General features: G+C 40.1%; 5 protein-coding genes across 23 annotated transcripts; 2 read left to right on the top strand and 3 right to left on the bottom strand.

The window, feature by feature from the left end:
* The first annotated feature begins 10,716 nt into the window (after positions 1 to 10,716).
* ier5l (immediate early response 5-like) lies at positions 10,717 to 13,165 on the top strand. The gene has a single exon (XM_069936572.1). The coding sequence runs from the start codon at positions 10,904 to 10,906 to the stop codon at positions 11,756 to 11,758; it is 855 nt and encodes a 284-aa protein (XP_069792673.1). The 5' UTR covers positions 10,717 to 10,903; the 3' UTR covers positions 11,759 to 13,165.
* A 34,761-nt stretch (positions 13,166 to 47,926) lies between these two features.
* On the bottom strand, positions 47,927 to 115,255 carry ptpa (protein phosphatase 2 phosphatase activator). 3 transcript variants are annotated; one of them, XM_069919550.1, is made up of 10 exons: positions 115,157 to 115,255; positions 112,243 to 112,352; positions 110,570 to 110,656; positions 99,710 to 99,835; positions 97,327 to 97,444; positions 84,714 to 84,813; positions 81,313 to 81,437; positions 77,191 to 77,291; positions 63,941 to 64,048; positions 47,927 to 49,003 (listed from the first exon to the last, which is right to left on the bottom strand). In XM_069919550.1, exons 1-10 carry the CDS (start codon positions 115,176 to 115,178, stop codon positions 48,929 to 48,931), a joined length of 972 nt encoding a protein of 323 aa, XP_069775651.1. In that variant the 5' UTR covers positions 115,179 to 115,255; the 3' UTR covers positions 47,927 to 48,928. The 3 variants fall into 3 exon arrangements, with proteins under 3 accessions (XP_069775651.1, XP_069775667.1, XP_069775657.1); XM_069919556.1 differs by lacking the exon at positions 47,927 to 49,003 and adding an exon at positions 66,157 to 66,305 and having other exon boundaries at positions 63,961 to 64,048; XM_069919566.1 differs by lacking the exon at positions 110,570 to 110,656.
* Positions 115,256 to 115,570: 315 nt separating this feature from the next.
* crata (carnitine O-acetyltransferase a) lies at positions 115,571 to 153,300 on the top strand. The gene is given in 16 exon segments (XM_069919597.1): positions 115,571 to 115,751; positions 122,342 to 122,508; positions 123,460 to 123,738; positions 125,885 to 126,003; positions 127,564 to 127,617; positions 128,049 to 128,211; positions 129,337 to 129,511; positions 130,828 to 131,006; positions 131,882 to 131,936; positions 131,939 to 131,983; positions 137,702 to 137,819; positions 139,431 to 139,553; positions 147,025 to 147,160; positions 149,507 to 149,569; positions 149,904 to 150,041; positions 150,841 to 153,300. Coding segments are annotated over 16 exon segments (2,211 nt in total). The 3' UTR covers positions 151,057 to 153,300.
* dolpp1 (dolichyldiphosphatase 1) lies at positions 152,980 to 181,796 on the bottom strand. Of its 2 annotated transcripts, none has more exons than XM_069919577.1 (8): positions 181,644 to 181,790; positions 173,411 to 173,511; positions 169,000 to 169,084; positions 167,292 to 167,391; positions 166,446 to 166,544; positions 165,476 to 165,604; positions 162,908 to 162,997; positions 152,980 to 160,736 (listed from the first exon to the last, which is right to left on the bottom strand). In XM_069919577.1, exons 1-8 carry the CDS (start codon positions 181,726 to 181,728, stop codon positions 160,700 to 160,702), a joined length of 726 nt encoding a protein of 241 aa, XP_069775678.1. In that variant the 5' UTR covers positions 181,729 to 181,790; the 3' UTR covers positions 152,980 to 160,699. The 2 variants fall into 2 exon arrangements, 1 of the variants encoding a protein (XP_069775678.1); XR_011351927.1 differs by lacking the exon at positions 152,980 to 160,736 and adding an exon at positions 165,241 to 165,363 and having other exon boundaries at positions 162,910 to 162,997; positions 181,644 to 181,796.
* Positions 181,797 to 188,184: 6,388 nt separating this feature from the next.
* miga2 (mitoguardin 2) lies at positions 188,185 to 272,818 on the bottom strand. Of its 16 annotated transcripts, none has more exons than XM_069919436.1 (18): positions 272,659 to 272,816; positions 257,121 to 257,200; positions 256,379 to 256,483; positions 252,946 to 253,358; positions 239,181 to 239,370; positions 232,052 to 232,164; positions 231,527 to 231,644; positions 230,098 to 230,234; positions 222,830 to 222,944; positions 222,597 to 222,703; positions 219,315 to 219,424; positions 218,421 to 218,493; positions 215,675 to 215,761; positions 214,392 to 214,490; positions 211,140 to 211,274; positions 190,827 to 190,880; positions 190,420 to 190,536; positions 188,185 to 189,485 (listed from the first exon to the last, which is right to left on the bottom strand). In XM_069919436.1, exons 4-18 carry the CDS (start codon positions 253,039 to 253,041, stop codon positions 189,279 to 189,281), a joined length of 1,758 nt encoding a protein of 585 aa, XP_069775537.1. In that variant the 5' UTR covers positions 253,042 to 253,358; positions 256,379 to 256,483; positions 257,121 to 257,200; positions 272,659 to 272,816; the 3' UTR covers positions 188,185 to 189,278. The 16 variants fall into 16 exon arrangements, with proteins under 16 accessions (XP_069775537.1, XP_069775581.1, XP_069775557.1 ...); XM_069919480.1 differs by having other exon boundaries at positions 256,417 to 256,483; XM_069919456.1 differs by having other exon boundaries at positions 257,135 to 257,200.
* Positions 272,819 to 288,358: the final 15,540 nt, after the last annotated feature.

The following is a 288,358-nucleotide window of genomic DNA, read 5'->3' as shown; positions in this document are numbered from 1 at the left end:
CAATATGGTTTAATAAAAGGGAAATCATGTTTGTCAACTTTATTATAATTCCTTAGGAATAAAATGAAGAGCTGCATAAAGGTGTACCAGGTATTTTGATTTCCAAAGGGCATTTCATAAAGGTGTAATAAAAAGTACACAGGATAAAAGTTCGTGAGCGTAGGCATAATATACTACTTTGGGAAATGGAAACACTCAGCGTCAGTGGCAATAAAAACAGTTAACTTTTCAAACAATGAAATGCTGGAGGAACTCCGCAGGTCAGAGTCTAAACCCAAAACGTCAACTGACCATTTCTACCAAAGGATGCTGTCTGACCTACTGAGTTGCTCCACCAATTCTTTATTAGCTCAAAATTCCAGTATCTGCAGCTTTTGTGTTTCAGATGAAAGGTCTTGAACCCAAAACATTAATTGTTTCTCTTTCCATGGTTGTTGCCTGACCTGCTGAGTATTTCCAGCATTTTCTGTTTCTTTTTTCGAGAATTTCAGCATCTGCAGTGATTTGACTTTTATTTTAATTAGAAATAGAGCCAAGATAAATGGACCATTTTAAAGTTCTCAGGTAGTAATTAATGGTGTTCCACAATGTTCTCTGATAGAGCCAAAATTATTCACAATATGTATTCAAGAATAAATGAAGGGACCAAATTTGCTAAGAAATAAAGTTAAATGAGAAAGAGTCTGCTAAGAGATAGGTTATAAAAACAGGAATTCTGAAAACATTCAAAGGGGTCAAGTAAGATCTATAGAAAGAGAAAGAGTTATAATTTCATTTTATATACACTTCCAAATTGAGAGGGAAAATTTTGACTAATTAATATAACTTGAGGAAATGTGGAATCATCCACTTAATTAGTGAGATTGGAAAGGCTGATTTTTTTTCTTTTTAAAATATTTTTATTGAGTTTAACATATAATCTCACATAATTAATAACAACCTCATAATGATTGGGATCATATGCAAAAATAATGAAATTAAAATTATGAATTTATCAATTTTTTTCTTGATCAATGAAGTTTTCCCTAAAAATATAATTACACTATGATGTTTTTGGGGTCTTTGAGTGTCAACTGATGCAATCCGACTTAATTATTTGAACCGCTTTGTAATGAAATATCTTGTATATTAGTTTTGGGATTAGATTATTTTGGGGGGGAGGATGAGTTATTCGGGTTTTTTTTTGTTTGTAATTTTTTTAGTTTTTAGATTTTAGTATTTTAGTTTTTAGAAATAGATTTTAAACATAAATTTGTTAATATTCTATGATGTAACTGTTATAATCTTTTAATTTTTGACATTATATATGTTGAACAAATAAAATATTTTTTAAAATTACATAATGATTCAATTATATGCAAGTAAATACATACAAAAGGGGAAAATGAGTAGATAAGAAAATATGCATTAACTATATCAATACTTATGAAAAAAGGAAAGGCAGATTTTTTTCATGTAGAGGAATGGACATGGAGAGAATGGGAATGTGGGACTTTATTGCAGGGGGAATTAAATATTATAATAGAGAAATCTTTCTACAACTGTACAAGATGCTGGGGAGACCATCTCCAGAGTGCTGCACACAGTTTTGGTCTCCTTGTTTCATACTTGCATTGGTGGCAATTCAGAAAAAGTTCACTAGATTTAAACCTGGAATAAAAAGGTTGTATAATGAGTAAAGTTAGACCAAAATGAGCCGATACTCATGTGAGTTTAGAAGAATAAGGGTGATGTTATTGAAACACAAAATTCTGAGGAGCTGAAATGATGTTTTCCATTATAGATGAATTTATAAGGAGGAGACATAATTTCAGAATATGGGTTGCCCATTTGTGGCAGAGATAAGGAGTATTTCATTTTCTCCATTAATCATTTTTTTTTGGAAAATTAGTGGTTATTGGAAAAAGAGTTCATACCAAAGTCAAATCACCCATAATTTTATTGAATGACAGAAGAAGATGTGGGACTGAATGGCCCATCTCACTATTATTTCTTATATGAGTGACTTACTTCAGGATACACAATATTTACACATTTACCTTTCTGGTCTTTGTTGATGCCCTCCTCCACCTGGATGATGTTGGTAGGGCATTTGATCATGACAACCCCTTGGAATATCTTGGGAAATTAGTTTGGCACTCTTTTGCTTGGCATTTGTGTTGCACAAAGATTACATACAGCTTATCAACCCATTCCTAAATGTTGTCCAGGTCTTCCTGCAAGCAGACTCAGATTGATGATTGATTAATTGTTTCAGCCTTTGAAAGTGGAACCACTATATCTTTTAACAACCACTGATATGTAAACAAAGAAGAGCTAGAGAGAATGGACAGTCAAGGTTTCAGGTCAGGCTGGACCCCTTTTCGAGACTGTCCATGTCTCTCCATGAAAGCTGCCTGACTTGCAGCTCCTCTTTGTTTGCACAGCATTCTAGCATCTGTATTTCTTGTGTTTCTTCTGGTAATCTGATGTGCAATATTTTCATATCAAAACAATAATTGATGAAATATCTAAAAGTTGTTGAAATAAGGTCTGTGCTAAGGAATACCTGCAGCAATGTCCTGGGTTTGCAATGTTCTGGAGTTTGAATAATTTATTTTCATCAACCACAATCATTTCCCTTTGTGTTAGATATGGATCCAGCCAGTTGGGTTTTTCCTTCACAATTCAATGAGTTCAATTTTAATTAGGGCTTCTTGACATCATATTCAGTCAAACACTGCCTCAAGGACAGAACCTTTTACCTCCCCTCTGTAATTCAGCTCCCTACCCATATTTTGGGCCAAGGATACAATGAGAAAGTGAAAGGTTCTGATAGAACTCAGAATAAACATTGGTGAACAATTTATTTTTTAATAAATGCTACTCAAGAGCATGTTGAAGAGTGTGTCTATCATATTGCCAATAAATGAGAAACACATTTTTCCTTCAATTATGAGCAGAATCTCATTATAATTTTAAATTCAAGTCCCTAATAAGTCCAATCAATGTCCTGTATTATGTCACAGACCAGCAACAATGAAAATTCACTAAGGCAGTGTTATATTTTTCTTTTAAAATGCTATATTTATTAGTAACTACTAATATATAACACATTAGTAAAATCAAAACTATGTGCAAATGTACGTGTGTGTGGGATTCCAAACCAATATAGCTTAGCACAATTCTGGAGAGTTAAAAATCCATTGTCAAAATGCAGACTTTTAAACTGATGTACAGAAGTAATCACGAAGGAGATGGGAGAAACTGAGTGACTGGACTACCAAAAACTCATGAATCCTCGCTGGATTTCTTCCAGAGAAATATCCTTTCGTACAAATGGTTGTCACAACCCCCTTTTTCCTTGCATAGGGGAATTGAAATGCGTGACTTCCACGATGCTTCCAAAACCCAGGTATGAGTCAATCAAAGTGACCTTTTTTTGGTCACAGTGGAGTTCAATAATTTCCACTGGCAGGGAATATCAGCGAAATTATCCATTATCACATAGTGTTATTCCTGCTCCGTGTTCAATGAAATGGCAACTGGTCAATAAAATGCTGTTCCTTCAGTGTTTCACACATAGGACTCTCACCACCTGTGTCCCTGGAAAAAAACACCCAATATCCTTTCTCCTCTACAAAGTCGGGAATGTGGGGGTGGCCTGTACTAGCTGATGCCACCCAGTCTCTCCAAAGCTGTGAATAGTTTCAGCCTGTTCTAGCCCTTAAAGTGATATTTACACTAAATAAAATGCAAGCTCATAATACCGCACTCCAAAAAAGAAAATTTTGATCTGTAAGAGAAAAATTTTCACTACAACCTACAATGTTTGAAATAATACATTCATTATTGTTACTTGATATAATAAAGACAAATATAACATTTTTCAGCAGTGGATACAAATATACAAATAAAAAGTTTCATTTTGCTGTGAAATATTGCAAACTTAACATCTTGAAAGGCAATCTGCAATTACATTATCCTTGCCTCTAATATGAGTTATCATTAAATCATATCCTGCAGAATTAGATTCCAGTTTAACGATTGTCTATTTTTGTTTTTTCATTTTTACGGAAGAACACTAAGAGATTATGGTCAATATACACAACAAGTGGTCCCTGAGCTGTGCAAATGTTAACTTTGAAATGCTGCAAAGTGACAATAATTCTTTCTCTATGATGGATTATATCATATTTTATATTGTATATAGAGATGTTTTTTAAGGAGATAGATTGTGGGAGTAGTGTAGGTCACAAACAAACACAAACACTTCACAAAACATCTCATTTAAAATGCCAGAGCTCTGCTCAAGCCAGACAGTCCAGACTCCAAGTGCCTTTGCGAAAACTTTGAAGAATGCCTATAGAGACTTCACAAGTAGGTGTTAATTGGACATGCTGTGGAGTAATGGATTATTGTTTTGAAAGCAACAGATGAACAGACTCAGATGTTTGGGTCTGGTGCCACAATCTGTCTGAATGCAGTTTGCTGTTCTAAGAAGGTCATGTGGTTTTGCAAGCAGAGTGAGAGAGGAGAGACCAAACAGGCTTTCTCTAGAGAGAGAGAGAGAGAGAGAGAGAGAGAGAGAGAACTTGTTTCTGCGCCATAGCAAGCTGGCAGCTTGTTTAAAACCCCCATTTTGAAGATGAGGGTTGTAAGTTCTGAGTTCAGCATGTTGAAACAATCCATGTGGTCCATATAAGAGGAAATGGCTGGCTAGAATGTTTCACCTGAAATAAGGGAAACAAAAAGGAACTCTGTGGTGACCTTCAAAAGAAGAGGTTATCATTTAGAAAACCCTGAAAGGGCAAGTTTCTTCAGCAAGACACTGAAGTGGCTGATCGGAAGGAATCAGTTTGTGTGTGTCCATTGAGCAATGAATATCTCTCTGAAACTGACAAGAACCATTTAAGTACCAGAGCTTGGTGAAAATTCTTAAATGTTAAATTCTGTGCACAGTTTAATAATTGCCTGATACCAGTGAACTTGGAGGAGTGAGAAGTGAGATTGGACTGTGAATCAAATAACTTTTCTGAACTTATACACATTACATACTCGTGCGCTGAGAATTAGAAGGGGGTTAAGTTAGGTGAAGTTAATAGTAACAAGTTAAAGATTGATCCTGTTTTTATGTTTAAATAAAATTAAAAATGACCTGTTTAAGAAACCATTTGTCTTGGTGAATTTCTATTGCTGCTGGGCTTTGGGTGCTCTGGACCCATTAACACTTTATTGTAGACTAATTCTTTTGATGTTCATTGGATTTCTTGGATAAATGAGCCACTGGATGGTCAGTTTCATCACAACTGTTCCTTTGTAATAAACACTGCTCCTGCAGCTTCATCACTGGCATCTACTGCCAAAGACAACGGCTTCTCAAAGTAAGGTGTCTTAAGCACAGGCTGGTGAGATAAAATGACTTTCAGTTTATCAAATGCTTCCTGACAGTTCTGTCCAAACAAACTTTTCACCCTTCTTCAGAAGGTTAGTAAAAGCAAGGGCGATATCAGCAAAATTTTTCCAGGACTTTCGATTATACCCTTCCATGCCAAAACCTCCTAACAACTTTCTTACCCGTGGGTACAGGAAACTCAGAAATTGTCTGATCTTTTGCCTGAACAGGCACCAACTTCCCTTGACAATAACATAACCAAGGTAAGTCACATTACCATTACCAAATTCACTTATAGCTAAATTAACAGTAAGGTTTGCTTTTGAAAATTTGTCAAGCAATTTCTCTAACTCAGAGATTTGTGCTTCCCAGGTGTCATTCCCCATAACCAAAGCATCAATATAAGTGTCAGTAGGCTCTAAACCTTAAATCACAGAATTAATCATTCTTTGGAATGTCCCTGGAGCATTTTTAATTCCAAATGGTATAACGTTGTATTCATATAACCCTGATGAGGTCACAAATGCAGAAATTTTCCTATCTCTGCCTGCTAAGGGTTCACACCAGTAACCTTTTAATATGCCCATCTTCGTAAGAAACTTGGCCTTTCCAACCTTGACCACATAATCATCCACCCTAGGGATAGGATAAACATCTGTCTTTGTTACCGTATTAACTTTTCCATAATCAGTGCAAAATCTAACTGTCCCATCTGGTTTAGGCATCAGGACACAAAGTTAACTCCAATCTGACGTAGAACATCTAATAATATAATTCTTTAACATATATTCAATCTCTTGATCTACCAGTCTGCACTTTTCAGCATTCATTCGATATGGATGTTGTTTGATAGGTTTTGCATCTCCAACATCAACATCATGATAAGTTATTGAGGCATATCTGGAAACAGGTTCCTAAATTTTAGAAGTAGCTAATACATTTGCTCCTTTTCCTGGGGCTGAAGATGAGCCAACTTAACATCCAAATTCTGCAAAACAATCGAATTAGCCAGATGAACTGGGACTATGTTTTGTTTGAAGTGACCCTCACAAGAGTCAACTTGGACCATCTCATGGACCCTAGACTCCTTAGTTCTATCAACAACCAATACCACTGGTGAAGCCTGTTCCTTGCTAAACATGTTGACACGGCATCTCTGGGTTATGTCTCCGATCAGGTGTTCTAACTACATAGCTGACTTAATTCACCTTTGACTCTATCTCATATGGGCCTGAAAATCTAGCCCTAAGGGGACTGGAAATTTTTGGGAACATTTTATCCCCCAGTTTAAAAGTTCCCTAGCCTTTATATCATACCAGAACTTCATTTTGCCTTGAACCATTTTCAAATTCTCTTAAGCTCATTTACAGACTTTTCGAAAACGATCTTTAAACTTTAAAACATAATCTAACAAATTTAACTGCACATCCTCATTAACTCTTTGTTCCTTCAACAACACTAAAGGTCCACTAACTTGGTGTCCAAACACCAGCTCAAAAGGGCTAAAGCAAGGATCCCTAAACTTTGTAGACCGTCGACCCCTTCTGGGATTATGTGGTCCCTCATCAACTCCAGGCATAGAACCCTGGCATTGGATGGGGGTGAGGGGTGGACAGGGTTGGGGGGTGGGAGGGCTGGACAGGGGGTTTGGATGGGATGGCCAGACATCCAGTTTTAGGCTAAACAATCAAGCTTCTGGGCCCTCTGTCTAGTGCCACCTCGAGCAAGACGTTAATTTATCCTCCATTTGGGGGTGTAGGCCCTAAACCCCCAAATAGAGGAAAAATTAAGGGGCAGAAAGGGCACTTACCCATTAAATGCAGCATCCCGCAGCTGGCTAGCACACGTGCGATGAGGGGGTGGCTGCACTGGACCAGGGTTGGGGGACTGGCGGCAGTGGCTATGCTGGACAGGATGGGGGAGGCACTATTTTAAATCAACTCCCCCCCCCCCCCCCCCACATGTTATCAACCCTGTTTTGACCCCCGGCATTTATCGATCCCCTGGATGGTCCCATCGACTCCTGGGGGTCAATATCGACCACTTTGGAGACCTGCTGGGCTAAAGCCTAATGATTCTTGTACAGACTCTCTCATTGCAAACAAAAGTAAATGGACCCCTCATCCCAGTTCTTCTCATTCTCAAAACAATAGGTCACGGTGGAGTTCAATAATTCCCCTGGCTGGGAGAATCAGCCAAATTGTCCATTATCGCACAGAGGCGTTCCTGCTTCGTGTTCAATGAGATGGCCGCTAGTCAATAAAGTACTGTTCCTTCAGTGTTCCACACACAGGACTCTCTCACCACCCGTGTCCCTGGAGAAAGCATCCAATGTCCTTTCTCCTCTACAAAGTAGCAAATTTGTGTATAGTCTGTACTAGCTAATGCCACTCAGTCTCTCCAAAGCTATAAGTGGTTGCAGCCTGTACTAGCCCTTAAATGAAATGGGAGCTTGTAATACCTGCAGGAAAGCAAATGTTAATCATGACCTTGTCTTGTGTTGGGATATTATTATGTGCCTCATGATTTAATCAGGGTTTCTATAGTTGCAAATGTAGAAGAAGCTGTGGCACTGAATGGAACACCATTTTAGAGTGCCACTTGTGCATCAGTTATCTCCATTAGGCATTACCAGTTCTTAATCTGTTCAGGGTTGTTCACATGCTCTACAGCAGTGGTTTCAAACTTTTTCTTTCCTCTTACATGCCACCTTAAGTGATCCTTTACAGGGTCCTATGGCATATGGATTACTTAAGGTGGCATGTGAGTGGAAAGAAAAAGTATGAAAACCATTGTTTTAATTGTACCCAATTGACTCATTAAGTGCACGGTTTCATAACTCCAAAGGAATGACAATTTTTCTCAATCAAAATATTTCAGTAATAATTGGGTCTAGAGCAGTGATTCTCAATTTTTTTTCCCACGCATATACCACCTTAAGTAATCCCTTGCTAATCACAGAAAACCTATGGCATAGGGATTACTTAAAGTGGTACATGAGTGTAAACCACTGCTCTACAGCATATTGAAGCTCAGTTACTGATATGTTAAATGAGTTGCAAGGTATTTGTAAAGAATGTCTCTACTCAATCATTGTTGCAATGTTGTAAAGCAAAAGATGTTGGTATTGGGTTCATATTCAAAAGGGGTTTCTGCACTCATGCCATATGTGAGGTTGAACAGTTGTGAAGGTCACTGTGAATAGGAGGTCTGAATAACTGTTTATTTGGTTTGCTACATTGTTGAATCTCATCTCATAGAAGGACTGGTAACCACTGACCATTGACTTGTTATATGGCAAATGGTTAAGGTCTGGATTGCTTTGCCACAGTGGTAAGGCAGGGAGTTTTAATTAGCATGTTTAGAAGGAGCTGGATAAGCATCTGAAAGAGAAAACAAATTGCTAGGAGAGGGCCAGCTCATAATAAAGCCGGTGCCAATTCAATGATCTGATTGATGACTTTTTTTGCTGTTATAATTCTATATCCCTCCAACTAGGCCCTCTCCCACCTCCCTCCCCTGCCCTCCACCCGATAGTATTGAAATAGCGTATCACATTACTAAAGAACTCTTACATGAATGTAATTAAGATGATCTATTCTTTGACTTCCAACATGACCCGCTTTCAATCTTTGACACGATTGACTACCTTATCCTTCTTGAATGCCTCTCCCCAGTTATCAAGTTAGTCTCATAGGAAGTGCCTGGTCCAAGTAAAAGTTAGAGAATCATCTGCATTGGCTGTTCTTCCTTTATCCATACTATGACCTCTAGTGCCTCTTCAAGGACCTAAGCCCTTATTCCCCTCCTATTTCTTATCCAATCTCATCTGAAAAATCACAGAGCCAGTTTTGGCTTATTCACCCAATTCTACTTTATCACATCTCTTGACACTGCCTTGTCTGACTGCTGGACTGGCATTAGCACTACTCATTGGGCAGAAATTTCCTTTAGTCCCATCACATTTTATATTCCCAAGCAATTGACTCAATGCTTCTTCCTGGCAACTATCTGAAGTTGAACCAAACAGATGAATTGCAACCTTGGTGACATATTTGACCCTAAAATAAGATTTAGTCACATGGCCAGATTATTAATAATATTGCTTGATGAATCAATGTCTCCGTTTTAAAATTCTTATTCTGCTTTCCAAATTCCTTCATAGCTCATTCCTCCTTATCTCTCAAGCCTGCCTCCTCCTGACCTGTGTCTCCCAGAGGTTTCAATGTTCCTCTTGAACATCCCACATTTTAATTACTCTGCCATGGTGCTCCACCATTGATCTTGTGTGATGGTGCTGCAGCCTCACAGCTCCATGGACCCAGGTTTGATCCTGACTTAGGTACTGTCTCTACAGAGTTTGCATGTGCTCACGTAGATTTCTTCCATGTGCTCCATATGGCTCCCACATCCAAAACCATGCTGACTCAATTGGTGGAGGTTAAAGAGGAAGAATCAAAGAATTTATAGGAAAAAAATAGGTTTTGGGGTAAAGGGAGATCAGAATGAGAACAGGACTAATGAGATCGCTCCCTGGAACACGTGGTATCCTGTGTCATTAATATAACTTAAGACGTCTGGAGCTGCCTTGGCCCTAGGCTATAGAATCCCCTCTTTAAATATCTTTGACTCTTTGTTCTTTTAAGATGCTCTTTCAAGTCCTTTGTTCATGTCCCCTAATACCTTCTTGTGGGGGATTGGTCAAATTCTGTGTATTGGTTCTCATGTGTAGTGCCTTGACTGTATCAATGGACCTATATCCAATTTACTGTTGTTCGTTTAGCAATGGAAGATTAAACCAGGCAGCACAGAATTAAAATGGAACAAACCCCCCTCTCCTAATTCGAGTACCTCAATAATTCACAAATAAGGAGATAATTTTTGGCTGTTTAACACAAGATTTAATGCATTGTATTAAATTGGAAAAAATACAAGAAGTATTCTCTCATTGAAATTACATTTGACTATTGAAATAATTGCTAAACATTATGTAGAAGCAGGGGAGTTCAGATGAATGCTCGTAATACTATTTGCGGGACCACTTTAGGAGTGAAGCTTCTCTCTGGTAAGCTTGGGTGTTCAGTCTCTGAGTTGCAGTGTAGCTATTGAAGGAAATTTTTCCCCAGCCTTGCTTGTGTCAGTTAAAGCTTTCACAGTGGATTTAAACAGCAATGAGGAACCGCCTTTCTCCCATTGGCTGCTTGAGCAGGGGGAGGCGGGGAGATGCTGTCTATCAGCCCTCAATTCTGCCGTCTGAGTGGCCAGGGAAGATTGCAAATGACTCATTCATGCCATATAAATGCTGTGCCTTGCACTAAACCCTCTTATTGCTCGCAGTGTTAGTGCAGGACGAAGAGAGGAGGCGTATTGTTGGTAGGGAACACACACACAGGCACTCAGAAAAAGGCGAAGGTTCTGTCCAGAGCTCAACTCCCCTCCCGCCCTAGTAGAGGACTGGATTTTTTGTGTGTGGGGGCAACTAACAAAAAGTGGCTTGTTCACTGAGGTGGGAACCAACGGCGGTCGGTCATGATGGATTGTGCCGTCAATGCACAAAGCTTGATCACAATCTCTCTCCGCAAAATTCACAATTCAAGAACTCAGAGAGGAGGTATCAAGCTCCACAAGAACCTCCTGGTCTCCTATGTGCTCCGAAATGCCAGGCAAGTCTACATGAGCGAGAAGTACGCCGAGATCTACGGCATGCACCAGTACGAGGAGGTACACGACATGCTAGACATCTCGGGAGAGATCCAAGGCAGTCACCCGCTCGAAGAGGTGGAAGAGATGGTGGAGGGAAACGTCGGCCAAGAACAGAACATCTGCAGCCCGCTGGACCACCAACCCGGCCACTTGGACACGCAACTCAGCAAGGACGCCGAGCCGGAGCACCCTCTGTTCCGGCTCTCTTGCTCGGCGTCGTACCCCGGGACGAACTATGAGCCGTCGGGAGGTGGTGGCGTGGGTGGAACGCACTGTAGCAAGACCACAGTTCTGGATCTGGACACTCACACAGTGACCACGGTGGACAACGGCTACCTCCAGGATTGCGCCTGTTGTGGCGCCGGCAGCAGCAGTAGCGGCGGCAGGAAGCGCAAGTCGGACTCGAGCGGGAGCTTTGACCCGAACGAAGCCGAGGACTTTTCGCCGGTTAAGCGGGTCAGGTTCGAAGACTATTCGGGCTCCGGCCCAACCTTGGACTGCACAGACCCTTCCAACATCTCCAACCTCATTTCCATCTTCGGCTCGGGCTTCTCCGGCTTGGTGAGCCGGGCGGACTCGGAGCAATTGCTTCAGACAGAAGTCAAACAGAACGGGCAATTGTGCAGCAAACAGGCGCTCGCCAGTTTAGGGGCATGGACTCGAGCGATCGTGGCTTTCTGAGAGCCACTCGCTTTCTCAGTGTGTTGGTGCTGTGTTTATTATTTTTATTGTAACAGGGCGAAGGAATCTGGACCTCCTTTCCAACGGGAGGCAAATGTGTCATTTTGTTTTGGAGAAACAGAATTGAGTCATAACTTCAAAAAAAACCAGTCAATCCTTTACAATGTGAGACTTGGAGGTCAGCAGTGCAACGACCCCTTCCCGGGAAATTGACAAATCTTTGGGATCGGGGAGGTCGAACCCAAAAACACTACAAATTGGAGTCCACTTTTTCCCGAGCAGGGATGAATTAGTGTTGCTTTAAGAGGAGCACTGTCCCTTTAAATGGTGTCAGACTCCCTGACGCCAGGGATCGCCGCCGTTGGGTTGAATGGGGGCGGGGGGAAAAAAATGTGGTCGTGTCACGTGATCCTGTCCTTTTAAAGGAGAAATGCACAGATTCTCCACGATGCGGGATTAAAATAATTTCGTGGCGCAACTTTTTTAAAAAAAGAACAGTCTGCAGATTTCTAAATTTTGTCCCCGAATGTTTCTCGTTTTGGGTGGCATTTTAAAATGGGACTCCTTCTTGGAGAGGTGGGACCCATTTGCTTGTGATTGTTTTAAACGTTAATTTTTCCGACATGGGAACACTTTTTCAGCAGGTTTTCATTCCCTGTCTCTTGACCATGGTAAAGCTAGAAGCAACTCTAATTGGGAAAGCTAGTTGCCCTTTGTAACAACTTTAACGCGCGCAATAGGGTTCACGAACAATTTTCCCTGTCGTATCCTGAAAGTCCAAACTTCCACTGTTCATTTTTCTTTGTGCATTTAAATACCGACCACTGAAACGGTTGGAAAGTCGAAATGTTGCAGACATCATCCCACTTCATGGAAAGGGAACCGACAGTTAACCCTGGTCTCCATTGAATGGTTCCTATACCTTTCTACTCCCAAATTAAACTTCCATCCAGTTCTCGTCGGGTGCATTGATACAGCGCGAAGTGATCGACGTGGATGAAAACGCGACTTCAGATTTGATTTGAAGCGGTTAGTCCGGATCAGGGTTGTAATTTTTATTTTGCATTCTGTAAATAGACCCCGTTTTTCCTCTTTGATGAACCTGGTTGCAAAAGCTTTTCGACGTTTTGTTTTGTCGTCGAGCAAACACCCCAAACCGTGAGCGTGCAGTTAAATGGTGAGGCTGTTAACCGTAAGTGTTTCCATTTGTGAATCGGTAAACCGAGCGAAACGTTACCCGGTACAAAATTTCTTGCCAACGAAGCCTTTTGTTGTAAAAAGGGATTAAGGCTCAAGGTTTTTAATGAAACGTTTATAGCTGTAACTGACCAGTTTTAATTTGGGAGGCTTCATCTGTCAACATTTCATCTCTTCTGTGTTTGTATCTGTATTTTTGTGCTTTTAATAAACAGTATATCATCACCTGCTTGAATGCTTGGTCCTTTTGGTGCCGAACTCTTTTAAAGAGTATTAAGCTCGTTTTTAAAACTTCTGTCCGTTTCCCCCGCCGTGTTTGTGTTGCAGAGGGTGATGCCCTTCTTAGATTGGCAGTGTTCCCTAATGAGACTGGGGCTCAAAAAGGGTTAAATTTCAAAATGTGACACTTGCGCTGGATTTGGGGATGGTTCTGAATTTTTAAAAAAAAATTTGAAAGTGAAGTTGATGAGTAGATCAAATGTGAGATGAAGAATCTTTGCAACCTGAGCAGAATTCGTTTTGCCTGTGATCAATTGATGGATAGTGAGTAGCACACTAGATACATTGAGTGGATGTAATATCGCTCGGAGATGGTGCATCTTGGTGGCGATTTTCCATGGATTTGTTCCGAAACTCTCTTGGTTTAACATTTGGGCAGGTGTGCTGCCTTGAGACATGATGCTGGAAAAATTGCTTGTGCAGTACCCACGTGATAAAGTTGAAGTTTGAAGGATTTGCCTGATCTGTTGGTCTTTGATGCTTCCTTATACAAGTTGCCCTCATTTCTGAGTTGGTCAAGGATGATTTGATTTATTCTGGTCCCAGCAATTTCCCCTTAATTGTTGGTGTTTCCTGATGTTGATGGGCTTCTGATCCCGTCATCGTAAATGTCTACTGAACTAAGTCCTCTCACTTCCAAGCTTGCGATCAAATGGTTATGGATATTCCAAAATGTGAATATGTATTGGAAATGTCATTAAAACTGAGCCCATTTCTATTTCAGTGCTCAAATGGACACCATCTGATCAGGTGTAATTAGCAACTTCATTTTCCTAACTTAGGATGCTGAGACGGGTTTCTTGTCCCTTTCCAGTGGGCCTACTGGAATATTACTGTAATTAGATAATGACATTCTGTTGTAATTTTTGCAAAATACTTTAAATTGCTTTTGTTGTCAGGCTTGAGGTGCAGAACAGTAGATCCCAGTCATTGTATAAATGTGAAAAAACTGGGATCAGGCCACATTAACAAGTGAAGGCTTAAACTCTCTGCATTAACATCCCAATTTGTTACTTGGCATTAGAATTTTTGTTAAATTTCTATTTGCAATTGATTTCTAGAATTGGATAACATGGTTTTGGAGCATTTGTAAAGTCTCTAATCTTGACAAAACCATTTTTGAAACTTGCAAAAGGTTTGTTTGTGTGGATGATAAGAATGCATTTAAGTAAATGCAAAAATTCTCTTGTAGAATTTGGAGCAAGAGCAAAATTCTAAAATGTTTCCGGGAGAAAAGTGGAAAATGCTTTTTTTTTTTTGCAACGAATAATGGTGATTTGGATCTTGCCTCAAAATGAGTGTGCTGGACTATTGGCCAGGATTGTACTGAATATTATAACAAATTTGTGACTGTCCCATTTTCAGTTCCTATAGTTTAACTATGACAGCAGTAGTTAATATTTTAACCTAGGCAGCGATCGTTGGGAAGCATTGAATGAACTTGGATAGAACTAGACCTATGGTTGTTTCAAATATTACGTGTGCAATGGGTTGTTCTATGGACAAATAAAAGTTTATTTTTTTGGAAGGGTTTAAAGGTTCAAAGCATGAATGTTTTGTGGAGTGTAGCAAGTAGATTGTGAATTTGTTTGATTGTTGCAGTTGGCTAAAATTAAGAGATCAGAGAAGATTAGAATAAATTGGTTATCATTCAAATAGATCATAGCTGATCTTGTATTTGTCGTGGTTCCATAACTCTCAACAAGTTTGCTAAATATGAGTCCATTGACTTTAATTTATTGCCAGGTTCTACAGCTTCTTGGAGGAGAGTTGTGTACTTTGATTATCCTTCGTGCAGATTAATGCTGTATTGTTCTGCTTGTGAATGAGTTGCATACAGTTTGTGCCCTTCTTGATTTTCCTCATTAGGGGAAATAGTTTTCCTTCATTCCCAACTTGGTATGTCCTTGTAGATTAAACATTTAGCTATTATAGTATTCCAAGTAAATCAGGTGCTGCCACCACTCAAACATCACTGATGTGCAACTTAACTTTTTTAAAGCCAAGGGATTTAACTAAAGTTTGAAGTAAAACACAACTCTGCAGACACTGAATGATGTAAAAACAATGCTGGAGAAACTCAACAGGTCGAACAGTGCTCAAGCCCGAAATGTTGGTTATCCATCTTTGCTACATAAAATAAACTGTTTGACCTGTTTCTCCAGCATTGTACTTTAACTAAAATTTGAAGTCCTTCTATGAAAGAGCACTTTTAATAACCTACTTGAAAGATGGATGTGAGCTGGGTCTTGCTGGTCCTCATCTACGACTGAGGAATAGAACAAAGTAACTGTCTTGTATTGACAAAAGTGTCTTCTGAGGAAAGAAACTTCATTAAAGGGCTCAATGGGAAGGATTCATTAGTGATAGTTCAAGAACTCAACATGTGATTTTTTTTTTTTCTCTCTGTTGTCCAAATGTACCTGTTTAGTCTATTTTAAATTTTGAAGTTTGGAGGTTTTCTTTGGAAGGCCAATAATTTAACTAGTTAAATACTCAGATTCTAGTCAGCCTATGAATTAATTTACAAATGTATTCCAAAGTTAGATGGGATAATGAGCCTGACCATCACCTTGCTAGAAAAACACAAATGGTGGAGGAACTCACCAGGACTCAATGTCCATAGAAAGATGAAAATTGGGGAAGGGGGCATGGGGTCTGTGAATGCAGGGGGGGGGGGGGGGGGAGAGAGGGAAGGGAAGAAAGAGCAAGAGAAAAGGAGACATTGAGATAGATGTGTGAGGGTAGGCGACTAACAGAAACCTGAGAAGTCAATGCCATCCAATTGGAGGGTGCCCAGACGGAAAAGAGATGTTGCTCCATTTTGCAGGTGGTCGCAGTCTGGCAGTGCATGAAACCATGGAAGAAGAACTCTGGCCCAAAACACCAGTTGTATATCTTTACCTCCAGTGGATGTTACAAGACTTGCTAAGTTCCTCCATCATTTTTGTTTTTACTACAGTCACAACATCTGCAGACTTTCAGGTTTCATCACCTTGCTAGAATTCAGCCAAATGTAATGGGTGTTATCAGTAACTGGGTCACAAAGGTTTCATGACATTGTATTACTCCTGATCTTGTACATCTTAAAACTGACATATCAAACAATTGATCAGCTTAATTTTTTCAAATGTCCATAATTTTGCTTTGTGATACAGTCAAGTATTCTATTTTGTTCATCATTCTTTCATGAAGGTATAAACTTGAGCTTTATCCAAATTCCTGGCTATCACAACCTCAACAGCCCTTTTTGTTTAACCATTCCTTTATTGGCTGCTTCAGATTAGCTTCAAGTTCAGAAGGCACTTCATTCTTCTCCAAATTCACCTATGGTTTCTTCTGTCTCAGTATCAATCCATTCCTGAGAGATCGCTGCATTCTCTAATTCTAGCATCTTGTACATAAAACATGATGGACCTTCAGACCATTTGGTCCTTGGATCATGCTCTGTATTAAAAATCATTGGGCTGTCAGCATTATCCCCACATCCAAAATTTTCTTAAAAATAATTCAGAAATCTACACACAATTACTGTAGGTGGAGAATTCTAAATGAGAGGAATGTCTCATCTCAGACCTAAGCAGCTTACCTGCCATTCTCAAATTCTCCTGACCCTAGATTCTTCAATCAATAAAAACATCTTCCCCATATAATAATTTTTTTAAATTATTATCTAATTAATTATTTAATAATTTTGTATGTTTTGATGATAGCTCCTCTCTTGTACAGGAAATGTCATCCCAGGAACTAACGTACTGAATTCTCCCAATGTGGCAAATCTATCCTTAAAGGGAACTGAAGCTGTACAAGCTCTAGGTCTGGTCTCACCAGAGACTTGTGCAATGGCAACAAGATTTTCTACATTTAGACCACATGATGTAAGAGCAGAATTGGCTGTTCTGATCTGCCATTCAAATCGTGGCTGATTTATTTTTCCTCTCAACCCCATTTTCCAGCCTTGTCTCTGTGACTGTACTGTAACACCTTTACCAACCTGTAGGTTTCAATGAAATCCCCCTCATCCTTCTAAACTCTAGCAAGTTGAATGCTCCTCTTACATTAATCATCTCATCCCTGGGATCATTCTCATAAATGTGTTTTGGACCTCTAATGCCAGCACATCCATCCTTTGATATAGGGCCCAAAAGTGCTCATAATACTCCAAATTGATCAGGCTCAGCTTGACATTCTTGCTTTTGTATTCTAGTCCTTTCTAATACTGACAATGCATTTGCCTTCCTTGCCACAGACTTAACCTTCAAGTTAACTTTGGACCTCCATTTTCTTATTTAGAAAATGGTCTACACATTTTTCTAATACCAAAGTGCATGGTATTCCACTTTTCACTACTTTGCCCACTCTCCCAACCTGTCCAAGTCCCTTTGCAAACTCCATACCCCTCAACCTTTCTTCATATTGTCTGTAAACTTGGCACAAACCATCAGTTCCATCATCCAAATCATTAATATGTAATGTAAAAAGTAGCAGACCCAACACCTGCCAAACACTGCTGGTCACTAGCAGTCCGCCAGAAAAAGGCCCCTTTTTGGGTCGAGTCTTAAGTTTATAGTCATCTAATTGCACAAGTACAACATGATGAAATTGCTTTCTCTGGTCCTCAGTGCAAAACATGCAGACACATAGCCAGACATAACATGCATACAGGCAAATAATACATATGCAGGACATATTTACAAAACTATTTATTTGTATGTGTGAGAGTCTCGGATGGTTTGGTCGTTCATCATTCTCACTGCCCGTGGGAAGAAGCTGTTCCTCAGTCTGGTGGTGCTGGCTCTGATACTCCTGTATCTCTTTCCTACTGAGCAGCTAAAAGATGCTGTGTGCGGGGTGGAAGGGGTCCTTAACGACAACAATCCTGGTAGATCATGTTGATTGGTTGGGGAGGGGGTGCGGCAGGGGGTTTGGGAGACTCCATTGATCTTTGCCACTTTTACGGTCCTGTGGTTGACATGATGACAGCTGGTAGCCTTGCCTGCTTCAGTCTTCTCAGGAAGTGGAGTTGCTGTTGTGCTTCCTGACAAGTGAAGAGATGTTGCGACTCCACAATAGTTAAGTGAATTCCAAGAAATTTTGTACTCTTCATTCTCTCCACTAGTTATTTGTGTGTATTGGAGGGTGGTCCTCTTGAAGTCCACAATCACCTCCTTTGTCCTGTCCACACTTTATTCCTACTCTTTGCCTTCTAATAGTCAACCTTGTATCCATGTTATGCTTTTCCTGTAGTATCTTGGATTTCTATTTTGTTAAGCGCCTTCACGTGCAGCATCTTGTCAAATGCCTTGTTAACATGCAAGAAAACAACATTTACTAACTTCTTCAAGCTCAGAAGTGCTATGGAAGCTCAGCTAATCATGCAGTGTTCCTTGTGTAGCATTGATATGTAATCAGTGTGTTGGGCCTGAGCCAGTGGTCAAGGTTTGGGCAATAAAATGGTGGGGAGAAGAGTGAGGGAGGAGCACAGGCCCACAGGCAAGAAGGCAAAGGTGGATATGGATCTATCTCTACTGCCCTCCCTTCCATGGATACAACCTCTTGCCTATGGGCTTGTGACCTTCCCCCATCAATTTATTCAAATGCCTGCTTGCCTTTTGCTCAAACCTTGAAAGGCTCAGGCCCAAAATGTTGGATACATACCTTTCCTACATAAGGAGCACTGTGTATTGTGCCGAGCTCCTCCAGCACTTGTGTATTGAAGTTCAAACACTCTCTGCAGACTTTCTTGTTTAACTCCACTAACTCTCTTTTGTCTATCCTGCTCGTTACTTCCTCTGGCCTTTGGCCTATTTTACGTGTGCTCTCAAATAACCCAAAACCTCATCCTTAATGATGGACTCTAAAATCTTACCAACCACTGAAATCAGACTAACTGGCCTATCATTTCCTGTCTTTTGCCTCTCTTCCTTAGAGTAGTGACATTTGCAATTTACCAGTCCTCTAGAACCATTCCTGAATAGTAATTCTTGAGAGGTCACTACTATTGTGTCCTTAATCTCTTCAGATACCTCTTTCTAAACTATGGGTTGTAGTCGACCCAGTGCAGGCGACTTACCCATCTTCACAACCTTCAGTTCCCAAATTCAATCTTCAGTAAAAACACAATGGTGGAAAAACTCAACAGCTCAAACAATGTACTTTGTATATCAAAGATGAAGATAGATGAGCAATGTTTTGGGCTTGAGCCCTTCGTCAAAGTATGAGACAACACCCCCCCCCCCCCCCCCAACCATTTTATTCAAGTGGCTGCCTACATTTTGCTCATACCTTGATGAAGGCTTAAGCCTGAAACGTAGGTTGTGCATCTTTATCTTTGCTATATGAAGTAGTACTGTTTTTAACCTGCTGAGTTTTTCTAGCATTGTTTTTACTTCAATCACTGTGCCTGCAGACCTTCATGCTTTAGTTCAATCTTCAGTTCATCCACCATTTCTTTGTACCCTGTTACCTCTTTCTCAGTATTAATTTTGTGCACGCACGTGTACAGTATTCAGTAAGACAGGCAAGAGTGAAAAATTGTTTCCTCTTATATGCTAGCTTACTTTCATATTCCAACTTTTCTACCCTTTTTTGCTTTTTGTTACCTTCTGTGGGTTTTTAAAAGCTATCCAATCCTCAGACTTCCCGGAATTTTTTGGAAATACAGTATTCCCTCTCTTTTGCTTTTATTTTGTCTTCTACTTGTCAGCCACAGTTGCTTCCTTTTAGAAGATGCTGCTTCTTTAAGCTGAAATGATCCTGCGTCTTCTGAATTAATCTCCAACTCCTACCATTGCTGCTTTACTGTCTTCCCTTTTTGGATCCCTTTCCAATCATGTGTGGCCAGCTCTTCTCGTGCCTCTGTAGTTATCTTTACTCAATTATAATACCGTCATGTCTGATTTTAGCTTCTCCCACTCAAAATGCAGTGTAAATTTTTATTACGTTACTACTAAAGGTTCCATAACCTTGAGCTCCCTAATCAAATCTGGTTCATTCTACAGTGCCAAATTCAGAAATGCCTTTTCCTCTGTGGGCTTGACCACAAGCTGTTCCAAAAAGCCATTGCGTAGGCATTCTACAAATTTGTGACCCAGTGCCAACCTGCTTTACCCTGTCAACCTGCATATTGAAGTTCCTAATACCACTGTAGCATTGCCTTTTTACATGCCTTCCCTAACTACTGTTCTAATTTGTACTTCACATCCTGGCTACTATTTGGAGGCCTGTATGTAACTCCCATCAGGATCTCTTTACCCTTGCAGTTTCTCAACTCTACCCACAAGTATTCTAAATCTTTTGATTCTGTTTCCCTTCTTGCTAAGGATTTGATTTCATTTTTTTTCCAACAGAGCCACCCCACCACTGTCTTTTTGATTGGGTTTGTGTACTTGGATGTCTTGATCTCAGCTATTACCCTCCTTCAGCTATGATTCCATTTTACCCACAACTTGGTATCTGCTGATTTTGAACATCTACCCTTATTTCATACACTGCATCTATTAAAATACAACATTTTCAGTCCTGTATTCATCACTGTTCTTGCATGTTTCCCTATTGCTTGAGGTTAAATCTTTTTTCACTTTTTAAACTGTATTTTTCATTAGAACTTGGAACATTACAGCACAGTACAGTACAATGTTGTGCTGACCTAAATATGCATCTTCCAAAAAAAAACTAAGCCCTACCTCATAAACCCTCTTTTTTTTCTGACATCCAATGTGTCCGTATGAGAGTCCCTTAAATTCTCCCATTGTTCCAGCCTCCATCACCACCCCTGGCAATGCATTCCAGGCACCCCAATGTCCCTCTATTTCTCCACACTTAAGTATCTGACCATTAACCATGTACTCTCCCTTCAAGTTTGGTCTTCCAAAATGCATCATCTCACACTTACATGGATTGAACTCCGTCTCCCACTTTTCTGCCCAACTCTGCATCCTATTTGCATAGATTGGAGAGATACAAGGATGGGATGTTATGGAATGGGTGCAAGCTAGTGGAATGTTTCAGCACAGATGAGAAGGGCTGAATGGCCTATTTGCTCTAGTGTTCTATAGTTCTATCTATATTCTCTTGTAACTTACAACAACGTTCAACGCTATCCACAACACCTCCAACCTTGGTATCATCCACAACCTTACTGATCTGTCCTTTGACTTCCAGGTCATTTATATTAAAAAAAAATCACAAAGAGCAAGGGTCCCAGAACAGATCCCTGCAGAACTCCGCTAGTCACTGACCTCCAATTTTTAATCCCCACAGCCAAATTAAGTAGATCCCATGCCTCATGACTTTCTGCCATGGGGGACCTTGTCAAATGCCTTACTAAAATCAAATACACCACTTCTACTGCCCTACCTTCAATTTCTTTTGTTACCCCCTCCAGAAACCCAGTTAGGCTCCTGAGGCATGACCTTCCCCTCGCATGTATACTGTGTACAGTTTTTGCACTACCATTAAGTGGTAATTTTGCCTTCCCACAGTAAAAAAGAATCTTGGAGTTGTATGTGATGTCATATATGTACTCTGACAATAAATCTGAAATCAAAACCATGCTGATAATCCCTGAGAAGACTATACTTCTATAAATGCTTGTAAATCCTGTCCTTCAGAATCCTCTCCAATAGTTCCCTACCACCAATGTAAGACTTAGTCTACACTTGTCTACAATTCCCTGGATTCTCCCTATTACCTTTTTTAAACAAGGAGACCACATTTGCCATTCTCCAATCCTCTAGCACATCCCGTGGCTAAGGAGGATGCAAGGTCATCGCCAATTCCCCAGCAATCTCTCCATCCCTTCCCATAACAACCTAGAATACATCTCGTCTAGTCCTGGGCATTGATAAATCCTAAGACCCATCACTTTCTTAATCTCAACATGGTCCAGCACAGAAGCCTGTTCTATTCTGACTTCGCCTTGACCAAGGTCCTTTCCCCTGGTGAATACTGAAGCAAAGTATTCATTTAGGACCTCCCCAACCTTGTCCACCTCCAGGCACATGTTGCTTCCTTTATCTTAAGCAGCCCCACCTTCATTCTCATCATCCTTCTGTTCATCACACAAGTATAGAACACCTGTTTTGTCAACCAAGGTTCCCTGAATCAGTGGGACAAAGCTATCCAGAACCCTGCGCAAAAGGTCCCTAAACATTCTTCACGTTATTTCTGTGTATTCTTCCAAGAACATCTGTTCCCAATTTACTCTCCCTAGTTCCTGTCACATCCCTTATAATTAGCCTTTCCCTAATTAAACAGTACTGTTTTGTCTGCTTTTAATCTTGTCTATAGCTACGCTATAGCTTGGAGTTGTGATCACCATCACCAAATGTTCCCCCAGCGGGAGATCTGTCACTTGACTAGGTTCATCACCCAGTAATAGATCCAATATGGCCTCTCCTCTAGTCGGCTGGTCCACATTGTGTTAGAAATCCTTGGACACCTGACAAATTCAGTCCCATCTATCCCTCTTGCTGTAAGGAGGGGCCAATCAATATTGGGGAAATTGAATCACCTGTAACTACAACCCTGTATTTCCTGCACCATTCCAAAATCTGCCTGCTTATCTGCTCCTTGGGTTATTTGGGGGCCTACAGACTACTCCCAGTACAGTGATTGCTCCCTTTCTATTTCTGACTTCCACTCGTACTGACTCAGTAGACACTCCATCCACAGTGTCCTCCCTTTCTTCAGCTGTTATACATCTAAACTCTGGTATCTGCATCAGCCAATCTTGTTTTGCATCAGCCAGGTCTCTGTAATGACTGCAACGTTGTAATTCCACATACTGATCCATACTGCAAATTCATCTCCTTTATTCCTAATACTCCTTGCATTGAAATACACATTTCAAACTCTCTAACTGACTACAATTATGCTTCCTCCTATGCCTGTCCTTCCTCACAAACCCACAATTCATTGAATCAACCTTTCCATCTTCTGCCCTCACATTCTGGTTCCCATCTCCCTGCCAAACTAGTTTAAACTCTCCCCAACAACTCCAGCAAACTTGCCTGCCAGGATATTGGTCCCTCTCCAATTCAAGTGCAGCCTGTCTTTTTTGTACAGGTTATACGTTACCCAGAAGAGATTCTAATGATCCATAAATATGAACCCTGCACCAAACCTCAGTTATGCATTTATCTGCCACAAATTCCTATTCCTACCCTCACTTGCATATGGCACAGGCAACAGTCAGGAGATTACCACCAATGAGATTAACCTTTTTGGCTTCCTTCCAAACTCCTTGTATTCTCTCTTCAGGCCCTAATTCCCTACTCCCATTTATCTCATTGGTACCAACATGGACTACAACATCTGGCTGCTCACCCTCCCTCTTGAGAATATTGTGGACTTGATCTGAGATCTCTGACCCTGGCACCTGGGAGGCAACATGCAATCCAGGAGTCTCAATCTTGCTCACAGAACCTTCTATTTGTCTATCAAATCCCTAAGCACTATAGCTCTCCTCTCCTTTTCTTAGCCAAAAGGCCAGACTCTGTGCCAGAGACCACTCCAACTTGTCCCTGGTTGATCAATGCCCCCTCCCCACCCCCCAACAGTATCCAAAACTTTGGTAAAGGGAACAGCCTCAGGGGTGCTCTGCATTGTTTGCCTATTCCCCTTCCCTCTCCTAACAGTTACTCAGTTATCTGCCTCTTGCCTTTTGGGTGCAACTGCCTCCCTATAGCTTCTGTCTATCACCCCTTCTGTCTCCTGAAAGATCCAGAGTTCATCAGCTCCAGTTCCCTAACTTGGTCCGTAAGGAGCTGCAGCTGGATGCACCTCTTGCGGTTGTAGTGGGAGACCATTGTGTTGTCCCAGATTTCCCACATCCTGCAATCAGAGCATTCCACTTTCCTTGCTGCCATCTCTTTGTTATTATGCAAGATCTTACCTGACTGCCTGTTATACATCCTCAGCCTCTGCTCACCAAAGCCTCTAACTCCCTCACAGGCCACTGCTTGAGCTTCCCTTTTACTGGCCACAACTAATTGGCCAATGGAGAAATTTAAATGAGCTCCACATCTCCTGCTGCTTTTTAACTGCTCCTCTGCAGGAGGTCAGATGAGATGTCATGAACATATACTGGAGATTTCAATAACCTCTCCTGTGCTCTCCTCTAGCTTTATCCATATTTTTCCAATCTGCTGAACCTTCCCCAGTGATTTACCAGGTCCCTGATTCCAGCACTGTTCAGATGGAGCCCATTCCATCGGTATAGCTCCCTCTTTCCCCAATTCTGGTGCCAATATCTGATACCAATCTTTGAGCCATGCATTTAACTTTCTAATCTTATTGACTCTGTTGCTCGAGTAGCAATCTAGAGATGATTACTTTTTTGGTTCTGCTTTTTAAATTTTGTCTCTAGCTGCTCAAATTTCCATAGTAAAGCCTTTCCTTGTTCTACCTCCATCATTGGTACTCGCGTGGATTACAATTGGATCTTTCCCCTCCCATTCTAAATTCTTTTGCAGGCCAAATGAGATGACACAAACCCAGACAACACTGCCTTTGGCACTTTTAATCCTTGCTACAGAGAATTGTCAACTCTTGACTATACTATCCCCAATGACCATTACATTTCTCTACTCCTTTATGAATGGTTCTTTGGACCACAGTGCAATGGTCAGGTTGCTTATCCTACTTAACAGCCTGCGCTTGCAGCAAGAAGGTCTGACATGATAGATGAACTCAAAAGGCTCCAGCACCACCTGTGTTCAAATCTTGATTTCATTCACTCCAGTTTTTGCTAACATGGCCTTAAGTTCCAGAGTTTAAGGCCATGCTAGCAAAGCATCATTCATCTCTTGCTTCTCTAAGATGCATCTTAAAATTTTGGTCATGACCTAATATCTCCATGTTCCCCTGTTAATGTGTTTAACTCTCCTGTAATGCAACTTTAAGTTCTCCTGTCAGTGCCTTTGTATAAACTTTAAAAAAATAAAATAAAATAAAAATATTTTAAAATGTGCATATGCTGGAAACTTGTGGTGAAAGTAAAACTTGAGAAGTACTCAGCAGATCCTGCCAGGCATATAATGTGTGGCTCGCGGAAATATGTTGGCTGAAACAGGAATTGTAGGAGCCGGTGCTCACAATGATGGTGCTAGTGGGTGTGGCTTGTGATTGAAAATATTTGGTATACATTTATTACTCTATAATCATGTAAAAGTCACCCCCCTCCTCCAATTTTTGGCCCTGCCACCCGCCCGTCTGAGCTTCTGACTCCTGGCCTGCCGCCACCCATCCAAGCTCCCAACGCCCCAAACATGGACTTGCCTCACGGTCGGCAGCCTTTCCAAGCTCCCAAAGCCTAGATCTTGGACTTGCCACCTGTCCCAGCTGCTCACCTGTCCAACCAAGCTTCTGACGCCCTGAACGACGCAGGTACTTACCGCAATCAAAAATAGTATGCGTGTAGTAGTTGACCCCTATATCTTGCCCTAAAAATTGGTCCAGAAATTTCAAGTATCATGTCTTGTGACTTTCAAACATCTGAAGTTTGTGTGGCTCCTATGTTAAGCAAGTTTGGCGACACCTGGTATAGAATAGATATAACATGGCCAAATGGGATCCATTCAGATGAAAATGGTCAGCAGAATTTGATGGCCAAAGGGCTTGTTTCTTTACTATACACTAATCTTGCTCTCAATGCCAGCAAGACCAAGAAGTTCAAAGTTCAGATTTACTGTCAGAGTACAGGGTGAGGCAGAATTTCTACTTGTGGGTAGTGCAAAAAAGAAATCAAGAAATAATGCATCTTTTTAAAAAAAAATGTAAACAAGAAGGAAATGCAAAATAAATATCCAATAATAAATAACGTGCAAATTAAGAGTCCTTAAATGACTCACTGATTTTGTTTCAAAGTCTGATGGAGGAGGGGGAGCAGTTGTTTCTGAACCTATAGTGCGAGTCTTGTGGCACCTCAACCAACCTCTTTCCTGATGGCAGCAGCAAGAACAGACTGTGTTGGGTGGGGTGGATCCTTGATGATTGTTGGTGCTCTCCAACAGTAAGTGTTCCATGTAGATTTTCTTGATGGAGAGAGTTTTGACCGATGTCCTGGGCTGTGTCCACGACCTTTTGCACGGCTTTCCACTTAGCAGTATTGGTTCCTCCATACCAGTTATGGATGCAGCCAGTCAACACATTTTCCACTATCTGCAGAAGTCTGCCAGGGATTCCAACGTCATACCAAACCTCTGCAAGCTCCTAAGAAAGTAGAGGTGCTGACATGCTTTCTTCACTATGTGCACGTTTCAGGTCCATGAAAAATCCTCCGAGATGGTGACTCCCAGGAATTTAAATATGCTTGCGAGAAACATTAAAGTCTGTAGCCATTGTGATTGTAGTAAAAAAACACAAATGTTGGAGGAACTCTGTAGGTCTATAGGAAATAGCTCTATAACTGATGTTTCAGGCCTGAGCCCTTCAAGGTATGAGTAAAAAGAAGCAGGTGTTGAATTAAAAGGCTGGGGTGGCCTACAGGACTGAGCCTCCATTGTGAGCTCCCACCCTGGCCTTGGTAGCCGACAGGACAGTCTCTGCTGCGGGTCTCCACCTCGGCCCCTGTGGTCTAGAGGACAGTCTCTGCCGCGGTCTCCACCACAGCCCCTGTGGCCTACACTGGTTGTTTCTGAACCTATGGTGTGAGTCTTGTGGCACCTCTACCTCTTTCCTGATGGCAGCAGCAAGAATAGACTGTGTGTTGGGTGGGGTGGATCCTTGATGATTGTTGGTGCTCTCCAACAGTAAGTGTTCCATGTAGATTTTCTTGATGATGGAGAGAGTTTTGCCTGGGCAGTGTCCACGACCTTTTGCGTGGCTTTCCACTTAGCAGTATTGGTTCCTCCATACCAGTTATGGATGGAGCCAGTCAACACATTTTCCACTATCTGCAGAAGTCTGCCAGGGATTCCAACGTCCAATCTCTGACACTGGTCTCTACCTCGACCACTACGGCATACAGGACTGAGGCTTACAGAGAGGTGCTAAACTCTCTGTAGCCCCTCTCAGCCTACCTATGTCCCTCCTGACTTCCCCTGCCCTCCCCTCCCTCCCTTAGATCCTTCCACCTCTTGATCCACCCCATCCTCCTCTCACCACCCACCCCCCCCCCCCCATCTCCCAATACCCACCACTGCATTGGCACTCCCCAACCCCAGCCTAGTCTTTATCATCTCTTCTGACCTTTTCCTCTCTGGGAATGGAACACTCTATCCTCAGTAAAGGCCTTGCCTTTGTCCCTCTTTGCAAACACCTCAGCGAGTTTTGCACACGTCATGATGTTGAACACTTCTTTCTGCTCTGTCCACTTCTACAATCAGGATTCTTTTTCCTCCTCCTGAACACCTCTGTTCTGGCTGCTCTGGACCTTTATTTTCACCTGCTGCTGAGACATCAACTGTCTCCACTTCACCACTCTTTGCTCATTCTGGGTTCTCCCCCATACTAATCCCAACCTCACCATCAAATCTGCAGACAGTGATGGCGCTGTTGCGGTCTGGTGCACTAACTTCTCTTTGGCCAAAGCCAAATGATAACTCTCAGTTCCTCTTACCACCCCAACCCCCCCAACAGGAGCCTACCAAAAACTGATTAAACCACTGTATCACTCACGATCTCTGAACTCATCACTCCTGGTCATCTCCCTTGCATTGTTTCCCAACCTGGCAAGTGTGTTTCTATCTCCTACTCAAGATCCACAAATCCAATTGTACAGGGAGACCCAATATTTCCACATACTCTTGCCCCACCGAAATGGTATCCACTGACCTCAACTCCATTTTGTCCCCCCAGTCCAGTCCTTCCTCACTTACATTTGTGATATTTCACATGCCCTCCATCACTTCAACAACTTCCAGTCCCCAGAACTCAATCATCTCATGTTTACCAGGGACATCCAATCACTATATTTCCCCCATACTGAAGGCCTCAAAGCACTTTGTTTCTTACTTGACAACAGAAAAAACCAGCCTCTCTACACCATCACCTTCCTCCAGCTTCAGAACTTGTCCTTGTCCTTAATAACTTCTCCTTTCACTCCTCCCACTTTCTCCAGGTTAAAGGGATGGCCATGGGTACCTGTATGGACTATGCCTGCCTTTTTGTAGGCTACATGGAATAATCCATGCTACAAAGCTACAATTCTTTCTTCCATACAGAAACAACTTCTTTAGTGCTACCTTATGCACCATGATGAGTTCATTGACTTTATCCATTTTTCTGACTACTTCCACCACAACCTTGAAGTCACGTGGTCCATCTCTAGCAACACTCTCCCCTTTCTGGACGGACTTCTTCTACAAACCTACCAACTCCCACAGTTACCTCGACTACAACTTTTCTCACCTTGTCCCATGTAAGGATTCCATTCATTTCAGTTCCTCTACCTCTGTTGCATCTGCTCTCAGGATGAGGTCTTCCATGCCAGATCCTCTGAGATGTCCTCCTTCCAAATATGTGGCTTTCCCTCCAACAGCAACTTGGCCCTCACTCACTTACCCCCTCCTCCCCCATGCACAACAGGGACAGGTTCCCCTTGTTCTCACCTACCACCTTGCACCATTTCTGCAACCTACTATGTGATCCCATCACCAGCTACATCTTCCCTTCACCCCTCTCTGCTTTCCACACGAACTGCTCCCTCCGTGACTCCCTCATCCACTTGTCCATTCCTACCAATTGCTTGCTTTACACCTATCTCTGTGACTGTAGGAGATACTCCACTTGCACCCACACTTCCTCCCTCAGCTCCATTCAGGGCCACAAACAAGTCCTTCTAAGTAAGTAACATTTAATTTGTGAATCCGTAGTGGTCATCTACTCCATCCGGTGCTCCTCTTGGTCTCTACATCAGATTGGGAGATCGCTTTGTTGAGCACCTATGCTCTGTCTGGTGCAATAGTGTGGATCTCTGTGACTACCCATTTCACTTCCCTGTCCCATTCCCTTGTTAACTTGTCTTCCATGGTCTCATGCACTGCCAGACTGGACTACCCACAACTTGGAGGTACAACAAATCATATTCCATCTGGGCACCCTCCAACCAGATGGCATTACTTGACCTCCAGTTTCCACCCCCATCTTTCTGTCTCTTTTCCTCTAGCTCTCTCTCTCTTTCCCCTTTCTCCTCTGTTTCCACCCCCCCCCCCCCATTAATTCTTCCTTTTCTTCTCATGTCTTCCTATCCATAGTCAATTAACTCATTTTGTCTATTGGCCTGTACTTTCTCCCCAGCCTGCCTGCTTTATACTTATACCTTCAAGAAGGGCTCTGGCCCAAAACATCTGTTATAAATCTTTGTCCTATGGATACTGCAAGATCTGCTGAGTTCCTCCAGCATTTTTAAAAATTTGCTCACCCTCTCCATTCCTGATTTTTCCCTAATTTATCATCAGATCTTTGGTTTTCTTCTCCTAAAGTCCACAATTAGCTCCTTGGTTTTGGTAACATTGAATGTGAGGTGGTTGTTGGTGCACCGTTCAACCGAATTTTCCATAGGTGTAAACTGAGTAGAGCAGAGGGTTAAGAATGCAGCCCTGTGGTGCTTGAGGATTGTGGAGATGTTCGTGCCAATCCTCAATGATTGTGGTGTGGAGGAGAGGAAATCTTTGATCTAATTACACAGTGGGGTGTTAACTCCCAGGTCTTGGAGTTTGCCTGTCAATTTTAAGGGGATGATGGTGTTAAATGGTGAATTGTAGTTGAGAAAAAACATCTGCAGTGTTCTAAGGCTTTGTGGAGAACCAATAAGATGGCATCTGCCATCCGTTGCTGTGATAGGCAAGTTGGAATGGATCCATGTTGACTCTCAGGCAGGAGTTGATGTGCTTCAATGCTGGCCTTTCAAAACATTTCATCACTATGGATGTAAATGCCACTGGTCAGTAGTTGTTTAGGCAAGTAACCACACTCTTGGGCACAGTTACAATTGAGGCTTGTTTGAAAAGTGTTTATCATGGACTTTAGGAAAGGGAAGCTGAGGGGCCACTCATCTGTCTTCCTTGATGGGACAGTGGTGGAGTGGATTAGTAGCTTCAAGTTCCTGAAGGTCCACATATAGGATGATCTCTTCTGGAGCCAGCATATTGAGGCAATTGAAGAAGGCGCACCAGTGACTTCTGTGTAAGAAGTCTGAGGACATTTGGCATGTCAAATACTTTATCAAATTTGTACAGGTGTACTGTTGAAAGTATACTAATTAGTTTTGTCTTAGTTTGGAAACTTGAGTACCCAGAAACAGAAGGCTGCAGGAGGTGGCAAACTGAATTAAGTTCATCGCAGGTAATGACCTCCCGACCACTGAAAACGTCTATGTCATATACTGCCTCAAGAAGGCAGCCAACATTGAGAGCCTCCATCACCCTCTCCACAATCTCTTCATGCTGCTCCTTTCAGACAAAAGGTACAGAAGCTGAGGTGTAGAATTTCAGGTTCAAGAACAGTTTTTAATCCATCACCTGCCAGTCTCTTGAACCTTCTCATCCTATCCTAGCCATAAACTACTCCAGGACCACAAAAAAAATCTGTCTGCACTTCTAAAATTTCACTTTTATTTCTTCTAATGACTGCATCTGTGTAATTATGATCCTTTCATATGTACTGTATTTCTTTTTCTGCCTTAATGTACTATAGTAATTTAATTTAGAAGAATGCATTTGAAGTATCTTGTCTACTTTGGCTGCAGCAAACAAGAATTTTCTGCATCTGTACATTGCACTTGTGTATATGATAGTAACCTGCCTTCTATGAGAAGGTCAAGTGGAACTTAATGCATTGAGTGAGAAGGTCACTGAGGGAAGAACCTGGGTTTTTCATCCACACTTTAAAAGTTATATTGCACTTTGTGCTCTGGATTTCCTTATTATGAGAATATTCTATAATGTTTTTTCTTTCTTGAACCTTGTCGTGCTTTATATAATTGTACTGTTCGATTGTTTGTATTGTAAAACAATAAAAATATTTTAAAAAGAAAGAAAAGCTGTATGGGAAAAATGATGCTAAAACAAATTAGGCCTTTTAAAGAATCATTGTGAGGGCAAGCTCTTTAACTTCCCCTTGTGATTAAAGTTGCAGTAATTGCATTTACACAAGTGCTGGAAAAACTCAGCAAATCATGTAGTGAAGATATCTAACCAACATTTTGGGCCTGAGTCCTTCATCAAGGTGTGAACAAAAAGCAGGCAGGTACCAAATTAAAATGGTTGAGGGGAGGGGCATGGGGAGGAGTACAGACCCATGGGCAAGAGGTGGATAAGGGTGTGAGGGCTGAAGAGAAAGAGCTGGGAAATGATAAGAGTGGCTCGCTCTCTGAATGGAGAGGGGAGGGGGTTGGAAGCTGGAGGAAAGGAGATGGAGGATGGGGAAAGAGAGAGACAGGATAGGGGTTAAACGGAAACTAGAGGTCAATATTAATGCCATCCAATTGGAGAGTACCCAGATGAAATATTGGGTGGTGTTCCTCCAATTTGCAGGTGGCCTTGATTTGGCAGTGTACGAGGTCATGGTCAGATGTCTTTTTTAAACTATAATATTTTAAATGTCTTATGCATATCTTATCCCTTTGAATGTAATTAGTATACTATTTTTTTTTTACAAACCCCTTTCTTGACTAGAATTGTGGTGCACATGTATGTTGTGCAATTTTAAAAAAGATTTAAAAATTTTAAAAACACATCCATATATACCCCTCAACCCTTCCTTCTTTCTCCAACCCTCCTCTAAAATGTATCAAGAAATCTACATTTATTAATTAGGTTAAAACTTTAGTTACAACTTTAGCAGAGGGATTTTTATTTAATGGACACATTTCTTCTGCTTTTTTCATTGTCTTGATCAAGTAGACAAGGATATCCTTTACCACCAGCTTTGTTTTGGCAATAGACCCTTCAGCAGAGTTGATATAACAAGCTTCTAAGATTAAGGATATAAAGGTTAGTCAAGATTAATTTATTTGCTGCTGATGTCTTGGTTTATATGACATCCCAAAAGCTCTTTGCATCAAATATATACAAGACTGGAAGAATATGGAAGAAAACAAAACAAAGGACTCTACATCACCTTTGTTGACCTCACCAAAGCCTTCGACACCGTGAGCAGGAAAGGGCTTTGGCAAATACTAGAGCACCTCGGATGCCCCCCAAAGTTCCTCAACATGGTTATCCAACTGCACGAGAACCAACAAGGTCGGGTCAGATACAGCAATGAGCTCTCTGAACCCTTCTCCATTAACAATGGCGTGAAGCAAGGCTGCGTTCTCGCACCAACCCTCTTTTCAATCTTCAGCATGATGCTGAAACAAGCCATGAAAGACCTCAACAATGAAGACGCTGTTTACATCCGGTACCGCACGGATGGCAGTCTCTTCAATCTGAGGCGCCTGCAAGCTCACACCAAGACACAAGAGCAACTTGTCCGTGAACTACTCTTTGCAGACGATGCCGCTTTAGTTGCCCATTCAGAGCCAGCTCTTCAGCGCTTGACGTCCTGTTTTGCGGAAACTGCCAAAATGTTTGGCCTGGAAGTCAGCCTGAAGAAAACTGAGATCCTCCATCAGCCAGCTCCCCACCATGACTACTAGCCCCCCCCACATCTCCATCGGGCACACAAAACTCAAAACGGTTAACCAGTTTACCTATCTCGGCTGCACCATTTCATCAGATGCAAGGATCGACAACGAGATAGACAACAGACTCGCCAAGGCAAATAGCGCCTTTGGAAGACTACACAAAAGAGTCTGGAAAAACAACCATCTGAAAAACCTCACAAAGACTAGCGATACAGAGCCATTGTCATACCCACACTCCTGTTCAGCTCCGAATCATGAGTCCTCTACCGGCATCCACCTACGGCTCCTAGAACGCTTCCACCAGCGTTGTCTCCGCTCCATCCTCAACATTCATTGGAGCGACTTCATCCCTCACATCGAAGTACTCGAGATGGCAGAGGCTGACAGCATCGAATCCACGCTGCTGAAGATCCAACTGCGTTGGGTAGGTCACGTCTCCAGAATGGAGGACCACCGCCTTCCCAAGATCGTGTTATATGGCGAGCTCTCCACTGGCCACCGTGACAGAGGTGCACCAAAGAAGAGGTACAAGGACTGCTTAAAGAAATCTCTTGGTGCCTGCCACATTGACCACTGCCAGTGGACTGATATCGCCTCAAACCGTGCATCTTGGCGCCTCACAGTTCGGCGGGTAGCAACCTCCTTTGAAGAAGACCGCAGAGCCCACCTCACTGACAAAAGACAAAGGAGGAAAAACCCAACACCTAACCCCAACCCACCAATTTTCCCTTGCAACCGCTGCAACCGTGTCTGCCTGTCCCGCATCGGACTTGTCAGCCACAAACGAGCCTGCAGCTGACGTGGACATTACCCCTCCATAAATCTTCGTCCGTGAAGCCAAGCCAAAGAGAAGATACAAGACTGGAAGAATATAGTGAAATATCAGGCTATAAGATTAATTGGGACAAAATTGAAATTATGCACTTGATTAAAGGTGATTATACTCAATGTAAAGAATTTGCTTGATTTAAGTGGTCAGGTGATGGAATTAAATATTTGCGTATTAAAGTTGATAATGATTTAAATAATATATACAAATTGAATTATTTACCTTAACAAAATTAAAGAAGATTTAAATAGGTGGAATAACTTGCCTATAACCCTATATGTGGAGTGAATTATATAAAGATGAATATTTTTCCAAGGGTTCAATATCTTTTTCAGTCAATTCCTTGATGGATTCCTCAAGTTTTTAAGGATTTACATTCGAGTATTAGGATGTTTTATGGAAAAGAAGGATAGCTAAGATACGTTTAGAAAAATTGACCTGGAAATTTGAATTAGTAGGTTTGCAACTTAAGAATTATTATAAGGCAGCTCAATTGAAATTTATTAATGGGATGCGAATACTGTATCTACCCAGTGCTGTGCATAGTGGAATATTGGGGAAAGTAACACTGTTGTAAGGCAATGGATGAAGTAAAGGAGCTTTCTTGAACAGCAAATAAGCGATGAGAGACATCCCGAGAATTGATGTTGAGTTTGCATTTTATTACAAGTTTAGTAAAATCTAGGTTTAAGAATTAAGGACCAATGGCACAGTCCTGCTAATGATGGAAGTTTGGAGATTTTGATTCTCATCTTCAATTTCTAGTCCAATATTTTAACTATATGGATCATTAAATTTGTATCTCTTCATGGCAGCTTGGGAATTTATCCAAGTAATTTTAACAAATCTGGAACTTTGAAGTCCATTTGTCAGGAAACAAAGAACTACCAGATTGTTGTAAGAACACATCTGGTTCATTACTCTTTTGTAGGGAATGAAACTGCCATCTACCTGTTACTCCAGACCGCAATATGGTTGACTTTTCACTGCCTCCTTAATTTTTTTTTGTTTTCTTTAAATTTATACATTCAGTACGCTTACAGGTCATTTTGGCCCATGAGTCCATGCTGCCCAATTTACATCCAATTAAGCTTTGCCCCTGGGACATTTCGGAGCCCCTGAGTAAAACCCACATAGACACAGGGAGAACGTATGAACACCTTAGAGACAGCGCAGGATTTGAACCATGGTCCTGATCATTGGCGCACAAATATTTAATGGGAAAAAAAGTCTATACACAATTTGGGGGGGGGGGGGGGTGATGGGGGGATTGTATAGCATTGGGGGCAGAGCTGTTCTCTGTGGATTGATGTAAAGTACCTAAGTAGAAGCAAAGGAAATAAACTCTGATTCTCTTGTAAATAAAAATTGAAGTGTGAAGGCTTGTAAGATGTGAAGTAGATTTTAAAAAAGGCAAAACTATGGAAGAATTACATCCAAAGATGGGAAGGTTGCCAGATCAATGCATAAAAGTGAAAGAAACTGGAAGATATGCCAAGACATAAAGATAATCTGAAGTAGAGAGGGTCACATGTAGCATTTATACCAAGTGGGTTAATTGGATTTTATGAAATTTTAGTATTGGAATGTGAAACACTACTACAAGCCTGTTAAAGCAGAGTCCACACTTTTTAAGGGAAATGTACAGTTGATTGAAAGGAAAAGAAAAATTGAGGTGCACAAAGTAAAATGGAGGGTGGGATTAAACAAGGTAGAGCAATGTAGTAAACTATTGTCTGTGTACTGTAGTTATCTCCACAATGTTGTTCAAGATGTAGGAAAATTGAAAGTTCAGATATATATTTAGTTATGACTGTGAGGTACAAAAAATTAGACTGTTGTGGAGTACATAGGTTGCTACAACGTCAAAGTCTGAGGGGCCTGTACTGTAATGTTCTATGTACTGTATGTTCTATGTCATGATAGTGTATGAATTGGAGAGGAACTTGTAGATGTTACAGTTCCCATGATGCGACTGCCCTTTACCTTATGAGTGGTGCAGATCACAGGACAGAAAGGTACATTATGGGCAGTTGGTGAAGATATTCTTCTTGACAATACATGCTGTAACCACCAGTGTTGGAAGATTTAAACCCGTGAATGAAATGGCAATCAAACAGGGTGGTTTGTTTCTTGGTTTTTGTTGGTGATGCATATTTTAGGCAAGTGGAGAGTATTCAAGTCAAGTCACTTTAATTTATCGTTCATACCGTGCTTGCACGGTAAAGATGAGATAGCATTTCTCCATGACCACAGATCATATTTACATAAATATAAGTTAGAATAGAAGTTAAACAGATTGAAATATTAAGACTTGTACAGTAACAGTCCTCTGTACCCCATCCACAAATGTTCTAGGAATTCAGGAGTCTGGGGTGGGGGGAAAAAAAACTGTTGCCCCGTCTTGCCCAGTTTGGACGTAAGGGGCCAAGTGCCACAGTACCTCCTACCAGATGGCAGAAGGGAGAGCAGTTTACATGAGGGATGTGTGGAGTCCTTCACAATGTTTATTGCCTTTCAACTGCACAGTGTTGTAGATTCCTTCATGGTAGGAAGAGAGCCCCCAGTAATCTTTTTGGCTGACTTCACTATCTTCTGCAGGGTCTTGAAGTCCAAGTTGGTACAGCTTTCAAACCAGACGGTGATATAGTTGCACAGGATGCTCTCGATACATCCTCTGTAGAATGTGGTGAGGGTGGGAGATGAACTTTCCTCAGACTTTGCAGGAAGTAGAGGTACTGCAGGGCTTTCTTGGTAATGGAGCTGGTGTTAAGGGATCATGAGAGGTTCTCCACCAAATGCACTCCAAGGAACTTGGTCCCCCGGGCCCTCCTGAAGTCAGCAAACTTCTCTTTTGGTTTTTTAAACATTTTTTAAACATTCAAATACAGATTATTGGTTCTGCACCAGTCCGTCTTTGAATGCTGACTCGTCATTCTTACTGATCAGGCCCACCGTGGTCATGTCAGCGAACTTGATGGTTCGAGCTGTGTTTAGCTGCACGATCGTGGGTCAGCAGAGTGTACAGCAGTGGACTCGGCACACAGCCCTCCTATGCTCAGTGTGTTGGTCTTAGAGGTGCTGCTTCTGATCAGGACTGCCTGAGGCCTCCCCGACAGGAAGTCAAAAATCCAATTGCAGAGGGGAGGTGTTTTAGAGGCAGCAGGCTCAACTTCCATGTCAGATACTGAGGTATGATTGTGTTGAATGCCGAGCTGAAGTCAATAAATAGCATTCAAACATGTGAGTCCTTGTTTTCCAGGTGGGTGAGGGCTAGATGGAGGGCAATCCTGAGTAAATAATGAGTTCCTAATAAGAAAATAGCTTTGGGAAGTCGGGAGTGAATTACATTGCAGAATACCCAGCCTCCGGCCTCCTCTTTTAAAAATTTTTTTTTTCACACTATGAACCAGACTGACCAAAATACACACAAACATTTCCCTCTTGAATATACAGTGTCATTTTCTCCTTTTCCCTCCTCCCTTCCCTCCCTCCTTCACCCCCCCTCCCCACTCACTCAACGTTCAACACATAAGATACATTAAACCCATTAAACAATGTCATCACGCAATGAAAATAAACAAGAAATTTGTGTTATCTACTTTTACATACTGGGTCAGTTCATTTCGTCTTCTTCTCCTTCTGTCATTTTAGGTGGTGGAGGTCCGCGGTAGGACTTCTCTGTTGTGTTCCATGTACGGTTCCCAAATTTGTTCAAATACTGTGATGTTATTTCTTAAATGATATGTTATTTTTTCCAATGGAATACATTTATTCATTTCTATGTACCATTGCAGTATTCTCAGGCTATCTTCTAATTTCCAGGTTGACATAATACATTTTTTTGCTACAGCTAAGGCTATCATAATAAATCTTTTTTGTGCTCCATCCAAATCGAGTCCAAGTTCTTTACTTCTTATATTACTTAGAAGAAAGATCTCTGGACTTTTTGGTAGGCCTGCTCTTTTAGTTACAATATTTATGTTGCTGGTTCTTTTAACCTTCAGGTTATCCCTGACACCTTCTTGCAAGATGTTGGGGAATTTGGTTATGATTATGCTGGTTTGAAGTCAGACATTTGGTTGGAAATTGCTAGTACCCAGCACTTGTGTAGTGTAAATGATGCAGTGAAACCTCATTATAGCGCGATTGTTTGGATCCAAAAAAAGTCATCGCAAAAAAAGCGTGGTCACGCTAAATCAGGATTCAAGAAAATCAGCGTTTTCAAAAAATTCAAGAATACTTGTGTTATCGATTATCATTTTATTTCTTACCATCATAATTTTGTTTCTTAAAGTGATCAACTGTACCTTGCCTGAATGCAGCAGGTCGCTGGCTGTGAGCAAAATCTTGAATGCTTCTGAGCTGGAGAATTTTTTTGGTGATCCACCTCCTGGGTCTCCAGCCAATGGAGTCTAGCCTTGGTGTTCAATAGCTTCAGACACTTTTGGGGGTGGGGATGGAGGCTCTTCATTATCATCCTCTTGTAGTTCGAGAACTGGTATACTTGCCTCCACTGGTGCTGTAGTTACATTATGGATGATCTTGAAGTCCTTCAGATGCTCATATGTTGGGTGTTTGTCATCAGTAGAGAACCACTGGTGTAACTCTTTGCTCTTTTCAAACAGCCTCTCTGCCTCATGCATCTCTTTATCTGTAAAGCTGTTGAAATCTGGCTCATCATCTTTATCTTCCTTGGTGGATTGGTGTGAGTAAAAAGACTGGACCCAGACCCTCCCAGTTCAATGGCTCATCGTATTATATCCAAATTTGTGTAAAATTGGGGCATGTAATAGTGGGGTTTCTCTGTACTTGTCACTTAAACAGCCCTTAGCTGTCCTGTTTAGCTCATGCTTAATGCAGGCATGTGGTGAGGGGAAAAGAACATTGTGCAACCATACGTTAACCTACGTTAACCTTAAGAACAGGTCATAGATGATGCAATTGAAGTCATTTGGGCCTAGAACACTGGGCTCTAGAATTCCTGCAGTAATATTCTGGCTATGAGATTATTTGTCTTATGCTGGTGAAGAGTTTTCCTCCATGATTTCTATTAAGCCCTTTTCTCACTGCCAACCCACCTAGGGAACAGGAAAAATTGCAGGGCAGGCTGAACCAGCAGTGTTTCTCACTTGACCATTATTTGCAGGGAATTCTGCTACTCGGGATTTTAAGGGGGGTCCCACCTCCAGTGATGATGTCGCAAGTGACATAAAATGTACAGCAGGCTGACTGCACAGTGACATTTCATAGCTGTCAGAGCCTTTGATATCATGATCTTCATAAACACAAAATCACAATCAGATTGCTAAATGTTTATTGTTGAAATGAATCCTCCACCCCGGTCCCCTTGCCCTGCTTCCACATGCTCCCCTGGGTAATGCAACAGTGGGGGACTGTCAAAATGGGGTCGGGGGGTGCTGTCAGAGCGGAGCTCAGTGAGTGGGGTGGTCAGACTAGGACATGACGCAGATGACGTGCTTTTTTAGTTTTGTTTTTAGTTCTTACCTTTTTGTTATTTAGTCACCCTTATTGTTTTTTCCCCCACCTAGGTTTTTTCCTGGGTTTCTGTAGGGCTTGTTGACCCTACCAGTATTTGTATCTGTATAATTTATATGACCGTATTCTCAGTTGTATGGGATGGGGGGGGGGGGGGGGGGAGGAATAAATACAGACTCTGAGTCTTTAAAGGGATTGCATTTTGTTTGAACTTTTGAGTCTATGAAGATCAAAACTTAAAATTTTTAAAGAAAAGTTAATATGGGACCACTAGAAAAAGAAGCTGAGGTAAATTATGAAAAGGCAGATATGTTAAACTGATGTAGTTCTATTGGAGGCAGTTCATAGGGCTAATTCCTAGGATGAGAGGGTTGTCCTATCAAGGGAGGATGGACAGATTGGGTCTATATTCATGAGAGCAGACATTCTCAATGGGAGCCACACAGCTCTTGGCCCCAGGGGCCACAGTACATTTAAGGGAGGCCATTGCCTGAAATCCTAATTCTTTAATGATTTTTATGTAGTTGGTAGGAGAGAAGTATAATAGAAACCAACTAAACTTGACTGCTTCAGAGATGTTGAAACTTTGAGGAGAATCCTGGTGGGGAAGAGTCATAGCCAAAAATGTTTGAGAATGGCTACGCTAGAGTTTAGACCAGTGGTTCTCGACCTTTTTCTTTCCACTCACATACCACTTTAAGTAATCCCTATGCCATCGGTGCTCTGTGATTAGTAAGGGATTGCTTCAGGTGGTATGTGAGTGGGAAGGGAAGGATGAGAATCACTACTCTAGACCCACTTGTTACTGAAATATTTTGCTTGAGGAAAATTGTCATTGGCCCATTTCCTTTAGAGTTATGAAACCGTGCACATAACGAGTCAATTAGGTACAATTAAAACAGTGGTTTTTAAACTCTTTGTTTCTACCCACATACCACCGTAAGCAATCCCTTACTAATCACAGAGCACTGATGGCATAGGGATTACTTAAGGTGGTATGTAAGTGGAAAGAAAAAGGTCAACAACCACTGGTTTAGAGCAATGAGGGGAATATAGGAACCTAGGTAGGCATAATAGGATAGATGTGATGTTTTCACTATTGGAAAAATTGTGAACATGTACACGTTTTCAAAATTAGATGTCAAACATTAAAAGAGAGATGCTTAAACTCTGGATGATGATGAATCTCTGGAATTCTTTATCCAAGAATATTAGAAGCTAGCCGATTAGAAGTTTTGAAAGTGAAGGCAGAATAAACTTCAAAGATCGGAGGATTAGAAGATAATGGGCATCAGGCATAGAGATGAAGTTTGATCACCTCTGATCATATTAAATGGAAGGCTAAGACGTGCTGCTGTTTCCTTGTGCTCTTGACATCAAAGGCAATGGTCTCACCTCAGCTTTTGAATATAATTGTTGGGTCTATTTTTAGCCTTGCACTGTGGTGATGTCATCTGTTGAGTGGTACCAACAAAACTGAAGATCAACTGGCAGATTATTAGTGAATGTTGTGTGATGGTGCCACTCATGACATCTTCAAGTGTCAGTGCTTGTCACCCAATGCCAAATATTGTAGCTCAATGGAATAGTTCAACAACCAGCAAGCCTAGTTGATGATCTTCCTGCTCAGTACCAAATATGTGATGTTGTCAGTGCCCATACCTGTTGTTGTGCCATTTCTGGACCTCGCATTGAAAATGAATCAAATAAAGCAGAGACTGCATTATGATGGAGGTCCCAAAGGCCTGTTAGTTTTTCCCAAACATGCTTCCCTCACCCCCTACCCTTTCTGGTGACTCTTTCCTGCCATTGGGGAAGAAGGGGCATCCAATGGAATGATGGAGAGCTCTGGGATATTGTTTGAAAGATACAATGGAAGTCTATGATTATGACTTAAGGTTGTGAGTTAACTAGACTAAAATGACAATCTCAATTTTGACTCTCATTTAATACACAAAACTCAGCAGGTTGTTCTAGCAGAAACCTTGTAGAAAAACAAGTGTACTGTGGAGAGCATTCTGGCCAGTTGTATGGTATGGAGGTGCCAACGCTCAGGACAAGGAAAAATTCTCAGAAGGTTGTAACTTGGCCTGCAACATGGGTGCCAGATTTCACTCTGAGCACATCTACAAGAAGTGGTGTATTAAGAAAGAAGTCCCTATCCTCAAGGACCCCCACCATCCAGGTGGCCATGCACTCTTCACTCTGCTAACATCAAGAATGAGGTAGGTACAGGTGCCTGAAGATGAGAACTCAGCGGCACAGAGACAGCTCCTTCCCTGCTGTCATCAGATTCCTGAGTTGATTAATGAACTAAAGACTCAGCCTTACTTTGACTTTTCATGCACTATTTGTATTTATTTTTTATAAGGTTGCTTACATGAAAGCTTGCACTGTAATGCTGCCAACGACAAATTTTAATTCTGTCTCTCGGCACCCATAGGAAGTAAAAGATTCTCAATGTTTCGGGCCTGAGCCCTTCATCAGGAATCCCGATGAAGGGCTCAGGCCCGAAATGTTGATTGCCTTTTACTTCCTATGGAAACTGCATTACCTCCAGAGTTTCTCCAGCACTCTTTAAATCGCAGCTATTATTTGACTCAAGTTCCTAGTGAGGAGTACTTTGCAAAGCTGACTAGGCTAAGTCTGCAATTGTGCCAGAGTTGATGCTGGGTGATAGTATAATTTATATTTTTGAATTGTGCAGGAACTTCAATCAGGTTGGTTTATGCTGGAGTCATGCCTAAACACAGCATATTTCCTCTCTACAAGGGCATTAAGGCATCAAAAGGGTTTTATGACAAGCTATGCTTCTTTTTGATATGGGGAGTAATGGGGAAAATAGGGTTAGGCTCAATGAGTTATGAATGGGTACAGGGAGTGAGATCAGGGCAAAATTATAGGGTGTGATGCTGAAGGTTATGAAATTTGCTCAGGAGGACAGTATTAGATTTGGCAATGTTTTGGAGGTAATTGAAAGTGTAGGAATATAGTTGTTCATTGAATTAAATGGTTTGACCCTGTGATGGAAAATTCTAAGAGTAAGCAAAACAGAACATGTTGTTTTCAATTTGTATCTTTCTTTGAAATTTCCAGCATTTGTAGTATTAATTCCCATTTGAAGCAAAGTCTAGCCATTAGTCAGGTCCTTTCAAGTCAGGCTATTATCATGGATGTTGTAGGTTATATCTGATTATACAAGTAGTGTGGGATATATGAAGGTGTTTTTATGAGGGCTTTATAAGTGTTTAATTTTGAAGAGTAGGGTATGAAGGACATGGGAAAATTAGAGTAATAATGAAAGTTATGTGGTGTTGCAAAGTATTTTACCACAAGGGTATTTATCAGGAGTGCTATTAATAGTCAGGATGGAAAATATAAACAAGTTGTTGCAGTTAAGGGGTTAGAAACATGCCTATTCGGTGAGATATTTCACAAAATGGTTAAGTTTAAAGCTTAAAGATGTTAAAGATTTTGAATATTTCATGAAATTCTCTCGACAGGACTGGATGCTATTCTATGGGCATAGTACCAAGTGCCTAATTTTCATGGCAGAACCTACAGTGAATCCATCACAATTGAACCCAATCCTGCATGTATTTAACACACAGATTTAGGTACATGAATAAGAGTGATTTAAAAAAAAAAATGACATTCCAACTGTCTAATTTTGATACTATGTAGATTAGAATAGTCAATGTAGAAACTGTGGTTCCATCCATGCAATCACAAAGGCAGCTTGCCAGCAGCTATAGTTTGTGAGGTGCTTGAGATTCGATATGTCACCGAAAACTCAAATTTCTACAGGTGTACCATGGAGAGCATTTTGAATGGTTCTCACTGTCTGGTATAGAGGTACCAAATCTCAGGACAAGAAAAAAAAAACGTTAACTCGGCCTGCGACATCATAGGCACCAGACTTCACTCCAAGGTCATCTACATGAGGCGGTATCTTAAAAAAAAAAGCAGACAAGCCATGCCCTCTTCACTTTGCTACCATCAGAAAGGAGGTGCAGGAGCCAAAAGGCGAGCACTCAGCAGTACAGGGACAGCTTCTTCCCCGCTGCCATCAGATTCCTGAATGATCAATTAACCAAGACAATGTTTTACTTTTTGTGCGCTACTATTTAAATTTTTTTATATTATTAAGATGGTTAATAATATGAATGTTTGTACTGTGATGCTGTGATTCTGATTCAGATCTGTCCTTTTGCACCGTGGGGCAAAGATATTCTGCTTTAAACTTTACCTGAGTCACATAAAAAAGCAACTAATCACTGATGATAGTATCTCTACCTAAATCCTTTGCCCACCACAGAAATGTTCTTTATCATCGGAGGGGTTGGCGGGTTATGGGCGGAGAGTAGGAGGGGGAAGCTAGTGGAGTTGTTCAAGTGAACCGGCGTGGACTTGAAGGGCTGACATGGCCTGTTTCCACGCCGTAAACAGTTATATGGTTAAATCTTTTGGTTGTAGATGTGTGCTGGACTCTGTGATTCAGCACTCTCTAGTGGTATTCAATTTAAATTGCATCTGCAGAAAGTTCATCTAATGACTTGTAAAAATATTTTTTTGAAACTTCTTACAAAGCAAATAATGAAAGCTATCATAATTTTCACTTCATAAAATTTTGCTGTAATAGTGTAAAAATTCATAATTGGAATGTTCTGTTCAAGCAAATATTACAGCATTCAATAAGATCTTAATCAACAAACTAGATAACGGGCACCTAAACCAAACATTCAAAAATCTTGGAAACTTTGCTGTTTTTAATAGAGCTGTGGGGAATCAATTACTGTTTGTTTATGATGTATAATCTGTCACCTTGTATTCTGTATATTGTTTCTTTCTTTATGCTTAAAATTAATAAAAAGATTGGAAATTTTTTTTTAACCATGATTCACTTGAATGTGACAAAACTGAGAACAATAGTTTTTTATTTAAGGTATAAATTATACAAAAGATAGCAGATTGCAAGAGTTGAGAGGCATATTGGCTGCAATCTAATGAATTGTCAAAAATAGATCTAGGTGTACCTATATTCTGTATACGTATAGATTCTTCTCCTGTGGGCACCAGATTACCACAGGTATTGGTTCCATTGGTTCTAGCTGCCCTTCAGAAATGAGCCAAAAATCTCAGTAGATCACTCCATTACACATAGGGCATCCAGTTAATGACTGTCATTTTTGATGGGGGGGGGGGAATTGGAAATAGGGGTTATATTTAGGTGACAGAATGTGGCTCTCTCCTGATTTCTATTTTTCTTCTCCCAGACCATGAATGAACTGAGATCTTAAACTCTATTTTGCCAGATTGACCTTAAGATGTAGCAGAAGTAGAGCTGGTCCTTTCTCCCACTCACCCCCACTCCTCTCAACATTTGATAACCTGACATTCAGATACCTATCAATCTCTGCCTTAAATATAACCAATGATCTGGCCACCACAGCCACCCGTGGTAGCAAGTCCACAGGTTCACCACTTTTCGGCTAAACAAATTCCTCCACGTTTTAAATAGGCACTCTTTAATGCTGAAGTTGTACCCTCTTGTTCTAGATTCACCTACCATGGGAAACAACTTTGCCACATCTACTCAGTCCAGGCCTTTTAACATTCAAAATGGTTCTATGAGGTTACTCCTCATTCTTCTGAACTCAAAGGAGTACTGTCCAAGAGCTGCCAAACAATCCTCGTATGCTAATCCCTTCATTCCAAAAATCGTGCTTGTAAATCTTCTCTGAACTGTCTCCAATGCCAGCACATCCTTTGTTTAAAAAAATATGGAGCCCAAAACTAAACCTCATACACCAAGTGAGGCTTCACCAGTGTCTTATACAGACTCACACCCCTGCCAACACTGCATTCACCTCCTTCACCACCAACTTAACCTGGAGGTTAACCTTTAATGTATCTTGCATATGGACTCCCAAGTCCCTTTGCACCTTTGAATTTTCTCCCCTTCAAAATAAGTCTGCCCTTTTATTTCTTCTACCAAAGTGCATGACCATATACTTTCCAACAGTATTTCATTTACCACTTCTTTGCCCATTCTCCTAATCTATCTCTGTTTCTACCCATCTTTGTATCATCTGCAAACCTAACCACAAAGCCATTTATTCTGCAATCCAAATAATTAACATACAATGCTAAAAGTAGCCCTCATACCAACCTCTGCAGACCACTACCAGTAGTGAACCAGAATAGGATCCTTTTATGCCCACTGTTTCCTACCCATGCTAGTACTTTTCCTGTAATTAATTGGGCTCGCATCTTTGTATGCTGCACCGTGTCAAAGGCAATCCAAAAATACAACAACCAATGCATCTCCTTTGTCTTGCCTGCTTTTAGCTTCCTCAAAAAAAATCACGGTAGGATTGAAAGCAAAATTGTCAGGAAACCATGCTGACTTTGTCCTATCCAGTCATGCACCTCCAGGTACTCCGTAACCTCATCCTTGATAAATCGACTTCAACAGCTTCCCAACAACCAATTTAGGGTAATAGGTCTCTAAGTTCCTTTCTCCTGCCTCCTTCCCTTTTTAAATAGTGGAGTAACCTTTGCAATTTTCCAGTCCTCCACAATCATTATAGTAACTTATTTCAGAACCCAAGGTGTATTCTGTCTGGTCTGGAAGACTTATCTACCCTTAGTCCATTGAGCTTCCCAAGCACCTTCTCTCTGTTGACTGTGACTGCACTCACCTCTTCCCTGACTCCCTTGAAATTCAGGTATACTAATATCTTCCACAGTGAAGACTAATGCAAAATACTCATTCAATTCCTCCCTCATCTTCTTGTCTCCCATTACAATTTATGCAGCATTATTTTCTATCACTCCTGTATCTACTCTTGATATACTTCATAAAACCTTTTAGTATCCTTTTTGATATCATTTCCTAGCTTTTTCTTTTTAAAATATTTATTTTAACATATAAGCTTACATACAGTTTTTTAGAAAAGAAAGCACATAAATCATTTGTATACACGTAAGCACACAAGGAAAAAAAAAAGATAAAACTAAGTTGAGAATTCCTTAATAAACACAAGAATCATTTGAATTGATCTATTTAACCATGTTAAACCTGTTTGCTGAGTTAGGCCAAATAAAAAATGAAAAGGAAAATAAAAGACTAAGAACTACATCTAATCTACCTCCCTCCTTCCCTCTAATCAAGGTTACTTTATATAATAAATAAAAAAAATCTGGATCCAATGGTAATACCCAGACATTGGATAGTGAATCTCTGGAGCACACGATAATTTTTAATTCTTCCAAATATAATAACATTCTAAGAATGGGCCCCACAACTTTATAAATTGAAACTTTGTCTTTATTATATCCAATTTTCTCCAAACTTAAATAGGATGTTACATCATATAACCACTGTGTATGAGTAGGGAATGAATCATCTTTCCATTTCAGTAAGAATGCTCATCTGGTTATCAACGTGGTAAAAGCTAACTTTTCCTCATGACCCAGATAAACCTAACAGAGCAATTAACGTTCAAGGTTCTAAATTAATTTTAAGAATAGTTGATAAAGTTTGGAAAATGTCTTAGCTTATGTTCAAAGTTCATATTTTCCTTCCTTGAGATCCCACGTTGCTCCAATATTTATTTTCTCCCACTTATAAAGAAAGGACAAACTCCTGTACCATTTCACAATCTCAGGATGTCCTAAAAATTGCTAAAGTATGATCATCCTTGTATTATAGGTAATGAGGCAGATAATTTGCACCAATCAAGATCCCTGAAAGAGAAATGGGATCATAGATTTTGTATTTTTGTAGAACTTGCTCCATCTCTGCCTCAGCTCATCTGCGGATGAAATCCTCATTCATGCTTTTGTTACTTCTAGATTTGATTATTCCAATAATCCTGGCCAGTTTCTACTTCATAAACTTCATATCCAGAACCACACAATTCTTCCGTTTACAAAAGGGATACTCCTGGAAAATGCTTCAGTAAGCAAAAATTCAATCAGAAAGGTTAGGCAAAATGCACTATTGGTACAGTATATTCCTGTGGGCAAAGAGTGGCATGATATTTGTTATAGCAAAAAAAAAAAACCCAAAGGGTTCATGGCAATGTAACGAAAATCCATAATTAAGCATTTGTAATTCAAGGAATTACCACATTCTGACTTGTTTCAAGTTCCATTCATCATTCAGCTCTATACCCACTGACCTACATTGACTCCTGGACAAGCAATGTATTGATTTAGTATTTTTATTGTTGTTTCCAAGTCTTTCTATATAACCTTTCCCAGGTCCACAACACTCTTGAGATTATTTTCCACATTGCTAATTGCAATCACTATTAACAGCTGTGCTTGCAGCTGGCTGTGCCAAGAACTCACCAGGAACTCAGAAATTATGTCCCCAAAATCGCCACATCTTTATCTGCTCAGCTGTTGTTTATCTGGCTATTTGATTATCTGGCTAGGTATCTACTATGATGGTTATCTCAAGATGACATTCCAGTTAGGTGGAGCACTGGTTCACACCTCAGATTTCCTGATGTTCACTTGGTTACAATCAAATCACAGAATCATACATCATAGATGATAATCTTTTGGCCTTTTTGAAAAAGCAATCAGTTAACCACACTCTTCAACAAAGTGGATGTTGGTTAGACTAATCCAGTTAATTTTCCCATCCCAGTGGATCAAAGTACTGGCTCCTGCTCCTGATCTGACCCACAAGCCATCTAAATTAGTTAAGTTTTGTTCATGGATAACTTGTTACATTGTATTGCTTAGAGTATAAAAATCAAATTCACCAAACAACTTTGGAGAAACCACCATCCCTTTAAACTTTATTTTATTAGTTATATATAACATCAGAGTGCATTTCATTCAGGGCTTCAGATCTCATTGCTGAAACATTCCAAGTGTTGTCCTCTGAATACTCGTGTGTGTGTGTGTGATATATATATATATATATATATATATATATATAAAAATACACACACACACAAAAACACAAGAGGCTGAGAGAATCAACATCCTTTAAATACTGCATTGCCTAATACTTTGTCTAATGAGATTCATACTTGTTCTTTAGATATGAATGTAAAGGTGTGGATATATTCAACCAAATTAGTCAGAGAAATTTCATTATTCTGTTAACAGTAACCACTTCCTACTTACAAGTTAACATTTAAAATCCATTGAAACTAGCCAAGGAAATTTAGTGGGGACTGAGGATAGAGGAGAATGGCAGGATGCTTCTTTTCTCTAATGACTCATTTACATCAAAACATAACCATAAGATTATACAGTGAATTATTTTACAAGCAGCATCAGATATACTGCAGGGTAGGGGTTTTTTTGGGGGAGGGGGTAACCGAGAACTACCTTGAATTAAGGCAGTAGCCTGTGAGGCATATAGAATTTTTTTTTTTAAAAAGCCACTCATTGCTTTTAAGTGACACCAAATTCTTATCCAATCAAAAGGCACAGTTTCAGATTTTTAAGCATTCTGTCGTCCCTTCTCCCTCCCTTTACAATCCTTTAGTGATACCAATACCTGAATGGCTTGAGCTGTCACACCTGAGGTGCAAATCGATGATTGCGCTAGATGAAGAGAAGATGCAGAGGGGCAAACTCTAGTGACTAACTGAACCACTTGATGTCTATTTGCATTTATTAAAACTAATACTTCACTCTGTAGTAGATCTTAAAAAAAATTGTACTAAAGAAAATAAAAGTTTTTGGTGGAAGTTCTTCAAGTTGCAGCTGGTCAGAAAATCCCAGATTCCCTCCAAATATGGTGCCTGTTTTCTTTGGTTCATGACCCCACCGCATTGATGGCGAGCAAGCTGCCAAATTTGAAGTGCTGGATGACTGGGAATTTCTCGAGGCACTGAAAAAGAAATATATGTTAGAGGACAGAAGGAAAATGCTCTCACTTTATTGAATATGCTACAAGAGGTAGCTGTCTATTCTCCATCCCGACCACCTTTATAGAATAGTTTTTTCAACTCCTGCTCCCCTCATTCCCTCCATCCCATCATCAGTGGCTTTTAAACCTCCAGCCGACCAGGTCCGATATCAGAAATTACTTAATTAAGAGACATAATTAACAGGAATCAAAACTCTCCATCAAAGCTTTCGGTCACCTCTCTAATTATCCAATTATGGTCTGTGAATTACCCTTAGACAATTTGTACTTTAAAACTGCTAAAGAAATACAACTTTTTTGCTTTTGTTCCATTGATTATTTAGCATCTCTGCATCACCTTTCTTTAAGTAGAATACCTCAGATATTGGAAACTTAAGTAAACGCAGAATGCTGGAAATATTTTAGAAGTCAAGCTGCAGCTGTGGAGAGAGAAATTGTTATTATTTTAGGCCAATGACTTTTCATCACTTCTTCGTCTTCAACTTCAGTAGTCCCTTCAGGTCTGCGTAAAGGTTGTTGTTTCCGGGAGGAGTCACGTGATGGAGAAGTAGCCGGTAGGAGAATACTAGCCCTCTCCAGAAAAGGAAAAAAAGTGAAGAAAAAACAAAGCCCCCGACACACAAATCACAACAAATAAAAAATAAAAATGTGGAGAAAATGGCACCTCAGAAAGAAAAGCCAAAAATAACGGGAAGAAAAGAAGAAAGACGCCGGAATAGAAAGGTGAAGGCTTTACCTGTATGAAGAAGCAGGGACCGGCGTGGAAAGAGGAGCCCACTACCTGAGGTCAGTGGAGAGCCCGCAGGGTCACAACCCATCGAACGCAGGACTGCAAAGATGGCTCACGGAGCCAAACAGAGGTGCGCAACCGCACATGACAAAGACAACACTGATGAGGGGGGGAACCAGCTGTGGAGTGAAACTCCACAGCACGAACAGCTGAGTGAGACCTGACAGCAGGGCTCCCAGCTGGAAGATACAGAAAATAATGGGAACGAGAGGGGTGAGAATGAAAAAAGGAAACTAGAGACACATCAGATAACCAACCCAGAAGAGGACCAACATCAAGACACCATGGAAACAAAAAGTATGCAACAAACTGAGACAAGAGCTCAACAAGAAAGTCAGAAGAAACACAGATACAAGGAAAAGAAATAGAAAACACAAATCCAAGAGCAAACACAGAAGAAGAACACCAAGCTCTGCACAGAGGAATAGGAAGTAAAATGAATGGACAGTACATAGATAAAAAAAATTTTCAAGAACATATGAAAGCATTAAGAGAATGACTGACACTAGAATTTAGTGAAATAAAAAGAAAAATGAAAAGTACAGAAGTGAGTAGAATAGAGCTGGTCATAACAGATGTAGGGAAAAGATTAGAAAATGTGGAAGAACGTATAATGGCAGTAGAAATGGAAGTGAATGACTTAAAAAGAAAATTGGAAGAAAGTGATAAAAAAGTTAAAGAAACACAGGAGTTATTAGCTCAGAAGATGGATATAATGGAAAACTATAGTAGGAGAAACAATATAAAGATAGTGGGCATTAAGGAAGATGAAGGCAGCAAAGATATGACAGAATTTATAAAAGAATGGATCCCAAAGGTCCTGGGAATGCCAGAAATGCAGGAAGGAATGAAAATAGAAAGGGCACACAGAACATTAGCCCTGAAACCATAGTCAGAACATAAACCAAGATCGTTTTAGTAAAATTCTTGAGATATACGACGAGAAAATATATTGGAGAAGGCAATGAATAAATTTAGAGAAGACCAAAAAAAAACACTGGAATACAAAGGTCAAAATTTTTTTTTCTACCCAGACACAAGTTTTGAGCTCCTGAAGAAGAGGAAGGAGTTTAACGCAGCAAAATCGATCCTATGGAAGAAAGGCTATAAATTTATGTTAAGATATCCAGCGATGCTTAAAATAGTTATCCCGGGGCAGCAAAACAGACTGTTCTCAGATCCGGAGAAAGCACAAGAATTTGCAGAACGCCTGCAAGACAGAAAGAGAGATGAAGAGATGTAACAAGAACAAAGAATGACGACAAACTACATTTAAAGAAAAAAAAAATGTATAAGTAAGAACTAAAGGAGGGAAAGGGAAGAAAGGAAGGGGGGAAAAAAAAGAGGGTGAGCTCTGTTATATGTGAAGATAAAAGTCTTTTCTGGAGGGGGTTGGGTGGGAGAGAATAACAGTCACTGCAAAATCAGTTGATGCTTGTGAGCAGGTTCGCAATCCAAATGGAGAGGGGAGCTGTGGTTGGCCGACAAGGGACAACTCAGAGGGGGGGGGACATTTGGGGTTAAGGGAGTTTTAGATGTGGGAATAGTGGAAATATTTTATGTTTTAGAAGTGTTGTCTTACAGTGTGTTCAAAAAAAGAAAACAGAAATGGATAAGGAGGAAAGGTGGTGAAGAGGAAGCGGAAAGGAAAGGTAAACAAAGTATGAAATGGCCATGTTGAACTATATGACTATAAATGTTAATGGAATACATAACCAAATCAAAAGGAAGAGCCTGTTAAATTTACTGAAGAAAGAAAAAATTGATATAGCATTCGTACAAGAAACACAGCTAACTGAAGTGGAACACAAGAAATTAAGGAGAGAGTGGGTAGGGCACGTAACGGCAGCATCATATAACTCAAAAGCCAGGAGTAGCTATAATTAATCAATAAAAATGTACCAATCAAAATAGAGGAGGAAATAATATATGCAGCAGGGAGGTATGTAATGATGAAATGTCAGATATATTCGGAATTTTGGATTTTGCTCAATGTATATGCACCTAGTTAAGAGGATCAAAAGTCTATGCAAGATATCTTTTTGAAGATTGTAGGTACGCAGGGGAATATACTGATAGGAGGGGACTTTAACCTTAATTTGGACTCAAAGATGGATAAAACTGGACAAAAGACTAGCAGAAAGAACAAAGCAGCCAAATTTATGGTTAAATCGATGCAAGAAATGCAAGGAATACTCATATTATTCGAGTAGACATAAAACATACTCAAGGATTGACCTGTTCCTGTTGTCAGCTCACATCCAAGGGAGAGTAAGGAAAACGGAATATAAAGTTAGATTGTTATCGGATCACTCACCCCTGTTATTAGCAATAGAGCTGGAGGGCATCCCACCAAGAAGGTATAGATGGAGATTAAACTCCATGCTACTTAAAAGACAGGATTTTAGAGAATTCATTGAGTGACAAATTAAAATGTACTTTGAAATAAATACAGAATCAGTGAAAGATACATTTATATTATGGGACGCAATGAAAGCTTTCATCAGAGGGCATATAAGTTATGTAACTAAGATGAAGAAGGACTGCAAATCGGTAAATAGAACAGCTGGAAAGGGAAATATTAAGTACAGAAAAAGAACTAGCAACAAGGGAAGATACAACAAAAAGAAGAGAATTGGCGGACAAAAAAATAAAATATGAAACATTACAAGCGTACAAGATGGAGAAGAACATAATGAAGACAAAGCAGAAGTATTATGAGCTAGGAGAAAAAAAAACACACAAAATACTAGATTGGCAGCTTAAAACAGAACAAACTAAAAGAACGGTATTGGCATCAAGGAAAAAGGACAAACAAATTACATATAACCCAACAGAGATCAATAAAAAAACTTCAAGGAATTCTACGAGCAATTATATCGAACTGAGAATGAAGGGAAAGACGACAAAATAGATGAGTTTCTAGCTAAAATTAAACTACCGAAATTACAAGAGGAACAAAACAAATTGATAAAATAATTTGAAATAGAGGAAATACAGAATATATTAAAAAAACTACCGAATAACAAAACGCCGGGAGAGGACGGACTCCCAATAGAATTCTATAAAACATTTAAAGAGTTATTAATTCCTCCTCTCCTGGAAGTAACGAACCAGACTGAAGAAACACAAAACATGCCAGATTCATGTAAAACAGCAATAATTACAGTAATACCAAAGACGAGGAAAGATCCACTAACACCAGCATCGTATAGACCAATATCTCTACTTAACTCAGATTATAAGATAATAGCTAAACTATTAGCAAACAGATTGGCCAACTGTGTACCAAAAATAGTAAAACTAGATCAAACTGGATTTATTAAGAAAAGACAAACAACGGACAATATCTGTAAATTCATTAACTTAATCCATGCAGTGCAAGGAAATAAGACGCCAATAGTGGGGGTTGCTTTAGACGAACTACTCTTCTACACAGAGTAGAATGGAATTATTTATTCAAAGGACTACAGAGGTTCAACCTACCAGAGAAATATATTAATTGGATTAAAGCATTATATAAGGGACATTGGCAAAGGTGACAGTAAATGGATACATATCAAACCAATTTAAATTAAGCAGGTCAACTAGGCAGGGATGTCCACTATCTCCCTCACTGTTCGCGTTAGCTATAGAACCCTTGGCAGAACTGATAAGAACAGAAAATAAAATAAAAGGGATAAAAATAAAAGAGAAGGAATATAAAATCAGTCTATTTGCAGATGACGTCATAGTATGCTTAACAGAACCAGAAATATCAATAAAAGAATTACATAAGAAATTGAAGGAATATGGAGAAGTATTGGGGTACAAGATCAACGCAAATAAAAGTGAAACGATGCCAATGAATAATGTGGATTTCACAAAGTTTAAGAAAGAATATCGCCATTTAAATGGCAAACATAAGCAATCCAATACCTAGGTATCGACTAGATAATAATCTAGGCCATCTATACAAATTAAATTATCAGCCATTAATGAAGAAATTACAAGATGTCTTAGAACATTGGAAAGATTTACCACCAACACTGATAGGAAGGGTAAATTGCATTAAAATGAATATCTTCCCAAGGATACAATACCTATTTCAATCGTTACCAATCCCCTTAACAGAGAAATTCTTCAAATGAGCTAAAGAAAATTATAAGGAAATTCTTATGAAAAGGGGGGAAACCGAGGATAGCACTAGATAAATTAACAAAATGTTACAAACAAGGGGGCTTACAGCTACCAAGCTTTAAGAATTATTATAGAGCAGCACAATCAAGATTTTTATCAAAAAAGGGAAAAACCAGACTGGACCAGATTAGAGCTAGATAAAAAAAAGGGGAGAAGGTACCAGAACATATACTATAGAAGTGGGATGAAAGGCTGGTGCAACATAGGAGTTCACTAGTTCTCTATCATCTGCTCAACATTTGGAAGAAGATTCACGTAGAAAAGAAAAAAAACAAATTACCAACTACCAAAATTGTTATTGACGCAAAATCAACTAATCCCTTTCGCAATAGATAACCTTTCCTTTAGAGAATGGGAGAGAAAAGGGATCAAAAGAATAGAAAATTGTTTTTTGGGAAATAATTCTATTATCTTTTGAACAAATGAAGTACAAATATGGTATAACTCATGGTACAATGTTTGCATACCACCAAATTGGGAAACAGGCTGAGGTTACCAGAAGGAAGCAGCTTTGAATATGTGATTTACAGACACAATACACAAGAGAAACTTGTCCGTGAACTACTCTTTGCAGATGATGCCGCTTTAGTTGCCCATTCAGAGCCAGCTCTTCAGCGCTTGACGTCCTGCTTTGCGGAAACTGCCAAAATGTTTGGCCTGGAAGTCAGCCTGAAGAAAACTGAGGTCCTCCATCAGCCAGCTCCCCACCATGACTACCAGCCCCCCCACATCTCCATCGGGCACACAAAACTCAAAACGGTCAACCAGTTTACCTATCTCGGCTGCACCATTTCATCAGATGCAAGGATCGACAATGAGATAGACAACAGACTCGCCAAGGCAAATAGCGCCTTTGGAAGACTACACAAAAGAGTCTGGAAAAACAACCAACTGAAAAACCTCACAAAGATAAGCGTATACAGAGCCGTTGTCATACCCACACTCCTGTTCGGCTCCGAATCATGGGTCCTCTACCGGCACCACCTACGGCTCCTAGAACGCTTCCACCAGCGTTGTCTCCGCTCCATCCTCAACATCCATTGGAGCGCTCACACCCCTAACGTCGAGGTACTCGAGATGGCAGAGGTCGACAGGATCGAGTCCACGCTGCTGAAGATCCAGCTGCGCTGGATGGGTCACGTCTCCAGAATGGAGGACCATCGCCTTCCCAAGATCGTATTATATGGCGAGCTCTCCACTGGCCACCGTGACAGAGGTGCACCAAAGAAAAGGTACAAGGACTGCCTAAAGAAATCTCTTGGTGCCTGCCACATTGACCACCGCCAGTGGGCTGATAACGCCTCAAACCGTGCATCTTGGCGCCTCACAGTTTGGCGGGCAGCAGCCTCCTTTGAAGAAGACCGCAGAGCCCACCTCACTGACAAAAGGCAAAGGAGGAAAAACCCAACACCCAACCCCAACCAACCAATTTTCCCTTGCAACCGCTGCAATCGTGTCTGCCTGTCCCGCATCGGACTGGTCAGCCACAAACGAGCCTGCAGCTGACGTGGACTTTTTACCCCCTCCATAAATCTTCGTCCGCGAAGCCAAGCCAAAGAAAGATAATTAAAAGATTTATAACAAACATGTACATCAAACTGCAAGAGAAAGAGAACGATGAATTAAGCTGTAAACCCAAACAAAAGTGGGAACAAGATCTAAACAAAGATAAAAAATGAAAAATGGGAAAAGCTATGCTCCGGAACTGTGAGAAATACAATAAACACGAGGTTACACATGATACAATATAATTGGTTACACAGGCCCAAAAGTTAAATAAATGGGACCCAACAGTATCAGATAGATGTTTTCGCTGTAAGAAGGAAACGGGAACAACAGTACATGCAATTTGGGCATGCGAGAAAGTGGAAAAGTTTTGGGAAGATCTAAATCAGGTATTAAATAAAAATCACAAAAAGCAACATACCAAAAATCCAGAGATCTTTCTTCTAAGTAATATAAGAAGTAAAGAACTAGGCCTCGATTTGGATGAAGCACAAAAAAGATTTATTATGATAGCCTTAGCTGTAGCAAAAAAATGTATAATGTCAACCTGGAAATCAGAAGAGAGCCTGAGAGTACAGCAATGGTACATAGAAATGAATAAATGTATTCCATTGGAAAAAAATAACATATAATTTAAGAAATAACATCACAGTATTTGAACAAATTTGGGAACCGTACATGGAACACAACAGAGAGGGCCTACCGCGGACCTCCACCCCCTACAATGACAGAATGAGAAGACGACAAAATGAACTGACCCAGTGTGTAAAAGTAGATGACACAATTTTCTTGTTTATTTTCATTGTGTGATGACATTGTTTAATGTATTGTCTATGTTGAACGTTTAGTATGTGGGGAGGAGGGAGGGAAGGGAGGGGGGAAAAGGGGAGAAAACGACATTCAAGAGGGAAATGTTTGTGTGTATTTTGGTTAATATGGTTCATAGTGTGAAAAATAAAAAATTTAAAAAAAGGTTGTTTCCTATGCCATCATCAGGCTGGAGGTTTTATAAACATGATGAATGATCCATTGAATATAGATACTACTTGCCAGGACAAGGAAAACCCAGAGTCAAAAAGGGGTAGGAGCAAAAATGTGAGAAGTGGAAATTGCCTGGTCTAACAGTACTGTGAACAAAGGTAGAGAGGAAATCAGAGTTGAGGCAAAAGGAAGACACCTAAACACGAGTGTGAAAGGTGGCAATTTCAGAACAGATGCAGCAGAATCTAAGTAACTGGGTGAATATGAATGACGGTTCTCGCAGGACGTAGAGTGGGAAGAAACATAAATAAGGTAACAATGGGGCCATGGACTTTGAATAAATACTGGTTACTAAGCTACCCCCAAAAATGAAGATCAAGAAGAAATAATAGATGAAACTACTGAAGTAAACTGTGGTTGAAGTAAAAACAGAATGCTGGAGAAACTCAACAGGTCAAATAATGTCTTTTATATCTTTGGCTTGGCTTCGCGGACGAAGATTTATGGAGGGGTAAATGTCCACGTCAGCTGCAGGCTCGTTTGTGGCTGAGAAGTCCGATGCGGGACAGGCAGACACGGTTGCAGCAGTTGCAGGGGAAAATTTGTTGGTTGGGGTTGGGTGTTGGGTTTTTCCTCCTTTGTCTTTTGTCAGTGAGGTGTGCTCTGCGGTCTTCTTCAAAGGAAGGTTGCTGCCCACCGAACTGTGAGGCGCCAAGATGCACGGTTTGAGGCGATATCAGCCCACTGGCGGTGGTCAATGTGGCAGGCACCAAGAGATTTCTTTAGGCAGTCCTTGTACCTCTTCTTTGGTGTACCTCTGACACGATGGCCAGTGGAGAGCTCGCCATATAACACGATCTTGGGAAGGCGATGGTCCTCCATTCTGGAGACGTGACCTACCCAGCGCAGTTGGATTCGATGCTGTCGGCCTCTGCCATCTCGAGTACTTCGATGTTAGGGATGAAGTCGCTCCAATGAATGTTGAGGATGGAGCGGAGACAACGCTGGTGGAAGCGTTCTAGGAGCCGTAGGTGATGCCGATAGAGGACCCATGATTCGGAGCCGAACAGGAGTGTGGGTATGACAACGGCTCTGTATACGCTTATCTTTGTGAGGTTTTTCAGTTGGTTGTTTTTCCAGACTCTTTTGTGTAGTCTTCCAAAGGCGCTATTTGCCTTGGCGAGTCTGTTGTCTATCTCGTTGTCGATCCTTGCATCTGATGAAATGGTGCAGCCGAGATAGGTAAACTGGTTGACCGTTTTGAGTTTCGTGTGCCCGATGGAGATGTGGGGGGGCTGGTAGTCATGGTGGGGAGCTGGCTGATGGAGGACCTCAGTTTTCTTCGGGCTGACTTCCAGGCCAAACATTTTGGCAGTTTCCACAAAACAGGACGTCAAGCGCTGAAGAGCTGGCTCTGAATGGGCAACTAAAGCGGCATCGTCTGCAAAGAGTAGTTCACGGACAAGTTTCTCTTGTGTCTTGGTGTGAGCTTGCAGGCGCCTCAGATTGAAGAGACTGCCATCCGTGCGGTACTGGATGTAAGCAGCGTCTTCATTGTTGAGGTCTTTCATGGCTTGGTTCAGCATCATGCCGAAGAAGATTTGGGGGGCATCTGAGGCGCTCTAGTATTTGCCAAAGCCCTTTCCTGCTCACGATGTCGAAGGCTTTGGTGAGGTCAACAAAGGTGATGTCGAGTCCTTTGTTTTGTTCTCTGCACTTTTCTTGGAGCTGTCTGAGGGCAAAGACCATGTCAGTAGTTCCTCTGTTTGCGCGAAAGCCTCACTGTGATTCTGGGAGAACATTCTCGGCGACACTAGGTATTATTCTATTTAGGAGAATCCTAGCGAAGATTTTGCCTGCAATGGAGAGCAGTGTGATTCCCCGGTAGTTTGAGCAGTCTGATTTCTCGCCTTTGTTTTTGTACAGGGTGATGATGATGGCATCACGAAGGTCCTGAGGCAGTTTTCCTTGGTCCCAGCAAAGCTTGAAAAACTCATGCAGTTTGGGATGCAGAGAGCCCTTCTTCAAGGTCTGAAAAATGTTGGCAGATGTCCAAACCTAAAAAAGGTAAGGCGTGGGGGGAGGCATGGAGGAGAAGCATAATCCCAAAGGCAGGGGGTAATAGGTGTAGAAGGGAGGGAGGGCACAGCAGTAAGAGGGGGAGAAGAGGTGGCTAGGTAAGTTGAAAGGGCAGGGGGTGGAGAGCTAAAGGAAAGAAGATAGGGGAAGAGAAGGAAAGGAGAAAGGGAGCAGGTTAGTAGAAACCAGAGAAGTTGATGTTAATGCCATCCGGCTGAAGAGTTCCCAAAGAAAATCAGGTGTTGTTCCTCCAATTTACGGGTGGTCTTGGTGGGATAGAACACGAGGCCATGGACACACATGCAAGTATGGAAGCATACTGAAATGGTTGGCCACTGGGAGGTCGCTGTCACAAACAGAATGAAGGTGCTCAGCAAAGTGGTCTCTCCAATGTAGAGAAGGCCTACCCCAAATTACTGAAAGTGAGAACAGCATGGAAACTGGCAACAAAGGTAATGAAACTTTTTAAAATAGAAAATGACACCACTACAGTCAGTGTACTGAAAAGCAAGGGAGAGGGCCTGAGCTGGACAAACATGTAAACTTCCAAAGTATCCCAGAAAGAAATAAGCACAGCATGGACCTGTACGGCTTCCCACAGCTGACACCTACGAGTTGCAGGAAGTGGATGGAGTCATGTTAAAAAAAATTCACTATAATATATTCAGCCAAGCAATGGAGGCTAGTGTCAAAGTGGAACTGGTCGGGAAGGAAGTGAAGGGCCCTCAGGGTGTTCAGGTGCGGGGTGGAGGAAGAGTGGGCGTATTTATGTCCAGCTAGGGAAGTCAGCAATAATGGATGATCTGATCAGTTTTCAATTATGGTAGGGAACTAAATATTTTTTAAAAATACAATATAAATGTGAAATCTTGGGGTGCCTGCTATCTATCACTGGTAAAGCCAGCATTTTTAATTTTTCCCCATATTTACTTTGTCTCACCATTCCATTCCTTTCTCCCTCAGATACTTATTAGGATTTGCATACCAAATGTCTACTCTCACCTGTCAAGAGGGGAAGCAACAGGAATCGGTCTTTGATAACAATGATCAGGTCATACTGAGAAGTTTATACACTCTCCAAACAAAATGGTGTAGTGAGAAAATATTTTAAAAAGTCATGGATGGAGTTACATAAGTATTCTTCCCCCAATTTTTTTCAGTTAGAGGTTGCCAAGATTGATGTGTGTAAGCTAATTTTACTTTTCAATCTTTTCATAAATACACTTCAGAGACTGGTGATGTAACTGAGGGTTTTGACTGCAAGAATAAGGGAGAGAGTTGGAATGTTGAAAAGGAGGAGGATCTGTCAGAGCCCCTGGCAGCTCAGTGCCTACCAGGCTGGAAAGTAGTAATGTGACAGAAGCTGAAAGGCTACTAACATTGAATAGCATTTTAAATTGACGCAAGCTCAAGCACAAAGTACAGAGCTCTACTCAAAGAAGCAGAAAGGAAGAAAAGAGTTCAGTAAAATGCACTGGGAAAAATATTCTCGCTTTTTAATACGAATTTTGTGCTCATTATAAATGCAATGCCAGAAGTGAAGTCTCCCTGAGCAGGTACAGCAGGGTTGATATAAAGTTCCCTCTACACTATCCCATCAAACAAAGCATTAGTTACAGATGCATTACAACTTTATTCTTCCCCATTAAATATTCTCAGGGCAGATACAAAATGTGATAGATACAGTATATAGATCCTCTGTATTATATCAACAAATATTCCAGGGATAGCAATGCTAGAATCTGGGACAAAAATCATTTAGTAAGGTATGCAATGATTACCCAGAGACTTGTGGATGTGGACTACCTAGGATCATGCCCTAGTCTGTGCTGATTCAAATGATATTCACCAGAATACTGTTCCATTTGTTTCAAACTGAGTATTTACATTTTATATATTTGTTCATGGGATGTTGGTATTGCTTCCAAGATCTCCATTTATTATCCAATCATAATTAAACCTTGCTGGGAAGGATTTTTTTGAAACAGTTAAAAGTCATCAGTGCAATGGCTCAATTATTTCCTATGGCCCCCTTTGGACTCTGCTCAAAGTTTATGGACCCCATTCCCTGTAAAGCAGTCAATTTTTGGTTATTCCATACTTCTCTCTTACAGACTATATAAAAACAGAATATATTCATATGAAAAGAAAACAAGGCTTTTACTTAAATGTGCTATGGCTCCTGGGAATCGAGAATGGCTCATCCAGAGCCCACATAAAAGACAAGGATGGTAGAGTTCATTACCTTTGGTGAACCAGATGGTTTTTACAAAGATTTTATTGAATTTAAGTTTCCCACTTCCATGGCAAGCCAGGGGAATGGTTGAGGCAGATACTATTACAACAGTTAAGAAAAATTTGGACAAATATACGGATGGGATAGGATTAGAACAACATGGCCCAAATGCAGACAGGTCGGACTAGTGTGTGGGAGACCTTTTGATTGGCATAGACATTGGGCCGAAGGGCCTGTTTCTATGAATTTATCTTTTTTTAAACTAATCCAGTAACTAAAACACTGTGCTATCACAGTGGATCAAACAGATTAGCATGACACGCAGACAAGTCCAAGTAGTTCAAATCTGGCCTGGAGATGAAGATCCTGTTAAAATAGTGGTTTTCAAACTTTTTCTTTTCACTCACATACCACTTTAGAAATCCCTATGCCATAGATGCTCTGTGATTAGTAAGGGATTGCTTCAGGTGGTATGTGAGTGGAAAGAAAATCACGTTTTTCATTGTTTCTGTATGTGAGACTTTTTTCTGTGTGTGTAAATATGACATAATCTCTGTCTAACTCCTTGTCTCTCTGCAATCATCTGTGTTGGACTCCCTCTCAGAGTGTTGCACTTCCTCTCCCTGTGTGTGAATCCCTGTCTTTGTGTGTGGCTCCCAAATCTGTGCATAAATCCCTCTCTCACTTCTTCTTCCCTGTGACACACCCCTCTCTGTGTGAAAGCCCCCTCCCTATCACTGCTGTCTGTTTTGGAGTTAGTTATTTTGTTTTCATTGTGACCAATTTTTCTCCTTTTTGACTTGCAGCTTTTTTTTTTATTGTGTCATTTTAATGATTAGTGATTTTTGGTGCGTTTCCAGTTTTGAAGATAATTGATCATTGTAAGAGATGGATTATTCATTAGTTTCAACGCCCCAAGGCCAGGGAGTGGAAATAAAAAGCAAACATTTAAAAAAACACTGATGCTTAGCTCAGATGCCAGTCCACAGAATGACCACTGGGGGAGGGCATCAGAGTGGGATTGGTAGCTGTATCCTGGCAAGAAAAAAATTACAGCTAAAAACAGGCTTCAGTAAAATGTGAAATGATTTTATAAATGTCTTCATCTGGGAAAATTTATTTTTTTTGCAGCAAACAATTTACCTATTTTAAAAAAACATTCATATTACTTAAAGAAGTTGGCCTAGCTTTTAAGTTCCATGTCTGGTACTGGGACTTGAATTCATTGGCTTCTTGCTCAAAGGCTCAGCTATGGATTCCAGTCACTATCAGCAAAGATTAAATGGATGGAAATCTTTTCTCTAGAAAAGCAAAGGTTTGAGGGGATAACTCTGTCAGATTATAGAAGTGTTTGATAGGGATGACAGAAAGAAGATAATTTGTGCAGAAAAAAAATGAGAAACCTTAAATATAATAGTCATGAATAAATCCAATAAAGAATTCACAGAGGATGTCAAAATTGATGTTGCCATGGAATAGGATAGATATATTTAAGACAATGCTAGATAAACCCATGAAGTACAAAAGAATAAAGAAATGTGTTGATACTGTGAGGTAGATGGTTCATGTAATACATTAATATCACATAAAGCAACAGGCCTGAATGATGAGTTTTTGCATTGCAAATTCCAGGTAAATTTATATTAAAAAACATGAATTCAGAAGCAACTTGAGCCACTAAATTTAAAAGCAAATGTTAAACCCTCTGACAGCTTTTTTAAAAAAAAGTTTGGACAAATTTAATGACCGGAGAGGGAATATAGTAGTCCAGTGGGTAAAAGACTATGTGGACCCCTGCTTGTCCTTCCACTGGTAGGCTTGGAAACAGGCTGTCCTTTGTGAATGGCTTTGCCTCAAGTAACACTTAGCTCAGCTTCCTCTGGCTCAGGGACTATTTCAGGAAGGATGCCTGACCTGTGCCAGCTGTCTCCAACACCAATAACTTAAAGAGACAGTCCCTTTGCAGAGAAGGATCAACCCCATGCTTCTTGAAGCTTTCTTCTCTGTCCAAATCTATAATCCCATTACTTGACCCAATGCTCTGCCCCATCCTACCATCTACATTCTGAATTTGCTCAATTTTGCAATGTTAACATCTGACCTGTCCCACTATGTGCTGTCCATGTCTGAGACTGAAGCTCTTTCTCAGCAACTAGCATTGTAATTCTGATATTGGTTAGTAGATTGCTCTCTTAACCTTTGTTTTTGTCTCAAAGAGTAACCTGGTCACAGATGTTTATTAATATTAGGCATTTCAACAGTGTGGGCCACAGTACGCTTCATCGACAGTGAAAGTCAACCAATTCATTTCTTAGGACTACGAAATCAGTAGCAGATTTGCCACACTGAAATATTTCATTGCACAAAGTGCCCATAGACTCATTTAACAATGTTTCATGATAACTCCTCTTCTTCCATTCCTAAAATATATCATTTCAGGAATCTGGAATATCTATTCTTCGTTTCCCCCTCAGTCAAGATTCAATTTATTGTCATAGTAATGAAATTGTGTCCTATTACATGAAATTCCCTTTTGCCTGCTGCAAAGCCTAGACGCCTCTTACATTTCTTACAGTCAGAGAAAGAGAAGCAAAAGAGAATCTCCCCAGAGTCACTGAGTGACTCCCATCCAATGTTGAAACTGGCGTTCCTACAAGAGTGCCCCACCTTTAGAAATTTGGAAAATAAAAACAGAAAAAAATGAAATATTCACATGTGTAACTGCTTTCATTAAGGATCTTCGAAAGAACTTTATAGTCAATGAAATGTACTTTTAAAAAGTGTAGTCACTGGCATAAAGAAAATGAGCTAACTGAGACACCATATTGTAATGCACACGCAATTTGTTTTAATTAGGTTGATTAAGGAATAAATATTGATCAGGATTCAAATTCCTCTGCTTCCCTTTGCCAAAGTGGCCATTTTCAAACTATTCAACTGGGAATGCATCAGCGATGAACACATACTATTTCAACTGAAATGGTACTGGAATTGTGACTTCATTAGCCAACTTGTTCCCAGAACCTTCACATGGTAAAAACAGAATTAGACATGACATCAAGCACAGCTCCTTAACCAATGGGCAACGACTGCACTGGTGAAGGTCAAAATCAAAAGTTACACTCACCTCTGCCTTGTACATTTGAATCAGTCCTTGGTTAACTTTAGACCATGCGTGAACAGCACTAATATTCCACAGCTGGTTGGAGTGTTCTGCAAATGAGCCAGTCTTCATCTGGAGGGTTAAAAAAAAAAACACAGGACAGATTACGCTATTATTAGTTATTCTTGTGCGACTGCTTGGCAAACTGATCAATGTAGTTTACTATTTTGAACTCTATGGATCAAAGCAGAGAAGAACTAACAGGCTGGGGTTTCCTTCTCTAAAAAAAATTCAAATGCTAATGTGTTACTTTTTAAAGTCTTTAAAAATCTGAAGATGTTTAACCGGGAGATGAAGAAACATTGTTTTCACATCTGAAAGATCAAAACTACAAGTCACAAATACAGAATGAGGGGTCATGAATACACTCAGTAAGGTATTCAAGAGAAGCTACCCAAAGAGTGAAGGGATCTTGCTTTTTATTTGAGGTGTGGAGTGAAAATAAATATATTTCAGGACAAATTATATAAAACCAGGAACAAGAAGGCAATCAGTTTTACTGACAGTAATTAGGAGGGGAAGACAGCCAGAGGTTCTTTAAAATACTGGTGCAGACGAGGTAGGCTGAATATCCTATTTCTAGGATATAAATTCTATCTAATGTTATGCTGCATCCACTGCAGAATACAAGAAACATCTATGGCAGTACCCAGAACTTCTGAAACTAGCCTCCTCACTCAGCATTGCACCCTGTCTTTCATAAAGTTCACTGGCAGTCAAATGAGATGTATCAGTAAAGTATTCACCCAGACCCTCCCTGAATATTTTCTATCTGACAATACAATGAATAGGACAGGAGTTCTGCAATATTCAATTTGACATTTTCTTTCTGTTATTTTCCCAAATTTCATCTTCCCAAATCCTACTGCACAACCAGTCTCTTACCATCTATTGCCACCACGACCGTGAACTTGAAGGACCAGGGATAGATAGGTTTACTAATACAAATCAGGAGCTAATTGCAGTCTCCAAATCTTAACCAACAAATGACTTGGCCCAGAACAGGAATTGAACCATTATTCTACCCTCCCCACACGAGCCAGGATATCTCAAGAACTTGAAATAGCATTTGAAAAAAAAAACAAAACATAAATTGGATAGGTGCACAAGTTACCAAGAACAGTGCACACACCTGCTCTCGCCACCATCCTGTATAATGATGTATACAGGTTCAGCAATATAGAGGTTGCAGCTGGGACAGATGATAGAAAAACATTTTTGATCAGAAAACTTCTTCAATACTTTGAGAAATCACAACAGAAGCTTGCTGAACTAGAGTTGGCTACTCAACCCACTCTGCCTCCTTCACCTCTCTGAAAGGGCTATACAATTACTCCTATTGTCCTGCATTTTATCCACGTGGACAGTTTCCACTCTTTCCCAAAATCAAGTCTTACTGAATTTCTTGTAAAAGTTGCCTTTGAATTTCTTGCATCACCCAATCATGTCATGCATTCCAAATCACACCTAGCTGCACAAATTAATTTCTCCTCTTGTTTTTTATTACTTTAAACTTGGGTCTTTCTCCCAAATGAAATAGCAACCAAAACTCTAAATAGGATTGTTCCACCTCCCTTAATCTTCTATATACCTTTGCCACACTCTAATGAAACCCCTCAAAATCAAATGAAACCAAACATCACAAACAAACCACCTAATCAACTATGAGTAATGGTGTCAATTACTCACCCTTCTCCTCCAGTGTCTCAAACTCACAGTTACTAAGACAACTTCAGTCACTTGCAAACCAAACCATATTCCAAATGCACCACTACTTCAAGTTTAATAAATGGTTCCAATGGAATGTAACATGTTAAAGGCAGCAAGAAACTTGTACACCAGAAATGGCTGTTAAGTTACTCCATATAACATACTTTAACAGCTGTGCAGTTAAGGAAGCTGCTACCCCTCCACCATCAGACTCCTCAACAACAAACTCAGAGACTCATTAAGGACTGACTTTTGCACTTTGATTTTTTTTTCTCTCTGTATTGCACAGCCAGTTTTTTTTTAAACAAATACTGTTTTTTGCATTACCTATAAGTGGTAACATCTGCCTCACCCACAGGATAAAGAGTTAGGTGATATAGTGTATGTGTCTAGGGAGGGGTCGTGGGCTTGTCGTGTCCTTTTCGGGCAGCTCGTCCACCTTTGGTCCCCACCTGACGCTCAGCTCTCACCTGTGGCTCCAAGTAGCTGTAGCACGCACAGAGGCCACGCCCCAGTAAACCGTCTCGGCAGACAGGCTAAACCAGGTGAGGGTAGCCAACAGGTCTTCGACCCTCGGTGAGGTAGGGGATCTATCTATCCCAGCGTGTGAAGTTCGGCCCTGGCGGATTGAGCAGAAGAGACCAATTAATGGTCTAATGGTCAAGTAGGCAGGCCCAGCAGGCATTGTGGAGCACTAAGAGCGTGATAAGACACTTAGATATCCTTGTCATCCAATGCAGCAAGAGAGGTCTCCAGCCATAACAGTTCTCTGTGCCACTGGATCAAGGTCTCTTCTGCCAAGACAGTGGGATCATCCCTGTGCAACGGCTGTTTCACTCCATCATGCACAGATTCATCTTAGTTCACAGAGGAACAGCACAACGTGTCTTCTTCAAACCAAAGGATGACCAATAATACTCTGACAATAAATCTAACTTTGAATATGGACCACTCATCCAGGCAGCCAGCTAAGAACAAAAGTATCAAATAACCTACTGAAATAAACAAATCAAAGAATATTCTTGCACAGCAGCAAACCAGTCAGCCCGTCACAACTATGCCTTGCAATCTGATGAGGGAGTTTAGATATGTTAAGGAATGAACAGGTTGAATTTTATTTATCTATTCGTTCATGGGTTATGGAGATCATTGGAAATTAAAGTATATACTGTTCATCCCTTATTGTCCCTAAACTGCAGAGTAACCGGAGTCTCATGTAATTAGCCCAGACTGAGCAAGGATGGCAGATTTCCCTACTTTAGTGAACCAGCCATTTAAAAAAAAAAATTAGTTTACATTAGTTTTATTTTATTGAGACTTTTTAAAAAAATTCCAGATTTATTGAATAACTTGAATTTAAATTTGAACATGGCTCTAGATCAGTGGTTCACTCTGCCAGGGTAGCAACTTTAAACACAGTGCTGCATTCTTGGAACAATGAAAGTGGAGGGAATGAAGCAATAAGGGAAATCTATTGAACTGTCTTAATAGAGTGCTTGTGGTGAAATAATTCCCTTCACTGTTGGCTCAGTAATCCTAGGTCATAAGATTTTAAATAACTAGCAAAAGAACTTTGGAAGCAATGGTGGGGGTAAGTGAAACTGAGTAGAAAGTTCTCTACAAAAAGTGGTTAGGAACATACTACCTGAAAGGATGGCAAAATAAGATTCATCGTAAATTTCAAAGAGATATCAGACTCAAGAGAAAACATAATTGTAAGTTTATAGAAAATAACCTACGATAGCTGTTTTAAAAAGTTAGCATGTTTGTATCAAGATGAATTACTCTATAATACACTTGTTTACTTTGCATCTTTAAATATTCTTGAATATTATTCAGGTACATTTTATAGAATTTTACAAAAGAATATAATAGAAGATTATGGGTGTGAGAAGGGAAAGATTAGATTGTAGTGGAGTAGGTTTATACAGGTTAACACAACAGTGGGACATTTATTGTGCTGTAATGTTTTATGTTCTATTAACATTAATGGATTGTAGCAAAAAATTTACTTTCTGAATAGTTGTGTAAAGAAATGTTTCTAGCCTTTCAAGCTATGATTAACTCAATACTCTCTGAATAACTAGTAGGAATTCCCAATACTAATTGGATGAAACAGGATTGATAGGTTGAAAACAATTTTTTTTTCCACGTGGATATTCAAAACTAAAGGCAGTCACGATAGGGAAAAAAAAAACCAGAAGAATCTTCATAACCCAAAGTGTGGTTAGATCAGTGGTTCTCAAACTGCTCCCCTAAACTCTCAATCCACCTTAAGTAATCCCTATGCCATAAGTGCACTGTGGAGCGTACTAATGTTAGGGAATTTGGTTACTTCCACGAAGGTGAAAGGAATGGAAGGATATCTGGATTGGATCATTAAATGAAAGGCAGTCAGAGGCTGGGGAGGAATATGGAGACTGGCTCATACTCATAGGGCCTATTTTATGATGGAAATCTAAAGCAAAGTCTTAATTTTGGCAATATCTGGTGTGACATCCCTTATCAGTTCCATTCTGAATTGAGAAAGCATAATCTTCTCAAGTATCTCTTCACAATTTCATTGCTAATAACTTCTCAAGTGAGTCAAAACTTCACCTCTTCCTGCAACCTCTCATTAATGGGTTGCGCTCAAAGTTTGGTCTATAATTCAAACTCAGTGCAATTAAAGCCTTGTACAAGTTCAAAACCACTTCCTTGCTTTTGTATTCTCTCCTTCTGGAAACAAGAGTCCAGTTTGCCTTTTTTATGGTCTTGTCTAGTGACAAAGAGAGGGGTATCATTATATTCCTGACACTTCCGTGTCACATCCAGCCAGTAACATCTGCCAGTGCTGGGATGAATACTTCCAGAGTGCAAGCCTCATTCTACCTCAATGTTTATAGGCCATCAGCAATACATCCAGGAAATGGCTTCAGAACAGAGGCTGTTCACAAACTGCAGCCTGCTCATTACTGCTACAGTAGCAAACAAAGAGACAAAACTTGCTATTCTATAACACTTACTGTAACTTCAAACAATAGTGCTTTCTAAGAATCAGTTCGAGGACAGGAAAATCCCACAAGTATCAGTGTAAACAATAACCACAATTGTACGGATGTCAGCTGAAGGCTAGAAATTTAAATTGTGATATTTCATGACTGCAATTCAAGTTCCTTGGTTTAACATCCAATCAGAAGACATTCCCACACAACTACATGGAACTGTCAAACTAAATCATCAAATTTTTTCGCTCTACTTTTGACTCAGAGACGACACTGCTGCTCACTGAGCTCAGCTACTACTGGTGTGCTTCACTGTCAACACCTACCCTAATCACAGAGGATATCTTCCTGGATCATGGCACAGAATTGTTCATCTCACACTAGAAGCAGGAGGAAGCAGCATTGGATTTCTTCTGTATAAGAAACAGGAGTAGGCCATTCAACCCTTCATGTCTGTTCTATCATTCAATAAAATCATGACCAAATCTTATGGGTTATCCTTCACTCACCCCAGATCTCTTGATATTTAAAAAATAGGAAAATCCCACTCCATACAGAAAAAAAAAACTGAAACCAGGTAAACCCCAAATCATTTTGGATTTCCTCTGATTAAAGACTACTCAAGAATTAAAGAACTGCAACAGACAAAAAAAAAGTCATGTTTTGTTTTTGCTTTAAAGGACACTGTCTAATTCTTCTTTCCAAAATAAAATTAAAGGCAAAAATTCTACACAGAGTTCAGAGCTGGAAATCTTTAACGCATTATTGCAACAGTACATTTTTTGCTGTTTTTCACATGAGAAAATGGATCTCTTGACAAAGCGAATGAAAGCTATTTTGGATTCACAGCAAAACACTGAAGCAGGAGGAGGTCCGTAGGGAATCAGTCAGAGCAGCCATATTGGGAAGGAAATTACTCAGTGACTACTTTCATGCTTTACAGTCCCCCTCGGGACCTGACCCTTTTAAACTATTTCTCTGGCAGCTAAGGGGCCTCAAGCTTCCTTCTTCCTGTGTAAGCTTCCTCTGCCGTTTAAATGAAACCCTAGCTCACTCATCCCTCCTCCCACATGCAAGCAAGCTGTAACACTTTGTGTGCCAAATCAGTTTTATCAACTTTCAACTCATTTTTCTCTCTGACCACTTCCTTCTTCATGCCCTGAGCTGGCCTCCACCAAGTAAATGCAGTTGGAATGCTTTTGGGACCCTGCACCTCCAACTGAAATCCACAAACATCTTTTGGTTATACAGCAAATGTAAGATCTTTATACAATGCATAAATGAAACATTGGAGAATTATATACAGGATTAGTTGCCTTATTTACGGATATTCACATTTCAAGCTGTTCAGAGATGTCTACTAGTCCAATGCCCAGAGTGAAGGGGTTATTTGGCTTGTAACCATTGGAGTTCAGAGAACTGAGTGGAGACTTGATTCAAACACATGACCTTGAGTCATTGCTGCAGGGTGGATATAGGCCAGATGTTTCTTCTTGTGAGAGAACTTAAGACTAGGGATCATGGTTTAAAAATAAAGATGATTCATTTGAGTTAAAGGACAGGCAAAATCTTTCTGAGTTGAGAGTCTTTGTAAATCTATTTCTGAAAGTGTGGAGGAAGCAATGTCTTTGCATATTTTAAAACCAGAGGAAGATAGACACTTGATAAGCAAAGGGGCGAAAGTTTACTGAGGATAAACAGGAATGAGAGTTGAGCTTACTATCAGGGCAGCCATAATCTTATTGTGGGGCAAGTTTGAGGGGACATGTCCTACTTTTGCTCCTAGTTCATGCATCCGTTTCTTCAGTGAAGATACATTATTAGACCACATGGACTTCTTTATTGTACGGTATCCATACAAAAAAAAACCATAGAGCGCCAAAGAAGGTTAAAGACTTACCAGAGAGATACAAACACAAGAGTTAGTAGCAGAAACCCAGCCTCTCACACATGCTTCACTATTCAAATAAGATCATAACTAACTTTCCCCCATCCTACCCCCCCACCACCCCCAGATGCTGTTCCTCCAGCAGTTAAGATTTTTTACTTGGCTTTACTAATCATTTCCTTTATGTATATCTATAGAAGCTTTTATACTCTGCTTTTGTGTTTCTTGCTAAATTGCTTTCATATTCTATTTGTCCTCCCTTATCTATTCTTAAATCTGTCCAATCCATGAGTTTATTGCTCTTTTTGACAACATTCTAAGCCTTTCCCTTTGACCTATTACTATATTTATACCCTCTTGTTGGACACAGTTGGACCTTCTTTTTCCTGTTAGTGACTTTAAAAGATATATATTTTTTGTAAACTAAATTTTAATTCTTTGTTTACTGCCCTACTTTTTTTTAATGTTACTCCCCAACCTATATAATCAACCCATGCCTCACATTTTTACAGTTTGCTTTTTTAGAATACTCTGGTTTCAGATTTAAATAAATCGCTTTCAATCTTATCATATTGTAATCAGGTTTGGCTAATAGTCCCTTAATTACACGCTTATTCAGTAATCCTTTCTCATTGCACAATACTAGATCTAAAATAGGCTGCTCCCGAATTGATCCCTTAACATACTGATTGAGAATACCACATCCCTTTTGCTTCCCTTTCTCGGACTGCAAGGGATGCTGGGAAATTCCTGCTAATGATGAATCAGTCTTATGACAGACTAAATGCAATTTGTGTAATATTTAAATTACATGACAATAAAAGAATCTTGAATCTTGTGCAGTCCTTGAATTCATCCTCCAAACTATTATTACTAATTTGGTTTCTTCATATTTATGTTGTCATGTAAAGACTTGATTATTACATCCATCTTTAATTTCCTGATTTATACAATGCTCTATATTACCAATACTATTTGGGGGCTATGGAGAAATTCAACAAATGTTTCCTTCCATTTGCTGTTTCTTAGCTCCACCTTGATTTTCCAACCTAGCATTCCTTCTTTCTACTGCCTTTATCAACACTTCACTTGTGTAACCACAGGACTGATTTACTGCATCCTGTGCTCCCTTTCTGGCCTTCTCTACATCAGAGAGACTGGGCGCAGATTGGGAGATCGCTTCACTGAGCACCTTCACTCCATCCGCACCAGTGACAGAGACCTCCCAGTGGCCAATCATTTCAGTTCTGTGTCACACTCCCATCTGTCCATGGCCTTATGTACTATCCCACCCTGACCACCTGCAAATTGGAGGAACAACACCTGATTTTCCATCTGGGCACTCTCCAGCCAGATGGCATCAACATTGACCTTTCTGGTTTCTGCTAAACTGCTCTGCTCTTCCTTCTCCTTTCCCCTTTCCAGTTCTCCTCCCTCCCTTCCCCCCTCACTTCACCAAGCCATCCCTCCTCCTCTTGATCGCTGATGTTCCCTCCCTCCCTTCTCCACCTATCACCTCCTGCCTTTGTGACCACACCCTCCCACCCTTACTCTTTTGCTCAGATGCTTGCCTACATTTTTCCATACCTTGATGAAGGGCTCAAGCCCGAAACCTCAGTTCTGTATTTTTACCTTTGTTAAATAAAGGACACTGTTTGACCTGCTGAGTTTCTCCAGCATTGTATGTTTTTACCTCCATTTATGTTCCATTTACTTTATCTCTTAAATTATAAACTTGGAATATTTATTCCTCAACCGTGGTCACTTTGCAGACATGTTCCTGTAATGGTTACTGGACTATATAATTTCTATTTGTGTCTGTAATTAGCCCATAATGTTGTGAATGCTACATGCATTAATATAAATAGACTTCATTTTTATATCATAAAGCTTTACAGCCCTAGTAGTTCAATTGTCTTGAACACTGATCCCAGCTTGATTCAAGTGAAGCATGTCCCACTGGAACAGCTTCTTCTTTCTCCAGTATTGTTGCCTGTGCTCCATGAATTGAAACCTGCTCATTTCTTCCACAACAATCAATGAACCATATATTCAGCTCTCTAATCTTTTTGACCATATGCAAATTTGCACATGCCTCTAATAACCATCCAGAAATTCTTATATTTGTGGTTCTGCATTTTAATTAGGAACTAGCTACCCACACTCTTTCAGCAGAACCTTCTTCTTAAGTCTGATCTACTTCAGTGATTCCCATCCTCCCACTCCAGGCTCCCTTCCAATCACCATCTCTCACTTTGGGATCAGACAGACCTTTGCAATTCATATTTTTGACAATGGAGAATTATATCTGTTCCCCTAGTGTACCCCATTAACATTACAGGTATATTCTTTTCACTTCCATGACCAGAATGGCCCAGATGCTGTGGTCAGCTTGTTAATCTTCCCTCCAATCTGTGCTCCAGTAATAACACTACACGCACTTTAAACAATGACACACCATCCCATTAAAGCAGAATTACAGGACCACCTGTGTGCTAAACAAAACCAAAATACAAAATATAGAGTGAAGCATCTCGTAACCAGACTTTCAGATCCAAGCTCTGCAGTCCTACTCAACAAATTATGAATGGTGGTGGAAAATTATACAGGAAATCGAAGGATGAAATTCCAAGAATAACCACTCTTCAAACAATAGTGGCCAATGCAAAAAAGCCTGGAGAATCTGCAGTTGTGATTCGGTAGAAATGCTGAATAAATTACCTATTTCACCTTCCTTTCAAGATTCCCACCATTACCACTAATTCTCCAACTAGCTCCATTTACTCCAAGTGATAGCAAGACACATTGAAAAGAATAGCTAGTTAACAGGACCCGACAACATCACAGCTGTAGAATTGAAATTATGCGCTTCAGCCAAACCATTCCAATAATGTTGCAAATCTTGCATCTGTTTGAAATGTGGAAGATTGCCCAGGTATGTTCCATTCACAAAAAGCAAAACAAATCCAACACTGCTTATTACTGCTCAGTCTACTTGCAGTCAACAAAATAGAAGCCATCATCAACAATGGTTAAATGGCACTTACTCACCAATAACCTAAATACTGCTGGTTTTGTCTGGGTTTTTCTAGGATAACAGCTTTAGACCTTATTTTTGCTTTGGGCCAAAGAGCTCAGAAAGCTGAATTCTAACGTTGAGACATGAGTGATTGCTCTTAACGCCAAGGCAGCATTTTACTGATTAAAGTAGCAAGATGCCCAGGTAAAATTGAAGTCAATAGGTAACAAATGGTGATGCAATAATGATGGGATAATCTATTTCAGTACTATTGTTTGCAGAGAAAAGAACATAAGAAAATAACAGGATTGTTCATCAGACACTACGAGTACACCCCTCCATTCAATGTGATCATGTCTAATCTACGCTGGTCTCTTCTGTGCCAATTCCCCATGATTTTCAATTCCTCAGTCTTTCAAGTATTTATCTATCTCCACTTTAAATGCATCTAATGATTTGGCCTCCAATAATCGCTGGAGGAGAGAATTCCAGAAATCAAACTATCCAGAGAGAAGAAAATCTATGTACCACAGTTCTATTTTGTAGGCATGACCCCCCTCCCCACCCCCACCTTGTTTGTTGCTCTCCAATTAGTAAAACATATACCCTGTCAATCCTCCTTAAGGTCTTGTGTTTGAATGATATCACCCTTCATTTTTTCTAAATTTGAAGTAATACAGACCTATACTCTCTAGCCTCTCTTGATAGGGTAATCCTTTCTTCCCATGAATTAACCTGATAAATTTTGCAACAAGACCAAAATGCCCGCCAACATTTAGCAAGTTTTGAAAATTTTCAACCAATGGGTCTACTGCAGCCACCTCCTTTAAAACCCTTGGTTGCAGGCCATTACATCTAGCAATTTGGCCATCATTAGACCCTAGAGTTTTTCTAGTACATTATCCCAAGTGTTGGGAATTCTTGCATGTAATTTGAAATGAGCTCATCTTTGGGATATTCACGGTAAAAACTGATGTAAAAATGTATTTAAACATACCGTTCCCTTCCTAGTTTCCTGTTATTAATTCACCAGCTTGGTTCTCTGAAGGTCCCACAGGTATCTTGGTCACTCTTTTCCAATTTACATATCCATTGAAACTCTTAATTTGTTTTGACATTAAATGCAAGGTTTCTATCTATTATGAGCTTCTACTGCTGGTTCTTCCCTATTTCCCTGACCTACCATTAACCCCATTCCACTTTGTGTGCCCTAGCTTTCAATTTAACATTCTCTTTGACCTCCCTTGCTCACCACAGATTGCACCCCTTTCTTATAGAGTCCCCCTTTCTAAATTTGTACACTTCTTCAAAACAGGTTTTAGGTTTCATCTGATCTTAGCTCAAATATCACAATGCAAAATATAAGTGGGTACATCGGACCATATTCAAGCCTCCAGAGAAGCACTTGTCTGATGACCACAGAGGCAAAAGAGCTGCAGGATTGTGTTGTTGATGACTTTGACTTAAGGATGAAAGGTTACCTTGAACAGGAACCTGAAACAAATATTTCAAAGGTTTTTTTTAAAAAGAATCTAATTATGTTAATTTTTATTGAAAAAGCCCCAGAGGACACGTCTCCATCATAATTCCAAAGTTTATTAATATGGGTGGTTTATTTTAAGTTATTCATGTAACCATATAAAGCAGTGGTTCCCAACCTTTTACTTTCCACTCACATACCACTTTAAGTATTCCCTATGCCATAAGTGTTCTGTGATTAGTAAGTGAATGCTTAAGGTGGTATGTGAGTGGGAAGGGAAGGCTGAGAATCACTGTTCTAGACCCAAGTGTTACTGAAATATTTCGCTTGAGAAAAATTGTCGTTGGGCCATTTCCTTTGGAGTAATGAAACTGTGCACATGATGAATCAATTTGGAATGATTAAAACAGTGGTTTTCAAACTTCTTCTTTCCACCCACATAAGCAATCCCTTATTAAAACACTTTACTGAGGGCAACAGAGACTGATTTTATGCAGATAATTTATGCACGAGTATCCTACATATAGTATTTTTCTGGCAATATTGCTTTGCTTTCATTGGGAGAATTTGCTCTCGTATCTGTAGCAAGTCCTATTTGGGTTGCTCTTTAAATAGACACTGAGTAAATTGATTTTGTTTACTGTATGATCTGTTTGCTGCAAGTCAAGACATACTCCCACTCTGCCACCAACTCTTTGGCTGATGTAGTGATGCCAATAGATACCATAGCCTGGAAATAAGAGTTCATCTGCATTTATATGTTAAATGGGTACTCCTCGTAGTACTAGTAATTGATAAGGTGACTTTAAAAATAGGGGGAAATTGGCAGAAAAACTCAGTTTTAAAATAGTTTTTTTTTTAAAAATCTCTTAATTATTTGCAAAATATTTGCCTGCTTGTTTTCTAACATCAGTTATCTGCTGAGCTTGCAGTTGCTGCTTCAGTACCACATTTACTATTGGCAAACAAATCAGGCCTTGAAGAGTTTTCACGGGAGAAACAATATCCCAGAATGAAATGCTTTTATAGAGCTGAGGAACCCCCCCCAGAAAACAAACCAAGCTACTGTCAGATATCAGGTCATCAATGCATCAGCCATCACATCATCTTGTAATGAAATGCATAATTTAGAGGTCCTTTTTGTCAGTTTGGTGCTTATGAACAAAAGTGGAGCATATAAAATGAGTCAGATAGATGCCATGGATCAAAGACATCTCATGATTTTCTAATTCACATCCTTGTTTTACTGTAAGCAAACCAAAAAATGTCTGTTAATAAATGCAAAAATGGCAGTTATTCATATCACTATTGGGTATATTTGATGCTGGGCAGATAGATGTCAGACAGGAAAAGCTGGACTTTACCCAGAACTGCACAGGTGAATTCCTTCATAGTCACTAATCAATTTTGAAATCAATATGGCATAATACAACATGTACAAAAATGCTATTTTGTGCAAAGTGGACTCATAAGGAATAGTCAGCATGGCTTTCTGCAATGAAAATTGATGAGGGTAGATCTATGGATGTTGTCCATATGGATTTAAGATCTCTTCTCTCCATCCAGAAAACAGCCAGGCCCTGGTTTAATGTCTCATCTGAAGGGCAGTATCTCCAGTGGCATAGCTCTCTCTCAACACTGCCCAGTGTTAATCTGGGTTTTGTGTTCAAATATTTTGGAAGTGGGCTTACTGGAAAGTGTGGCAGTTAATGTTTACACAATCATGTCCCACAACAGCAACATGATAATGACTAAATTATCTATTTAGTGAAAAGTCCAAAGTAAATATTATCCAAGACAGAGGCTCACTCCACTGCTCTTCAGTCTGCAGTCAGATGGTGAGCATGGGATAATATGGACTTGATCCTTCTCATAGTATTTGTAGACATTTTGGGTCCACATGGTCAGCTGTGATGTGAATGGGATCAGTTTTTAGGAATAGTATTTTCTAGGTTGCAAATACGGAATGCCTTTACTAATCTAATTTTTTTTTAAAAAGAAGGCATGTTTACAGTTTTTGTGTCAATTTTATTTGGATATTCTCATGAATGTTGGGGGTGTGGTCACAAACATTGGGCTCTCCTCTCCATCACTGACTTGGAAATAAACAGACCATGGGGTTTGACTTCTCACCTCATTAATAAACCTGATGCACTCCAGAAACATGTATTCCTCATGATGCTCATTCACTACTTTCTCGTCCACAAATTGGCCCGGTGACAGAGTGGGGTGATCTGAAAGATACATGAAAGCAATTCAAATGCAACTCTGAAATACAGAAATCATTTCCCTCCCCCCCCCCCCCCTCCCCCAATTAAGACATTGACTGAAAGCACAGAATGACTGCTGTGAACACTTTCCAATCTGAAACTGTGATCAAGCTTCTGGTTACCTGTCAGTTTAAATATCCAACCAATTCCACTGATCTCTCAATTCTCATCTCCTACACTTTGTGACACAAGTTCAAAGAAATGTGACTTTGTCTCCTAATCTGTCATTTTAAAGGATTCAGGAATAAGTTATTTAATTTTAAATAATGACTGTCATTACAATTTGCAACTCACAAGACCTATATTTATTTTCTCATTCCATTACCACCCCCTTTTGGTTTCACTACCATTCCTTTTCTCATTTAATTTTTCCATCCCATCGTGGATCCGCCCTATTTATTTTCCCCCACCCCCACTTTCTCTTTAACAACAAGTGTTACAAATCCTAAACTTTGTCAGGTTATAATTTGTAAATGATAAATGCCTATTCCTTCCTCTTCTGGCTACACTGTCTGGTCTAGTATTATCAGAATTGCTGTTTTATTTCACATTTCTAAAGTTCTTGATATTTTAATTTTGCACTCATACAGAAGGTCATTCTGACCTTTGTGTTCGAGATGTTGCATTAAAAGAGCTTCCCAATTTCTCATGATTTCCCTGAACCATTACACACATCTCTTTTTCAGGTATATATTACATAGAACACAAACTTGGGTCCAAATCTTTATGGAAAGTTATTTTTGAATCTGTTCCCACCTCTACACTAAATGCCCCACATCCAGCAATCTACCAACCTCTTTCAGGCAAATCATTCCAGATCCTAACACCCTGCTGAACTAAAAAAGAAATTCTCAACCCCCCTCCCCACCTTGGGTTCCACAGTTTTATCACTTCACATATACATTCTTTTGTTACTGGAGCTCCTTCCAAATTAAATATCTATTCAATCAACATAATTTTGAAGATCTCTGCTGAATTTTCCTTTTATTCTTGACTCCCCAAGGAAAACAATCCAGCTTCTTTATTCTTTTGACTTGTGAAGGAAGGACGCATATTTGCTCTATCTTTTTAAACAAGAAAGAGAAGCTGTATGTGCCAATATAGGATGGTCAAGAGTAGAGGTGGTAGAACAAGCACAAACAGAGGAGAAATGTCGCAAGTGAGGGAACAAATTTCCTGCCCACCCTCTGAGCTCAAAATTTGGGGAAAAAAGAAAATAAGTTGAGAGCTGAGACGGCAATTTAAAAAAAAAAACAAAGATCTGTGTATTTGTGGCAAAGTCAGACGGCAAAGTCCTCCTCAGCGACAAGATCTCCATCCTCAACCGATGGTCAGAACACTTCCAATCTCTTTTCAGTGCCAACCGCTCAGTCCAAGATTCCGCCCTGCTCCAGCTCCCTCAACAGCCCCTAAGGCTAGAGCTGGATGAGGTTCCCACCCTGGATGAGACATATAAGGCAATCGAACAACTGAAAAGTGGCAAAGCAGCAGGTATGGATGGAATCCCCCCAGAAGTCTGGAAGGCTGGCGGCAAAACTCTGCATGCCAAACTGCATGAGTTTTTCAAGCTTTGTTGGGACCAAGGTAAACTGCCTCAGGATCTTCGTGATGCCACCATCATCACCCTGTACAAAAACAAAGGCGAGAAATCAGACTGCTCAAACTACAGGGGAATCACGTTGCTCTCCATTGCAGGCAAAATCTTCGCTAGGATTCTACTAAATAGAATAATACCTAGTGTCGCCGAGAATATTCTCCCAGAATCACAGTGCGGCTTTCGCGCAAACAGAGGAACCACTGACATGGTCTTTGCCCTCAGACAGCTCCAAGAAAAGTGCAGAGAACAAAACAAAGGACTCTACATCACATTTGTTGACCTCACCAAAGCCTTCGACACCGTGAGCAGGAAAGGGCTTTGGCAAATACTAGAGCGCATCGGATGTCCCCCAAAGTTCCTCAACATGATTATCCAACTGCACGAAAACCAACAAGGTCGGGTCAGATACAGCAATGAGCTCTCCGAACCCTTCTCCATTAACAATGGCGTGAAGCAAGGCTGTGTTCTCGCACCAACCCTCTTTTCAATCTTCTTCAGCATGATGCTGAACCAAGCCATGAAAGACCCCAACAATGAAGACGCTGTTTACATCCGGTACCGCACGGATGGCAGTCTCTTCAATCTGAGGCGCCTGCAAGCTCACACCAAGACACAAGAGAAACTTGTCCGTGAACTACTCTTTGCAGATGATGCCGCTTTAGTTGCCCATTCAGAGCCAGCTCTTCAGCGCTTGACGTCCTGCTTTGCGGAAACTGCCAAAATGTTTGGCCTGGAAGTCAGCCTGAAGAAAACTGAGGTCCTCCATCAGCCAGCTCCCCACCATGACTACCAGCCCCCCCACATCTCCATCGGGCACACAAAACTCAAAACGGTCAACCAGTTTACCTATCTCGGCTGCACCATTTCATCAGATGCAAGGATCGACAATGAGATAGACAACAGACTCGCCAAGGCAAATAGCGCCTTTGGAAGACTACACAAAAGAGTCTGGAAAAACAACCAACTGAAAAACCTCACAAAGATAAGCGTATACAGAGCCGTTGTCATACCCACACTCCTGTTCGGCTCCGAATCATGGGTCCTCTACCGGCACCACCTACGGCTCCTAGAACGCTTCCACCAGCGTTGTCTCCGCTCCATCCTCAACATCCATTGGAGCGCTTACACCCCTAACGTCGAAGTACTCGAGATGGCAGAGTTCGACAGCATCGAGTCCACGCTGCTGAAGATCCAGCTGCGCTGGATGGGTCACGTCTCCAGAATGGAGGACCATCGCCTTCCCAAGATCGTGTTATATGGCGAGCTCTCCACTGGCCACCGTGACAGAGGTGCACCAAAGAAAAGGTCCAAGGACTGCCTAAAGAAATCTCTTGGTGCCTGCCACATTGACCACCGCCAGTGGGCTGATATCGCCTCAAACCGTGCATCTTGGCGCCTCACAGTTTGGCGGGCAGCAACCTCCTTTGAAGAAGACCGCAGAGCCCACCTCACTGACAAAAGGCAAAGGAGGAAAAACCCAACACCCAACCCCAACCAACCAACTTTCCCTTGCAACCGCTGCAATCGTGTCTGCCTGTCCCGCATCGGACTTGTCAGCCACAAACGAGCCTGCAGCTGACGTGGACTTTTTACCCCCTCCATAAATCTTCGTCCGCGAAGCCAAGCCAAAGAATTTGTGTATTCATGGTTGTCTGCCAATTTGGGCACGTGGAGAGTAGGCCACCCAGTTAAACCTATTCCTCCTTTCAGCTGCAATCAATGACTAATCTGTACTATAACTTCATTGGTTTTGTAACTCCTAATAGCATAAATCTACCAGTCCCAGTCCTGACATTTTCTGTTGACCCAAAACCGGAATAGCTTTTTGGGAACATGAATGCTGGATTTACAATTATCTTGTGTGTGGAAAATATGCCTTCTGACAATTACTATTAAAGGTCAAGTAGTGCCCCTTTTTCCTGACTCATCCACCATAGGAAATAGTTCTCTACAGCAATATTTTTAAAATCATCTTGAACATCTCAATTATATAAAGGTAAAGGCTCCATTATTGTCATCTAATACTACATTTAGAATGCAACTTACATGAAATTCTTTAACTTTGTCTTCAGTAAGGACCACTTTGTCCAGTGCCCCTCACAGAGATCCTTTAACCTGATATACTCAAAGTCAAAAATATGCAATCTGTATAATTAACCCTTTTACTACATCTGCTATCAACTTGATGAATCTGCAACATACTTTCACTCAGACAAACATACTTCTCCCCAGGTTCTGTGTCCAGAAATGAAAAGCTGAGATAACTTTGTCACTGTTGGAGAATTCAGTGATCTAACGGAATAGTGGAAAGACAACAGAAAAAGGTTAGAGGTGGGGTTTGACAGGGGGAGTTCTTAGGTGAAAGAAGGAAAGCAGATAATACTTTACCTATTAATTGGGAACTGCCCCAGATGAAAGGAAGGAATTGGAAGTCGTCAAGGCCCCATACCCCCTGGCTGCCTGCTGGCTCCATTCGATACGTTTTTTGCAATTTTCGCATCACTTGCAGGTACCTGTAGTTTTAAAGAAGGTAAAAAACTTGGTTTGTTTGCATTATTTTTGATTTTTTGCAGCTTTGACTCAATTGATTATACTGGAGTTTATCAATGCTCTTTCATTCATATACAACTGAACTTTTCAACACGTCTTTCTACTTGTTTCAAACCTTGTGTCTATCCAGCTTACCATCAAGTTTATCTGTGCCATTTATCTCAACAATTTCCTGCAGCAACATGTCCACATTTATATCACACTCTTGATAAAGGCTTTTCTCCTGAACACCATACTGGAGAAACTCACCAGATCAAACAATGTCCTTTACGGCACAGGGAGAGCAGCAGCGGCCCCGGCCCGGGCGAAGGGTTGACGGCGGCGGCCCCGATACGGGCAGGAGCAAGGGGGAGACGGCGGCCCCGGCCTCGGTCGTGTGAGGCAGGCGGAGGCCCCGGTCCGGGCAGGGAGTGGGAGGCGGCGGCCCCAGTCCAGGCACAGGGAGAGCAGCAGCGGCCCCGGCCCCGGTCCGGGCGAAGGGTAGACGGCGGCGGCCCCGATACGGGCAGGAGCAAGGGGGAGACGGCGGCCCCGGTCCTTTATATAGCAAAGGTAAAAATACACAACTGATGTTTCGAGCTTAAGCCCTTTATCAAGGTATGGAAAAATGTCTGCAGGCATCCGAATAAAAGAGGTGGGGGGGGGGGGGGAGAAAGCATGGTCACAAAGGCAGGAGTAAATACATGGAAAAGGGAGGGAGGGGAGAGCAGCAAGCAAGGGGAGGAGGGATGGCTGGGTGAATAGAGAGGGAGAAGAGAGAAGGGGGAAGGGAAGCGGGGGTGGGAGAGAAGAGCAGGTTAGCAGAAACTAGAAAAGTCAATATTAATACCATCTGACTGGAGAATGCACAGGCTGAAAATCAGGTGTTGTTTCTCCAATTTAAAGATGGTCTTGGTAGGATAGTAGACAAGGCCATGTACAGACATGTGAGAATGGGAGCGTGACACAGAACTGAAATGGTTGGCTACTAGGAGGTCTCTGTTTCTGGTGCGGTCAGAGCGCAAGTGCTTCACAAAGCGGTCTTTCAGTCTGCTCCCAGTCTCCTTGACATAGAGGAGGTCACAAAAGGATCACTGGATACAGTAAATCAATCTGCAGATATACATGAAGTGTTCCTTCACTTGAAATGCGAGTTTGGGGACCTGGACTGTGGTGAGGAAGGGGGTGTGGGCACCTCCTGCAGCCACAGGGGAAGGTGCGGAGAGTGCGATTGGTGGGAAGGATGAGTGCAAATGAGTACCATCAAACTCACTCAAGGGTGGTGCTGCTGTGGTCTGACGCACTGACCCCTAACTTGCTGAGGCCAGACGACAGCTCTCAGATTCCTTCTCTTACCTACCCCTCCCAATGGATCCTACCACGGCTCATCAAGTCACTGTCTCCGACACCATCTTCAACCTCCACCTCGGGTCACCTCCCTCACATGGCTGCAACCTCATCGTCTCCCATCCCCGCACTACTCATTTCTACCTTCTAGCCAAAATACATAAACCCAGCCACCTGGGTAGATCCATTGTTTCCACTTGCTCGTGACCCACTGAACTGGTTTAATCTTATCTTGACTAACTTTTCTCCCCTGGTCCAAACCCTTCCCCCCACCCTCCCCCTCCCCACTCTTATTCAGATGCCTGCCAACATTATTCCATACCTTGATAAAGGGCTCAAGCCCGAAACATCAGTTATGTATGTTTACCTTTGCTAATAATTGATTGATAAAAGACACTGTTTGACCTGCTGAGTTTCTCCAGCTGCTTTCTCTTCAACCATCTGTCTACAGATTTTCATGTTTTACTTTTGAAATTATTTGTAACTATCTTGATTTATGATTCTTGACTCCCTCAACTTGAAATATTTTATTTCCATTTTTCCTCTCAAACTCAAATGTTAGCCCTATTAGTTATTCTTATGATCTTTTCCAGAGAAAAGGCCAGGCTTTTTCAAACTTTCCTGAAAGTTTTAGTCATTCATTAGAACATCATCTTGCAATTTTTCCAGAGATACTTTATTCTACTTGAAATGTGTAAATTAAATGTGCTCAAGATCCAAACAAGACTACGTGTTTAACATAACTTCTAAGCTTTCCAGCTCCATTCCTCTAGAAGTGAATGTCAGTGCCTTACTTTTGGTGAACCTGCATTATTACATTCATTGATTGTGTATCCATAACTCCAAACACTTTGTGCTTCTCCCCTACTTCAACATTTATTTTCCATGGAGAATAAAGGTTCCATTATTGTCAGGTAATATTACATTTAGAATGTAACATACATGAAATTCTTTAACTTTTGACTACCGTAAGGCAGACAGAATCACCACTTTGTCCACCGCGGCCTCCCCTCCAATGACTGACTAGTCTCGTGCCTGCTTAGCTTCCAAGATCAGACAATCCCAGGCGCATTCAAATGTGGTCAACATAATCCTGCCAAAATGCGCATCGCTATAGTCTATATTTTCAACCAATTTGCCAATTAAATACCAATTTTACCAGTAAACAACGTGGCCTCCCTCTCCTTACGAATCCTTAAAACTTATTTTATCATCACCATTTATGACCCATGACTGAGCATCAAGATTTATCTAATTTTTCACTTCTGTGGAATACCTTGACATATTTTACTATGTTAAAGATGCTATACAAATAAATTGGAAGATAATTTGAAAATACAACAATGGTATATAGAAATGAATAAATGTATTCCATTAGAAAAAATAACATATAGTTTAAGAAATAATATTGAAATATTCGAACAAATATGGGAGCCTTACATTAAACACAATAGCGAAAACCTACCGGGGCCAATCACTACCTAAGTTAACGGAAGGAAAAGGAAATGAAAAGAATGGACTCAGTGGAATTTCTGGTGTATTTTTATTGAATGACAACATTGTCTGACTGGTTTAATGTATCCTAGATTTTATACCTTAAATGGACGGGAGGGGGGAGGCAGGGAGGGTGGGATGGGAGGAGGGAGGGGGGGGGGAGAAAATGGCACTGTATATGTGTGAAAAGGAAAAAGTGTGTACCATGGTTAATGTGATTTATGGTGTGAAAAATAAAAAATTTTAATTAAAAAAAAAAGATGCTATACAAATCAGTTTTGTTACACTCACAAGAGTGAAAGTGAAGACGTTTTCTCCAGCACCCTCCATTAGATTCAAACTTAAAGCACCATGCAATGGTTGCACTTTAAATCACCATCTAAAGGTGATTGTGATATCAATAGTATAACTGAACTCACCGATCAAACACACAAAATACAATGGCAAGCTGATCATCCATTTTCAGAACTCCAATTTTACAAAGGCAGCAGAGAAATGCAGCAAATGCAGCCTCGTGACCTGTGTAAGAGGGAAAGACAGAACAAGTCAACTGCTATGACCTCATGACAATGGAAGTTAAAGGAAGAGAGACAGGAATCACTGGCAGAATGTTACTTTCTATCCAGCGTAATGCTTATGGTACCTGGTCCACGTGGTTATGCTGCATAACTGATCCTGGATAGTGAAACGAGTTTATTCACAATGGAGTGTAACTAATCTTGTTCATATCTGCTCTTATTACCTCCTATGCTGCATACTGAAACCCGTCCTCACAATAACTCTTCTGTCCAGCCCAATGCAGTTACATCCATTTTTAACTCACCAAATGAGCTAAAAGGGAAAATCAGAGTCATCCAGCACAAAGCTTGCCCTTCGGCCCAATGCCCATGCTGATCTAGTTGGCATTTTGGCCTAGTTCCATTTACCTGCATTTGGTCCATAACTTTCTAAACATCTGTCCATATGTCAATGGAAATTCCTTTTGAAATGATTGCAGAAAGTTGGCACACAAAAAGTATCTGAGAATTATTTAAAGTTTAAGGGGTTAATTCCCCAATTCACAACAGTGAAGCCCGGACACTCCCCCAATGAGAAAGATAAAATGGGGCAAGTCTCCCATTGTCTCCACATGCCTCCCAGTAGCAATATTCTGGATCATCTTTCTCCCAAATTATTCCTCAATATTATACTGTGCTTTCCTGGTCAACATCCATAAAACAGATGTATAATCTGTTTTTTTATAAAAATAACATACAAAACTAAATCCTATTTTTATCACTTGAATCAAAAAATGCTTCTGTCAGTGCAGCACTCAAAGGTCACAGATAGCTCAAGAATTTCCCTACACACCTGTTCTCTGGTCACCCAGGCAGAGCAGAAAGCAGCAGGAACTGGAACAGTAGCTCAATACATTTTGGCAATGGTTCAGCAACAGTGGCCTTTACTGACAAAAAAAGTGGCCCTGTACAGTGGCCTTACATGGCAAATGCTAAATCTTTGAGATGATTGTGATCCAGATTGGATTTTAAGTTAGAAAATGAAAACTATTGGCTGAAATGGGATGAAAAACAGGGAGGGAAAATTAGATTTTACCCCTTTAAACTGAGAAATTTAAAGATATGTTTTAAGAGCTAATAATAATGAGACATTTGATAGAATAGAGTAAAACTTTCCATAATAGAGGAGTTTGTAACCAGAAAATACAAATTTTCAAAGGGATAATTTTTTTAAAAAAAGTTATTGTGAACTGGAATTCATGGTCTGAAAAGCCAGTGAGTGAAAACAGATATAATAGTTGTATTTTAAAGGGATTTGATAAATATCCAAAAAGAAATAATTTCACAACAGCAAAGCACAGGATAACTTTAAAAAAAACCCAGGCTAAACAAATAAGTAATCTCATACAATTTTTCTGTGAGGAGCCAAAACTTTGACAGCATCTTCCAGACTCGAAATCTCCACCACCTATAGGACATTTTGGAATCCAAAAGTGCCTTCTCAAGACGGTATCTTTTCAAGGTTGATGTTAATTTTGTTGGCAATGCCCAACTTCCAGAAAAGAACTCTGAAATAAGATACAGTGTCTAATTTCCAGTATTTTCTGCTTTTAGTTTCGACATGAATCTAGCTTGTTCTCTGGTCTCCCTCTGAGTGCTTTCCTAATAGCATTATTATGCCAGCTAATAACGGTAGCTCTTTACAAATCTCAAATGACAAGGCTCCCATTATCACATAACACGCCAATGGGTTCAGGGAACTCCAATCCAACAAAGAATTGTTTGAAAGGAAAGAGGTTGCAAGACGCCATTTGACTCATATTAGATCACCCATTCAGTAACTCCCTCATAGCTCCAACTACTTTGCAATTATTACAAAACCTTCGTCTCCATCTCTCCATGTGCAGTCTATTCCAGACTGATCATGTGAATTAGCTTCGCAATCACCAAAGACCCACACCACCCAGCACATGCTCTGTTTCACTGCTGCCATCAAGAAAGAGGTAAAGATGCTACAAGACTCACACCTCCAGGGTCAGGAACAACAGCTAACCCTCCACCTTCAGACTCCTCAACAACAGTCAATCAGGGACTCATTTAAGGACTCTTACTTGTACACTTTACTGATTTTCTCTGTTCTATCTTTATTGCAGTTTGTTTAAATTTGTTATAACCATATAACCATTTACGGAGCGGAAACAGGCCATGTTGGCCTTTCGAGTCCGCACCGGTTCACTGATTTTCTGTTTACAGTTCTTTTGATTGCTTACATGTTCACATTGTGTGCAGTTTATTTTTTCCATGACCAATAAATGGTAATTCTGCCACAACCGCTGGAAAAAGGAATCTCATGGTTGAATGTGATGTCATGTATGTACTCTGACAATAAATCTGATCTGAAATCTCCCATGGTTAAGTTGGTATAGCATTTTCATCTTTATGGCTGTGGATTTGAAGCCCACCACAGATGTGAGCTCATAACCTAGACTGTTATTCCCAGTGTATGAATAGGAAAATAACTATACTGTTAGAGATGGTAACATTAAACCAAGGGGCCATGTGCCATTTCAGATGGACATAAAATTACCTCATGAGCATTAATGGAAAATGAGTGAGCAAATTCTCTTGGGGTCTTGACCAACTTGTATCTATCAAAAAACAACACTATAACAGATTATCTGACCATTATCACTTGGTGTGTGCATAATTATGGCAATGTTTCCAACATTACATAGTAACTGTATTTCCACAAGTTATTTGCTTTCAGAAAAATTGTACCTCTTCTATTTTGTATTAAGAATTAGGTTGCGTAACTTAGAGGTATGTGAGTGAAAAGAAAAACTCTGAAAACCACTGATCTAGAGTAACAGCATTCAGCGTTGAAATGCACACAAGGAAGAATTCTTGCCTCCTTTTACTGAAATTGTTGACAGATTGGAGTTAGTTTTACCAACACCACTCATCCTCTGGTACCTCCTTATCAGGGGTTATTCTTTAAAATGTGAGCCTAGGCAACCAAGCAGCAGCAGGTTAATCTAATATAGTGTTGTCACAGACACTTTCCACCACCCATTTAAATTGACATGTCCAAAAGGAACATTCCACAAGGTCTGCAAGAAAGCAAACACAAGAGAAAATAATGGCTGAATTTCCTCCTCTTCTGACCTACCCAAAATCAAATTTGGAATCTTTTCAGTCAACAACTTAAAAGTCAGTAAGCACCCTAAAGAACTTCCTTTTTAAAATAATGTTTATCATTATTTGACAGGAAGTCAATATCACTGTTAATTCCAGAACTTTTGCTCATCCTAAATGGATCTTGAAGTAACTTGGTATGTCATTTTAGAGGCTAGCAAAGAGTCAACAATTTTACTCTACAACAAACTTATCAGATTGCAGGTTCATTCCTAAAGTTCATTAGTGAATCACTTGTGTTTTTAATGACAGTCTGATAGGTTACCAATGACATGAGCTCTTTATTGCCAGTTTTTTTAATTAACTGAAATGAAGTTCTTAGCTGACAAAGTAGGATTTGGACTTGCGTTCCTGAAATGACAACTCCAGGATTAATGGAGTTCCTTTACACTTCCCACACACAAAACCGAAAACATTCCAATTTGGAAAAATAAGCTCTTCTCAGAATTATTGTTATCAAGATAACTATTAATCTCTGCTATCAGCTATGGGAAGAAAATGTGCTCAAGGATGTTAACTGTAAAACACACGTTGTACAATTCCTTACACCATGAGTGGGAAAAATCATGACAGATGTGAAATAAAAGTAAAACTGGAGGTTTAATTATCTCACATCCCTTGCCCCTCTTTGTAGAGGCATGGATCATATGAACATGTGCTAGACAGCAAATCAGTTCACACTTTCCATCAAGAAATGAAGTTAAACTATTTGTAAATTTATTAACTTAATTCATGCAGTAGAAGGAAATAAAGCACCTACAGTAGCAGTTGCTTTAGACGCAGAGAAGGCCTTCGACAGAGTAGAATGGAATTATTTGTTCAAAGTATTGCAAAAATTCAGTTTACCGGAGAAGTATATTAATTGGATTAAAGCATTATATAAGGGACCGTTAGCGAAAGTGAGAGTAAATGGACATGTATCAAAGCAATTTAACTTAAGCAGGTCAACGCGGCAGGGATGCCCACTATCACCTTTATTGTTTGCGCTAGCTATAGAACCACTAGCAGAATTGATAAGAATAGATAATAATATAAAAGGAATAAAAATAAAAGACAGGGAATATAAAATCAGTCTATTTGCGGATGATGTTATAGTGTACTTAACAGAACCAGAACTATCAATAAAAGAATTATATAAGAAATTGAAGGAATATGGAGAAGTGTCGGGTTACAAGATAAATGTAAATAAAAGTGAAGCAATGCCTATGAATAATGTGGATTTCTCAAAATTTAAGAAGGAATCTCCATTCAGATGGCAAATGCAGGCAATAAGATACCTAGGTGTACAAATAAACAAAAATCTAGGCCAATTATATAAACTCAATTACAATCCACTACTGAAAAAAATTACAGGACGATTTAGAGCATTGGAAAGATCTTCCACTAACACTGATAGGAAGGATAAACTGTATTAAAATGAACATTTTTCCAAGGATATTATACTTATTTCAGGCATTGCCAATACAACTGACAGAAAAATTCTTCAAAGAGTTAAAGAAAATAATAAGGAAATTTTTATGGAGAGGGGGGAAACTGAGGATAGCACTAGATAAATTAACAGAATGGTATAAACAAGGAGGCTTACAATTGCCAAACTTCAAAAATTATTATAGAGCCGCACAATTAAGATACCTATCAGATTTTTATCAAACAAGGGAAAAACCAGACTGGACGAGATTAGAATTAGATAAAATAGGGGAAAAGATACCTGAACACATATTATATAAATGGGACGAAAAATTGGTACAACATAGAACTTCTCCAGTATTACATCATCTCCTCAATATTTGGAAGAAGATACATGTAGAAAGAAATAAAACAAATTATCAATTACCAAAACTAATACTGACGCAAAATAAGCTACTCCCTTTTACAATAGATAACCTTTCCTTTAGAGAATGGGAAAAAAAAGGGATTAAAAGAATAGAAAATTGTTTTTCAGGAAGTAGATTCTTATCCTTTGAACAAATGAGAGATAAGTACAATATAACTGGAGATACAGCGCTGGCATATTACCAACTGAGATCCTACTTGAAGGATAAATTAGGAAGCAATTTGAGTTTACCAGAGGGAAGTAACCTTGAATATGTGATTACAGATACAATGTTAATCAAAAGATTTATAACAAATATGTATATTAAACTGCAAGAAAAGGAGAATGAGGAAACAAATGGTAAAACTAAACAAAAATGGGAACAAGATTTAAATATAAAGATAAAAAAGGAAACATGGGAGAAATTATGTTCTAGAACGATGAGAAATACAATAAATACGAGGCTACGTATGATACAATATAATTGGTTACACAGACTATACATTACACCGCAAAAGTTAAATAAATGGGACCCAACAGTATCTGATAGATGTTTTCGATGTAAAAAAGAAATGGGAACAACAATTCATGCAATCTGGACATGTGAGAGAGTAGAAAAATTTTGGGATGATCTCAATCAGATATTAAATAAAATAACAGAAAACAATATACCAAAGAATCCAGAGATCTTTCTCCTAAGTAACATAAAAAACAAAGAATTTGGAATTGATTTGGAGGATGCACAAAAAAGATTTGTTAAGATAGCCCTAGCCGTAGCAAAAAAATGTATTATGTCAACCTGGAAATTGGAAGATAATTTGAAAATACAACAATGGTATATAGAAATGAATAAATGTATTCCATTAGAAAAAATAACACATAGTTTAAGAAATAATATTGAAATATTCGAACAAATATGGGAGCCTTACATTAAATACAATAGCGAAAACCTACCGGGGACAATCATTACCTAACTTGATGGAAGGAGAAGGAAAGAAAAGAATGGTCTCAGTAGAATTTCTGGTGTATTTTTGTTGAATGACAACATTGTCTGACTGGTTTAATGCAACCTAGATTGTATACCTAAAATGGATGAGAGGGGGGGGTGGGGGGGTGGCCTGGGAGGAGGGAGGTGGGGGGGAGAAAAAGTCACTGTATATGTGTGAAAAAGAAAAAGTGTATATCATGGTTAATGTGATTTATGGTGTGAAAAATAAAAAATTTAAAAAAAAAAAATAAAAAAAATAAAGTTTAGTGGGTTGCACCCAAATTCTGTTGGCAATGGAGGAATCATGGTGTGTTACGGCTACTGTCACAATATGCCTCAAGAGATACTGAGAAAGGTTTAGGTCTGCTGAGGTGAATTGTGCCGGAAAGTGCTTGAGCCACTTTGCCAATGGGGTTGATCTCTCCCAGAAATGTGACCTAGCCTGGGTAAAATGTTTTTGGTATGCACAATTTGGGTGAGGAAAACATTAAATAAAACAATGAACCCAATTTCAAACCTCAAAAAAAAAAAGAAATGAAGTTAAACAAATGAAACTTTACAAGTAGCACTGAAAACAAGAAAAGCATTATTTTTTTAAAAAATTTATAAGTCATGAGAAGCATTGAAAAGTTGAATAATCCTCGCCCTTTTCCCAGGGTAGGGAAGTCTAAAACTCGTGAGCATAGATTCAAGATGAGAGGGGAAAGGTTAAAAGGGACCAGAAGAACAAATTTTTCACACAGTCAGTGGAAGCTGAAGAGACGCATGTAATTATGACATTTAAAAAACATTTGGACAGGTGTTTGGATAGGGAAGGTTTAGAAGTATATGGGAGAAATGTTGGGAAATGGAGCCATCTCAGGTAGGCAAAAGGGCCAAAGGGCCGGTTTCCATACTGACAGGAGCTGAATTACTCTATTATTCAGCTCCTGTCTGAAAAGCAATGTAGACATGTTCCAGTTCAACTTTTGTTGCAACAGTTCTACAGCGGGTGTCATCTCATTGGTTCTACACAAAACCCTGGACAGTAGAGGTGCCTTCATCAGGATGCTATTCATCGACTACAGTTCAGCATTTAACACCATTGTCCCCTCAAAATTGATCAGCAAACACCAAAACCTGAGACTCAACACCCGACTCTGTAATTAGATCAAGGATTTCCTCAACTCCAGACCACAATCAGTGAAGATTGGTAAGAACTTCTCCACAATCGCCATCAGTACCTGAGCACCACAGGGCTATGTTGTTAGCCCCTGCTCTATTCGCTTTACACCTATAACAGTGTGGTTTGGTACAACAATAATGCCATCTGCAAATTTGCCAATAATATGGTTGTGGGTTGAATAAAGAAAGGTGATGAGTCAGCATACAGGAGGGAGATTGAAAACTTGGTTGAATGGAACACCAACAACAACCTTGGACTCAATGTCACCAAAACTAAGGAGTTGACCGTTGACTTCAGGAAGGGAAAACCAGAGGTATACAATCCAGTGATCAAAGGTGGAGAGGGTGAGTAAATTTAGGTTTTTGGGAGTCACTATCTCAGAGGATCTTTCCTGGACCCAACACACCAATGGAATCATGAAGAAAGCACATCAGCCCCTCTACTTCCTCAGGAGTTTGCGGAAGTTTGGTATGCCACCAGAAACCCTGGCAAATTTCTACAGAGGTGTGGTGGAAAGTGTGCTGACTGGCTGCATCACGATCTATTATGGGGACATCAATACCCCTGAGTAAAACCCTCCAAAAGGTAGTGGACGCAGCCCATGACATCACAGGTAGAACCCTCTCCACTATCAAAAACATCTACAAGGAACGCTGCCATCGGAGAGTAACAGCAATCAAGAATCAACACTACACAGAACACGCTCTGTTCTCGCTGCTGCCATCAGGAAAGAGGTGCCACAAGACTCGCACCACCACATTCAGGAACAGCTGCTACCCCTCCATCAGACTCCTCAACAACAAACTCAATCAGGGGCTGATTTAAGGACTCTTGTGGACTTTGATTTTTTTTCTATTCTCTCTGCATTATAGTTTGTTTACATTCATTATCTGTTTACAGCTCTTTATTTGTTTGCACATACAAGCCATGCAATTTTTTTTCACACTAACAATCAGTGGTATTTCTGCCTGACCCACAGGAAAAAGAATCTCAGGGTTGTAAGTGATATCATGTATATATTCTGACAATAAATCTGAAATCTGAGATTGTCACTGATGAACATAATTCACAACCAATGCAAACCATTTTGTTACAGCACAGCCTCGATTTAAATTCCAGAGCTCATAATGTGAAAGTGAGGCAATGCGGAGGCTCACATCACTCGTGGTGAACGACCCCACTTGTATCACTGCACGGGCAGCAGCAGCGAGAAGATGGCACTGTCCGGGGAACTAGTGATTTAGGCCAGAGCGCGCGCCTCAGGCCAGCATGGTGTCGTCACCGCCAATGGGGGTGGGGGGGGGGGGCAGAGCTCACACCGCCCTTAAAAGGCGCGCACAAATTTTGAATAAACAGTTCGTTTGAAACCCCCAACGTGGTAGTGGTGTGTTTCATTCTGTGTAGCAGTTGCTACATTGGTGACCCCAGCAAGTCCAAACGTTTTTCTGGCCTCCTGATATGGACACAACAGCAATCAACGTGGTTGCGGTGAAACTTCCCCACTTCTGGACGCATCGCCCATGTACTTGGATCAGGCAGGCAGAAGTGCAGTTTTGCCTCAGACACATCATCTCAGACGCCACTATGTTCTACCACTTTGTGACCACACTTGATGAAGAAACCGTGGCTAGGGTGGACGACCTCATCCACAACCCACCGGGGGAAGGTAAATAACTCGCTTTCAGAAGCCTCCTCTTCCATTGGCAGCACGCCACCAGGCTCCTATACCTGGACGGTCTGGGTGACAGAACCCCATCTGCCCTCATGGACGAAATGCTGGCACTGGCAGAGGGCCACAGGCCCTGCTTGATGCTTGAACAGGCCTTCCTTCGGCAGATGCCGGAGGACATCCAACTCCTGCTGGCAGATGAGGATTTCTCAGATCCACGCAGAGTTGCAGCCCGCGCAGACATCCTCTGGCGGACCAAGCGAGAAAACGAGGCCAACCTCAGCCAGATCACCCACCAGAACCCAATTGGCCACAAGTGCCTCCAAGCACAAACCGAAAGAACACCACCCCATCCAGTCTTCCTACCATCAATGCTGGGGGCCCAAGCCCGCAAGTGTAGGCAGCCTTGTTCGTTCCAGGGAAATGACCTGGCCAGCCGCCATTAATGGCTGCGATGGTTGGCCGCTCAAACAGCCTCCTGCATGCGATTGATAAGTCCAGTGGCCGGCGTTTCCTGGTAGACACCGGAGCAGAACGGAGTGTGCTTCCCCCGACCGCCATCAAGACCACCACCCGCACACGGGGCCCAAACCTACAGGCAGCCAACAGATCCTCCATCAAGACTTTCGGCACACGCAGCACACAGATTCAGATCGGCAAGGACAGGTTTCGCTGGAAGTTCTTACTGGCCTCAGTGGGCACAGCGCTGCTGGGAGCCGATTTCCTCTGGGCGCACAGCCTGTTGGTGGATGTCAAAGGCAAGCAGTTGGTACATGCCCACACATTCCAATCCATCCGCCTTAACTCCACAGACGCGTGTGGCCCAGGAATAGCTGCCATCAGCACCCCCAAGGATGAGTATTTTCACATGCTTGACAATTTACCTGCCATCCTGCAGCCGCAGTTCACTTCCGCCATGCCCCAACATGGAGTCTGCCACCACATGTCGACGCGACCCAGGGCCCCCCTCCACACCAAAGTCAGGTGGTTGCCCCACGAGAAGCTACAACTGGCAAAGGAGGACTTCTCCCAACTGCAGGAGCTGGGGATCGTCCGCAGGTTGGATTGCCCTTGGGCCTTCCCCCTCCACATGGACCCAAAGGCTTCCAGGGATTGGCACCCATGCGGGAAAAACTGTCGCCTCAATGACGCGACCATGCCAGACCGATACCCAATCCCACATATACAGGAATTTACAACCAACTTGCATGGCGCCAGAGTTTTCTTGAAGGTCGACCTGTTATGGGGTTACTATCAAATCCCAGTCTACCCCAACGACATCGGCAAGTCCACCATCATCACCCTGTTTGGCCTATTCAAGATCCTGCGGATGCCCTTTGGCCTTAAATATGCGGCCCAGACATTTCAACGGCTGATGGACGTAGTGGGCAGAGACTTGGATTTCGTGTTTATCTACCTTGACGACATCCTCATCATCAGTCGAGACCACCATGAGCACAAGGTCCATCTCCGTTCGGCCTCACTGTCAACGTGACCAAGTGCCAGTTCAGCAGGGAGTCCCTGCAATTCCTGGGCCATACCATCTCCACAGATGGGGCCACCCCAGCACCCGAGAAGGTCGCAGCCATACGCCAGTTCCCGAAGCCCGACACCCTCAAAGGTCAGCAGGAATTCACCGGGATGGTCAACTTTTACCACCGCTTCATCCCGGGGATGGCTCACATCATGAGGCTGTTTTTAACACTGATCGCCGCCAAGAACAAGACCCTGGAATGGACAGAAGAGGCCGAGAACACTTTCACCGCGACGAAGGACGCCCTGGCGAGCACCATCCTACTAGCCCACAAGCAGCCTGATGCCCACACCGCATTCTCAGTGAACGATTCAGCCAGGGGGCGTTCTGGAGCAATTAGTCAACCGTGCCCACTTACGTTCTTCAGCAAGCACCTCCAACCCCCAGAACTAAAATACAGTGCCTTCGACAGGGAACTTCTGGTTCTGGCCCTGTACCTGGACATCAGACACTTCCGGTACTTCCTAGAGGGCAGGGCACCGGCACCTCAAATCAGCTCTCATGGCTCACCTCACCAGTCCCAACTAGATGGATGAATTGTCCTGCTCAGCATCAGAACAGCTCTGAAAGAAGACCTACAGGTATCGTCCGCGGAGTTGGTCTATGGCCCACTATTGTCGCTACCCAGGGAGTTATTTGGCCCAAGCATTGGTTCCACGACCAAGAATCAGACCTTGCTGGCAGACTTGAAGTTTGAATAGACAGTTCATTTGAAACCCCATCGTGTTAGTGATGTGTTTCATTCTGTGCAGCAGTCGCTACAGCAACCCAATTGTTTAATAAATACTCCCATCTAGTGGTCAGTCATGGAGTGACACATACTATGGCTTAGTATAGGAGAGAATGAAATCATAAGGAGCAAGAGTAGACAATCTAGCCAGTTGAGCCAGCTCTGCCATTTAACAAGATCATGGCTGATCTGGCTGTGGACTCAGCTCCACTTACCTGCTTGTTCCCCATAATCCCCAATTCCCTTATTCTTAAAATCTGTGCCTTAAATGCATTCAATGATGCAGGTTCTACTGCTTCATTGGGTAAAGAATCCCAAAGATTCACTATAATCTGGGAGAAGAAAATCCCCCTCATCTCAGTCTTAAATCTAATCCCAGAATCTTGAGGCTACATTCCCTCATCTCACCTGCCAAGCGAATGCAACCTCCCTGCTTCTATCATATCTATTAATTTCATAATTTTGTGTTTCTACAAGATACCTCCTCATCCTTCTAAACTTCAATGAGTTAGCCCCAGGCCAAGCTCTCATCGCAAGCTAACCCCCTCTTTCCAGAATTAACCTGCTGAACCCTCTATGCACCACCTCCAAAGCCACTATACAATTTCTCATGTAGGGAGACTAAAAATGAACAATTCAGGTGCAGCCTCACCAGTTCTTCCTACCATTCCAGGAGAACCTCCTTGCTCTTAAATTCAATCCCTCTAGCAATGAAGGTCAATATCCCTTTTGCCTTCTTGATTGTGCTGCACCTGCAAACCAACTTCTTGTGATTCATGCACAAGCGTTCCCAGGTCTCTCTACACAACAGCATTCTGCAATGTTTCACGATTTATATAATAGTCCACTTTAGTACTATTCCTTCCAAAGTGGACAACTTCCTATTTACTAACACTGTCCTGCATCTGCACACTCACTTAACCCATCTATTTCTCTCAATAATCATGATTTTAGAGTTCCAAGACAAAATACTATCTTCTTACTACAAGTCCAATCAAGAACACAATATTTAGTTGCTCCTTTGCTAATTGTAGGAACTGTAATCAAAACAGGTTGACTCAAGATTAAATGTATTCATTGTCAACAAGTTTCTCGAAATATCAATATGAAAATGACCACAAAATCGATTTAATGATGTTAGTTGAAGTATAACTGTTGATCAGTAGCAATACTTTACTTTTTTTTTAAATAAGTGCAGCTGGATCTTTTACATTTCCCTTATTGCAGGAAGGTCCCCAGTTTAACATTTTATTTAAAATCAGTTATTTCTGAGCATGCTATAAATTCCCAGGTATCACTTGCATTGGAGTGTCATACAGATTAAAATTTGCTGCGCAGTCTGGATTTGAACAATGAATTAGTGATAAAAAGTGAAGGCATGAATAATGGGGTATTGAGCCATGCTGACCAGAAGCTGACTTATTTTGTTGATATTTAGTACCTGTTCCATAGTCTATTCTTGTCGGGTTACCCACAGATTCTTTTAAGTACACAGCAGTCTCAGGGACAGCAGAACTCAGCTCATTGGGAATCACTGTTGAAACCAGATTTTCAGCCTCCTACAACAAAGTAAATTAGTAATTAGTGCAAGCACTGAAAACTCATGAAAGGCATGGAACAGAACCTCCTTATCCCTGCACTACAGGTAACAAGGAATACCCATAAACACCCATGGCTCCAAATAAACTGCTCCCATGGACTGTGGGCAACAAGATTCTGGACACCTGGCATCTTAATGGCATCTGGTGCATAGAGGACTGCTATGAGCAGGGACATTTGCAGCTTAGAAGTAAATATGGTTTAACAAATAGGACCTTCCACTGCTATCTACAAATAACATCTTTTCTGAGGAACAAACTAGGTCTAACTATGGCCCTACCAGAATGCAGTGATTATAGAGACCCTGATTCAAAGGGGGAAAACACATGGGTTTATTTCAGCAATGTATTTCTTACTTCAGGCTGGGGGGGGGGGGGGGGGTCCTAAAATCTCAGCCCATTGCTTCAGATGTGGCATTGCGACAGGAACTTTTGTGCACGCAACCTGGACATGTAGCAAGGTGCCCATCCCAATCAGGGAAAAAAAATAAAGACCATGAATAGGATAATGGCCAGGTCACGGGCCGTCAAGGTGTAACAGATCCATATATCTCTGATTTATGTGTTTAACCTTTGTTGTGAGCATCCTGAATGTTAGTTGTTAAGTGGTCCATTGTGTGTAATAACAGGGGGAGGGAGGAGTGGAAAAAAAATGGGGCTCGAACTCAATGGTGAAACTTGACAGAAATGATGATTATGTTTTGATGAACATTGATCACTGAGTTTGAAAACTGATAAAATATTCAAAAAAAAACAAGGAATACCCAGTAACACCCTCTCCTCAACACTTCATAAGCAACATGGGATTGCATCATCTCATTTGAGATTATGTCACATGATTTGTCTCCCATACTCAGATGCAGCCACGGTACAGGAGCCAAATATTCTGGATCCTAGAACCAGCACATGGAGACAACTGAAGACACATCAACACAACTACTTCCCAAGGATATTTGGTATGTCATCGGATACTCATCCAATTTCTAAACATGCACTGTGGAAAGCACACTGGCTGGTGGCACCACAGTCTGGTTTGCCAAAGTTCTCACGAACATAGAAGGCTGCAGAAGATAGTAAATATAGCCAGGTCCATCACACACTCTTGACTTCCCATCCACTGAAGACATCTATGTGAGGCACTGCCTCAAGAAGGCAGCAAACATCAGAAAGGTCCTCCACCACTCTGGTCACAAACTTTTCTCTCTGCTATCTTCGGGCAGAAGGCAGAAGTCAGAATTCTGAAAACCAGCACCTCTAGGTTCAAGAGCAGCTTTTTTTCTAACAGCTATAAGACTGTTAAACCTCCCCTTGGTACACCAATCATAGATGGCTCCGACAGCTCAAAAAGACTGTTTGCATTATTGCATGCCCCTTTTTCTGCATTAGGATTACTGTGAATATTTATATCCAGCTTATATATTTATTGTATTGTCTCTTAATTTAAATCAATTAGTTTACTATTATAGAATTTCTTTACAAGTACCTGTTTGGCTGAAGCAAGTACAAATTTTGGCGCACATGCACTTTGTACAAATATGTATGATAATAAACTCGTCATCATTTCCAATAACCCTTCATTTTATGTCCACTCCAATGTGGGTAAGATTGCAACCTTCTGTGCCACATCATCGTCTCCAATTGTCACAAGACAACCCAGACGTCAACAGTCTATTTGATTTCCACAAACTCCAATCTCTGTGGGCCTTAAAAGTCTAACATCAGTACCGTACTTCTAGAACAAGAGGAGTGAAAAATAAATTGTTTTCCCAGGCTAAGACTAAGCAAGAACAGGAAATGAATCCAAACCTAATAATTTAGATAATCATTTTTGCTGGGAACCTGTAGTGGGGAAAGACGGTGGGAAATCAATTGGTGGCATTATACACAAATTAATGGAAACATTAGGCAATACATGATGATTGAAGTAACAGCCATCTCAGGTCTGAACTTCAAACAACTAACAGAGTTCTTATCATGGGATCCAACAATTTCTCAATGACCTTTTCTGATTTCTTTCCTATGTGCAATTAAAGCATGAAAGGAATTCTTGAAACCACCCAGAAACTTACTTTTCTTACATGCAACCCACAGAAAAATGTTTAATCCTCCTACTACTTCCACCTAAAATGTTAAGTTCTATTGCTTTTAAAATAAGCATTGCTGAAGGTTAACTTAAAAAAAAATTAAAACTCACGTCAGTGAGCTATTCTTTGAATAATACCATACCTTCTCAAGCTTGTTGTACCAAGTGCGGTATGCCTTGTTACCAAATCGGGAAGGTTGATCAACAGGAGGGGTCTCGTCAATCCACCGGTCCAGTGTGTTCAGGAGCAGAGTTAGATTCTCTATCGGCTGCAGATAAAACTAAATATTCTCAGTAACCACACCTACAAACTGCTTAAACAAAGAGACGGAGTGAACTTGCATTTATTCTGCATATTTCAAAGTGGTCTGAGTCAATGGAGTACTCTTGGAAATGTAAACACAGTTGTTCTGGAGGAGACATCATAGCTAATTTATGCCCAGTGAGATCCCACAAATATCAATTTGATAATGGCCATATTATATATTTTAGTTCGGAAATAAAACCTTTTGAGAACACAATGCACATGTGGCAGATTCAAATGGATCAATTACAGTTGCTACATACACCTGCATACACAAATAACTCCTCAGTCCTGAGCACCTTTATATTTGCTCTCATGAAAAGGTTCCCTGGAGTCAGGTGACTTACTCTGGATGATTCTAATGAAAGCACAGGCCATGGGGGTCTCCAATGTGGCAGCTTTGCTCTCATCATTGGCAAAGTAATGAGAAGAGCAAAATCGCCCACCCAACCAGACGAAAATTGGGTCTGAAAATTGATGCCCATAGGTTTAGTACCCAATCTACACCGTGTCAATACTGAGATTAAGTCCTTAATCCAGGTTTACGCTGAGGTGCAACCTCATGTCATGTCAGCATTCTGGAATGCTAAAAGACTGCACAGAACCATTCTTAAATAAAATGGGATTTTTTTTTTTTTTAAATTCGGCATCTTGACAGTTATTCCTTCACACATCTTAGATTGTGTCCATTTGAGATCTGTGCAAATTAATATACACTTTTCTTATAATAGATGACTTAACTTCATAAGTATTTAATTGATTAGAGCTTCGTGCCACAACGTAGCAGATGATTTTCCTAAATTATAACTGAGACCACACATTAAAGATATTTAATTGATAGAAGCTTTCTTTTCATCAACTGGTAGAGTCTTCTTGTATTGCAGAAACTATACTTCAGAAACACCTAATTGATTGTAAACTATATACAGATGTCATAACGGTATCAAAGATTATAGATAAATGTAAATTTTTATTTTCCTCTTGTTTAATATTTGAATTAATATCAAGCCATTTGGGATTTCCTTGTTTTCCTGACATTATGCTACAAAACATTAACAGTTTCAATACGCTCTTAATGCAATGTAGTGAAGTACAGACTCATGCCAGCCATCCCCTAAAAAGCAAACATTTAACTTCAGCAGTGTTGTGGTGAGGCATGAGGGGACAAGGGGAACAAAATGGACAATTCTGCCTGTCTTTCATTCCAATTATCTGGAACAGAGGAGGCAATTAAGAGTCAATAACATCAGTGTGTCTTGAGTCACATATCAGTCAGAGTGGGCAGATTTATGACAATCCAGTAGATTTGTGGTCACCATCAGAGACCAGCTTTTTATTTACAGTAAAATCCCCATTATCCAGCATTCAATTAACCTAAAACTCAAACAACCAGTTAAAAAAAACTCAATGAGTAATAAATAAATGATTTCACATAAATAAGACTGGGCAGATGGACCCCGTGGGGGAACGCTGAGATTTCTTTGGACACACGCAGGTTTGTGCCACTGAACTAGCAATGCCCTTCCATGTGTGCACATTCTTTTTACTGTCACCACTTGCATGGAGGTGAGCCGGTTGTCAGTGTGAGGAAGGTGTGCCAAGGGCCTGACTGGGAGACTGGTGTGGAGGTGAGTCAGGTTGCACCAAGGGCCTGACTGGGACACATATGTGGAGGTGAGTCGGGCTGCACTAAGGTCCTGACCGTCTCACTTGTGTAGAGGTGAGGCGAGTTGTCAGCATGAGGAAGGTGCACCAAAGGCCTGACTGGGAGACTGCTATGGAAGTGAGTCGGTTTACAATGAGGGGCTGACCAGGACACCAAGATGAAGAGCCAGTCGATGCCTCTTGCTGCTGGGGCAACCCTTCCAATCTGTCTCTCTATCCCTGCCTAGTAAGAGACTTTTTAAAAATTTGTATTAATAATATTAGCAAGGTTTTATCTATAAACTTGAGGGAGAAGGTTATTATGACAGCAGCATGGTTAGCATAGCGGCTAGTGACTGGGGTTCGAATTTCAATTTTGTAAGTTATGGGAATAACTTGATTTAAATGAATTTTACATAATTAAAGACTATAATTACTGATATTTTCAAATTACTTTACATTTTGCACTTTTAAATGGTATATTCTTTTTTTTTTCAATTTTTTATTTTTCACACCATAAATCACATTAACCATGATACACACTTTTTCCTTTTCACACAGAAACAGTGCCATTTTCTCCCCCTCCCCCTCCCTCCTCCCATCCCACCCTCCCTACCTCCCCCCTCCCGTCCATTTAAAGTACAAAATCTAGGATACATTAAATCAGTCAGACAATGTTGTCATTCAATAAAAATACACAAGAAATTCCACTGAGTCCATTCTTTTCATTTCCTTTTCCTTCCGTTAACTTAGGTAGTGATTGTCCCCGGTAGGTTTTCGCTATTGTGTTTCATGTAAGGCTCCCATATTTGTTTGAATATTTCAATATTATTTCTTAAACTATATGTTATTTTTTCTAATGGAATACATTTATTCATTTCTATATACCATTGTTGTATTTTCAAATTATCTTCCAATTTCCAGGTTGACATAATACATTTTTTTTGCTACGGCTAGAGCTATCTTAACAAGTCTTTTTTGTGCATCCTCCAAATCAATTCCAAATTCTTTGTTTTTTATGTTACTTAGGAGGAAGATCTCTGGATTCTTTGGTATATTGTTTTCTGTTATTTATTTAATATCTGATTTAGATCTTCCCAAAATTTTTCTACTTTCTCACATGTCCAGATTGCATGAATTGCTGTTCCCATTTCTTTCTTTACATCGAAAACATCTATCAGATACTGTTGGGTCCCATTTATTTAACTTTTGAGGTGTAATGTATAGCCTGTGTATCCAGTTATATTGTATCATACGTAACCTCGTATTTATTGTATTTCTCATCGTTCCAGAGCATAACTTCTCCCATGTTTCCTTTTTTATCTTTATATTTAAATCTTGTTCCCATTTTTGTTTAGTTTTACCATTTGTTTCCTCATTCTCCTTTTCTTGCAATTTAATATACATATTTGTTATAAATCTTTTGATTATCATTGTATCTGTAATCACATATTTAAAGTTACTTCCCTCTGGCAAACTCAAACTGCTTCCTAATTTATCCTTCAAGTAGGATCTCAATTGGTAATATGCCAGCGCTGTACCTTGAGTTATATTGTATTTATCTCTCATTTGTTCAAAGGATAAGAATCTACTTCCTGAAAAACAATTTTCTATTCTTTTAATCCCTTTTTTCTCCCATTCTCTAAAGGAAAGGTTATCTATTGTAAAAGGGAGTAACTTGTTTTGCGTCAATATTAGTTTTGGTAATTGATAATTTGTTTTATTTCTTTCTACATGAATCTTCTTCCAAATATTGAGTAGATGATGTAATACTGGAGAACTTCTATGTTGTACCAATTTTTCATCCCATTTATATAATATGTGTTCAGGTATCTTTTCCCCTATTTTATCTAATTCTAATCTGGTCCAATCTGGCTTTTCCCTTGTTTGATAAAAATCTGATAGGTATCTTAATTGTGCAGCTCGATAATAATTTTTAAAGTTTGGCAGTTGTAAGCCTCCTTGTTTATACCATTCTGTTAATTTATCTAGTGCTATCCTCGGTTTCCCCCCTTTCCATAAAAATTTCCTTATTATTTTCTTTAACTCCTTGAAGAATTTCTCTGTCAGTTGTATTGGCAATGCCTGAAATAGGTATAATATCCTTGGAAAAATGTTAATTTTAATACAGTTTATCCTTCCTATTAGTGTTAGTAGTAAATCTTTCCAGTGCTCTAAATCGTCCTGTAATTTTTTCATTAGTGGATAATAATTGAGTTTATATAGTTGGCCGAGATTTTTGTTTATTTGTACACCTAGGTATCTTATTGCTTGCATCTGCCATCTAAATGGTGATTCCTTCTTAAATTTTGAGAAATCCGGATTATTCATAGGCATTGCTTCACTTTTATTTACGTTGATCTTGTAACCCGACACTTCTCCATATTCCTTCAATTTCTTATATAATTCTTTTATTGATAGTTCTGGTTCTGTTAAGTATACTATAACATCATCCGCAAATAAACTGATTTTATATTCCTTGTCTTTTATTTTTATCCCTTTTATATTATTTTCTGTTCTTATCAATTCTGCTAGTGGTTCTATAGCTAACGCGAACAATAAGGGTGATAGTGGGCATCCCTGCCGTGTTGACCTGCTTAAGTTAAATTGCTTTGATACATGTCCATTTACTGTCACTTTCACTAATGGTCCCTTATATAATGCTTTAATCCAATTAATATACTTCTCCGGTAAACTGAATTTTTGCAATACTTTGAACAAATAATTCCATTCTACTCTGTCAAAGGCCTTCTCTGCGTCTAAAGCAACTGCTACTGTTGGCGCTTTATTCCCTTCTACTGCATGAATTAAGTTAATAAATTTACAAATATTGTCTGTTGTGCGTCTTTTTTTGATAAATCCAGTTTGGTCTAGATTTACCATTTTCGGTACATACTCTGCTAATCTGTTTGCTAATAGTTTAGCTATTATCTTATAATCTGTGTTAAGTAAAGATATTGGTCTATATGACGCTGCTATGAGTGGATCTTTCCCTTGCTTTAGTATTACTGTAATTATTGCTGTTTTACATGAATCTGGTAAGCTTTGTGTTTTATCAATCTGGTTGATTACTTCCAGGAGGGGTGGAATTAATAAGTCTTTAAATGTTTTATAGAATTCTATTGGGAATCCATCCTCTCCTGGTGACTTATTATTTGGTAATTTTTTTATTATCTCTTGTATTTCTACTATTCCAAATGGCTCTGTTAATTTATTTTGTTCCTCTATTTGTAGTTTTGGTAGTTCAATTTTAGTTAGAAATTCATCTATTTTCCCTTCTTTCCCTTCGTTTTTAGTTCGGTATAATTGTTCATAGAATTCTCTAAAGTTTTCCTTAATTTCTTTTGGATTATATGTAATTTGTTTGTCGTTTTTCCTTGATGCCAATACCATTTTCTTAGCTTGTTCTGTCTTAAGCTGCCATGCTAGGATTTTGTGTGTTTTTTCACCTAGTTCATAATATTTCTGTTTTGTCTTCATTATATTCTTCTCCACCTTATATGTTTGTAGTGTTTCATATTTTATTTTTTTATCCGCCAATTCTCTTCTTATAGTTGTATCTTCCTTCATTGCTAATTCTTTTTCTATATTTACTATTTCCCTTTCCAACTGCTCTGTTTCCTGATTATAGTCCTTTTTCATCTTGGTTACATAACTTATTATTTGCCCTCTAATGAATGCTTTCATTGCATCCCATATTATAAACTTATCTTTCACTGATTTCGTATTTATTTCAAAATACATTTTAATTTGTCTTTCAATAAATTCTCTAAAATCCTGCCTTTTAAGTAACATGGGGTTTAATATCCATCTATACATTCTTGGAGGGGTGTCTTCTAACTTTACTGTCAATATTAAGGGTGAATGGTCCGATAGTATTCTAGCTTTATAATTCTGTTTTTCTTACTCTATCTTGCATACGAGCTGATAACAAAAATAGGTCTATTCTTGAGTATGTTTTATGTCTAGCCGAGTAATATGAATATTCCTTTTCCTTTGGGTGTTGTTTCCTCCATATATCCAAAAGTTGCATTTCTTCCATCGATTTAATTATAAATTTGGTTACTTTGTTCTTTCTGTTAATTTTTTCCCCAGTTTTGTCCATATTTGAATCCAAATTCAGGTTGAAATCCCCTCCTATTAATATGTTCCCTTGCGTATCTGCTATCTTCAAAAAGATATCTTGCATAAACTTTTGATCTTTTTCTTTAGGTGAATATACATTGAGTAGATTCCAAAACTCCGAATATATCTGACATTTTATCATTACATATCTCCCTGCTGGATCTATTATTTCCTCTTCTATTTTAAATGGCACATTTTTACTAATTAATATAGCTACTCCTCTTGCTTTTGAATTATACGATGCTGCTGTTACGTGTCCTACCCAACAAATGCTATATCAATTTTTTCTTTTTTCAGTAAATTTAGCAGTTTCTTCCTTTTAATTTGGTTATGTATTCCATTAATATTTAAAGTCATATAGTTCAACGTAGCCATTTTATACTTTGTTTATCTTCCCTTTCCGTTTCTCCATCATTACCTTTCCTTCTTATCCATTTCTGTTTTCTTGTTTTGAACCCTTTGTCAGACAACATTCCTAAAACAAACATTTTCCTTATTCTCCTATTTAAAACTTCTTTAGCCCCAATCTCCCCTTCCCCTCCTGAGTTGTCCTTTATCCCTTGTCGGACAACCACATCTCCCCTCTCCATTTGGATTTGCGAATTCACTCGCAAGCGTCAGCTGATTTTGCAGTGACCGTAACTCCTCCCCACCCAGCCCCCCCCAGAAAAGATTTCACTTTTCATATGTAACAAAGGTCACTCTTTTAATTCCCTCCTTATTCCCTCTATTCCATTTCCTTCCCTTATTAATTCTTGTCTATACTCTCTATATTTTCCTCTAAATACGGATACATTCATGTATGCACACTATACATATACACACATATATCTCTTTACCCACATACATATAAATCGTGGTCATTTTTACTCTTATTACATGTCTTCATCTCTCTGCTTGTTTTGTAGTTGTTCTGCAAATTTCCTTGCTTCCTCTGGATCCGAGAATAGTTTTTTTCCATAAGATCGTTTTCGCTGTATTGAACTCCTTCCTCTTCTTCAGGAGTTCAAAACTTATGTGTCTTTTTAGTTCGCAGTCTTTTGTACTCTCGTTACACGTCTTCATCTCTCAGTCTATTTTGTAATTGTTCTGCAAATTTCCTTGCTTCCTCTGGATCCGAGAATAGTTTTTTTCCATAAGATCGTTTTCGCTGTATTGAACTCCTTCCTCTTCTTCAGGAGTTCAAAACTTATGTGTCTTTTTAGTTCGCAGTCTTTTGTACTCTCGTTACACGTCTTCATCTCTCAGTCTATTTTGTAATTGTTCTGCAAATTTTTGTGCTTCCTCTGGATCCGAGAATAGTCTGTTTTGCTGTCCTGGAATAAATATTTTCAATACCGCTGGATGCTTTAGTATAAATTTATACCCTTTCTTCCATAAAATCGCCTTTGCTGTATTGAACTCCTTTCTCTTCTTCAGGAGTTCAAAACTTATATCTGGATAAATGAAGATTTTTCGCCCTTTGTACTCCAGTGGCTTGTTGTCCTCTCTTACTTTTTCCATCGTTTTCTCCAGTACCTTTTCTCTTGTAGTATATCTTAGGAATTTTACTAAAATAGATCTTGGCTTTTGTTGTGGTTGTGGTTTAAAGGCCAATGCTCTATGTGCCCTTTCTATTTCCATTTCTTGCTGTAGTTCTGGACATCCTAGGATCCTGGGGATCCAATCTTTTATAAACTCTCTCATATTCTTGCCTTCTTCATCTTCCTTAAGGCCCACTATCTTTATATTATTTCTTCTGTTATAATTTTCCATTATATCTATTTTCTGAGCTAACAGCTCTTGTGTCTCTTTAACTTTTTTTATTAGATTGCTCTAATTTCTTTTTTAAGTCCTCTACCTCCATTTCTACTGCTGCTTCTCGTTCTTCCACCTTGTCCATTCTTTTTCCCATTTCTGATAAGGTCATATCTATTTTATTCACTTTCTCTTCTGTATTGTTTATTCTTCTTCTTAAATCATTAAATTCTTGCGCTTGCCACTCTTTAAATGACTCCATGTATTCTTTAATAAGAGAAAGTATATCCTTTGTCTTGCCTTTCCCCCCTTCTTCTATTTCACTGTACTCTTCATCTTCCTCTGGGTTAGCCATCTGTTGTTTCTTTGTTGCCCTTTTCTTCTCTTCTTTCTTGTTTTCGTTGTCTTCTATGTTCTCCTCTTGCTGCTGCTGTTCTGCAGCTGTCATTGCCGGCTGGGAGATCGACTCCCCAGCTGGTCACCCCTCCCGTCGGTGTGTTTTTTTGCATGCGAGGAGTCGCGCATGCGCGGTTGCGCACTTTTACTCGGCTCAGCGAGCCATTTTTGTAGTCCACTTTCTACCGACCTGAGGGAGCGGGTTTCTCTCTCCACCACGGGCCTCTTCGAACAGGTAAGGCCTTCTCCTTCTTCTTCCGTTGTCTTTTCTTCCTCTCTTCTTACCGTTGTTTTCGATTTTTCTTTTTTCGTCGCCATCTTCTTTCCACCTTTAAACTCACTTTACTTTAATTTTTACTTTTGTGCCTTTGTGTTTTCCTTTATTTTTACCGACTTTTCTGGAGAGGGCTGGAGTTCACCGTCCGGCCACTACTCCATCACATGACTCCTCAAATGGTATATTCTTAATGCATGTGTATCAGGCATTCCAAGCGTGTCTCAACCGGAAAATTTGCATATCCGACATGGAAAATCCCCATAGTTGCCGAATAATGGGAATTTTACTGTCATTATGTTCTCAGCTACTTTGGGGAAATTTGAACTCGTATCACCAAATCAATGGTTCTAATGTAGTAACTTCACTATAACACAAACATGACATATCTTCATGAAGCAAGCAGCATGGTTGGAAGAGCTGAGAGGGGACAAGGTTCGTTATAATAATTTGGAGATTTTATCTGAATGCTGAAACTACATCTCATCAAATGTTCATAGGAAATTTTTAACTGAAACAGGAAGAACTCTGTCAAAAGGTAACCCATGCAGCTTCCAACATGACCCCACCAAAACTCATCAAAGCACTATATCACAGCACCATCTCTGAACTCATCAGTTCCAGTCATCTCCCGAGCACAGCCTCCAACCTTATTGCTTCCCAAACCTGCACTGTCTTATTTCTACCTCCTACCCAAGTTCCACAAACCAATTGTCCAGGCAGACCCATCATGTCCATGTGTCCCTGCCCCACTGAATTGGTATCTCGACTCCATTTTGTTCCCCCCTCTCTATCTACATCCGGGACACTTCACATGCCCTCCATCACTTCAAAAACCTCCAGTTCCAATCACTACACACCTCCATCCCCCTTTCTGAAGGCCTCAAGGCCCTTCATTTCTTTTTAGAAAATAGACTAACTAGTCCCCCTCCACCACCACCTTCCTCCAGCTGGCAGAACTTGTCCTCACCCTCAATAACTTCTCCTTTGACTCATCCCACTTTCTCTAGACAAAAGGAGTAGCCATGGATATCTGCATGGGGCCCAATTATGCCTGCCTTTTTGCTGGCTACGTGGAGAAATCCATGCTACAAGCCTACACTGGCAAGACCCCTCAACTCTTCCTCATGCACCAATGATGAGCTCATTGGCTTTATTCACATTGCTGCCAACTTCCATTCTGACATCAAATTCACTTGGTCCATCTCTAGCGATATTCTCCTCGATCTCAGTGTCTCCACCTCAGGAGACAAACTCTCGACAGACATCTTCTACAAACTCACCAATTCCCACAGCTACCTCAATTACACCTTTAAACCTTGCCCCTTGTGAAGATTTTATTCCCTTCTTTCAATTCCTCCATCTCTATTATATCTGCTCCCAGGATGAGGTCTTCCATGCCAGATCACCAGAGATCCTCCTTCTTCAAACAACATGACTTTGCCTCACCCACTTATCTTTCATCATCTGCACATCTGCCCTGGGCCCCTCTGCCCCCATATGCAACAAGGACAGGATTCCCTTTGTCCTCACCTACCACCCCGCCAGTCTCCATGTCCAACATATCCTCCTCGGCCATTTCTGCCACCTACTACACGATCCCACAACTAGACATGTATTCCCCTCTCTGCCTTCCGCAGGGACTGCTCCCTCCTTGACTCCCTTGTCCACTTCTCCCTCCTCAGCAATTGTCCCCTTAGCACCTACCTGTGACCACAAGAGATGCTCCATTTGCACCCACACTTCCTCCCTTACCAACATTCAGGACCACAAAAAGTCCTTCCTAGTGAAGCAATATTTCACTTGTGGATCTTCAGGGGTCATTTTCTACTATGGTGCTCCCATTGTGGTCTCCTCTACATCAGAGAGACTGAGTGCAGTCTGAGAGGTCACTTTGTTGAGCACCTTGGCTCTGTCCACCGCAACAGCATGGATCTCCCAGTGGCAACCTATTTCAATTCCTCATCCCATTCCCTTGCTGACACATCTGTCCATGGTCTCATGCACTGCCAGACTAAAACCATCTGCAAATTGGAGTAACCCTCATCTTCCATCTGGGCTTATTCCTTGAAGAAGGGTTCAGGCTTGAATTGTCAGTAATATATCTTTACCTCCTTTGGACACTACGAGGCCGGCTGAATTTCTCCAGCATTTCTGTGTGCTTTAACTACATTCATAGCACCTGCAGACTTTTGTATTTCACTCCAACTTTGACTTGAGCTTTGGAATTCCACCACCTGACCTGTTTATTTCTCTCTGCCTTCAATACACTTTTACTGACCTACTTCTTTATCAATACATTTTGGTCACACTTAATATCATTATTGCTCAGTATGAAACTGTGTCAAACATTTTAATGAAATGCCTCAAGATTGTTTTAAAGAGGCAATATAATTAAATTATACTTCATTTAAAAATGTTCCGACACAATCCTATGTAAAACATATGTAGATACTTTATATCATTAGTGGAGTAAGCTCCTTTACTAAACTCCAAGCTCACAACTTATCATGACTTTCCTACCTTGGAGATTTTATAGTCGCAGGTTAGCTTTTTTCCTTTCACACCTTCATTCAGTGTCAAAACAAACCCAACATAATCAGCATAAGCCTTGAGGGAGAGAGAGGGAAGGTGATAGGTTAATTGGAGAACATTCCAAACATTGAAGCAATCTTAAATTTTACTTTGTATTTTTTAAAATACAAAATGAATGAGAATAAATTCTTTCTTCGCTCTGATGGAATTTTCTCCACTTGCATGCAAAGTACAGACACAGCAGAACCCAAGAACATCAGCATGTTCTAGAGGTCCAGACTGCAGCAGTCCATTTAAGCATCACCTTAAGCCCCATTTCATTCTTCATTGGTGGGACGTGGCTGCAGCGTGCATCAACTACAATATGTAATCAAGCAACTACCAAGGTTTCCCTGCCAAAGCATTCCAAACCTGCATCCTCTACTGTCAACAGAGTCAAAGGGACCAAAAACATCCACTTTCTCCGAGTCACTTCCAAAGTAGGACTAAAATGCATGTTGAGTGCTCCTCCACCTACCTTCATTAGATCAGGAGCTTAGAGCTCTTCCAAATAATGACACTCTTGACAGAGAAACATGTATGCCTGCATAGAGAAGTAAAACACGAAAATCTGTAGGCACCGTGGGTTGAAGTAAAAAACACAATGCTGGAGAAACTCAGCGGGTCAAACAATGTCCTTTATATAGCCATGGTAAAAATACATAGCCGACATTTCAGTCTTCAGCCCTTCATCATGGTATGGAAAATTGTCGGCAGGCATCCAAACAAAAGTATGGGAGAGAGAGAGAGGAGAGAAGGTGTGGTCACAAAGGCAGGAGGTGAGAAGAGAGGGAGGGAAAAGTTTATGTTAATGCCATCTTGTTGTAGAGTCCCCAGACAACTTTTCCGGATTCTGTTAACCTGCTCTCCTTTCCACCTCACCACTTCCCTCCCTTCCTCCTGTATTCACCCAGCCATCCTTCCTCCCCTTGATCACTGCTGTCCCATCCCTCCCTTCTCCATCTATCACCTCCTGCCTTTGCAACCAACAACTACCCCCCCCCCCCAACCAACTCTTTTGTTCGGATGCCTGCCAACATTTTTCCATACCCTGATGAAGGGCTGAAGCCCAAAATGTCGGTTATGTATTTTTACCTTTGCTATAATAAAGGACACTGCTTGACCTGCTAAGTTTCTCCAGCATTGTGCTTTTACATGCCTGCATACAGAACCTAATAATGACCTTAAGGAATGTACAACAGGGACCATCATTCATTGTTTAATAATTCACTGCATAAGTTGCAAATAAAAGCTGCCTCCACACCTTCTTTAATGAGAACAAAAGACCATTGTTATGTCACTTATGCTTGCGCTGGCTCTTTACAAAGAATTATCCAAACAGCCACCCCCAACCTGCTTCTTTCCAACAGCCTAACAGCTTTCATCCTAGAACTTATCCGAACCCCTTTCATCAATGCCCCTTCCACAAGCAATCACAAAAGTCTTCATGATAATGAACACAATTACATCTTGTCTTAAACATTTTTTTTATTCCAAGAGATATTGGTGAGAAAGAAGATGCAATTATTTTAAACTATAATTAATAATTTGAAACTAAAAGCAAGGGGTGACTAAACAAACTTCTCACAAAAGACCATAGCAAACTTCACACAATCCAGTACCTGGGAACGCTTCCACTTGCCCATGTCTGGGACCATGTTGATCTCTTTCTTTGGAACAATGAAGGTGTGATTGGTGAATGAGATCTGTATCTCTTCTTCAGGAGATGAGCCTGCACACATACACAACACTCTTCAAAAATAAAACTTGCTTTTATATAGTACTTTTTAACAACCAAGTATGTCCGAAATCATTTAAAACTTCTGAAGTGTAGCCATACATAACATATAAAGAGATATTATGACTGACAAATGCTGGTCAGGCTACTTATGAGAAAGCGCCCACAATTGTTTTTTTTAATTTCTCTTCAATTGACTTAAACAATGGGATCTCAAATGAGTCACGTTCCAAAATAAAAAAAGCACTTCCATTAAAATATAACAGCATCATCCCATTTAGAGAAGTTGGGCAGTTTCTACAGAACAATACCTATGATGGACTGGGCACCTGCAACAAGACACCAATGAGGTTGATACAAGTAGAACTAATTGGATAGTTCTTTCGAGAGCATAATGGGCCAAATGGGCTACTTTAATGACAAAAATAAATAAATAATTGTTTTGCTCAAGGCACAAATACATCATTATAGGCAGGAATCCATCATAGCAATTCTGCAGAGGTGGTTTGCATCCTCTGCATAAAGGATCTGTTGGTAAATGCAGAACAAATTTGAGATCTCTCAATTGGAGTTGACAGCTAAACAAGCTGATTTCTTTCATCAGGTGTATTTTTTCCAAGGAATCATATAGCACAGAAAATATGATGACATAAACCGCTCTTTCAAAATTGTCTTACTTTCTGCCCTTCAAATATTTACCCAAATCCTTTGAGAATTACAGTACTCTTAAATCTATTTCCATTTCTATTTCTATTTTGGGTAGTCCAAAGTCATAATGTGTGTAAAAAAAAAAAAAAATGGTTACTCTCCAATTCTTTTCCTATTTAAGTAGATTTCTTTCTCTTCTGGACTTTTCTTGAAGGTCATTTGGCCTGCTGTGATCTCTATTTCCTATTTTCTTATTTAAAAGATTGCAAATACATTACAGCACTATTGTCAAACAAAATTTGATCTGGGCCAGAAAGTAAATGTTATGACATATGCGACAAAAACATTTAAAGAGTAAAGAAGTTAAAGCTGGAATTCCAGAACCAGGAATCAAACACCTTTGACCATGGTTGTCAATTGGACTAAACAGCCAGCTAAGGGTAAAAGGAATGATAAGATTACTAGAAATTGTCCACAATTTGATTGACTGAATTTCCTCCTGTGCTGTAACATTAAGATTCCACATTAGAGCAATTTAAATAAGAAATACTTAAGACTAGAGGAATGCAGATATCTTGATGGGTTTTTGGACTAAAGGAGATTACAGACATATGGACCAGAGAAAGCTAGGGAGGGATTAGAAAACTATGAACGTTCTTTTAAGACTGAAAGCCATGACAGACCAATTTACAGCAAATGAACTTGTACAGTAATGTAGAAAATGCAGCAGCTAATTTCCCACAAATAGAAATTACAGAAATGACCAAAAACCTCCACCTCTTTCTGATTTCAACTTCCATTTTTTTTTATCTACTCCTGGACTCAATTCTTTTCTCTAATTTTTTCCCCCCAGCTTTCCAAATGGTTTCTCGTTTTACCCATCCCTTCATTCTTCACACTTTGCCCTATCACCTCTAGCCCCTCCCTCAGCTTCTGTCTCCCTTTATGTACAGTAATTTTACATTTAAAAAAAAATCTTGGTCTTGGTAAAGGGTTTCAATTCAAACAGTGACTGACTGTCTCTATCATGGGGTGTCTAACCTGCAGAGTTCCTAGACTAATTCTTTGCTCAATATTCCAGCATCTTCCGTTTTTATGTTTTTCAACCAAAGAATCCATTTTGCAGTAATCACCGGGGTACCATTGGACTCCCTATCACAAATATTTCCATTGTTCTTTCCATCCCTCTTTCTGCCTTTTCAACCACTCATCTCTTCTGTTTTTCCTCCTTCCATACCTCACCCCCTCCCCCCCACAGCTGAGGGTCTTCAACCTGAAACACTATGGTCTCACAGATGTTGCCTGCACAGCTGAGTGTATCCACAGTTTTTTTGTCATTTTCAAATCTCCAACATCTGCAGTTTTTTCTTCAAATGTTCATTTACTCTCTTGCAATGATATTTTTTTGTGAGATATACATTAGCCAGGATATCTAGAATCCTGTTCTTTGATGTTGATGTAACGATAAACATGAAAGTACCTGACCACCAAAATATTTTCTGATTCACTTAAGAAATTTGGTATTCTTAGCCTATCCCACTTTTAGCCTCTTCACTCTCAGAAAATAGTCAACACTTATTCCAAAAGCTGACTTTCTAGCTTGACATTTACTGTGCCCTTTAGCACCTCCATGGCGCAAGTGACGAAACAGTGAACTTAGCATGTGTAACTTAGAAAACTTTTTTAGAAACATTAAACCCAGCACCCGGAAAACGAATGCAAACGTTCAGAATACACGTAATTATGTCCAACTCTGTCGGGGTATTTAAGCAGTCCAGAGCCAAAGTGGATCAATGGGCTTGTGGCCGATCAACCATATTCAATGAATGACGCATCATGTTTGCAGGCAGAACAGCTCATCCGTATCTCATCATTCATTGAAAAGACTTTTTGGAATTTTCACTAAATGCTTGGGATTCACTAGTTATTAAATGTGACAATAAAGAGGAATTATAAAATAGTTGTTAAGTAATCATTTTAACTAATTAGAATCTTTGTAATCAACCCAAGGCGAGCTTCGAAAAGATTTAAAGACATCAATTAATACATGTATATCGACAAATTCTTCGCAACATATGGTTCCGAATAATAGAGTGATCTCCTATAAGCAATAAATAATAACGAAAGGCAACTCCTGCCCAGATACTGACCTGGCTCACTGGAACCTGCCATATTTCCACCCCGAGAACTCCCTCGCAACGCCCAACCCGGAAGTGGAGCGCAACTCGCCCTTCGATCTTCGACCCCTCCTGCAAAACAAAAAGCTCGCGTGTACAACGAAGATGCATTAAAGAGTGTACAGAACATGAATCGCGTTCTTATTGTCGAAGTTACGTCGATTCCTCCAGGAAAGAGAGAAATGAAAACAAACTTTTAAAATTACCTTCCATTTTTATGAGGGGCACGTGATCTTTTTAAAACTAGATTTTACTTCCTTGTCTTTCCTATCCCAAAATACTTTAAATCGTTTTTACTTTTATTAATAGTCATCCTTTACCAATAGTTGACTCGTGGAGATTTTGTAATGTTTTCTTGGCCGCAGGCCACTTTTGCCCTGCACAAACATGGCGGCCCTTCTCGACGTGAATATCCTGTCGCTGCCCCTTGGGATAGGAGAAAGGAACTGTCAATCAACCGGTCGATCCCGCCTTCCAGGTCGGCGTTGGATGGTAATGTGTTTTGGAAGTTCAAGATCAGGACCAGCGGTGGGAAGGGAAAATGTCGGCGATTTTAGGACGTGTCGTGGTAAGTTAAAGTAATTGATTATAATAACTATATTTTCAAATGAGCGTCAGCCCGATGTTGTCTGCTGAACTGAGCTGCGGTGATCAGAGAGGTTGGACGTTATGTATGGTGTGATTTGACTCAGTGCGCCCTGTAAAAGGAGGGCGCGTCATGGTTGTACCCCGTCTGCTGGGATGAACACTTTGCTAACACTATTTGCATTCACAAAGGAAGGTGAAGCGTTCGGATGAGGTCGGAGGAGTTGGTGTGCTGGAGAGGAACGGTTGGCTCATAAATCATATAATAATTCTTCTCTTTGGCTTGGCTTCGCGGACGAAGATTTATGGAGGGGGTAAATGTCCACGTCAGCTGCAGGCTCGTTTGTGGCTGACCAGTCCGATGCGGGACAGGCAGACACGATTGCAGCGGTTGCAAGGGAAAATTGGTTGGTTGGGGTTGGGGGTTGGGTTTTTCCTCCTTTGCCTTTTGTCAGTGAGGTGGGCTCTGCGGTCTTCTTCAAAGGAGGTTGCTGCCCGCCGAACTGTGAGGCGCCAAGATGCACGGTTTGAGGCGATATCAGCCCACTGGCGGTGGTCAATGTGGCAGGCACCAAGAGATTTCTTTAGGCAGTCCTTGTACCTTTTCTTTGGTGCACCTCTGTCACGGTGGCCAGTGGAGAGCTCGCCATATAACACGATCTTGGGAAGGCGATGGTCCTCCATTCTGGAGACGTGACCCATCCGGCGCAGCTGGATCTTCAGCAGCGTGGACTCGATGCGCGTGAACTGCAGTTCTTTAGTGAACCCAAATTTGTACTTTTAGAGAATCATCTCTAACATTTTTTCCCCCTCATTTTAATTTTTTCATACCTAATACATTAAAATGGGTGGATTTGTTTACCAGCTGAGGCCTTGCCCTCGATGTTTTTACTTCCAGCAAAAAAAAACATTAAATATACATTTAAGATATCCTTAGATATACATAATCAACTATGAGTTGATTCAAAATGGACTTGGGAGTATTTCTTCTCTTTGAGATGTACTATCCAAGCTAGATTTAATGGAAGGAGTGGGCAATTCATCTTCTAATGCAGTACTTGGGGATCGAGATGACTTGCTTCCATTTCCAGTTTTGTAAGTATATGAAGCCAATGTCGGAACAACATTGCTGCAGTAAATGACTGATTTGATGGTTAGGGGTTTGTGGTGTGTGACACCATTTCTGTTACTTGTACAGACCGCCCACTGCATAACTATGAAGTCACATTTCCGCAGAACTTGATATTTGGGACATTTGGTGTGTAGTGAATGGTGTTGAAATTAAGATCAACTTTTAAATGTTAAATCAAAGCTTTTAATCTTGGCTTCAGAAGCATTTTCAGTAGAATAAGTCACTCAACCAAAAGTTAATGTTGCCCTGCTAAATTTTAATTGAATCACCTAGTGGCTGTATGTGCAGTTGCCAAATCTTGCATGCAGCTAAAGATGTGAACTTTCCTTCAGTTTCAAAGGTTACATAGAATTGCCCTGCCCATGATAGACGATAAATATTTACTTTTGAAAGGGTAGTCTCTGATCAGTATGAAGAAACAAATGTTTGATTAAACAGGAACAGCCTGAACACAAGCAAAATTTAGCAGAATTTTGTAATTCAGTTTTGTGGACTGGCAGTAGTGTCTGCATCTGTAAGACAATATACAAAATATTTAATTTTCTCCTTCAAGGATTCATTGGGATATGTTCAATGAAATAAGAACAATGATTGTTGATCTGATACTAATGCTTGCATTTTGCAAGAATGAGTAGAGCGGAACATTAATTTAGCTGATTAATACACGTAAAGCAAAATAAAATGAAGCATTGCGTTTGTATGCAATACAAATGCAGGTGTATAATGTTTTTACCTATACTCAGCAGCCATACACAGAGCATAGGCTCGCAAAAAAAATCAGTGAGTTAAATGATTAATTATGTAATCTAGTTTTCATAGTGTTTGTTGAGGGTTGATTGGCCCAGGATAGCAGGGAAAATTTCCCTGCTCTCTTTTCATACAATGCCTTATGGTCTTTTAAGTCCAACTGGGAGAAATAGGATCTTAACCTGAGGCCTTAAAAAGTCAGCATCTCTGACAAAATAACACTCTCTGCCATTGCTGCTGTATAAAGATCTGATGCAGTGGTGCAATTTGTAGAGCTGGTTCCTAACAGCTCTAATGACCCAGGTTCATTCTTGTGCTCTCCCTGTGACAGCATAGATTTTCTCTGGGTGCTCTGTTTCTCTCGTGGACATTGGACTCTGTACAAGAAAAATTGCTGCTGGTATATAGGTGAGTTGTAGGATCTCAGGGAGTTGATGGGAACATGGCGAGGATAAAATAAATTAGATCAGGATGAGTGTAAATGAGTGCTTGATGGCTGTTGCGGAGTTGCTGGGCTGAAAGCCTATTTCCATGCTGTATTTCTTCATGACTCTCTTGAACCTCAAATCCACTGTGCAGATCACGAGCCCATGGACTTCGGCGTCTGAGGCTTGAGTTCTACCAAATGGAGCAAGCTAATATTTCTTATTCAAATAAAAAACAGGAAATGGTGTCAATTCTCAGCAAGTGACTAAACATTTGCAGAGTGAGAACCAGTTAACTTTTCAGGTCAGATGTTTTGTGAGACTAGAAATACTTAAAAATAAACTCTTTGATATAGAGGAAGGATGAAGACAACAGGGGAATGTCTGATAGAATGGAGGCCAAAATAGACTGATTGATTCATGGTGTTGGTGCTGGCCAGGAAAGGTGATGTAGGACACCCTGTTTTAGCATCAAAACTTCACCATTCTCTCAGCCTGCTCTAGATTAGAAGTGGCTTAATGATATGAATGATGTTAGTCTCCACAGCATCACAGACCCCTTGATTCTCTCTACCCTCTCATTTCACCCCCCCCGCCCATCTGCAACTGAAAACCAGAATCAAAATTTATTGTCATGAACAAGTCATGAAATGTTGTTTTCCAGCAGCATCAAAGGGCAAACATTCATATAACTAGTCTGATTACTAGGTTCTAATAAAAACATAGAAATGCTGGAGGAACTCAGCTAGTCTTTTCAGTGTCCAGAAAAGCAAAGATACCTTGCCAATGTTTCAGACCTGAGCCCTTCTTCAAGGAATAAGAAGAATGAACCAGAATCAGGAAATCTCAAAGTCTTAGACATATCAGCAAGCAAATGGGATGAGGAATTGAAATGGGTGGCCAACGGGAGAGCCACGCTATTGCGGCAGACAGTGCCGAGGTACTCAACGAAACAATTTCTCAGTCAGCATCCAGTCTCTCCACCGTAGAGGAGACCACAATGGGAGCACCAATTGTAGTAGATGACCCCCCCTTAAGATACACAAATGAAATGTTGCTTCACTTGGAAGGACAGTTTGGGGCTCCAAATGGTGCTGCGGGAGGAGGTGTTGACGCAAGTAGAGCATCTTCTGGAGTCACAGCAGTAGATCCCAAGGGGGACGATTAGTGGGGAGGGAGGAATGGACAAGGGAGTCACGAAGTGAGCGGTCCCTGCGGAAGGCAGAGAGAGGGGAAAATCTATCTAGTGGTGGGATCACATAGTAGATGGCAGAAATGGAAGAGTATGTGTTGGATGTGGAGGCTGGTAGGGCTGCGTGTGAGGGCAGAGGTGGCCAGGCCAGTGAGCATTGAATTGATGATGATAGAGGGAAAGCCACATTATTTGAAGGAGGACATCTCTGTTGATCTAGCATGGAAGTCCTCATCCTGGGTGCAGATGTGACAGAGACGGAGGAATTGAGAGAATGGAGTGGTTAAGAGGTGTAGTCTGTGTAGCTGTGGGAGTTTGTGGCCATGGTCTTGTGCACTGCCAGACTGAGACCATCCTCAAATTGGAGGTACAACACCTCATCTTGACTGTGCACCCTCCAAATGGATGGCATTTATATTGACTTCTCTGGCTTTCCTCTGTCACCTTTCACACAAACATGGTAAATTCTTACCTCCTCCCTTATCATAGCCAATGAACACCTTTTGTTGATCTGGGATTCCTCCCCCAGCCAGCATTGTCTGAATTCTGAGATTTCCTGCTTCTGCCTCATTCTTCTTATTCCTTGGAGAAGGGCTCGGACCCAAAATGTTGGCAATATAGCTTTGCTTTTTTTTTTGGATGCTGGAAAGATTGGCTGAGTTTCTCCAGCATTTTTGTGTTTTTACTATGATCACAGTGTCTGCAAACTTTTCCTTGTTCTGAGAGGTCATTGACCTAAAAATTTACTCTATTTTTCTTTCTGTAATAGTTGTTCAGTTTTCTGTTCTTTGATTAATTGAGAAATGCACAAAACCTGTGCTGCAGAATAATTAGTTAAACATGTCGACCTTTTTAAAATATTCACGTCAACATGTGTGACAAGTTAAAATGCCTGAATATTTTGTTGATTGCCCTTAACTTGGAAGACATGCGTCCCTGCTTTTCTGGATATTCACTTTTTCAATTTGACAGATTTTCTACTTGTGACAATCTCCCAGCCTTGATCTAAAAATAATCCAGCATAATTGTATGTACAAAGTCATAAAGGGCAGGCTGTTGTATTAATAGTAGTTTGAATATTTCAAACTAGATGTATCCATGTGCATAACTGGGGCATGCATGAAAGAAAGGGCATCTAATTGTAGACAGCAGACATTTCTCATCAGATTTTTCTCCTCTTTCTTCCCCCCCCCACTTGTTATTTGAGCAAGTGGGTACTTTTAGCAGCTGTTCTCTTACCAGATGCAAGGATTGATTTTCCTTTCTGTCACAAGTGACAGTAATGGTTCTACCATTGCCCTTGGGTTAGTGTCAGGGAAATTCAGCCATTGTTCCTTCCCCTGATTAATGCTCTTGGAGGGAAATTCATGCATTAGCTGTGGCAGTTTGGGTAGCTGACAATAAAAACAAAGGAATAGCCTAACCATTCAGATATTCTTACTTTAATCTCTTCCTTCACCCCATTTACCTCATTTGGTTCCCAATCATTAATACTGTACTCCACATATTATAGTATAGAATGAATCCCAGCTGAAGTTTGGCACTGTATAAATGATGGAAAAAATTAAAGATGGTGGAGGGGTTGATTTGCATTAGTCAAACAAAATATCTATCCCGAATGCATGAATTAATTCTATAACATGCAGTGTTGAATTTGTTTGAAAATTTGCCCAAGCAGTTCACATAACAAATGCAAGTCAGGTGAATTGTCAGCCACTGCACTCTCAATCAGCAACAAAGAGATGGAAGGTATCTTTGACAATGCTATCAAGTGGTAGTTACCCTCCCACACTCTGCTTACAAATATCAGGATCACTGGGCTCCACCAAATCCATGGACATACTCACCAAAAAAAGTAGCGCATCCAATCCAGTTAACAACTGTCAATCAATCTGTTGATTGATCAGTAAAGTGATGGAAGCTGTTATCAATAGTGTGATCAAGCAACACTAACTCACCAATAACCTATTCACTCAGTCACAGGAGAGGTTTGACCATTTGGCTTCAGACTTTGTAAATCTTAGACAAAATGTATGGACAAAGAGTCACTGTCCAGGGATGAAATGAGAGTGACTGCCCTTGAGAGCAAGGTAGATTTGACCAAGTATGGCATTTAAGGTGCTCAGGTACAATTGTAGTTAATGGAAAAATACTGCCATTGGTTGGAATTGTACATTGGTGAAAAGAAGATAGTTTCAGTTGTTTCAGATCAGTTATCTAAGTCTCAGGACTCTGCTACAGGTGTTCCTTGGGGCAGTCCCTAACTGAACCACCTTTTGCTGCTTAATATTTAAACTTATCATAAGATGAAAAGTGGGAATATTATCTGATGATTGCCTATCGTGAACTCTTGCTTTCTCAACTCAAAATTATCAAGAGAAGAATAATGGGGAAAAGTTTGTTTTCCTTTTTTCTGTGTACTCCCCTCAGCCAGATGCATGCATTGGTGCCTTCTCCATTATTCATGTGGGCACAATATCATTGAATATTTGTTTTGTAGTTTCCTGCCTTGGAGAAGCTGACATTAACACTGCATGCTTCATGGGGATTGCCTAAGTGACCAGATGTATTCAGATGAGTTGTGCTTATTTACCGAGTGATTAGAGAGCAATGATTTTGACATTGCCCCAAATCATTTGGCATCCACATCAACTGTGATCAGACATTGGTGTCAAATAAACAATTGCAGAGAACAGACTAATTAATTTTTCCACTCCAGGCATTTTAGTCAGAACTTCATTGCCTGGATGGCCAGTGGAGATGGTGTATCAGGACAGAGAATTTTTGCTACAATGCTTCTTGGGCTTGCCTCACATTGAGAGTTTGAAGCTCAGATGCCATTTTTCTCACATAATGGAAATGTGGGCTAGGAATTCCAATGTGTGGAAGAGACAAGCAATCTGATTTTGTACTGAAATTCTACAATTCTTCACATTTTAACATTTACAAGAACTCTAGTATGAGATGGCAATGGGATTTTTCAGTCATTCTCCCATGGATCAGTACTGTATTAATACTGGCAGTAAAATATTTGGTACTATTTTCTTTCGTTTCATTTTATTTTCTGTTTTTGACAGATTTAGGACGAGGGAAGAGAAGGCTATTAAGCGCAGCTTTAATACATGTGTGTCATTTCAACCCCAGATTAACTGCTCTGAAGTGGTAAAGCAAGGCAGGATTAGAGGGGGAGTACTTTGACATTTATGTTTATGTTCCTACGATGGATAGAAAGAATTCCCAAAAGGTAAAGTATGATTTATTACAAATCAACATCTATTAAGAACAAAGCAGCTGCCAGTGCCTATCTACTAACACAAAAGTATTGTTTCATTTCCCTAACCCTAGTTGGCAGGGAATGGTTAGAAACCCATGTTCTATATCTGGGAGATGTTTCAAATGAGTTGGCTAGAGTTTCAATCCTGTTGTGGAATATCCATGCCAGTTGCTTGTTTTACTTGGAGTCGCTTAGTTTTGACTCATGTCTCCTTATGGACCTAATCTTGCAAAGGTGATGAGAGATTTTCTTCTAACCTGGCAAGATTTTAGGTATGTTTACATTTTTAAAATTCTATATATTTTTATCCTTTTCTATAGGTGGTATTGTATGTTGTTATGATATGCAGTGCAATATGTATTGTGACAGGCAGTGCAATATGTATTGTGACATGCAGTGGTGAAACCTGAGATCCTGCCCAAATTGCATGATTTGATCACATGAACCAGTTGCCAACTGCTTTCCTGTGTAATATTCACTGTCCCTAACTGACTTAAACTCCAACTAAAATACACAAATTCTTGCAGGTTCTGCATTAAATAAGGGCTTAACAGGCAATAAAGTATTCCAACAGCCATAACATTAAAACTTTCTTTGCATTACAATCCTCCAAAATCTCTCCAGTATTCCACATATGGCTTGCACATTCCTGGTTTGTATTGCTGCATCTATGCCTTTGGATGCCAAATTTCCAAAAACATTAGAATTACTTCCTTGTACTATGTTCTCAATGTTGCTCTTTCCTTTGGAAACTCTTAAAACCCAATCTCTGATTTTAGTCATCTGTCCTGATGTCTGTCATGTTTCTTTTAATCATCTTCTTTGAATGCCTCGGGATATCTTATCACATTAAAGGAGTTACATACCTGGAAATTATTTGGGTTAATTGTTATCTGTTCATTACCTTGTTTTGTTACCTAGCTTAACTCTACCTCACGGCGGTCTGGATGTTTGGTGAGGCCCATTGCTCCTATAAAGCTACCTGGACGATATCTTGCCCATCAAAATTCTTTGCCTCGCCTGCCTGTTCCTCCTCTCCAACAAACTATTGAACGTTACTTATTGACTTTGGAGCCCATTGTCAGTAAAGAGGAGTTGGAAAATACTAAACATATTGTGAAGGAATTTGCTCAAAAGGGTGGAGTAGGAGAAAGACTTCAAGCAAGCTTGGAAAGAAGAGCGAGGAAGACCGAAAATTGGGTATGATTACAGTTTTATGGGCATCATTTTTTTTTTGCACTAATCAAATTGAGATGAGTAGAGTGAGAATGAAACATTCATGATTCTGAGAGGAATTGACAAAGTGAATGCGAGTACCTGTAGAATATTTCCTCTTGTGGGAGAACCAAGGGTAATATCGTATTTTGCACATATAATTCAATAATATTTTTACATGTTAAAAGAACATGCACATTTAATAGCAGGCAAGTTGAGCTGGAAATTTATAGCTGACAAGGGAATATAATAGTGGCATTGAAAGAACGCACACAATTTATAGCGGCTGTGGGAAAGATGCAGCAACAATTTATAGCAAGCATGAGAATATTATAGCAAGCATGAGAATATAATAGCGGCAATGAAAGAATGGGCACAATTTATAGTGGCCGTGGGAAAGTCACAATTTATAGCGAGCATGGGAATGTAATAGTGCACAATACATAGCAGGCATGGGAAATTTTGATTTTGAGAATATTTCTTTGTACTTGAGTGCTATGCTATTCCTATAAATAGGACATTCTGGCTAAGGCACTGCACATTATCAATGTTAATTGCCTGGACCCATCCCTGAGGGAGAAGATTAATATATCAAGTGCCTCTGATTTGAGACAACATTAGAATTAAAACCCTGCTCAACTCTGAAGCCTGTCGTCGATCTATTTAATTGATTTCTCTCCAAAGCAGGATATCATCTATATAATGGGCGATTGATACCTCAGGGGGATGTTAATTGGAGATTAACTGTGGCAGCTACTGGTATGTGCTTTGTCTAATGTTCCATTAAAATGCAAATTGCTCTTGGCAGTCAGAATTTGGAATACTGCACCTGCGCATATACGTGTGTGCGCGTTGTATGAAAATATTTTTACACAATTTATCATTTTCTGGGCATTACATGCATGTGTGTGGTACAGGTACACGACCCTTTATCCGGACATCTAAAATCCGTAAAGCTCCAAAATCTGGCAAGTGGGGACCGGCGGCCAGGGGAGGCGGCTGAGGGACTGGCGGCCGGGGGACTGGAAGGGGATGGGGGTGGATACGGCAGCACAATTTGGGTGGGCTTTCCGAAATCCGGAAAAATACGAAATTCAGAACACATTGTCCCCCAAGGGTTCCGGATAAAGGATCGTGAGTGAAAATACGACATATCACTACTTAAAATAAATATTAAAAGTGTTTCCCATTTAAGGCAGTGAAAAGAGGAATATTTATCTCATGATTTAATCTATGCTTGTCCTCTAAAATAATAGAAGAGGAGTCTTTGTATATTTTTTAAAGGCAGAGCTAGGTTAAACAAAGAAGTGTGAGGGGTGCAACGTTGTTGCAAATAGACTAAAAAGCAGAGTTGAGATTTGAGGAGTTGAGGACTGACTCCTGTCGCTAATTTGTATATTTTTTTAAATTGCATGCTATGTACATCAAATCTTGTTTTACAAGTTTTTTTTAATGTTTCCTTATTCTTGCTCCCTCACCAATCCTTTTACAATTTAACTGTGTTTGGCCAGTTTAGGGACCAGTTTCACCTTTATGCTGCTACAGAGATTTACACCAATTTTGCCAACAAAATGTCCTTGAATTGGTCAATCAAAGGGTGAAAATTATTTGGAAAAATTTGATGCCATAAAAATTACTGATTTTTTTTTTCTCTCTAAATGTGTAGAATCTTGCAATCTGTTCGGTCTACGCTAACCCTTTGAAAGAACTGTCCACTTTTTAATTTTTGTCATTTGTAACTCTGCAAATTTCTATCCTTCAATTATATGAGCCTGATCCCCACTGATCTAAAATTAATCGAATACAGCGAATCAATTCTTGTCTCCTGATGTCAAGCACATCTACATTGGCACATGTAGAACAATTTGAATGTTTTAAATGGGGTGAAAAATACAGTGCTACTCTGACTGAAGGACTAGAATCTGTTGAAGGTGGGGGGAAGGTGGGACTACAACTGGTCTTATAAAATTTGGGCAAGGGATAGAAAACATAACTCCATTTGAATCTAGATTACACACATGAGCAATGGCTCTTATAGGTTACTTTTTAAAAAAAATCAAATAAAAAAAAAAATACATTTAAATTTAACAATAGCTCTTCACAGTTACTTTCTCATTTCTTTCATGTTTAGCTTTCTGAGTGGTGGCTGAGGACAGCCTACCTGGAATACAGGCTTCCTGTTGTAATTCATTCCAGTCCTGGTGTAGTGTTGCCAAAACAGGATTACCGAGATCGTCAAGGACAGCTCAGGTAATGGTGTGCCAATGGATTTGTAATTGCTTTCAGGTCAGGTTTGCTACTATTAGTGACTTACTCTGGGGGGGGGGGGGGGGGGGGGGGGATGCATGTTTCTTTTTGGACCTATAGAGGAGGTCATGAAGAAGCCATTTGATGGAGAGAGAATTTTTTATATGAGCTATGCCCAGAATGAGAGCCAATAATGAGAGTCAGAATGGGATTTGGCGTGTGTCAAATATTTGAATTGAAGTGTGTATCAGTTAAAAAGGGTATGACAGCAATGCTGATTAGCACAGTCTCTTTTCATGTAAATGATGGGAACAGGATTGCTCATGATCCCATAAGGATTTATGAGATTTCCTGTATATAATGAAAAAGTTGTGTCTTGCATTATATTGATTTGCCAATTTTCCTGTAAAACCAATTGAGGTTGTGGGGGTTGGCTGGAAGTCCCCAAGCTAGCCCTATCTCCTTAATAGGAGCAACTGTTTTGTGAGCAGTATGTGGTATCCAGGAGAGTTGCGGAACTATGTTACAGACTGGATGTAGCACATAACTTCCTCTGCTTGCACCCCATTCTCTGATGTTCACTTGATACTAGATCCTGGTTGAGCTTGGGCCCAAAGGACAAGACTGGATGAAGTAATTTGATGGTTAAGTTACTGGAACACACCCAAAGGTCTGGATCATTAATGCACTCAAGTTTAAATCCCACTTAAATAGCTAGGAAATTTAAATTTTGAGTATTAAATAAGGAAGTAAGCAACTAATCTGAGTATTATTAGTTACGTTGGGTTATTGTAAAGAACCCATTAGATTCACTTATTTTTTGGGCCCAGGAAATCTGCCATCCTTGCCTGTACTGGCTTCAGACTTGGAAATAAGGTTGACAATAACTAATTAGAAACACTGTCTGTGATATCCACATCCTCTGATTGAATGAATAAAAGAAAGATCCTGGAGCATTGCTTTGAACAACATCAGGGAGAACCCTGGAATCTGAGGAAAGTAAGTAGTGGAAGAAGATTGATCCCTTGAGTCTTGTTGGCCATTCACCTCCTCAACAATGCAAAATTAATTATTTCAGCCTTGATTACACCCAGTAATTATCCTGCCGCAGGCACTCTCTCAGCAGAGAGTTCCAACGATTCTCATCATTCTTGTGTGAAGAAATTTAATGACCAACCCCCAACGTCTCAATGTGTCCCTAGTTATAGATCTTCTGGGTAAGGAATTAAAGCTCTCATCATCCAAACAATCCTCTTGGGTTACATTTCAATAAGGTGCCCTAGCCAATATTTTATACATTAATAAATGTTTATTATTCAATCAAATTAATCAGAAACATTATCTGGTTATTATTGTATTTTAGGTTATCACCTTGTTAGGCACACATTTCCAGAATTACAACAATGAAAAGTACCAACTTAGTTATGGAGTGCTTTGAGATATCCTGAGATCATGAAATAAAAATACTTTTAGCTGGTCACTTCATTCAATATAAAACATTAGTGAATAAAATTAGTTGTTAGTTGATATTTGGTTTCAATCTCTGCCTATGGTCTCTTCCAGATTTGCTGCCAAATTGATTGCTGGTGTATTGGATTTTAAATCCATGATTGACAAGTAAGTGCAAAATGTTACTTCATCATTGTCCTGAGGAAAACTGGAAAAAAAGACAATGGAGAATATTAATTTCCTTTTTCCTAGTAAAATATTTCAAAGGTTTCACCCAACCTTAAATCAGATTTTAAAATTGACACTAAGCTACAAGTAGAGATATTGAGAGGACTGACAGGCAGGATTTAAGAAGCATTTTAAAAGAGCAGAAGGAGCTGGAAAAGCATACAGATGAGACAAGGTATGTTATCAATAGTAGAGGAATTTAGAGTCTGGGGTGCAAAAATTATGAGGCTGTAGGCATTTCAGTGTTTAAAAAGGAGTGCGGTTAGAAAAGACTTTGAAACCAGCATAAGAATTTGAAGTTCTTACCACACCACACTGTCTTGTACCTAATATTTAATAAATAAAGGCTTTCCTCTTGTTCCTGTTCTCAGTGAGACCCTTCCTGTGGAGAGTCTGGGAAGGAGCCCACTCTGCATGAACCAGTACTACCAGATTCTATCATCCTGCAGGATCCCAGGTTCTAAAAGTGATTCTTTTGTCAACTATTCCCTGACTAAAAAACCCACCCACATAACAATTGTGCACAACTTCCAGGTAGGTTTCTGTAGCCGTTTCTAAAGGATTTTCCTTTCTCTTTACCCATGCTCCTCTCTTCTCTTGCAATCCCATTGTCTAATTCACCTTGTATTCTGCTTGCCCCATGATAAAATAATATTGGATGTTCATAAATGAAAGTAATCGATCTCTGTTATTTTTATTATGAACCCAGATGTGGGTCAAGAAAGCACCAAAACGCTGAACAAATTCGGGCCAGTTTCATTGATCTTTATCATTTGTCATAAATACTTAATAGCACATCAGTCTGCCGTCAATCATCAGCGAACTGATGGGAAATATTATCAGCAGTGCTTTCAATAACTTGATCATTATGCTTCATTTGGGTTTTGTTGGCCCACTTGTCTCCAGACCTTTATGCCTTTGATTCAAATGGCCAAAATGGAAAATCCCAGAAGCCAGAGGTATTGGGTATCGTATGACTCAGTGTGGCATCAAGGAACCCTGTAAAACTTATCACTGGGCTAACTCTTCATTGATTTGATACTTGTGTAAACGACGATATAAAACTGATAAAAGCTGGAAAAGTTTAGCTGGGCAGGCAGCACCTGTTAAAAAAATCATTAACATTTCAGATTGTAGCCCCTTTATCAGAACGTCATCTGATATTTCCAGTATTTTCTGGTTTTTTTTTAAAATTTCTGTCATCTGTGGCTTTTTGATTTCCATAAAATATGTTTGTCATTGGTAGGGATCCTTGTTACAATAAGGGCACCGAGATGCTACCATCCTTGGCTAATTCATCAATGGCTTAACCTCCTTCATTGGCCCAGAAATTAAGATAATCACTGATCAGTAAACTAGCATGCATGCAGAAAGACTAAGGTCACCATTGGCCTAATTGGCTGTTGCAATATTTGCAATGGACCAGACATTGTCTTCAATTGTTCTTTCTTCCCTCAGCCAGTGAAGTCCACATCTGTGCAATTCTAGTGGGGTATTGGAAAAGTCACTCCTTTGTAAACGGAAGTGGAGATACTGACTCCTTTTTTTACCCTAGATTGGGATGCTGAGGCCAACTCAAACCCATTTTGTCATTGCACTGAATCTTGGCTTGTTCTACTCTCTGAGCTTAAGTTAATGATGTCCATCTGTATTTTGCAGTTCTTTGAGCTCTTTGTTTACAACAGTGATGGCAGCCCCTTAACTGTGGACCAGCTTTACATGCAATTGGAGAAGATCTGGCATTCTTCACTTCAAACAAACAAAGAGCCAATTGGGATCCTTACAACAGACCATCGAAACAGCTGGGCTCATGCATACAACACACTAATCAAAGGTTGGTCTCCAGAAATTGATGAATAAGGAAAAGGGGCAACTTGACCCCACCCACCTGTACAGGCATCACATTTGGGGAGATAAAGAATGAGAGGCAACTCGTGAGTAAAGTACCCAGGAGTAATAAGATTGATGAAGACTGAGGAAAAGGTGAGTATTAAACAAGTGGTGGAGAATGTTGCTGAGAGAAAGGGAGGCAGAGATCCAGGGATAAAGTATCTGAGATTGAACTGGGGACAAAACTCGAGAAGCTTATAAGGAAAACATACGGATAGAGATTGTTGAAGACTCAGAAGTAAAGCTAAAGAGAATCTGAATAGAGTCAAATGGCAGTTTTATCTGGGAACCAGGACGTTTTAAAAGTGGGCATTCCCATTTTCTGAATGCGTAAGTTACATTGCAACATGTGAATTATTGCCATGCCTCAATTTAAAAAAAAAAAATTATAATTATGCTGAGTGATGATTGGATCTGGTCCTTAGACATAAGCAGCTCTCCTGTTCTCATGGTTTAAAAAAAATCTATTACATCATTCAAAGAAAAGCAAGAGATTGTTTCCTGGTCCACATTTACCTACTTAAAAGTGCTGATTGTCTAGTACGACATTGAGCATTGATTGCTCATTTCCATTGTCACATCAGTGACTATAATTCAAAGCATGTTATTGAATGTAAACATCTTTGGAGCATATGAGGTTGTCAAAGGGGCTATACAAATTCAAAAGTATTTAAAAAAAAAAAAAAAAATTTCCAGAATATAACTCTGAGATCCATCCAGATCTATTTTTCATCCAAAGTCCATGCATGCTCATACACTTGAAATTTGTTTGATATGGATCAGGAAGAGAATGGAGGGGACACTGCCAGTTACAATACTTCAGTCAGAAGCTTGGTGTAGATGGGCCAGTAGTGCATGCAACTTGCCAAGGATTCTTTGATGCCACCTCTCAAACTCACCATTTTCAATGCTAAGAAAGCCAATGGGACTAGGTGTATGAGACCTACCCAACTCATCACCTGCAAGTTCCCTTACAAATCAAATGCCACCATGACTTGGAAATGCATGACTTTTTCCACTTTGGTGGGTCAATGTTGGTCGTGCAGCAGTGCTTACACTGTTGTGTAAGAATTTGAAATGACTGGGAACTCTTGAGTCTCCTATGCATTTGAATCCAGTGATAGTTTATTATCTGTATTTTATGGTAATGGAATACATTGGATCATTATTAGCATAATCAAATTTAACTTTCTGCAATGCATGCTGCTCAGGATTTTAAAGTTGTGTTAATTGTTTCTGTTTTCCTCTGGCCCTCTACAGACAAGGTTAACAAAGAGTCTGTGAAATGCATTCAAAGGAGTATTTTCACCATCTGCCTGGATGCTCCGGTGCCAAAGGTGTCGGATGATCTCTACATGAGTCACATTGCGGCACAGATGTTGCATGGCGGAGGTAGTCGGTGGAATAGTGGCAACAGATGGTTTGACAAAACCCTGCAGGTGTGTGAGGGGCTGGCAGACTGTTACCTGACTGGTAGGCATTCATCAGGTCAAGGTCTGTCCTCACATAATTCGCATACTGGTTTATTTTTGAAGGTTATGTGTATGGATGCACTCATGTATCTATAAGCATATTGGTCTGCGACTGCACTTGTATGTGAGCAGTTTGTAACTGTGTGCGGGAGGCGTGTCTTTTGCAGTGTACATCTCACGTACTAAATTTTATAGCTGCTCTATGGATGATTTTCCTTCCAATTATTTTAAAGGGCTTTAAAGCTTTTTGCCCACACTTTCAAGGTATTTTTATTGTTTTCTGAATCCTTCAATTGCTATGGAAACACCAGCCTCAGGGTTGGGTGGGGGAAAAGTTGTGGGGTGAGAAGGGGAGGAAGATTCCAGATGATGGTCCAAAGGACCTCTTCCCTCCTGTTTGGAATCTTGTTCATTTATTCCTCTTTTTCTACTCCACACAGTTATTTGCTTTGTCTCCCTGCAGTTCAATAATCAACAGCCCCTCTGTTTTCAGGTGTATCAATACATTTTGGGGGGGGGGGAAGGGAGAGGAAACACTCAAGATTGTTGCTATTTTGTACTGGTTGGAGATCCACAATCAGAAGCCTCAATCTTGATACCATTTGTGGCACTTCTCTTCACCACAGAGGTACTCCTGATGAGGCTGATCCTGCCTTCAACAAAATTCAGCCAAGCTCACAGAGATCATTCAACATGATTCAAAGGGAATTATTGCTGATTTTTTTCTCCTTTTTGTAATAATCCAGTGCCAAAAAAAACTAGCTAATTTCATCATCTCCATCATTGACACATTAAGAGCATCCCTCTAACAATTATACTCTCTTTTTGGGGATTTTCTATAGTTCATCGTGGGAGAAGATGGATCTTGCGGTTTGGTCTATGAGCATTCATCGTCAGAAGGCCTCCCATTGTTGCTTTATTGGATCATGTCTTTGAGTATTGTAAGAGTCGATTTGGGAAGAAGGTGAGGTGGGGGTTGGTTGATGGGACTACATGATGAGGGAACAGGTCTGAATGGGTACTTTCCAGTATTTGGGTGGGAGTGATATTGGATGGATCTCTCACCTTTTTACATTTGTTCCTTTTGTTTTTCTACCCTCCCCACCAGAGCCTGAGCAGATGCTGACCACTAATATTATAGAACCTTGCAGTACACAAGGAGGCCATTCTTTGAAAGAGCTACCCATTTGTTTGTAACTCTGATCTGCTGTGCCAATGTCCAAAAATTCTAATGTAGAACCATAGAACACTATAAGCACAGAAAATAAGCCATTTGGCTTTCTAGTCTGTGCCAAATGTATTGAGAGCATCCTATGCACCTGTATGAATCCCTGGCTTGGAAGCTGTATCACCATAAGACCCTGCAAAGGATAGAGATGTCAGAGGAAAAGATCATTGGGGAACCTCTTCCTAGCACTCGATGTAGGCAGAAGCAATAAAGATTGTGAAAGACTCCACACATCCCACATGTAAACTGTTCTCCCTTCTACCATCTAGCAGTAGGTACCAAAGCACTTGGGCCTTGCGTCCAAAGTGGGAAACAGCTCCCCCCCCCCCCCCCCCCCCCCCCCCCCACCACAAGCCACTCCAGTACAGATGTAGATAGTGTGCCATGGACTTTCAGTGTGTATGTCTTAATACCTTAATATTTTAATGTGTTAACTGCTTTCCTAACTTGTATCTATGTAAATATGCTCCGTGGTCCTGGAGAAACTCTATCTCATCCTACCATGCGAGAATGGTATGAATGATAAATAAAGTTGAATTGAATTGAAATATTATTCTGCTAGTCCCAGTGACCTGCACCCAGTCCATAACCCTCCAGACCTTTCCCATCCATGTATCTATCGAATTTATTCTTAAAACTTAAGACTGAGCCTGCATGTATCAAGTCAGATGGCAGCTTGTTTCACACTCCCACCACTCTCTGAGTGAAGAGGTTTCCCCCTAAACCTTTCCCTTTCACCCCAAAGCCATTTCCTCTCTTATTTATCTCTTCTAATCTTGTGGAAAGAGCCTACTCAAAATTACTCTGTCCATACCCCTCATTATTTTGTAAACCTCTATCAAATCTAACCCTCTTTCTTCTATGCTCCAAGGAATAAAGTCCTAACCTGTTTAATCATTCCCTGTGACTCTACTCCTGAAGTCCTGGAAAAATCCTGGTAAATCTTCTCTGCACTCTTTCAATTTTACTGATATCCTTCCAGTAGTTTAGCAACCAGAATTACACACAATACTCCAAATTTGGCCTCACCAAAATCTTGTACAACCTCAACATAACATACCAACTCCTATACTCAATACTTTGATTTATGGAGGCCAAAATGCCAAAAGCTTTCTACACCACTCTGTCTACCTGCGACGCCATTTTCAGGGAATTATGTATCTGAATTTCCAGATCCTTTTGTTCCTCCACACTCCTCAGTGCCCTACCATTTACTGTGTATGTCCTACCTTGATTGTCCTTTCAAAGTGCAATACCTCACACTAAATTAAATTCCATTTTTTCTGTTGGTCCAGATCCCTTCAATTTTAGTGTCATCAGCAAACTTGATGTTTCAATTTACCACATTATCATCCAAACCATTGATAATAGACAACAAACAACAATGGTCCCAGCACCGATCCTGAGGCACAGCCCTCCAGTCTGAGAACAATCATCCACTAACACTCTGTGTCTTCTCCCATTCAGCCAATTTTAATCCAGTTTACAACCTCTCTATGGATGCCAATGTCTGAAGTAACCTCCCATATGGGATCTTGTCAAAGGCCTTACTAAAGTCTATGTAGTCAACATCCACAGCCTTGCATCTACTTTCTTAGTAACCTCCTCGAAAACTCTTAAGATTGATTTAAACATGACCTATCATGCACAAAGCCTTGCTGATTTATCCTTCATCAGCCCTTGTCTGTCCAAATATTTGTAAATCCGATCTCTCAGAACACCCTCCAATAATTTACCTACTATTGATGTCAGGCTCAACAGCCTGTAATTTCCTGGTTTACTTTTGGAACCTTTTTAAACAACAGAACAAAATGAACTATCTCCAATCCTCCGGCACCTCACCCTTGGCTAAGGACATTTTAAATATTTCTGGCAGGGCCCCTGCAATTTCTAACTAGTCTCCCTCAAGGTCCAAGAGAATGGGTGATTTATCTACCTTTATTCACTGTAAGGCAGCAAGCACCTCCTCCTCATTAATCTCTATATGTTCCATGCCACTATTGCTTGTTTCCCCTCCTTCCTTTTACACTACACCAGTTTCCTGAGTAAATACTGATGCAAAAAAAAAGTTTAAGATCTCTCCCATTTCATGAGGCTCCATCCATAAGACGACCACTCTGATCTTGTGGATCTATTTTGTTCCTTACTATCCTTTTCACTGTTATCATACTTGTAGAAACCCTTCAAGTTTACCTTCACTTTATCTGTCAAAGCAACCTAATTTCCTCCTTAAGTATTTTCTTACATTTTCTATATAGTACCTCATTTGCTCCTTGTTGCCTATACCTTCTATACACTTCTCTTCTTAACCAGATCACTAATATCCCTTGAAAACCAAGATTCCCTATGCCTGTTAACTTTGCCTTTAATCCAGCTAGGTCCCCATTAAAAACAGGGGAAAGCAGACAATTCAGTCTTTTTGAAATGTGTAATTTAAAGTCAGCACTTGTTCACTGTCTCCTGCTGCTTCGTGGTTTAATTAAAATTCTGCACTCTCAAAATTTCACCTTGAAGGCCTTCTGCTTACTGAACACATCTTTGCAGAAAACAACTTATCCCAATCAGTTTTCCTACATCCTTTCTCATTTCCACAAAATTGGCCTTTCTCCAATTTAGAATCTCAATTTGAGGACCAGACCTATCCTTATCCCAAAATGTTTCCCTACACATACTTCTCTCTGGTTTCCTAATAGGAGATCAAATATTGCATCCTCTCTCATTGGTACCTCTATATATTAATTTAGAAAACTTTCCTGAATACATTTGACAAACTCCAAGCCATCCAGCCCTTTTGTAGTATGTTTGGCATCTGTCTCAGCGTTTCTACTTCCTGTGCTCACTTAAAACTCACAGAAGCCTTTTATTTATTCTTTACAGTAAATACAATGGGACATCCCTTTTCCTATGATCTTGCACCATTAACTCAATTGAACATATTTTCTTACAATGTGTCAAACCCGTTCATATGTGGGTTCCTTAAACAATGCACCCACGGTGTTTGGGAGCCCTCACAGGCAAGTACAGCAGGATCCTAGATTGGTCCTTTCCCACAGAGCCAAGCTTCAGTGAGTTCAGCAGCATTCACTGTGGGCATCTCCTTGTTCTGGAAGATCAACAAAATCAGGCTCCGTTTTCCATGTCCCCTCGAAACTCACCAGGGTCCATTTCCATCTTTCAACTTGCCAAATTTGTGGAATAGTTTATTATGCTACTGAGCAATATCTTAAAAGTGAATTTAAAGTGTTGGATTACTAATAGGAGTAATATCCAATAGACTTGGAAAAACTCCATGTCTGCAATCCCAAGGGTGCTGGACTATCAGTTTTACTTCAGTGCCATATCTGAGATTATAGATAATATAATGATTATCAGTATTCGTTTAATCTTAAGACATCCCAAAGGTCTGTACAGCCAACAGAATGTTTTTTTTTTAAAATGTAGTTGCTGTTGTCATATAGTCAATGCCACAGCTAACTTGTGTGCAGCTAGGTCCCCACTAAAAACAGGGGAAAGCAGACAATTCAGTCTTTTTGAAATGTGTAATTTAGAGTCAGTACTTGTTCACTGTCTTCCTGCTGTTTTGTGATTTAATTAAAACATCTGTGTTCAAAATGCTGTTTTAATCCTTGGTTCCCTTGCCTGTTAACTGAGAGTCTTGTATAAGATGAGTCCTTTTACCTTTGTAAGGCAAAGCTGGAAGGAATCCAATAAGACCAATGTAGAGAAAGGAGGAGAAAGCGAAAATAAAAGACAACTACCAATAAATGCACTACCTGGTAGTCAAACGTGGAACAAAATTATTTGAAAGAAAAACAATGTTTTTTTTTAAAAAGTAGATAAGTAAGGGGGAAGAGAATTAGAAGGATATGCAAGGTTGGAGAAGGATTGGATGGAGCTGAGCTCAATACTCAGCGTTTAATATTATCGTTCCTCAGGCTGGTGGAGAAGCTCTCTCTGGGACTCAACACCCTTCTCTGTAACTTTCTACAGATCACAGTCCGTATGGGTCAATAACACAATGTCAAGTACTGTCACGCTGAGCACTGTCACACCTCAAGGCTGTGTGCTCATCCCGTTCCTGTTCACGCTATCACGCTACTGGCCCACAACTGAATCACTAGATCAAGCTCCAACAGTGTCAAGTTTTCAGATAACACAACAGTAGTTGGCCTCATAGCAACAACGAGTTGCACTACAAAGGAGGAAAATCTTATGCAATAGCGTAAGAGTAACAACCCGTGTTTCAACGTGGACAAGACAAAGGTGATGATCATGGAGTTCAGGAGATCCAGGAATAGCTATCCTCTACTAAACATCAACAACTCCTTAGTAGAGAGTGGAGAGCCCTAATTCCTTGGAGTTCACTTAACTAGTGACCTATTGTGGACACACATCTTCTCACTTGTCAAGAAGGTGCAACAACGACTGCACTTCCTGAGAAGACTGAAGCGGGCAAGGCTACTGGCTACCATTTTGTCAACCTTCTATAGGAGCTCTTTCGAGAACGTTTGGTCGGCTGCATCACAGCGTGGTACGGTAACTTAATAGAAATGGATTGGAGGTCAATCCACAGAACCAATAGTGGTAGAGAGGATCCCTGGAGTCTCCCTTCTTTCTCTCCAAACCCCCCCCCCCCCCCCCCCCCCCCAAATCACTCCCATCAAAATGATCTACCAAGATCGTTGTCTGAAGAGGATGTGCAAAATCATTAAGGACCCCTTCCACCCTGCAAACAACATCTTTCAGCTGATTTCCATTAGGAAAGAGATATAGGAGTATCAGAGCCAGCACCACCAGGCTAAGGAACATCATCTTCCCACGGGCAGTGAGAATGCTGAACAACCAAAGGAAATGCTCACACTAACCATCTGTGACTCTTGTATTCATGAATCTATTTATTTGTATAGATGAAATACTTGTCTCGCATTTGTGTTGTTTGTCTTTACGTGTCGTCTGGTTGTACACCTGCATGTTTTGCACCAAGGACAGGAGAGTGCTGTTTTGTCAGGTTGTACTTGTACAACCTTGGTGCCTGCCACATTGACCACCGCCAATGGGCTGATAACGCCTCAAACCGTGCATCTTGGCGCCTCACAGTTTGGCGGGCAGCAGCCTCCTTTGAAGAAGACCGCAGAGCCCACCTCACTGACAAAAGGCAAAGGAGGAAAAACCCAACACCCAACCCCAACCAACCAATTTTCCCTTGCAACCGCTGCAATCGTGTCTGCCTGTCCCGCATCGGACTGGTCAGCCACAAACGAGCCTGCAGCTGACGTGGACTTTTTACCCCCTCCATAAATCTTCGTCCGCGAAGCCAAGCCAAAGATACTTGTACAATCAGATGACATACTTGTCTTGACAATGGTGAATTTACAATGTAGATACCACAAACCTTGCAGAGATGAATGCTTAGTGTCTTTTATAAATTCTAGCCACAGCTCTGAAATGGTTCGCTCTCCTATGATTCCACTGCCCATGCCTCGGAAGCTCCGCTTCAGTATCACACCTGATGTCAAGAGGGACATTGAGAAGGCAAAGCAGAACCTCAACATGTGAGAGCTTTCTTTAGTTCTTAGTATGGTTATGGATGTCGCTGGCAAGGTTAGCATTTATTTTTCCATCCTCTAGATGTGCTTGAAAATGATGGAAGGCTGCTTTCTTGAACTGGTCCAATTCTGAAAAGTCTTGAGGAAGAGAATTTGAGAATTTTAACCAAATAATGATTATTTCCAAGACCGAATAGTTGGTTATTTGGACAGAAACATTGTAAGATGCACACTGTCACTTGCGATCATTCTTGTAACAAGCTTCATAAACCAGCTCAGTATACAGTCCAATTTTTTTTTCCTCATCTTGCCTCCAAAGTGGCTGCTTGGCTTTGGGGTGTGATGATGCTACAGTTGGCTTTTGGATATGTGGAGTAAGGGTGGGGGGAGAATTCTATCAGTGTTTCTTTCTCCTTCTGATATTCAACAACCCCTACTGGAATACATACACAGGTTAGTAAAAACAGGATTTGGTCCAATTGCAATAAAGACCTTATGGAAAAAGAGCAGGAGTAAACAAATTACCTTTCATTCTCATTCTGCTAATCTACAATAAGATTACTCAACTTTTACATCAATTGCACTTTCCCACTCTCCACCCATGTCTCTTTATTCTTTCAGTACTTGATAGTGCATCAGTCTTAAATGTCATCACTATGGAGCATATTGGGGCCTCTAAAGTACAGAATTCCATGGATGCATAACTTCCCAAATTCCAGCAGTTAATTTTTTTTTTAAGGGCACAGTAACAGGCCCTTAACCCCGCACCACCCAAATACACCCATGTATTAATCCTGTGTGTCTTTTACAAAATATCTGACCAATTAAGATAATTTTTCAAAGAAGTTTGTACAATTCAATGAGGTCACCTCTTTCTAAATTGCAGGGAATTGTAGACCCATTCTCCTCGATCTTCTCTTTCCCAGGAATTAATCAACTGCATCTTTGTTGCAGTTTCTCTTGGATAAGGAGACCAAAGTTCATCAGGTACAGACCCACGAAACTAGTGTATAGGTGCAGAAGACTTTTCCAACTTCTTTGCAGTAAAGACAAATCTATTATGTGCTTTCCTGTACTTGCATCCTTGCACGAGGCCCCAGATCCCTCTGAATATCACTATTTCCCAGTTTCTCACCATTTAAAAATATTTCAGTTTTCAAACCAAAATGATTGATGTTTCATTTTCCCACATTATACTGCACCTGCTTTCTGCACATTCACTTGTTCTGTCTACATTCCTTCCATTTTCCTGAGGGCTTTTCGCACCTTGCTCATTATCAGCAAATGTAGAGACATTATACTTGATGCTGACATGTAAATCATTGATATAGATGGTAAATCACTGAGGTACAAACATTCTAGTAATTCTATCTCATTATCAGGAAAAAAAATCCTGTTTCTTTTTGCTATTTTTTTCTCCCATTAACTAATTTTTAAAATGTCCCCTACATTTGGAACAGCCTACCATAGCATTAATTGGCCTTGCAAGTGAAGTGCTGCTGCAGTTGGGAGATATAGTTGCATTCTGACATTGGTGAACACTGTTGGAGGGGTTAGAGAGGATGCTGGGTTATGTTGAGGGCAATGAGGTTGATGGTCATTTTCTTTTCTCACTAGGATGGTGCGTGATGTGGATATAAAATGCTTTGTGTTCCAGCATTTTGGGAAAGATTTTGTGAAATCCCAGAAGTTGAGCCCAGATGCATTTATCCAGGTCACTTTGCAGCTGGCTTATTACAGGTGTGTGAAACATCACCTCTGATCTACTGTGATCAATGTTCCTTGTATATCCAAGGGTGAATTAAAGCATTTGTTTCATCATGCCTGTCCTCGTTCTTCTCAAATACCCTTTAAAATTTACCACTAAAATCTGCTTCCACCATCCTTTCAGACATTTTATTCCAGATCATGGCAACATGCTGCATATCTTTTTTTTAAAATACTTGTTATATTATTATCCTCTGGTTTTTGGTACCCTTATTGATTTTCTTACCATTGACTTTCCTGCTAAAAACAGCTATCAAAATTCCTAATTTTTAAAAATATTTACAATCTTCCCTTAACCTTTGCAGCTCTGTGGAGAACAAACCAAGATTCTGTAGTCCACATTACTGAACTCTCATTACCATTCCAGTGAATCTTCTCTGCCCCTTTCCCAAGCCACAAAGAGTATCCTTGAATGATGCCCAGAAATACAAGTCTCTTGCTAATTTACAATTTGTAAAAAAAAAAATGAACACAATTTTCTTGAGTTCTCATGCATTGCATTCAAAGCCTCAAATTATAAAACTCAGAATTCTATATGCTGCTTAAAAATGTTTTAAAAGCTAGCGGATATTCAGCCTCTGACTTGCAGCTGTGCCCATTTTTTTTGTGTGTCAACCCATTACATTCCTAGTGAATAGTGACACGTCAACAATGATGGCAGTGGAGCACCCTGGTGGTGCAGTATTGCAAAGGTAAGTGGTTAGGTTTTGTTAGATATTTCATTCTGTAGGTCTCTGGCACTTTGTAACACTATTATTTTCATGTATCAGCCCATGGATTGCATCACGTTTTGAGTTACAGTTGTTACAAGATCAAACCAGCAACCACAAAGAAGGCATATCACACAGGTGTAAAGATGAACAATTACTTTATTAACAAAAATTCACCTTCAAACTTTAATTCAAAATTCCCCCCCTCCTTCCCCCCCCCCCCCCACTGGTTACTATGGAAATTTCTATAAGCGTAAAACTAATAAATTCCCCAGCCTAAATATAACATGTGTAATTAAAGTCTAAGTTATATTTCTAACCAGCCCAATGGAAAATCTTAGACACAAAACTTCAATCTCAACCGAAGCAAAGATCATAAACAAAATTCAGTTTGTTTGGTAAACTGAAGCCAAAAGATCTTTGAGAGAGAGAGAAGCTGTCTTCTTGTGTTGCTTGCAGAGAGAGAGGAACAATGGCTTGGTCCGGATCCTTCTGGCTGCCTTTGGAATGTTCTCCCTTTTTAAATGCCCAACATTCTAAACTGCCTCCCAGACAATGACTCTGCTTGGGCCTCCTTCCACTTCAGTGGTGGTTTGTCTTCCAAGTCCAGAAATTTCTAGATCATTTTCTGCACATGCCCAGTCCGTCTCCCACTCTCTTAGCAGTCCACCTTCACTTTGGCTCTCTCAGGCAAACTGTCACTTTCCAACACAAAACCACCAACACATAGGCCAATACAAAACACAACTCTGTAACACATTCCCCTCTCTTGTGAAGGATGGAGCAGTTCAAATGGTCACACCTAGATAGGAAACGTTTAGAGGCATGTGAGCCAAACTCCAGCAAATAGGACTTCCTTGGTTAGCATGGACTGGTTGAGCCGAAGACTGTTGTGCAACTCTGGGAAATAAGAGGAGATAGAAATTCAACCACATCGTCGTTGTCCTTTGTGATTTGATTTTGTCCTTGATCCCCCATTAATTTGTTTTACCAGGGCTACTTGATGCCATTTGTCAGAGTGTTGCCTTGAAATCAGATGATCACATGGGCTTATCTTGCCTTTGGAATTCAGATTGCATCATGTTTTGTGTAACATCTCCATCGGGCACACAAAACTCAAAACGGTCAACCAGTTTACCTATCTCGGCTGCACCATTTCATAGGATGCAAGGATCGACAACGAGATAGAGAACAGACTCGCCAAGGCAAATAGCGCCTTTGGAAGACTACACAAAAGTCTGGAAAAACAACCAACTGAAAAACCTCACAAAGATTAGCGTATTCAGAGCCGTTGTCATACCCACGCTCCTGTTCGGCTCCGAATCATGGGTCCTCTACTGGCATCACCTACGGCTCCTAGAACGCTTCCACCAGCGCTGTCTCCGCTCCATCCTCAACATTCATTGGAGCGACTTCATCACCAACATCGAAGTACTCAAGATGGCAGAGGCCGACAGCATCGAATCCACGCTGCTGAAGATCCAACTGCGTTGGGTAGGTCACGTCTCCAGAATGGAGGACCATCGCCTTCCCAAGATCGTGTTATATGGCGAGCTCTCCACTGGCCACCGAGACAGAGGTGCACCAAAGAAGAGGTACAAGGACTGCCTAAAGAAATCTCTTGGTGCCTGCCACATTGAGCACCGCCAGTGGGCTGATATCGCCTCAAACCGTTCATCTTGGCGCCTCACAGTTCGGCGGGCAGGAATCTCCTTTGAAGAAGACCGCAGAGCCCACCTCACTGACAAAAGACAAAGGAGGAAAAACCCAACACCCAACCCCAACCCACCAATTTTCCCCTGCAACCGCTGCAACCATGTCTGCCTGTCCCGCATCGGACTTGTCAGCCACAAACGAGCCTGCAGCTGACGTGGACATTACCCCTCCATAAATCTTCGTCCACGAAGCCAAGCCAAAGAATTCCACATAATAGTACAGTTGAAGATGCCTTCCGTCACATGGCTGCTGATTGAATATGGGCTATGTGGTGATTAGTTGTGAATCGGAAATAACTGGGCAATTTTCCAAATATTAAACTGTAGCGACGCACATTCCTCATGGAAAACCAACCCCGCTTGTATCACCACTTGGCGGGGCAGCCATGGGGAAATGGCGTCATCAGAGCTTTCTCTCTGACTCCAGCATCCCTTCCAGTGCACCCCCTGGGCAGCGATTATGATGTCACAATGCACCAGGTGACTGAGCTCATGCTGCCCTTAAAAGGGCATGCTGAATTTGAATAAAATCAGTCGTTAACGACCCTCAACGTGGTGGCTGTTTCTTTCACTGCTCACATCGCCACAGTGGTGACCCCCAACGTGCCCAGATGTTTTTCTGGACTCAAAACACCATGGATTCAGCAGAGGTTAACGGTCTCCATCAAGCTTCACCCCTTTTGGACCCGCCAACTGAGTACATGGTTCGGGCCAGCAGCGGAAGCACAATTTCAACTCCGCAACATCTCCTAAGATGCCACGTTGTTCTATCCTGTTGTGAGCGTTCTGGACCAAGATACGGCAGCGAGGGTGAACGACATCATCCACCACCCCCCAGCAAAGGGCTTCCAGGCTCCTTCAACTAGATGGGCTCGGGGACCGCAGACCAAAGGCGCTGATGGAAGAAATGCTGGCCCTAGCAGAAGACCACAAGCCTTGTTTTCTCTTCCGTCAGATATTCCTGGAACAGATGCTGGAGGACATCCAGCTGCTCCTCACAGATGAAGATTTCTCGAACCCGAGGAGAGCAGCAGCCCGTGCGAATGCCCTCTGGCGCACGAAGAGGGAGAACGAGACAGCCCTCAACCAGGTGGCACGACCAGGAGCCAGCCAACCACAAGCCGTTCCCAAGACCAAGCCAGGGGATGGCCAGTCGACCTGGTGTTTCTATCACGAGCACAGAGGAGCACAAGCCCATAAGTGCCACCAGCCCTGCGGGTTTCAGGGAAACTAACAGACCAGCCGCCGTTGATGGCTGCGATCGATGGCTGGCCACATGAACAGCTTCCTTCATGTGATGGACAGATCCACCGGCCGCCGATTCCTGGTGGACAAGGGGCTGAGCTCAGTGTCCTCCCCCCCACCCCAACGCATTAGAGACTCTCACCAGATCTCGAGGTCCAACCCTGCAGGCGGCCAACGGCTCCACCATCAAGACCTACGGGACCCACAGGGCACAGGTCCAGATCAGGAAGGAGAAGTTTCACGTCCTAGCTTCCGTGGGCACCGTGCTGTTAGGGGCCAACTTCCTCAGAGCTCACGGCCAAATGGTTGTCATGAAGGGCAAAAGGCTGGTCAACGCCCGAATGTTCCACACCACCTGACTAGACACAGCAGAAGCCCACAGGCCCAAAATCACCGCCATAGCTGCCACCAGGGACGAGTTCGACGAGATCATGAATTCCCCACCATCTTAGAGCCACGGTTCAACACTGTCCTGCCTCGGCATGGGGTCTTCTACCACACAGGGCCCCCCACTGCATGCTAGACCCAGACGGCTTCAGCCTGAGAAGCTCCAGCAGGCAAAGGAGTTCTCCAGGAAATTGGAATTGTCCAGCACTCGGACAACGCCTGGGCATCTCCACTCCATATGGTCCCGAAATTGTCCGGGGGCTGGAGACCATGTGAGGACTACTGTTGGTTGAATGATGCAACCGCTCCCGACAGGTACCCAGTGCCCCACATTACAGGACTTCTCCGCCAACTTCCACAGCACACGGGTCTTCTCCAAAGTGGACCTCGTGTGGAGATACCATCAGATTCCGGTGCATCTAGATGATGTGGGTAAGACAGCCATTATCACCCCTTTTGGCCTCTTCGAGTTCCTGCATATGCCCTTTGGTCTACAGAATGCGGCTCAAATGTGCCAGTGCCTCATGGATGCGGTTAGAAAAGACCTGGACTTTGCGTTCATTTACCTGGATGATATTCTCATTACCAGTTGCAACCACGACGAACACAAAGCCCACCTCCACACACTCTTTGCCCGGCTGGCATACTTTGGCCTCACGGTCAATGCGGCCAAATGCCAGTTCAGCAAAGAGACCCTCCAGTCATTGGGGCACACTATTTCAGAGGCTTGGGCCGTGCCAGCGCCAAAGAAGCTAGTGGCTGTTCCCCAAACCCTCCGCCCTGAAAAGCCTCCAACTTTTACCATAGTTTCATCCCCGGAGCCGTGTGTGCCATGCGCCCATAGTTCACGCTCATGGCCACCAAAGAAAAGACTTTATTGTGGTCAGAGGAGGCAGGCAGGGCTTTCATCACGACAAATGAGACTCTAGCCAGCACCACGCTGCTGGTGGAGCCAGAGGCACACTTGGCGCTCTTGTGGACGCCTCAGCTATGGCAGTGGGGGGTGGGTTTCTGGAACAGTGTATCGATGGACAATGGCGCCCGCAGGCCTTTTTACAGCAAGCAGCTGCGCCCGCCAGAGCTCAAATACAGCATCTTCGACCGGGAGCTCCTGGCGCAGTATTTGGCCATCCGCCATTTCTGCTACTTCCGCTGTTCACAGCCTTCATGGATCGCAAGCCCCTCACTCAAGCACTGGCGATGGCCGATGATCCATGGTCCGCCAGACAGCAGCACAACCTCTTGTACGTGTCTGAATTCACGACTGGCATCCAACACAGGGCCGACAAGGACAACGTAGTGACAGATACACTCTCCCGTCCAGCCATCAACATTCTCACGCCCGGCCTGCATTACGAGCAACTGGCTCAGGCACAGAGGAACGGTGTGGAGACACAGGCCTTGCGGACCAGCATCTCTGGCCTCAAACACAAGGTTGTCCGGGTGCCCAGCAGCCCGGACACATTGCTCTGCGACGTCTCAACAGGCACGCCTCGCCCGGTTATCCCGTCGCACTGGAGGGCGAAGGTCTTCAGTCTGGTCCATGACCTTGCTCACCCAGTGGTAAAGACAACCGTGTGGATGGTTGCGGAACAGTTTGTGTGGCACGGGCTGAAGGAGGAGGTGGTGGAACTGACCAGGAACTATACCAGGTGCCAGACTTCCAAGGTCTAACGACACATGCGAGCCCCCATTCAGAACTTCGACTCAGCAGTTCGCAGATTCCAACACATCCACGTTGATGTTGTCGGGCTCCTCCCGGTGTCCAAGGAGGCTCGTTACCTCCTCACGGTGGTGGATCGAGCCATAAGATGGCACAGTCGTGCGCCAGGACTCTGGTCAGCCAATGGATCGCCCGTTTCGGAGTCCTGGCGCACATCATTAGCGACAGAGGGGCACAGTTCATGTCTGCCCTGTGCACTCAGATGGCGAAGCTCCTGGGGGTCAAGCTCCATCACACCACAGCATACCACCCGCTGTCCAACGGGTTGGTGGAGAGGTTCTACAGGCACTGAAGCCATCGCTTATGGCCAGGGTCTCTGGACCAGACTGGGCGGACGAACTACCCTGAGTCCTCCTCGGGATTAGGACAGCACCCAAGCTGGACCTGCAAGCTTCAGCAGCGGAGATGGTCTATGGCATCCTGCTTTCCCTGCCGGGTGAGTTTTTAGGCCCAGACCCTGATGCCACGGCCACCAACAAAAACCTGCTGGCAGACCTACACAGACGACTGGCCTCCCTAGCTCCCCCACCACGGCACTTAGCCGTTTCATCTCCCCAAAGAGCTCGACTCGGCCAGTTTATTTTCGTGCGGAGGGGACCACAAGGGTGCACCGACCGCTACAGCAACCATACGAGGGGACATACAAAGTCTTGCATCGGTCCGGCAGAACCTTCACCCTGGACGTTGAGGGGCAAGAGGAACTTTTTATGGTGGACCGCCTGAAGGCGGCCCATCTGGACTTATCACAGACGGCTGCGCCCAAGTGCCGGGGCTGGCCGCCGAAGTGACAGGACGCCGAGCCAGTTCTGGGGGGGGGGGGGGTTGTGTGGTGGCGCACATCCTCATAGCAAACCGGCCCCGCATGTATCGCCACGTGATGGGGCAGCCATGGGGAAATGGCGTCGTCAGAGGTTTCTCTCTGACTCCAGCACCGCGCCCTGGGCAGCGATTATGATGTCACAATGTACCAGGTGACTGAGCTCATGCTGCCTTTAAAGGGGCGCGCTGAATTTGAATAAAAACAGTCGTTAACGACCCTCAACGTGTTTTCTTCCACTGCTCACATCCCCACAAAACAATATTTACATTTTTACAAAGAGATTGGCTGAAGTAGAGTTCCTTTATTTTCTGACCAAAAAAACTAATGAAATCCATTCCTCTTGCACCTTATATTAGTTTCATATTGCTGGCCAGATGCTAGTATTGTAAGTTTAGCTAAAGGTGTGGCTAATTCTGAAATGTAAATCTCCAGTACTATAAACTGGAATGAAGTCTGGTTCTGAAAACGTTTGCTGTATCCAAAGCTCTCTGCTATTTTTCTCTTTGAATTTTTTTAAATAAAAAAAAATTGGAAACTACCAAAAGCTTGTTTGATTAATGAGGTTGTGTACAAAAATAGCAAGATCCTATTTCACTAAAATGAACCGCTTCTGACCAAATGGATCTGTATTTTCTCATTCTCCCTCTCCAGCTGGTAGGTAATCACCTTCAAAGAGACCAGGTTAGGGTGGGGTGAGGAAGGGAGGGTGGAGGAAACAGTGTACAGGTCAGCATTTCCAGGTCTAAAATTTCATCCTGCTTCCAAAGCAAAGGCAGCAGTCCAGTTAGAGTTTGACCAGCAGTCTGCCCTTCTTCATCGCCATGCTGTTCTTGTTTCCTGACAGGATATACGGCGAGCATTGTGCAACCTATGAAAGTGCCTCCCTGCGGAAATTTCACCTTGGGCGAACTGACACAATTCGCTCGGCCTCTGTCGAATCCTCAGTTTTTGTGCGTGCCATGGATAACCCGCAGGAACAGGTACTTGTACCTCTTGAAATGCTACATTCCTACCACAAAGAAACCCATTTGGGTTGAACCATTATTAGCAATTAGTACTTGATATAAAGTGTGATCTTTTTTTTTTAAAAAAGTTTTGATAAAGAGAAAACTGTATTCATATGTCTATCAGACATAGGGGTATCCTGGAGTTTCATTAACTTGATGCCATGAATCAATGCCTGTTCATGAAGAGCCAGAGATGGGATTGAGACACAAATGGCGGAATCAGGTTAAATAGTACATTTACTAAAGGAAATGTCAGTGTTGTGGCAAATAAACAAAGTGAGGAATGATCTTTTGCTGAACCCAGCATGATGGATCAAATAGCCTTGCCCTTGCTGCCCAATTTTATACTTTTATTACTGGATGTTGGGGGAGAAGTGTAGGCATTTAGTCTGTCTGCTTGCTGTTCTGTGTCCTGCTTCCCATTTCTCCTGCTTTTACTGCAATGCAAATTGGAAATACAGCAGCAAAGCTGCCCACAAACAATACATGGATTGCTTCAGTGATGTGGTGTCCATACCAGCCAGGATATGGAAAAGAATGCCCTTGATCCCAAAATCATTATTTTATAAAAATCAATTGCATTCATTTGAGAGCTGACCAGTGTTCAGTTTAAGATGTCGCCACCTTTGATGTTGCACTGCTTCAGAATTGCACTGATGTGGTAACTTAGATTATGTTGATAACATGCAGACTGAGGCAAGACTGAAACCCACGGAGCTGCAAGTGACACTCAGTGCAGTACAGACAGACAGTACTTGGTGGGGCAATAGTTAGCGTAGCGGTTAGAACAACTCTATTACAGTGCCAGCAACCCAGGTTTAAATCTGGCTCTGTCTGTAATAAGTTTATATTTTCTCCCATCATCTAAAAATTGCAGCATTGGTAGGTGAATTGGGTGTAATTGGGCTGCATGGGTTTCATGGGCTGGTAGGGCCTTCTACTCTGCTATATCATTAAAAACTTGAATTCTGCCAAGTTTTGTTTGTGAATCTGATGATACTTTATTCACTCAAAGGAGATGGATATTTCTGAAAATGTTAGCATTCATTTTCCATCGCAAATGATTCCTGAATTAAAGTAATGAAGTCAGCCAAATGAGTGCTTCAAACTAGGTAAGGACACTAGATGTCCTCCTTTTAAGATCAATTCTTGGTGAACCACATGGGATTTCACAAAAGACTGTATCGTTAGCATTTCATTCGCTGAAATGTCTTTAATTCTGGATTTACTTAACTGAATTTAAATTCCCTGTTTGCCATGAGTACATACCAGGGGTGTAGGTTAATTGGGCAGCACTGACTCATGGGCTGAAATAGCCTGTTACTGTGCTGCATGTCTAAAAGGTTGCCCACCCCCGGGTAAACTCTTGATGCTTCTTCAGTGATCCAGGCCTCAGAATGCTGGTCCAATAACAGCTGCAGTGCCTCCAAGCTGGTATGCACTGTTATTTTCTAAATGCTTTCTAGTGCGTGTATTTTTTTTCAAAGTTCCCTGAAGTAGTTAAATTCTATTGTTTAATCCTTAGGCTCATGTATAATCTATGGCTTACTGTGGTTAATTTAATCAATTTGCTATAGGAATTCAAATCATTGTACTAGGGCAGCATGGATCCTGACTCTGATGCTATCTATGGAGAGCTTGAAAGTCTCTCTCTTGGTACTCCAGTTTCCTCTTGGAAGATATAGCAGGCAAATTGGCAACTGTAACTTGCCCCTTTGTATTGGTTAATGGTACAAAGAATCAAAAGGAAATTGATGGGCTTGTTTAAAAAAAAAAATAAGTTGAAGGGGAGTGAGGAAATAAAGACAGGAAATGGGGCTAATGGGATGGGTTCTCTGGGAGCTAAATGGACTGAGCATCTCAGCTGGATCAAGTCCTATCATGTGTGCTCTTTCCTAACCTGGAGCAATTAGCACAGATCCTCCAACCTGCACCAGCTCCTTGTTCAACAAGGTGTCATTTAGAATATCACCCTTTTTCAAAGCATTCCATGGCCCTGCTGCTACCTCCAACTGTTATGTTCATCAACATTTCTAAATTTCTAGGCCCTTTAATTCTGGTTTCTTGTCCATTTTCATCTATTCAGTATAATGTGCCTTCAATCATTCTGATTCTGTCCTTGAACATTGTCACCTGCCTCTCTGACCAAACTTTTGTAATATCTCTGTACATCCCAGTCTAATAACAGACTTCCATAACTCTATAAATATGAGTTCTTGTTTCCTCCCTACTCAGTTGCTGAGTTGTTTGCTATCTGTTTTTGGCTCTGCAAAATAATGTTTTGTTCATTCTGCATTTTTTCTGTTATTTTATGTTTAGAAACAGAATAAAGTGGTCTTGTTGAGAAAAGCTGTCCAAGCACACAGAGCTTGCACAGACCTGGTAAGTGAAACTATTGGTGCATACTCAACATTTTATTCCCAAATTCCCCTTTCCTCTACCAATAATTGTTAAATTGTAACAACAAAATGGCTCAACACCCATCCTTTGTTCCAGTAGTACATGCATTGTTGGACAGAATGGGAAATGATATGGTGGTGGAGAGTATTAGCAGGCTATATTGTTTAGTATGGCAAAAACAAAGGAGGCAGTGGTGGCAATGCATATTAGCAATGGGCAGTTGAACATTTAAAAGGGGATGGAGAGGTCTGGTGCAACTGGTATAGATTAGGTAAAGTAGCATTGTATATTAATAGTTAATAGTTTTATTTTTCAGGCAATAAGAGGCCAAGCAATTGATAGACATTTATTGGGCCTTAAATTACAGGCCATAGAGGATCTGGTTCGAATCCCAGAAATCTTTATGGACACATCCTATGCTGCTGCCTTTCACTTCAATTTATCAACCAGCCAGGTGAGTCATTCTGCATTATTTAAATACAGATTCTACCCCTCTTTCCAAGTTCTCAATAGAAAACAAAATGGAAAGTTTGAATTTTTATTTGTATTGCAAGTTTGGGATACCCCAGTGTGTTTCAAGCAATAAAGCAGTTTTTTGAAATATTGTTGTGAACATGATCAAGAAAATTGAAAGAACTCTTATGCTTTACAAAGTTTATGCCTTGGGACCAAAGGATATAGATTCTAGCATTTCAATTGTGTTCAGCTTGTAGGGGCTTGAATGTTGAAAGCTATTACCCGTACTGGAAATGATGCTTAGATTCCACTGTAAACTGACATTAATGTTATTGATCAGAATGTGGGGAGGTGAGATGATGTTGCAGATAAGGAATCAAACTGCACTGTGAAGCCAATGTACATTCGTGGGTAGGACTCCTGGTTACTGATGCCAAAAATTAGGAATTTTGGTGAGCTGTGTTTGCAAGTTAATGAACCTGGCGTTGACTCATCATAGGATATTTTTAGTTTGAGAGTGGCCTTGCTTCTGCTTGGGTTGTGATATTTTAAATTCTATGGTTAATGTCCTGATTACCAGGAGATAGTGGCATTGTTTAATCCTGAACCAATCATTGGAGTGATCAGTTTTTGTCTTTAGCCTCAAGTTGTGGAAAAAACGGCAAAGGAAACCATGGCAGTAGGTAGAGAACAGTTGCTTGAGGGAGTGAAGGGATACTGACAACCTATACTTTTATGGGTAGACCAATAATGAAGGAACAGCAAGTCTGAAGTGACTTTATTATTGTCCTCTGTAGGTTCCAGCCAAGACAGATTGCCTGATGTGTTTTGGGCCTGTCGTGCCAGATGGTTATGGTGTTTGCTACAACCCCATGGACAACCACATCAACTTCTCAGTGTCTGCTTTTAACAGCTGTGCAGAGACCAATGCAGCTAAACTCGCCCACTTCTTGGAGCAGGCACTAATTGATGCAAGAGATCTGCTTATGCAGACACACAGCTCAAAACTCTGAAGCTGCCCGGTAATGAAGGTGGATGGACTCGAGTTGCCCTCAGTGAAATCCAGGCATGAGCATGCGATTTGATTGTGTTGTGAGAGTTAGCCAAACAGCATGATGTCTTTCCTGAGGCACTGATTACCCAGAGAATGTGGGTTTTTAAAAATCTTTTTAAAGATTTCTAAAACTAATAATTTTAAAGAGAAGAAAATTGGAAATGTTGCCATTATCAGATGGAATGTGCTCATTTTTCCCTCAAATTTGATTCCCTTCCCAAGTGACCACTGCTGTCCATACATAGCCTCAGGTGCTCTTCCCCAAATGTGCCAGTTCCAAGCAATAATCCACTTAATGTCCTCTCCTCATCCATTAACACTGACTAATCACCAATTCACTAGCTAGAGTTCAGTAATAGAAATTCAGATTTCCCTTTCTCTCTCTCAGGCCCTTAATTGTGGCCAATTGTCTCTCTTTTTTATATCTGGGGAAACCTCATTATCTGCTTCCTACACCTGACTGAGATCCATATACCAATATCAGAATTGTAAGCATCAGCTGGTTTTCGTTATTAAAATATAATTAGATTGCTGGAGCATAAAACAGCTCACGGTTGTGGGGAAAAATTGAAGTATTCAAAGTAACCCTGCACATCCCCAGGGTGGTCAGCAGGTTCTAGTTATCCAAGGGTATAGTTCATGCTATATGTAAAATTCTCTGAACTGCAGATTTATATATTGCCAGTGAATTGTTTTTGTAATTTTTTTATTACTGTATTAGTTCACCAATTGTACATTTGAGAGTAGGTTATGTTGAAACTCCATTTATTTAGCTTGTTAAGGGATGCAGAAATCATAAATATTCTTTGGCCAGAATAATTTCTCGCATCCTATTTTTGCAACCAAGAAGCTGCAAGCTGGGGCAGAATATGAATTAATGTAGCAATATACAGAAATGCATTTTAAATAAGTTTCTAATGCAGGATGAAAAGGAAGTACATTACAAATCAAACAGCATGTTATAAATTCATTTTGATCTTATGGGATTCTGCAGATTTTATAACTTTCAAAAGAGATTAGACATTTCTTTGGTAAAATATATAGGGCTTATAGGGAAAAGGGGAAACATCAGTACTGGGCAAAACAGTTGAATGCTTTTCATTTAATGTGTCATGAGGAGGGACCTACAATATAACAAAGAATCAACCACCAACTCTAACTTTAAAAAAAAACAGTTGCTTAAAATCAATAAATTAGGAAAATCATGGAAGACTGGTAGCCTTAATATAAATGCTAAAGTCAAACTGCATTGGGCACCCGGTTTCTGTTGGAAGTTTGTACTGTGCTTCTAATGCAAAAGCAGATTAATGGTTGTATTTAGTTCACTTATTTAATATTAAGCCATTTTTAATTTAAAAACCACATACCTTATATTTGGTCATCCTGGTCTTAAAGGAAGCATTCTATGAATTTGTATGCTGTAGCGTTGAGGCTTTGTGCTTAAACAAAAATAGGGAGGGAATAAGCATCTAATTGTTAATGAAGTGGAGAGCAAAAGCAAGTTATTTTACCCAGAGGACCTTGCAAGGTTGCCAAATAAATAAACCATTTGTAGCCTCTGAAATCTGCAGATTTTATGTACTTGTATTATTTTTCTTTTATTCACAAAGGTGTATTTTGGGGACACTATTAGATGAGGCCTTGGGTGCTGACCAAGTTTCAGCCATATTTACAGAACTGTCCTCTTTGTGCTTCAGACAATTGCAGTCACTTTCTATCATAGAATGTGGAAAAATTGGACTCTCTCCTCTCCCACTCAACTTTTACATGATTAAAACTATAAATTCTGCTCAGTTACGATGCCTTTAATTATTTTTGTGACCTATCACATGAAAGGGATTATTTAATGCTTATGGAACTGATCAGTTTGACTTTGGTTTAAAAAAAAAATACTGTAAAACACTCCAATCAAGTAATAGCTAGAGAGAAATATTGTTCATCAGAACTAGGACCCTAAATATTTTTTCTCCCACAGATACTGTCTGACCTGCTGGATATTTACAGCATCTGCTATTAGTGTTTTACAGTTGACTATTCCTTGCCAAAGCAATATTTGAATTTGTATCCATTTAGTTTGGCTACATTTGAGAAAATGTTCAGTAATTGGCCTCTAATGTAAAAGATTTAATTGTGATAATGTATTTAACTGTTTAGCAATTCAATCTTTGAATGTAATAAAATATTTAAAGATATATTCTACTAATTTTCAGCTGCTTTGAGTAAGTGCTGTTCTCCTCTATTGTGGTATTTCTTCAAGGATCAGTCCAAATGTGCTTCTATTTCTGTGCTTGAATGGTGAAGGAAGCTCCTGGACTGGTGTTGCTGCCAAGTTCAAGAGCATCTTGGTTCGCGTAGAAGCCTCACACTTGGGAGAGATCGTAACCTACAGTGCAGGATACAAAACTTCCAAACACAATAATTTCCAATCCTCCATTAACACCTCTTTACCTTCATTATAAGCGCAGGTTGAAAACAAACCAAAACCCTACCAACTTGTCTCTATAATCTCCCCACCTTTTCATCTCTAAAACAGGCAAAGACCACAGCAACGAAAGGAGTTGGCACAGGCAAGAATTGTATTTCCATAAAATACAATTGGAACATTGATGCACGTTTCCTTTAAAGTTGATTCCTTACAGACGCTTAGCCAGCTTAACATCATTTATAACCTCCAAATTAGACAGTATCTTGTTCTTATTCCAGAGACACAAGAGATAGAATTTTACAAAGAGTCCAATTCCATTCTGATTTTTTTTAAAAAGTTAAAGCAGATTGGTAATCAATATGGGTACTAATACTGACTATGTTTAATGCAAATCAATCAAGTTACTTTATTTTGCTGACAGTGAGCAATATCTCACATGTAGGGAAGTGAAGAATTTTTTTTTGGGGGGGGGGGGGGGGAAGAAATATCTGCATTAACAACAGTGGTAGTAACAATGTACTTTGAGCCAAAATGCCAGTCTGGTATTTTTCATTCTCACCACAGAATTTCTGGCTTTAGTAGAATTTACTTTCATTTAGAAATAAATTCCTCTCCCTCTTAAGTACGAGTGAGCAGAGGCTTCAATTGCATCTGGCTCAATTAGACTGAAGTGCAAGTCTAAATGCAGACCATGGTCTTAGTGTGTAAAAATGTACTAGAATATTAGGGACTTGAAGAGCAGGGAATTGCATTGCTATTTCTATCAGCCAGCATTTGTATGATGAGCTAAATGACTTTCAGCGCTGTTGTTAAAAATCGAAGTAGCTACATTACTGGGAGAGTTTTAATTACTGCACAAAATAGTGCGATGGGGCAACATCAACTCCACCCCAACCAATCTGTCAAAGTGTACAATTCAGATGTACAAGAGAATTATCAACATCCATCAAATATTTTACATGTATATAACTCTATTTAATCCCAAAACAGATAAACAATGGTCAAAAAAAAAACAAGACCCTAAATAAAAAAGTAGGAAATGGTAGGATACCAACCCATCTCCAAAAGCAGGAGGGGTGAGTAAAGGAATGATAAAATAGAGGGTTGTGAATGTGCTATTAGCTTATCTTAGAAATTCAAAGCTGGGCTACACATTCTTCCTTTGAATCACTTAAAGAGACCTCATTCTTTAATAGTTCAAAACAAAGCTTATTGATTTTTAAAAAAATCTTGCACACCCCATTCAGTCACCCAATTTTTCACAAAATGGCATTTAAGTGAATATTCCTATTTTTGTGTGCAGAGAAGAGTCCATTCTCTTACATGGAGGAACCCCCAATATGAGAATACTTGTGACTTGCACATTCTGTGCTGAAGTGGAAAAAGTGGCTGCTCTATATATTGAACCAAGGCCGACACATCTAGTTTGAACATAATCACAATATGTTGGCAAAGAGACTTCCTAGATTGAAGATTCCACCACCTTGCCATCCTGAGGAGGGCAATTCTCAATGAGCTTCAGAAACCATTTACTTCAAGGTCCAAATTTCTGGAGTATTTACCAAATATTTTTTGTTTGTATTTAACTACTTCAGCCTTGGGTTTGCATATACATACATCCAAATATTCATGATAAATTCAACATGGAATGTTAATAGAATAATCTTTGTAAAAGAGGGGAGATAATCCAACCAGGTAACCATCAACCTTCACCTGTGTGCCTCTTTTTCAATCCCTATCCCTCATAATATAGAAATTGATTTTAGTTTACAAATGCAGTACATAGCATATAAAAGGTACAGTGCACCATAAGGCAATCACATTGTGAACACCAGACAACAGAATACAAGCCAAACTACAAAACCGTGCTACATCTAGAGGAAGCACTTTTAAAAATAGCCCTTCATAATGTACCTGAATAGCAATTACATTTAGATTTTTTAAATTGAAAAAACAATAACATTTACAGATAGCAGACAACCATAAGGATCACAGCTTAATTTTTTTTACTGTATCCAAGAAAAATTATTACAAATTCTTATTCAGAGATCAAATTCACTATAACCACCACCCCCAGTCTACCTCACATATTTTTGAACCATTGATCTGTGAGCTGCCAATCATCCATTCCCAACTTAGAATTCATAAATTCTACCCATTGTCCTGGATATTATTTGCTCTGAGCTGAACTTCTGATCATTAAACAATTTGTCTATTCTTAAATTAAATGACTTCATTTTGAACAATGTTATTTTAAAAATGAAGAAAATCTGCACTTTGATCACTCGGTGATAATACTGCTCTACACTCATCAAAACACCAAGGATATTTGAAGTGATGAGATGATGCTTGGACAGCATTCTGCCAATTAAACTAGCTTCAACTTTTACTGCAAGATCTAAAAAGCAAGTACATCAAGGTTTTATATTTTCCCTACCATATTTTTTCCAATGTACACTTTACATACAGAAGCCACTGGGAATATACAAGATCTAAAAGAATGAAGTGTCAAGTTTAGCATCAAACAAAGACGCAACTATTGGTCAAATCTGAGGTTTCAGTATTTTAAAAATATAACTCAGTGAGCAAGGGAAACCAATTTATCAAGAGGACTAACGATTCACACACACACAAACCCCACCAGGAAATGGTTAAGTAACTTGGCACTACTGAGCAACATCAATCGGGCTCTGGTGGTCAACTTAGCCTCATTAGTTATTTGCTCTATAGCATCCTGATTCACTGATTCCTTCCATGAAGCACTGATGAGTAGTTTCTTTGTTTGTACTGGTGACCACTGGCATGTTTAAGACCATCAGAATTCCTGTATTTTGGCTGTCCATTTTGTTGTAGGTGACGTTGATAATTTTAAAACTTTAGGGACAGATGCAAAGCCACAGAAAGGATCAAGAAATGCAGCCAGGAGTAGAGATCAACTGAATAAGCACCGACTAAGGAAGAGTACACGTTCTACCATGAGCTTCTCCGCGTGCCACACAGAAGAAACATGATCACACCCCCCCCCACCCCCCCGCATAGCACCTGTACAAGACAGGCCTTTTCAAGTTTAAATGAGATTAAACTATCTGGATTAAGTATTACTAACTTATTCTGGAAATTCACTCGAAGCATATAGTCCTTACCACAGACTATCTGCTAGGTGTGAAAGTGAGAATAAATAAGCATATTTGTGTGAAAGATTTTTTAAAAATCAGTGAGAGAAAGTGTTCTCCATTTCAAAATACATGATGTCATCCTTTGTTGATTCTCATTATTTGTCCTCACATTTTAATGACAGATCATACAGAGCATTTAATCTGTTACACCATTTATTTCCTTATAACTCATTTCACATAGCTCCAGTGTGTTTTTCATAACTACAGCCTACACTAGGGCTTATTTGTCGCATCAGTTAACCTAACCAGGACATCTTTGGGATGTGCAAGGAAACCAGAACACCACAGTAAACCAGTCATAGGGAGAATTCCCAAACTCCACAGCAAAGAATCTAATTCTAATCTTAATGTTCCACTTTTCTCTTTTGCCATGACCCCCTTTCCAGAGCAGGAGTTCTATCAATGCTAGAATTAATCTTTATCTAATCGTCAATTCTTTGTGTTCACTGCTCAGTTATCTAGTTGTGTTTGACACTATATTGTTTCTCTTCAACTTCAGTTCCGGCCTTAGTACCTAGATTTTGAAACACAGGAACCATTCAGTCAATAAAGAACTGACTTAGCACTAGACCCAAGTTTCTGTGACTCCTTTTATATTGAAAACCCGTGATATTCCTGTAGGCATGACCCATCTTCGGAAGCCGGCTTGCATGTTTACACAACTCCATGAGTCAAATACGCGCCACCACTGAGACTACCTACCGAGGTGGATCGAAAATTGGCAAGTCTAGGCTCCCCAATCCAACTTGCGATTCTTTTACAGTGCTCGAAAGGCAGATAAAGCCTAGCTTTCAAGCTCCGTAATAGGGGCTACTAAATCTTCATGGTCCACCATCAAATCACCTGGTAGGAAACATGTCTGCTTCCATTATTACAGACAGAAGATAACACGATAGTTCAATAATTGCATAAGTGAGAAAACTCAATTATGAAGTCAAGTTGATCACGTGATAGTTGTACAAATTGGGGTTTCATTTGCAGAAGCAGACAGCACTCTCCATCCTAAATAATTCAAAACTCCACTAAGTTGATTTGACATAATGTTTATACTTGCTACTTTGATTTTAATTTCCCCAAGATACTCAAGTTTATTCATTAACAAGAAAAGCATTACCAATATAAGTGTATATCACACCAAAATGAGAAATAACTCAAAACAAAAAAAGAAACAATGAACACCATTGCATGCCTCCATCAATGACCTGACTACCTTCAAGCAAAACCAAAGGGTCACTTCGCACACGCCACCTCAGATTTAAAATTTAAATCAGTTTTGAATATACTGAACATTTTATCAGGTCAACAACAAGCTCAAGCTTGACCACTTGATGGCAACTGACTACCAGCGTACAAAAATTGAGAGAAGGGCAAACAACTTTTGGAAAATTCCACTTGTACCATGCAAAAATAAAATGTCCTCCTCCCAAAACATCTCTATGCAATTTCAAACACCTTAATTTCCAATTATTTATTTAAAATGATAAATGTTACATAAAAGGAATTTTTTAGAAAAAAATCAAAATATCTGTTTATTGTATTTTGAAATGGTAAAAAGTTTTTTAAAAAATCATGATTCTACCTAGGTACGAGCCAATACACTAACAACAATCTGTTATGGATATTTTTTGGAAAAAGAGACCTTTCACTAGCAATGGTTTGCACATCAAGCAATTGACCTGCAATTTTAGTCACATAATTATTTGCTGCAGTACATGCACTCTGTCAATTCATCCCTTCAAACAACATTGGTTTTGTCTTGATAATCAACCTGGATTCGGAAACAGCAAAATAAGTTGTATTGTTCTAAGGTGGAGCCCCACACAATTCCCCGTTCCTTCAGAAAGTACGGAACTAAAAAGATTTATCAAACTGACAACTAAATAAAAGAATTAATATTCCCATTAGGTTACTAACATGTAAATATGTCATGGGATCAAATGAATTCCTCAAATCCACAAATATGTGGTTTTTCATTAATATTACATCTGTAAAAGGATGGCTATCAGGTGAATGCCAAACACTCAAGCATGAACAAAATTTGAAAGCCCATGTTATTTGTGTTACTCCGGTCATGGAACCAAAATCTTCAAAAGTAAGTAAATGCCCTGTTTAAATTTAAGAGACCAATTGGTAACTCAGACTCAGATGATACTTTTAATGTTGGAACTATTTGTGGGCAGTGATGGTCAATGTCTTTACTGCTCAAGAACTGCATGGGAATCTAGAATGTACCTCAATCCCAGGATATTCTATCCTAGCACATCTCATTAAAGAAAGAAGGAAATGTATTTACACAGCATTTTTCATGCCCTTTAGAACATTCTAAATCTTTATAGCCCATGACATGGTGAGACTGTTGTTTAAAAAAAAATGCCTGGTAATTTTCATACAGCAACATCCAACAAACATGATGTCTGAATAAACTTTGTTTCTAATTAATATTAAAAAAGGGATAAATGTTGGCCATCGCACTAGAAATATTCCTCCGACCCTTTTTCAAAACAGTCCTGTAGAAAATTTGGCATCTACTTGAGAAACCAAATGGATGTTTTAGTTAAATATGTCACTCAAAAGTACAGCAGCCCCTCAGTTTGTGCTTAGGCCTCAAGAATGCCAATTGAACCCAGAACCTTAGTAATTCGGAGGGAAATATGTGCCATAGCTAACACAAGGCAAAAGCACTTGCTGTGAAGTAAAAACAGACATGACTCACTGGTACTTTGGTAAAAGCAGGTCCTGGTGGTTTTCGTTTGGAATGGCCATACATGATTCTATTTAAGTGAAATATTCAGTATTGTCTGTGACAATGTGAAATGATGCTTCTGATCTACTTATGTTAGACAAACATAAGAAAGATGCAAACCATATCTCTATGCACTTGATGAAACGAATTTCAGAATTAAAAAGTAGCCTTGCTTCGATTCGAGAATAAAGTCTGCACCTTGCCATTGCAGCAGCAGCAAGATTAGGGTGCAATTTGAGGTCAGTTTCTGCACAGATGAATAGATTCGCATAATGCAGAGGTCACCCAAGACTATCATATATACAATTCTGAGACAACCAAATCTCTTCAATGTCTCTACTAAAAGATTCAGGTTTCTTTAGCATTAATTCTGGTCCCAGATAAAGTGCCTCTATCTGAAATGCACAAAATTTTGCAACTGTCAGTTTGGCAAGAAGATTTGAATTTGAACAATAAATTATCAAACAAAAGGCCTAGACCAAAGATGCAGAGAGCATTAGAAGTTGGAGGGAAAGGAGAAAACACTGTCAATCCTGTTTCTGTGCAGCTCAGTGATGTTATTGTGATAATGTACATAAATAGCCCCTTTACATGATGTGGAAAAATTGCTAATTTCTGCGTAGCCAAAGAGTTCTCAATTGCCACATTATTCATCACAGATAACTGTAACCAATGATAAAAATAAACATTGTATTTTCTCATTAATAGTGTCTTTAAAAAAAGATTTTCCTAAAGTGCAACATGATCCCTTATAATATTTCTGGCTGCTACAGAAGTAACCTTAGAATGTCAGATACCTGATTAACAGTTCACAAACTAAAATCCTCCTTCTACTTCAATATTTGTTTTTAAACCAGTGTCATAAAAATATCACTTTTCTCTTGCAATATCTCATTCTCACACAATGTGAAGTATGCCCCTTCCCTGCTGCCTTTCTCTAAAGTAAAAATCCTATTCCTGAATCAGATGCAGTAACATCACATTTGACTGGCACTGTGTGCGTGCTTCATTTAAACTGGTTCAGTCCAGTACCCATGTGACTCTAACATGCAGTAGAAAGCTTAACAGCAAGCTATGTCAATACTGACTGCAATCACAGAGGGTGTCTAGACTGCTGCCATACATCTCAGCTTGCCTTTGTCTGTCTTCCAAAAAAATAATGAATTTTCAAATGACATGTTTTTGTTGCTGTTGATTTTCCTTTCCTTCAAGATCCGCACCACAGTCCTGCCCCCAAGTGAAAGATGCCATTTTTGCATCACTGCATCTTGGTGCCCAGTTTCCGTTGTCTGTTTCTGAGGAGAAAGGGGAAAGATGAAGAAAATATTAAGCACATTTTTTTTAATGCATTAACACTGAAGTCTACATTAGGGAATTCTTAAAACTCTGTAGTTGATAAAGAATAAATAATATGCAGAGAGGAAAGAAAACCAGTGATCCATTATTATCATTGAGTGGAATGGAAATTTATAACAGCGGCAATAACTTGCACTTAGAGTGCCTTCTGCTAGACCATTAAACAAGGAAAGTTAACATATTGCTTCTACAGATATTAGAAAAGGTGACCAAAAGTTTGGTCAAAGTTTAGGGCAAGTTAAAAGAGCAAAGGCTTCAAGATGAAGAGATTTAGGAAGAAAATTCCAGAGTTTGGAGTTGAGGCAACTAAGGCAGAGCACCAAGGGACAGCTGCTGAAAACTGGCCAGCAATACATTAACAACATCAATTGCTTCACTTTCTTCTTGACACCACAACAGAAAAGTCTAGATTATATACTGGCAATGGTAAGAGAGTCAGGAAGAAAGTTGGTCAGTAAAGAGAACTAAATGGCTACATAATAACTGAAGACTAAGCACGTAAATGTTTGACAGAATAAGGAATCAGCATTTGGAATACACTGAGGAGAGATTTCCTTTACTCAGGAGGTTGTGAACTTGAAATAACTTGTGTTTAACCATTTGGTTTAGGCACTGAGAGAATCAAGAGCAATAGAGAAAGGTGGTAAAGAGTTGGTCTTAATGAATAACAAAAAAGTTTGGAAAGGCCAGTCTGTATCTGGTCCTACTTCTTATTAGCTACGTACGACATGAAAACGAACAAGTGAGGATTTAGGATGTGGCAAACAATGCAAGAAAAAATATACTTGCTCCTAAGATAAATACAAAGTGAACTTCACTTCAGATAATACTATGGGGAAGTACAGCACCAGCTATTTCTGAAAATGTTGTTCTGATCATCAAAATGCTGTTCATCTCTACGGAATTTTTATGATACTCAATTCTGATACTTCCCACACCAATTATCCATGGACAGTGTTGTTCAGCTGTTCTTTGCAACCAACATTATTATTTGTCAAATAATCCACTCTGGCAGGATAAGTAATTCTAACTTTTCAATCACATAGACCTATAGAGACTAATCACTGACCAGCCATCCCAGTTACTCGGTCTGGATAAGTACATTGGTCCAGGATGTATGGGGGGGTGGGGGAGGACTAGTGATTGCTAGGATTTTTCTCACATAGCCTTAAATAATCTTTCAAATTCAAGGTCTCGAGTGCAATAACCCTGGGAGGCAAATCAGGTTGCTCTCACTGCTCCATGCTGTACGAGCTACAGACCAGCAGGTACTTATTTGCATAGAGATCCTGAAAATGGTCTCAGGCGACTTGTAGTTAATATTTTAGATAATAATTAAAGAAAGAACATTACATTATATAAACTCTTCCATGATGTCAAGACAACTTAAAGAGCTTTAAATATATTCACTTTTGCAATGTAGAAAATACAGCAAGTTCCTCCTGCAAGCAATAACATGGTGACCAGATAACTGTATTAATGCTATTTCTTTAAAGAGAAATATTGAGAATAGTTAACTCTCCTATTCTTTGATCATGCCATAGTATCCTTTATATCTATCTGTGACCACAGATAGGGTATCTAATGTTTCATCCAAACAAAAAAAAAAACACCTTTGATATGAGGCATCTCCTCCATAGTTTCCGTACTCCACTAGCGCAATCAGCATAGACTGCATGCCGGTTTCTGGGCTGCAATCTAAAACCACCACCTTCTGATCCATTGAGCAAGAATCAGAATTTATTGTCATGAAATTCGGTGTTTTGTGGCAGCACCTTAGTGCAAACATACATATTCTAACTATAAGGTAGCACCAAAGTATTATCCCATTGAGGATAGAGGATAGTCTTTAATTAGGTATACACCATTAGTGATGTTATTTTTTTGCACATCTCCTCAAAAAGGATGATTGACCCTGTATTTCAGACACACATAACCAAAAGTGTCTTACAAAAGGCATTGTCTGCAGTCTTCACAAATAAAGAAGTCCTTTCTTCTTGTGGTTAAATAGGATCACTTGCAAGAAAAAGCTTCCACGATTTTTAATACAAAGACAAGCTCAAGATTTATTCAGATCGACTTGAAAGCCAGTGTTGAACATTTATCTTACCGTGCTTCTGACCTTGTGACTGTATACTCAAACCAGAGAATATTTGGAATCAGACTTGTGTCCCGTATCAGGAAAAATTCAGAGATTGGCCTAAATTATGAAGAAAAGAGAGAGTAAAATAAGTAGAATCACAATTTGTCATGAACAAGTGATGAAATTCGGTGTTTGCAGCATAGTGCAAACATTTTCATATTATGAACCATCTTACAACAACATATAGATTAAAAAATAGTGCACAAAAAGCAAGGCAGTGTCTTTTATTCATTGATTATTCAGGAATCTGATGGCAGCAAGGAAGAAGCTGTCCCTGTGCACTTGAGTGCTTTAGGCTCCTGTACCTTTTTCCCAATGGTGGCAGAGTGAAGAGAGCATGGCCTGGATGGTGGGGGTCTTTGAGGATAGAGGCTGCTCTTTTTAAAGACACCGTCTCATGTCAATGTCCTTGTTTGACTGAAGTCTGGTGCTTGTGATGTCGCAGGCAGAGTCAACAACCCTCTGGAATGTTTTTCTTGTCCTGAAATTTGGCGCCTGAGAAATAGCTTTGAATCACTGACATTTCATGCCAGCTCAAAATGCAATTACAAAAACAAAATGAAGTGCGTTCTGATGACCAGCACGTTGCTGCAGCTCATTGGTCACATCAAATGGAATATACTATTTCCTCCAGCCCCCACCTTCAATGGCTTGCTGGCTAGATAAATTGGTCACTCATCTTCATGCCAAGTCACTCCCAACTTCATTTCAAAATGAAGCCATGTTAATTTCATGTCATTTTCCAATAAGCCGCAATAGTCTGAACCCACATGATCAGATTGCTCAGGACCTGACGCGCCCAGATACTACATGTTTTTGGTTTTCTAGATAACCAGGAAGTCTGGAGCAGAGCCTCAATTAGTATGCAGACTGGGAACACAAAAGTATTCCTCCATCAGTGAGGTTCTCTTGGTCAGAAACGCCCCAGACTTTAGCAATTCCTTTCTACTTTTGGCCAGTTGTTAAAAATGAAGAAAACAGGAACCTTTCCCTCTCCATCCTGTCTGAGGAATGGATCCGAAGAAGTCTCACAAGCTCATTTTAGACACATCCCACTAAATTGGCCGTTCAGTCCCCTTGGATAGGAATGGGGGTTTGGCTTTACACACTTGACCACTCCTAACTGGGACACTAAACACTTCCACACTTGCAAGGAGCCATCCCTGGGGTTAGGACTGTTCTACCTTCTACTGATGATGTCATGAAGCATCAAGCGATGGTGGACCTGCCCTAAATCCTGATCAATGTATTATGATCTTATATTTGAACAAAATTAATCATGCATAATTATAACATAATTGAGCTTTATGTACAGCACAGTATGAGCCCTTCAGTCCCTGCTGCTGTTATGCTGACCTACATAAACCTTTATAAGAGACTGTGGGAAAGTGCTAGCAATAAATAGCAATAGTGGACAATTTTTAAACAGGATGGGAAAGTTGGTAGTGCTATCATGTACAATTTATAAATACCATGGGAAAAAGCGATGGGCGGACTTGCCCGCCCAGAATGTCATGCGACAGAGAAAGGGCTGTATATGCCCAGCTGCATACATAGAGCATTCATAGAGGAGTATTCTGCCATTGCTTTTCTCCCCCATGGTCTTTATAAATCGTGCGCTCTAGTGTTACCAATTTTCCCATGCTGTTTAAAAATTATCCGCTACTGCTATTTATTTCCTCCCTCTCCCTCCACAACCCCCCCCCCCCCCCAACTGCGACTTTCCCATGGCAAAGTTTATACCTACATTTTAATTATTTCTTCCTGCACTTGTGCAAAACCTTGGGTCATTTCGATCCCACAAGTGTTTCACATTTGCATGATTGCAACGCTGGCATCTGCAGGTGCCGGGGATTGTACTAGGGGTCGAGGCCGTCAATACCCAGCGTGAGATTACATCATCTGAATCTGGTGTTCAGCTGATTTTGCTTTCACATTTGCCACTTTAAAAGCCAATTAGCGGTTCATTCCTGGGATCACTTGCAAGTGTGAAAGGGACTACAGATACATCCAACCTTTTCTGCTGGCTGGCCAAAAGACACAGACAAGATTTCTGACATTCCAGTAATCCTGGTGCATCAACTGGTTAATGATGCCTGAACTGCTAATCTGGCCTTTTCAGCAAACAGTCTCAAATCAAGACCAATCAGAAAACAAACAAATGTCACACAAACCTATGTGCATATCTTCCAACAAGAAAACCCCACAAGTGAAAACACCAATTAAAGTAATTAACATCAGGTCTTCAAATATTCAGTCATATTAATGAAGTGCTCAAATAATTATCTACTCATCTTTACCTTTCAAGGCTGTTAATCAGGTGAAGAAGATATTTGCAAGACAGTAGGGCTGAGAAATGGTCCTAACCCACTACCTTTAAAATATTCAATGGAGATACAACTTGGAGAGAATGTAGAATGTTTCTGAAAAATACCATTCTAAATGTTTGTTCTAAGCAGAACATGTAAAGAAATCTGAACATTTGAAATTCATTCTTATCACCCCTACGTTAATATTAAAGTTCACACCACTTACCAAGAAGCTATCCTAGGAAATAGTGGTGTTAGTACCTCTTGTGTAAAGATAAACCAGATTGCTCCCATTATCCCACCAGCTACAACTCCATATATTACTTGGCTCCAAGAATGGTACATCAAATAGATTCTGCAAGACAAAACAAACATCCCTTCAGAAAAAAGCTGAAAAATCTTAGTGCATTGGCATTGTTCAATCTCTTGATTGATAATAGGTCCTACACCCCTGCAAAAGTATACATTCAATTTCTTTTGGATGTTAAGTCACATTTTTTTCCAATCCCTTTCAGGGAATGGATTCCAGATTACTAAACCTCTGTGCAAAGGGAGTTCTCTTAATCATTTTCCCTTCTTCCTTTGTTAATTATCTTAAATCTCCACAGGAAATGGTCAAACTGCAACAAAACACTTTTGACATTTTTGTCTGAAGGCACTAACAATTTTGCAGGTGTCAAAAACTCTCTGGCATCTGTCAAATGCACACTTCTCACTTTAGAGCCTCTAATGCATGTATGCAGACATTCATGCAATGCATGCCAGAAATTGTGGAATGTAATGTGTATTGGAACAAATGGAAACTTGGCACCATTAGAATAAGAAAAACTTTATGAAAATAAAATTTGAGTAAAGTATTGAATCTGGTGCATTTTATCTATCATCCTTCAGAAACACACTTAATTGTCCTTTGTTTAAAAATATCATTTTTTAACAATGAGAAAGCTACCTCTTAATGTTCGATATGACTAAATGGAAATAAGAAAGTGTACAGTTCTAGGTAGTCACCTCATCAGATCACCAAACAATTGAAATCCGTGTTCCCAAGGTTGTGTTTACTTAACAATCAGACTTAATGCCTTGCTTTGCACTTTAATTGCATACCAAACATCACATGGTAAATTACATGTACAACTATTTTCCTTGTAAATAAAACTAAGACAGTGTAATCTACTGGAAGACAAGGTATTACCTACCTACTATAGGAGACGAGTAAGGCCAGAGTCAGCAAACAAATGGATAAAATGTGCCTCCACAACAGGTCTAAACATCTAGCATTATTTGTTTGGTGCATTCTAGAGAAAGGATCAAATATGATGTTTTTTCAAATATGTTGAAATTTATCACATTATCATTCATTAATATACATTTGCGCCTACAAGACTGCAAATACCCCCAGAGCCTTACAGAAGTAATATCAAAAGAATGCTTGAGATAAAACCAAGAAGCTAATGAGGACATGTCAGAGGAAGGTTTTTAAGGAGCATCTTAAAGGACCAAACTTGAAGAGACGGAAGGAAATCCATGCTTAGGGGCCAAATAACTAAAAACTAGATCATCAGTGTTAGACTGTGAAAATCAAGTCCAAATGGAAGAACTGACGTGTCTTCTTCCTAAATAACTGCTTTTTTTTTTTAAAAAAAAACCTATCCAATATAAAGCTCAGAATTGAGAATCCATTTTGGAAGTTTGGTCCCATCCAATGCAAACCACAAGTCAAATTTGCTTCTGAAAAAAGTAGCCAATTCAGACTCATGTTCTGAATTTTCTCCACAGACCTTTAAAGGTTTTTTTTAAACTTAAATATCCAACTTGATCCTGAAAGTTCCATCAAATCTACCTCCACTACCTTTTCTGACCAACTCATAAGTAGCTATATCTTAGTGTATTTATCATTGTTTCTACTGGTAATCAGCCTGCCCAATGGAAACATCTACATTATTGCTTTGTTTAATAACTTGTTCACTTTTGCAATTTCTCCTCTGTGGAAGTGATGAATATGTAATATCAAATGAGAAAATCTATTGAAGAGACATACACACCTTAAATAAAGAAAAAGGAGTGAGTAGATGGAAAAGAACCACATGAACTGGGAATGACTGGAGGGCATCCCATATTCTGTAAACAAGTTAGCATGGCCACCTGTAAAAGTAATTAAGAAACATTTACAACATATGAAGTAATAGAATCTCTCTTGTATGCAAAACTCAGGCTGATGAAATCCTTTATTAAAGGGCCTTTAATATAACAATCATGATCAAAGGGAGCAGAAATTATTTTTAATCATTCAGGTACTTGTTGGATTCCATGCAAAGAAGAAAAATAGCATTCCAATTAGAATTAATCTGCGAACAAAAGGACACGCAGAGCAATAATCTTTTAAAAATCATGAAGATTTCTAGTCCAAGATTTTGAATGGATAATATTGCATAATTAAACTCCATTACTGAGATAACCACGTGCAGTAAACTTATGGAAAACACTGAATGTCTATTGGGAATGGAAACTCCCCTGGTATCACTTTAGAGTAAATTGATCAAACTGCTTCTACTAAAATACAAGTACAAAAACTTGCTATGAATGATAAAGATACAATCTAAAACCAATCTAAGAACTGATACTTTATAATACAAATTTCTTGTCCCATGCTGATAAAATTGCACAATAACTGATAATACAGTTCCTCTGGGAGGTGTGGAGTGGAGCAGTTTAAAGGTCATTCTTTGAGCTATAGAGGATGCATTGTTTGACCTGCTTAGTTTCTCCAGCATTGTGTTTTTGCCTCAACCACTGTGCCTGCAGACATTTGTGTTTTTTACCTCTTTGAGGTATGTTTTGGATAGTCTCATTCTCTTGTGCGCAGGCTTCCATTTGCAACCTGAGTGAAATCCAGAAGGTCACTAGTGAGGAACTCATCATAAAGAAAATGGCTATAATACTGAATGGGAGCATGCGTGTCACATTTTCATGATGAGTTAACAACATTATACACCATATCATAAACAGATTGTGACAGATCAAGAAAACACCTTTCATGTAAAATACCCCTTAAATTAAGCATTTTTCAAATAATGAAGTACGGACTGCAAAAACTTGAGCTGGAATTACTAAATCAGATTAAAGGCAATGGAATCAGAGTCACACCAAAGTTTGCCACACAACTGCTTGCAGATCCTAATCCATCACATCAGGCATGTCTCCGTTCCTTGCACTCTCTCTCTTTCCTTTACCCTCTGTCTCCTTTCCCCCAGTTAATAGAGACACCCTCCCCCAATCTTCCCTCACCTTTCCTCTCTCCTGTCCATATCCAATTAATACTTTTTGTCTGTTGGCCTGTACTCCTCCCCCTTCCCTTTCTTTCCTTCTCCCTGATCTATTAATTCAGGCACCTGCCTGCTTTTTACTCATACCTTGAAGAAGGGCTCAGGCTTGAAACGTCGGTTTTATATCTTTACCTCCTATGGACGCTGCGAGACCTGCTGAGTTCCTCCAGCGTTTCTTTGTTTTAACCATCAGGTTCAATAACTACTTTAACTGATCCATATTCAGTTCTTGATGAAATCTCTTCTGCACCATAAATGACAGTTTAAGTCTGTCGAGCATATCTTCTGTACATTTAAACATGTAAAATGGTAATTTGCATATCAGAAAGCAGAGCAATGTGCCTTTTTTTTCTGAAAGGGATCGCAAAAGAAGCATTCACTCCTGAAACAGGAAATAAAAAAGTTTAGTGCAATGAATGGATCTCACCTTGACAAGGTCTGGGCTCTTTGATAACATTCTTAATTACCCAGTTGAAGCCTTCATTTAGTACCAAACCGCAGAGGAATGAAATCTGAAACAGAACAGCAGAATTGAGAGATCTTAAATAGTTTTGATGTTTTCAGTGCACATCTATTTTGAAAACAGTCCATTATCCAACACCCTACTGATATTCAGGATGGTAGTTTCTGTGCGTTTATATCTTAATTGCAGACGACTTGTATTCTTTAATTGCTACAATTCTTATCATTCATTACTACCAACCCAATAGGAAGACACTTACAAACCCCTTCAACAGCTATGCACAAAATTGAATAAAATGCAAGATCAGAACAGTAGAGAGATTAATACAAATATGAAATTAGAAACAACAATTATTCAGTGAAACTCCATTATAACACAATAGCATCGCGATAAAAGCGGGGCCGCGCTTTAAAAAAAAAGGTTCATGAAAAACAGTGGTTTCCAAAAAAAACATGTACACTACCTGTATTTACAACCATCTTTATTTCTTACAATCATCATTTTATTTCTTAAAAAAGTAATCACGTGTTTGTTGCTTGAACGCAGCAGGTCACAGGCTGCGAGCAAAATCCAAAATATCTCTGAGCTGGAGGATTCTTACATGGTCCGCATCTTGGGTCACTGGCCAACTTCGAGGTACTCAATAGCTTCAAACACTTTTGGAGATGGGAGTGGAGGCTCCTCAATATCATCCTTCTGTGGTTCAGGATCCAGTGCTATAGTAACATTACGGATGATCTCGGAGTCCGTCAGGTGCTCATATGCTGGGCATTTGTCAATCGGCAGAGAACCACTGGTGTAAATCCTCTTTGTTAATTTCAAACAGCCTCTCTGCCTCATACACCTCTTCATCTATGAAGCCATTAGAATTCTTGCTCCTCATCATCTTCCACGGTGGATTGTCGGGATGAAAAGGCTGCACCCAGACCCTTCTCCCAGAATTTTTCCCACACACAAGGAGCTGACTGCTGCCCAGCCCTTCCCACCTAAGTGGCAAAGTTCCTTAACGTTCATGGTTTTCGGATATTCTTCCAGCATTGTTGATTCCTCTACAATTCTATGAATTAATTCACGTCTATAATTCTGCTTGAATACGGAGATGATCCCCTGATCTTGGGACTGGATCTTAGATGTAGTGTCCTTCGGGACAAGAAACTTGGATCTTTCTGTTGCGCTTACTAGGTTGGTAGCTGTTGAGTAGACGGGACAGCTGTCAAGCAAAGGAAGAGCTTTGAGTTCTAGCTTTTGTATGCACAAATGAGCACGGACGGAAGGGACAAAAGTTTTGTAAAATCAATCCTCAAAGAGGACACTGGTCATCCAAGCATTGCTGCTATGTATATATTCGAACGGTAACAACTTCACGTTGACATGGTGGAAACAGCGGGGTGATCAAAATTTGCAAATTAGGAGCCCTTTTAACTTACAAATGAGCACGAATGGAAGGGACAAAAGTTTTGTAAAATCAATCCTCAAAGAGGACACTGGACATCCAAGCATTGCTGCTATGTATATATTCGAACGGTAACAACTTCACGTTGACATGGTGGAAACAGCGGGGTGATCAAAATTTGCAAATTATGAGCGCTTTTAACTTATGTGTTCCGTCTTGTTAACTTAAAACGTCACGTGATCTTTGTATTGTTTGAACCCCTCACATCAATGGGCATCACCTTTCCAAACCAGTGTTCGGTCTGCAATCATCTTGTAGCAGAGGCCTGTTTCATCAGAGTTGTACACTTGTTCTTTGACGTAGCCACCTTCTTCTAAGAGAGTTTTTAGTTCTGCCAGGTATTCACTAGCAGAGGCACTGTCGCTGAGTGAATTTCCCCAGACCCTAACACTTGAGAAATCCTGCGACATCATTTAAACCGGTCTAGCCATCCATTGCTAGCTTTGAACTGTAGGTTTCTCCGTTGATCAGCTGGTCAAACTTCTTGGCTTGAGCTTTGAGAATAGGCCTGGAAATTGAAAGGCCTGAGTGTGCTTGAATAAGCCACTCGTACAGGCTGACATCTTTGGCTGTCTTCATGCATTTGGCCTTTAGTCCCGCCTCTTCCTTGACTTTCCAAAGCAACAGGTATGCAAAGGTCTCATGGAACTTGGGTTTGACTTTTATTCTTGATCACGTAAAGTGCATGAAGCTCATCTTTCACAGAAAGAGCTTTTCGTTTTCTAATGGTGCTTTCCATTTTGAAAAAAATTCACTTCTGGAAAAAGCCAAAAAGGGTCCAATGGCTCATCATGTTACTTCCAGATTCATGTAAAACAGGGGCATGTTAAATCAGGGTTCCACTGTACATTGCACATTTCCCCTTTTAAAATGACGCTTGAGACATACAAGGTAACTGAACAGGGAAGCAGAAAAATTTAATTAACTACCTTTTTCTCCCTGGCCACTTGGAGGGCTGCTAGTTATTCATTCTGCCTGCATTTTGGTTTCTCAATTATGTTTTTTTTATATACATAACCGCTGCATTCTAGGATATTATTCCCATTTTCCCAGAACACAGTGTGTTTATTTTAAAAAATAGGAACAGGAATAAAGGACTCATTCCCATTCCCACATTTTACCTCCTCAACCCCTAGTTATTTTCATAGATCACCTGCATTCTAAACTGCAGGGATTGTGAACAATAGGCTGATGAATAGAATGCCCAGCCTCTTTAAATACTGCACTTCAGGTATTCTATCTAAACTCGCAGTGTGATAAAGATATTTGGAGTTTTGGAATGGAAAAAAAATCACGCAAGTTCTATGTTTAAAGAAAAATGTGTGCTCAGTTTAATTCATCTTCAGCCATTCAGGAAGGCACAGTGCTTGGAACACTTTCTTGAACACAAAAATCAATCCATAAACAAAATCCTTAGCCTCATGATTGGTCATTTACCAAAAACAAAACCTTCTGAGGCTTCAGCACGTGTAGGCAGGAACTCCATGTTATAAAATCACCCATACACGAATTGATACTGTTGATGTTTCTGCACAGAATATTCCATGTTTCATTGTGCTTCATGGACGCATTTTTTCTATTGAAAATACAGTTTGTTCAGATAGACCAACAGATATTTCTGAGAAATCACAATTATTTGGCTTACATGGGGAGACAATAATATGAACTAGCAGGTTTATGTGTACAGAGCTAAACACTGGTCGCAGCAAACGAGAACTGGACATCTTCCATTTATCTATCCCCGTGAACTCACCACTGGACAAGTATTCCCCTCTACGTCTTCCACAGGGACCGCTTCCGCCATGACTCCCTTGTCCACTCCTCCCTCTCCACCAATCATCTCCTTGGGACTTATCCCTGTGACCACAGAAAAGCTCCACTTGCACCCACACCTCCTCCCTCAGCACCATTCAGCGCCCCAAAGAATCCTTTCAAGTGAAGCAACATTTCACTTGTGAATCTGCAGAGGTCATCTACTGCATTCAGTACTTCCACTGTGGTCTCTTCTGCATCGGAGACATTTGACACAGACTGGGAGATCACTTTGTTGAGCATCTCCATTCTGTCTGCCGCAATAACGTGGATCTCCCAGTGGCCCCCCATTTCAATCCTTCATCCCACTCCCTTGCCAACATGTTTGTCCATGGTCTCATGTTCTGCCAGACTGAGAGCACCTCATCTTCTGACTGGGCGCCCTCTGACCGAATGGAATTAATATTGACTTATCTGGCTTTTGTTAAAAATTACCCCTCCCCCAACACCCTTGCTTCCCTGTCATCTCTACATTGCCTGTCTCATATCGCACAGACTTGATAAATTCCACCTAGACCCTCATCACATTTTGTTGGTCTGGATTCCTCCCCCATTGTTTGAATTCTCATACTTTCTGTAACATCCTGATTTTTCCTTGAAGAAGGGTTCAGGCCCGAAACATGGGCAATATAGTTTTGTCAAAAAGATCCTAGATCCTGAATAAACCAACTTAGTTCCTCCAGCATTTCGTTGTTTTTATTCCATTTATCTCAGTTCTTTATACCCATCTAGAAAGTAGACAATGGTGATCTATCCCAAAGCCATCCACCAATGTATTCTCATACGAAGTCCACCAATTTGAAATTGGGAACTGATAGAGTGCAGAAACCAGATGGAATTCATGTACGCGATCTATTTAACTTTGGGATCCAAGGAGCATAGATTAACAAGCAAATTAATGAATAAATCTGATTTAAGTACTAAATGTACTTTATAAATTACCTACATCTATTACTGAGGGATTATATATTAAGAAGTGCACTTTACTATTGTATTATGAATATATTAAAAAGGCAAACAAAAGTTGCTTTTAAGCAGTGTTTGGGGAAATCAACATTGAAACAATTAGAAAAGAAAACAGAAAATACTTTTTAAAAAACTAATACTTACAGAGTGCAGTTCCCTCTTGAACACAATGAGTGTGATGAAACCAAAAAGGATAAATACTGGGACGAGGCTTAAATATGCAAGCACCTTTCCTGCAAGGTCATCTGAAGAGCCAGAAAAAAAAATTCTATATTTAGGCAATGCAAATGTGCTGCTCAATAAATTTTTAAATTTTTTAGCACTGAAAATGTGAACAACCAACACCCAGTTAATGCTCTAGGAAAAACACGAGGCAAAATCAAATACTTGGAATACTAAATCTGTTGTCATCTGTCCTCACTGCAACTCTATTCCCCATTAACTCCTCTCTTTTTCAATTTTTTTAAATTGGATTTTACAGAAATAGTACACAGATCAATCAAAAGTAACATACAAAAAAAAAAGATTTGTATAAAAACAATAAAACTATTATATATAAATTCAATAATAAGTCAAACATAGAAAAGTGGTTAACACTTAAACAGTTACAATAAATGGCTAACTAAAATAGATTTTAAAAAAAGTAAATATTATACAAATTTCACCCCCTTCCCTTCTGAAGTTATCTGGGAAGTACATACAATTTCACTACCATAAAAAGAAACCACAAGCTCACAGATCAAGATCCAAGTTATCTTATAAATTATGAAACTAGTTAATAAAAAGATCCCATAAACTTAGAAAATTTAAATTTGTTACAGAACATCTGATTTTTTTCTAAAGTTAGGGATGCCACCATATCAGATAGCCATTGAGTATACATAGGAGGTATAGACGACACTTTCCAGGTTCTAGTATTTCCTAATTTCAAAACGTGTCATCTTCAAGGAAACGTGGGGGCGATATTCCAAATTACTATCTTATTAAAACAATAAACCAAACTTTGTAGATGTAGCTTTAATTTATTGATAAAACATATAAACATTTTGCATAACTTCGCATTAAGATTTTCATAACATTAAATAAACAAAGCATATACTGTATTTAAATATATAATATTCAGCTTTAAAGAGAGAGATACAAGAAATAAGATGAATTCAAAGAAAATTATTTCGTGCTCATGTCTCCTTCATAGTTCGAAGAATGAGATGCAAGCTCTTAGTCTGCGTGAATATTATGACATATTATGTCATATCACTATGCTAACACTACAAACAATAGTCTTTCTTAAAGAGACAAGCACAAAATTAATTAAGAATCAAAAACACAAGGTTTTTACCTTTACATTCCGGCCCCTAATTATTATAATACATATCAATAGCTAATATATAATAATTACTATTACAGATACACAAGTAAATATGTTAAGTATAAGAGTAGAAATTAAAGGTACAATAGATATCTTTACAAAAAAAAATGGAAAGCGAGGAACAAGACCAATAACTCCTTACCCTTGAACTACCATTAACTCCTTACCCTTGAACTCAACTCAAAGCAGTGCATTTACAATCCTCATGGTACATTCAGCCACAAACCTTCTCTGCCTATCTCCATCCTCACCTCATTTCATGTGCTGCCAAAAATTCCCATATATACTTCTCTTACTATTCATCTCAACTATCCTAAAAGAACTTATGCCCTCCACAAATTTTAGGGCATCCAAAACCTTGCTTTCAATCCTTGACCTGTCCAGTTTATCAACAACCCATATGTTGTAAACCTACAATATCTTGCAAAAAATCTATTTAAAAAATTCTTGTGTTTGTTTTCAAATCCCACTATGGCCTCGCCCAGATATTTGTAACTCTCTTAAATTCTACCAAAGTTTTCTGCACTTGATCAATTTGACAATCAAATGGTGACCAGACTTTCAGGTATGTAGGCTCCAATTTCTAGAATTCTCTCCCTAAAGCTTTCTTTCTCCCTCATCCTATAGAAAATGCCTTGCAAATCTTCTGATTAAGCTTCTAGTTCCAATGAGGTTCAAATAAATTTTACTGGATAATGCTCCTATAAAAGGCTCTAGAAAAACTATGGTACATTAAAAAGGTACTAAATAAATGCACATTGTTATTGAGAGAGTAAAAAATTGCTACCTTCGCTCTCATTACCATCTTGTTTGAATCTAATGTTGAGAGTTCAAGTACCAATCTAGAACCAATGAAAAGGTCTATGCTTAGAGTATATGCACAATATTGAAGTATACTCAGAAGGGCATTTCTCAAAATGTTAAATCAATGAAACAGATAATGTTCCTACATGCCGTAATCCCATTTACTGGCCGATACTGGAAAATGCAGATATCAGGCAAGGGTTAAAATAAGTTTCTCACCTTCTCTCTCTTCCTTCAACAATGCTTAAAAAACAGTCCTGGACTATACCATAAATAGTTTTTCCATAGCCACATGTCAAGCAGCCAATAGGCATTTGTTTTGTGTCACTCCAATACATTTTTTAAGTACACTATTTTGAATCAGCTTCAGTTAGCTTCCCATGTCATAATAACTGACTGCACAAAACAAAAAAGAAAGATGAGTTTTATTTGATGCACAGCATTTGAAATGGTGCTAGAAAGTTATTCCAAGGAAAATTAATAGCTAAGACTATGGGAAAACAAATATCACCCGTGGAAAGAAATCAAATCAAAATCTGGAAAATGACGAGCATTTCCAGACCCTTCATTTGTGAAGCTTCACTAATTTTTCAACATCCTCCTGATTATTTAATCATTACAATTTCCTGTGCTAAATGAAGCCTCCAAATTCATTTTTCTCAGGGGCAAATAATTTAATTGAATTCAGAGGAAGACATGTGCACACAACAATAAAGCCCCTCCCACATCGTCAAGATGGCAAAATGAATGGCTAGTAGAACCGCACATCCATTCTACACACAAGGTCAATAACACAACAGAAAACACCCCAATTTTTCAAGGCTTGCTTTCAAATTATAGCTTATTATTCTTAATATCATCCGATTGCTGACTGGAGAAAAACTCTATTTGTTCTTCTCAACATTCCTAAAAAATAAATGTAATCTAGAGATGCAGAATCCCTCCATACTCTCAAAACATTTTTCTGCGCTGGCCAATTTACAAAACCTCATTTTGTGTCACTGTATGGACATTAATTGTATAATGTCATTTTCCTGTAAAAACTAATTATTCCCAGGTACAACTCTAATAATAATGGGCCCTCAAAAAGTAGCAAACTAGGCATGAGGGTTCAGTTCTAATGTGTCCGATTTACAGGTATTGAACTTAGATTAAACTATCAAAGCTTTATGTTAATAAATTGATTCCAAAAGCAATGTACTCTTTTTTTTGTGTGAAATCATCAATCCTATTTGCCTCCATTCCTCTATGTAGTTGAAAACAAAAAAAAAGACAAATGTTTGAAACCTGAAATAAAGACAAAAACTGTTTGGGTTAGGCAACATTTGTAAAGAGAGAAACAGTTAACATTTTAGGTCAATGGTTTTTGTGGTAGAGGTCCATATTTGTTTCATTCTTTGGATTCTGATTCCTTTTCAGATTAAATTCATCTTTTCCATTGAGCCAAGTAAAATACAAAGCCTGAATTTTGTGGCCTATCTCGTTAACTTAAATCTCGAACACCTTTTGCTTAAATCTGTTGCAACCTTTCTGACTCATTTATCTTCAATTTATTAACATAAAGCTTTGATAGTTTAATCTAAGTTCAATACCTGTAAATCGGACACATTAGAACTGAACCCTCATGCTTAGTTTGCTACTTTTTGAGGGCCCATTATTATTAGAGTTGTACCTGGGAATAATTAGTTTTTACAGGAAAATGACATTATACAATTAATGTCCATACAGTGACACAAAATGAGGTTTTGTAAATTGGCCAGCGCAGAAAAATGTTTTGAGAGTATGGAGGGATTCTGCATCTCTAGATTACATTTATCTTTTTAGGAATGTTGAGAAGAACAAATAGACTCTAGTATGTTGTTGATTAATTGTAAAAGTTCACTTCTTGTTCCAAGTGTTATAGACCAAAATAACAAAATCAGGTAAAGTCAAGTATTTTGCTCATCAATAGCAACCAGAAAGTGGTCTAAAAGAAAAATTCTACAAATGCTGTCCAGCTTACTGAACATTTCCATCATTATTGGTTTTAATACAGAAAAAGTGGGGGATTGTGCAGAGCTGGAAATATTAAAAACAAAAGAGGAAATTGGATAATCTAGAAGCATGTAGAAACAAATCCTAGATCCCAGAATGTCAGATGCTTTTGGAAAACATTGTACATGCAATATGTTAAATATCGCAGTACATAAAAGTACTGGAGAAACTCAGCAAGTCATGCAGCATTCATAGGAAGTAAAAGGCAGTCAAAGTTTTATGCCAGAGTTCCCTGCTGCATCTGTTCCCAGGATGAAGCCTTCTATTCCAGACCATCTGAAATGTCTTCCTACAGAAAACATAGCTACCCCTCTCTGCTAGTAACTCATCCTTCAACCACATCTCCTCTATTTCACACACATCTGCCCTCTCCAAACTTAAGGACAGGGTTTCCCTCACTGGTACCTACCACCCCACCAAATCCAAAATATTATTTTCTGCAATTTCCACCACCGTGGGATCCCATCACCAGACACATCTTCCGTCCCCTCTCTGCTTCCCAAAGGGATCTCTCCCTCCATAACTCCCTCATCCCCTCCCACCAACACTTGCATTTACACCATCTCCCTACCTCTAACGGAGGCCCCAAAAGTAAAGCAACACTCCACTTGTGAATAGGGGACATTTTCTATATCCAGAGCTCCTGATGCGGTTTCCTTTACATCAGGGAGACTGGACACAGACTAGGAGATCATTTCACTGAGTACCTTCACTCTGTCCACTGCAATGATAAGGACCTTCCAATGGTCAAGCACCATTTCCACACACCAATGCCACACTCACAGGACTATCCATTGATTCATATACTGCTAGATTGAGGCCTCCCACAAATTAGAGGAAAAACATTTTGTATTCTATCTCAGCAGTCTGCAACCAGATTGCATCTCCAATGACTTCTCCAATTTCCATTAACCCTCCCCACCCTTAGTCTCTCGCTTTCCCTCCCCGCCTCCCTTCCTCCAGCTCCCCGCCCATTTTCCTTCCTTCTATCAGAGAGCTATCCTTCTTAGCCCTCTCCCCCCCCCCACTACTTATCAATTTCTTTTTTTTCCCCCCTATACTCTCACCTGTATCCATCTATTATATGTTAACCTGTGCTCCTCCCTCTTCCCCTTCCTCCATCTTTAATTCAGGCATCTGCCTGATTTTCCACATTATTGATGAAGGGCTCATGCCCAAAAAGTTAACTGCCTATAACTTCCCTTGCCCTGTGACCTCTGAGTTTCTCCAGTTCTTTTGTGTACTGCACCAGACATCAACATCTACAAATTTTCTTGTTTACCTCCAAGTTAAGTATCAGCTGGGAAAGCTGAGTAAACAACAGTGAAGTAATAACAAAAGTGATCTGCTCCCAAAAAAACATATTGTCGCAAAAGCTTTAATGTTCACTCAGAGGTGAACAGTATATAGCCAAAAACAATACAATGGAATTTGAAAGAGATGGCACCATTTGGAATTCAGACATGAAAGAAACTATCTACGATAAATAAAAGTATTTACATTTTGAGATGGAAAATTTACTTTACTGGTTACAGTGTTTTGAAAAATCCTAGAAATCATGAAATGCTTGAATTTTTTTTAGGATACTCTTCAAGTAATATTGATTGAGGGGCAAATATTTTCAAAAAAGTACCAGAGGCTCCTCACCAGACATTTCAGGGGGAAGACTGTTTGACATTTAATATCTTATTTGAAAGTCTAGCTCTGACAGTGCAGAACTGTTTCAATAATCATCATGTTGGAAAATAGTTCAACCTACAACCTTAAGATTCATAGGTTGCTACTTGTAGCCAATCCTGAAACCTAGACTTATTGAAAGGCTGACATGTCAAAGTTCAGATAGTTCTGCATGACTTATGCTAACGTTATAAGGACTCAAGATTCCATTTATTATCGTGTACACAAGACATTGAGTTATTGAGGATCTCACCATGTCTTCCTGCAGATCTAACCAGTTCTTCCGGCAGATGCCACCTCCATTGCCCCCATAACTTCAAGTCAGTTCAGCAATGAACCTGATCGCTATGTATCCAAATCTCACCTCCCTGATCCTGGGTTCAAATCCCCAAAGCATTAGGAAGGTATCAGGAGACCTGTTGTACCATTGTACCTTCATGAATCCAGGACCTAATGCCTAGTTTCCAGATGCAAGGCACCCCTCAGCCTCAGGCCTGTCACCAACTTCAGCTGGTAAGCCCTGAGCTGGAAATGACGATAGCAACCATATTTAGCTACTGGCACTCCAGACAGCAACTCTCCAGAACCATATTTGTTCTCACATATCTGTTAGAATCACCATATTTCAGAGATCTTAAACAAAGACTTCAGCTGCCTTCTCAGAAATGCAGAACTCATCATGAGAATCAGAATTTATTGTCAGGACCATGCGGGAGCATTACAGTGTAGATGTTGCTATAAAATGATATTTAAAAATAAAAAGCCCAAAAATAAGATAAAGTAAGGTAGTGTTCTACCTTACTGTAATTGTCCATTCTAAAATATGATGACAGTGGAAAAGAAGCTGTCCTTGTGCCACTGGGTGATAGTCTTCAGCCTCCTGTACCACCTGCCCAAAGGTAGCAGTGTGAAGAGGACATGGCCTGGGTGATGAGGGTCCTTGAGGAAAGAGGCTCTAGTGTCTTACCAATATAAATCTCAAGCAACACAAAGCAAATTACTTCTTATTTCAGTCATTTGTTGGTTCTTGCCTGAAGTACAGTGTGATCCAGAAATGAGAGTTGGAGCAAGAGTGTGCAACAGCAGGACTGTTTAAATGGCAAGAAGTGTGGCCAGAGTTCAAATGGGGAGTTGAGGCTTTGGCTCAAGAGGCCGAAGTCAAAGAAGCAAGCAAGAAGGAAGAACATTTGGGAGAACTTCTTCACACAATAGTAGTGGGAGTGTGAAGTGCCAGTTGGAATGGTGAATGCAGGCTCAATTTTCACATTTAAGAAAAATTTGGACTGGCACATAGCTGGGAGGGCTATGAACTGGATGGAGGGCTATGAACTGGATGGAGGGCTATGAACTGGATGGAGGGCTATGAACTGGATGGAGGGCTATGAACTGGATGGAGGGCTATGAACTGGATGGAGGGCTATGAACTGGATGGAGGGCTATGAACTGGATGGAGGGCTATGAACTGGATGGAGGGCTATGAACTGGATGGAGGGCTATGAACTGGATGGAGGGCTATGAACTGGATGGAGGGCTATGAACTGGATGGAGGGCTATGAACTGGATGGAGGGCTATGAACTGGATGGAGGGCTATGAACTGGATGGAGGGCTATGAACTGGATGGAGGGCTATGAACTGGATGGAGGTCAGTGGAACTAGGTAGAATAATAGTTTGGCACAGACAAGAAGGATTGAATGGCCTGTTTTCTGCACTGTAATGTTCCATGGTTCTAGGTAAATTGGCTGTGATGTCTCCTACAAGTGACTATACTTCCCAAATACTTAAAGCACATTATAGATCAATAAAGGCATCATGTAAATACAAATCTTTCTTAAAAAGCACCAAATTTCATGACTCGTTCATGACAATAAATTCTGATTCTGAAATTATGCTTTCCCCACCCTCTATTCCAAACCATTTATTTTCTCATAACCTTTCTCTGCTACTCACTCTTCTGAAGTGTCATGTTTAAAATTATGGACTGTGTCAACAACGTTCAGTCTCAGTAATTTATTCACCGTTAAAGATTTAATAAAAGGAGTAATTATCTTCTAAACCTCCAGTGGAGCAGTCAATATAATCCTTTCATTTCAATCACTGCTATAAATATTTTCACCACGATAGCTTTTTGCAGCCCCTCGCTGCGCGATATATTGCGCACGCGTAGATGTGCACTACAGAATCGCGAACTTTGAACAAACATGCGCGATATGGCCTTAGTCAAGACAAAATTCGGCTGTCCTTGCACATGCGTAGCTTGAGGGCGGCCACAGAGAAACCAATAGGACATTAGTTTGCAGTTACAACCAGCGAGTGAACTCATTCAACTCATTCCACAGTCCGACGCCCCCCATCCCCCCCCCCCCCCCGGAAAGAAAATCTGGCAAGGCCTGCAAACAAGGCTGCGACTTCTCCCTGCATGTTCCACATTTGTACATTTTTCTGAAGCCGGCTGAGAATCATTCTTCCACAAACCCTGCAGGAGAATCATTACCTGCGGGATATTCGACGTACGTCAAGGACAGCGGCTGCCACCGGTCTTTCTCCACAGCAACCGAGCACTTTCCAACCGCCGCCATCTTTACTGCATCACGGCGACCTACCGACAGCCAATCACACACTTAGTGATGAGGGCTGCACAACCGAGTGTCAACCAATTGGAGGTCGGTCACTATGGGGAACTCACCAATCACAGAACAATATTGGTTTTTCGCCAACAAGCTTTCTACCAGAGTTAAGCTGGCTGCAGACAAATGGAAACTGTTCAAAGTCGTTGCTCCCACTCCAGGACGTAGGCCACTCCACGTTTAATCTTGTAGCCAGCAGACAGTGATCGCATTCGCACATGAAGATTAAGCAAGAAAACGGGGCTTACAAGAAAATACACCAGTATCAATCTGTCCCCTCTCCATCAACCTCCAAAGGACAACCAAGGAAATGATCCAAAACATTCTCCGCGCTCCTTGAAGAGGTGTAACAATCCTACATATTTATGGAACTCCCTTGTCCATAACTGCTCAAAGATAGAAAAGCATTCAGAACCATATTGAAAATCAAGTCCTTTGGTCAAAAATAAGTACAGCCCTGTGGTAGTGGCTGTAGCTAGCATATTAGCTGCCTCAACATATTGCTTAAGAAGATACCAACAGGGTTTCACCCCTTCCATCCATCCTCAACAGCTGATAATTTTCAGACACAGGCTTTAAAAGTCGCCATTCTCTTAAATCCTCCAATAGATTCTTAAAACGTAACATATTAACCAAATATTTGGTTATTCGTTTGTGCAAATTGCAGAATGCGCAATGATAACATATTGTTATGACCTCAACTTAAATGGAAATTTCTGTCATAGTTTTGTAATTCTAAAGCCCTAACTCTATATGCAAATAATCATAATATTGCTTTTTCTTTTCAGATGTATCTTTTTAATGTACTGATGAATACAACAATGTGGATCTTAAAATAAAAATGCAATTTCAATTCACAAGGCAAAGACTTTACATCAAAAGCAATAATAAAAATAGAAATAGGCACACACTTTTAAATAAAGAATTACTATTTTGAACTCTCATCCTTCAAGTCCCAATCTTTCAAATATCTAAATTTTTGAGAAATTTCAAAGCAACCTTCACACTGAATCCACGACCCAGCTGCAAGAATTGATCCACACACTGACTAAGGTGATGCTTTAATAGTCCATGTGGGGAAACCCTCAATGAAACAAGACTAACATTTCACAGAAAGTAATCAATAACTATGCAAAATTGAAATTGAATTCACCCCAAAAGGTATCTAGATCTACCAACCTAAAACCAGCTGTCACAAATTCTAAAACAGAACCGTTACATTTTGATCTGAATATTCTTGAGTACCAATGCTTTTTCAACACTTTTTCTTATTTACAATTAATTGGGATATTGGTAATGATTTATTCCAAACATGTTGTTCTTTTTGGAATCAGATACTTTCAAATTGCAATACCCAGGTAGCCCTCCTGAGAGCACCTTTCAAATCGCAGGCAGACCTATCTGATAAATCAACAACCCGGCAATTTAAGAATGACACGGTGTGACGGGTCACGCACTCACAGGAAGAACTGGCTGTCAGTCATCCTCCTCCATCAATCACCGCCCCCCCCCCCCTTCAGCGACGTACCGCTGCTGCGAACAGCGGTGGGTGGGGGTAGTTGTGGTTTCTGCTGCGATGTTCTACTCCAGTTCGCAGCAATGGCTCAGTGCAGGAGTGTGGGAGCAATGGCCGTCTTCCTTACCCATAATTGGTTAAAGCTATGCCACTGGAATGGAAGACGGCCATTGCTCCCACACTGAGCTATTGCCACAAACCGGAGCTGTCCCTCCCCCCACCCCAATCGTGCCCACTCTCTCCCCCCCCCACCGATCACACCAGCAGCCTGGCCTCTCTCCTTCCCCGATCGTAGCAGCGACCACTCTCCCCTCCCCCAATCGTGGCAGCAGCGGCCTTCCCCCCCCCCCCCCCCCCCCCCACTCTCCTTCCCCCGATCGCAGCAGCGACCACTCTCCTCCCCCCCGCCCCGTTGTGGCAGTGGCACTTCAGCCCGGGGTTTCCCAGTTGATGTCACCTGAGTAACTGGCTTGGCCATTTCCTTTTTGAAACCGTAAGAGCAGGGCGTCCGGATAATTTTATTGGATTCCCTGACCACCTCAGTTGGGTTCTGACTGGGTTGACCCTTTCAAATCGCCATGTACCTGGGCCGCTAACCATGCAAATTGCCCAGTTAACCCCATGGCAGTTTGAAAGAGCCTTAAGAAATTATACTGGAAGTAATAAGGCAAGAAAAGTAGTGAAAACTGGGGGAATTCAAATCAGATTGTAGTGGTTCAGTTTAAGAGTTTGTTATTTGGCACTGATAGACCACCCACCCCCTCCAAGGATGTGGTAATAGGTTGCAGACTGTTTTGGAACACCATTATCAATTTTTTTCCCCATTGAATTTGTTAGTCTCATTTAGTTAAGACTTTCCCAATGAATTATAACAGCAGCAGCTTTGGATCCATTCTTTTGTTCACATCCTCAACATTTCGAAAATCTTTAACCAATAGGTGACATTCTATAAAGGAACTAAAAATATGATTTTTATGAAAGCGTTAAAGAAAAATGGTAATCAATACAATTAAATCATAAACAAGAATAGTGAGATACAGTGCTCCTGCAACATCAGGTAGGACAGACTTTGTCCATTTTTTACATGTACAAAACATTTAATTCCCTACATCTAAGACACTATCCAACTGATGAAAGTTGGGTGACTTACTCCAGACCAATTCATGTACCATTCAAAAAGATAGTGTATTAATGAGGCCAGAGGATGACTTTCACATTAATATATTTTACTCCCCTTTGCTTCCACAACCCCACTGCACCTCCCCCTACCCCACCATTCAGAACTTCCAAGACTCATTACTTGATTCCAAACATGGAGGTTACATTTTACTGATGCCTTACATCGATATATTATTAAAAAAAGCATTGTTATGAAATTCCAGAATTCCTGTTTTCAAGGACTGCAATGAGGGTTACAAACACACAAGGATTGGTTATTAATGTGCAATTATCATATTCTGAATACAAAGCAAAGCTCAAGAAGCCAAAATCAGGCACAATTGGTACATGGATTTACAGAATGAACAAATCGCAATAAAATGTAAAATAATTTAAGGATAGAGATCAGACAGGCAATGCCAAATAAGGGGCTTTTTTTAATGTAAAGGAAGTCTTCTAATATCTATAACCCTTATGTTTCCTTGTCAGACAGTGATATAAACTTAATTTCTGAACCTAATTACAGGTACATTACTTACTTTTAATCAAAACGAAGCTCAGAAGATCCAATGACAGCTTCTAGTTTTGTTAGCACAAACATTGACAGCAGTAGATTGAGATATACTCACTTCACAATTTGTAATTTCACTGGTCCTCAGCTAACAGAACAAGATCCAATAACAGTGGTGCCACTGACAATGTTTTTATTTTTTCTTAAACTAACCTTTCTATAAGGAGGCATATTAATGTCTTGCTCAAAAGCAATTCTAAGGAATGCTCCAAAGGCCACACCACAAATTATATTAAAATGGACGTGACATGGAAAGCAGCCTCAGAATCTCAGCAGGTTACTAAATTTATCAAACTGAAGCAACCAATAATGCTAAAGTATATCAAAGCAATTCAATGCAAATTACAGGATGTTATGATCACATTTTACATGCCTCTGGTCAGGCCCAAGATCAAGCACCTTGTTCATTTCTGACTGCAATGGAAGTGCAGTGAAAGGCCTTGATGCTAATCCCCAGTCTTTGAATTATTGAGGAAAGAACGAAAAAGAATCATACCTATCTTCCTCCAAAATAATCTTATATGGGTACAAGGGCATATAAAAAAAGCAAATATTCAAAAGGATAATTTTGCATTATTAGTTTTTACAATCTGTTACCTTCTGTCTAATTGCTTTAAGCTAGTCACAGTACTTCAGACAATCAGGTAATTCTGCATGCAGTGTTGATAATAAATAGGAATAAGTCCTCAGAAAGGGAGGCCAAAATTTTATAATATATAAAAATTTTTTATCATAAGGTGCATCCAAAAGGTTGCACGTGGGTCACATGGTCCTCTTGCACGTTTAAGACCTTAAATGCATCATCCTTGTGGAAGGATCATTAAGATTGTCCTCCTTTCAAATAGTATTCACTAAGGAAGCATTGGTACTGTATCCAATAGTGTCAGCCCAAAGCCAGTAACTCATGGTTAAATTTAGAGATGTGTGCACATATTCTGCCAAACAGTGAAAGTGAATGGGATGAAAGTCAGAGAGTGGGCATATTGCCAAAAGCAAACAATGCAACAATAATGGGCAGCTCTCTAAATCGGTACTCTCACCCCAGGGCACAAATTCTTGGCTGATATATCCAAGTATAGGTCGGGTGCAGTGAATAGTGCACGATCAGTGATAATAAGTTGTTTAATAGGGTCTCATTACCCCTCTTGAGTAAATAAATCCCATGGCATTACATTAAAATGGGGGCATTAGCCTCAGTGCAAATTTTATTTCCTCATCCAAAAATGCAGAAAAAAATCCATTCATTAATATAATGCTGTGCTTTATTACGCCACTGGTGTTAATCTTGAAACTTACAGTATTTCCTATATTCTGAGAGCATCTAAACCTCAAGAAATCTTTATTGCATGTGAAGCATTTGGGGAAGTTCTAATTTTTAAAAAAAGGAACCATATAAATGTAAGTCTGATTTTAAAGTGGATTATGATTTAGAAAATCAACAATTATGCTACTTCTGGGGGTGGGGGCGGCGGAAGACTTCAAGTCACAATTACAAGTGACATCTTCAACACCTCAATGCAGCAGTCGATAGTCCCTGCAGGTTTCAAGAGACACCATCATTCCAATACCCAAGAGAGCAACAATAACTGGCCTCAATGACCTCCACCCTGTGGCAATGATCTCCACCATTATGAAATGCTTCAAGCATCTGGTGATGGAATGCATGAAAAATATCTCTAAGGGACACTGGACCCATTTCAAATCGCCTATAGAAGAAAGCATTCCATTGACGATGCTATATAGCCTTGTACCTTCACTCTGTCCTGACCTACCTGAAGAATGACACCTCAAACACCAAGCTGTTATTCATTGACCTCAGCTCAGTGTTTAATATGATCATTCCCCAGAGGCTGGTGGAAAAGCTGTCCTCGCTGGGACTCAGTACCACTCTCTGTAACTGGATCCTGGACTTTGTAAAGGCAAGACCAGTCTGTCCGGGGCGGTAGCAGAATGTTGAGTACTGCCACACTGAGCACCTCCGCATCTCAGGGCTGTGAGCTCAGCCTGCTCCTGTTCACACTACTCACCCACGACTCTATTGCCAGTTTCACCTCCAAAATGCCATCAAATATGCAAATCACAACAGTAGTTGGCCTCATCAGCAACAACGATGAATCTCACCACAGAGAAAAGTTACAAAAGAACTGCTCACACTGACAATCTAAGACTTATATTCCCGAAAACAATATTTATTTATGTGCATGAATACTTGCCTGCATCTGTATATTGTCTGTTATACCTGGTTGTGTGTCTGCATGTTTTGCACTGAAGACCTGAGACTTGTACTTTAGCTATGAGATGATAATAAAGTTGATTCAAATCAGGAACTAGTAGTATTAAGCACAGGGTTCTCATGGGCTACGCCAACCTTTGCTTAACAAACAGCAATTATCTATTTAAAATTAGCTACATACTTAACTACACCCAAAAGATATTCGTGAACTACTGCACTATCAAGTTTTTTTTTTAAAAGTCACCTGAAGGCAATTTCATCATTTATCCTGAACACAACCGCATAAAACACATTGACTTCTGGAAAAGCATCATTATAGTGAGACACAGAAATGCCAGTATAGCCCATGAATTTATTTGATTTTTTTTAAACCATAGATTTGGTTAACTAATTCTTAAGCCTTCACTAAGATGCAATTCCAGAAGAGAAAGAGACCATTTATAAAATCAATCAATATGCAACACTGGTGGTTTAAAAAAATAATTTTAACTAATTTTACTATAAATTTTACTCAAAACAGAGTTTAGACAATCCTGAATTCCATGAGAAGATTCCTCATGTTGACCCCACCCCCCACCCCATCACCCCAAACTGGATCTTCTGTATTTTAATATGACAGAGGGTAGATTAAGTGGTCAGGAAGAAAGGGCTGGAAAATTGGAAACCAAGTTTACAGCCATCTTGACCATGTTAAATACAAATTCAGTTCATGATACTTTATCTTTTTTATTCAGTCTATTTAGTCATATTTGTCTACCAGAGAGGGAAAAATAAAAAGCTGTCTATATCATGCACCATTCTGAACACTGCCTCTTAAATGGTGTGCAAATGTTTCTTGATTACCAAGGTATGAGTAATTGGATTACTTCCATCTCATGCAAATGAAGATACCAAGTATACACTTAATATTAATATCATTTGATCAATAGATGATAGCAACCTCAAGATTTTATTTCATTTGAATGGCTTTGTCAGAGATTTGCAACAAATCTATTTGCCAAAAGCAAAATCATGCCCAAGAATTCTTTTTTTGCCTTTTTAAATAACTGCCAGGCACATTAAAGTGGCATTTTAAACAATTCTGCGAAGGCCATTTACTATGGAATACAATATCATACACAGGCTGCATACATCATGGGACATTAATTTTCCATTTTAAAGCACTTTTCTCCAATTAAAATACAGAAACAAATAAAGTCTACAATCCATTAGTCTTTTCCCACAATAAGATCCAACAGAACTGGAGGATGATTGGTTGGCACAGATCAAGTAACAATATCAAGAATCTTTTTTTAAAATAAACCATTCATTAATAAGAATGATCAAATTATTTCCTAAAAAAAGTTAGTGATTTGTAGATTGGTTGCAATTTTTAAAATATTTTCTTCATTTTTCATTTCATTCAGGTGAATATTTAATAGTGCAATAAATTTCACAGACAATGTTCTTTTAGTGCAACATGGATAGTTTTGTCAAGAGTTGACTCCTCTGCACTGAATCATTCTACAATATAATTGCAATGGTGGCAAAATGAGTGGACAGGGAATGGAAAAAGTTTTTTTCTTTAGTTCAGGTATACAAAGGCTCCTTGTAGTGCACTATTTACTACCCTGATATCCAATGGACACAACTACGTGTTCTAATCTAAATGGCTCAATGATCATCAGGTAATGTACTTAACCACTACATCAATGCATCTTTACTTAAGGACCAATTTCTCAACTATAATGTTCAAATTAAATTGGAGAGAAATATATTCCCAGTCCTGTAATCTGGGGATTAGTCATTCAAAAAAACCTTATCATATTAATTATTAAAGAATAACATTCTATTTCTTTATTCCCAAAACCAATACCATCACAAAGTATTGAGATCTGATAAAATGAGCCAACCTCAATGAATGTGGAGTATTCTGATAAAAATTCTTGCAAATCTCCTCTAATATTGGGCCATCTGTATTCAGTTATATTCAGTTATTTTATACATCTTAACTTTGTTTTTAAGTATCCTTTTGTGCCTGGATTTCATACAAGATTGCACTCTTCCAAAGGTCCATTCTCAGTAGGTATCGTCCCTTTTATTTTCATTATTGCATCAATTCCTAGGTAACCAAGGAGAATCTCACTGCGTCGCTCCGATAATTGAACAATGTCATCTGCGAGTAAATTTACAGTTGTGTATCGCATTTTGTCCACATCAAACATGTCCTTCAAATACTGGAGAATTTGTTGCTACAAAACAAAGTGACAAATTGTAAAAAATTTACAAAACTATTTTCCAGCAAACACATATTCTGCTAACTTGTACTCATTAATAGAAGTTGTATTTCTACTTAAAGTATTTTGAAATTGAAAAAATGTAATTATTGCACTAATGCTGTATAGCATTATGGAGTTTCTATGGGTGGCAATAAGGAATACTCCCACAAGAAGTTTGTGTAAGCATTAGAATATGTATTCGTCTTGATTCGTATGTCAAGATTTATAAAGAAATCCTAAAAAAAATTAAATATCAGGTTTCAAAAGGGAACTCATCTCCATTTAAAAATGCAGAGATGTGTTTTATAAGAAAAACAGGGAGACATGATTTTGTGTTTTATTTTAGTTATGATTCATCAGCAGTTTCTTTAGAAATGAGAAAAACAAAATTAGTCAAACCCACTTCCTAATGTGATAGACAATTTAAAAAAAATTCAGAAACATGTAATATGATGAAATTACTCTCTACACTATCCAAATAATTCAGATGCTGATCTAAGTATTATCAAAAAATGCTGTAACTGACTCAGAATTGGTTCCTAGTCTGTTAATTCAGCTCTTTTACACCCTCAAGGCTCAGGAATTTTGATCAACTAGATCAAAATAAAAATCATTAATATAAAGCATCACCCAAACATCCAACAAAAACAAGGCAGCATATGCATGGAAACACACTTCCCATCTTAAACATACATCTGGAGTTTTTGTGCCAGAATTGTGAAACTCTTTCCCTTATAGCACTGTGGGGGTATCTTCACAAAACAAGCTTCTGCATTATTAATACATTCTCAATTACACCTTTATCCCCAGAAAAGTTTAGAAAGCAACAGAAGCAAAATATTTAAGAAGTCCTGGGGATGAACTCTCTCTTACACTCCCCCATGATACAATGAAAAGGATATCTCACCTTAAAGACTGTGCAAACTTCACAAAGGTGCTGCTTCGGTCCAAGAAAGCCCCAGGCAAGAACAGGGCTGACATGTTCTGAAATGGAATAGAAGTGAGCAATGAACCCATCAGGGACCTAAGGTCATAAGAAAGAAAAGTAACCACAATATATCAAAACAAGAATATTGCCATTTCATATCTCATCAAATTCATTCCCGAGGGGAGGGATGAAGGGCGGGGGAGGAGAGAGGAAAAAAAAGGAAATATACTCAATGAAGAACATTTGTATATATATTGTTATTGACATGGTTCATAGTTCAATGAACAAAAAAATTACAAAAAAAAATTCATTCCCTCCTAGTTGAAATGCCATCACCGTCTTCATACTCGTTGTTTAAAGTACTACTCTCACTCTTATTTACCAACCTGTAATAATCGCCTTTTTGCTTTCAACACTGACCAACAAGCTGTGGCGAGAGCCTGCAGACAAAAAAAAATGTCAAATAACTGGAAATTTAAGATAAAAATAAACAAGACCAAAGTACCCTTATTCAGATTAAAGCAGAGGATGATTACAAGTTATCTGTGCTATTTATTACTAGTGTTCGTCTTGAAAATAATCCTGTTATATATCAGGAAAACTCTCAATACCAATTTCTCATCTGTAAACACTTTCTGAAGCCAATGCAAGCATTGGAGCATTCCAATCAATTAAGGTGGGTGTGGGGGTTGGAAGAAATCTAGGTGTAATCAGTGATAAGTTTCCTTTTCCCTCTGCATTCTGGGAAATTGGACCACCAGATTGTGCTCCTCCCCCCACTTACAAGCAGAAACTGGAAGGAGAGGATTCAATAAAGAAAATCATTGGATGTAATCTGAGATTATGGATGACATGTTTGGAATCAGTTGACTGTCTTCATTCAAGAACTCAGTGGCTATCACCAAATGAGTACCAAAGAAAACAATTCAACTCTTTACCCAACCAGAAACATAGAAGATCCAGGTAATTCAGTCCCTATCAAAATCTAGACCTGATCCATACACGAAGATCAGGTACGACTTCTGCAATGTCATGAGGCAATAGTTATAGTCCAGTTATAGTCCTGGTCAAACCTAACAGATACCCATTGATTGTGGCAAAGTATGCAACCATCATGAGCTGCACAGCGGTCTGAATGAATTATACCAGCAACAATGTGTCCCACCAATTAGCTACTTTGAACAGGAAGTTATCGTGTCAACTTCATCTCTTCAACAGCCTCACATGCACCCAAGGTCACCACCACAAATCGGCCTTCCTGAGAGAGATCCCACAAAAAGAGTCTGGTCTGCTGAAGTCCTGACAACATCTTGAGAAGCTGCTTAAGCTGATCAAAGGGGTGGCACAGTTGGTGTAGGAGTTAGCGCAACTCTGTTACAGCATCAGCAATCGGGACAGGTTCGAATCCCACACTGTAAAGATTTGTACGTTCTCCCAATGTCTACATTTGTTTTCTCCAGGGGCTCTGGTTTCCTCCCACTGTTTGAAACATATCAGAGGTTGTAGGTTTTATGGGTGTAATTAGGCAGAATGGGCTCATGAGTCAAAATGGACTGTTGCTGTGCTGCATGTCTAAATTAAATTAAACCAACTGGTCGGAATATTCCTCAACTTCTCCCAACTACAAGCTGAAGTTTTTAAACCTGTTTTAAGAAGCCCATGTTATCCTGCTACCAAAGAAAATCAAGGCCACATCCCTCAATGATTACTGTCTGGCTGTTCTGATATCACCATAAAATGCTTTGAAGATTGGTCATAGCATTCGTGCAATGGGAGAGTGGAGAAGAACGACATGCACACCAAAGCCATGAAGTCGAGACTGGTTTATTGCACTGGCCGTTGTGCTTATATGGGCCCCAGCCGCTAACATCAGGGCCCCTCATCATCAGAGCGCTGGCCTGGGATTGGCTGTTGTTCCCACCTCAGTTCCCCATCTTCCCGCCGTGCAGGAGGTCACCTGGGACAACAGCTGGTGTCACCCCCAGGTCTGTGTGGTTGCCGTGCTCGTCGGCCATTTTGTGGGCTTGTCCACACCTCCATGCGCTACACGACCCCCCCAACACTCCAGAACCTGTGATCGGGCAGTTGTCTGTTGACTTGGGCAGTCTGCCCTGCGTCATGGGGGAGGAGTGGAGACCAGCTTGTTACAGTCTAGTTATGTTGGTTTCAGGTGGTCGATGGTAAAAGTCTCCTCTTTACTGCCAATGTCGAGGACAAAACTGAAGCTGTTGTCCCTCATGACCCCGTAGGGCCCCTCATAGGATCGTTGTAGGGGCGGCCAGTGTGTGCCCCTTCACACAAACATGTACTGACAAGTCTTTAAGTCCCTGGGGATATTGTGTTTGGGCTGGCTGCGTGGTGGGGGTTACCGCGGGACCAGGGATCAGTTTTCGCTGCAAGTTCTCGCGGGTTGCCGTGGGATCTTTCAGGCATTTGTCGGAGGCCAGGAACTTCCCTCAGAATGATTAAGGGTGCACCGTAGACCATCTCCACCACCAAGATATTAAAGTCTTCCTTTGGCACAGTATGAATCTCCAGGAAGACCCAAGGCAGTTCATCCACCCAGTTGGAACCCTTGAGCCAGGCCATCAAGGCTGCCTTGAACTGCCCGTGAAACCGCTCCACCAACCTATTGGCCTGAGGGTGATACACTGTAATGTGGTGGAGCTGTGTCCCCAGGAAGTTAGCCAGCACTGCCCAGAGCCCAATGGTAAATTGTGCCCACTTGTCTGAGATTAGGTGCTCTGGTACCCCAAATCTGGACACCCATGAGTGCCCTGGCGCAGGTTTCTCTGGTGTTATCTTCCAGCGGAACCATTTCAGGCCACCTTGTAGAGCAATCAATCATGGTCAAGAGGTATCTTGCCCCACAGAAAACTGGTAACGGCCCCACTATGTCAATATGTACGTGGCTGAACCTGCGCCACACTGGTTCAAAGGTCTGTGTGGGCGCCCTTATGTGAATCTACACCTTAGAGGACTGGCAGTTCGTGCAGGTCTTGGCCCACTGGCTGACCTGCTCATGGAGGCTGTGCTAGCCACCATGTTGATCATGGTTCGGATTGTGAGATGCACCAAGTTGTGGATGGTGTCGAAAACCCAGCACCTCCATGCGGCCTGAACAATGGGGCGAGGGTCACCGGTAGAGACATCACACAGCAGTGTCAGGTTACCTGGGCCAATGAAGACATCTTCCACCCTGAGACAGGAGACAGCTGTCCTATACATGGGGATCTCAGGGTGCTACTGCTGCGCTTTGGTGAGGGCCACATAATCGTCTCCCTGGGACAGGGTGTGTACTGTCATGATCGTGGAGCATGGTAGAGCGTCAACTACCACGGTGTTTTTTTCCATGATGTGCTGTATGTCCATGGTAAATTTGGACATGTAAAACAAGTGTCTCTATTGTTGGGCCAACCACAGGTCTGATACCTTATGGAGGTGAAGGTCAGTAGCTTGTGATCAATGAAGACCTTGAATTGCCGACCTCACAAAAAGTAACGGAAATGTCTTACTGTCAGGTTCAGCGCCAATAGCTCTTGGTTGAAAGTGCTGAATTTAAGCTCTAGGGGGCAGAGGTGTCCGCTGAAAAAGGCCAGGGGTTGCCACGGGCCTTCAATGTGTGTTCTAGCATGCCCCCTACTGCTGCGCTGGAGGCATCAACAGTCGCTGAAGTCCTCGTACGTGAGCAAGAGTCCTTGGGCACCTGCTCCAGAAAGATCTGCTCGAAGAGCAGGCAAGGCTTGTGGCCCTCAGTTAGAGTGAGCATCTCGATCATTAGGGTGGATGGGGCCTTGTCCTCCAAATCCATCCATATGCAGCAATCTTGCAGCAGGCTCGTGCTGGGAGAGCCTGAAAGTGCGGGTTCACAGTTCTTTGAGGGCCACGTATTTGCCTTGCTCCGAAGGCTGCCTTAGGAAGTCTATGACCCTTGCCACTGTGTCCTGATCGAGAGCACTCATTACGTAGAAGTAGCAGGTGTCATCGTCGGCGATGTGCTGAAGCTGGAACTGAGCCTTGGCCTACTCAAATCACATGTGGCTGTGACACCCAAAACATTGGGAGCCTGAGTGAGACTGCGTGGATGGTCGGGGGTCACCAATGTAGCATTTATGCTGCACAAGTGTGGAGAAGAACCACACACACACTCACCGAAGCCTTGAAGTCGAGATTGGTTTATTGCACTGGCCATCACGCTTATATGGGGCCCAGGCACTGATGTCAGGGCCCTGCATCATTGGAGTGCCAGCCTGGGATTGGCTCGCATACCTGCCACATTTCCCCATCTTCCTGCCATATGGGAGGTCACCTGGGACGACGGCCAATGTCACCTTCCAGGTCTGTGTGGTCATTAGCCATTTTGTGGGGCCGGTCCACATCTTCATCCACACTTGCGACCAAAATCAAGGCCAATGAGTACGTGGTCCATAAACCACTAGAATGTCAGAGCTACATTCCGTAGACCAAATGGTATTCGCAGAAACTCAAATCAAAAGGGGTAATTACTGCCGTCTTTGCAACATCAAAAGACTCAACTTGAATCTGATAGTAATCACAAACTATCTATTCTTTGCAAATACACATTTGCCATGGAGGTTTGTTGAAAAGTCTTGTAAATTAGGGATGTTGTATCAGTCAGGCATGGTGGAATTGTTCAGGGCACGATGGCCACCAATCCCCAGGAGATTTTTTTGGAACCATAAATGGTGAAGCTCAGCAGCTGTCAGATCTGCAGACTATGCCGAACTCTTGGTCGAATTCCAAGATTTTAAGACGGTCCATGGGTAATCTACAAGCCCGTGCTACCACCGGAAGACCTCTAGTCTCTATATGGTGGGTTACTCTAAATTTAGCATGTGTATGATGATACAATGGGGTCACTATGTGAGGAAAACATGAGCAAGGCTCAGAAAGGGCAGGAGCCAGGTTGAAGGTTCATCAGGCAGCTGATGACAGTGGAGGGATGACAAATGCAACTCACTTGCATACAAGAGCTGCAGTCCACGACGCAGCAATTTTTAAAATCCACCAATAGTTAAAAATGTGACAAGAAATCCGCTCCCAAAATGGAATTTGCCACATTTACAACTGTGAAAACCCACCAAAAAGGTTTCTTGAGACCATAATCTAACGTGAGAGATCTCTGGTCATATGTTTGAATATGAGAATCATTTGCAGTTGAAAGACACATGTCAATTTGGGGTGTCTCTGTTCCTCTGTGGTTGGATGAACCACTGAAATCTCTGCTGCTGGGCCTGGTCATTTCCTGGCTGACATTTGTAGAAGTTGCAAGGCTGACAGGACCAGGCAACAGCACCAAATCTCTGATGCTTCCAACAAATACGCCGCCCATTGCCTCTACCACGTCCTCAACTGCCACGATTCCAACAGGTCGACGAAAGAAATTCCGTTGTGTGCCCAAAGCCTGGATCTGTGTAGCCAATGCTGCCATTTACTGCTCCAACTTCATTATCTTCGATTGATAAGGTGCTGGCACTTCACAAGGTGCAGTAAGCAGTTGTACCAATTCCATTTGCTCCTGTTGACTGGGGAAGAAGTCAATCCTTCCATCTTCAATGCAGAGGTGGTGAACATAACGAGGTTGGCATGATCCGCCAACTGATCAAGGATGGACATTCAAAAGACATTCTCCAAATGCTCTTGAACATGATGAGGTAAACATCAAAGGAACCAGTTTCCAAAAATAGCCTTCAACAGGGTCCATTCCAGCTCGCCTGCACCATCTCCGATGGTTAGCTATCGCTGAAGCTGTCATCCATCCGCTAGTAATTCAGCAATATGAGTCCCCCCTAGATGGCTGAGTTCACTGCAGAATAGCAGCCTTAAGCATGTCATATGGGAGATTACCATCCGGATCTACTAAGACATCCTCCACTTCACAGGCCATCCGCTCTGCAAGACACTCCACAAGTTACTCTTACTTTGACTTCTGACTCATCACACTGAGAGTAGAGAAGTATGCTTCGAGGATCATGAACCATGCTGGTGTGTCATTAATAAAAAAGAGGGAGGGGGAAATCTTTAGTTTGGCCTCCCCAACTGCTCCTATAAGTTTATCCTCATCAATGTCCATTTTAAGGTGCTGTGAACTAACAAGGTCACCACTTGTAATAGCACTGATTTACCACAGCTTACAAACAAATACACTTTTAGGACACCGTGAAGTTGATTTTTTTTTTGTTCACAAGACATTTTGTATTCTTCAACTTCCCAAACACCACTCAGCTCAACTCTTCTGATCTTCTCATTGGCTCACAGCCACACTGGTGATCCCGACGCTCTCACTCTCCTCCTCCTGCGTCCAAGATCCATCAACCATATATTGACGCTGAACACACCCAAGCATGCGCGCTATTACTCCCGCGCGTCGCTTCAGTTACGTTATCAGCAGCAGGCCTGCACCACTCCTGATGAAGGTAAGTACACGACTGTGACACCCTCCAGATTCAAGAACAATTTCTTTCTTGTTGTTATAAGACATTTTAATGAATTTCTCACTGGTGAAAAGAGGATGCCCTAGCACTTTTTTTGAACTGTACTTTTCTCTTTACCATGCATTATTTGGTAGAATACTACAGGTCCTCCTCTACTTATGATGGGGTTACGTTCTGACAAATCCATCACAAGTTCAAAAAAAATTGTAAGTTGAAAAAGAATACCTACAGCCTTGGCACCAAGGACCACAAAAGGCTCTTTTCAAAGCCACTATCCCAGGAGAGGAAAGACTGTGTCCTCCCATTCATTGGCCTGTGGAGCTTCATTTAAAACAGTGCAGTTGTTACTGCTGCTCAACAAAGTCTGGGTCCAGCTAACTCCAATGTTAATCGAATATGCAAACTTGGTGTGGATGTGCTGAATGAGATTTTCCCTGTTTGTACTCGGTCGTGACTTATAAACAAGATACAACACTGACCATCCTGCTGAGATAATGCCGCGGAATCGGCTTCTCTGTCCCATCTGACAGGGGTGTCTCTAGCTTTCCACTTAACCTCCCATCAGATTGTCCCCTGATCAGACAGTTCCCTCAGACCCGTGCCCGTGTAGAGGTGCTCGTTTTCACCAAAATTTTGCGTGTTTGTGGTTCTGGGTGGTTGAATTGTCATGGAGAATGTGGTTTAGCAGAGTAGACGTAATCTTGCATTGGATCTGGACTGGGGTTCTTTTCTTAAATCTTAATTCTGCTCCACACCCGATGGGCACAAATTCTCTGTTCTGTTTGGCCCAGAAATTCACCCATAATGTATTTATTGTGGCATTTTCCTCCAATTCTGTCTCTCCCTAGCCCTTCTACAGACATTGTGAGTGGCTCAGAAAAGAGCCTTTATGTCATTAGGATTCACTTTCTGCCGCTTCACTTGCTGGCTCCACCGGTTTTCTTGGTCAATAACACAGCCTGGGACGACTCTGATACTTCCTAAGTCATCTGCCACTTGTGGTTTTGACCACACCCGGTCTATTGAGGTGGGTTCCACTACGGTGGTTTGTTTTTGAAGAAGGGGTGTTTTTTTGGTGTATATATAAATATATCATTTTTAGTTTAGTGAATTTAAATTTCTGTTTGTTTTAAGTTTAGTGTGTAGGGTTTTAAAGGTTTTTTTTTTAAAGGAGCTTTTTAAATTTGTGTACAGGTTAGCGGTGTTGGGTGCCACTCAATAGGGGAAAATGAACAATTTGAATTTTGCCACATTTAATGTTAAGGGACTTAATCGTCTGGAAAAGAAAAAGGAAGCATGTATTGAATTATATTAAGATGAAGGTGGATATTGCTTTTCTACAAGAGACTCATCTGACTGAGAAAAAACATTTGAAGTTGAAACAGGATTGGGTAGGTCATGTTATTGCATCATCTTAACTCCAAGGCTAGAGGGGTAGCAATTTTGATACATAAAAAGTTACCTTTTATTCTGGAATCATTCTCTGCCAATGCAGGTAGAGTATTGACGGTTAATTGGAAATTTTTTTTCAGAAGCTTGGACTTTGATGAATGTGTATGCACAAAATGAGGATGATGAAGAATTTGTAACTGAAACATTTTTGAATTTGAACCAAGCAAATGAGAATATTTTGGTAGGAGGGGATTTTAACTGTTGTCTGGATCCATTGTTGGATAAATCTCCAAAAACTGTGAAAAAAACTAAAATGGCTAAAAGAATAGATGCATTAATGAAAGATATAAATTTGCTGGAAATTTGGAGACAATTAAATCCGACTGAAAAAGATTTCTCATTTCATTCTGCCCAACATGATTCTTTTTCTAGAATTGACTTATTTTTGGTATCGGCACAATTACAAGGTAGAATTACTCATGCTGAATATAATAGCAGGATTTTGTCCGATCATTCTTTACTATTAATTTCATGTACGGGTCCTGAAGTGGTAGAAACTGCTCATCATTGGAGATTTAATGAAATGCTATTAAAAAATCCTGAATGTATTGAATGTCAGAGATCAAATTACATTCTTTTTGCAAACAAATGAGGGTTCAGTACAGAGCAAGTTATTTTATGGGATGCTTTAAAAGAGTATTTAAGGGGTCAGATTATTAGTTATTCAGTGAAAGTTAAGAAACAGTATTTGGCAGAGTCAGAGTCTGGAGAAAGAAATAAAGGTGTTAGAGAAGAAATTTCAGAGGAATTCGACTTACAAGTATGAGAAAATGATTCAAAGATCGAAAAAACATTATTATGAGTTAGGTGAGAGGGCCCTTAAAGTTTTAGCTTGGCAGATGAAGACTAAGCAAGTGTTTAGGACAATCAATGGAGTCAGGAGAAACTCGACGATTACATATAAACCCCAGGAGATTAATGACGAATTTTGAACATTTTATCAGGATTTATATACTTCTGGGGTGACTCAGGATAATAAACGGATTGAATCTTTTTTGGCTAATTTAAATTTACCTTCTTTAAATGAAAAAGATGTTAAAGAATTAGATGGTGCGTTTACTGATTGAGCTTAAGGGAGTATTGCAGTCTATGCCCAGTGGGGAGTCTCCAGGAGAAGATGATTTACAATGGAGTTTTATAAAGAATTTTATAATTTATTATTTCCGGTATTTACAGAAGTGCTTAAAGCAAGCAACAGAAACAGGTTCATTTCCAGAATCATTCTCTAGGGCATTAATAAGTTATTCTAAAGAAGGACAGAAATCCATTAAAAATGGCTTCATATAGACTGATATCTTTATTGAATGTGGATTACAAGATTGGAGCAAAAGTATAAGCTAACAGATTGGCTAATTACTTACCACAATTAGTACATGTGGATCAAGCCGGTTTTATTAAGAATAGATATTCAGCCGATAACATTACTAAATTGATTACAATAATTAATGCATCAAGACAGCAACTCAACCAACCAATGATACAGTGCTAGACACGGAAAAAGCTTTCAACCGTGTTGAGTGGAATTTTTTTCATGTAAAGTACTAGAAAGATTTAAATTTGGACCACTCTTTACTGGTCGGGTGAAGGCATTATATATGAGTCCTTCTGCGTGGATGGTGACGAATGGACAAGTATCACCTGCATTTAATTTGTCTAGATCAACTAGACAGGGCTGTCCATTATCATCAGCCTTATTTGCATTAGTTATAGAACCATTGGCTCAACCAATCAGACAGGATGTTAATATTAAGGGAATTAAAGTAGGTTGTCAAGAATATAAAATTAATCTGTTTGCAGATGGTGTGTTGATATATTTATCACATCCTAGAAATTCTTTAGGGTCACTACAAAATTTGTTCAATCAATATGGAGAAATTTCTGGTTATAAGGTTAATTGGGATAAAAGTGAGATATTACCGATATCAGATGAAGATTATTCAGATTGTAAACAGCTTAGAAGTTTAAATGGTCTAATAAAATTAAATATTTAGGTGCAATAGTAGATAGAGAATATCCTCCTCCGTCTTCTGTCTAGGGGTGGGCTGTGGTCAGCTGGGTCCTGGGCGGGTGACCTGGTTCATGGCGGCCTCATTCTCTCGTTTAGTTCGCCACAACACGTCACCATGGGCTGCGACCTTCCGAGAGTCCAAGAAGTCCTTGTTCACTAGTAGGAGCTGTATGTCTTCCAGCATTTGTTCCAGGAAGGTTTGCTCAAACATCAGGCTTCTGCCAGTGCGAGCATTTGATCCATCAAGGCGGACGGGGCTCTGTCTCCCAGCCCATCAAGGTGCATCAGAGGGGGCGTGGCAAGATGGCGTAAGGAACAGACGTGCCTTCCAGTCCTCTCCTGACTCTTTGTTATTGTTTTGTCTATAAGTGCCCGTTAAAACTTTTTAAAAGTTTAGAAATAGTTAGAGGTGTTGAATCAGTTTCTAATGGTACAACTGCTGAAAAGAAGTAAGCAAAAACGGCAACAGATCGTTAAGAAACTGCATTTCCCGAGGTTATCTGAGCCTACCTGTTTACAAGAAGCCAGGACTCAGCGTGGAATGGATCCAGGAAGAGAGGTACAAGATTCGGCAACAGAGCTCCGCTCTTTATTGGCAGGGCTCTTTAAAGATGGCGCCCGGCAGCCCTTGGAACAAAGGTCTAGCCAGGTGCGTGCGCGTGAATCAACACCCGCTGTGAGCGCTGTCAGTGAACCTTTGACAGCTAGAACAGCTGAGACGCTGCCAGCTGAAGACCCGACTCTGAAAAGACGCTTACCGATTGATGTAGCAGTGGCGCTGCGAAATGCACCACCGGTAATGAAGACTTCAACAGACATCGATGTAATGAAGACATTTGATATAATATGGGTTAAGGATAACCCTGGTCATCAGCCTCCAGATACTGTTGAGGAGGTTGTGGCAGGGGTTTCCACACGCAGTCATACTGTAAGAAAAGCAGTTAAACCAAAGGAAGGAATAGAAGACCCTTTGGCTATACAGAAACAGCAAGATCCTACTGTGCTTGAATCTATTCCAGTAGATATGCTTATGAAGAATCTTGAATCTAAGTTATCCTCTACAATAAAAGAAATAGGTAAGGCTTTAGTTCAAGTTAATACAAAGCTTAATACTTTGGTGGACATTAATACTCAACAGATGGTTGATTATGGAGCTTTTAAGCTTGAAACGAGCGAAAGACTTGATGGTTGTGACCAAGGCATAGTCGAGGTACGAGACCAAATACAAGATGTAAATAAAACAATTGAAATTTTACAAATTCAGAATAAAAATTTGGCAAAAAAGGTTGATTATTTGGAGAATCAATCTAGACGGAATAATATAAAAATTGTTGGTTTGCTAGAAGATATGGAAGGATCAGATCCAAGAAAATTCTTCACGGAATGGATTCCACAAGTGTTAGGACAAGATAAGTTTCCAGAAGGCTTAATATTGGAACGTGCCCATAGAGCTTTGAGAAAAAAGCCTTTTCCAGGACAAAATCCAAGACCTGTTTTGGTTCGTTGTTTAAATTATTATGATAGAGAGACAATTTTGCGTGTGGCTATAAGAAATGCACAACAAAGAAGATCTCCCTTGATGGTTCAGAACAATCGTGTTTTTTTTAAATCCGGATTTGAGTCAAGAAGTTATGTCTCAACGACGTGAATTTAATTCTGTGAAAGAAGTGTTGTGGAAAAAAGGATATAAAGCAACATTTAGATACCCTGCAATATTGAAGATTTTTCAAGATGTCTATCAACCAAAATGTTTTGATAATCCTAAGGAAGCTATGGACTTTGCTCAATTATTGCCAATTACGCAATTTCAGGAAAGACGTTGTCCACCACGGTCTCCAAGGAGAGTGGAGACGCAAGATGGGAACAGAGTTCCAAGAAGAAATGGAAACAATGGTGGTCGGAGTGATAAAGTTGATTTTTTAAAAACAATTTTCTGAGAAGATTTCAGATAATGATGATAGTTTAATGTGAAAAGGGAGTTGGGAGAGGGAGCTGGGTGGGCATCATTTTCCAGAAGTCATCAGCTTCGTGTGAGTTATCTCACACCCAATAATTTGTGGGAGTTACCGCATTGAGCGGTTGAGACAGGAGGAGGTGGTTGCAACTTCCTACCTGTTCTTTTTTTTAATCAATTTTTGGATTAAGGAGTGAAGTTTTTTTTTATTATCTTTAATTTTTTTTTCTTTTTTTGTAGTTTTAGTAGGGGATAAGGGAAGGGGTGTTTTTCTTTTTTTTTTCTTTTTTCTTTTTTTTCTCCTCTTTTTCTTTGTGTTATTGTAAGTAATGTCTAAACTTAAGTTTGCCTCTCTTAATGTTCAGGGTTTAAATAATCCTATTAAGCGTAAGAAAGTACTTGCTTACTTAAAAAAATTAAAAGTTGATGTGGCTTTTTTGCAGGAAACTCATTTAACAGATAAGGAACATTTGAAACTTAAACGTGAGTGGGTTGGACAAGTTTTCTATTCTTCATTTAATTCAAAGGCGAAAAGAGTGGCAATTCTGGTGCATAAGAATTTACCATTTCAGTTACAGAATGAAGAGAAAAATGGAGGAAGATTATTAAAACTGAATTGTACAAATTTTAATGAGGCTTGGACTCTGCTTGATGTTTATGCTCCAAATGTTGAAGATACAGCTTTTATTGTAGATGTGTCTTTATTACTTGGACAAACAAATTCTAATGTGATGATTGGGGAAGATTTAAATGTGGTGTTGGAGCCTTTATTGGACAAGTATCCAAGAGTAATTAAGAAATCTAAGATGGCAGTACAAGTGACTAATATGATGAAAGATTTGAATTTAGTTGATATCTGGCGAAGACTTAATCCTACAGAGAAAGATTTTTCTTTTTATTCTTCACGTCATAAATCTTTTTCAAGAATTGATTATTTCTTAATTTCAACACATTTGCAGGATAAGGTTATATTTGTGGATTATAAGGCAAGGTTGGTCTCAGATCATTCATTATTATTATTAGAATATCAGAGTTCACAAGATGTTCAGAGAACCCCAAGATGGAGATTTAACACTATGTTATTACAAAAACCAAAATTTATTAGTTATTTAAAAAAACAAATTGAGGATTTTATTAGTAATAATGTTAACTCTGTTTCTAGTCATTTTGTTTTATGGGACGCAATGAAAGCTTTTTTACGAGGTCAAATTATTAGCTATGCATCTAAAGTAAAGAAAGAGAGAATTAGAGAGATTGAAGATTTAGAGAAAAAGATAACTGTTAGTGAAAAAGAATTTCGAAAAAATGCCACTGAAATGCAAAAGAACCAGTTAACTAATTTAAAATTGAAGTATAATGAATTACAAACATATCGATTTGAATGTTTAATGAATCGAACTAAACATAAGTTTTATGAATGGGGCGAGAAAGCTCATAAAGTTTTATCATGGCAGTTAAAAAAAGAACAATTATCTAGGATTATACCAGTAATTAGAAAAAAATCGGGTATTTAGACAAAAAAGAAATTAATGAGGAATTTTGTAATTTTTATAAAAAATTATATACGTCTGAGTGTAAAGATGTAAGTGAAGATGCAAAAGATTCTTTTTTGAAAAATATTAATTTGCCACAGTTGAATCAAGAAGATAGACAAGAGTTGGATAAATCTTTTACATGGAAAGGCACCCGGTGAAGACGGGTTCTCTATAGAATTTTATAAAACTTTTTATGTTGATATATCTTCTATTTATCAGAATGTAATACAGCAAATTTATAAAACTTTTCAATTACCTGAATCTTGTTCTAATGCAATAATTACGGTTATACCAAAAAAAGATAAAGATCCTTTACAGGTTTCTTTTTATCGACCAATATCGTTGTTAAATGTAGATTTTAAAATTGTAGCTAAAGTTATGGCCAGTAGATTGGCTCAATATTTACCTAAAATAATACATAAAGATCAAACAGGATTTATAAAAAACAGATATGCGTCTGATAATATTTTGCGACTAATTACTTTGATAAATAAATTTAAATCTCAAATGAATTATCCAATAGTGGTCTCATTAGATGCAGAAAAGGCTTTTGATAGAGTGGAATGGAAGTTTTTATTTAAAGTACTTGAGAAATTTTGTTTTGGTTCTTCGTTTATTGGATTAATAAAGGCTTTATACAATAGTCCAAAGGTTAGAGTTGCTACTAATGGATAGATTTCAGAATCTTTTGATTTAACAAGGTCTACTAGACAAGGATGTCCATTGTCACCTGCTTTATTTGCTATAGTTATTGAACCTTTGGAACAGTTAATACGGCCCAAAACGAAAATGTTAAGGGTATGAGAGTTTTGAATGAGGAATGTAAGATTAATTTATTTGCAGATGATGTTTTATTATACCTGGTGGACCCTGATATTTCTTTACCAGCAATTCAAGAATCTTTAGAAAATTATGGTCAATTATCTGGTTATAAGGTAAATTCAGCTAAAAGTGTAATTTTGTCAATTTGTAAAGATGATTATTCGATTTATAAAAATATTACGAAACTGAAGTGGACAAAACAAATTAAATATTTGGGAATTAATGTCAATACAGAATATCAAGATCTATATTCAATTAATTACCTTCCTTTAATAAAAAAGATTAAACTAGATTTGATTAGGTGGAAGGACTTACCTTTAGGTTTATTGGGGAGGATTAATACTATAAAAATGAATATTTTTCCTCGGATGCAATATTTATTTCAATCAATTCCTTATTTTTAAAAAAAAAGTTTTTTTAAGGATTTATATAAAGCAGTTAGAGAATTTTTATGGAAGGGAAAATTTCCGAGGGTAGCATTGAAAAAATTGATGTGGGACTTTCAATTTGGAGGTTTGAGATTACCTAATTTTCAATATTATTATGAGGCAGCTCAATTTAAATTTCTTAGTGCATTAATGAATATGGAGGATCCGCCCAGTTGGGCAAAGATAGAACTGGCAGTTATTTTAGAAAAATATCCACATGAATTTTTGTTTCGATGGAATAAAAATTTGCTACGAACTTATGATGTACCAATATTGAAACATTTATTGAATCTATGGACGAGTAAACTTGATAAAATGGGGCTTAAAAATAAATGGTCTGGGCGATTGCCATTATATAATAATCAACTTGTTCCTTTTACGGTCTCCAATATCACTTTGAAACAATGGGAAAGAAAAGGAATAAAAAACTTATCTGATTGTTTTTTTGAAGGACATTTTTGTTCTTTTGAGGAATTACAAAGGAAATTTGGTATTAGTGGAAATTCTGTATTTGTGTACTATCAGTTAAGATCATTTGTAAAACAGATATGTGGTCGGCAAATATATCTGATTTGTATTGTATTTTACAAGAAAATGAAAGTAAGAAAGATTGGGATAAAGATAAGTTGAAATGGGGAAAAGATTTAGGATCTACAATAGCTGAAGAAGCTTGGATGGAAATTTGTCGAAACAGTATTCGGAAATTGATTAATGCTAGATTAGCGATGATTAATTATAATTTTATACATCAATTATATTTAACACCAGAAAAATTTTAAAAATTTGGTCTTAGTAAGTCAGACTGTTGTTTTCGTTGTGACCAGACAGCTAGTACTTTTTTACATACTGTCTGGTCCTGTGACTGATTGGAACAGTTTTGGAAAGGTATTCAATCTATATTTAATAGATTATATAATATTTGTGTTGCATTAGATCCTGATATATTTTTATTAGGGAATATGCAATCATTAATTGATTCAGGATTAAATGATTATCAGATTTCTTTTATCTATTTTGCTTTAGCAGTGGCCAAGAAACGTATAGCGTCTACTTGGAAAGATAGAAATATATTAACTTTGGATAGGTGGTATTTAGAGATGAAGTCTTGTTTAATTATGGAAAGGATATCTTTTTCAATTCAAGATAAGATGTCTTTTTATAAGCTGAAGTGGACTCCATTTGTTAAGTATATGCAATTAAGTTTGATTTAAGTATGTTCCTAGATGTGATATTTTAGATCTGATAAATCTTTTTTTTAATTATTTTTATTTGTCATATTTTTATTTTTCTTTATGTGTGTTTTTTTAATACATAATATTATTAATTTTACTAATTCTTCACTCTTTATTTTGGGGAGGGGAAGGGTGGTTTTTTTTATATATATATATATAAATAGATTTTTTAGTTCTTGTATATGTAGGGGGGGTTAGATTGAATTAAGTTAGGTTATTAATGTTGTATTGTAATTATATTATTTTATTTTATATCTTTTAAATGTATTTTTTCTTTTTATTCCTGTGATAAAATCTTTAAATAAAGTTTAAAAAAAAAGGTGCATCAGCCTGGCTGCGCACTGCCGACAGGAGAGGCTGAAGGTGCTGAGGAGGGCGGCTTTGAGGGCAACATACTTGCCCTCCTCTGGAGGATCATGGATCAGGTTGTTCACTCTGGCCGCAGTTTCTTCATCAAGGGCGCTCACCACATGGTAGAACATGTTGGAGTCCAAGGTGATCTGCCTAAGATGAAACTGCACCTCCGCTTGCCTGAACCACATGCGGGGCCGACGGGTCCAAAAGAGGGGGGAAGAGGGGAATTTCACAGAGACAGCGCTGATCGCCGATGAATCCATATTTGGAGACCAGAAAACGTCTGGGGTCTGCAGGGTCACCAATTTAGCAACTACTACAACACAAAAACACACCACTGAACTCGATGGGGGCTTTCAGTTGAACTGTTTATTTGAATTTCCTGCGCACCCCTTTAAGACCAACGGGAGTTCTGCCTCATGCAGCGGTGACATCATCACGTTGCCCAGGACGCAAACTGTGGCCTAAGCCACAAGGCAAGAGCAAGCCCCGACAGCCCCATCATCTGCAGCTGCTCTGCCAACGCTGCGGTACAAACAGGGCTGGTTTGCTCTCAGAGATGTGCACTACCACAATGTATATAAAATGAAGGATAAATGGGAAAAGGACTTATCTATTACCTTATCTCAGGAGGAATGGATGAATATGTGTGCAGATAGTGTTACGAAATTAATGTGAGATATAGTTTGGTTAATTATAAAATTTTTTTTACATTAGTTGTTTTTGACTCCTGAGAAGTTGAAAAAATACAGTTTTAGTTTTTCGGACTTGTGTTTCCAACATGGAGAACAGACAGGAACTTTCTTACATTCAGTTTGGGCATATGTAAAAGTTAAACCTTTTTGGGAAAATATCATTAAGTTTTTGGAAGATTTATTTAAGATGGATTTGCAACTTGATACGTTAGTGTGTTTAATGGGTTATAACTAATACATTAACGATGGGTTTGCGATTGGATAAATTACAATTCCATTTATACGCTGGGGCTAGCTGTAGCTAGAAAATGTATTGCCGTTACATGGAAGAATTATGTTGAATTGAATATACAAAGATGACATGAACTACAATCATGTCTCTATTTAGAGAAGATAACTTATAATTTACAAAATAATTATTCTTTTTTTGTTAAAATGTGGACTTTATATTTGAAGCGTATAGGTTTGGATACAAGGTAAATGTTTTTTTTATGAAGTAAAAGTTTGGCACACCATGCAGCAACTGTTAAACTACCCAAAATATGTATTTTGCTCCGACAGGGAGGGGGGGGGTGTGTAAGGGGTTTAGTGTTTTTTTGTGTATTTTGTTTTGTATGTATTTTATAAAATTCATAGATAAAATTTTCAACAAAAAAAAAACACGGCCTGGATGTTCGGCAGCACCCTTCCGTAACTTTGAAAAATCATGTCGAACCATCGTAAGTAGAGGAGAACCTGTACCCACTACATTGTCATTTTGTTTATTATTGCACTACCAACTGTATGAATTGACTTGCCTGATAGCTCTTGGGAGACACTATCTTGGAGGATCTTTCCGGGACCTAACACACGAATGGGATCCTGAAGTTAGCATGTCAGCGCCTCTACTTCCTCAGGAGTTTGCGGAGGTCTGGTATGACATTGGAAACCCTGGCAAATTTCTACATATGTGTGGTGGAAAGTGTGTGACTGGCTGGTAAGGGGACACCAATACCCCTGAGCAAAAAACCCTGGATATCAGAAGAAATCCCTCTCCACCAACGACAGGGAACACTGCTGTTGGAGAGTAGCAGCAATCATCAAGGATCTCTGTCCTGGGAAAAAGGCGCTGGCTGTCCAACTTATCTACGCCTCTCAGAATCTTGTAGACCTCTATTAAATCTCCTCTCATCCTCTACACTCCAAAGAGAAAAGTCACAGCTCTGCTAACATTGCTGCATGAGTCTTATTTTCTAATTCAGGCAACATCCTAATAAATGTCCTCTACATCCTCTCCATAGCTTCCCCGTCTTTCCTATAATGAGGTAACCAGAACTGAACACAATACCAGAGATTTGTAGAGTTCCAACATGACCTCGCTACACTTGAACTCAATCCCCCTATTAATGAAGCCCACCATCCCATAGGGCTTCTTAACTTTCCTGTCAACCTGTGTGGCAAACCTGAGAGATGTATGGATTTGGACCCCAAGGCCCCTCTGTTCTTACATACTGTTAAGTATCTGACCATTCACCATGTACTTAGCCTTCTGGTTTGACCTTCCAAAATGCATCACCTCACACTTACCCAGATTGAACTCCATCTGCCACTTTTCTACCCAATTCTGCATCCTGTAACCTATGACAACCCTCAACACTATACCCAACTCCTCAAACCTTCGTATCATTCACAAATGTACTGACCCATCCCTCCGCTTCTTCATCTCAGTCACTTATGAAAATCACAAAGAGCAGAAGCCCCAGAACAAATCCCTGCAAAACTCCACTAGTCACTAACCTCCAGGTAGAATACTACACTCTTCTTTCTACATGTAAGCCAATTTTTAATCCACACAGCCAAGGTTCCATGGATTTCATGCCTCATGACTTTCTGAATGAGTCACTCATGAGGGACTTTGTCAAAAGCTTTGCTAAAATCCATGTAGATCACATCTACCACCTTACCCTCATCAATCTTTTTGTTACCTCCTCAAAAATTCAATTAGGCTTGTGAGGCATGACCTTCCTTTCACAAAGCCATGCTGATGATCTTTGAGTAGACTGTACTTCTCCAAAGCTCATAAATACTATCCTTAAGACTCCTCTCCAATAGTTTGCATACCATTGACAAGATTCACTGATCTATAATTCCCAAAATTCTCCCTATTACCTTTTTAAAACAAGGGGACCACACTTGCCATTCTCCAATCCTCTACTGTGGTAAAAGAGGATTCAAAGATCAGAGCCAATGTCCAAGCTATCTCTTCCCTCACTTCCCACAGCAACCTGGGGTATATCACATCCAGCCCTGAGGACTTAACAATCATAATGTTTTTAAGAAGATCCAACACTTCCTCTTCCTTAATCTCAACATCATCCAGCACACAGACCTGATTTATTCCAGCCTCACCCTGATCAAGATCATTTTCTCTGGTGAATACTGAAGCGAAGTATTCATTGCTTCCTTTATCCTTTAGTGGCCCCATCTTCATTCTCTTTATCCTTCTGTTTATTCACATACACACAGAACGCCTTGGGGTTCTCCTTAATCCTACTTGCCAAGGCCTTCTCATGCCCCCTTAGAGCTCTCCCAAGTCCTTTCTTATGTTCCTTCCTGGCTACCACAATTTTCATGAGCACTTCCTGTTTCCTGCTTCCTAAATGTAATGTATGCTTCCTTCTTCCTAACTAGCTGCCTCACCTGTTTTGTCAATCATGGTTCCCTTTTCCTACCATATTTTCCCTGTTTAAGTTAGACAAACCTATCCCGAACCCAGCGCAAGATGTCCCTAAACATCTTCCACATTACTTATGTGCTTTCTCCCGTGAACACCTGTTCCCAATTTACTCTCCCGAGTTCCATCGTAATTATCCCTTCCCCAAATGAACACTATCCCATTTTGGCTACTTTTATCCTGGTCCATAAAGCTCAGGGAGTTGTGGTCACCATCACCAAAATGTTCCCCACTGAGAGGTCTGCCACTTGACCAAGTTCAACACCCAGTACTCAATCCAGGATGGTCCCTCCGCATATTGTGTCAGGAATCCTTCTTGGACATATCTGAAATTCTGCCCCATCTAGTCTTCTTGCAGTCAGGAGATGCCAGTCAACATTAAGGAAGTTGAAGTCTCCCATGATAACAACCCTGTAATTTCTGCACAATTCCAAAATCTGCCTACTTATTTGGGCGCCTATAGGCAACTCCCAGAATGGTGATTGGACCTTTCATATTTTTTAACTTCCACCCACACCAACTTAGTAGACACTCCCTCTACAGCATCCTCCCTTTCTACAACCATGTTACTATCCCTGACCAGTAACGCAACTCACACCACCCCCCTCCCCATCCCCTCTCAGACCTCCTATCCTGTTCCTTTTAAAACACCCTAACCCTGGTACCTGGTGTCCTCCCACCAGCCAAGTCTCTATAATGGCCACAACATCGTAATTCCACGTACTGATTCATGCTCCAAGTTCATCTCCTTTATTCCTAGTATTCTTTGCATTGAAATACACATTTCAATGTGTTTATTTCAAAGGAAATAAAGATCCTTTCCAAAAAAAAGGTAATAAATTATATCTGTGCCCTCTGACTTAATCATCCCCCATTTTCAAACCACTTCACCTGAAAATGGACACAAATGTTAAAACTGGTTACGAAATCAGATCTAAACATCTTGAACAACCACCATCAGAACAAAATGAATAATTTTAAATCTTTGTATGCAACAAAGAGAGCATAAGTCACCCTTGATATGTTCACAACACAAACTGGGATAACTTACCGTCTCTTTAAAACTATCAGAGAGCCAGCGGTTCCGCAAAACAGCAACTACAGATGAAGGTGGGTTTTCCAGGTCTTCAAAGGCATCCATAAGAATAAAATCCAATACAATGTCAAAGAAGTTCATGCACACAACCTGTGGATAAAGATTTTCCCAGTTGGTGAAATTAATTTTTTTTTTGAAAATTTTATTTTCCTATTTTTCAAAATAAACAAATTTATGTTTGAAAACACAATAGTTTTAGTACAATGCACGTTCAAAACTGCAAATACAATGTCAATGGGAAAAAGAAAAAAAAAACAAGAAAAAACTCAGTGTACCACCAGGCTTTCTGATCTATTTTCATTCTTTAAGGCACTACACTGCTGTAGTCTATATATTTTATTAGGTTTTTAAAACTGTGTGATATTCTTACAAATGGGCACCAAAGTGTTCTAGATATGGTTGTCATATTTTGGCAAAAGTGTTGTGTTTATTTCTTAAATTATACATTATTTTCTCCATGGGCACACAGTTGTGCATCTCTATGGATCATCAAGTGGTGAGCAGGGGGGAGTTGGACTTCCATGTAATAGTAATTATTTTTTGCTACTGACAAATTTAATTTGAAATGTTGTTAATTTTCCACCCACTTGCCAAGGCCTTCTCATGCCCCCTTAGAGCTCTCCCAAGTCCTTTCTTATGTTCCTTCCTGGCTACCACAATTTTCATTTCAGGTTTCCCAATAAATACAACTCAGGGTCCAGCAGTAAGTCCCCCGTAATCCTAGTTAATATATTAGATAATTCAAGCCAAAAGAGACTCACCTTCTGTTAGGTCTGCTTTGTTCATGAATGAGTGAGTCAAACACCAGACTGAGTCGAAATCAAGGTTCTTTGTTCTTTATTGCCGGATTGTAACACTTGCAACTAACAGTGTTAGTTGGAGAAGGCGCATTCTGCCGTTATCAGCAAGTGGTGTTTTTTATATACCTTAGGATACGTACTTAGTAAATTATCATACCATTACATTGTCCAATGAATAAACTGTTGCTGTCCCTCTCTGCTAGCCTCCTGCACATCAATTTGTCATCCCCACTCTTATCTTGAGAGTACAAGGTCACAACTGCATCTTGTTACGGCCCAGCACTGGGTGACTCCCTCTACATTCCCAGCTCATGATGTTTTTACCTAACACTTCCCATAGGTCCACGTGGAGTGTATAGAAGTACCAATTTCTAACCCACACCTGAAGCACATTTCCAATGTCCTTGGTTTTCCTTCATGTAATTTTTGTGGTGAGAGATATAATTGGTGTAAGAAATTGTATTGTATCAATCCAAGTCTGGCATTGATCACCGATGTCATGCTCTCCCTACATAAAGCTGACCAACACTCTTCATCGATCGTTATTCCCAAGTCTGACTCCCACCTCTCCCTCAATCTTTGTGGGCCCAGTTTTGGGCTCTTATTTTGAAGCACAAAATGTATTCTAGATATAAATTTGGGAGCACCTCCCAGTCGAAGTAACCGTTCCCCTCATTCCCTTCAGGTGGGGTTAGTGAAATTAATTTTGTACAAATACTGTGCACAAAAAGAAACTTCTGGGTACATGTAGCAAGACAGTCAATATTTGTCAAAAGAGAGAGTTTTAACGCTTCAGGTCGATCACCATTCATTTGAATTTCTATCTTCCACATCTTCAGGACATCTCAGGGGCTGCCTCTTGAAAGCAGTCAGCTAATGTACACATTGCATGGTGCAACAAACACAACATGACCAATTATCATTTGTCTGAAGTATCTCAATTAATGGATAAATGGTATCTGAGATACCAACCCCCTTTCCTGGTTCTTCAGTAGAGCGGAACAAGATTATTTACCATCTTGAGAGGACATACACAATCTCATTTTACTGAGCCAGAAACTCTGATCTGATATCTGTCTGCCATTCAACCTTCCCAAATTATTTCTGCAAGCTGACTCAATGGCAAATTCCAGGTGGATGATATAGTGTTCTTTCTTTCACTGATTATTGACTTTGAAATTATTGACTATGTTTCTCAATTGTGTCCTTTGTGGAGTGGGGATTGGCCTCAGACCAAACCCATAAGAAGGGATAGTTGAGAAACATTTGAATTTCTGTATCTTCCCTCTACACTCTTTCCTGATACAGGTCTCAACTGAAGCATTAGCTATCCCTTTGTCTACACATATGCTACTCGACTCACTAAAGTCTTTCAGCAGGTTATTTTTTTTGCTCTATAATTGATCATTTCAGAGGAGATGAAATTTAAACAATACTAGGACCAGCTGATCTTTGATAACCATTTGTCCTTCTTTATTGGCTTGTATTTTGGGCAAATAATACACCTAATATTAACTAAATTCAATTATTCAGCAACAAACCAGCACCTAACCTCAAAGCGTTCCAGGTTGAATCAAAGACCTGGTCTTTTCAGACTATCAGTTTGAGGCTTCAATGGCCCTAAAATTCTTAGTGAATTGCTCAAATGTCATGGTTACCTGCTCAAATAAGGGTTAGGAAATTCTAGATCTGACAATGAAACAGCTTTCGCTGGCAATTAGGAGTTCAAAATATGGTTGGCTCAATTACTGTTACAACACTTTGCTGATCAGGCCATCAACTAATTGGAAATGTTGGTTGGTACCAATGTTTTTCATAAATCAGTCCTAATGATGCATTGAAAAGAAAGATTTCTCTGATACTGAAGATGGCTTAGATTCATACTTAAGGCCCAATAACTACAACTTTTGATTCCAAATTTTGGAAAGAAATCTGAATTCTGCAAGATCAAATTCTTATTACATAAACAGCGCAATGCAGGGGCTACCTGTACCTTTATCTTAGAAAAATATTCCAAGGAATATAACAAATGAATCCAAATTAGAAGACCTGGATGATGTTGTAATAACTAAGAGACAAAACGTTTAAATTTCACTGACCAAGGTAGAGGCAAATGTAATAACTTAAGTCTGTCTCTTCTACTCATTTGAGGAGGTGAACTTTAGTTTTTTTTTAAATCCAAAAATTTTTCCAAGAAGTTACTCATATTTTTGTTCATTTCATTTTGACCAAAAGCAAAGGGGGACTCATACAAAATCCAAGGCGAACATTTTGAAATATCCAATGATAAAATAAATCAATCAAATGCTGATGGGATTGATGTAAAGCATCAAGGACCAGTAAATCATATCAAAAACATCATGCCAATACTCCCTCAAGCAAGTGCCAAAATAATCACAATAGCTACCCCTCGTCCTTCGAGTTCTCGCTCAGTTGTCTCCCAGGTATCTTCCCTTCCTGCGTAGTGTAACATTTTTTTGTAGGTCTCATGGAATCTATTTACATTCTGTAAATGAAGATGAATAAGGCAATTATTTCTTCAGTGATGGAATGATCAGACACTTTCTTCAACCAGTCTAACTGTGCCATTATTATCTTTCAGCCCACATTGTATCAAGTTAAATAGCAATTGCCTACATGGATGAGAATTACTCAGGAAATAAAATGGGGTTTTCCTGCTACATTGGGCTGGATTAACAGAAACAGATCAATAGGTAAAATCTGCTGCCTCAGTGCTTACCATGAACAATTTTTTCCAATCTTGAAATTTGGAAAAACTGAAAATTGTTACTGATGAATTTAGCAATTTAGTTACCACATATACCCCCTCCATAAATCTTTGTCCGCGAAGCCAAGCCAAAGAAGAAGATACACATGTAATAGTCGATATCATGCTGACCAACTATTTTTGGCCTAAAATATGGTATTTTCCATACATTGTGTATAAAAGTCAAACCCCACCCCCCCCCTCTCATTTTTGGCCACGGGTGCCCACCCATCTAAGCTCCCAATACCCCAATCGCAGACTCTTGCCTATGTCCGTACCACCTGCCCATTCATTCAGATATCCCAAATAGTTCTCTGAGGAGAAATGGACATTCATTCTTCACTCCTAAACAAGGATGGATAGAGATAGACAGGGAGACACGGGGGGTGGGGGTGGGGGAAGAGAAGAGAGAGAGAGAGAGAGAGAGAGAGAGAAAGAAAAAACCTGCAAGAGTCAAAGACAGACAGATTGCGAGACAGAGAGACAGCAAAAGACAGATTGTGAGAGACAGAGTGCGAGAGAGAGCCAGACAAATAGGCAGACAGCAAGAGCGACAGGCAGACCACGTGCAAGAGATAGACTGAGAAATTATCAGTCATATATAATCAAGTTCTTTAATTCCATATACAGCAAACATTGAACAATATCATGGTCAATCTACTTAACAAGTAACTTAGGAAATTATGACCCGCATCCAAACTCTCCCAGTGAATGCTGATCCACAAAGTACCCTCTCCTGTATAAGAGTGGCAGTCTCATTCACATCATGACAACTGGACAATAATGAGGTAATATTGGTTATCTTTTTGCCTTCTATAAACAGAATACAGAACTATAATTGTGGGGGGGAGGGGAGGAGGTGGGGAAAGATGTGATGGAGGGGTAAGGGCAAGGAAAGGAAGGTAAGGCAATTATTTTTAAACCTTTCCTGCAGTTGACATCAGTCCAGTGATCATCTGCTTTCCAATTTCACTGAAGTATAGTCTGTTTTCACCATCTTGCAATAATATCTGTGACAATAGACATTAGAACATGAAACTGGGATTTCCCCATACAGTCTACATTGCCACCACCACCATATAACAGTGAGAAAAGAACAGTAAGCCACCAGGAAAAAGAAGAAAACCAAATTCCTTATAATTCATTTCTTCCTAGATTGAAACTAATTAAATGGGAAATACAATATTCTCAGCAAAAATAACTTTCTATTCAAGTTCTTTATTATAAATGAAGCATTTTCCATCCAAACCAAGTTCAAGTTTAGCATCTGAATGTAGATTTTCAACTAGCTTTGTATTTCAACTGTTGTATGTGCTCTGACCACAGTTCATATACAATACACAACATGTAATTACGTATTTACATACAGATAGATTTACAAGACTTTGGAATCAAGGTTGCTGAAGACCTCAAAACAATGAAATAAAGGAATCAGGAACTGACAAACCAGAAGTGCAGGATCAGCAGGCCATAATATACACAAATTTTTTGGAATTATTTTCTCTATTACAGGATACTGTTCATCAATCTCATAACCTGTGTGAGCAAGATGTTCTCAGCCTGGCAGTTCCAATTTAGATGTTTGAACCTCTTCCTCGATGGTCCTTTCTAAACTGAAGGCAGTGATCCAAAGAAAGACAAAGACCCACCAGCAAACCTCTGGCACATCATGTGAGCTTTGCATTGAATGGAAGTAGGCTGTGTCCAGGGTCATCACAGCCAACAACCAAACATCCACCTTAATGTCAGAGAAGGGAGGTGGGATACTCTTGAAAATTACAAACATTCAATACACATCAGTAAGAAGTAACTAAGAGCAGCAACATCAATGTGTAATGAAGCAGTGAAAATTGCAAAATAATGTAATAATGTTTTGGACAAATGTAGAGGATTAATCAATCTGATTGAATGTTCTAAATCTCTCTGTTGTCCATGAGTCCAAGCACTATCCTCCATAACTTCACAAAAACAAATTTACCCATATCTTTTTTTTTAATTCTGTTCATGTTCAATGGTTTCATCATCATGTCTCTTAATTGCTGTCCTTCTATACTGTAAAAATTGCTCAAGTATCCCATTATCATTTGCTTCCTTCAAGATCATAGTTCTTGAATCCTGCACTTGGGCTGAAAACACTAAAATATCTACCCCTCCCCAAATCAGAAATAAATACAGAAGTAGCATATTATTTCCCTCAATCACAACCCAATACAAAGCCTTTAACACATTTGTTTAAATAACAAACCTAGGACCCCCTCATTGCCATCAACCCCAACTTGTATTTCACCTATCTATAATGTAACATCAATACAAAATAGCCTTTTAAATCCCTACACCATCCCTTCTGCAAACTTCGAAAGGATACAAATGACCATTTTACTTACAACCTGCTAAATCAGGCTACAAATCAGACAGACTATCCAACATATTTACACTAGTTGTTGCACAGTACCCTACACTAACTACCCCTCCCACCATTTATGATGTATAGTTATTTCTCCCTCATTTCAATTAGTTTCCCCTTGAATGCATCCATATCTTTGTTTCTACCACTAGGCTTTTTCAGGTGGATTCTCCACTAAGAATGCGCCTAAAGAGGCAGATGTGGTCCTTTAAATTACAGTTCAGGTGACAGCGAAGCACTGGCCACTTGAAAGGACAGATGTGCAGGGATGCGCATCTGAGCGCATTCCGGCTCCTGTCCCTTTGGGCTGTCAATTCAGGATGGCTGGCTGTCAGCGCGGGGACGTCCCCACACTGATCCCACTCCCCCGCTCTCTCCCCACTCACGGGGCTGGAGCAGCCGGTGGGGGAAGTACAGGGGCTAGACCGGCTGGCGGGGGAGAAGGAGATGCTCGTCGGATACCAGCATTGTTTTGGCCAGCCCCCTTCACCCCCGCCAGCTGCTCCAGCCCTCTTCTCCCCACTCCCGAAATCAGTCCCGACAGTGTGGGGACTGATTTCGTGAGTGGGGAGAGAGCAGGGCAGCAGGATCAGTGTGGGGACGTCCCCGCGCTGACAACCCGCGCCGGCTGCCCGACAGTGTGGGGACTGGGAGAGGAGCTGTCAGGCGCTGGCCAGCTGACTGTCATCCAAACGTAGCCAGTTTTAGGCAGCTGCATTTAGATGGCTGGGGAGGCCACTGTGCAGCGGGGATTATCCCTCTCGGAGGAGGTTTACCAAACTCGTCTTGCAGGCACCTCCTGCACATTCACGTGGCCTTCCCACAGCCTCATTTTGCCAAAATATGCAGTTTTACAAGCGGGTCAAATGGCCAGCTGAAAGTGAACTCTCATGCTCACTTCTCTTGGTAAAGTGTTAATCCTGAATTATTTTGATGACCTTTAGTGACTCTGTTTTCTGCAACTGGAAGCATCTGTTCCAAGTCCAAGTTAGCCATGTCTTAACTTACTCTCTTTTGTTTTTTAACATTGCACAGAAAGAAAACATGCACTTGGCCTGTTGCCCCAGAGAAGTGAGGACAGAAATAGGATAATAAAAGATGCTGTACAGACAAAAACATGGAACAATCCAAGCCCTGTACTGGTCTACTCCATAACAGCCATCAAGCAAATGAAGATCAATGCGCTCATTGGGAAGTTTACACTGACAAAATTACTATCGGACTTGTCTCCTTCACTCACTCAGTAATTTCATCAATAAGATTACCTCAAATGCCTGACGCACACAATGCAGTTTTGCCAGGAAGTCCTCATCGTTGAAGCACTCCAGGAGCTCAGTTCTGAAATACAGACCCCATCAGCTTTGCTACAAGTGACTAAAATAGTGAAACGTACTAATTGACTGAGAGGACTGATCAACTTCAGGTTTAACTTGCTACAGCAGACTAGATTAAAGGTACTTTGATTCAGTGATTTAAATACATCTTTAATTTAGTGAAACATTATTATGACATGCAAAATTTGTGCATAGAAATGTTTCCAGATATTATTCCCACTGGTAATGTTAAGAATACCTTGATCTGGATGGTTCCATCGGATCTACCCGAACAAATCCTTCAATTTTTTCAAACGCTTTAGAACAAACAGGAGACTAAATGCTTTATTAAATACATAATTTGGAGATTTATAGCAGGTGGGAGTAACAGTGAATTGGGAAGGGAATTTCAGACTTTGGAAACAAGGTTGCTGAAGACCTCAAAACAATGGAATAAAGGAATCAGGAACTGACAAACCAGAAGTGCAGGAACAGCAAGATATCTGGGATGGTAGAGTTCAAACGGAGAGTGAAAAAATAATATTGGGGCCTCTAAGGATTTAATAAACAAAGATGGGTTTCCTGTGCTACCTGGGAAAAATCAGACAGGCCTTTCACAATTAACAGCTGGTGCAATGATGATCTCTGGGACAACATATGCAAATACATGTAGCCCAGCTCAAATATTTATCCCTCCAATTCTTTTAGTTAAATTGATCTGTCACCATTCATAGAATCTGAGAGAATACCAAATGCGGACATCACCTCACATTTGTTGCTTTTCAGTTACTATTGGTAGAGAAGAGATGGAGGCAAGAAGACCAAAAACAAAAATTTATCATGTACCTGAATGACCGGCAAGAGACCCCATCATCTTGAACAATCCTCATGGCTTCCTCATATAAAGCAGATGGTCTGGACAAGTGGAATCTCTCATCAAATGAAGAATCAAATAGCTGCCAATATAAAAGAAGCATGATATTTAAATAGTTGTTTTGTTTTTTTTGCATGGTGGTTTAAATGTTGGAATGGGACAAGCCTTCTAAGTCAACATTTCTCTTCCTGATCTGTCCTTGTATGTCTAGAGTCATCTGGAAAAGTCTGCAGAAATGTAATTTGAATCTGACCTGCGCAAATTGATGGCTGGCCCTTCTCAAACCTGCTTACAAATGCAAGAATTATTTCGGCAACTTTCCTCTCAGTGCAAGTCCCCAGTTATCTCTCTGAGTGGTCTCTTAGTAATCAGCAATCAGTCATGCTCAAGGAAAAAGTCCCAAGTTCAACCCATGGAAAGAATAATTATCACAGAACAATCAACAATCTAAACACCCTCTTGTTCAACTACCTACTCTGTACACTGTATGAAATCCAAAACCTTAATAAGGTATCCTAACTTGCATTTTCCTACGCATCCACCTCTCATCACGTTCAAATCTACACCAACATCTATTTCAGCAGCACCCAAACTTTTAATTGATCGATGCAACGATGACAACAGGGAAATCGCCGATCGCATCCAGCAAACTTAGCAGCATGCATTGTGATGAAGTAGAGAAGCTGACACAAAATTGACAAGACATTTTCTTGTAAAGAAAAATGGAAATACCAATTTTGTCAAACGTTAAACCCAGTTAACTGGAGTCAATTATATTCTTTAGAAAGTTCAGAAGGCTTTCAAATTTTATTTCACCACAGAACTCAATTCCACTAAACAATGAGTGGCTCTTAAAATTAACCCGAGGAAATTTTCAAACCAGTGCACAACTCAAGAAAGGTGGCTGGGGAACAATTAGGGAGAAGATATATGACAGATGAATGATCTACAACTGAAAAAGCCAGTCCTGATGTAAACAGAGGAATTCAAGTTGTTGAATTCTCTATTGAATCTGGAAGGGTCAGAAGTTCAGCTAGGCATTCTTATATCAGTGCAAGGGACTGCAAACAAACAAAAAAGTGTGATAGATAATTAAATGGCAGGCTACTGAAACCTCCGGCAGAGTGACGCCAATTACTGATAGCTTTTTCTCTCTCTAACCTAGAAGAGACCATATTGTGATTCATCAAATGCAGTACAGGCAGTCCCCGGGTTATGAGAAACTCGTACTTTTGAACAGGCTGTTCCTCAATTTGCACATGTACATAATTGTGCTCCAATTTGCACATGCACACAACGTGCATAATGCTACCTCACGAATGCTAAATAAGAACCCAAAGTACCTGTTCCGCCTTATGTACTGTGACAGATTATATCATATTTTATATTGTATATATAGATATAGATATGTTTTTGTAGGAGATAGATTGTGGAAGTAATGTCGATCACAAACAAACACAAAGACTTCACAAAACAGATCTCATTTAAAATACCAGAGTTTTGCTCAAGCCAGACAGTCCAGGTATTAATTGGACATGCTGTGGAGTAATAGATTATTATTTTGAAAGCAACAGATGAACGGACAAGAAGATTAGGTCCAGTGCCGCAATCTGTCTGAATGCAGTTTGCTGCTCTAAGGTCATTTGATTTTGCAGGGGCGATGGAAAAAGACCAAAAACAGGATTTTTCCAAGAGAGAGGGCGGGCGAAGGGGAGAGAGGGCGGGCCACACACACACACACACACACCACATTTTGAAGATGGGTTGTGAGTTCTGAGTTCAACCTGTTCAAAACCCTCGTGGCCCATACAAGAGGTAATGGCTGGCTTGATTGTTTCACCTGAAATAAGGGAAACAAAAAGGAACTCTGTGGTGATTTGCAGAAGAAGAGGTTATCATTTGGAAAACCCTGATGTGGCAAGTGCTTTGGCAAGACACTGAAGTGGCTGATCAGAAGGAATCAGTTTGTTTGTGTCTAACGAGCAAGGAATCTCTCTCTGAAACCAACGAGAACCTTACTGAGCGGTAACCATTTACTTTTAAACACCGGAGCTTGATGAAAATTCATAAATGTTAAATTCTGCGCACAGTATAGAATTGCCTAATACCAGCAAACTTGGAGGAATGAGAAGTGAGATTGGACTGTGAATCAAAGAACTTTTCTGAACTTGTACACATTACATACACGTGTGATTAGAATTAGAAGTGGGTTAAGTTAAGGTAATAGTAATAAGTTAAAGCTTGATTTTTTTTAAATGTTTAAAGAAAATTAAAAGTAACTTTCATTTAAGTAATCATTCATCTTGGTGAATTTCTATTGTTGCTAGGTTTTGGGGTCCTCTGGGCCTGTAACAGTACAAATTCAGCTTACGGACAGACCCAGGAAATGAAACTTATTCTCAACCTGGTAACTGCTTAAATTAGGTGAAGTTCAAGTTGATCTCCTCTTAGAAAGGCCATTTGGGTCCCTGGATGGTAAGAAGGAAAGAGGCAAAAAGGACAGGCGCTGCATTTCCTTGAGTAGCCTGGGAAACATATAACCATATAATCATATAACCATTTACAGAGCGGAAACAGGCCATGTTGGCCTTTCGAGTCCACACCGGTTCACTGATTTTGTGCGCCCTCTTCAGGCATTGGTCCCAGTAGATCTTCATTCAATAACGATGGGCGAATTCAATGCAGGTGGAATCGGTCATAGAAATATTTGTGAAACGTGCAGTTCAATATTTCTGGGCACATTCAATACAGCGTCAATCTGTTTTGGGAGGATTAGTGGAATATGTTTCCTCAAAGACTTACCTTTTTGTAGTTTTCTATTAAAATCTCAACAACTATATTCTGAAATCCTTGACAATATATTGGTTGAGATGGAAGAACAGATTTGCAAAGGGAATAATCCCTTCAGAATGTCAAAAGGCAATGGGCAGAAGTGTCTAATGGTAGAATCTGTGAAGGATAACCCATTGAATGAGGAGACAGGTGGTGGAATGCAAGAACAAGGGGAATTTTATCCTTGCTCTGTCTGAGAATACAGAGGACAAGAGCAGAGGTGTGGGAAATAGATGAGATTAAGTTAAAAGTTCTGATAACTATGATACAGGGAGTAAACAGTTTATGAAAATGGGAGATAACTCAAAAGAACTCTGTTTACAGGAAGAGAAAATTGAGATGAAACAAGAAAACTGGACAAAACAAAATAGTCACTTCAACAACATGATGTCACCATGGAAATAAGCCAAGATTAAGCTCACCTCTGCTGCTGTAACAAAAGAGTCCTCTGAAGACACAGTGAGGTCATCATCCAGATAGTATCTTGCAGATTCCTCTCCATAGGGAAGAGCCAGTGCACCTACACATTCTGGGCAAATACATGAATTGGAAAGGATTCTGCTAATCTGTACCATAATTCCCATTTAAAAAATCAAATGTAATTAAACAATCTGTTTGCATCAAAAACTTTCACCAGCTTTCGAACACAACTTACCAAAATCAGCCAGCAAGCTATTTGAAGGTACTGTTTCCCCAAACTCTTCCTGCAGTCGATAGGCTCTATTAAGTAGAGCTTCCAGCTTCTGCGAAAACTCCTTCCTTTGGGATTCCTGTTCAATCATTTGCATATTCTCATTTATTTCATTTTTTTCCTTTTCCCAGGTTTATCCCCTCAATGTCACCTCCCTCCACCCCTGACCACCCAAATCAAAATAACATAATTGGGATTCAAATGAACGCTTGGCTCGGATACCAAATAAAAGACGGTCATCTGAATAGTGATCAGTTATCTCTGTAAAGGTAAAGGATGCTGCTGGTTCAGAAGGATCCCTCATTTTAGTTCAAATAACATTGTTGCTTTGCAATCTAATAAGGATCTCAATCGACCTTGGCCCAGTTGGTGGCAGGCTTCATTGTTGAAATGGGAAAGAATCAAGTTATGATTCGTGTTCTAATCACTACCTCAAAGAAAACAGGCATTCTCTTTGTTCCACTTCCAACGTTCTACAGCACATCATTTTAACAGTGTATCGAGACAACTTGAGATTGTTGCTAATGATTTTTGACAAGAAACAATGTCCTGGATACAACCAAAGATACAGAACACTAACTGTCATCATTCAATTCCATTTCATTATTGCTTCTTTCGAGTATCATGCAGAACAATTTGTCAGAAAATTCCCAACACAAGACTTTTACAGATTATATGCCATCAACCATTTGTCCCAATTGTTCAGGTTGAATGAGAGGCTGATGCAGAAGCCAGCAATGCTTTTTTGCCAGGTTTAAATTGTCAGTCACAGACTGAAGGAAACCAAATGAAAAATTCCCATTGGAATGAAACAAGACTAGAGATGCTGTGATTGTAGTAAATACACAAAATTGATGGAGGAATTCAGCATCCGTGGGATTCTAACAATACATAACCAAGTTTCAGACCTGAACCCTTCAAGGTACCAAACTTGAAACTGCTGGTCAGTTCTGGGAGCATGCGTGAAGCAAAAACAAAGTCAACATTTCAGAGGTATGACCTTTCAACAGAAAGATCAACTTGAACTGTCAACTCTGTCTATTAACCATAGATTCACAGGTTCAAATCCCACTACAACATGGGGGAATTTAAATTTAAGTTATTAATACATTGTGACGGCGCACATCCTCATAGTGAACCGGCCCCACTTGTATCGCCACGTGGCGGGGCAGCCATGGGGAAATGAGATCATCAGAGGTTTCTCTCTGACTCCAGCTTCCCTTCCAGCGCCCACCCTGGGCAGCGATTATGATGTCACAATGCACCAGGTGACTGAGCTCATGCTGCCCTTAAAGGGACGCATTGAATTTGAATAAAAACAGTCGTCAACGACCCTCAATGTGGTGGCTGTGTTTCTTCCACTGCTCACACCGCTACAGTGGTGACCCGATGAGCCCAGACATTTCTTTGGACTCAAAGCACCATGGATTCAGTAGAGGTCAACGCTGTCTCCATCAAGCTTTCCCCCTTTTGGACCCACTAACCGAGAACATGGTTTGGGCAGGCGAAAGCACAATTTCAATCTCCTCAGATGCCATGATGTTCTATCACGTCGTGAGCGTTCTGGACCAAGATACAGCCGTGAGGGTGGATGACATCATCCATCACCCCCGGCTACTGGCAAGTTCACCGCCCTCAAACACCTGCTGCTTGGAACTTTCAGACTAACTCCCCAGCAACGGGCTTCCAGGCTCCTTCACCTAGATGGGCTTGGGGACCGTAGTCCGTCGGCGGTGATGGACAAAATGCTGTCCCTGGCGCAAGATCACAAGCCTTGTTTTCTCTTCCACCAGATATTCCTGGAACAGATGCCGGAGGACATCCAGCTGCTCCTCACAGATGAAGACTTCTCAAACCCAAGGAGAGCAGCAGCCCGTGCGGATGCCCTCTGGTGCACGAAGAGGGAGTACGAGGCAGCCCTCAACCAGGTGGCATGACCAGGAGCCAGCCGACCGCAAGCTGCTCCCAAGACCAAGCCAAAGGAGGGCCAGTCGACCTGGTGTTTCTACCACCAGCACTGGGGAGCACAAGCCCATAAGTGCCACCAGCCCTGCGGATTTCAGGGAAACGACCAGACCAGCCGCCGTTCATGGCTGCGGCGGCTGGCCACACAAACAGCCTCCTTCATGTGACGGAAAGATCCACCGGCTGCCGATTCTTGGTGGACACAGGGGCTGAGCTCAGCGTCCTTTCCCCCCCCTACAGCATTAGAGACTCGCACCCAATCTCAAGGTCCAACCCTGTAGGCGGCCAACGGCTCCACTATCAGGACCTACGGCACCCACAGGGCACAGATCCAGATCAGGAAGGAGAGGTTCCACTGGAGGTTCATCCTAGATTCCATGGGCACCACTCTGTTAGGGGCCGACTTCCTCAGAGCTCACGGCCTACTGGTTGACATGAAGGGCAAAAGGTTGGTCAACGCACGAACATTCCACTCCACCCGACTGGTCACAGCAGAAGCCTGCAGGCCAAAAGTCGCTGCCGTAGCCGCTGCCAGGGACGAGTTCGACGAGATCCTCCACAAATTCCCCGCCATCTTAGAGCCACAGTTTAACGCCACCCTACCACAGCATGGGGTCTTCCACCACATCGCCACACAGGGCCCCCCGCTGCATGCTAGACCCAGATGGCTGCCGCCCGAGAAGCTCCAGCAGGCAAAGGAGGAGTTCTCCAGGCTCCAGGAACTAGGAATTGTCCGGCACTCAGACAGCACCTGGGCATCGCCGCTTCATATGGTCCCGAAATCATCCAGGGGCTGGAGACCGTGTGGGATCTACCATCGGTTGAACGACGCAACCACCCCTGACAGGTACTCGGTGCCCCACATACAGGACTTCTCCGCCAACCTCCACGGCACACGGGTCTTCTCCAAAGTGGACCTCGTGCAGGGATGCCATCGGATCCCAGTGCATCCAGACGACATGGGTAAGACGGCCATTATCACCCCTTTCGGCCTCTTCATGTTCCTGCGTATGCCCTTCGGTCTAAAGAACGCGGCCCAAACGTTCCAGCGCCTCATTGATGCGGTTGGAAAAAACCTGGACTTTGTGTTCATTTACCTGGACGATATTCTCATGGCCAGTCGCAACCGCGACGAACACAAAGCCTACCTCTGCACACTCTTTGCCCAGGTGGCGGACTTCAGCCTCACGATCAATGTAGCCAAATGCCAGTTCGGCAAGGAGTCCGTCCGGTTCCTGGGGCACACCATTTCGACAGCTAGGGCCGCGGCTGTGCCGGAAAAGGTAGCGGTTGTTCAACTATTCCCCCAAACCCTCCACCCTGAAAGGCCTCCAAGATTTCGGGGGGGATGGTGAACTTTTACCATCGTTTCATCCCCGGAGCCACGCACACCATGCGCCCATTGTTTGCGGTCATGGCCACCAAAGAAAAGACTTTACCATGGTCAGAGGAGTTGGACAGGGCTTTCATCGCGACAAAGGAGGCTCCAGCCAGCGCCACGCTGCTGGTGCAGCCAGAGGTGCACACGGCACTCTTGTGGACGCCTCAGCTATGGCAGTGGGGGGTGGGTTTCTGGAACAGTGGCTCAATGGACAATGGCGCCTACTGGCCTTTTTCAGCAAGCAGCTGTACCCGCCAGAGCTCAAATACAGCGCCTTCGACCGGGAGCTCCTGGCGCTGTATTTGGCCATCTGCCATTTCCGCTACTTCCTTGAGGGCAGGCTATTCACAGCCTTCATGGATCACGAGCCCCTCACTCAAGCACTGGCGATGGCCAAGGATCCATGATCCACCAGACAGCAGCGCCACATCTTGTACTTGTCTGAGTTCACGACTGACATCCGACACAGGGCCAACGAGGGCAATGTAGTGGCGGATGCGCTCTCCCGTCCAGCCATCAACACTCTCGCGCCTGGTCTGGATTACGAGCAACTGGCTCAAGTACACAGGAACGATGCAGAGAAGCAGGCCTTCCGGACCACCATCTCGGGCCTCAAACTCAAGGATGTCCGGGTGCCCAGCAGCCCAGACACATTGCTCTGTGACGTCTCAACAGGCACACTGCGCCCGGAGGTCCCGCTGCACTGGAGGGCAAAGGTCTTCAGTCTGATCCATGACCTCGCTTACCAGCAGTAAAGACAACCGTGCGGATGGTCACGGAGCAGTTTGTGTGGCACGAGCTGAAGAAGGAGTTGGCGGAACTGGCCAGGAACTGTACCAGGTGCCGGACTTCCAGGGTCCGGCGACAGACACGAGCCCCATCCAGAACTTCGACCCGTTGGTTTGCAGATTCCAACACATCCACGTTGATGTTGTCGGGCCCTGCCGGTGTCCAAGGTGGCTTGTTACCACAGATGGTGCAGACAGCAGCGCCCAAGCGCCGGAGCCGTCCAACAAAGCGACAGGACGCATAGCCGGTTCTGGGGGGTGGGGTTATGTGGTGGCATACATCCTCATAGTGAACCGGCCACGCTTGTATCGCCACGTGGCGGGGTAGCCATGGGGATATGGCGTCGTCAGAGGTTTCTCTCTGACTCCAGCACCGCGCCCTGGGCAGCGATTATGATGTCACAATGCACCAGGTGACTGAGCTCATGCTGCCTTTAAAGGGGCGCGCTGAATTTGAATAAAAACAGTCGTTAACGACCCTCAACGCGGTGGCTGTGTTTCTTCCACTGCTCACACCGCCACACATCATGATTTTTTTCAATAATCAAAATAATAGTAACCATTAATACCAGATTATCATGATTACCCAATTGGATAACTAAATCTCTTCATCTGCCTGGTACCTGTGCAACTCCAAACCCATCAGTGCAATGGACTCTTAAATGCATCCTCAGACGTTTTAAAATTCATTTTCACGTTCTGGATATCACCAAAAATCCCAGTATATACACTGACCGTCCCTAATTGTCCTTGGTCACCATGATCATTCTGGTGAAGGTATTTTCATGGTGCTCTTGGGCAGGGAGTTTCAGGATTTAGACCAACAATGATAAAGCCTGGCAATACATTTCCAAGTCAGGATGAGGTGCAAATTGGACAGGAAATTATTAGGAGTGACATTCCTTCTGGCCTGGCCTTTCTTGTCATAGGTTTGGGAAGAGCCTGCACAAGTTAACTATAATGCATTCTGTAGATGGTATGCATTGCAGTTACTGTACACCAATGAGGGAGAGATTGAGTGGTCAATGGAGTGTTAATCAAACCAGATTTGCCCTTGTTTGACCAAGTCTAGTTTTTGAGATTTAATTAGTGCTGCATCAATTCAGGAAAATTGAGAATATTCAATCAAACCCCGATTTATGCTTTGTAGAAGATGGAAAAATTTTCACTTGTAAGGATACAAATCACACACCATAGAAAAAGCAGCCTCTGATCTAATTTTGTCACCATGGGATTATGTGACTGGACCAATCGAGTTTCCTGTCAATGGTGATCCCCAGAATATTAATGCTAGAGCATTCACCCATAGTAATGCCACTAAATGCTAAGGGTAGGTAGTTATACTCTCTTGTTGGAGATAAGCATTGCCTGGCACTTTTGTGGCACATATATATTTGCCACTTTTTAAAGTCAATGCCCAAAATTATTATCCAACTTGCTAGTTTCATTTGCTGAGGAGTTATGAATGAAAATAAATGTTGTACAATTACCCAGTGAACATCCCTACTTTTAGTTCCTTACATTGTAGAAATAGCCCTCATCTTATTAAGTCCATGCTGGCTGCCAGACCAGTCCCATTCCTCCACCCATTACCTATTCACTCACATAGACCCATTAACAGAACCCCTCCCCCACCAAACCCAAATTCTCCCACAAACTACTACACTAGGAGCAATTTGCAATAGCCAATTAACCTCACCATATTTTTCCTCTCCTTTCTTCCCTAATCCAGTCTAATCTCACTTATATCTGCAACATTTTGGATAATCTCTACCTCCAACAGTTCCCAATAGCCTAGTCCCATCTGGTTCATCTTTACCATGGACACAAAATCCTCTACACCTCCATCTTAAATCATGAAAGTCTGAAGGCCTTTCACTGCTTCCCTGAACAGAGGCCAAACCAGTTACCCCTCCGTCAATACACTTATTTGCCTGACTGAACTTGTCCTAATAGTGAACAAACTCTTTCAATCCCAACATAGTGATTACATTTGGAACCCCCTGATTATTCTGTCCCCACCAACCACTCCTTATGTTTTTACACTTTCACATATGACCACAAGAGACACAACATCTGTTCTTTCACTGCTTTCCTTTCAGGGATCCAAACAGTCACTTCAGGTTAAGCAGCAATTGATTTACACTTCGTCTAATTTATATTTCATTCTGTATTCATCATGCAATCTCTTCTACATTAAGGAAACCAAATGGAAATTGGGTGATTGCTTTGCAGAACATCTACCTTCAATTGACAGAAGTGACCCCAAGCTTCCTTTAACCAGCCCATTCAGATCTTTGTCTATAGCCTCCTATGCTGTTACTCAAAACCCAATGCAACCTTGAGAAAAATCACATCATCTTCTATATGGGCACATTGCACCCTTCCAGATCCAAAGTGGAATTCTTCAATGTGCGGTAACTCACTCTTTCTCTCTGTCTTTATCAGGATTGAACATTTCTGCCTGTTTTCATGAAGACCGAATTTAATTTGCACAATTTAAGTCTGATTTGCTGAGCATCTCCTAACAGCCTCACCGATAATGATACATTTCACAAAGTATAATGTGCTTGTAGCTGTACATATTAATGCACTTGAACCCATTCTGAGAAACATTCCTTTTGTTCTTCCAGTCTCTCCCCACCTTCTCTCATACAGAAAACTAGTTTTTCCTCCTTCCCATTTCTGACAAAATGTCCTGGATCTAACATTTTAACTCTTTCCACAGATGCAACCTGTCCTGTTGAGCATTTTTTGTTTTATAATCTAAACACCAAGTTTGGATTTTTGGAAGAAACCAATACCCAAAAAAAATCCATGCATTCATAGCTAGAACATATAAACTCCAAGCAAATAGCAAATGAAGTCAGAACTGAAGCAAAGTCACTTGAGATTGTTGCACAATTTGCAATGCCATTGTGCAACCTTGTCTTGACATTGGAGAAGTAAATGAAGATAGTTGCACCTCTTCAGGAGTAATTAGGAATGGACAGTAATTGCCAGCAACATCTATATTCAATAAGAATAAATTAAGGAGTCACAGAGAAGTTCTTGTCTGGTGCTTCATACAATCCACATCCCTGCTTAGCATTAGGTACCTCAGAGCCATCCCCAGTCCCACCACTTGCTCCCAGGTTCATCAGACAATTCTTCCTTTCCGTTTCAGAGTTGCTCTTCTGCCGCTGGGTGAGAGCAAGCTCCCACTTCTGCAATGCTTCTTCAAACAGCGCCATTCCTAATCATTAAAAATAATTCCATATTACAGAATATTAAAAAACTGATAATTTGGTTCTGTTTTATGCTCCACCTGAACCACCTCTACCCACCAGCACGCCTTTATTTTCTCCCATAAGCATGTATACATGCTAAATTTATATTAATCTATTCTATCCACTTCATATGGTAATTGATTAAGAATATCTTCTGAATTCCAAATTGGACTTACTGGTATCCATTATATTTTTAGCCCCTATTTTTCCAACAGAAAACACTTGAGAATTCCACAATGGCAAATTAACATATCATTGCAAGGTTAAGAAATTGATCCAAAACTTGGATTCCAAATCTCCCTCTCTCAATTCATTCCTAAACTGAGATTAATTTGTTTCTTCAGTTCCCAAGTAAGCACACTAAACAAAAAGCAGCATTAATTTATTTTCTTCCCCCATCAGCCAGGGGATAAAGGACCATTCAGAACAGGCAATCTAGTTAATAAAGGTCAGGTCAAAATTATAGTCTACCACTATGTACTTTAAACACCTATCTTTTACCTCAAAAAAAATTCTCAAAAAGTTGCATTAACTTGTTCATTCATCCCTTACAAATCATTTTCTTTACTAAGATGGAAATTGTTTAATTCTGAACACCAAAATGCAAATGTTACAATACCAGAAAAACAAATAAAGGACTTTAGTTACAATGGAGAATTAGAGTAGATGGCTCTGTTTATCTTGCAACAAATACAGCAAAGGGGGATTTAAAAAGACAATTGTTTATACAGTCAGAGGATGTTTCCAGATGTTACAAAATCAAGGTAAACATTAATGTATGAAAGGGAGATGACAATTTTTTATGCACCAAGTTATGATCATCTGGCTATTGGGTGACGGAAGCACAAAATTTCTTCAAGAATATTGGGTGTATGCCTTAAAAGGAAAAAAAAATGATGTTGGGAGTGAGGATAATGAAACAGCTCTTTCAAATGCCAAAGGTACATTGGGCAGAATAATTTCTTTCCACCAACCACATAAGAAGTGTTATACATCCACTGACAGATGATGAACAGTGGATGCACTACATTTGAATTGTGCCCCACAATCGAGGTTTGTTACTGAAAGGATCTAAACATTGGAAATGGATTCTGTTTCATCTTTTAATATAGAAACAAATACCTTACAAGTTACGGCTACCAGTTACTTTGGCTCCATCATCAAATCCAGCTGTTAATACATTTGTCAACTAATTCAAGTAAGGGAAACTAATTCAAGTAAGGGAAAATAATATTTGATTTTAATGAAAGCTTCATACCCAGAACATATAGATTCTCAGCATTGGAATCCTCTGCCAACTCATTCTCTTCTTGAACTATTCCTGCTTCCCACACTTCTGCTGGTGAGCCTGGACTTGGTGAGTTTGCTGGTCGCACCTTTCAGAAATCATTGTATAATAATGCATACACATTATAAAAGAAGCAAAATGTATATTTATCCAATCCCTTTCACCAACTTAAGACAAGGAAATTCAGCAGCAAATTTGTACAATGTACAATGACCATATTACAATGAAAATTCCATATAAGTCATTGGTATCTGGAATAAATCTGCTCCAATTCCATTTAGATAGTTGCATAAATTAGGCAAAAACTACATCAAGAATTTTTGACAAGCTTTTAAAATTAACATATTTTGTAGGTCTGGAGGCATCATTCGGCCTGTTGTGTCAGCACTGACTGTGTAAAATATACCAATTGGTCCCACCACCTTTCAATTACCCCAATAGATTTTTCATGTTGGTAAATTAATGGAAAGATAAAACCATTTGAAAACTCCTTACTGATGTTAGACTGTGGGAGGAGCTGGATCGCCTGCCGAGCACACTGGAGGAAACTGCGCTGAGAGTATCATTGCTCTTACTTCCTGGACTCTGCACTCTTTTAGGGGGCGTCGCTGCAGGGAAGAGTGACATCAAGACATTCAGACTGGCTAGAGCTAATCATCACACAGCTAAATGGAATGAAAGAAATACACCTTGATTCTTCATATCATTGGTAAAAACCATTGATTGCATTAGTGAATTAACAGTAGTGAGACAAGAACAGATTTTTGCTATAGTGTGCATGGGTGTTACACATTTTTACTTATTCTTGGCACGTTATCACCTGAACTGATTTGATCAGCAGAGGAATCAGCGAGAAATGTAGTAGGGGAAGGTCAACCAGTCTTTAAAAAAAAAACCTACTTACAGAAACTTCCCACAGTAATCAGGCACTCTTCTCTTAAGCAGTCAGGCTACCATTTTCACCAAAATACCACTTAAGAGATTTGCTATAGAAAGTGACAAGGCAATCAACGCTGGCTGTCTGTACAACTATACTTTATTAAACAAGCATAACATCCACTGATCAAAACCAACAATTGAGAGTGGGACATCCTGATTCGGTACCTTTATAATTAGGCTGGGGAAGATGATAAATAACATGTTAATTGCTTCTCAGTGAACCCCCCCACATGATGAGATCACAAAAGGCATCAAGTCTTCTCCAATATTAACACATTGTTAAAGACATCCAACCACTTAATATACATGTCTGTTTTATCAATTAACATTTTGCCCATTTATATATCCAGGGACCCATCCCTCAACACTAACACAGTAGAACATTTTGAGTGTCTTGGTTTTGCATTCAGAACCCTCTTTGCCAGCCATTTGTATTTGAATATTTAAAGGGATTCTGTCAGTTGCAAAGTGCTCTCATTTCAAATATGTAATTCAACACTCAAAATGTTAAAGTAGGCAATTATAACCACTAAACTGTACCTGATCTTTTAATGTTTGAAAGGTGAAAATACCTCACTGTATTGCAGTCAGGAAAAGGAAAGGAGGAGAAATAGATGCTCCAGAAGACCTACTTGTGCTGAATAAAGACGTTTTACACCTTCCAGCTTCAGTCTCCAGTTATTTATTCACTGAAATGTCACCATTCACAATGATACGATGGCAACACAGTTACCATGAATGATTTTGCATTTGTAACGATTTATGGATGTCTGTAGAAACAGAACCTGTTTATAAGGTGTGAAGGGCCTGTATTTATATAGTTGGTCCCATTACCTTTCAAGTTCCTCCATAAATCTCTCCATTTATTTTTTTATGTTCACTCTAGAGGTTAGGTTAGATGAAGGGAGGTAGTTCAGGAACATCTGGCCATTATACTTTGGATACCATTATAGTGTGATGACATAGACCTGCTCTTTCTTTTTAACTGTTAGTGTTCAGAGCTGATTAGAAAATAATCAGCCACTAAGCAATGAGAGATTGGACACAAGTCAGTAAAACAGATGGAATATTCACTAATCATTCATGGAAAGTGAATCAGTTGAGTTACTGCATCAACCTGGGAATTTTGTGTACTATTTTTCTGGTACGTTCTCACAAATCATTATAGTAATTAAAGTAAATCATTTCACAATATGTTGTGGAGAGGATAAACTTAATTGCATACATTTCAACAATCAAAGAGGCATTATTACTTGTGGTTATGTGAAATGAGATGATCAAAGTGTCAGTTCAAGATCATCTAATCATAGGTGTAAATTAGCATCATGAAAGGGCAAAGAACAATCAAATGTGGAAGATAATTGATGAAGGGCCAACTTCAGTGGGATGACATGGGATAAGGCCTGCAATAAAGTGAAACAAAAACTAAACCAGAGAGCAATTTTTTCACTCAGAGGGTGGTCCATATCTACAACAAGCTGCCAGGCGAAACTAGAACTGGGTACAATTTCGATGTTTGAAAGCTATATGGATACGAAGTGCTTCAAAGGCTATAATCTAAATTCAGACAAATAGGACAAACCAGAATGCCAACTTTGTCAGCATGGATGAGTAATAGTTCTGTCAGTTTTGCTGGTTGACTGAATGGAGTGCTGATTGCTATGGTCGACTCAGAGGCTGAAGGCCTTGCATTAGGCTTCTAGAAACCAAGAATCAAGTCCAGAATTCATGAAGGTGCAATGGTGAGCAGGCCTTCCAAAGAGCTTTGGGCATCAAAGGATTCTTACACTTCATGGGTTCGGAACTTGTGGTCAGGGTGGTGTGATTTTGAGGACGTGCCCCGTGATGACGTGGGGCTAGACTGTGAATCCTTTCTCTCTCCAAAAATTTTTTTTAAAGACGTAAAGGTTGCAGTAGTTAAAAAAAAAAGGACAGTCCAGTAACTAGAGGGAGTTAATTGGGAATGAAGGACTAACTTCTATGGAGTCATGAGTGCTTATGTGGTTTTGACCACAACTCATATAGATCAACGTTTTAAGAATGTATCATTGATAATGTACACCTTTGGTGGGGATGGGGGTTCTATCTTTTTCGGTTTTTCTTTTTCTCAATACACCTAAATATATCAAAAATATGAAATATTAGTTTTAAAAATAAGAGATGGGAGTGGAAAGATGGATGGTTAGTAGATTTAGTAAAGTGATCCGAAGGATGGAAAATTGAATTTTATTAGTATTAATATTAATGGGATACAGAATCAAATAAAGCAGAAATAATTATTAGTATATATGAAAAAGGGAAAAATAGATATTGCCTTTTTACAAGAAACATATTGGACAGAAAAAGAACATGGAAAATTAAAAAGAGATTGGGTAGGAACTGTAATAGCATCTTCATTTAATTCAAAAGCTAGAGGTGCAGCAACATAAATAAAAATTTACCAGTGAAAATATTAGATATAATTGTAGATGTAGCAGGAAGATATGTTATGGTAAATTGTCAGATTTATGCAGAACAATGGACCTCAATTAAAGTAGATGATGGTAAATTTGTACAAGATATTTTTATGCAATTATCAAATACCAAGGGGGAGATTTTAATTTTAATTTAGACCCTAAATTAGATAGATCAGGAGATAAAATGATGAAAAATAAAGTAGCTAAAATAGCAATAGAAAGACATGAGGTTAGTGGATATATGGAGAAGAATTCATCCAAGTGAAAGAGATTATTCTTTTTACTCTGACAAAAAACATATTCATGAATAGATCTGTTTTTAATTTCTACACAATTTCAAAGGTTGAGTATCAAGCATGAGTTCTAGCAGATCATTCACTTTTAATTTTGTTAGAAGAAGAACAAAAGATAGGTTAACATGTGGAGGTTAAATAAAACATTATTGAATAAAAAAGAATTTTGTGACTTTATGAGACAACAGATAAAAAAATTTCTTGAAACTAATAATCATTCAGCAATGAACAAGTTTGCAATATGGGATTCTATGAAGGCATATTTAAGAGGTCAAACAATAAGTTATACTTCAAAAGTAAAGAAGGAATATATGAAAGAGGTGGATCAGTTGGAAAAAGAAATGAAATTAGAGAAGGAAATACAAGTGCAAAAAAATGAGGAGAAAAGAATATTGTTAGAATGTTAAAAAATTAAGATTTAATACAATACAAACTTACAGAACGGAGAGACATATAAATTAGGTGAAAGGGCTCATAAAGTACTAGCATGGCAATTAAAAGCAGAGCAAGTTTCTAGAGCAATAATTGCCACTAATAAAAGTACTGCTCAAATTACCTAAAAAATGGAGGAAATAAATGATAATTTTAAGGAATTCTCTGTCAAACTTTATCAATCAGAATCTTTGAAGGATGATAATAAAATAGAAGAGTATTTGCGACAAGTTAAATTACCTGTATTAGATGAAGATAAAAAAATTAGAATTATTTAATACTTTTTCTGAAATAGAAGTCTATGGAGACTTTGATGTCATTACAGAATAACAAAACACCAGGTGAAGTTTGTTTTCCATCAGAATTTTATAAAGAATTTAAGGAGTTATTAGTATTAATGGGGGTATTAGACCAAATGAAAGAGGCACATAACCTACCAGAATCTTTTAAAACATCATTAATAACAGTAATTCCAAAGAAAGGGAAAGATTGTTTACAACCTTCTTCATACAGACCTGTATCATTATTGAAAACAGATTATAAAATTGTATCAAAATTATTAGCTTATCAGTTCGTTACATTTTTACCAAATAACTATGGATCAAACTAGTTTTATTAAAAATAGAAAAGCAGCAGACAATATAGTTACATTTTTAAGTTTGATAAATGTAGCATAAAATAGAAAGATACCAGCAGTAGTGGTTGTGTTAGTTGCAGAGAAAGCATTTGATAGATTGGAATAGTTTAAAACATAATACTTTTTGGATTTCAAATACTTTTGTAAATTGGATAAAAGCATTGTATGATCAGCCAAAAGCAAAAGTGGTTACGAATAGACAAATATCAAAATCTTTTTTGTTAGAAAGGTTCTCTAGACAAGGTTGTCCATTGTCACCTTATTTTATTGGCATTAGCAATAGATCCATTTGCAGAAATAATTAGAATTGATAAAGAAATTAAGGGATTTGAGATAGGTAATAAAGAGCATAAAATTAGTTTGTTTGCGGATGATGTTATATATTTAACAAGACCAGAAATATCATTGAATAAGTTGAATATGAGATTAATAGAATGTGGATTCGTATTGGGTTATAAAGTTAATGTTGATAAAAGTGAAGTGATGCCTTTGGTGGATATGTAAAAGATTTACAAAATTTAAGTGGCAAAATGAAGTAATTAAATATTTAGGAATAAATAAATTATTTATACTTCTATCAATTTTTAAGTTAAATTGCTATTAAAAAAGGGAGAAGATATGAGAAGATGGGAAAGATTTACCAATAATGTTAATAGGACAGGTGAATTGTATTAAGATGAATATTTTTCCAAAATTACAATATTTATTTTAATCATTACCCATTAAGGTAGCAGAAATACTTTTTCAGAGTTTGAATAAAACTATATGAGAATTTATTTGGAAAGGTAAAATGTCAAGAATTGGTCTTGAAAAGTTAACATGGAAATTTGATCAGGGAGGACTAAGATAACAGAATTAAGATTTTTTTGTCCTCCTGTTATCAAATGGGTGAGAAAACTGCTTGGGTTCAGATGGAAATGAATAAAATTTGAGAAACTATCCCAGAACAAATTTTGTATAAATGGAATAGTGAATTGTTTAAAGGAAAAATAGAATTATCAATTTTTAAACATATATTAAAAGTATGGAGTGGAATTCATATGGAGAGAGGGATTAAAAATTAATCGATTACCTAAAATGCTATTAAAACAAAGTCAACTTATTGCTTTCACTGACTAATTCTTAATTTGATAATTGGTATAGTAAAGGTATACAGAGGATAAAAGATTGTTTTCTGGGATTTTTAAAAAACTTTTGAGCAATTATAAGATAAATATAATATACAAAATAATATAAATTTTGCATATTGCCAATTAAAATCATATTTAAATAAGAAATTAGGAACAGATTTGAGACTCTCAGAACAAAGTCAATTTGAAGGCATAACAGATGCATTTATTATTAAGAAATTTATTATTAATATGTATATAAAATTACAAGAAACTAAAAGGAAAAAAGATTTATATAAATCAAAATTATGATGGGAGAAAGATTTAAATATACAAATTCAGGAGGAAATATGGTCAAAATTGTGTCAAGAGTGCTACAAATACAGTTAATGCTAGATATCAAATGGTTCAATATAATTTTTTTTTCATCAATTATATTATACTCCAGATAAGTGTTTTCGACGTAACAAGGAAATAGGGACTCTTTTTTTTTTTTTACATTCGGTATGGTCCTGAGAAAGTGGAACGATTTGAGTGTATTGTTAGGACAAATTTTGAAGATAAAAATACAAAGAGACCCAAGAATATATAAAACTGAAATTGGATAAATAGCAAGACAAATTTCTAAATATAGCAGTAGCGACTGTAAAGAAATGTAAAGCAGTAATGTGGAAAACTGAGAGTGTGGTACAATTAGACAGATGGCACGTTGAAATGCCAAATTGTATACCTTTAGAAAAAATTACATATAGTTTAAGGAATTAAATTGGAAACAAAATTTGGGAACCATATATGGATTTTATGAATAAAATTCCATCCACATCTTCCATTTTACCCACTCCTCTCAATTAGAAATTATAAAATATAGTCAATGAATATTATACATGTTAACAATATTATATGTAAAAGTAGGTGTTCTTTCATTTTTTTGGGGGAGAGGATTGGGGAGAAAAATAATTTTTTGTATCATTTTGTATGAATTATAATTACTATATTATTGAATTTATATTTTGTAAATGATGCAAATGATCAATAAAATTTTCAGAAAAGGTGTAATTTGTTTACCGTACGCAAGTTCACAGCTGATTAACAGTGAGGTCAGAGGTTACAGGAGCACTGGAGGCAAAGACATCAGAGGAGGCCGCAAAATCCATGGTCACTCAAACAAAGGAAATATTTGTATATTTTGTATACATGTTAATAAATAAAATCTTAAATCAAAACAAAAGTTGCTCTAGGACCAATCTTGGCACCAGTGCTGCATGTAATGGGCGAAGGTGGAGGGCGACAGTCGCAGCCCTGCATCACCACCACCTGCCCCATTCTACTCCACATCTGACTAGGGGATCAAAAGTTTAATTCTCCAGAACATAATTTTACAAATGCATCTGAACACAAGGAGAAATATTGTAAAGAAAATGGACCATTGAATGGGTCAACACTTAGATTAAGACAGCACCTCAAGAATTTATATGTGTGAAAAAGAAAAAGTGTATATCATGGCTAATGTGATTTATGGTGTGAAAAATAAAAATTAAAAAAAAAAAATTCATAGAAGATAATATGCAAAATTTTCTGCTCCCAAATGTTTAGTTACTTCTAAAATGAAGTGCATGTGTAAGAATGATCTGGGAACATTCTGAGGAATAATGACCACTTGGGTCATCTCCTCTACCAACGATATCCATTATCACAACAAAAGTTAGCTCCTTCTGGAGTTAAGTGAAGATGTTTTTCTTTTAAAAAGCTTTTTTTTACCTCTCCTTAATGGTGTGAATCTTCCCAGGGAAGGGAGCTGAGACTCCTTAAGTTTCTCAGCATCCTGTTTTTTCCTTCGCCGTCTCCTTTTCAACTGGTGCGCTGTGAGAGCCAAGGCCACTGTGCCCAAAGCAGTGGCAAAAAGAACCTTCTTCAGCCCTGGAGATAACTTGAGTTGCGAGAAGATAGACTTCAGATGGTATTTTTAAAAATGCATGTCAAATAGGAATAAAAAGAAAAATAAATTATAGCACAAAAAATGAGCCATTCAATAATATTTCACACCATCTTCCTTCCAGCCTTCACTAACATAGTCATGCTCTCCAGCCTTTTTTTAAATTAGGAATTACAAAAAATGTAAAATAAAACATTTTCATAATACCCTGTTAAAAGGCAATCAACCTGCTGCTCCACCTAGCGCAAACATAGAGTATAAAGCATTCTAAACCAAAAAATACCCATGCAGCCTGCGAGGATAGCAATGAATTATACATATGTGTTTTATTCTAATTCAGTGGAGGGCTTATGATCAGTAAGCATGAGCTCTGCATCTAGCAATTCACCTAACCAGATAACAGTACAAAGGACAAGCAATGCATCAGATGAGCTGCAATCTGCAAACATAACCGAAACCAAATGATTTTCAACTTCTCAGTAATTAAACTAAGAAATGCACAAATTGGCAAGAGATTCTTTTTAAAAAAAGTTCCCAGACCTTCTGCAATGCATAATCTCCATCATATCATCAGTGTATACATACATTATCCTTAGTGGATTTAATCTTCAAAAGGGTTGGAGAAAGATCAGCACAGTTTCCACTCCTGATCACTATACAGTGATCTTCACCGAGTGAAAATAGGAGGAAGTCTACTAACCGTCTTGCTAATTCTTAATAATTCAACTGTGTAATCTCTCCAACACAATGACTAGACTTTGACAAGTACGAAAACCAGCATCTGAGTTTTTCCAGAAGGATTAAGGACTTCAGGGTTACCAGATGCAGATACTATATTTTTCTTTGAGGTATGACTACCACTTTGCTTTAAATTAGTGATAGTCCTTCTACTTCCATTACGATGTTGCATCCCAAAAATTGCATCTATTAAAGTGCTTTTTAAATTGTTTCATTTAGCATCAATCTAATAAGTAACCAGAAAATTTGTAGTCACACAAGTGCAAGGAGAGTAGTGGTTACTGTCGTTACACAGCACACTTCAGCAATACAATTAGAGATCGGAAGGCACGCAATTTTTTTCTAAACATTACCCTTTAGTTTCCTTTCTTTCCATACATTTTTAACCTTTATCCTGAATGCACAATTTCCCAAGTATAGGGCACCTTGTGTCTATTTTACAATGGTGAGTTGGCATTTGCAATTACAAGAGGCTCTCAGGACAGATGGCCATAAGAATTAGGAACTCTAGTTAATTTGCCCTTCTTATACCAGAGTGCAGAAATGAATCATAACACACAACAAAGCACAGATCAAATCCAAGGACTTCCTTGATGGCCTGTAGTCCAGCAGCTCAATAGATAACGCTGAATATATTTTAACTTTCACAAGTTATGGACTACAGAATGCTGAAGTTTTGCCAAAAGCACAATTTGAGAATGTTTCCTCTCAGCTAAAAGTACATTTTTTACTGGTTCCACTGCACAAGTTCCCCAACTTCCTTTATTTTATGTTTTATTGAATTGAATCAAACAATAAACTTTACTTAAGCATAGAAACTTCATTTCTTCAGCATTTTAAGCCACTTTACTATAATTGCATTTCAAGGAGACCATTCATGTAATCAACATACACCATAAGCTCCCACAAATGGCTAGAGATATATTAATGCTGAATGAAGAAAAAAAATGCTCAACATTACAAGGAAATGCCTTTGGATTATTTATGCCCAAGAGCAGTTAGGAATCAGTTTAACATCTCATAAAATAACAGCACCTTTGACATTGCTCCATTCAGTACTTTGCAGACAGCACCAAAATCCATAATGAACACTGATGATCAAGATCTACAATTCAGTTTGGACCCAAAAATAACAAATTCTCACATTTCTCTGACATACTGCTGGGTAAAAGCTACATGTACATAAAATGCACTTAATTAAAATACAAGCTTTCGCAAAGGCCTAAAGTAAAAAGCAAAATAATTGTGGATACAACAGCTACAGACTAAATTCTCACCCTTATTACAAGATATTGTAATACTCTGAATATGTACATTCAGTGAGAAAACTGGGGGTTGGTGATGGGAAGATAAACACCTCCAGAGACTGAAACATTTCAATCTATACTATTGGCTTTACATTCCATCTTTCTCCAATATATTGTATTTAACAAAAAGGTATTAGCCACGTGTGATGAATCTGTGTCATGCTGTAAGTCTTTCGCTGTGCTTAGTCTGCTCTACTGACATTGGACATGTATTATTTCTACCACTATACTCCCCTTGGTTATAACTGTGTACGCACCCATTATTATTCATTATTGTACTACTGAGTTTCTACTAATAAAAGCCACAATTCCTGGTTAACTACGCAGCCTTCGATTTCTTCATTAACTGGCACTTCACCATGCTCAAATCACCAAACACAAAAAATAGTACTAAGTGGTGATGCAGAATCTGCTCAAAGTCCCAGGAGTCTATTTGACAATCATCTCTTAACTCATCCTAAAAATTCTCAATGGTTGATGGGCAATTATGGATGGATAATAAATTGTGTTTAATATGCTATATTCAGTACTTTGCAGACACCAATCTCAAAAGTGCTGTTACTCTATTGGATTACACATGGGAACAAAAACTTCCATCCAAAAATCAGATTTGCAATATGATATTTTTTGGAAAACAATGAGAAAGAAATTTTCATATTTTTAGTTCAATTATTACTTTAAAAGTTTAAAGAAATTACACATGCACAGTAATCAAGTAGGTAAGCCAAGTTTTTTGATTACATTTGAAACACTTCAATTGACAGAACAAAGATGTGGAAATCAAAGAGATTAAATAGTACCATTCAATTCTGCTTCTAATTTGATAACAACTGAACAGTCACCTGAATCAGCAACTCCAGACCCACCAGCCCTGTGGAATTATAAATCATTACAAATCAACATTAAAAGCCAGTGAGAATTACATATGGCACTGTTTGAAAGGCATTTGTACATTCTCTCTGTGTTTCCTCCAGGTACTCTAGTTTCTTCCCACCCTCCAAAAATGTATAGGGTTTTTAGGTTAATTGGTGTGTTCGGGTGACATAGACTCATGGGCCTGAAGGGCCTGTTCCCATGCTGTATTTCTAAATTAAAACAAACCTGAAGCAGTGAGCTGTTAAACCATAGAGACTTGCAAGTTCTCAAGAGTGGGAGTAAGTTACAAGGCCAGTTACATTAAAGCCTTGTGCCTCTGCAACTAGGGTTTGAATCCAGCCAGCAGTGGATGAAATCTTTTTGTTTACGACAAGGATCTTTTGCAAAATTACCTTGGACAGACCTAATCCAGCTCCATCTTTAGAAATTCAAAAGAAGAATGGTGATGGTCAGTTATGGAAAAATAAAAAGCAGCATCTGGAATCAAAGTAGCTTTGTAAGAACACCGCTTGGGAGTTTTACATAGTTCTGTACAAAAAGTATTGAAGAATTCTTGCTGGCAAAATGTAGGCTGTTATGGTGTAAAAGATACTGTCAGATTGGAATTTGACCAAATTCAATCAATTTTAAAAGGAATATATAAATTGAAAGGAAAATACTGCAGACAAACGGAACTGACCAGTCAGCCCTACAGAGAGCCAGTGCAGGTCCAACGACCTTCTGGCTATCTGTACCAGAGGTGAAAATGTCCTAATACTCACACATCTTACCTTGATGAACACAAAGCTGCTATAATTCAGAAATTTCTGCTGTACACAACCTTCTTCAGCACAGACAGCAGACAAGACACCGTTAGAAACCTTGAAATGAAGCTCCACTACCTCAGGCTACCATAGGGATAAAGTGTGTGCATGCATGCAGATGTTCATCAATAAACATTCATAATCTAGACTCGCGTGTAACCACTTGGTCAAACAACTGGAAGCCAACTATAGATTAATGGAAGCAAAAAGGAACTAATAGAAGAGGCTCATTTATATATATATATAGATATAGATATCTATATATAGATATAGATCTCTCTATCTACCTATCTATATTTTATTTTTATATATATATATATATATATATATGTGTATAATGTTCAGTAATGGGTTTTTACCATAAATGAAAAAAAACAACTTCACATCTGCTTTATTCTCAAGGCTGACCTAACCAGACACCAGGGGTTTAGCAGAAAATTAAGAAAACAGCAAATCTGCACATTGACAGCAGCAACAATTAGGTTAGCAATTGGCTCCAACCAGATTATTCTACTCTGCAAAGTGTACCAGATGCAATAGTTGATGTGGGGAATATAGTATGGTTATGGACCGTGGATTGACCTTTTGGATTGTGAACTGTCACTTTAAAGGATGGATATCTACTGAGAACTGTGTAACTCAGTGCTGGCTTGCCAAAGGTGTGGGTTGGAGGGGGGGGGGGGGGGGAAGAGAGAGGGTGAGCAAGAGCACGAATGCTCAGTGTTGAGAACAGTTCTGACTGACTGAATTCGAGTGTGACAAAAAGATCACTTTGAATCTGCAGTTAAAGAAGGAAATTGTGAAGAAGCTGTGTTAAAGACACAGCCTTCATAAATGAGGTGGTTTAAAAAAAATTGAAGAATCAAGGAAAGTCCACGGTGAAGAAACGTGCAAAGGATTTGTAAGTTTACTGCCAAGCAACATCAGTCATATCTCTCTCCAAGATCATTCAGAGTCCTTTTGTTATCTTTTGAAAAACTGAATTTGGACATTGAACTTTGAGAGTAAATTCTGTGGACTGTGATTTTGGACCGACTTACTTGACTGAACTGACCTGGGGTTTTGGGGAATTTTTCCTTTTTTTCTTTTTGACTAATGGTCCGGGATTCCTCCTTCTCTTTCTCTCCTCCCCCATACACACTTTTTATAAATAATCTCTGTATACTTACTATTAGAGGCATATTGTGGGGTTAATTTAGGCAAGACATCATATCATTAATACTTATTAATAAGTATAGAACTAAAATTTAACCCTTTTATTTTGTGTCTTCTATCGTTGCTGGTTTGGGTTGAGTGACAAACCCATGTTTTCAGGTTTTATTTTTGTTCACTCAACTGCTTCTAGTTAGGAATCCAGAGGAGAATGTGCCTGGGAGGTAAATAGTTTTTAGCCATTAGCCAATGCTGCAACAACAACAAAAAAATGGTCAGTGAATCCAGGCAGAATGAATTCCTCAGCCAAGGTGAAATATTTTAACTTTTTTTTAAAGTAGTTGAAAGGAATGTTAAGTTTAAATATATCCTATTGGAACTGTAACACCATGACATCTTTCCACTCAGAAATGTCAAAACTAAAATGCAATGAAATTAACATCAGTACATTTTAGATATCAGGTTTCAGATAACAATAGCATAATAAATACAATGACATTGAAACAATTCTTGCTTTGTTTTGTCAAATGCACAAGTGAAATACAACTAAAAATTGGCAAACTAAGTTTTTAAAAAAGGTAATTGGGTTGGGAAATGGAAAGCAAGAACACGAGAGAATATGGAACTTGCATCTGCAAGGTGTAGCTGAGGCAAATAGCAAAGATCAAATGAAGGTAAAGTTGGATTTGATAAAGTGAACAGGATGCAACAAAGCAAATACCAAATACTATCTTCAATGGTCCATTTATGTTATCAAAATATCAGAAATTATTGTCATGAATTAGTTGTTTTGCAGAAGCATCACAGTGCAAACATTCATATAAACCACCTTACAAAAATAGTGCACGGAAAGTCAAAATCTTTGGTTTGTTGATCATTCAGGAATCTGGTGGCAGCAGGGAAGAAGCAGTCCTTGTTCCACTGAGTGCTCATCTTTCCTCCAATGGTAACAGAGTGAAGATGGCATATAAATTGTACAACAAGCCATTCAGCAGAAGGAGGATGGAAGAGCAATCAAGAGCAATTATTTAGAACAGTCTTGCAGTAAAAACACAATGTTGGAGAAACGCAGCAGGTCAAACAGTGTACTGTAGATAGCAAAGATAGATACATAACATTTCAGGCTTGAACCCTTCATCAAGGTATGAGAAAAATGTAGGCAGGCACCCAACCAAAATCTAGACTTTTTTTTCCTCACCCTACTAACCCCCACAACTACACTTCTTCACACCCAGCCCCCTGCAAGGAATCTAGTCATTTTTCTCAATTCCTCAGTCTTCCTCATATCTGCTCCCAAGATAAGGACTTCCATTCCAGATAACCCAAGATGTCCTCTTCCTCCTTCCAAAGTCATGGCTTCCCCTCCACCATTACCAATTTTGCCTTTATCTGCATCTCCTCCATTTTCTGTTCATCTGCCCTGGCCCCCTCTGCCCCTTGATTCAACAAAAACAGGATTCCCTTCGTCTTCCCCTACCACACCACCAACCTCTATATCCAACACATTATCCTCTGCAATTTCTGACAACTACAACATAATCTCACCACCAGACACCATCTTCCCCTCTCCACTTTCTGTAAGGACTGCTTCCTCCATAACTCCCTCATCTACTCATCTCTTCCCACCAATCACCCCCTTGGTACCTTCCCCTGCTGCCACAGGAAGTGCACACTGCGCCGACACCTTCCTCACCAACATTTGGTGCCCCAAACAGTCCTTTCAAGAGAAGCAACACTTCACTTCTGAATCTGCAAGTGTCATCTACTGCATCTGGTGCTCCTATTGTGGCTTTCTCTATATCTGAGAGCCTGGACATAGACTGGGAGATCACTTCACTGAGCACCTTCGCTCTGTCCACATCAATTACAGGGATCTCCCAATGATCCACCATTAAGGCCACATAATATTCCATTCCAGGCACTCTCCAACTGGTTTCTGCTAGCCCACTCTCAATTCTCCCTCTTTTCCCCACCAGTCTGTCTTCTTTCCTCCAGCTCTTCACCTCCTTTCCCTCTCCATTCATTGAGCCATCAACCCCTCCCCCTGTTTGCTAGTAGCTCTTCCCTCCCTTATCCACCCAATACCTTCTGCTTCTGGGCCTGTGCTCCTCCCCATGGCCCTTCTCCCCCTCCCCCACCATTTTGTTCAGGTACCTGCCTGCATTTGCTCATACTTTGATGAAGAAGGGCTCAAGCCCAAAACATTGGTTATGTATCTTTATCTTTGCTGTATAAAATCCACTGTTTGACCTGCTGAGTTTCTCCAGCATTGTGTTTTCACTTCAATCATAGTGTCTGCAGACTTTAGTGTTTTACTCCGGGAACAGTTTTGCACATTTAAGAAACTTTAGCCAATAAACACCTAAATGCATCACAAAGAAGCACTTGTGTATTTAGTTTAACTCAGTTTTTACTAGAACTAAAGTGTTTCAAGATTTGTAAAATGGTACTGTGGCAGTGTGAGCAGCGTAAGAAGCACAGCCACCACATTGAGGGTCGTTAATGACTGTTTTATTTGAATCTGGCACATGCACCTTTAAGGGCAGCATTGGTTTGGTCACCACGTGCTTGATGACGTCACCACGTTGCATGGTGCACACTGCGCGGGAGTTTTGACTGAGGAAGAAACTCCTGACGGCGCCATCTTCCCAGGGATGCCCCACCACGTGGAGTTACAAGTAGGGCAGGTTCGCCCTGAGCGAGTGCGCCGCCACACAACCTCCCCTTCCCCCCTCCAGAACTGGCTACGCATCCCGCCACTTGGGCGGGTTGTCCCTTCACTTGGGCCTGGCCATCTGCACCGGCTGTGATAAGTTCAGATGGGCCATCTTCAGGCAGTCCACCGTAAACAGTTCCTCCCTCCCAACGTCCAAGGTGAAGGATCCACCAGACCAGTGTGAGACCTTGTACAGCCCCTCATATGGGCACTGCAGCGGTGGTCCCTGCAGTCACCTTTGCACGAAAATGAATTGGGCAGAGTCGAGCTCCTTGGGGAGGTGGACTGGCCGAGTGCTGTGGCGGAATGGAGGTGGGGGAGCCAGGGAGGCTAGTCTCCTGCGGAGGTCCACCAGCACATTGGCTTCCGTGGTCACGGTGTTGGGTTCAGGGCCAAAGAACTCACCAGACAAGAAGAGCGGTGTGCCATACACCATCTCCACCGACGAGGGTTGCAGGTCCTCCTTGCGTGCCATCCTGATCCCGAGGAGGACCCAGGGTAGTTCTTCAGGGCCGGCAAGTCTGGCCATGAGCGATGCCTTCAGGTGCCTGTGGAACCTCTCCACCAGCCCTTTGGACTGTGGATAGTATGCCATGGTGTGGTGGAGCTTGATCCCCAGGAGTTTCACCATCTGTGCGCCCACAGGGCAGGTGTGAACTGTGCGCCCACAGGGCAGGTGTGAACTGTGCGCCCACAGGGCAGGTGTGAACTGTGCGCCCACAGGGCAGGTGTGAACTGTGCGCCCACAGGGCAGGTGTGAACTGTGCGCCCACAGGGCAGGTGTGAACTGTGCGCCCACAGGGCAGGTGTGAACTGTGCGCCCACAGGGCAGGTGTGAACTGTGCGCCCACAGGGCAGGTGTGAACTGTGCGCCCACAGGGCAGGTGTGAACTGTGCGCCCACAGGGCAGGTGTGAACTGTGCGCCCACAGGGCAGGTGTGAACTGTGCGCCCACAGGGCAGGTGTGAACTGTGCGCCCACAGGGCAGGTGTGAACTGTGCGCCCACAGGGCAGGTGTGAACTGTGCGCCCACAGGGCAGGTGTGAACTGTGCGCCCACAGGGCAGGTGTGAACTGTGCGCCCACAGGGCAGGTGTGAACTGTGCGCCCACAGGGCAGGTGTGAACTGTGCGCCCACAGGGCAGGTGTGAACTGTGCGCCCACAGGGCAGGTGTGAACTGTGCGCCCACAGGGCAGGTGTGAACTGTGCGCCCACAGGGCAGGTGTGAACTGTGCGCCCACAGGGCAGGTGTGAACTGTGCGCCCACAGGGCAGGTGTGAACTGTGCGCCCACAGGGCAGGTGTGAACTGTGCGCCCACAGGGCAGGTGTGAACTGTGCGCCCACAGGGCAGGTGTGAACTGTGCGCCCACAGGGCAGGTGTGAACTGTGCGCCCACAGGGCAGGTGTGAACTGTGCGCCCACAGGGCAGGTGTGAACTGTGCGCCCACAGGGCAGGTGTGAACTGTGCGCCCACAGGGCAGGTGTGAACTGTGCGCCCACAGGGCAGGTGTGAACTGTGCGCCCACAGGGCAGGTGTGAACTGTGCGCCCACAGGGCAGGTGTGAACTGTGCGCCCACAGGGCAGGTGTGAACTGTGCGCCCACAGGGCAGGTGTGAACTGTGCGCCCACAGGGCAGGTGTGAACTCTGCGCCCACAGGGCAGGTGTGAACTGTGCGCCCACAGGGCAGGTGTGAACTGTGCGCCCACAGGGCAGGTGTGAACTGTGCGCCCACAGGGCAGGTGTGAACTGTGCGCCCACAGGGCAGCTGTGAACTGTGCGCCCACAGGGCAGCTGTGAACTGTGCGCCCACAGGGCAGCTGTGAACTGGGCGATCAACTGGCTGACCAGAGCCCTGGCGCGCGTCTCTGCAGAGGCCTCCTTGATCGGGATAGTCTCGGGCCATCTCTTGGCACAGTCCACTACCATGAGGGGGTAACGTGTCTCCTTGGATACCGGGAAGGATCCAACGACATCGACATGGATGTGCTGGAACTTGCGAGCCGCCGAGTCAAAGTGTTGGATAGGAGCCGGTGTGTGTCGGTGGACTTTGGAGGTCTGACACCTGGTGCAGATCCTGGCCAGCTCCGCCACCTCTTTCTTTAACCCGTGCTATATGAACCGCTTCGCAACTATCTGCCGGGTGAGCGAGGTCGTGGATCATGCTGAAGATTCTCGCTCTCCAGTGCAGCAGGATTACCGGACGCGGCATACCTGTCGAAACGTCGCAGAGCAGCATGTCCGGGCTGTTGGGCACTTGGACGTCTTTGAGTCTGAGGTCTGAGATGGCGGTGCGCAAGGTTTGTGTCTCTGCATCGTTTCTCTGGGCCTGAGCCAGTTGAGCACAGTCCAGGCCAGGGGCGAGAGTCTTGATGGCTGGGCATGAGAGTGTGTCTGCCACCACCATGTCCTTGCCGGCCCTGTGCCGGATGTCGGTAGTGAACTCTGACACGTACGAGAGGTGGCGCTGTTGTCTGGCAGACCATGGGTCCTTGGCCATCGCCAGTGCCTGGGTGAGGGGCTTGTGATCCGTGAAAAGTGTGAACTGCCTGCCCTCCAAAAAGTAGCGAAAGTGGTGGATGGCCAGGTACAGCGCCAAGAGCTCCCAGTCGAAGGCGCTGTATTTGAGCTCCGGCGGGCACAGCTGTTTGCTGAAAATGGACGGTGGGCACCATTGTCCGTCAAGCCACTGTTCCAGGACCCCCCCCCACTGCTGTAGCTGAGGCGTCAATGAAGAGTGCCGTGTGTGCCTCCGGTCGTGGATGTAACAGCAGCGTTGCGGTGGCCAGAGCCTCATTTGTTGCCACAAATGTCTTGTCCGCTTCTTCCAGGCAGGCCAGGGTTTTTTCTTTGGTGGCCATGAGCGTGAACAATGGGCGCATGGTGTGAATAGCCCTGGGGATAAACCGATGGTAAAAGTTCACCATCGCCATGAACTCCTGCAGGCCTTTCAGGGTGGAGGGTTTGGAGAAGTGTTGGACGGTCGTCACCTTCTCCAGCGCCGGGATGGCCCCAGCCACCAAAATGGTGTGCCCCAAGAACTGGAGGGACTCTCTGGCGAACTGGCATTTGGCTACGTTGACCGCAAGGCCAAAATCCACCAGCCGGGCAAAGAGGGTGCGGAGGTGGGCTTTGTGCTCTTTGCGGTTGCAACGGGCAAGGCGGCATTGAAACGCAGCTCCAAGATGGCAAGGAACTCGTGGAGGATGCCAGAAAACTTGTCACTAGCGGCGGCTACGGTGGCGATTTTGGGCCTGCAGGCGTCTGTTGTGTCCAACCGTATGGAGTGGAACGTGTGGGCGTTGACCAGCCTCTTGCCCTTCATGTCGACCAGGAGACCATGAGCCCGCAGGAAGTCAGCCCCCAACAGAACGGTGCCCATCGAAGCCAGGACGAACCTCCAGTGGAATTTCTCCCTCCCGATCTGGATCTGTGCCCTGCGAGTGCCGTAGGTCCTGATGGTGGAGCTGTTAGCCACCCACAGGGTTGGACCGTGAGATCGGGTGTGAGTCTCTATGGCTGTGGGGAGTGGGGGGGCACGCTCAACTCAGCCCATGTCCACCAGGAAGCAGCAGCCAATGGAACTGTCCGTGACATGAAGGAGGCTGTTCACGTGGCTAGTCGTCGCAGCCATCAACGGCGGCTGGCCTGGTCATTTCCGAAACCCGCAGGGTTGCTGGCACTTATGGGCTTGCACTCCCCAACGCTGGTGGTATAAACACTGACTGGCTCTCCTCTGGCTTGGTCTTGGGGGTGGTCTGCAGGCGGCTGGATCTCAGTCATGTTACCTGGTTGAGGGATGCCTCGTTCTCCCTCTTCATTCGCCAGAGGGCATCCGCGCAGGACACTGCTTTTCACGGGTCTGAGAAGTCCACATCCGTAAGGTGCAGTCGGATGTCCTCCAGCATCTGCTCCAGGAATATCTGGTGAAAGAGGAAACACAGCTTGTGGGTGTTTCACAAGGGCCAGCATCTCGTCCATCAGCGGTCTCCAAGCCTGTCCAGGTGTAGCAGCCTGAAAGCCTGTTGCTGGGGAGTGAGCCAGAAAGTTCCTAGCAGCAGATCCTTGAGGGCAGTGTACTTGCCCACAGCCGGGGAGTGGTTGATGAGGTCGTCCTTCTTCGCTGTCATGTCTTGGTCCAGCGCACTCATGATATGAATAAAACATTGTGGCGTCCGCAGAGATGCTGCGAAGCTAGAATTGCGCTTCCGCTTGCCCGAACCACGTTCTCGGACGGTGAGTCCAAAAGGGGGGAAGCTTGATGGAGACAGCATTAACCTCTGTTGAATCCATGTTACTTGAATCCAGAAAAACGTCTGGGCTCGTCAGAGTCACCACTATGGCGGTGTGAGCAGTATAAGAAGCACAGCCACCATGTTGAGGGTCGTTATCGACTGTTTTATTTGAATCTGGCGTGTGCCCCTTTAAGGGCAGCGTTGGTTCGGTCACCACATTGCCTGGGGTGCGCGCCGCACGGGAGTTTGACTGAGTAAGAAGCCCCCGATGACGCCAGCTTCCCAGGGCTGCCCTGCCAAGCGGGGCCGGTTCACCCTGAGCGACTGCACCGCCACAGTACCATAGAAGTTATAAAATGAGAAATGGCTCCTTCAAATGAACAGTTTTAAGTAGAATCTAATTAATATTCACATGAAAGGTAATAAACTGTTAATGTTATAGTTTAAGCTATTTATTTGTGACTATTTGATGATTTCAGTCATAGGCTCTTTGCTTTCCCACCATTCCAAGTGTAATGTTTCACTGGCTGAAGTTTCAGAGAAACTAGCCAATTAAGAGTATCTGTTCCTGTTTTTAAGTTTATTGCATCTCATCCACAATCATTCTATATCAGCATAGCACTTCTACCCCCTTTCTTTCTCATATACTTATTTAATTTACCCTGGAATAGTCATCTCTTCAGAGTTAGGGTTAGCTACAGCAAGTTCTAGATATTCAGTACTCTCCCACTCACCAGAATTCTCTTTTGTATTTACTAGTGACTATGATGTATTCATTGCACCAGGTTTTACAGTGCCCTCTATAATGTTTGGGAAAAAGACACCTTTTTCCTTTATTTGCCCTTGTGCTCCACAGTTTTAAATTTGTAATCAAACAATTCACATGTAATTACAGTGCACATTCCAGATTTTATTCAAGATCATGAAGTATTTTACAGACAGTAGTCATTGATATATCCACACCTTCCTCCCGAAGAGTGTATCTGATCTGTCAGACATACTTTTGGGGATTTTTCTTCATTGTGATGAGAATTTTTCTGACATCAGCAGTGGAGGTCTTCCTTGGAATGCCAGTCCCTTTGCGATTAGTGAACTCACCCGTACACTCTTTCTTCTTAAAAATGTTCCAAACAATTGATTTTGGTAATCCTAAGATTTGGGCAATGTCTCTCACGGTTTTATTCTTGATTTTCAGCCTCATACTGGCTTCTTTCACTTACATTGGCATAACTCTGGTCCTCATGTTTAAAAATGACAACTAAAACTCCAAAGGTGATCAAAAACTTAGAAGCAAGCCTAACTCTCTTATACCTGGGCAGAGCACAGGGGGAAATGAAATTTAAAAAGTGTCTGTCCCAAACATTATGGAGGGCATTGTAGATGCAATACAGAAACAGATAGATCTAGGTTTGGAAAATGAGGAGTATTCCAATAGATCAATTCACCCTCATAGGGTAGGGATATTGGGCATGGAGCTGCTGCAACTGGAAGAGAATGATTAGGCCATGCACAAATAAAATGAGGATGGGAATTTCAGACTGTAATACTGCCTCGATGAAACTTTTTTTTTTAATTGCAATAATAAACAAAAGTAAAAGTAAACTTGGCGTACCTACTTCAAAGACAGAATCGTGCATAATAGACAATTCACCTGCAAGGACAGGTGACAGAACAAAATCAAAACTCGTCTTTCACCTGCCATTACCCCCACCCCCAACAAATGGAAGGCAAAAATGGAATTGCCCCATTTGATGTCAACATACCTGTCCAAATGTAGAATATAGGAAAACTGGAATCTCAGCCACAGTCATCGCCAGGGCTTGGATAATGGATGCCCCATCTGTTCTCCTCAATGCCATTGCACACAAAGATTAAATGCTCCTGTATGTCTGCAGAGTAAGCATCTGGTTGCTGATATTTTATGCAGTCAGTTACCAAGGATTGGCAAACTGAAATGGCTGGGGCAAGGGTAGGCTACTGTGGTAACTTCTCATTGCATCTCCATATTCTGCAGTGGAAACCCAGTGTATGGGAGGTGGCGATAATCACAGAAGCCATGGACCCACAGGCCCACTCTGCAGCTTCCTTCCAATTTCAGCAGTTCGACAGTTGAATTACAGAGTTCCAATCAGATTTGTCACCCTAGCCTCAGTGCCTTAATCACTTCAAGATATGCCTTCAAGATTAAAAAAAAGTAATGATTAAAATGGAGTGATAAACTGAGAGCACAAAAACCCCACTTCAAAGGCATGCAGTTTTCAGTCTCCAACTTACTGCTAAAGAAAATGTACTTTGCTCTCTGTATGGTTTACAAGGGTGAGAAAAAGATGCAACTTATTCAGAAATGCAACAGGATACTTGAATATTACTCCATCCTATCCATGAACTTATACCCTCCCCACCAAAACAAACACAGACTCAAAAATCCCAGGTCTCAAGTTCTCCCATCTGGGCAAAGACAGAGAAGAAGAATGAAAATTTGCCAACAGCCTAATAATGATTATGCTTGTAATTTGTATTTACACCCAAAAGAGGGCCATTCACCTCATTACATCTTTGTACCAGTGATCTAAATTTTATCTCTCTACCTCAGGATCCTGATTCAAGTACAGTACTATTTTTCCTTTAAAGAGACAACTATCTGCAATCAGTCTCTGCTGTTGAGTGCTGTTAACAACTTTACAAAATGCTGGAGTTGTTTTTTTTAAAATGTAGTTTCTCTTCCTGGACTCAGAGCTCTACCTTTTCCTATTCATACTTGGGCAAAAACAATGTTAATATTCTCTTAAATTATCTGCTTTCTCTGCAGTACAGAAATGTGTTGTGTCAGTGTCAAAAATCTACATCAAACTAACAAAGTACACAAAAATGCTCAAGAAAATCAGTAGGTCACGCAGCATCAATAGAAAGCAACAGGCAAGTGTCATTTTAGGCCTAAGCCCTTCTTCAGGTATGTTGAGAAACAGGCAGATGTCTGAATAAGAAGGTGGGGGAAGGAAAGGAACACAGGCTAGCCTGTGATAGATGGATATAGGTGGGAAGGGGAAGAAATGAGAAGCAATGGGAAATGGGCAGAGGGCTGAGAAAGATAATCTCTGATAGGAGAAAGGAAGGGAAGAAGCAACAGGAATGGAGCCACAGATGAGGTAAAATGAGGAAATGAGGGGAGTGGGTTACAGGAAATTGGAGAAGTTGATATCAACACCGTCTGCTTGGAGACTGCAGAGATGGAATACAAGGTGTTGTTTCTCCAATGTACTTGCGACCTCAGCTGAGCAGTATACAAGGCCATGATCAGATTTGCCAGTATGGCAATGAGGTGTGGAATTGAAGTGGCTGGCCACTGGGACAACCTTGGACCTTCTGAGTTTCTCCAGCACTTTTGTGTACTACACTAGACTCCAGTGTTTGCAAGCTTATTTTCTCCAAATTAACAAATCTTTACCATTCATTCTCTATCATGTGGGCTGCATACAGTAATTATATGATATTCTATGTATATTTATATCCAAGATTAAGATATAATTTAATTTCAATACAATTATGATTCTAGTTTTTCTTTCATTGAGACATAGCTGGCACTACATTTATAAATGATCAAAATTTGCTCAGACTAAAATGAATTAGAATTTGGATTTCATTTACAAGAAAAAGCTGTCACTAAGAATGTTTAACCTATAGTCAATAGTATTCAAGATAACAAAATATGCATCAGCAGACAACACTAACCAATAGATTAGATAACAAAATGAATTGCTACACTTGTCACCTGCAGCATACCTTCAAAAGTTACAAGGAAGTTTGAGAATGAATAGAATGTCAGTCTTCATCACAATTCATGGAGATAGGAACAAAAAGGCAAAGGTCTAACTATCAGGAAAGCAGATACAATTATTTATTACTCAATATATTGCATATTATGGCTTGTTTGACAAAATAATGAGTTCAGAATGTTGTCGATTTGGAAGTGGTTACATCGAAGGTTGGGGGCAAAAAGTGGCACAGATCTGAGAGTTCATGGAAGGATTTGAAAAATAATGGAATGGTCAGTGACTAAATATAACAACAATGTCATTAACCTTGACTGGACACTTAAATCTCACTAGTCCTATCCCAGTGCACCTGCAAGGACTTCTGTTGACCCATAAACTTTACCAATTTTCTCAAGCTAATAGTCTTCCTGAGCCTTACCTAACCCAGTGTTATGATGTATTCATACTCAGATATTTTAATGTGAAATCAGTCATTTCACAACCCTCCACAACACTGATCTATGAAAAAACTACAATTTTTAAAGTTAACATTCCTATCACGGTTCACAAATTAGCTGCATGTTCTCCAAGATAAAATTTACTAAAAAATTCAACTTAGACCATTCCAAAACTGACTGATTCAGTATTTCAAATTTTACTGTCAAGTAAGGAAATACCCAGACATCCAATTACAAAGTCCATATCTGCCTGATTTGATTTCAGCAAAGCATCTTTTCTATTTTAAAAAAAGATGTTGCACAAATGAAGGGTACATAGAATTGCTAAATGCACTCAATTATTCTTTACGGAAAACTGAATTAACATTTGGTAATGGGAGGGGGATATTATTCAAGTAAAAATCAACACATACAGAAATAGAATAACCTCCTTTTATGCTGTTCTCCTCTTCTGACATCTTTGTACAAGAAATTCACCATGGATTTAACACAGGATAATACAAGCAAAATGTGGAGTAAATCTTTAAAATACAGCTGACCAATTACCAGAGTACAAAGGTGAAAATCAACAGCGGCACTACCATGCGCAAGATGAAATACTTTTTTGAAATTACTTAGTCAAGTACAAATCAGGAAAGAAGATTTCCAATATCCATAGTTGCTATTTCAAAGGAATAGTGACAATTTTTTTTTAAACTACAACCCTCCAATCCAACATTATATTCACATTTTCCAATTTTCTATAGTGGAAAAAAGGCTTTGTTTGTAATATGAAAAACTGTTCTGACTCAATGGGCCATAACTTGTGCCTCCTCTTTTGGAGTCATCACAAAGAAAGATCATTTGTCAACAGTTACATGTTTAAATTGGTTAAAACTAGATAACAATATAGAGGCTCAGGGTCAGTCACTAACAAGGTTTAAAGTAACATGTTGTTGAAATAATGCAAAGAATGACCCAAAGAACATTTCCTTAGTATAGAATACCTGAGGCAAAGCAGGAGGCTCACTGCCCACAAACATACCAGACATCTTCGACCTCAGCGATGGAGAAATTCAGATCATGGTTTGATACAGAATAAATGTTAGATCCTATTAAGAAAAATAAAATAAGGTTATCAAGTGTAACAACTTCTGACTTTAACACTGAAACACAAGAACTGAATATAAAGAAATGAGATGCCAAGTCAAAATTTGAAGATGAAATTCCAATAATACTTAAACAAATCAGCTCTGGATTTGGGTTATTGCTCTCTGGTGGAGCTATACTGCTGTAATTTAATAAGGTTGCTCAAATTACATGCTGAGCAACGAGAAGCAAATATCAACTATTCCATGACATTGTAAAAGGGCAACTACTTTCAATTCATTATCATTTGCTTTGCAAGATGCACTTCTCACCTCAAATGTTTCTTTCCCAATCTTTAACACTTTTTGGCAAAAAACAGACAATTCTATGTTAGTGTCTTTCAGTTGTCATTCTGCTCCTTCATCAAACTGCTCTCACCTGAACTCTGTCCCCCACAATCCCTCAACCAAGCATCTAATTACAAAGTCCATATCTGCCTGATTTGATTTCAGCAAAGCATCTTTTCTATTTTAAAAAAGATGTTGCACAAATGAAGGTTACATGGAATTGCTAAATGCACTAAATTATTCTTCACAGAAAACTGAATTAACATTTGGTAATGGAAGGGGGGATATTATTCAAGTAAAAATCAACACATACAGAAATAGAATAACCTCCTTCTATGCTGTTCCACAGCTGTTCTTTTTGCTTCTTGTGTTCACCACCTACCCTCCTAGAATCTGGAACATGCAAAAGGTCAGTATGATAGAAAAGAGTTAACCATGAATTTTCCCACATTTATTTTGACTTTATGAAGTAATTTTCCCAAAGCAATGTCATAAAGATATGGCGTAGTCAGAATAACCAATTGCTTCATGTTCTTTTACTAGGATTTTGACAGAAAGAGAAAATAAAGAGGCAGCTTGTAAGGCTGGTGTCAGCAGATTTTATTTCTTCTGATGTAAGTTAGCTTTTTATCAAAGTTTTCAAAAAAAAATTTAATTTTGTAGGTTTGCAAGTCTGAAAGTCTCATATATTTTGTTTTGTCAAGGCAAAGAATTAGAGAACCAAACTACTCTGTGTGCATCTTGTACAGAGCAAACATGCTGAGGAAGAACTCAAGTGATTTACATATTGTTATAAATAGCTCCAAAGGCAAGTCTGAATAATGATAACAAGTTTATTGTCACATACAGGTACATTCAAAAATTTACATATCCACCAAAATTCTTATTTGCTGCAGATGAACAGGTACTTAGTTTAAAAAAAGCTACAAAAACAACTTTGAAAGCTACATTAGTATACTTAATTGAATTAAAAAGAGATAAAAATATTTTGTTATCCTAGTGAAAATAAAAATCGTTAGCAAACTCTGATCAGAGCAATAAGCAAAGGCTCACGAGCCCAACAGCTGTTGGAAAGCTCTTGAACCTCAAGGTGTTGGTCTTCAGACTCTGTACCTTCTGACTGAAGGTAGCAGTAAGATGTTGTAACCAGGATGATGGGGATCCTTTATGGTGTTGGCTGCCTTCTTGGAGCTCCTGGAAATAGGTGATCCCAACTACCTACCCAGCAACTCAATAACTATCAGGTACATACCATATATTCTTTAAAGTGCACCATTTTCTGATGGTACTTTGTTGGCAAAGCCGCACTATACCGACCATCTTATTCTTAATACAAGTATGTCATTTTAACGAAAAAGATAGCTGCAATCTACTTCAGTGCACTTTACCACACCAAATAATACAATACAAATGAATTTTTTTGTTATTACATAGTTACTAAACTTTAAAATTACTTTGAGTCATCTAGAGATTAATGGGTGGCATCAGATTACATCACAGGTACAAAACACCTGTACAAAAACCTAACTCCTGGGAATTTGATACCCACATGAGCAGACGTTTTTATGTGCAGGTGAAACCCTGCAATCATGTAACACATCTGCTGACGGTACTTTTGATACTGAGCAGAATATATTCCTTACTTTAAGCTTGCCTACCATAGTCAATCATCCATTGTATTTTAACCTGTTATCTGTTCAAGGCATTGGGCATCCAGAAACAAGGAACTCCCAGGTGGCCAATCAAATTATATAATAATCTCAAAACAAAACACCACACAAAAGGGATGCATTTTACCGAAAACTACTTCAGGACTTGGGAGAAATGGGAATGGAAGAATAACTATTGCCCATTCAGATTTTTAATATACTATCATTTAGTGACATAGAAACAGAAAATGCTGAAAGCACTCAGCAGATCAGGCAGCACCTCTGGAACGAGAAACAGAGCTCAGAGTAAGGAAAGTGAGAAAACAAGATTGTCTTAAGTTGTGAAGCAAGGATAGATGGGCAGGGGGAATAACTAATAGGGTGGTGCCAAGATTGCTGATAATAGATCAAAGAATTAGAGAGAGAAAAAACAATTGAAAGGACAAGCAAAAGCTGCACAAAAGCAGACAATAGTTGTTACTGAAGCCTGAGAATGTTGGAAATCCCAGCAGATCTGTCTGGAGAGAGAAAAACTAAGCAAAGACCAAATAAGAAACAGAAACCACTAAAGTGAACAAGAATAAAGAGGCAACCATAGATAGCAAAGAAGAACAGAGTTCTGGATGAGAAATGACAACAGTTTCTGTAAATCACATTTTTCTTTTTAAAATATTTTTATTGAGTTTAACATACAAATCCTACATACAAAGTCTTTCTAATTAACAAATAACAGATCATGCCATATACATATCTCAAATTGATATGAATGTAAATTGAAAATCTATCCATATTTGTTTATTTAACAATAATTCTTAAAAAATAATTATGAATAGAAAATAAGTAAAACCACATTAGACTATCCCTTGATCTAAAAAGGTAAATTCTACCTAATTTAATGATACATGACATATTAAACAAATTAATCTAAAAATGGAATAAAAAGAAAAAAAAGAAAACAAAAACACCTAAAGGTAACCTTGATTAGAGGGAGTGGATAGATTAGATGTAAATCACATTTTAATGTGCCTCAGTCATTAAGAGTCACTACATAAATGCACGTGGATGAAAGTAAGACAAGTCAATGATAATACTTAAAGTGCAAAAGGAATCCTTTAAGGGCAATTATTTAACTCTCCATCAACATCACTAAAAAAATTGCTCCCTGTCCTGATGCACAGTCTCGATCCAAAAAAAAAATCAACCTTTTGCTTCCACAAATCCTGTTTGAGCTCTTGAGTTTTTCCAGTGTTGTGCTTTGGTTCAAAATTCCAGCATCTGCGTAAACTTTAGTCTTTACTAATAAAATAACCCAGCTGCCAAATTTTCAGCATCACAACAGAGACTGCACTTCAAAAAGATTTAATTGACTGTTCTCTTTGGCTTGGCTTCGCGGACGAAGATTTATGGAGGGGGTAAAAAGTCCATGTCAGCTGCAGGCTCGTTTGTGGCTGACAAGCCCGATGCGGGACAGGCAGACACGATTGCAGCGGTTGCAAGGGAAAATTGGTTGGTTGGGGTTGGGTGTTGGGTTTTTCCTCCTTTGCCTTTTGTCAGTGAGGTGGGCTCTGCGGTCTTCTTCAAAGGAGGCTGCTGCCCGCCAAACTGTGCGGCGCCAAGATGCACGGTTTGAGGCGTTATCAGCCTTAATTGACTGTAAAATGCTCTCAATTACCTCAAATCATGAAAGACCCCTTTTAATTGCAACATTCCCACTGAACTTAATCCAGTGCCTGATACTTATGCCCAACATGGCACCCAATTCACAACTAATATCCTAATGGCACTCAAGCTACTGCCATTGGCCATCTTGCTAATAGTAATGTGGAGATCTGGCATTTCAACAGTGAAGAGGGGATTTAACTAGTCATCTTGGGACGACTCTGGAAGAGGAGGAGCAAGGGACTCAGGAGAGCTGTGATGTTAGAACCCAACTTGAGGTGAGTGCATTAAAAAGAGTGGAGGGCCAGTCAAGGGTTAAATAGAACGGTAATTGATGGGAGAAGTAATAAAGATAAGAGGCAGTGACAAATAAAAAGAGGGGTAGCTCAAGCAGAGCAGCTATTGTGTGGGTGGCCCAGTGTAGGAGTAGGACTTAGAGACTTTGACGAGTTGAGGATGAACTGGTTTTCAGCAAGGCCAAGCGAGATCTTTAATTTTAAATTAGAAAGAGCTAATGGAGCCAACAGCTAAGCCAGAGGAATGCTCAAAGTGTGGCCGTTTCCCTCAACAATAAGTATACAGTTATGGGTGGTGGGGGAAATGATCTACCAGGGACAAGTCATCTGGTTACAACTGGCACAGAGGCTGGACCCTTGGCTCAGAAGGGAAGTGGGGGGAGGAGAGCTATGATGATTGGGGACTCATTGGTTAGGTGAGTGGATAGGAGGTTCTGTGAGCAAGATAGAGGCTCCAGGGTGATCTGCTCCCTCCCAGGTGCCAGGGATGTTTCTGATCAAGTTCACAGCATTCTGGAGGGGGAAGGCAAACAGCCAGATGTCATGGTCCACATGGGGGCCAATGACATAGATAGGAGTAGTGATGAGGTCCTGAAGAGGGAGAATAGGGAGTTAGGCAAGAAGTTAAAAAGCCTGGTAATCTTAGGATTGCTGCCTGTGCCACGCTCCATAGAGAGTAGGAATAGGAAGTTGTGGCAGATGAGTGCATGGCTGAAAAGTTGGTGCAGTTGGCAGGGGTTCTGATTTGTGAACGATTGGACCTGTACAAAAACAACAGGCTGTACCTGAACTGGAAAGGGACCAATATCCTGCCAGGCAGGTTTGCTAGAGCTGTTGGGGAGGGTTTAAACTAGTTTGGCTGGGGAGTGGAAACCAGAATATGAGTGCAGAGAATAGGGAGGAAGGTCAAACATTATGAGTTTCTGACTAAGGATAGGCATAAATGTAGCTCATTAGTGGAGATGAAATGTGTCTATTTCAACACTAGGAGGATTGGGAATTAAAGATGAACTTAGAGCATGGATCAGTGCGTGGAACTATGATGTTGTGGGCATTACAGAGATGGCTGGAAGAAGGGCAGGATTGGCTGATGCTGGTACCAGGGTTTAGGCGTTTTAAAAGGAATAGGATGGGAGGTGAGGGGGTGGGGAGAGCATTACTGGTCAGGGATAGTATCACAGCTATAGAAAGGGTGGATGCTACAGATGGAGTGTCTACTGAGACAGTGTGGGTGGAAGTCAGAAATAGGAAGAGCAATAACTGTATTAGGAGTAGTCCCAAACAGCCCTCGGGACACCGAGGAGCAGATAAGCAGGCGGATTTTGGAATGATGCAGGAAATTCAAGGTTGTAGTTGTGGGTGATTTCAACTTCCCTAATATTGACTGGAAATTCCCAACTGCAAAAGGGATAGATGAGGCTGAATTTGTCAGGTGTGTGACAAGATATGTGCCAGTGAGAGGAGAGAGAACATACTGCATCTTATTATGGGTAGTGTACTTGATTAGGTGGGAGACCTCTCAGCGGGTGAGAATTTGTCAGGCGTGTGACAAGATGATATGTGCCGGCGAGAGGAGAGAGACCATACTGCATCTTATTATGGGTTGTGTACTTGATTAGGTGGTGGACCTCTCAGTGGGCGAGAATTTGTCAGGTGTGTGACAAGATAATATGTGCCGGCGAGAGGAGAGAGATCATACTGCATCTTATTATGGGTAGTGTACTTGATTAGGTGGCGGACCTCTCAGTGGGTAAGAATTTTGGTGAGAATAACCACAACTCCCTGAGCTTTAGCATAGCTATGGACAAGGATAATATCAGGCAAAATGGGGAAGTGTTTAATTGGGGAAGGGATAATTTTGATGGGACAAGGCAGGAATTAGCGAGAGTAAATTGGAAAAACAGTTGCTCAAGGGTGAAAGCACAGAACTAATGTGGAGAAAGTTTATGGATTATTTGAATTGAGTTCAGAATAGGTTTGTCCCATTGGGACAGGGAAAAGATGGCCAGAAAAGGGAACCGTGGTTGACGAAGGAGGTGAGGCAGCTAGTCAAGGAAGAAGAAAGCATACATTAGATATAGGAAGCAGGAAACAGGAAGGGCTCATGAGAAGTATATGGTAGCCAGGAAGGAGCTTAAGAAAGGACTTAGGAGAGGTTGAAGGGCGTACGAGAAGCCCTTGGCGTGTAGAATTAAGGAGAATCCAAGGCATTCTTTCCTTTCTTTTTAAAATATTGTTATTGAGTTTAACATATTAATCCTACTTCCAAACTCTAATAAAGCAAAAAAGCATGTCATATCATAAAAATATCATAAATTAACATAAATGCAAGTCAAATCCATCCATATTTATTGATTTAACATTATTTCTTAAAAATAATTCTGAATAGAAACCAATTGTGTTACATTATACCAAGCCTTGGTCATAACACAGTAATATCTGTCTGATGTGATAATATGATCTAGAACAATCAGAATTAAACCTGTATATTGTTATGAGCCCAGAGGACCCCAAAACCCAGTAGCAATAGATATTCACCAAGATAAATGGTTACTTAAACAAAAGTTGCTTTTATCTTTAAACATGAAAACAGAATCACACTTTAACTTATCACTATTGACTTAACTAACCTAATTTAACACCCTTCTAATTCTAAGCACACATGTATGTAATGTGTGTGTAAGTTCAGAAAAGTTATTTGATTCACAGTCCAATCTCACTTCTCATTCCTCCAAGTATTATGGTTGCAGTCAATTCTTATACTGTGCACAAAATTTAACATTTATAAAGTTCACCAGGCTTTGGTGCTTGAAAGGTAAATGGTTACCGCTCAGGAAGGTTCTTGTCAATTTTCAGAGAGAGATTCCTTTTTTAATCAGCCACTTCATTGACTTGCTGAAGAAACTTGCCCCCTCAAGGTTCTCTAGATGATAACCTCCTTCTTTCAGGTCACCACAGAGTTCCTTTTTGTTTCTCCTATTTCAAGTGAAACATTAGTCAGCCAGTCCTCTCTTCTTGCATGAACCACAAGGGCTTTGATCAGGCTGAATTAAGCACTCACAACCCGTCTTCCAAATGGAGTTTTCCACAAGCTTGCCAGCTTGTCCTCTTCCAGTCCAAGATGCTGCTACTGACTGTATCACTGCAGAACTGATCGCTCTGTGTGTGTGTGTGTGTGTGTGTGTGTGTGTGTGTGTGTGTGTGTGTGTGTGTGTGTGTGTGTCTCACACACAGAGATAAAGCCTGTTTTACTCTTTGCTTGCAAAACCACACGACCCTTCTAGAACAGCAAGTTCCACTCCAGACAGAATGTGACTATGACAAGCTCTTTCATCTGTTGCCTTTTTGTAAACAACAACCATTAGTGAAGTCTCTTGGGCACTCTCCAAAGCTTCTGCAAAGGTTCTGGCACCAATGTGTCTAGCATTAGCAGACCTCCAGTATTTTAAATAAGATCTGTTTTAAAGTATTTATATGTGACCTACACTAAAAACCCTGCCCAAATTTACCTCCCAAAAATATATCTATATTCTGTCATATTATACTTAAAAACTTCTTTTGATAAATATCTACTTCATTTGGGAAATATCTCCCAATAAAAATACTCTGGGATCCTTCAAAATTTGCATCTTCAAAACTCATCCAATAAAATACTTGTATGCTTCCAAAACCTATCAACCTTTTCACATTGCCAGACTGCATGCAGAAGGATCCTACTTCTTTATTACATCTAAAACATTGATCAGAGCAATTCGAATGAAGTGCATGTAATTTGTATGAAGGATCCTACTTTATTACATCGAAAACATTGATCAGAGCAATTCGAATGAAGTGCATGTAATTTGTATGGAGTATAATTGATGTAAAAAATTAAATTGTATCATTTGATATCTAACATTAATTGTATTAGTTACACCTTCATAGCATAATTTTGACCATATTTCCTGAATCTGTATATTTAAATCTTTTTCCCCATCTGGATTTAGATTTAAATAAATCCTTTTTCTGAATAGTCTCTTGTAATTTGATAAACATATTAGTAATAAATCTTTCAATAAACTTATCTGTTATTAGATATTCAAATGGACTTTGTTCTGGTAATTTAAAATTTCTCCCTAATTTTCTTTTTAAATATGATCTAAGTTGATAATAAGAAAAAGTAGTGTTTATGTGGTATATTATATTTATCTTTCAATTTGTCAAAAGTCAAAATAAAAACAGACCCCAAAAACCAATCCTATTTCTTTTTAATTCCACAATTATACCAAACATCAAAATAATGATTATTAATCGTAAAAGGAATTAAAGGATTTTGATTTAATACAATTTTAGCCAACTGATAATTTTTCATTCCCCTTTCTACATGTACTTAAAGTATGGAATGGAGCACGTGCTTCAAATATGGTGAATCTAATTTTCCTTTTAATAATCCCTTAATGATCCCTCATGCCATTTATATAAAATATGTTCAGAATTACTTTCTCCTATTTTACTCATTTCAATTTTCACCCATGTAATCTTTTCATCAGACAAGATAACAAAAATCTAAGTTGAGCTGCTTTATAATTTTTTTAATTAGGCAATCAAAGTCCCTCTTGATCAAATTTCCAAGAGGAGTCTTAATAGAGATCTACAAGTTTATGAGAGGCATAGATAAGAGTGGACAGCCAGCACCTGTTTCCCAGGGCAGGAATAGCAAACACCAGAGAACATGTGTACAAAGTTTAGGTGCCTGGAATTCCTTGCCAAGGATGGCAGTGGAGGCTGAAACATTAGGGGCATTTAAGAGACTCTGAGACAGGCACATGGATGGAAGAAAAATAGAGGGTTACACGGTAGGAAAGGTTTAATTTTTTTTATATAAAAGGAATATGGTTCGGCACAGCATCAAGGGCCAAAGGGCCTGTACTGTGCTGTGGTGTTCCATGTTGCTCCTCATCTGATCAATTAGATGAGATTCCCATACAGTACAAATACAGATCAGCAGTTGCAAAATAGGGATTAAGATGCAGAATTTTAAAAGCAGTATAGTCAATAGTTAGCATATTCTGAGCCATTTTGCATACTTTGCAATAAAAGGCCATTTGAGTGTTATGCAATGTTCTGATTACATTTCCAGTGAAGTTTCAAATCCCACTGCAGAGATTTAAGATGTACAGCCCAGTAACAGACCCGTCAGTGCACCATGTCTGTGCAGACCTTTTCGCCCATCTACACATCCCATTTGGCCATGTTAAGTCTGTATCCTTCCAAATTTTACCAATCAAGTCTTTGCCTAATGACTTTTAACTATAGTAATAGAATCCAGTTCCACCAATCCTTCTAGCAGCATGTTCCAAATATGAACTACTTTGTTAAAATTTCCCCTCAAATCCCAATTAAAATTTCTCTTCTCACCTCAAACCTATGGTTTCTGATACCCATAGCACAGAAAAATATGAACACAAAAATTCCAAGCTGATGCCCAGAGCTGAACTGACAGAGTGAAGCAATACTGAAGAATCCAAAGTAAAATTTGGAAGACAAGTGTTATCTCTGGTGTCCTGGCCAATATTCCTCTCAAAGGACACCAAATAAATTGATCAATATGCACAGCTATATCTTAGAGCTTGCCTCTGAAGCCATTGCTTATAATCAAAGATCATTTTTCCACTCTTGTGGATTCTGAGGTAGCTAGTGAGATTAATGCAAGAACTGCAGACTCTTCCACAGATGGGGAAGAAAATCCCCAAATAGGTAGGTGGCTGGGTAAGTTATGATGCACTTTTTCCATTGCTTACACAGGGCTTCTATATGCTTATAAACCATGTCCAAGGGTACTCAATGCCATTCTGAATCCTCCCTCCATAGCTTAAATAGGTAAGGGCCAGAAATTCCAAAGGATCAATGCTGCATTTCAAGGAGAATTTAAGCACATCCTTGAATAATTTCCTATGTCCACCTGGTAATCTCTACTCATGCACAGGTCAGAAATGAACTTGGCTTCGTGCAAGCAGGAGGTTCCATTTCCAAGGTTTCCTCAATGCTATTTTGAAGGATAGTCACTTGTTGGCTGTGTAGTTATTTGAATATTCCAAGGTCAAGGACACTTCAAGTACATGTCTATTTTGAAAATGTAAATAGACCAAGGACAGCATAAATGCACCAAGAATGAGAAATTACAGTTTTGTGAAGAAGCCCAAGATATTAGGGCTGTTTTCTCCAGAGAAAGTTTTTTTAAAAATATTACAGAGAACTGATAGGAGTGAACCAAGATTATCAATTTGGTTGGAAGTCGATCATTAAGGTTTATTAATAATTAAAAATGCAAAGAAATAGGCTAAGAACAAAAATCTTCATTACCAACTTAGGTGGAGACTACTGCATTTTAATTATAAAAAACAGCAAATAGGGAGGAAGGAGGGAATGGGATTAGACTCATACAGTATGGCAACTGGTCCTTCAACATACAGAATCCGCAACAATCATCAAAAGCCCAGTTCTTTATTTATCCCATTTTATTCTTCCTACTTGTTCCACACTCTACCACTCGCCTTCATATTAGAAGAAAATTAACTAACCTGCATGTTTTTGGGATGTGGGAGTAAACCAAAACACCTGGGTAAAATCCATGTGACACATCAGGAACGTGCAAGCTCCACAGAGATAAGGATTGAACCAGGGTCACAGGTTTTGTGATGCTGCCATAATTGTGCCAGTTCTGGATCAGCTGATTAATTCTGAAGCACTTCATTTTGACTCTAATCTTTTAGATTTTATTAGAAGCTCATTTAACAAGACTGAAAAAAATGATCAGTAATGTCAACCTCTCATCTCAGGTTGCAATCTGTCCAGAAATCTTACATAACAAAACCCAAGAGTACTGACAAAGTCCTACCACGTTAGGGGGACTGAGGCACCAAACCAAGAACCTGTTCGCTAAAAAGGCAGATATAAAATAGCTGACGACAAACAATAACTTTTAATTTTTGCCTAATCTAAATACATCTATCAAAAATACATCAATTGACATAAAACAAGATATCCTGACAGATTGAAAGACCCAAATAAATGCAAATTCTCTCAAGGCCATCAAACAACATCTGATCAGAAAATGATGTCAACAAAAGATACACAAAATCAGAAAGTGTTCCATCCACAAATGTAGCTGATATTCAAGAATCACAATACTGTTCAACAATGTGGCAAACAAACCTAGATTTTGGTAATTACAAACATTTTAAGGGCCTATCTTATTGGTGGAGACAGAGCCACGACTGGCGCGACTGATCAGTCGCGGCAACTTGGGAGACCAAAAAGTGGCTTGTGCTCTCACCAAGGTGACACCAGGGCAACGTCCAAGACATCTCCAGACAAGGAGACAACCAATTCGCCCAGCAGTCGCGGCGACGTCTCAGAGACATCTCTACAATGTCGCCGATAGGTCGCCACAGGTCTCCGCAAAGTTGCGGAGACGTCGTGGTGACTTCTCCCTGTCTATATATACCTAGAACTACAACTAAATCTATCATTCGCTTTTCAGACGTCAGACAGTCAAGAACTCTTACCATGGACATCTGCAATGAGACTGTTATGCTGTTGGAGCAGGATCCCTACCTGGAGGATGAGCAGAAGGAGGCCTTGGCCCTCGTGCTGATAGCTCTGGCCGTGAACAAGGCAAAGGCTAGGGCCAGAAAGGGTGTCAGGAAGGCAAAGACAGTGTGGGTACGTGAGTGGCTCCTACAATGGCAACACCATGGCTGGTACGAGAAGCTGATGAAACACCTAGAAGGGGATGAGAGGTCCTTCAAGAATTTCTTGAGTCTGAATCCAGAGATGTTTAGGAAGCTGTTGGCTCACCTTACTCCCAGGATCCAGAAGCAAGACATTAACTTCAGGAAGGCCCTGCCCCCTGATTTGAACGTTGACATCACTCTGAGGTTCCTTGCTACAGGAAACTCCTACAAGAGCCTGTCCTATGGCTTCCGTGTGGCTCCAAACACCATTGTCAGTATTGTCGCAGAGGTGTGCCAAGCCATCTATGATGAGTATCATGAGAGGGCCATCAAATGTCCATCTACACCAAAGGAGTGGAAGGAAGTGGCCAAGGGTTTTCTGAGAATTGGAACTTCCATCACGTCTGTGGTGCACTGGATGGGAAGCATGTCAGAATTCTTGAACCTCCAGGGTCAGGCAGTGTCTACCACAACTACAAAGGCTACTTTTCCATCATCATGCTGGTGTTGGTAGATGCTAACTATAAGTTCATGTACCTCAACATGGGGACTCCTGGGGCTGACTCAGATGCTGGCATCTTCAGGGACTGCAGTTTGTTCAAGGCACTGGATAAAGGTCAAGCCAACCTGCCACCTCCTGAACTCTTTTCTGGTGGAGATCAAGATGTCTCCTACTTCTTGGTTGGTGACGATGCATTCGCCCTGAGGACACGGATGATGAAGCCCTACTCCAAGCGCCAGATGACCCATGCAGAGAGAATCAACGACAGGCTGTCCAGGTCCAGGCTTATTGTGGAGAACAGCTTTGGCATCTTGACAAACAGGTGTGCAGCACTTTATTTATTTATTTATTCATTCCTGCCACACAGACAGTCATATTTGCCAGATTGTAAACACAGCAAATACAATGACTTTAATTTTACTTCTATTTTTTTCTTTCCGGATTCAGATGCTTCCACACCATGATGATGATGCACCCAAAGACGATTAAAAGGTGGTCTTTGCTACCTGTACACTCCACAACATGATGACAGACCTCAGACGACAGAGAGAACCCACACACCCATGAAGTTGCTCCTGGAGAGTGGAGACAACACATCAACCAGTTGGAGGGGATGCAGAGAAGAGGAAGTAACATGCTATCTGTTGCCAAGAACCAGAGAGTACCTGACCCAGTACTACTCTGGGGTTGGAGCTGTCCCTGGTAAGACAAGATGGTGGGGCCTCTTCCAAGGCAGTACAAGGAGCAGCAGCAGGAACAAGTACCAGATGATGAAGACCTTGATTGGGATGTACCTGTGACTTGGACCAGGAGTAAAGGTGTCTTGATGATGCCAGCACGCGCTCAGTCAAGTGGTCTCTAAGTCAAGCAGCATCGTGGAGACGTTACCGCAACATCTCCTCAGTCTCCTTGGTCTCCAGCAGGTCTCGGAGACCTCTCCCAACTCACGGACAAAATTAGTCTCCACGACGTCGCGGCAACTGATGGAGACGTCGCGGCAACTGATGGAGACGTCGCGGCAACTGATGGAGTCGTCGCGGCAACTGATGGAGACGTCGCGGCAACTGATGGAGACGTCGCGGCAACTGATGGAGACGTCGCGGCAACTGATGGAGACGTCGCGGCAACTGATGGAGACGTCGCGGCAACTGATGGAGACGTCGCGGCAACTGATGGAGACGTCGCGGCAACTGATGGAGACGTCGCGGCAACTGATGGAGACGTCGCGGCAACTGATGGAGACGTCGCGGCAACTGATGGAGACGTCGCGGCAACTGATGGAGACGTCGCGGCAACTGATGGAGACGTCGCGGCAACTGATGGAGACGTCGCGGCAACTGATGGAGACGTCGCGGCAACTGATGGAGACGTCGCGGCAACTGATGGAGACGTCGCGGCAACTGATGGAGACGTCGCGGCAACTGATGGAGACGTCGCGGCAACTGATGGAGACGTCGCGGCAACTGATGGAGACGTCGCGGCAACTGATGGAGACGTCGCGGCAACTGATGGAGACGTCGCGGCAACTGATGGAGACGTCGCGGCAACTGATGGAGACGTCGCGGCAACTGATGGAGACGTCGCGGCAACTGATGGAGACGTCGCGGCAACTGATGGAGACGTCGCGGCAACTGATGGAGACGTCGCGGCAACTGATGGAGACGTCGCGGCAACTGATGGAGACGTCGCGGCAACTGATGAAGACGTCGCGGCAACTGATGGAGACGTCGCGGCAACTGATGGAGACGTCGCGGCAACTGATGGAGACGTCGCGGCAACTGATGGAGACGTCGCGGCAACTGATGGAGACGTCGCGGCAACTGATGGAGATGCCTCCAAGACCTGCTGGAAACTGGAAAAAGTCTCAAAAAAAAACTAACTAACATGTTTGAATTTCCCGCGACTCTCCAGAGACCCATCTAATCTCCGCAACCAGCGGAGACGCGAGTCACCACCTAGTCTCCAGGCCAATGAGATAGGCCCCTTACTGCACAGAAATAAAACTTGCAGATTTAGTAGTCCATTTCACAACTAATGCTCCATGGAAACATTTTCCCAGCATATTTTAAATAAATGAAGCTTCTGCAGTAACTGAAAAGGCAGCACTGTCAATGTTGCAGACCCAGGAAGAGCAGAGGAGCACTCCTCCACATGTTCTACCATACAGCTGTCCCCCCTGGCATTCTGTACAAGTTTAAATTGCCTGTAGAATGGGGACGAGCATCAAAGATCCTCCAAAGTCTATGCTCACGATGGGGGCACTCAAGTTCAACTGCCTAGACTTCAAGATTTGTGGTCTCTGAGGAAGCAGATCAGGACAAGACACTAGAGTTGGAGACCCTGCTGAGAAAGAGAAGCCTTGGAAGACCCTACAGAGAAGGAAACTACAGCAGTAGACCAGCCCCAGGCTTGCAGCTCAGCAGCCATGGGTCTCTTGAGGATTCAGGTTGCTGGCAACTGGCATCTCGAAACCAGGCATCAGATCCAGGATCTGTGAAGATATAACTGCAAGCAGGAATCTTCAGGAGTTCAGAACCAAGGACTGAGGTGAAACTTTGAAAGCCTCAAGCTTGGGTTCACTGCCAGAAAGGACAGGAGGCAACAACATCAGAGGAGGCAGCAAGTCTCCAAAGGGTCTCTCTTTCACTACTCTTTATTTTCTCAGTAGTGGCATCATATAAATAGGATCTCTTTTTGTGTCTTAGAGGCCAAACAAAGGAAATACTTTCTTGTATATTATGGACACAACAAAGAGAATCTTGAATCTTTCATTCATTTTGCCTTTATATACCAGTCTTTTGTTCATTCACCATAACCACTTCAGATGACGAGTTCCACATTCGCATTACCAAAATATACATTTTACACATATTAAAATTTAAAAGTCACATAAAATCTGCAGACACTGCAAATCCAAAATAAAAACATGAGAAATACTCAACAGATCAAGCAGCATTTGCAAAGAGAGTGATAATGTCATTGACGAGTCCTGACCTGATCAGCATTTTGAGTATTTTCTACTTTCATTTCTAGCTTTCAAACAGTTGACCTCAACAGTTGCAGAAGTGAAGGAACAACCAGGCATACCAAGCATTACCTTCACATCTAGAGATCATCATGAATAATGACAAATTAAGCTTTAGGAAGGGGGCTGTTCACTCCTGCTGCAAGCTCGCTGGTGGCTGACAAGGCCAATGCGGGACAGATATGCCTGGTCGCAGCCGCTGCAAGGGAAATTCTCTTCTGGGTTTGGCGCTACTGTGTTATGGGTCTTCCTCCACTTCCTTTTGTCCTCAAGGCCAGTCCTGCATGCATTCTCGAAGGGGGTGGCAAACTGGTGAATGGTGTGCCGCCAAGGCCACGTGATCAGAGGTGAAAGCAGCCCACTGGCGATGGTCAATGTGAAGGCACCAAGGGATTTCGTCAGAGTCCTTATACCTCCTTTTCGGAGCCCCTCTGTCATGGTGGCCAGTGGAGAGTTCGCCATACAGCATAATCTTGGACAGGCAAACATCTCTAGGATGGAGGATCTAGAGATCAACACCCACATAACTGACTTGAAAACTACCAATCAACATCCAAACACAAATCACTATTTTAAAGTGCAGGACACAGAAATGCTGGAGAAACTCTGCAGGTCACGCAGCATCCATAGAAATCAAAACGCAATCGACGTTTCGGGCCCGAGCCCTTCTCCTTTTGGTTTCTATGGATACTGCGTGTGACCTGCTGAGTTTCGCCAGGACTTCAGGGCACCGCACTGGACCCCAGCATCGGCGGGTGGCCTGTTTTATCACAACCACCTCCCACCCTGATGAAACATCAACCTCACATCAAACAATGAAGAAAGACTTCATTTTGTTTGCAAGTGGTTCATGTCTTAAGATGCAAACTGTCGGACCTGCTCTATGTCTATCAGATGGGGCGTATCTACCTCAAAAGATACATTTAAATTCACAATTCTAAATGCAGAGAGCTTTATCAGTAATCAGAATTATTTGTACTGCTTTCCCTGCTAGTTGTCACTCACCAACCTTGACTGCTTCCCCTCGCTTTCTATGGCCGTAGAGGACAACTTCGAGCGCTTAACCTGCTCACCGGAAGTCCCACAGTCTGACAGCCCGATGCACCAATGCACTGGCCGAGACGCAGCATGACGAACTCACTGGAACCAATGAAAGTGGCTCGGGGGCGGAAACTGCCCTGAAAGCACATTTGGTTGCAAGACCAGACGGACAAAGTTCGTTCAGCGTCATTAATTTAAGGCGGGCTCAGGATGCTGATTGGTGCAAAATATCATTGATTGGCAGCTGATTGAACCAACGCATCCGGAAGAAATAGAGATTGGACCATCCGTTAAATTTTTGAGAAATCCCAATTTGAATAGGTTGAATTATTTCGAATATTCAGAAATCCTCTACAGTTCTAGACATTTTTTTTAATCTATAGTTATGGACTAAATGGGAAACTATTTATAAAGAAGAAAGTAAAGAGAACAGGCAGGGGATTGAGCAATGCTTCAAAAATGTCCCAAAGCCGTGCGAGTCATCAGACGACGGGCTGGCTAAAACTGGCGTCTGTCTTTGCTGAGTCGATTTGGAAAGGGCTCCGTTGTGGAGTCGGTGAGTAACACAGGGTTTTGTATCCCATGAATTGCTCCCAGGAGAAACGTCAGCAGCAGCCGCTGGGAGCTCATCAGCACAGTGAAACGTGCACTTGGGTGCACGACCTGTTGATCTTCCAGTGCCAGGAGATGTCCTCACGCAAGAGCTGCAAGATGGTGCTGGGGGATGAACTGATGCTTGATGCAACCACTGCGTATGGGGAACGACCAAAACATTTCAGGTCCTGTAGCTGAGGGACTATGTAACAACCTTGAAAGAATCTCATTAATAGAATCTTTGGGGATAAAACTTGAGGGCTTTGACACTTGTGTGAATGAATATGATGATGTGTTTGGTACAATAAAGGCTTGACGTACTCCAGTACTTCTGTTATGTTTTCTTAAAAATAAAATAGATTTTGGATCAATATTGTACAGGCCCTTTGGCTCTCGAAGTTCCTTTTTTTTAAAAAAAAGTATTAAACCCTCCCTACCCCATAACCCTCTTTTTTCCATGTATCTGTCTAAGAGTCTCTTAAACGCCCCTAATATTTCAGCCTCCACTACCATCCTCAGAAAGGTATTCCAGGCACCCACAACTCTGTTTAAAAAATTACCCCTGATGTCTCCCTAAACTAACTTTGTACATAAGTCTTCTGGTGTTTGGTGATCCAGGTACTGACTGTCCGCCCTATCTATGCCTCTCATAATCTTGTAGACCTCTACCAAGACTCCTCTAATTCTTCTACACTCCAAAGAGAAAAGTCCCAGCTCTGCTAACCTTGCCTCATAATTCAGGCAACAGTGTGGTAAATCTCCTCTGCACCCTCTCCATAGATTCCACATTCTTCCTATAATGAGGTGACCAGAACAGAACACAATAAAATGTGGACTTACCAGAGATTTATAAAGTTGGATCATGACCTCTCTTTTCCTGAGCTCAATCACCCTATTAGTGAAGCCCAGCATCCTATAGGCCTTCTTAACTATCCTATCAATCTGTGCAGTGACCTTAAGGGATGTATGGATTTGAACCCAAATCTGTTCATCCACACTCTTAAGTAACTGACCATTAACCCTGTACTCAGCCTTCTGGTTTGAAGACTGAAACTCTAGGAAAGGATGATTCTACCATGGTGCCAATAAACATTCCTTTCAGCCAGACCACCTACCCCTTGTAGAACTTTTTACCCAAAAAAACACTTTTGACCACATGTCAATCAAACCAGTGGTCTACACAAGTCATCAGTACTTTACAGAACAAGAAGTTGTAGAGTAGACTATAAATCTTTTGTTTGAATGCCCCAGCACCTGAACTTTGCAGAGCAAGTTCACAGACCTCATTGGACAAACAATGGGAAGATCCCTCCCAATCTATGAAAGGTTTCTCCAATTTTCATTTTTATTAAAATTTCATAGAGATTATCTATGATATGCAGCATTGTGTTTCGGTGATAAGAACTGACATCGTTTAGATATGAAGTATCATGATTTACAACTGGGGTTTTCAAACTGCCCCCTAAACTCACACTCCACCTTAAGCAATCCCTATGCCATAAGTGCTCTGTGATTGGTAAATAATTGCTTAAGGTGGTATGTGAGTGGAAAGGGAAGGTTGAGAATCACTGCTCTAGACCCAATTGTTACTGAAATATTTTGCCTGAGAAAAATTGTCATTGGCCCATTTCCTTTGGAGTTATGAAACCGTGCACATAACGAGTCAATTAGGTATGATTAAAACTGGTTTTCAAAATTTTTCTTTCCACCCGCATACCACCTTAAGCAATCCCTTACTAATCCCAGAGCAATTAATGCACAGAGATCGCTTAAGGTAAAATGTGTGTTTAGGGAAGCAGTTTGAAAACCATTGATTTAGCATAATATACAGTAACTAGATGTCTTCATTCTTAATTATGCAGAAAAGGTGGCTACAGCAAGTTGAGGCACATGTTAGTTATGATCCAGTTGAATTCTAGAACAAGGACAAATATTTGAATAGATTCTTCTGTTTCTTTCTTCTTTTTCAATCTTTTAATTTTTTTATAATAAATACAGTACAATGAAAAGAGGGAATGAAGCTGAAAATATCTCTCTCTCACACACACACACACACACACACACACACACACACACAATATATATGGATAAAACTTCAAACAATATAAACTCAGTCCCCCCTCCACTGCACTGGGTGAAGACAGAAAAGACATAAAAAATATTACATATATTTTAAAATAAACAACCTACTCTATTAAAAAAAGGAAAACTAACCCCAAAAAAACATCTGAGCAGCTTATCCTGAGGGTTGTATATATTTTGTAGCTTTTGATTCATACTGTCTATCAAAAGACCAAGATAAGACTATATCTTATGTAGAAGAGTATGTACATCTAATCAAATTAAAATATTTACATCAAATGAAAATTAGACATAAAAGGTCACCAGGTATCTTCAAATTTCACCAATGAATCAAATACATGATATGTAAATTTTTTCTGAACTTAAACATGACATAATATGAGACAACCATTGAAAAACTGTTGGAGGTCTAGAGTCTTTCCATTTGAATAAGATGGCTCTTCTAGCCAACAATGTATAGAAGGCCACAGCCCGTTGTGCAAGTACAGAAAAACTCCCTATGTCTGGTTCATTAACCCCAAAAAGAGCAGTTATTGGATTGGGTCATAGCTCCATCTGAAATACAGATGAAAAGATATTAAGAATTCTTTCCAAGAGATTACTGAGGATGCACAAGACCAAAACATATGTGTCATTGAAGCGATATCAGATTTGCATCTATCACAAGTAGGGTTAATATTAGAAAAGATGCAAGCCATCTTATCTTTGGACATGTGAACACAATGCATAATTTTGAATTGGGTTAGTGAATGTCAGGCACATATTGAAGATGTATTCACCAGTTTAAGAATCTTGTCCCATAGATCCTCCAATAAGGGTCTTGCAAGTTCCAATTCCAGGCCTTTTTAATCTTATTGTAAAGTACTGGATGTAATTTCAATAATCTAGCATATATAATTCCAACTAATCCTTTTTAAGAAGGATTCAATTGAAAAATATTATCAACTAGATCAGGTGGAAGGTCTGGTAATGTAGTATTTAAGAAATTTCTAATCTGTAAATATCTAAAAGAAATGAATATTTGGTAAGTTATATTTACTTTCCAGCTGTTCTAAAGACATTAAACAACCTTTCTTAAATAAATTTGCAAAAGGATCTGTTTCTATAATTTGCAAAATTGTTTTCCAAATGACCAAATTGTTACAACGAGTGCTTAATTGGTTCAAAGACTTCTGCACTTCTCCAGCTTGCTTCTCATTCTTTCAAATTCTTCTATTACATCAAAATAAATTTCCCTTGCCCTAATTTTCACCTTTTCACTGCTAATGACTGTGCCTTCAGCAGTCAGTTATAAATTTAGATTTTCTCCTTAAATCTGTCTGATTCATTTTGCATTCTTAAGATATTCCTGGAGGAGTCACGTGATGGAGTAGTGTCTGGTCGAGTAGAACCAGAGCTCTCCAGAGAAAAGGGGAAAAAAGTTTGAAAAACAGAGCTCAAAAAATATAAAATACAGTAAAAGAAAGATAAAGTTACAAAGAAGACCCAGGAGATGGCACCCAAAAAAGAGAAAGTAAGAATAACAGAGAAAAGGGAAGAAGGAAAATCACCGGAGAAAAAAGAAGGCCATACCTGCACATCGGAGCAAGGAGCCACCGTGGAGAGGAGTGGCTGATCTCCGAAGTTGGTGAGTCCCAGGAGGAGCAGTGTCCTCTTGACCGGCGGACTTCAAAAATGGCTCTCAGAGCCAAGCAAAGGTGCACAGTGCTCAAGCAAAAGAAAAGGAGAACACCAGTGGGAGGGGGACTCAGCTGAGGAGGGGTCAGCTGCAGAGCGGCCAGCTGAGAGACACCCAGCATCGGGGCATTCGGCTGGGAGAAGCAACCAGGAAATAAGATCAGAAAAGCAATGAGAAAGGGAATGAGGGGCTGGAAGAGGTTGAAAGGCGACAGGGTGACCTGCAGCAGGAGACCCAGCAGCAGGATATACAGCAGCTGGAGGCCCATCAAGGATGCAGAAACAACTCATCAGAGAGAGATGATACACAGATACAGAGAAGAGAAGAAGAAGACACAGAAATAGATACAGACACAGATGAAAAGGAGGAAGAAGACCAAGATCTTCACAGGAAATAGAAGGTAAAATAGAAGGACAAAATTTTGATAAAGCCTTTTTTGAAGAACAAATGAGGTCATTAAAAGAATGGCTATCATTAGAATTTAGTTCAATCAAAAGAAAAATGAAAAGGGATAAAGACAAAATGCAAAGCTTAGAGTTGGTCAGTACTGAAATAGGGAAAAGAGTACAAAATGTGGAGGAACAAGAAGCTGCTGTAGAAATGGAGATAGATGATTTAAGAGGGAAGTTGGAAGAGAGTGAAAAAAATTAATGAGACACAAGATTTATTGTTTCAAAAAATTGACATATTGGAAAACTACAGTAGGCGAAACAACATAAAAATAGTGGGTCTGAAAAAGAACGAAGAAGGGTCAGATATGAAGGAATTTATAAAAGGATGGATCCTGAAGGTGCTGGGAGCAACAGATTCACATGAAGAAATAGAAATCAAAAGGACTCATAGAGCACTAGTACCGAAGCTGCCACCACATCAAAAACCGAGATCCATATTGGTAAAACTTCTAAGATATACAACAAAAGAGAACATACTGGAACAGGCAAGGAATAAAGTTAGAGAAGACAATAAGCCATTGGAATATAAGGGACAAAAAATATTTTTTACCCGGACATAAGTTTTGAACTTTTAAAGAAGAGGAATTCAACACGACGAAAACAATCTTATAGAAGAAAGGCTATAACTTTATATTAAGACATCTAGCAACACTCAAAGTATTTATCTCTGGGAAACAGAATAGGCTGTTCTTGGACCCAAAGAAAGCCCAAGACTTTGCTGAAGGTTTGCAGGACAGAAGAAGCGAGGAGGAGGAGTGACAAGAAGGAAGACTGGCAAGAAATTATACAAAAATATGTAATAATGTAAAGATAATGTATATATAAAGATTTAAAGATGGAAAAGAGAAGGGAAAGGAGGGGAAGAAGGTGGAAAAAAAGAGAGCTTTGTTATATGTATAGGAAAATAGTGTTCTCTGGGGGGGGCTGGGGGGGAGGATAACAGTCACTGTGAAATCAGTTGACGCTTGCGAGTAAGTTCGCAAACCGAATGGAAAGGGAAGACGTGGTTGCCCGACAAGGGGCAATCCAAGGAGTGGGGGGCTCATTTGGGGTTAAAGGGTTATTGATTGTAGGGATTGTTGGGGTATTTCATGTTTTAAGTGTGTTGTCATATATTGAGATTAAAAAGGAAAAGAGTAATGGAAAAAAGGGGATGGAGGTGGCGAGGTGGTGGAAAAGAAGTGAAAACAAAGATATAAGATGACCATGTTGAACTTTATGACTATAAACATTAATGGAATACATAACCAAATTAAAAGGAAGAGGCTACTAAATTTACTGAAAAAGGAAAAAGTAGATATAGCATTTGTGCAGGAAACACATCTAACCAAATTGGAACATAGCAAATTGAAGAGAGATTGGGTAGGTCACGTTACAGCAGTATCATATAACTCAAAAGCTAGAGGTGTAGCTATATTAGTTAACAAAAATGTACCAATCAAAATGTAATGATAAAGTTTCAGATATATTCAGAATTTTGGAATTTGCTCAATATATATGCACCTAATGATGAGAATCAAAAGTTTATGCAAGATATTTTTTTGAAGATTGGAGATACACAAGGAAATATATTGATAGGAGGGGATTTTAACCTTAATTTGGATTCAGTGTTGGATAAAACTGGGGGAAAAAAAAACAAACAAAAAGAATAAAGTAATCAAATTTATGGTTAAATCAATGCAGGAAATTAAACTTATGGATATATGGAGGAGACATCACCCAAAAGAGAAGGAATATTCATATTATTTGAGTCGGCACAAAACATACTCAAGGTTTGATATGTTTTTGTTGTCGGCTCATATTCAAGGGAGAGTCAGGAAAACTGAGTATAAAGCTAGACTACTTTCAGATCATTCACCCCTGCTATTAGCAATAGAACTGGAGGACATCCCACCAAGAACATATAGATGGAAGTTAAACCCCATGCTACTTAAAAGGCAGGAATTTAGAGAGTTTATTGAACACCAAATTAAAACATAATTTGAAATAAATGCAGAATCTGTTAAAGATAAACTTATACTATGGGATGCAATGAAAGCCTTCATTAGAGGGCAGGGGGGGCATGGCAAGATGGCGTAGAGTCTAGACGTGTAATCTCGACCTCTCTGGCCAGACTTTTAAGTACCCGTTTTTTAACCCTTTGTTTTCAAGTTTAAACTTTTTAAATTTTAGTTTAAAGTATTGAGGAACTACTATGGCCATTAATGGTAAAAAGATTAAACCTCAAGTGCAGAAGAAGTTACATTTTCAAAGTGCTGAAGATTTGGGGCCTAAACGACTTGATACAGCTTCAGGTTTAACTTCTTCAGTGACCAAACCACAAAGACTGCCTGTGGGAGCTGAAAAAAAATGTCTACTACTCACCAAGTGAAGGATGGCGCTGGAATTACCCATTCTCTGGAGGAAGGTGCGTGTTCCCAAGAAGTGGATCCCAATTCTGGAAGCTTTTCGATTTTAACGGAGGGAGCATGCAGGAAGACGACTCCATTGTTTGAAATGCATCGGGAAGCATTTCAACCTGAAGATATCGATTTCCTCCGTGATTTTGCGCAAAAACAACGAGCTGCGGGGGGAGACCAGCGGCGACCCCTGAGGAAGTTGGGGTGCCATCGCTGGGAGTCCAGACCCGCAGTAAAACCTTTAAGCAGTTACCTGGTTCTGCCACTATGTCAGAAAGCAGGGCTGAGCTTTTCTGAGTTACAATGTATGCAGTTAAATGCTGTCCTTTAATGAATGAGATGGTTCAAATGAATGCTAGTATAAGTTCCGAATTGAATACAGTTAAAGCACGTGTGGAAGCATCTTGTGAAGATTTTTAAAAATTTCAGTCTGCTTTTTTGGATTGTAAACAGCAAGTGGTTTCTAACTCAGAAAAAGTGTTGAAGGTTGAAAAATCAGTTATAGAATTGCGAAAACGTGAGAAAGAGTTAGAGAGGAAAATAGACTACTTGGAGAATCAAAGTAGAAGGAATAATGTGAAAATCGCTGGTTTGCCAGAAGGTATAGAAGGACAAGATCCTCTTCGTTTTTTTAAAGACTGGATCCCACAAGTATTAGGGCAAGAATTTTTTTCTGGAGGCTTGGTATTGGAAAGAGCTCATAGAGCTTTAAGACGAACACCTTTACCTGGTCAACCACCGAGACTGGTAATAATTCGATGTTTGAATTATCTGGACAGAGAAGCAATACTTTGACTAGCAGTGCAAAATGTGAGACGATAAACTCCGTTATTGATTCAGAATAGTAGAGTTTTTTTTAATCCTGACTTGAGTCAAGAGGTCATTCAACGCCGATGTCGATTTAACCCAGTTAAAGAAGCTTTGTGGTATAAAGGTTATAAGTTTACTTTTCGCTACCCGACAGTGTTGAAGGTGTTTTATGGAGATCATCAATTTCGTTTTTTTGAGAATGATCATGAAGCAATGATTTTTGCTGATTCATTGCCAGACATAAGAGGACAAAGACGTAGTCCACCATTGTCTCCTAAAGAAAAATCTGCTTGTTTTGGAAACAGAAGAAATGGCAGAAATGGGAAAAATGCGAATGGAAAGAGTCCAACTTTTACTGAAATGAGATCTCCGAGATTGGAATCTCTTGGATGAATAGAAGAATTTTCTTATTCTTATTCTACTTTTTTTTTGTTATAATGATATTTTGATGTTATTCATTGTTTGGCTGGGGAGGGAGAGATTTGCTCTAAGTTCTTTACTAGTCATCAGCCACTGGTGGGTGACCCACACCCAATTTTTCTTTAGGGATTACTACCTTTTGGTAGTTTTTTTTTGGGGGGGAGTTTTTTTTAATTTTCATTTTAGTTAGCTTTTAATTTGTGATTTTTTTTTCTCCTTCTGGAGGGCCTATATACGTTGATTTGAGTTTTCATATTAAGATATTATTGGTATTTAGTAACAATAGTAGATATGTCAAAGTTGAGGTTTGCTACTTTTAATGTTCGGGGTTTAAACAGTCCGATCAAGCATAAGCGAGTCTTGGCGTATATTAAGAAAATGAAAATTGATGTTGTTTTTTTACAAGAAACACATTTGAATCTGAAGAAAAGTATGAAATTAAAGAGGGACTGGGTTGGGCATGTATATTCCTCTTCACTTAATTCTAGGGCTAAAGGCGTAGCAATTTTGAAACATAAAAATTTATCTTTTGAATTACAATCAATGGAGGAAAAGGCAGGATGTATTCTTAAATGGAATTGTAAGATTTTTAGTGAATTTTGGACTATATTTAATATTTATGCCCCAAATGTAGATGATGAAATATTTATTTCAGATGCATTTTTATATTTGGGTTAGGCTAATGATAATATTTTAGTTGGTGGTGATTTTAATTGTGTTTTGGAACCTTTATTGGATAAGCCTCTGAAGAAAGTTAAGAAATCTAAGATGGCAGTTCAGGTTCAAGCCTTGATGAAAGATCTTAATTTAGTAGATATTTGGAGACGTCTTAATCCGACAGAGAAATATTTCTCCTTTTATTCATTTAGACATGAATCGTTTTCAAGGATTGACTTTTTTTTAGTATCGGCACATTTACAAGGGAAGATACAACAAGCGGAATATAAAAGTAGGGTGATTTCAGATCATTCTTTGTTATATTTTACATATGCAACTTCTGAGAAAATTCAAGTGGCCTATCGTTGGAGGTTTAATACTATGTTGTTACAAAATACAGAATTTATTGATTTTTTTGAAAAAACAAATTAATTTTTTTGAAAGAAAATTTTAATTCTGTTCAAAGTAAGTTTGTATTATGGGAAGCTATGAAAGCTTATTTGAGAGGACAAGTAATTATACTTCTAAAATGAAAAAGAATCGATTAAATCAGAGGCTTGACTTAGAGAAACAGATTGCTGAGTTAAAAAAGGAATTTCAGAAAGATGCTACTGAAGATCAGGAAATAGAATTATCTAGGTTGAAATTGGAATATAATACTTTGCAATCTTATCAATTTGAATGTGTGATTAATAGGACTAAGCAACGGTATTATGAATGGAGAGAGAAAGCACATAAGGTATTGGCATGGCAATTAAAGAAAGAACAGGTTTCAAGGACTATTAATGCTGTTAGATGGAATTCTCTTATTACATAAACCTCGTGAGATTAATGATGAATTTTGTTCATTTTATAAAAAGTTATATACATCTGAAGAAAAACAAGAAATTGGATCGATTGATCTTTTTCTATCACAGTTGAATTTACCGATATTAGAGGATGCAGATATACAGGAGTTAGAGGAACCATTTACTGATTCGGAAATTAAAGTAGCTATGATGGAAATGCTGAACGGTAAATCACCTGCTGATGATGGATTTTCAGTTGAATTTTATAAAATCTTTTATGAGGATTTCTCTACCATGTTTGGAGATGTATTATGTCAATTTGGAGAACATTATGAATTACCTGAGTCTTGTTCTAGTGCTTTAATTACAGTAATTCCAAAGAAAGATAGAGATCCTTTGAAAGTATCTTCATATAGACCAATTTCATTGTTAAATGTAGATTATAAAATAATAGCTAAAATATTAGCTAATAGATTGGCTAAATTTTTATCTAAGTTGATTCATATGGATCAAACAGGTTTTATAAAGAATAGATATGCTTCAGATAATATTTTGCGCGTGATTAGCTTGATTAATAGATTTTGACAATCTTCAGACCACCCGATGGTGATATCTTTAGATGCAGAAAAAGCATTTAATAGAGTTGAGTGGAATTTTTGTTTAGTTCTGGAGAAATTTAAGTTTGGTCCTTTTTTTATTGGTTGGATTAAGGCTTTATATAGTAAACTGGTAGCTAGAGTATTGACGAATGGCTTGATTTCGGAACCTTTTAAATTGACTTGATCAACTCGTCAAGGTTGTCCTTTATCACCAGCTTTGTTTGCATTAGTGATTGAACCTTTAGCACAGCTGATAAGACAAAATACATAGATACAAGGTATGAAGGTTTTAGATGAGGAGTATAAAATTAATTTATTTGCTGATGATGTATTGGTGTATTTAATAAACCCAGCTCAGTCACTTTTGCACTTGAAGGAGTGTTTAATACAATATGGATATCTTTCTGGATATAAAGTTAATTGGGAAAAAAGTGAAATATTACCAGTAAGTGAAGGAGATTATTCAGTTTATAAGAATATTATTAATTTGAAATGGACTGATCGAATTAAATATTTGGGTATAATTCTGAATGTTGATTATCAATCTTTATATAAATGAAATTATGTTCCATTGATTTAAAAAAATTAAAACTGATTTGATTAAATGGAAAGATTTACCTATTAATTTATTGGGTAGGATAAATACAATTAATATGAATATTTTTCCTTCGTATGCAATATTCGTTTCAATCTATTCGTTATTTACTTGATAATTTTTTTTTCGAGATTTGAATAAAATGGTTAGGGAATTTTTATGGAGAGGTAAATTTTCGAGAGTAGCTTTGAATAAATTAACTTGGAAATATGAGTTAGGGGGATTACATTTACCACATTTTCAAAATTATTATGAAGCAGCCCAACTTAAATTTATTAGTTCCTTGATGGATTTGGAACGGCCTCCTAGTTGGGCCAAAATTGAGATGGCAAATATTTCTGAATTTGAAATACATCAATTTTTGTTTAGATGGAATATAAATTTGTTACAGCAATATAACGTGCCTATACTAAAACATTTAATGAAGTTATGGATTAAGAAAAATAAAATGCTAGGCTCTAGGGCTGAATTATTGGTTTTGACGCCGATGTATAATAATCAACTTATTTCTTTTTCAATACATAATCGAAGTTTATTGCATTGGAGATTTAAAGGTGTGAAGAATTTGGGAGATTGTTTTAAAGAGGGTAATTTTTTATCTTTTAATCAGATGAGGGACAATTTTGGTGTTGATAAGAATTCTTTGTTTCTATATTACCAAATTTGATATTTGGTAAGATGTATGTTTGGTAGAGATATGATTTTACCTGAAATGACTAAATTTGAGATTTTTCTTATGAAGGTACCAGAGAAGGGTTATATTTCATATATGTATCAAATATTACAGGATGGTATGGATAAAAAGGGTTGGGATAGGTCTAAACGTAAATGGGAAGTGGACATTGGTTTTATTTTTTCCGAGAATGATTGGTTAGATATTTGTTATGATAGTGTAACTAGATTGATAAATGCACATTATGCAATGATTAACTATAATTTTTTATATCAATTATACTTAACACCTGAAAAATTAAAAAGTATGGTTTTCATGAATCAGATTTGTGTTTTAGATGTGGTAATTTTTTTGGAACTTTTTTTCATGCTGTTTGGTCATGTGTGTATATATCTCTTTTTGGAAGAAAATTCAATTGTTTTTAGAATACCTGTATAAGATTAAAATACTTTTAGATCCGACAGTGTTTTTATTGGGTAGTTTGCAACCTTTGAAAAGTTTGGGATTAGATAAGTTTCAACTTGCTTTTATATATTTAGCTTTATCTGTAGCGAAAAAATGTATTGCTAGTATGTGGAAAGATACAAATATGATTGATATTAATAGATGGCATAATGAGATGAAATATTGTTTAATAATGGAAAAAAATTACGTGTTTCACGTGATAATTATAGTTTTTTATTAATAAGTCGTTGTTAATTCTTAATTCCTCCTCTCCTGGAAGTAATGAATCAGGTAGAGGAAACACAAAACTTACCAGATTCATGCAAGACAGCAATAATTACAGTAATACCAAAGACAGGGAAGGATCCATGAACACCAGCATCATATAGACCAATATCCTTACTTACCTTAGATTATAAGATAATAGCAAAATTATTAGAAAACAGATTGGTCAACTGTGTACCAAAAATAGTAAAACAAGATCAAAATGGATTTGTCAAGAAAAGACGAACAGCGGACAATGTCTGTAAATTTATTAATTTAATTCATGCAGCTCAAGCGAATAAAAAAAATCAATGGTAGCAGTTGCTTTAGATGCAGGAAAAGCCTTTGACAGGGTAGAGTGGAAGTACTTACTTAAAATGTTACAGAAATTCAATCTGCCAGAAAAATATATTAACTGGATTAGAGCATTATATAATGGGCCATTGGCAAAGGTAGTGGTAAATGGATATGTATCAAACCAGTTCAAACTAAGCAGATCAAATAGGCAGGTATGTCCATTATCCCCTTCATGGTTCACCTTAGCAATAGAACCATTGGCAGAGCTGATAAGAAAGGAAAATAAAAGGGATAAAAATGAAGGAGGAGTATAAAATCAGCTTATTTGCAGATTACATCATAGTATACCTAACAGAACCAGAGAAACCAATAAAAGAATTACATAAGAAACTGAAGGAATGTGGAGAAATATCGGGGTATAAGGTCAACACAAATAAAAGTGAAGTGATGCCAATGAGTAATGAGGATTATATAGAACTTAAAAAAGATTCTCCATTTAAATGGCAAACACAAGCAATCCGATACCTAGGTATCAGGATAGACAATAACTTAAACCACTTGTACAAATTAAATTATCAGCCATTAATAAGGAAATTACAGGAAGACTTAGAACATTGGAAAGAATTACCGCTAACGTTGATAGGGAGGGTGATCTGCATTAAAATGAATGTTTTCCCATGGATACAATACTTATTTCAAACATTACCAATTCCCTTAACAGAGAAATTTTTTGCTGAACTAAGGAGAATAACAAGGAAATTCCTGTGGAAAGGGGGTAAATCAAGGGTAGCACAAGATACATTAACAGAGAGGTATAATAAAGGTGGTTTGCAGTTACCAAACTTAAGAAATTATTACAGAACTGCTCAATTAAGGTACTTATCAGATTTTTACCAGACGAGAGAAAAACCAGATTGGACTAAGATAGAACTAGATAAAATAGGAGAGAAGATACCAGAATATATACTTTATAAATGGGATGAAAAGCTGGTGCAATACAATAGATCACCAGTATTGCATCATTTACTTAATATATGGAAGAAGATACACTTAGAAAGGAAAAAAATAAATTACTAAATACCAAAAATGCTATTGACGCAAAATCCACTAATTCCTTTTACAGTAGATAACCTTTCCTTCAGAGAATGGGAGAGGAAAGGAATCAAGAGAATAGAAAATTGTTTTTTGGGAAATAATTTACTAACATTTGAACAGTTGAAGGACAAATATGGAATAACTCACGGTACAACGTTTGCATGCCATCAACTGAAAGCTTATTTAAAGGACAAGTTGGGAAACAGATTGAGATTACTAGGAGAAAGCAGCTTTGAATATGTGATTACAGACACAATGATAATTAAAAGATTTATAACAAAATATGTAATTAAGCTGCAAGGCAAGGAAAATGATGAAATAAGGTTTAAACCCAAACAAAAGTGGAAAAGGACTTAAATATAAAATATAATGAAACTTGGGAAGAGCTATATACTGGAACTATGAAGAATACAATAAACGCAAGGTTACGTATGATACAATATAATTGGTTAAACAGGCTTTATATCATTCCTCAAAAATTAAAAGAATGGGATCCAACATTATCGGATAGGTGTTTTCGCTGTAAAAATGAAATGGGAACAACAATACATGCAATTTGGGCATGTACAAAAGTGAATATATTTTGGGAAGAACTAAATCAGATATTAAATAAAATCACAAAAAATAACATACCCAAAAATCCAGAAATTTTTCTTTTAAATAATATAACAGGTAAAGAATTAGGTCTCAAGTTGGATAAAGCACAAAAAAGATTCATTATGATAGCCTTAGCAGTAGCAAAAAAATGTATAATGTCAACTTGGAAAATGGATAAGAACCTGAGAATACACCAATGGTGTAGATCTAGACTTGCAGTATATATGTAATGAAAGCTCAGAGAGAAGAAAACCTCCTTAGTTGGTATGGAGACTATTTACATTCTATACAACACTCTGACTCAAGATGGATATTGCTGAGAATGTTATGGAGTATTCCAGCAACACCCATCAGAATGGTAACTGAGGGACGAGGCTGTCCAACTCTGTGGATGTGGACGTTATAAAGTGACCCTTAATAAATTTGTGAATGATGAACAAAAATCCTCCACCAACACCTCAAGATTTTTATGCTGCGTAGAAGAGGTGAGGGTTTTCACTTCTTCTGAGAAACTGTGGCAAAGAGAGACAATAATTTCTCTGTTATGTATTCTGTGCTGTGCATAATCCCATATGCTGTGCTTCCAACCCCTCTGAATAAGTATTAATTAATATAAAAAGTTTTTCACAATAATCTAAATTTACTCACTGGAATGGCTTCATGGGCTGTTTCCCCATCTGGACTGATGCTTTAAGAGGTTGTTTCTGCAATCCTGACATACTGTACCACAACTGGCTCAGATGTATATATTTGTCAATGTCTGATCAATAATCAAATCATCCCAGATGTTCTGCATGGAACTATTTCACAATCTTGCTTGACAATTTCTTCAGTATCATTACCCTGCATTTCCTTTTAATGTAGTCCTAGTTGGTTGACATAATATTGCAAGACAATTAGTTCATTTCTTCATTCAGACCTGTTTGTGTCTGAATCAGTCCATTCAGTTGTTAAAATCTGGTTGTTTTGCTTTGCTTGGGCTAAATCCACTCCTGTGGCAGGAAAAACATCTTCAGCAGCTGGCAGACAATAACATTTTTAAAACCAATGTTCACTGTGGGTTCTTTAGAAGGTAATCTCAGTAAGATGTTCAAAGTAATGTTTTCTGCTTGAATACTTATCAATAATCTTTTATTCCCACCTCTGACAGTTCAAGGTGAATAACCAAGTGTTAAGGATTACTTTTGTGGAAACTTGTTTTTTAAATATCCCAATAATAT

The sequence above is a fragment of the Narcine bancroftii genome, chromosome 1 (genome assembly GCF_036971445.1).
Source record: "Narcine bancroftii isolate sNarBan1 chromosome 1, sNarBan1.hap1, whole genome shotgun sequence".
Classification (NCBI taxonomy): domain Eukaryota; kingdom Metazoa; phylum Chordata; class Chondrichthyes; order Torpediniformes; family Narcinidae; genus Narcine; species Narcine bancroftii.
The sequence above is the reverse complement of the archived record's forward strand: the minus strand, read 5'-3'. Positions and strand labels throughout refer to the sequence as shown.

What these genes read in the sequence shown, in the direction of transcription:
- ier5l (XM_069936572.1), top strand. Translation starts at nt 10,904, where the DNA reads ATGATGGATTGTGCCGTCAATGCACAAAGCTTGATCACAATCTCTCTC.
- ptpa (XM_069919550.1), bottom strand. Translation starts at nt 115,178, where the DNA reads ATGGCAGGTTCCAGTGAGCCAG. An exon ending in GGTACAACAAGCTTGAGAAG is followed by an intron (nt 97,445 to 99,709) that starts GTATGGTATTAT and finishes ACTTTGTTGTAG; the next exon opens with GAGGCTGAAAATCTGGTTTC. An exon ending in GTATTTTGTGTGTTTGATCG is followed by an intron (nt 81,438 to 84,713) that starts GTGAGTTCAGTT and finishes TTAAAACTACAG; the next exon opens with GTACCTGCAAGTGATGCGAA.
- dolpp1 (XM_069919577.1), bottom strand. Translation starts at nt 181,728, where the DNA reads ATGGCGGCGGTTGGAAAGTGCTCGGTTGCTGTGGAGAAAGACCGGTGG. An exon ending in GTACGTCGAATATCCCGCAG is followed by an intron (nt 173,512 to 181,643) that starts GTAATGATTCTC and finishes CTGGCTCTTCAG; the next exon opens with ATGACCTTGCAGGAAAGGTG. An exon ending in TTTCCTAGGATAGCTTCTTG is followed by an intron (nt 162,998 to 165,475) that starts GTAAGTGGTGTG and finishes TTCATAATTTAG; the next exon opens with GCCAATCTCTGAATTTTTCC.
- miga2 (XM_069919436.1), bottom strand. Translation starts at nt 253,041, where the DNA reads ATGGCATTGAGGAGAACAGATGGGGCATCCATTATCCAAGCCCTGGCG. An exon ending in TAGCTTGCTGGCTGATTTTG is followed by an intron (nt 222,704 to 222,829) that starts GTAAGTTGTGTT and finishes GTATTTGCCCAG; the next exon opens with AATGTGTAGGTGCACTGGCT. An exon ending in GAGAACTCGAAGGACGAGGG is followed by an intron (nt 211,275 to 214,391) that starts GTAGCTATTGTG and finishes CTTTATCCACAG; the next exon opens with GTTGTGTGCATGAACTTCTT.